Source organism: Myotis yumanensis, unplaced genomic scaffold, assembly GCF_028538775.1.
Source record: "Myotis yumanensis isolate MYYU_CA2020_CCGP unplaced genomic scaffold, mMyoYum1.0.hap1 SCAF_18, whole genome shotgun sequence".
Taxonomy (NCBI): Eukaryota; Metazoa; Chordata; class Mammalia; order Chiroptera; family Vespertilionidae; genus Myotis; species Myotis yumanensis.
This window is the reverse complement of record NW_027223769.1, coordinates 8,893,231-9,115,449: the sequence shown is the minus strand read 5'-3', so window position 1 is coordinate 9,115,449 and position 222,219 is coordinate 8,893,231. Positions and strand designations below refer to the sequence as shown.

The following is a 222,219-nucleotide window of genomic DNA, read 5'->3' as shown; positions in this document are numbered from 1 at the left end:
CTTACACCTTGTATCATTTGTAAACTCGGCATGTAATCAAAGCCTTCAGAAAAGTCATATGACCCTCCCAGATGAACTGACTTCAGCAGCTGGGTCCCCATCCACAACCTCGGGAGCCTGTGGGGTTCACTTTGCTTTTAGATTTTTAGGAGTTTCATTTTCCTCCAGAAAGAAATTTGAAAATTACAGAACTATGTAGCATAAAAAGAAATATCCTGGAATATCAGCTCTCAGAATAATTTTCGGTTAACTGGTTACTGAAAATCATTTTCTATTTTGAATTCTAAAAATCAGAAATTTGTGTTTCGAAATTATCTTCATTCTTTAAAACCTTGACCTGCCTTTTTAGACACAATTCTCACAGTTTCTATTTTGTATATGTTCTTTTGTTCTTCCTAAGTTGAATTACATGGCAATAAGTGCCAGTTTGATCTGTAGAAGTGTGTTTGTTTTGACAGCAATGGCTTTCATTTTTTCAACAACTTATTTTCTTCAGTAGTTTCTGTTAATTTTCAACCTCTTTTTATAGAATCAGTGGTTATCATTAAGGCAGGTCTGACTCTAAGGATCTTGCTCAATTAGACTTAGCAAATCCAAGCTGCCTCTACTTGCTTAGATTATGGAGACACATTAGGTCTGGCCTTGTATTTGTGGTTTTCCTATGTGAGTTGTCTTCTCAGTGGTGGAGCCGGGAGCAGGACTCCAGCCTGAAATACGCCTGACAACATCTTCCAGCCTCATTGGGAGCAGTCTGGCAACTGAAGTTTACCAAACAAGTCCATGGCCCCAAAGGTCAATCTACATTACTGAAGGCTTAAGGGAAATAATTATTCATTCTACCGTGAGGATTCAGTGTTTTAATAGTGTCTGACCCTTAATGAAATAACTGATTGAGCAAAGAACAGTGGATGCCAAAACCTTTAGTAAAAGAATCTGCTCAGTGCTCAAATGCTGTACAGATAACTTGCAAAAGGAAAACGATGTTGACAATGGACTGATGCCTGTCACTACCATAATCCAGTGGTCAAACCCGGCACCACAAATCGGACAACCCTGATACATACTTCCTAAAGAAAAACAATAGCACCTAGGCAAAAAAAGAAAAGCCTGAATCTAATCCAGTATCTAGACTTAATTTCCAGCTGACTGGAAATAGAAGGGTAGAGGAACCCATTAACATGAGCAAACAATCGGACAAGTACACAATGTGGGTCATACTGCAACTCAAGTGCAAAATAAATGGCTATAACAATTCTTGTGATAATTGGAAATTTTAAAATGAAATAGGTGATGGTAGAATTATTTTCTTAGGTATGATGATCTTGTGTATGACTGTCCTGATTTTTGAAATATTAGGGATGAAGCTCTGTAATACAACTTTTCCATGGCTAAGCAAAATATATAATACAGGGAGAAAAACAAAGCAAAATTAACATAGAATCTAGGTGGGACCTATATACGTTGTTCATTGTATTATCCAACTTTGAAAATTTTCATAAAAGTGGAGATTACATATAGTCTGTATTTTCCTTTAATGCCTGTGACTTTCATGTTTTGTATTGAGTATATTCTATGCTTGAAATCAAGAAGGCAATAAAGGTTATTAAAAATAAGTTGGCATGAGAAAGTGTTAGTGATTTCTGGGTCCAACATTGGTAAAGTTAGCATTATTCATCTTTGTTGCTAGGCTATGACTTAGAATTCTCTTTCATTTGAGCCTTCAGAGAACTAGGAAAAGCCAAGTTGTTCCTAGTAAATTAATTAGAAGCTGTCAGAAGCATTTGGTTCATAATAACTGTTCCTGTTCCTGAAAATTGTCCATTGGTGGCACACATACCTGAAGTGTACTTGTCCTGTTGAACATGAGCAAATTTAAGCCTCTACTAGCCTTTTTTAATATACAGAAAATGGAAGCTATTTAGGTAAAAAAAAAAAAAAAGAAAAATATTGGGAGGTGTTTCTAGTTATTGTAACTTTTAGAGGCAGCAAAGGCCTCCCATTTCTTCGCATCTTAAAATGGTGTTTCTGGGGTCTGGAATCTCCATTTTACCCTTTTCCAGGAGGATATATTTAGAGAAGTATTTTTATAAACACTTTCATACCGGAAATACATTATTTGCATTCTGCACATAGAAGAAAATCCCACATCTAATTTAAAATCTAGCCCTAACCGGTCTGGCTCAGTGGATAGAGTATCGATTGGCCTGCGGACTCAAGGGTCCCAGGTTTGATTCTGGACAAGGGCATGTACCTTGGTTGCGGACACATACCCATTAGGGAGTGTGCAGGAGGCAGCTGATCAATGTTTCTCTCTCATCGATGTTTCTAACTCTATCCCTCTCCCTTCCTCTGTAAAAAATCAATAAAATATATTTTTAAAAAAATAATAAAATCTAGCCAAAAATTTGAGAAAATTTTGAACTGCTCTCACTAACTCAACTGAGTTGAACTATAGGACTATGATTCTGCTTCAATTTACTGATTTGAGAGAGACAGGGGAAGAGAGAGAAACCTATTTGTTGTTCCACTTATTTGATACATTAATTGGTTGATTCTTCTATGTTTCCTGACTGGGGATCAAACCCACAACCTTAATGTGGGATGACGCTCTAACTAACTGAACTACCCAGCCATGGCTTTGGTTGTATTTTGAAGACCATTATCTCCTGGTAAAATAATATTTTTGGAAGTTTTGCTGTCTGACTCAGCAGCTTTAAAATCTTTAAATCTTGCAACAATTAATGACTTTATTAATTGGGAAAGGGGTTATGAGCAAAAAAATGTACTAGAATGTACAATGCACCAAGAGAGCCCTCAGGTTTTTACTTAAATCTTCAATTTATTTGGTTTTCAGAAGGAAAATCAAATCTTAAATATTAAAAAATATAGGCATTGTACAAACACTGTCTCACTCATTCTATAAATATGTATTGCATCCCTACTCTGCACTATGCTGCACTTCTTGGAAAACCTTGCCAACCCTGCCAGCCTAGTAGGAAATTTTAAAAATATACATATATTTTTAGCCCAGCCAGCGAGGTTCAGTGGTTGAGCGTTGACCTATGAACCAGGAGGTCACGGTTTGATTCCCAGCCAGGGCACATGCTGGGGTTGGGTGCTCAATCCCCAATGTGGGGCATGCAGGAGGCAGCCGATCAATGATTCTCTCTTATCATTGATGTTTCTATCTCTCCCTTTCCCTTCCTCTCTGAAATCAATAAAAATATATATTGGGGATCCCACATTGGGGATTGAGCACCCAACCCCAGCATGTGCCCTGGCCAGGAATCCAACTGTGACCTCCTGGTTCATAGGTCAACACTCAACCACTGCTAGCAGGGCAGAAATGTTTGAAAGCTGTAGGACACTATAACGGCTGGTGTGCAAAAGAAACTCAACTTCTCATGCCAGCAATAGGTGGTGGAATGGGGACCTGGGGTTCCACATCCTCTAAGTTGCCAAGTTTCCCAGTTGATCCTCGCAGCAGCTTCCAGCATTACTAAAACTCATGAACACCAACCTCAAGCTCAAAAATGTACCTAAGCTGTCCCAATCCTCTCCATGATGCTGCAGATTGGCTGGGGTCTTTGCTTTATACAAAGTTTGTGCAGAATTCCTATTCCTGAGTGTAGGGTAAGCTCTCAGGACAAGAAAATGAGGGTTCTTCCAAGATGGCCCTTGCAGGCTCTCCCCAGGGTAGCTCAATTGTTAGAGCATCATCCCTACACCAAGGTTGTGGGTTTGATACCCTGTCAGGGTATATACAGGAAGCAACCAATAATGCATGGATGAGTCAATGTTTCCCTTCCTAAAATAAAAATTTTTTAAGGCTACTTGCTTCCTGGTGAAGGAAGAAAGCTGTAATTGTCAGATCTTCATCCTGATTCGTAGATTGGGAAACCAGCCCATCAATGGCTTCAGCTATCAATGCATTGAAACTTCTATGTCCCCAGAGGGGCCTAAGGTGATACCAGGGCCAGGGGAAGTTGGCCTCAATCTGGTTGAAAGAGCTCCAAAGAGGCCCAGTGGACGGCCTCCCAGTGGATCAGGCAGGAAATGTATCTTGGGTCTGGGGCTGTGGGTGTATGGGATCACGGCCCTTAGGAGTTGAGCCAGAAGAGGTGCTTTATATGTATTTTAAAATATATTTTTATTGATTTCAGAGAGGAAGGGAGAGGGAGATAGATAGAAACATCAATGATGAGAGAGAATCATTGATTGGCTGCCTCCTGCATGCCCCCTACTAGGGATTGAGCCCGCAACCCCAGTATGTGCCCTGACCGGGAATCGAAACAGTGACCTCCTGGTTCATAGGTCGATGCTCAACCACTGAGCCTTACCAGCCGGGCCAAAGTGTGCTCTAGGTAGAAGATTACTGCTGCTCTCCCAGGAAAAATTGCAATGGTGCAGACTGCTGCCAGCTTAGGGGAGAGAAAGGAGCGTGGGTCCCAACGCTTCCTCTATTGTAAACTCCACTTGGATCCACTGGGATCCACACTTCTCTAGTTAACCCAAGTTATCCAGCCACATTTGACATCTGAGTGTATCCCAAGACTGTAGGAAAATCCCTGAATTGTGTCCATAATTGGGGTCCAGATAATACACACACTACAGACAGATAAGGGGGTCTGATGGAAGTTAGATTACAAGGAGAGATTAAAACCTCTAAAAAATCATCATTAGTGTGGACAGTCTGGATAGGATAAGCCTTTGGAGCCTTAGAAGGAAAAGATGGTGGGTTCAGGACTTGGTGTGAGACTGTACTGAGCATGTTCTGTGCCAGCCTCTGAGTGTGTCCATCTCTAGTGGTCGGCAAACCGCGGCTCGAAAGCCACATGCGGCTCTTTGGCCCCTTGAGTGTGGCTCTTCCACAAAATACCACGTGTGGGCATGCACGTACAGTGCGATCGAAACTTTGTGGTCCATGCGCAGAAGTAGGTATTTTGTGGAAGAGCCGGTATTTTGTAAATGGTAGCATGTGGCTTGCGAGCCGCAGTTTGCCGAGCCGCGGCTTGCCGACCACTGGCAAAGGAAGGTTTTGGTGAATTTGAGAGGATGACAGATCTAGAGGCCCAGCAATTCCGTTGTGAACCTTTCTCCAACGGTGGGACCCAGGCAGTGGTAGTTGGAGCCAGCTCATACTAGTTTTTCCAAGCTGATTATACTAATTTCTTCCCAACTCTGTTCAGTGATACCATATTGGCAGTTTGAAATTGACCATGGAGGTATTGGCAAATGCTATAAATCAGGGCTCCTGATTTGTACAAACCTTTCCCAGAGCACTGGTTGTTAAATCCAGCACACCCCTGGACCCAGGAGGAAAAAGGCCAGAGAGAGGTGAGCACAGAGAACCCCTGTATCAGTGGAGAACAGGGAAGGCATCAGTGCAGGCTGGGCAGAGTCCTTGGATGGTGCTTCAAGCCCTGTGAATCAGCCCCTGATCTTTCCTTCTTCCCTAATTGTTCTTCTCAGACAGAAAGAGCTAACAAATTGAGATCAAATACTCAGCATTTTGTAGTGAGGCTACAAAAGAAGGTGGGGTCTGGGACACATTCGGGTAATGTATATATGAGACCACACAATTTTGAATGGTACTCTGTATTATTTAGCATGACAATGGTATGACTTCCCACACTCTGAAATATTTTTAATATATTTATAAACACTTGCTTAATGTACTTCCCACTTCATGGAAGTATGTACTTTGTTTTAATGTTGAACAATGAACATTTTATTTATTTATTTAAACTTTTTTAAAAAATTGATTTGAGAGAGGAAGGGAGAAAGAGAGAGAGAGAGAGTGAGAGAGAAAGACACACTGATGTGAGAGAGATACATCAATCGGTTCCTTTCCGTACGAGCCCCGACCGGGGATTGAACCTGCAACCAACTGAGCCACCCAGCCAGGGCCATTTTATTTATTTAAATGAGTTCTGGACAATTTTGTATAATTTACTCTTTACCAGTTTCTGTCATGCTTCTAACAACATTAAGATCACCCGTGTAGCCCTGATCGGTTTGGCTCAGTGGATAGAGCGTCGGCCTTCGGACTGAAGGGTCCCAGGTTCGATTCCGGTCAAGGGCATGTACCTTGGTTGCGGGCACATCCCCAGTAAAGGGTGTGCAGGAGGCAGCTGATCGATGTTTCTCTCATCAATGTTTCTAACTCTCTATCCCTCTCCCTTCCTCTCTGTAAAAAATCAATAAAATATGTTTAAAAAAAAAAAAAAAAAAAAAAAAAAAGATCACCCGTGTAAATGGTAGCCAGTGCGCATACTTGAACATTTTCTATGTACACACTGTGTCCAAGTCAGTATTACTGCTATTCTAGTGATGGACACAGTTTTGGCCAACATGGGGTAGTACTCTATTCAGATTTCCTCAAATCCAGGTAGCTGTTATGAGGATGACCAGGTTTGCTTTGCCTTGTCTGATCATCTTCAGAGTCTGCTTGTACCCAGTAGTACTCACTTCCACTTTTCATAACCAGTTGGAGCCTAGAATTGATTGACTCCCATGTCTTTGTTGTCTTCTCTGTGGCCACCATTTTCCCGTTTTAGGTGCTGGATGGCCCCCAAACAAGAACAGCTAACAAGATGGCCAGAGTGAGAAAGCAAACTATTTTGGGTTGTTTCTGTTTCTGATTGTGGGTGTTTGTTTTAATTTATTACTATTAGAATGAGTAATGCATTTAAGCTGACCCTGAACTCCAAGATATTGTTTAAATCTTGGAAGCTTTCAGTGGGGCACGTGGAGATGGAAGTTATTTAAGAACTACCTTTGAGGGCAGAGAGCTCCCTCTGAGCTCCTTTTCAGAAGGCTGGAGACCCCAGTACTGTATTGATTACATAAACAATGTGATAAACACTTTTGGCTTGCATTGTTATCTGCATTTTGCATTACTTCCGTAGCATAGATTCTTGGAGCACTACTGCTTGTAAGAGTTTTCATTTGTGAGGATGTTAATACCAGCAAATTGCTCTTCCTGACAGGATATACCAACTTATCTCCTACCAGGAAAGTATAGGCAAGTTTCACCACAGTCTTGCCAAAATTTCATTTTTAAATGGGAGACAATGTGAAATGTGATAGCTCATTGTTGATTTAATTTGTCTTTCCCTTCTCAGATAATTTTTCATTAGGTAGCTTCTCTGGATAATAGCTCCCCAAACGCTTGTCCCCACCTGTGCCTGCCCCCTTCACTCTGAGCTTAGGGGGTGGGTGTTGTGTGTTGGAATTCTGCAAGCTCTGAGAGGTGCTGGGTCAGACACTGCTCAACTGCCAGCCAAGGAGAATGGGCACAGCGGGTTCCTTGGCAATGTTGAGGCCCCACATCCTGGTCAGTCAGTACCAGGACAATTCTTGGTCCAATCTCCCTGCGACACTGGGTGCCTTGATGGAATTCTCGGGGGTGAGGGGCTGGAAAAGAGACCTCATCCACTCAAGGTTGTTTTCCTGGATCCATCAGCTCCTGATAGATAATGGCTTGCTTTTCTCCGTGAGCTGTTTGAATGTATGACAAGGGCTTTGTAATCTGTTTGGGGGGGACAAAGCCCTGGTCACCTCTGTTCCATCCCTCATGTGGCCCCCAAGGCCCCACCTCATCTCAGGACCTGTAGCAGTGCAAGTGTTTTCAGGAGCATCCCCTTGGTGCCTCACCCAAGATCCTGAGGGCAGGTGCTGGAAAAACTGGGAGTCCTCACATCTCTTGGTGACTGCATGTGGTGGTCACAGCCGACGGTCATCAGTCCACTGGCTCGGCCTGAGGTCTGCTTCAGCCTGGCGTGGCCTTGGGGGCTTGAGCACAAGGGCCAGGCGCACGGACCAGTCCCCAACCAACCCTGGCTCCCAACATTAGGCGCTTTCCCCCCCTGGCAGGTGGGGGCTCCTCAAACCAATGAGCAACCACGTGTCCCAGGGACAGGCAGGGGGGTCGTAGGGTCAGGCGAGGTCCTGGTGGCGCACGTGCACCAGGCGCACAGTGTTTGGATCCTGGATCGGGCGCAGAGCTTCAGCCGAAGGCCAAGAGCCTGAAAGTGGCATCGCTGGGAAGTCAGATGGGGGAGAACGTGGGAAACGTTCGCCAGCTGCTCCTATTTCTCCTGCCGGACTGCGGGAGCCGCCGCCAGCTCAGCCCGCAGGGACCCACAGGCTCGACCGTCTGGGCGCACGACGGAGGCCGCAGCTCGCCGCCGGACCACCTCGGGGCCCGCTCAGCTCGAGGACGCCCGGCGCGGCGTCCGGCCCGGCCTGCGCGCCCCTCTGCTCCCGGCGCCGCCGCCGCCGCCACTCCCCCACATTCCAGAGGCCGCAGCGCCGTCTCCTTCCTCGCATTCCTGCCCCCACAAAGGAGTCCCTCCGCCCCCGCGCGGCCGCGGGAGGAGGGGGCGCGGCCCGGCGCCACGGAGCGCACATTCCTCCGCCTCGCGCGCCACTGAGCGGAGCGCAGCTGACCCGGGCCGCGCGTGGCTGGCGGAGCGACCCGGCCCCGCGCCTGCCCCGCCCCGCCCCGCGCCCAGGGGTCCCGGGGCGGGCTCCGGGTACGGGCGGACGATGCGGCGGCGCGGCCGGAGCGGCGGCGGGAAGCCGAGGCGGAGGTGACGCGCGAGGGCCGGCGGGCCGGGCCATGCAGCGCTCCCGGGCGGCCGCGGACGAGGCGGCGCTGCTCCTGGCCGGGCTGGCCCTGCGGGAGCTGCAGCCGGGCGGCGACTCTCCGGGTCGGGGTCGGCGGGGGCCGCGGCCCGGGCCCGGAGACGAGGCGGCGCTGGCGCTGGGCCGCCGAGGGAAGGGCGGCGCCGGCGTCCCCGAGGCCGGGACGGACGGACTGAGCCGTGGGGAACGCGGCCCGCGGCGCGCGGCGGCCCCCGAGCTGAGCGCGCAGCCTGCGGGCAGCCCGCGGGTCAGCCTGGCGGGCTCCGACGGCGGCGGCGGCGGGAGCGCCCGTTCCAGCGGCATCAGCCTGGGCTACGACCAGCGCCACGGCAGTCCGCGCTCCGGCCGCTCGGACCCGCGCCCGGGCCCCGGGCCGCCGTCGGTGGGCAGCGCCCGCTCCAGTGTTTCCAGTCTCGGCTCCCGCGGCTCTGCTGGGGCTTATGCCGACTGGCTCCTGCCCGGCGCCGGTCCCGCGCCAACTCGCTCCCCCGAGCCTGTCGGGCCGGCCCCCTTCCCTCTGCCTTCGCTCCCGCTGCCCCCGGGCCGAGAGGGCGGCCCGAGCGCGGCGGAGCGGCGGCTGGAGGCGTTGACCCGAGAGCTGGAGCGGGCGCTGGAAGCGCGCACGGCGCGGGACTACTTCGGTGAGCGGGTCGGGATGGCCTCGGGGTGGCGGCTGGGCCGGCCTCGGGGTGGCCGGGGCTGGGCCCGCGTGGGAAGAGGGAGCACCCGGGGTGCGAGTGTGAACCGCCGCCCTCGCCTCTTGGTCTCCCACCTGGAGAAGGGCTTCTGGGAAAGTGAATTGAAGCCTTTATCCTAACGGAGAAAAAGTGATGTTAACAGACAGCACGAGCCATTGCCGGAGAAATTCTTCTGCACCCTTGGAACTTGCCTCTGTTCATCCTGCTCGATGCTTTGTGACGCTAAGTAGTGTAGGGACCCGCCCTCCCGGCACTCCTCCTCGCCCCCAGCGGTGTAGGTTGTGGACTATAGCGGGGTGCTGGCGGGGTCCAAGTATCACCGGTCCCGCCTGACCTGAGGCTCCGATGATGGTCGCTGTTGGAGGTAGAGTGTGGGAGGGAGGGAGAGTCCACCTTGAGGAAGACGGGACCAAGCCAGTCAGACTAGGCTGTCCTCTCTCTGGGCTGTGCTTTGTACATGGGATGTTTCCAAAGAGAATCCTTCTTGACAGCTTTTGCAAAGCTCACCGGTGTCTGACAGCCTTTCCCAGTCTAACCCAGGCCCTCACAGATGCCGGTTAGTTCTTTGGACGGTGCTTAGGACTCGTAGGCTTGAGGTTCCGAGTAGAGGCCCGGGAGAGGGCTTCCTTCCCTCCCTCACTGATAAGCAGGAAAGCCGAGGCCCCCAGCTCTAGGGGTTGCTGGCTGCTGGTTATCCTGCCAGGGACGGAGGCTTGTCCTGGGGTGTCATGCATTCATTCTAGCTAGCAGCTCAGGACGCCCTGAACTGGATCTTGAGGGAGGAGGAAGCTCTATGTGATAGGTCAAATGGGGGCATTCAGGCAGAGGGAAGAATGTGGGCAAGAGGAGGCAAGGCCAGTAAGGATGTGGATTGTTCCACTACACTCCCCAGGGTTGCAGCCCAGGAGGGAGGGGTCAGGTGATCAAGGGAGTGTGTGGCCTGCCTTTGGGAGGGGAAATGTGGAAGGGTTTCAGGCTCATCTGGGAACAATAGGTGAGAATTTCTGGTGTGGCTGCTGTGGCCTGGCCTGGCATCAGGGAGATGAGGTAGGAAGCTGTTGCCTCTCCTGCCTGGCAGGTGCCAGGAGCAAAAGCAGGGCTGTCTTCTAAAGAGAAAGACTTTCCATTGCTTTGTTGCAAAAGGCTCTTCATTTTCCTGTCCCTGCCCATTGCAGAAACTAGCAGGGTGTGTTCTGTGGGCCTCCGCAGCTACTCACGAGTCCTTGTGTGAAGCTGAGGTGGCTAGACCCAGGCAGGTAATGTGAGATGTGAAGGGGCCCAAGGCACAAGACCATAGGGGGTATTGGGTCATCCTTTCTTAAGGGAGCTGCCACTCAGTCCTGGCCCATTGAAGCCACGTGGAAGGGGAAGGTGAGTGATGATAGATCTTTGTGGGTTTTATTTTTCAAGAGAAGCCAGTTTAGGTTGGACCATCGTCCTGTGCACTAAAAGGTTTTGCGTTCAATTCCTGGTCAGGGCACAAACCTAGGTTTTGGGTTGATCCCCAGTCGTGTCATATTCAGGAGGCAACTGATCAATGTTTCTCTCTCACATTGATGTTTCTCTCTCTTGCTCCCTTCCTCTCTCTCTAAAATATCAATTAAAAACATTCTCTGGCCCTAACCGGTTTGGCTCAGTGGATAGAGCATCGGCCTGCGGACTGAAGGGTCACAGGTTCGATTCCGGCCAAGGGCACGTACCTTGGTTGCGGGCACATCTCCAGTAGGGGGTGTGCAGGAGGCAGCTGATCGATGTTTCTCTCTCATCGATGTTTCTAACTCTCTATCCCTCTCCTTTCCTCTCTGTAAAAAAAATCAATAAAATATATTTAAAAACAAAAACAAACCAAAAAAACATTCTCTGTTGAGGATGAAAAAAAAGGGCAACTATTTGTTTGAACTGCTGAAATTTATCTGCTAATATTTGACATTTTAGAACTATAAAAGTGGCAATTTTATGTTATTCAACCTGAATAATACAAAGTTTTTATACAAGGAAGTCTGCAGGGAGCCCAAGCTCAAGTGATGTCTGATAAACCTCATCCTCAGGGTGTGTTTCCCCCTCGCTGTGCCATTCCTTCCTCTCCTTGGCCTTGGCACCAGCTGACCTCCTGATCCCTCTGCCTTTCATTGATGTCTTTGGAACTTTCCCATCTCTCAACAAGTTCCATTGCCATTAGCCAGTCAACAGCCTCAGGCTTCTGGAGCCTCTCTCTTTTTTTAAAAAAAATATGTTTTTATTGATTTTTAGAGAGAGAGGAAGGGAGAGGGATAGAAACATCAATGAGAGATAAACATCAACATCGATCAGCTGCTTCCTGCACGCCCCCCACAACCCAGGCATGTGCTCTGACCAGAATCGAACTGTTGACCTTTTGGTTCCTGGGTCGAGGCTCAACCACTGAACCACAGAGGCCGGACCTTCCGGAACCTCTTTAAGTTAGATGACCTCTCTGCCTTCTCCTCAGCCACCCACTCCTAGAGCACACCCTGTTTTTGCCGCCCTCTGCAGTCTTCAGTTCTGACTGTGGCCTGCATCTCACTGGGAACTTTGACCCCTCTAATCGCTGTCTGCCCTGCTGCATTGCCAGGGGACAGAGTGATGGTCCGGTCTTTGCGCCATCCATCTCCCTAAGCCTTGGTCAGTCCCCTCTTTTATTCCCTCAGAAACCTTCCTCTCTCCTCCAGCCCTGCCTTTTCTACTTTGCTGAGGAAATGGAGGTCAGCAGCTTGCTTCCCCAATGCTTCCTGTTCCTTTCCCCACAGGCTCTCGAGTACACATCCAGATCTGAGGACAGGGTCCTTTCATCTCCAACTCCACCTTCAGCTCTCCTTTGTCCACTTGCCCTTTTCTTTTGGCTGTAAATACGGACAAGGATTTTTCACTAAAAACAAAAACCCCAAAGCTGCATGGCCATAAAGTCCGGCTGGCCCTTTCGTCTTCTCATCTGAGTGTCTGGTTGGCATTGTCTTTGCTTGTCTGCCTCTGCTATCCCCTCACTGGGCTGACCCAGCTGACTCCCTAGCTCCAGTGGGTGTTTGCCAGGCCTTGTTGGTCTGGACCTCACTGCTGCACCCACAGGTGGAGTTGACTCCCCTTGACATGTTCTGCTCCTTGAATTTCTGAGGTACCTCATGCTTTGGTTCTCCTCCTTTAGACTATTTTTATTAAAGTGACGCAGGCACATATTTAAGAAAACATCAAACAGAACCCAAAACCTACTGATGCGAGGTCATAGCACATCCTCTGTCCTGTGTCCACAGGCAGCTGACTTCTATTTCTTCACATAGTCCAGTAACTTAGAGGAGTGACAAGGTCGGACTTTCAAAGTACTTGGACAAGAGTGAAGGTGTGAGAGTGGATCATTTTCATTTTAGAAAGAAAGTCTGGCTGCAATTTTGGGGATGTGTTTTGGAGGCCAGGCTGGGACACCATGAGGAGGCTGAAATAACCATCGGGATGAGAATTGATGATGGTGAATCAGGCTAGTGGGAGTGAGGGTAGGGAATGAAGTCAAGATTAGAGAACAGGGGAGCCCAAATTCAGAGTTGGAGGTGAGAGAGAGGGGCATTCCTGGGTGCTCCCTAAAACCTGGCTACCCCAAAGTGCCATTTCCTGAGCAGGAACCCAGAGGCAGAAGCAGTTTTATTATTATTACTTTTTTAATCCTTAACCGAGGATATTTTTTTCATTGATTTCTAGAGAGAATGGAAGAGAGGGAGGAAGGCGTGTGAGGGAGAGTGAAACATTGAAGTGAGAGAGACACATAGATTGGTTGTTTCCCACATGTGCCCCTAATGGGGCTGGGGAACCTGCAGCTGACGTATGCGCCCTTGATTAGAATCGAACCCGTGACCCTTTGGTCCACAGGCCAATGCTCTATACACTGAGCCAAACCGGCCAGGGCAAGGGCAGTTTTGTGGGGACCCTGGACCTTTGCTCTGGACCTGGAGTGGTGTGGGGCCATCTGGGAGGTGGAGCAGTGACTGAGGAGAGAGCTCCTGGCTGGCGCAGAGCCCTTTGCAGGAGGCGTGGAGAGGGGCTGGGACTGCCCAGAGAGACCTGCAGATATGGTGTGCTTGGCTTCTGCATTTTCAAAACATTTAAGTTAATAATTAATTTCAGTAAGGAAAGATTTTACATACAAACCTATATATCTGACTTTTCTTGAAAAATTAGAATCTTTAGCAATGCAGGGCCTGCATTCCCACCCAGTAACTATTAGCAGATCCAAGGCATGGCTGCGACTTCTGGCGGCCGTGGCTCTTTTCTCCGTTCACCAGCCTCCACCAGCCACCTTTACATTCCTGATTGGGTTTGAGAGAGCAGTCATGGGTGACCCAAGACAGAACAGGAAGGGAGAGGAACCAGAAAGCCAGGTGCAGGTCATGTCCTGGAAACCAATGGGGAGAGGTCCCCTAGTATTATCTGAACAGGAAGTTATGGATTTGCACAGTTAGGAGATGACTGAGTGTGGACTAAGCTTGCTTGCTTTCTTGACTGAGGGGAGGGGGAAATGGGATGGCTGATGGGGAGGAGGGGGTTTTTAAGATGGAAGAGGCTTGACTATGGGTAAATGTTAAAGAGAGAGGTCTGGTAGAGAGCAGGAGGGAAAGGGTGAGGGCAGCATGTCTTAGAGCAGCCAGAAGACTTCGGGTCCAGAGGGCAGAGCCTGTCTTCAGGCCCTTTGGGACACCCTGGGTAACTCTGAGAAGGGGACTTCTTTTTTTTTAATATGTCTTTATTGATTTCAGAGAGGAAGGGAGAGGGAAAGAGAGATAGAAACATCAATAATGAGAGTGAATCATCTATCGGCTGCCTCCTGCACACCCTCTACTGGGGATCGAGCCCACAACCCAGGCACGTGCCCTTGACCGGAATCGAACCCGGAACCCTTTAGTCCGAAGGCTGATGCTCTATCCACTGAGCCAAACCGGCTAGGGCAGTGGTCGGCAAATTGCGGCTCGCGAGCCACACGCGGCTCTTAGGCCCCTTGAGTGTGGCTCTTCCACAAAATACCGACTTCTGCGCATGGGCCACGAAGTTTCAATCACACTGTACGTGCGTGCCTGCACGTGGTATTTTGTGGAAGAGCCACACTCAAGGGGCCAAAGAGCCGCATGTGGCTTGCAAGCCGCAGTTTGCCGACCACTGAGCTAGGGCAGAAGGGGACTTCTGCTGTGTGGGCTGGCCACACATGGTCTGAGTCTCCAGGAGGGCCAGTCGGGGAGTCCCAGGGGCTAGTGCCAGGCTTTGCCCTGGCATTGCTGGTTACCCTTCCCTTTACCACCCGTCTCCTGATGCTGGATATCCTGCCCTGTGTTGCCAGGGGTGGTCTCTGATTCCACCCGGTAGTCCCAGATGCCTGCTCAGGTATCACCTTAGCACCAGAGCCTTTATTTTATTTTATTTTATTTTATTTTAATCCTCACCTGAGGATACCCGAGGATATTTTTTCCATTGCTTTTTAGAGAGAGTGGACAGGAAGGAGGAAACAAAGAGAAACATCAATGTGAGAGAGACACATTGATTGGTTGCCTCCTGTACACTCTCCAAGCGGGGCAGGGATCAAACCTGCAACCCAGGTATGTGCCCTTTACCGGGAATCGAATCTGTGACCCTTCGGTCTAAGGGCTGACAATCTAACCACTGAGCAAACTGACCAGGGCATCAGAGCCTTTTCTGACTGCCCTACTTAAAAATCACACACTCAGACATATTTTTAATCAGTATTTTTTTTTCCACAGCACTTGCTGCTTCCTCCTAAGATACTATTTATGTGTTGTCTGTCTTCCTCCACTGGAATACAGGCTCCTTGAGGGTGGGGACTTGATTAGTGAATTGCAGAATCTCTGGCACCTCAGTGTGCAGGGCATGTGGCAGGCATTGCTGTTGATGTGCTGACGGAAGAAGAGAATGAATGAACTTTATGGTACCGATGAGGACAGTGTGGCTGGGGAGGGTCAGCGACTCTGCCCTGGTTGTGCCGTGTGGTCTTCATTCTTTTTGGTTCATAGACTGAAGAAAGGATTTTCCCCACGTCCAAGGGCAGCTCATGGGGGAAGGGGTTCAGAATGACCTTGTAGGTATGCAGAGGTCATGATGATTTTGATGGCGAGGATGGCTCTGTGCCAGGTGCTCTGCTAAACAATAACAGCAACAAACCCTAAGCAGTGGGACCCTAACTGCCCCATGTGAGCCATTAGTAACTGTGTGACGGAGGTCTAGAGAAGTTCACTTGCCCAAGATCAGGCGGGTGGGCAGCACTAGGACTGGGAATTGGATGCATGTTTATCTAACACCATGGTCGTGGTGCTAACCACTGATCTTTTCTGCCTCTCCTCCCGTAGGCATTTGCATCAAATGTGGGCTTGGTATCTACGGCGCAAGACAAGCATGCCAGGCAATGGGGAGCCTGTATCACACCGATTGCTTCGTCTGTGACTCCTGTGGTAGGTAACCTCTTTCTGGCCCTTCTTGCACCATGGACTGCTTTGCACCTAAGTCCCAGGCAGATGGACCACCAGCTCTGACCCAGGCTGAAGTGTGGAGGAGGCTGAGTTATGGCCCCTTTCTCTCTGGGCCTGGCCTGCTTGAGAGGCTTAAGCCCTGGGAAGATCTGCTGGCCCCCTGGAGAGAGGTGTGGGGCCAGAGAGGAGCCATTTGCTAGCCACAGGGAAAGGCTGCCCCTCTGGCCCTGGGCGTTGGAGCCTTCATCCTCTGCAGGGTACTGAGGTCTCCTGGCTGCCTGGACACCGTGCCTTCTGCCATTATATAGTGCTAATATTTCTTTTCCATGCAATTGCTTTTTTATCTGAATTTTGCTCACAGTATAAACTATAAATGTAATTTAATCTAGAGAAAGTTATGAAAAGAGAAAAGTAACTATAACCCAACCAGCATAATAAATCTGCACTCTTGATATTCTACAGTTCTTTTAAGCTTTGCCCAGAAGCAGACATCTTTCATTTATTTACACGAAACATTTTAATATTTTATTAAAGTATAATATAGGCACAGTGTTACGTCAAATCATTCTGAGAAGCTGTTTTTACCATAGCAGACAAACACTTACCTTTCCATTATTGTAGGAGTTCTTTTCTTTTTTTTTAAATATATTTTATTTATTTTTTACAGAGAGGAAGGGAGAGGGTTAGAGAGTTAGAAACATCGATCAGCTGCCTCCTGCACACTCCCTACTGGGGATGTGCCCGCAACCAAGGCACATGCCCTTGACCGGAATCGAACCTGGGACCCTTGAGTCCACAGGCTGACGCTCTATCCACTGAGCCAAACCGGTTAGGGCTGTAGGAGTTCTTTAAATGTCCTGGATAAAAGATCTTTGTTGGATATATGTGTTATAAATTCTTTCCCTAACCTATTCTTGCTTCATTACTTTCTAAATGAAGTCTTCTGATGAAAAGAAATTCTTAATAAAATCCAATATTCTTTGTTTATAGTTACTGCTTTTAATGCCTGCCCTGAGAAATCTTTGTAGTCTCATGTTTTAGACATCTGTTTTTATTTTGTGAGCATATTAAACATACCTATTCTGTATTCTGCATCTAATAGTCCCAGTATCTGATGTCTTTTGAAGTCCTATTTCTACTGTTTACTGTTTCTCCTCACTCTCGGTCATGAGACCTTGTTTTCTCATGTGTTTTATAATTTTTGATTGTGGAATATGCCTGTGGGAATTCGTTGAGGTCTGTGTTGAAGTTGCATTTCCCTAGGGAATGTCTGAAACCTTTCTATTAAGGAAAAATTTTAAACTTAGATGGGGGGAAATGTATTTTATTCTTTTGTGAGTATTCTTACATACTCATGGGCTTTTATTCATGCAATGTATGGCAATACAGACATTTTTAAAAAAGATTAAAAAAATATTTTTATTGATTTCAAGGAGGAAAAGAGAATGAGAGAGAGATAGAAACATCAGTGATGAGAGAGACTCACTGACCGGCTGCCTCCTGCATGACCCCTACTAGGGGGCCAAGCCCAAAACCAGGGCATGTGCCCTTACGGGGAATTGAACCATGACTGCCTGGTTCGTAGGTGGATGCTCAACCACTGAGCCATGCCAACCGGGCTTAAAAAAGATTTTAAAATTGATTTTTAGAGAGAGAGGAAGGGAGAGGGAGAGGGAAACATCTATGTCAGAGGGAAGCATCGATTAGCTGCCTTCTGCAACCCCCTACTGAGGATCGAGCCCAAAACCCAGACATGTGTCCTGACCAGAAATTGAACTGGTAACCTTTCAATGCACAGATGATGCCCAACCAACTGAGCCACACTGGCCAGGGCCAGTCATTATTCTTTTTGATGCACAAATTGTCTCAAACTTGGCCAGACTAAGTCCTTTCCAGTTGGCCCCTGTGCCCTTTGACATATCCCCATCATTCTTTGAGCACTTCTACTCAAGCACAGATGTTCTAGGTTTATCTTTGTTTTTATTTTTATTTATTTATTTATTTATTTATTTATTTTTCTATCATCAGCATTTTATTATAGTTTTTACATATCATATCAGTCTATCTCTCTAGCCATCCATTAATCTATTTATAATTTTTAGAAGTTACATTTGTTTCCCTCTTTCTGCCTGTTTATTCTTTTTTTTTAATTTTTTTATTAGTTAAGGTATTACAAATGTGTCCTCATCCCCCTTATCTTTGTTTTTAATTGAGTACAATTTACATACAGTACAGCAACAGATCTTAAGTATACAGTAAAAAAGATTTTAAAAAAATTGATTTTAGAGAGAGGGGGTTGGGCAGGCTCAGCTGTTTGGGTGTTGTCCCATGCACCAAGCAGTTACTGGTTTGATACCCTGGTTGTGGGCTCGATACCCAGTAGCAGGTATGCAGGAGGCAGCTGATCGATGTTTCTCTCTCCCTCTCTCTTCCTCTCTCTCTAAATCAATAAAAACATCTTTTTTAAATAAAAGGAAACATCAGTGTGAGAGAGACATCGATCGGCTAGCTCCTGCACGTGCCCAGACCAGGGACTGAACCTGCCATCCCTTGGTGTGAGGGCCGGTGCTTCAGCGCTGTAGTGAAAGGATTGTGGATAAGTGTGTGTATTTATGTAACTCACACCCCTAACAAAGATATGGAACATTTTAACACCCTAGAAACTTATATCCTGTACTTTTGTAGTTTCACCGTATGCTTTCCCATCATATCCACCTAACCAGTGTTCTGATTTCAACCACCATAGATCAGTTTCATCTGTCCTAGGACTTCATATAAATGCAGTCATGTAGTATGTACTGTTTTGTGGTTGATTTTTTTGTAATCGTGTCTTTTGTTGTTGTTGTCGTCCATGTTACATGGACTAAAGGAGTTGTAACTCACTCCTTTTTATTGCTGAGTAGGAGTCTATTGTATGAATATACCACAATTTGTTTATCCATTTAAGTGTGGGTAGATACTAGATTGTGCTGTGAACATTCTTGTACAGGTCATTTGTGGACAAATGTTTTCATTTCTCTTGGGTAAATTCCAAGAACTGGAATTTCTGGGTCATAGGCTAAGTGTATGTTTAACTTCATAAGAAACTGCCAAACTGTTTTCTAAAGGGCTTGCACCATTTTATACTCCTACTAGAAATATAAGAGAGTTGGGTTGTTCTACATATTTGACAACAATTGGTATTTTAGTCTTTTAAATGTAAGCCATTCTTTTAAAAAAAATTTTTTTTATTGATTTCTGAGAGGGAGAGAGAGATAGAAACATCAATGATGAGAGAGATGCGGTCGCGGGAGGGAGGCGGCAGGATGCACGCGGGCTGGCGCGGCCTCTGCCACGCGGCAACCCCCTCCCCCCCCCATGCGGAAGGCGAGGAGGCGGGCGCTTTGTGCAGGGTCGCCCCTGCGTGTGCTGCCCCCCTGGACGAGCACCCAGAAGAGCGAGGAAGAGTGGATCCAACCACCTTCCCCGTAGCGGCCCCTCCTATAATGCTTTCCCCTTTCCAGGTTTGGGGCTCCACGCGGAGTCACCCCTGGGAGTCGGGAGCGGAGATCGGTCTTCGGGGAGTCAGTGCATGACGTCACCTTTCCAGAGGGGTGTCTTAGGGGGGGTCGGGGATCAAGGAGACGGCCGAAGGGAGAACCCGAAAAGCAGGGGGAACGGCCGGGGTCGGTGGGGTACGTGGGGTTTTTGTAAATTTACGTCTGCGATGCATCATTCTTGCAGTGGGGGGCCGGCGCCAGGAGAGGTCCTTTGAAAGGACATGGGGGGGGGGGCTCTATTAAAGGTTTTTTTTTTCAGGAAAAAAAAAAATGATGAGAAAGAATCATTGATTGGCTGCCTCCTGCACGCCCCCTACTGGGGATCAAGCCCACAACCCGGGCATATGCCCTGACCGGAAATTGAACCATGACCTCCTGGTTCATAGGTCGATGCTCAACCAGTGAACCACACTGGTGGGCTAATTTAAGCCAGTCTAATAGGTGTGGAGAGGTATCTCATTGTGGTTTTTAATTTGCATTTCACAGAGGACTAATGAGGTTGAGTATCTTTTTGTCTGCTGCTTGACCATTTATATCAGCGGTTCTCAACCTGTGAGTCACGACCCCTTTGGCGGTCGAACGACCCTTTCACAGGGGTCGCCTAAGACCATCCTGCATATCAGATATTTACATTACGATTCATAACAGTAGCAACATTACAGTTATGAAGTAGCAACGAAAATAATTTTATGGTTGGGGGTCACAACATGAGGAACTGTTTTTAAAGGGCCAGAAGGTTGAGAACCACTGATTTATATCATCTTTGGTGAAGTCTGTTCAAGTCTTTTGTTCCATTTTTAAATTTGGAGTTATTTGTCTTTATTATTTAGTTGTAGGAAAAAAATATGTATCTTATGAGTACAAGTTCTTTTCACATGTATGTTTTGTGAATATTTTTTCCTAGTATGATTTTTAAAAATATTTTTAATGATATATTTTTTGATAAATTTCACATTTTGATGAAATCCAATGCGTCATTTTTTGTTTTGTTTTATAGTTACTATTTTTTGTGACCTGTTTTTTTGTCTTTCTTTGAGTCATAAAGATAGTCTCCAGTGTTCTCTTCTGGAAGCTTTAGATTTCCCATTTCTATGTTTAGATTGATAACTCACTTCATACTAATTTTGTGTATGTTGTGAAGTATGAAATTGAATGTTGTTCTTTCCCCACATGGATATTCAGTTGTTGCAGTACTATGTGCTGAAAATACTTTGTTTTCCCACTTGTGTGTTTGTTGAAATATTTCTGGGTCTATTTTTGGACTTTGTTCTGTTCCACCGATTTTTTTGTCTCTTCATCCCAATGTTATTACACTGTCTTTGATTACTGTAAGTCTTAAAATAGGAAGTAGTATAAGTCTTCCCGCTGTCAGTCTTTTTTTCAAGATTATTTTGGCTATTCGATGTTCTTTATATTTTTATATAAATTTCAAAATTGGCAGGTCATTTTCCACACACACACAAAAATGAGTGCTGGCATTTTGTTTGGGCAAAATTGAGAAACAAAAGGCGCATATCCATTTTCAGTTAAATGATTTCAAATCCTAAGTTGCATAATAATTTATTTTTCTATATTTTATCAAACTAGTGTTTATATTTTTATTGTTATTTTTTAAAATATATTTTATTGATTTTTTACAGAGAGGAAGGGAGAGGGATAGAGAGTTAGAAACATCGATGAGAAACATCGATCAGGTGCCTCCTGCACGCCCCCTACTGGGGATGTGCCCGCAACCAAGGTACATGCCCTTGACCAGAATCGAACCCGGGACCCTTCAGTCCACAGGCCGACGCTTTATCTACCGACCCAAACTGGTTAGGGCTAGTGTTTATTTTTTGTATAAATGCTAAGCTTTTGTTTCTTGAGGTTTTGTCTTAATATGTATTTTACTGGTTTTAAATAACTTTTAGCTATTCTTGAAAGAAAAGCATTTGAATGTATAGATCAATTTGGGGAGAGCTGATATCAACATTTGAAGCCATGAAGATGGTTGTCAGGGGCTGTGCAGAGTCTGAGTGAGATTTTTTCCTACTTGCAAGCTGACCAGTCAGCCTGCCACCGGTTCACGGATGCTGACTGAAGACATGAGCTGCCTGGGCAGACTCTCAGCACCGCAAGCTGCACGCACGTCACCAACATTCACATCATGTTTGCCCTCCTGAGTCCCACAGGGGTCACATGGAGTGGCCTTGATGGATGCTGTGGGCCTGAGTCAGGTCCGAGGAACCCTGAGCTTAGGGAACCCCAGTATTTTACAATGGGCTGCCAGCAAAGCTATCTGCCCCTTGTCCTGGAGGAAGGCATCTTTATTACTCTGGACAGCGAACAGACCTGCCCTCTGCTTCAGAGGAAGATGCTACCTCTGTCTTCTAAACAGCTTGCTCCACAGATGTCCTTGGAAAGATAATCCCTGCCCTGGCTGGTGTCGCTAAGTGGTTAGAGCGGTGGCCCTCACACCGAAGGGTCTCGGGTTCCATTCCCGGTGAAGGCCACGTACCTGGGTTGCAGGTTCGATCCCCAGCCTTGGTTGGGGTATGTTCAGGAGGCAACCAATTGATGTGTCTGCCTGCCTCCCTCCCTCCCTCTATTCTTCCCTTCCACACTCTGTTTATTTATTTTTTATTTATTTTATTTTTATTTTTATTTTTTCCACACTCTGTTTATTATACTGGGGTTGTTTGCTGTGTATATTTTTGTGTCATTAAAAAATTTTTTAGCCCTAGACGGTTTGGCTCAGTGGCTAGAGCGTCGGCCTGCGGACTGAAGGGTCCGGGTTTGATTTCAGTCAAGGGCATGTACCTTGGTTACGGGCACATCCCCAGTAGGGGGTGTGCTGGAGGCAGCTGATTGATGATTCTCTCTCATCGATGTTTCTAATTCTCTATCCCTATAAAAATCAATAAAATATATTAAAATTTTTTTAAAAAAATTGATTTCAGAGAGGAAGGGAGAGAGAGAAACATCAATAATGAGAAAAAATCATTGATTGGCTGCCTCCTGCACACCCCCTACTGGGGATCGAGCCTGCAACCAGGCATGTGCCCTTGACTGGGAATTGAACCAGGGACCTTTCAGTCCGCAGGCCTACACTCTATTCACTGAGCCAAACCAGTTAGGGCCCTTCCATGCTCTCTGAAAATCAATGGGAAAAATATCCTCAGGTGAGGATTAAGAGAAAACAAAAAAGAAGGAAAAGGTAATCCAGAATGAAATCTGAAGCTCTGTTCGTAAGATGTGCAGAAATGAGAGCGACCCAGTGGAGCGCCGCCTTCCAGCAGTGGCATACCTCTCTGTTTATGTAGGTCTTTTACAGTTTCTCTCAGCAAAGTTTAGTTTTTCAGAGTAAGGTCAGACATGTCTTTCATTAAATTTATCCTTTAGTATTTATGGATTTTTTTGGTTACTGTTATAAGTGTAATTTTAAAAATTATGTTCATTTCCAATCATTTGTTGCTAGAATATAAAAATATATTTGGTTTTCACATGCTGACCACCTATCCTACAACCTTGATCAACTCACATATTAGTTCTAGGGAGATTTTTTTTTTTGTAAATTCCTTATGAATTTCTCCATAACATAATATCATCTGTGTTTAAAAATAGCCTTACTTTTTCTTCCCAATTTTTAAGTTTATTTACATGTCTTACTGCACCGCGGAGGGCTAGTGCGTTTACTGTATCACCTCATGTCTGCTGTCGGCTGTGCGCTTTCACGGTGCCGTCCTGGTGCCGGAGGAGCCCTCTTGTCCCCAGTTAGGCCTGGGCTGTCTCCCGTCTCATGGGGGTGCCTCTCATAGCTGCTGGGGCTCTTGACAAGGACGCCTCTTTCATATTAGGCTATTTCACCTGGTGAGAATTGTACTTGTGATGTTCATGAAATAAGGAAAGTCATTCTGAAAAGTGTTCTCAGTTTAACTGAAATGAATGTGATTTAAAAAAAATTAGAACATCAGTTTACATTTGAAACAAGTTCTTCCACTATTTACTTTGACAACCTCTTACAATAGTTGTGTTAACATGTTCTATTTAATTAAAAAATATTAATTAGCCAGGACCGGTTTGGCTCAGTGGATAGAGCGTCGGCCTGCGGATTGAAAGGTCCCGGGTTCGATTCCGGTCAAGGGCATGTACCTGGGTTGCGGGCACATCCCCCGTGGGAGATGTGCAGGAGGCAGCTGGTAGATGTTTCTCTCCCATCGATGTTTCTATCTATCTCTCTCCCTTCCTCTCTGTAAAAAATCAATAAAATATATTTAAAAAAAATATATTAATTAGCTTTTCGGTCAGAACTGCCATCTCCCAATAATTCACTAAAATGACTAACACAAAGGAAAGAGGAGAGGCACCCGCTATAGGTTCTCTAGGCCTTTTAGGAAACTTGGAGTTGTTCCTTTGACCACCTACATGTGCACCTACAAGAAGGTGATATTGTGGACATCAAGGGAATGGGCCCTGTTCAAAAAGGAATGCCCACGAATGTTACCATAGCAAAACTGGAAGAGTCTACAGTGTCACCCAGCATGCGGTGGGCATTTTTGCGAACAAACAAGTTAAAGGCAAAATTCTTGCCAAGAGAATGTTCGTATTGAGCATATTAAGCTCTCCAAGATCCGTGATAGCTTCCTGAAACGTGTGAGGGAAAGTGATCAGAAAAAGAAGGAAGCCAGAGAGAAAGGTACCTGGTTCACCTGAAGCGCCAGCCTGCTCCACCCAGAGCACAGTGAGAACCAATGGAAAGTAGCTGAGCTGCTGGAACCCTTCCCTATGAATTCATGGCATGATGAGTACATATAAAAAAAGACCTGTGTACTGATAAAAAGGTTTCTCCTAATTGAGTAGAAGTGTGGTGTCCCTTCCCTCCCCAACAAACTAAAACTTTGTGTCCTAAAAAATATTAATTACTATATGAAAAGATGCTCAACGGCACTAATCATCAGGGAAATGCCAGTTGAAACCACAGTGAGCTATCACCTGTCAGAAAGGCTGTCATCAATAAATCAACAAACAACAAGTGTTGGAGACGATGTGGAGAAAGGGGAACCCTTGTGCACTGTTGGGATTCTAAATTGGTGCAGCCACTGTGGGGAAAACAGTAAAACATGAAAACAACCATATGACCTAGCAATTCCACTTGTGGTTCTTTATCCAAAGAAATTCAAAAACAGGAATTCAGAAAGATAAATGCTTCCCTGTGTTTATTACATTATTTACAGCCAAAATACGGAAGCAGCCAAAGTGCCCATCAATAAACAAGTGGATAAAAAAGCTGTGGTGCATATAATATATAATGAAATATTACTTAACCATAGAAAGAATGAAGTCTTACCATTTGCAACAACATGGGTGGATCTAAAGCAGTAATTCCCAAAGTGGGCGCTGCCGCCCCTTGGTGGGCACTGCAGCGATCCAGGAGGGCGGTGATGGCCACAGGTGCATTTGTTTTAACTTTTTTTGTATTACCTTTCTATTCTGAGTTCAATAAATAGTTTCATAATTTCAAACTTCAATGTTTCTAATTTACACCTTCCTTTACTATATTTTACAAAAAAAGGTAGAAACATTAATACATATATCTTTCTGTTTAATTGCTATTAAAATTTAAAAAAAAAATAATTTCCAGGGGGCACTGAGTAATATTTTTTCTGGAAAGGGGGCGGTAGGCCAAGTAAGTTTGGGAACCACTGATCTAGAGGGTATTATGCTAAGTGAAATCAATTTGACAGAGAAAGACAAATATCGTATGATTTCACTTGTATGTGGAATATTACAGATAAATCAACAAACAAAACAAACAGTCCTAGACACAGAGAACAGACTGATGGTTGCCAGATGGAAGGGAGTTTGGGGGGCTGGGTGAAAGGTGAAAGAATTAAGTGATATTGGTGGTTATAAAATAATCACGAGGATGTAAAGCACGGCATAGGGAATATGGTCGGTGATACTGTAATAACTGTGTGGTGTCAGAGGGTATCAGACTTATTGGGGTGATCACTTTGTAAGTTATATAAATGTCTAATCACTGTGCTGAAGCTAATCACCTGAAGCTAATATAATGCATGCCAACTGTAATTGAAAAATAAACTTAAGCCAAAACCAGTTTGGCTCAGTGGATAGAGCGTCAGCCTGCGGACTGAAGGGTTCCAGGTTCGATTCCGGTCAGGGGCATATGTGCCTTGGTTGCGGGCATATCCCCAGTGGGAGATGTGCAGGAGGCAGCTGATCGGTGTTTCTCTCTCATCGATGTTTCTAACTCTCTATCTCTCTCCCTTTCTCTCTGTAAAAAATCAATAAATATATTTTTTAAAAAAGAAAAAAGAAAAATAAACTTAATTAGTATAATGATAAAAACATCACATTAAAGGGAAAACTTAAAATTTGTCCGTAATCCGCTTCTTGTCTATTGGAGGAGGGGCTGAGAAATGGCAGCAGGGACCCCATCCCTGGTTTCCAGCGGCCCAGGAACCCCTTTCTCCACCCTCATCCTTGCAGGGAGACGGCTTCGTGGGAAGGCGTTCTACAATGTGGGCGAGAAAGTGTACTGCCAGGAGGACTTCCTGGTGAGTCAAAGCTGTGCACTGGCTGGCCCCTGGGTGGAGCAGGGCAGGGACCCTCCTGATTCCCATGGGGACCTGAGGCCAGGAGGCAGGTGCTGGCTGGGCAGAGTGCCCCTTTGTCACGTGACCTCCTGGGTCCTTTGTCCCTTGATAGTACTCCGGGTTCCAGCAAACGGCTGACAAGTGTAGCGTGTGTGGACACCTCATCATGGAGATGGTGAGAGCCTCCCCCAGCCCCTGGAGCTCCTCTGTCTTGGGCAAACTTAGGACCCCGCCCTTTTCACCTGTTGCAGACCTGCCAGGGGCTCAGAGCCAGAGCCTATTCCGGGGGCTGTGCTGAGCCTTCCACCTGCACTGACCCTTCAGTGCCTCCCACCCCCAGATCCTCCAGGCCCTTGGGAAGTCCTATCACCCAGGCTGCTTCCGGTGCTCTGTGTGCAATGAGTGCCTGGACGGGGTGCCCTTCACTGTGGACGTGGAGAACAACATCTACTGTGTCAGGGACTATCATACGTGAGTAGCCGGCGTGTGGAGCAGGTGTGATTCCCATGTTTCTTCTGCCTTCCCTGGAAACATTTTCCTGGCCCGCCTGTCTGTGTTCTCCATTCTTTTTTGTTGTTTGTTTTGTTAATCGAGGATATTTTTCCGTTGATTTTTTTTTTTTAGAGAGAGTGGAAGGGACCGAGGGAGGGAGGGAGAGAGAGAGAGACATCGGTTGGTTACCTCGCGCACATGCCCCTACCAGGGCCGAGGATTGAGCCTGCAACCGAGATACCTGCCCTTGACTGGAATCAAGCCTGCGACCCTTCAGTTTGAGGGTTGATGCTCTAACCACTGAGCACTCGGCTAGGGCTTGTTCTTCCTTCATGACCTTTTCGCTTCCAGCCTCCCCTTGTGGTTGGGTCAGGGCACAGATCTCTGCCAGATTTCTTGATGGTTCAGCCACCAGCCATGTCTTTCCTCTCCCCACCTGTGCCTGCATGCTCCTCTTCTCCTAGTGCTAAGGACTCTCCTTACAGCCACACCTGGCTTCTATCTGTCTGTCCCCAGGCCAGGCCTCTTTTATATGAGATGGAGGTTGGGATCTCCACACATTCTTTTTCCTTCCTGTCGGGTACTCATGCGAGCAGCCAATCCATTCTCCTTGCTGTGACTCCAGGCTTAGCCCTCGGAGCTGTGGGCCTGTGTTGCTGCCATGCCTGGGGTTGGTACCTGGCATAGGTCCTGTTACTCAGCGTGGAGCCAGCTTTTTGCAGGCATCTCAGCTAGAGGGCAGCCCATACCTGGAAGTTAGGGGGCAGGGATCTTTCGGAAGCACGAGAGAGAGTGCTGAGTGGAACCTGAAGCCATCCTGGAAGAGGTGATGGAATGGAGGGGTATTGGGGAGTCAGATAAAAGGCCAGTGCCAAGAAGGCATGGCAGAAGCTGCTCCCACCCTATGTGTCCACATAAGGACCGGGGACTGACGCTTGGGCAAAGGTCATGGGGCTGCTGTGGGCAGGCCTGCCCTGTGCCCTTGGCCTGTGGTCACTCAGCGGGTCACTTCTGGTTTCCTTTATTTTCCAGGGCTTTTGCACCAAAATGTGCCTCCTGTGCTCGTCCTATTCTCCCTGCACAGGTAGGAACCACCCACCAGGAGATGATCAGGTGCCTGGCCCAGCAGGGGCAGGTCCCACCCGCGTCCTCCCCAGGTCTTGGGCCCCTGTGGGAGGGATGAGCAGATGCTCCTGCCCGTGCCCCTCAGGGCCGAGGGATGGGTATGTGCCCATTGTGCGGAGTGCATTGTCCCTGCGTGAGTTAGAGGGAAATGGTGGCCCCTGCTGCTTGGCCGTGTTCAGCTCCATTGCCCATCGATGAAGGAAAGACTGTCCCTTGGGTCTCTTACCTCTGCAGGTAGAGGTGGCGGGGGAGCAGATGAGATGAGACGGGGCAGCCTGTGCAGGAGATACCCTGGGGTAGTGCAGCTCTCCCAGGCATTGGGTCTTCCACACATGCTGGTTCTGTCCCAAGCTGGGGAAGCAGGACTGGCAGTGGTCTCCTGACTCCAAAGAACTGAAGAGAATATGTACCTGCACGTTCACACCCACGTGATGGCTCTCATGGATACGTGTGCATGCTTTTGGCACATGCACATCCATTCATGTGCACCTACTGATGCCCATTCTTACTGAGTCATTGTCACACAGGCACGAATGCACATCTACCATGACAAAGCACACGGTGTAGGCATGGGCCCCGTGCACAATTCACCTCAAACCCCAGCTTGCTTATTGTGTGTGAACCCCATTTCTTCCTCCAGGGTTGTGAGACAACTATCCGTGTGGTGTCCATGGATAGAGACTACCACGTGGAATGTTATCACTGTGAGGTGAGCCTGGCCCTCCCGGAAGGCTGGAGGCTGGGGCAGTTCCCCTTCACACAGGTTTCCTTCTCTCTAGGTGTTGTGCAAGCCCACCTCCTCTTTTATGTTTCTTACCCATTCTACCTGTCTTCCCACCCCACACCCCCACCCCCAGTGAGCCCTGTCCACAAGACATGTTCTCTCTCAGCCTGTTTCCTATTCAATCAAATATTTACTAACAATTTAAAGTGTGTAGGGTGTTGTGGATCACATAGAATATAGTTCCTACTCCCATGGGAGAGACAGGCATTCAGGCAGTATCTACAGGTCATCATTGTTAACAAGGGGAGTTTTTGTAGTGCGTAGGAGGTCTTGGAGGGAAAGATTTCTGGAGGGTTTGAAAGGTGAATAAGAGCCAAGGAGGCAGTGAGAAGGCATTTTCAGGCAGTCGAAGCAGAATGTGCTTAGGTGTGAAGATGGGTGTGTTGTTTGTGTCACTAGAGAAGTTGGCAGGAGCTGGGGACAAAAGGCCACGTGAGCTAAGAAGTGTGGACTTACCTGGGCAATGGAGAATGATCAAAAAGGGTGACAGCACATATGTAATAACTTAATCAATAAAATTTTTTTAAAAAGGTGACAGGATGGCTTTTGGGTTTTAGAAAGGGCACTCAGCACCATGCAGAGAATGAAGGGAGGAAGAGGGACAGGGGGCTGGGCTTCTCTGAAGAGGCTGGTGGAGTCAGGGGTGTGGTCCTGGGTTCAGGGAAGTAAATTGAGCTGAGTGATGGTTAGGCAGTAGAAAGGACTGGAATTGGTCAGTGATTGGATGTGGGAGTTTCGGGGTTGGGAGGTGTCCATTAGGACCCCAGGAAGGTGAGAGGGGGAGGGGATAAGATGCTCTTATTTTTGGCAGCTGGAGACACCTGGATAGAGATGTGCAGGCAGCAGGTAGATGTGCTGGAGTTCAAAGCCTCTGACTACAGGCACAGGAATCTGGGAGTCATGGCGTAGACAGCCCTTTCCTCTCTGGTGCTCTGCCCTGTGGTTACCAGACACCTCGGCTTCGGAGTCCTCAGCCAAGGGGACTAGAGGACTCTCTGGGCAGCCTGGAGAAGTAGTTCCCTTCTCTTGGAGATCACCGACCTGCCTTACCTGTGGCCTAGGGTCTGAGAATCCATTTTGCATGTATTTTGCCTGGCTTTTCATTATTAAAAGTAGGATGGGGAGTCCAGTCCTTGTCCCTATCATGGCCTGAAGCATCAGCCCCATCCTGGGCCTACAGATGGCTGCTGAAGCCAGGGGAGGAACCGAGGGCTCCAGGAAGGAGCGGGGCTCGTGAAGGGCCAAAGAGCAGCCATGTTTGGGAGATGCATGGAGGCAAAGCAGCTACATGGGGAGGCCAAGAGTGAGTGAATGAGGAGGTAGGAGAAAACCTGGAGGAGCAGTTGGGTTTCAGAGCCCCGGGAAGAGCCGGAGGGAGCGTGAGGGAGAAATCTTCAGTCATCAAAGGTCCATTTGGAACCAGGTTGTCCTGGTGGGGGCAAGTGGTCCAGTGGGAACAGGAATCCTGAGTGGGGAACAGGAAAGGAGGATCATGGTCAGAAGAGGGGCATGGATCCCCCTCTGCAGTCCTGGATATGGTGGTGTCCCTTGGGATCCCTAAGCACAATCCCTAGGGTGAGGAGCAAGCCAAGCTGTGGGTGGTCCACACTCAGATCCTCAGGATTGTGAGACCTGTAGATGGGAGCTAGGGTCTCTAGGCCCCCTTTCTCCTCCCCTTTCTGGTGTGTTAATCAGTAGCAGGACCCATCAGGGGGCTATGTCAGGACCGGTGGGGGGAGGGAGGACACTTGAAACATGCGTGGTTTGGAACGTGAGGCTCCATCGCAGTCCTCCAGCTCCATTACTTCTGTGGGGCAGGGCAGGTGTTGGTCTCAGGGCCTTTGGGTAACAAGTGTCAAATGTTCGAGGCAGGAGTTCAGCTCTGGATGCAGTGAGAGTGACCAAAGGCGCCTCCTTGAGGTAGGAGGCAAAAGGAAGGAAAAAGTCCACTTGGTCTTGCCCGGTGTCCCACTGTCTCTGACAGCCTCCATGGCTGCCCCTCACACTTCCTGCCATTTTTTTTACAGAGGTCACATACCAATCACATAACTTGTTAAACAAACAAAATTAGCACAGAGATAAAATGGTAAGATGAAGGACTTAAAGCCGAACTTGTTTACTTGATATCACCAGTTTTTCTCTTCCATTATCTCTTAAGGCCACTGGCCCAGGCATTTGATCACCAGTGGCCCCCCCCTCCCCCCCCCCCCCCCCGTGTTAGGATCCAGGAGACACTTCTCAGTTGTCACTGCCCTGACTTCTCAGCAGCTCTCTACATGCTGACTAGTCCCTTCTTGACTTGTCACAGTGGCCTTAGGACCATTCATTTTTGGTTTTCTTCCCTTTTGTTTTCCCCTCAAATCTCTTTTTCTTTTTATTTCTTTCTAAATTGATTTTAGAGAGCTCAGCTGGCATGGCTCAGTGATAGAGTGTCAACCTATGAACTAGGAGGTCACGGTTTCATTCGTGGTCAGGGTACATGCCCGGGTTGCAGGCTTGATCCTCAGTGTGGGCCATGCAGGAGGCAGCCGATCAGTGATTCTCTCTCATCATCGATGTTTCTGTCTCTCCCTCTCTTCCTCTCTGAAATCAATAAAAATATATTTTAAAAATAAAACAATAAATAGATTTTACAGAGAGAGGAAGGGAGAAAGAGAAACATCTGTGTGAGAGAGAAACATCAATCGGCTGCCTCCTGCATGCACCCCTGACTAGGGATTGAGCCTGTAACCTGGGCACGCACCCTGCCCGGAATTGAACTGGCGACCTTTCGGTGCCTGGGAGATGCTCAACCAACTGAGCCACACCGGCCAGGGCTCGCTCTTCTCTATATTGGAGCCTTCGTGGCTCAAGCCGTTTGCCCTCTTCTCTTTTCTAGTTTTCTGTGCTCCTGGGGAGATGTAATCTGTTTTGTGAAGATCAATCTCATTTTTATGCCCGAGCCCCCGTTTACTGTCCAGCCCTCTCTTGAGACTCCACTGTGTCCTCCTTCAAGAGGCTCCCAGTTCTGTGTGTCCCACACTGGGCTCCTGATCCCCCACCTTAAGAATAAAAGCCAGAGTCCGCTGGAAGTTTGACAGAGCCCTGCCAATCTGCCCCTCATCCCATTACCCTGAGGTGCCAGTATGGCCCCCCTGTCTACTCACCCTGGGGTGGGGCTGTGTTCTTCCCTAGGACTGCGGGCTTCAGCTGAGCGGGGAGGATGGACGCCGCTGCTACCCGCTGGAGGGCCACCTGCTGTGCCGCCGCTGCCACCTCAGGCGCCTCCGGCCTGGGCCACTGCCCTCACCTGCTGTGCATGTCACGGAGCTCTGAGCTGGAGCAGGAGCCCGACCCTGGGGCCGTGTGTGTGTGTGTGTGTGTGTGTGTGTGTGTGTGTGTGTGTGTGTATGAGGGCAGGTGGGATGGGTGACCCAGGTTGGGCGGAGCTCTGCGTCAGGGTGGCGCAGCCACCCCTCCTCCAACGCCCACCCTGCCAATTGCCACCAAGCTGCTGTCCGAGGGGCCGGCCCCACGGCGAAGCTACTTCTATTTATTCACCGTCTGTGCCTTCTCCAGCTGCTTCCCTCCTTCAGGCTCTGCCCACCTCCCCCCACCCCATTCCCACCCCACCCTATCAAGGAGGGGCAGGCTCCCAGACCGCCTGGATGGAGCCAATTTCCTGTTCAGAATGGGCCAGGGACCCCGTTGCAGAGCGCTGGGAGCAGGCGGTGTTTGGCCTAAGGGCGCACATATTTGTGTGTCTCATAAGCGGCTTGCCCACCAGTATGTGCCTTGTTTGGGTGGGGTCACAGGACGGTGTGGGGCCTGCAAAGGAGCCCTGCCTTTGGCCACTGTGGTCACTGGGATTTGGCCACTTGGATTCCAGTGGGTGTTTTCAGCCACAATCCCACCCGGGGCTCCCATCCCTAGCTCCTGGCTTGGGACTCTCCCCACCCCATCTTTTAGCTTCGGAAAGGAACCACGCGAATCCCAGCCCTGCCCGCGGGAGAGTGCCGCTGCAGGAAAGCACTGGATGGGGCTCCAGGACCAACGCATGTGATTTGACTTAAATTAAGTTTTTCCATTGAGAATGTTTTCATTTTCTTTAAAAGAATATAGTTTTCTTCTAAAACTTGGCCCACCGTTGTTATTTTTAGGAAAGTTACAAGAAGCAAATGTCCACTTGTATGTCATATTTTCAGGGTAAAAGCATTGTAGTTTAACTATTTTTGTATAAATGGCTCTAAAATCTCAATATATGTGTCTGCCTTTTAGACATTAGAATAGTTGGGGGGTGTGTCTGTCAATGTCTTAGGAGTGGTAACCCTAATGTGTTTTGAAGAAATGTAGATCACATTTTTTTCTTTGAAAGACAGGTCAGCATTGGGAAGCCGGGAAGCCCACTGATGGCTTGTGCTGGAGTTCCCTGTGGCTGGCCCCAGGGGCAGGTGCCCTCGTCATGATAAATCACAGTGCTTTTCACGGAAAATTTTTTTAAAAAATTTTTTTATTGCTTAAAGTATTACAAAGGGTATTACATATGTGTCCTTTTTTTCCCCCCACCCTTGACAATCCCCTGGCCTCCCCTACCCCCTTTTTCACGGAAAATTGTGACTTCAGTCCCTTTGTTCCTGTGGGAACCTGAACCTTCTCTTGGCTCCTGCACTTGCCCTCCCTTTCCTTCAGTGTTAGAGTGGGTCTCTGCTGGTAGGACCACTCATCTGGGGGAGCCAGGCAGCACGAACCGGAGGTTGTGGGAGTGTCCGTGGGGAGAATGGGAGGGGAAGTGGCAGCCAGGGGTGTCCCGCTGGGCTGAAGCCTGGGGCTGGGAGGCCCCCTGGTGGGCTGAGGAAGCAAGTACCCGAGGAGTTTGCTGAGGAAGGGAGTGTTTCAACGCAGAGGTGGTTCTGAGATGGGGAAAGTGTCTGGAGAAGGGGACTTCAACGGGATCAGGGTGGTTTCTTGAAGGAGGTGATCCCAACAGGGCAGGTGAGAGTAAATTCCAGGAACGGGAGCCCATTTCTGGCTTTCTCTTCTTTCTAAGCCGGGCTGCTTTGCTTTCTAGCCAATGATCGCAAAGCTTTCTTCTGATTGCCCTCTTGCTTCTGATGTCAAAGCTGCTTTGCCCTTGGTTTCTCCTTGTTGGTAACAGCCCTTCTCTTTTCTCTTCCTCTGTGTCTGCTGTGGAGGGGGCCTCGGATCGTCCAGTTCCACGCCTGCTCCGTGCGGGTTACCCTGCTTCCACACCCAGCTGGACTGGGTTCAAGTGCCATACTTTGCTAAAAGTCAGAGGCAAGGGAATGCATGGCCCTGGGGAGTGGGCACATCTCTGGCCACCTTTGCGCTGTCTGCACTCCAGGGCCTGAATTGCTCTGTCAGGACTGCTGACTGCCACTATCCCTCTGACCACAGAGCCTTTCACATGCAGTTCCCTCTGCCTAGTCCACTCCCCGCCCAATACTTTAATTCCTCGTCCAGTCCTTCCGACCCCAGTTACACAAATAAGCCAGACTCCCAGTTATTACACCAAACACCCAGAATTTTGGACTCCTGCTCTCCAAGCTCATTTTCCAAAAGTAGCATATTCTAGTCCATTTAAAAAAACTATATTTTTATTTCAGAGAGGATGGGAGAGGGACAGAGAGAAACATCAGTGATGAGAGCATTATCAATCGGTTGTCTCCTGTATTCCCCCTACTGGGGATTAAGCTTGCAACCTGGGATGTACCCTGATCAGGAATCAAACCATGACCTCCTGGTTCATAGGTTGATACTCAACCACTGAGCTACACTGGCTAAGCTCTTCTAGTCCATTTTCAGGAGTTGAGACTGAGGAAGCAGTGTGAGAATGAGACTCCAAGCCAGATTGCCCATGACCCTCCAACCCTGGTGCCAATGCACCTGCCCCTGGGATCTCTCCCCTGACGTCAGTACCTGGTGACACTTGTGCCTGCCTGTGATCACCGCTGTGCTTTCATGTATCAGAACGAAAGTTCTTTCTAGACCTCTATCTCCTCACAAGATGGTGTGCCCCCCAGGCCCGGGTCTGTCTGGGTCTCCACAGTGCCTGGTACATGGTTGGTACCATAGCCCAAGCAGACCCTGCTCTGGCTTTTAGGGTCCAGACTTAGGACACCCACCATTGGTCAGCAAGTCCAAGTGCAGCCTGAGTTGCCCAGTAAAGGAGCCAAGGGTGAGACATAAAAGCCCCAAAATCAGGGTTTACTTAAGTTCTACACACACTGCACCAAGTGTGCCCATGTGTGGCCCAGGCAGTACCCATACGGGTGTGCCTTTGTGCTAGGTCCTCAGTTCAGTATTCATGCATTGAGGCAAGACCTTTGAATGCTAGATCCAGTGTGTGTGTGTGTGTGTGTGTGTGTGTGTGTGTGTGTGTGTGACGTTGGGTTGGGATGGTGGGCTTTTGGAAGGTTCTGGTGGGTTTTAGGTCTGGGGTGCCCTCATGGTCCTAGGGCAGGAGGGGATGGTCAGTGCTTCCTGCCCCTCTTTGGTCAGGAGACACAGATGAGAGCTTGTTGATCTGCAGGTAAACTTGAGGGTCTTGCTTGGGAGGGAGCCAGAAGGGGCTGGGCAGTTGGGGCCGTGATTTATGGGACCTGGGAGGGGCCTGGCATGGGAATCCACAGCAGCAAAGATCTGGAGAGCAATGTGGGCCAAAGAATGACTCCATGTCAGTGGGCCAGTCCTGGTGGCGTCGGGATGAGCATGGTGATGTGTGTGGCTTTGCTCACCACCATCTCCTACCACCCCCCATCCCTGAGGTTGGTCTCCAGCTCTGCGCACTTCTGTTTAGCAGATGGTCCCTGAGAGGGGCGAGGGCTGCAGGATAGGAGTAGGCTCAGCCTGTGGGGGCCACCGGGAGGGCTGGGACCCAGCTTACGTCTGGGAGTGGGCGAAGGGCCCAAGTCACAGGTGGCTTCCCCCCCTGCAGCTCTGAAGGACCTGCATGGTGTGTGGGCATTGGGTCCGTGTGGGCCTTGAGTGTGTGGTGGGTGCCTGGCTGGGAGAGGGTGTGTGCTCTGGCGACTGGGTGACTGCTCAGAGCAGGCCTGGGTGAGGGGCTCAGAGATGGGAGGGGCCGTATGGCCTGGGGTGGAGGTGGGAAGGTCTTCCTGAGCCGTCCTGGGAGGAAGTGTGTGTGGCACTGTGTCCTGGGGTAGCAGGAGCAGTCGGGGCAGCAGGCACCCACCAGGTCCCTGGTTCCTGGAGACAGAGAGCCAGGATGTGTCTGTGATCTTGGAGAACCCAAGGGAAACACCCACAGCTGGAGCACAAGGTACCTTCTCCCCTCTGTCTTCCTTCTCTGTCCCTGAGGGCACTGTTGGGCTGTCCTTCCTAAGCCTGGGGTGTGTGTGGGGGGTCCAGGTGTATCCTTTTCTGTCCTATAAGGAGGGTTATCTGGGGAGCAGAGAGGGCCTGGGAGGCTCCCAAGGACACCAGGCCTCTGCGGGCCTCCTGGGCTGGGGACTATGGCTCTGAAACATCTGGGACTTTGTTTTTTTTTTTTTTTTTTTTTTTTTTTTTTTAATAATAATTTTTATTTCTTAAAGTATTACAAAGAGTGTTACATATGTCTCCTTTTTCCCCCCCATGACATTCCCTCGGCCCCTACCCCCCGCCCCCCCCGTCCCGTGTCTTGTGTCCATTGGTTAATCTTATATGCATGCATATAGGTCCTTCAGTTGGTCTCTTAATCCCCCCCCCAACCCTCCCCAGGCTCCCCATTGTAGTTTAACATTCTGTTCAATGTTGCTCTGCTTCTGTATCTACACCTGTTCATCAGTCCATACTGGTCCCCTTTATTTGTCCCAGCCTCACTGGAGCAGTCTCAACCTCACCAGGGCCGTCTGAGCCTCACCAGGGCCGTTTCAACCTCACCGGGGTCGTCCCTACCTCACGGGGGCCGTGAAACATCTGGGACTTTGGGCGGAAGTGCTCCCAGTCTGTGCCCAGCTGCGCCCCTGTCCTGTCTTCTTCTTCTTTTTATTTTTTTAAATATATTTTTATTGATTTCAGAAAGGGAGAGGGAGAGAGAGAGAAATATCAATGATGAGAGAGAATCACTGATAGGCTGCCTCCTGCACGCCCCCTTCTGGAGATTGAGCCTGCAACCTGGGCATGTGCCCCTGACCGGAATCGAACCTGGGAGCCTTCAGTCCGCAGGCCACGCTCTATCCACTGAGCCAAACCAGCTAGGGCCTGTCCTGTCTTCTCACACTGTCCTTATGTCCGCTGGGCAGATGCAGCTGCCCATGCCACACATACCTGATTTTCCTACTGATTATATGACTGATTATATGACTGTACAACCTCCACCTTATCTCCCTGAAGTTACCTGCCACACACCTGTTGTGGGCACCTGCTTGATACAGCAGGCTCATTCAGTCCTTTGTGACAGTGCCTGGGCATCAGTGCCCTGTCCACGGCCAGCCTTGTGGACACAGGGCGGGTTTGCGGTCAGGAGATGTGTGTCACCAGCTTGATGCTTGCTCACCTTCCTTCAGTCCCAAGTTGTTTGGGAGACTGCATCTGTTACCCGAGCTGCTGGTGCTAATGGATTCCCAGGCCTCTTCAGGCGGGCCCTGTGCCTGGCCTGTGCCCCGGGGTTGCCACATTCCTGAGCTGTGTCCTCCCTTCCTTGTCTGTGTCTCTCCCTTGAGACAGAATCTCTGCCTCTTTGTGTTAATATGTCGCTTTACATGTTTGTCATGTTTTCTTAACTATTTAGTAAACTCATAAAGGTGGGAGATTGACATTACTGGAGCCCTCTGCCACACAGGGAAGAAACAAAATTTGATCCAGCTAAACTAAAAATTTCTACTCTAAAACCTTTATGCATCTCTACAACATGTAAGTGGAGTTCAGACAATTATGAAATTAATGCACGAATGAATGCAGGTAGGCTAATGTGTTCTCATGTGACTGGTGTCTCCCCAGCTAGTGTAAAGGCCTCTGCTAGGTAACGATGCTTCTTAAAGCAGACGAGTGATTCATAATGAAAGGCAGGGGAGTACATAAAACAGTTTGATTAAAATACTCTTTCCATTGGTCTCGGGGAGGGAGAAACCCACTATAATGTGTGTCTTCTATTAGTGCTTAAGGACAGTAGTGCCTAAAAAGTGTGTCTCTTCAAATATTTGTTGCTCAATATTGTAAAGTCTGTCTTTAGCCTTAATTAAAAATGCATAAAATTGGGGTGGGACTGGATGGTCTCATTATTTGCATTGGTGAATGAGGCTTTCTGAGTAAATGTTGGTTTAATTAAAACAAACAAAAAAACCCCCCACTCAGTAGAAATGCAACCCAACATTTAAAATGGACTTTAAAATTGTCTACAAAGTGTTTTCTGGTACAAAGTGAATCGCAGCTTAAACCCCGCGCCCCCCCCCCCCCCCCCCCCCCAAAAGGCAGGCAGCAGGCCTAAGGAGAGGGAGACGTGTGCTGCGGGTCCAGGACATCGCAGGGATTCGGAGGGGGTGGATGTTCTTCCAGGGGCACACTGTGCCCTGACCCACTGCACTTGGAGCTTCTCTCTCCCAGCCCTGGGCCTGACACCTGCTCCTCTCCCCCCCACCCCCCCACTCCAGGGCTGTAATAAAGGGAACAGGGTGGAAGTCCAGGCCTTAGCCAGTGGAGCACCTGTGAATAGGTCCGTGAGGCAGTCAGGGGGGAACAGGCCGAAGGAGACTGTGCCGCCAAGGCCAGTAGAGCTTGCAAAACAACCACCAGCCACTGGAGTTGGAGAGTGCCTGGTGTGGATGGGGAGGAGGGAGCACTGAGGATTAGCTGGCTTTGGGCACCAGGAGCAGACCCTGACAGGTGGAAGGGCAGTTAGCTTACTGGGAGATGAAGGAGACACAGGTGGAGTTGTAAGGGCTTGAGACAGGAAGGAAAGGCAGGTAGCTGGTGCAGCTCGTGTTAGTTAAATGGTTACCAACGGGAGTCAGTGGACCTTCATCCTAAGGGAACTCGGAGAACCAGCTGAGCATGCTCCATGGGAGGGGCAAGGGAGCCCTGGTGTTTGTGCCTCACCTTCCCGGCAGCCCTCCTTTAAAAGCTGGCAGAGCACGAGTTGGAGAAGGCACTCTGGCCACCGCATTGAAAGAGTAAAACAGCGGTTCTCAACCTGTGGGTCCCGACCCCTTTGGGGGTCAAACGACCCTTTCACAGGGGAAGCCTAAATACATCCTGCATATCAGATATTTACATTACGATTCATAACAGTAGCAAAATTACAATTATGAAGTAGCAACGAAAATAATTTTATGGTTGGGGGTCACCACAACATGAGGAACTGTATTAAAGGGTCACGGCATTAGGAAGGTTGAGAACCACTGGCTAACTGAACATACTCTTCCTATGTGACCCAGCAATCCACACCTTGGGATTTACCCAAAGGAGTTGAAAACTTACGTCTACATAAAAGCCTGCTTGTGGATGTTTCCAGCTTTATTCATAATCGCCAAAACTTAGAAGCCAGAAAGATGCCCTTCCGCAGGTGCATGGGTAAACTGGCACACCCAGACAACGGAATACTATTCAGCACTAAATCAGGTAAGTGATCAAGCCTTGAGAAGACCTGGAGGAGCTTTAAATGCATGTCACGAATAGAAAGAAGCGAATCTAAAAAGACTCCATATCTGCCCTGACCAGGAGGCTTGTTGGAGCATTGTCTTGCACACCAAAAATGTTGGGGTTCGATCGAATTAGGGTGCATACAGGAGGCAGCTGATCGGTGTTTCTCTCTCTCTGAAATCAATAAACATATCCTCAGGGGAGGAATAAAATAGAGAGGCTCCATACCAACTATGTGATATTCTGGAAAAAGCAAAGCTAGGAGGCAGTGAAAGGACTGTGGTTAGCAAGGGCTAAGGGGTGGGAGGGCTGAATAGGCGGAGCACAGAGGACTTTGGGGCAGGGAAGCTACTCAGTAGGACTCTCTATTGGTGGATACAAGTCATTATGCATTTGTCCAAACCCACGATGTGCCACACCAAGCATGAGCCCTAATGTAAACTATGGGCTTGGGTGAGTGCTGTGTCAGTGTAGACGTACCAGCTGTGACAGATGCCCTCCTCTGGCCGGGGAAGTTGGTAACGGGGGAGGCTGTGCATGTGTGGGGGTAGCGGGTGTATGGAAAATTCCTGTGCCTTTCTCTAAATTCTGCTATGAATCTACAATTGCTCTTTAAAAAGTCTTTAAAGAGAAAGAAAAGAGCAATGATGTGGTCAGGCCAAGGATGGGAGTGGGCGGCAGGAAGGGAGCGATGAGAAATGAAGGTGGTTGAGCCACAGCCTCTGTCCTCCCAGTGATTTGGGAGCTTCCTGCTAGAAGCTTCCTGAGATTCTACAGCAAGCTTCCACCCGGTACAACTGATACCGCCACCACCCCCACGGCCCCCACCATAAGGTGTGCTGAGGACTAGTTGCCTCATGTGATATTTTAATCCATGTCATCTTCACAGTAAAGTCTTCAGGTAGATACTGTTATTTCCCCCATTTTATGGGCTGGGGGAAGGAGCCTATCTAGCAGTTTTCAGGTTTAGCAGTTTTAAGCAGACTGCCCATTGTTGCACAGCTAGTAAATAGTGGAATAGGCCAGTTTTTCCAGCTCAGCCTCCTGCAAGTGTCTTAACCATGATTCCTGCCAATACTGTTCTCTCTAAAAGGACCCAGGCACCTACCAGTAATTAACAAGTCTGATTTCCTCCAGATGAAAATATTTCTAAAAACAAACAGAAAAAGAAACTGAAGCTGTGATTTTTCAAAGCATATCGCCTGTTCTGAGGCCTGTCAGAACTGATGCAGGCAGTGTGTTCTCACTCAGCGTGGAGGGGATGGGCGTGCTACCCGGGATCTGCCACTCATGAGAGAGCAGAGAACGTGAAAGTGACGTGCTGCCTCTAGACAGCGTGTTCTCTGCACAAGATGGTCCCTGAGTTCACGTACCAGACTCCAAATTTGTTTCACTCATTATTTACAACATCACTAATCCAGCGGTACCAAAGGTGCCACTATGACCATTAGGCCCAAGTTCAATTTTAATCCTAAGAAAACATGTAAGATGTCTCTTCCTCCCTCCCTCCCACACCCTTCTCAGGGATGTGCAATGGTCTAAACTTTCACTTTTTGAAAGTGATGACATGTAACCCCGAGACAGCTCAAACAGAACTCAGGCCTGATGTTCTCTGCAAAACGCCTTATTTGGTGGTAATAGCACTAGTGTTGTATGCGTGGTGATCAAATGCTGTGTTTTCAGTTGTCCTTTTTATGGTCAGTTAAGACAATATTAGGATATAGATTTAACATCCAAGTATCCAATGTGACAGACTAAGTGTGCTCTCCACTCACGGGGAGAATGTCTTTCGGTGACAGTGGGTCCCCGGGTAAGTGTTACAGGCTTCTAAGTGGAAGTTGACTGTAAGGGCCGAAGAAGCACATTTTGGAAATGGTCTTGTAAACGGCAACGAAGGCATCTTTCTTTAGCAGCTCCCTTCCCAAACACGGCAGCATGCTTTACAAACTTATCAAAGTGATATACAGAGATCGTTCTGTTTTTTAAAAATATATTTTTATTGATTTCAGAGAGGAAGGGAGAGGGAGAGAGAGAAAGAAACATCAATGATGAGAGAATCATTGATTCACTGACTTCCACATGCGCCCTACTAGGGATTGAGCCTGAAACCTGGGCATGTGTCCTAACCTGAAATCAAACTGTGACCCTCTAGTTCATAGATTGATGCTCAACCACTGAGACACGCCAGGCAGCTGCTCTTCATTTTTTAGCATAGCCCATGGTCGGCAAACCGTGGCTTGTGAGCCACATGCGGCTCTTTGGCCACTTGAGTGTGGCTCTTCCACAAAATACCGACTTCTGGGCATGGGCCACGAAGTTTCAATTGCACTGTACGTGGGCGCCCACACGTGGTATATTGTGGAAGAGCGACACTCAAGGGGCCAAAGAGCCACATGTGGCTCACGAGCCGCGGTTTGCTGACCACGGGCCTAAAGTAATCAATGTTCAATATATTAGGCATTTCTGTGTAGATAATGATGTTTAAATGCCCCTAGACAGTGCATTCCTTTGTCCTATTGGTTTTACGTAGAGTCCAAAGTTCAGTTCCATGAAGTATTTACTCACCACCCTCCATATACATTCCTATGTTCAATCCACGGGGGCTCAGTATAGTAGGTAAGGGACTAATGTAGAAATGATTCAAATAAAAGGAAGATGCTGATAAATGCAACGATAGGTACATGGCTACAGTGCAGGGAGGCCCAGAGGACTCCAGAGACCCAGGGATCCACTCATCACTGATCTGGTGTCCACGGCTGTCTCATCAGTGTGGAGCTTGGTGAATATTCTAGGACATAAAGGACATAAATCCTCTTCCTGGTACAGCTATCCAATGCCATGGGGCCTGGGGGGCTCAGTGTGTCTTTATAAGTATTCCATTGTCTTCTAGGGAGCCACAGAGGTACCACAAAGAGGGCTATAGACACTGTATCTGTCTGTCTGTCATTTTTCTTTAATGCAGGTTTTATAAGACTTTCTCCCAACAAAATCGCAATCACAACACATATCCCTTTGCCGTACACTTAGCTAGAATATTGTGTTGAATTAACATATGATTACACCATATTTTTTGAAAGGAGTTTGGGCAATGATAAATGGCATTTTTTTTTTAGCACTCAGACAACCTGATTCTGTGCTCATCAAGTTGTGAGGGATTTGCTCTGAGGAATCAGTCTTTTGTAAGCAGGGAATCCTGGATACTGGCTGTGGGTACATCACCCTGGGTTCAGAGCCACTTCTACCAATTTTGTACCATGAGAGCTTGGGAAGCTTTCTTAATCCTACTAGCCTACTTAGTTTCCTCATCTGGAAAGGAATGATTTTAGATTACTTCCCTAATAGTCCTGCTGTGTTGAATGAGAGAACACTTGGAAAGTGATTAGCAGCCTCCCTGGCAGATGGTAAGCTCATAAAGTGTTGGCTAGTGCTCAGGCAGTTAATCTGTCTTCTTAACTGCAGTGATGGCTCTAACTTAAGTTTAAGTCACAGCATTCTCTGAGGATCCCATCTCCCAGGACGCTTTCCTCCACAATCCACGGTTCACGTTAGTAGCTCCTCTTTCTCCAGGCCCATCTTCCTTAATAGCCTGAGCTCTTCCCAGAAATTTCCCCAGGACCCTAATTTCTTTTCCATGGTTTTTACTTCGCCACACACTGTACTACCTGAAACTGTTCCTTCTACCACCTGAAACTGTTATTGGAGGCTGTGAAAAGGACTCCCATTAGGGGTAAAGTAGCGAACACTGTGTGTGTTCTCTTGTGCCTGGGGAATCCATGTCCTTGACTGTGAATTTCAGGTTACTGCCTGGGTACCCGGGGTGCTTTCTTCCTTCTCTCTGCTCTTCCCATTTTTCTACCTCTTTATCGTCCCCCTCTTTCCCGCTCTCAGACTCTAACTTAGGATCTGCCTCAACTTGTATTGTTTTTTTTCTAATACGTGGAAAACAATTCAGGATCATTTCTCAGAGTTAAGAAATTTGGTTGAATAATCACAAAGTCATAAAGCTAGATTATCACTTGACAGTGAGCAGGCTAGTTAAACTGACAGGACCACACACATCCTGAAGGTGAGAATTCATCTTTATTGTATTTCCTCAAGAGATGCATTGCCCTGTGCTCTTTAATGATCTAAATTAACACACACGCATGTCATCCAGGCAAGGTAAAAAATTACACCTGAATTCTCACAATTCACTAATAAAGACCAAAAAAAATAAAGAATATGGGAGAACTACCCACCTAGCTATAAGATAATTGATATTATATAAATATAATAGATTAAAATACAAAATCCTTGCTTGAAAATGTAGACAAAATTATATTGACATGTATACCAGCTATAATACTAATTAAAAACATTGTAGGAACAGGGTGTCTTCAAAACTACGACTATTGCATAGCTACCTCACTAAATATTAAATATGAGAATAAATATAATAACCCTATGGGCAACATTTTCTCTGCAAACTCACAAAATGCATGGCATGCATTCAGCTATCACAAACTTAGGGCTCTAATTTTATACTTTAAAGTATTTCCCTCCTGGTCTGAGACCCCAAACGCCACCTTCAGATGGCTCTGGAAGGCTACAACCAGGTGTAGAAAATGTGGGACCTCCAGCTTCTGCCTCGGGAGATTTGAATTAAACAATGTGGAATTTGGGATGGAGCCTTAGGAAGGGATGGAATCTGAAAAACCCTAGCTCCGTATTGTCCTCCTACAGACTCCTAGACGTGCTCCTGGGAACAGACAGACATAGCTTTGGAGCCTGCTGGAGGTCGTTCTGGGCTCCTCTGGATGATGTTTCCCTTCCTCCTGTCTGTCCTGAGCATCTGGATTGACTTCCTGCTGAAAACTGGAGTCTGCTCTGGGCTCAGCGATCTAGAGGTAAGAGGAAGAGACAGGATGTCACATTCCAAACAGGCAGCTCTCCACATGTAAAGATTATTAAAATCTCAGGCAATTCTAACAGAGTTTGGCTAAGCTGTAGGCCCCATTTTATCTCCAGTCCTCCCTTCTCAACCCCACTCCTGAACCACTGTTTCCAAGTGTGATGCTTGGACTTCAATGACCTTGAGTCCCAACATTCCTTAGTGTACCCAGTGACCTGTTTATAGCCAGGACTCTAGGTGACTGTCTGTTCGGGGGCAGCACACCTAGGGAGAGAGCTGCTCTAGCTCACTCACACCTTGGTCCTTTTGTGCTCCTTCACATCTAACTTCCAGCCACACTGCAAACATCACTGACATGTCCACATCACAGACCACGAGACCAGGCGCCCCATCCCTGCTCCTAACCCTGGATCCGGATGTTTAACTATCATACCGAGTCTGAACGAGGCTAGTGCTATGGTGTGAGTGTTTGTGTCCCCCAAATTCACTACCCCTGAGGTGATGGTATTAGGAGGTGGAGGCCTTTGGGAGGTGGTTAGGCCATTGGGTGGGGCCCTAAGAATGAGCTTATTGTCTGCCCTTAGAGAAGGCTCCAGAGATGCCTCGCTCCTTCCACTGTGTAAGGACATGGCGACATGTTGGCCGTCTGCAGCACAGAAGACGGTCTCACCAGAACCCCACCGTGCCAGCACTTGATCGCAGCCTTCCAGCCTCCAGAATGGTGAGAAGCAAATGTCTGTTGTTGATCAGCCACCCAGTCTGTGGTGTTTTGTTATAGCAGCCAGAACGGACTAAGTAGCGAGGTCACAAGATTTTAACCAAAACTCAGCCCTCTGCCACAATCTGTAACTCCCATGTGTCGATCAGGGCAAGCCATGTGGGACCAGTATTTCTCGACCTTCGCTCATTCTGACAAACTTCCTTGACCATAAACTTGAGGGGAGACGTGTAATGGTCCAAGGGGAGAGATTGTGAGCCAGGGGAAGTGAAGGACACAGGGTGATCTGGCCATGGGCCACTTGTTTGCATGTAAACGTGGATGAAGACAGAGCTAGTGGGGATTTATCTGTTTATCTTTGGATTTAGAGACTGTTCCATCTGATACCCTATTGTTAGACATTGACTTCAGTGCAGAACGTCCCTGTAGTTGGCATTCCTGAGGGAGAAAGGCCCAAGTGAATGAACAACAGGAAGTCACAATATATGGAAAAAATTGGAAACTTGCTCAGTTTTCAAGAAACTCAACATTTCAACAAATTGATTGCTTGGACCTAGTTGCTCTGTTTAAAATGATCCCACCAAATCTTGAGGTCTGGCCCCCACACATCCCACTGAGGTGCCTGTGTGTCAGCTTGTGGCTGGGAGCTGAGTCAGTGCCTGGCTGTGTGCCTGGCGGGTCCACGTCAGTGTGTGGAGAGGTGATGAGGAGGGGGACGATGAGCATGGGTCCAGCCATTGGATTCCTGGGATTTCTTAGAGACAACAATCCTTTCATCTGTACCTGTGAGGACTCCGACCGCCTTCCTTCAGCCCTACCTTAGGTGGTCTCGGAAAGGAGGGCGCGATCTCGCTTCCAGACCCAGAGCTCTGGATCAAAAGCCTGGATCTGGAAGGACAAACAGCCCCTGAGAAGATGATGACTCTCCAGGTGGACCCCATCCCGTCCCTGGTCCAGCCTTCAATTCTTAGTCATCCCCAAATCCCCAAACCAATCCCCCAAGGTCCCCTGTCTCTCCAATGTGGTCCCCTCCCCCTAATCCCACAGCCCACCTACCTCTTCGCATTCTTCCCGCGTGACCATCGCCCTCCAGCCCATGGAACGGAAGAACTGGAATCGCAGTTTGTGGAACAAGGGGCGCTGGGAGCAGTTGTTCTCCCCATAGAGGAAGGACAAGATGGCCTGTTTAGGGGCGTGGTAATTCTCTTCCATGTCCAGGGCCAGGTAGCTGAGGAAGGACATGAGGTTGCCAGTCAGGAGCAGGGAGGAAGCGCCTGCCTGTGCTCAGCTTCCCAGAAAGCACTCAGGCTGGATCCTCCTCACGCAGGACCTCGGGAGCCCCATCCAGTGTCTCTGGTGCCACCCAGGCATCAGGAAGCTGAGCGGGACCTGAAGGGCACCTCTCAGACCTTGATGATGAAGATAAAATTCAGCGGGGAAGCGGGGCCCCTTCCTTTCAACCTGTTGTGTGTGCACACACCTGTGTCCCTATAGTGTCAGTGCCCATACAGCTGCTGAGGGCAGGGACCACGCGGTCTATTTCGGTCTTCATTGCTTTCCTACCAAATGACTAACAGGCCCAGTAACTCAACAGCACTTATTAAAAAAAATATATACATTTTTATTGATTTTAGAGAGGAAGGAAGAGGGAGAGAGAGATAGAAACATCAATGATGAGAGAGAATCATTGATTGGCTGCCTCCTGCATGCCCCTCACAGGGGATCCAGCCTACAACCAGGCATATGCCATTGATCAGAATCAAACCTGGGACCCTTATGGTCTGCAGGCTCTCCATCCACTGAGCTAAACCAGCTAGGGCTCAACAGCACTTTAAATTCTCTTCCCATCCTCACATTCCCTGGCCATGAATGGGCTTTATAAGGTTGCACAGAATGAATGAATGAATGAATGCTTTTTCTCATAGTCAAGTGGAAAACTGATTAAATGTTCAATATAACTTGAACATTTGCAAAATAAAAAAACCCCTGTGGAGTGTTTTAAGAAGCCATTGATATTTTGACAAGAGCTGTCCTAACAGGTATCTAGTTGAATGGGATTGGGGAAGGAGAAAGGGGGAGAAGAGAAGTTATTGTAATCCAAGATATCACATTATAATACAGTTTGAATAACCAACCACTGGCATGTAGAAATTAGGGGGTCAGAGAAGTTATCTGAATATTTTTTGTTTGAATCAGTATAAGAATACACCTTTTTTTCAGATACATATGTGTAAATAATACCTAGACAGAAAGCAATAGTAAGAAAACAGGAAAAGGTGTTTAGAAGAGCAGTGAAACAAACAATGGGATATCAGGGTGGTATTGATGGAGACCCTGAGACAGCTGAATTCAAGCTGAAAACTTTGGCCTTGATTTAAAAGGAAATTAGCAAATGAAATTCTTGTGGTAGTTGGTGAAGTGTTTAAACCTGTGTTTTGGAAGGATATTCAGGAAGATTTGTAAAAAACACCCCTGGGTAGCATTTTACAATAGATCTGTGTTGTTTAATACTTTTTTTCTTAATTATCATCTGAGAATATTTTCATTGATTTTTAGAGAGAGGGGAAGGGAGGGAGGGACACAGAGAGAGAAAGAGAGAGAGAGAAACTCTGATCCACTGCCTCCTGCATGCACCCCAGTTGGGGCTGGGATTGAACCTGCAACCTGCATATGTGCCCTGACTGGAAATCGAACCCTCAACTTTTCGGTTTAGGGGACAACACTCCTACCAACTCAGTCGCACATCAGCCAGGGTTGTTTAATGAAGGCCTGCATTGAGGACTAAGTCCATTACATTTGGCATGGTTTGGGGGGGGGGGGGGGAGGGAGAGAGAAAGAGAGAGAGAGACAGAGAGTTAGAAATGGCTAGTCCCAAGCCTATTTGTTGGGGGTAAAGTGAAGTGGTATCAATTCTTTATGAGGCTTTTGTGTTTTCTTTTATTTTGTTCAATCTTTTAATTGACACTAGGGTTGTTGGCTTTTACAAAGAAGAGTATAAAAAACCCTATACTACAATTCTATCATTTTTATAACTAGACGGAACAGTACAAATAGGTTATAAAAATAGATGAAAGGGCCTTAGCTGGTTAACTCTGTGGTTAGAGCATCAGCTAAAGGGTCTCAGAGACCATTCTGGTCAAGGGCACCTACCTCGGTTGCAGGCTCAATTCCCTGCTCTGGTCGAGGCTCCTGTGAGAGGCAACCAATGGGTGTGTCTCTCTCACATTGATGTTTCTCTCTCTCTCTTTCTCCCCCTCCCTTCCATTCTCTCTAAAAAAATCAATGGAAAAAATATCCCTGGGTGGTAATTAACAAAAATTAAAAAAAAAATAGATGAAAGGTCAGAGATACAACTCGTCTCCCTCCTCCTCCCCAGGGTATGAATACTGACTGATGGGAATAAGCAAGATACTCACAGGGCCAGGAAGAAATGAATGCGTCGGTACTGCCAGGAGAAGAGACCCGCACGGCTGAAATAAGCTATCACCATGGACAGGAGATACTGATGGAAAGAGAACAAACATAAAAGGACTCCCGTTGTGAAAGAGGAGGAACAGTGGGATGAGTGACTGGCTGATGCTCCCAGTGGCAAGCGCTGAGGTTTCAGGGCCTGTGCTCAGGATAGCCAGCTCCAGGAGGGTCTTTGACAGGCTGGAGCAAAGGGGTGTCCCCAAAGGCAGAGAGAAGAGGGCACTTGATGTGGCCAAAACCACAGGGGCAAGATCCCAGAGGAGCCAGGGCTGAGGCAGGGCTGCCCGTCCACACTGCAGGAAACTCCTCGGTCCCCGAAGGGAAGGGGTGACAAGGCATCAGGCTGGAGAGAGAACTGTGGGCTCGGAAAGCTCTCCCCTGCCCCAGGATAGACGGCAGAGCAGGAGTACTTCTTACCTTGTCAGAGAGCCTCAGATTTGTGTCCCAGGCCAGGAATCTTTTAATGACAGGATCCTCTGTGAAAGAGGGCATATGTTAGCTTGAGGACAGCAACAGGGTTGCCATGGGAGCATTCCAGGGCCAAGTGCAGAACCATGGCCCTCCGGGGGAAGTTTCAGGATTGTGGCCAAGGCCGAGGCCAGTAGGAAGAGGGACAGAGGAGATAGTTCCTGGGATAAGGAAGCAGTGGTGACCCCTGAGCCTTATCCCCCAGTCTGGGGTGACTGAGTGACAGGTAGGGTGTCAGTCACCTATCTACAAGATTCAGAGCTGAAATAATCCGATGCCATGGCCATCGTGAGTGGACAGTCCCTTCAGGGTGGGAAGGTGGCCTTATTATGTGCCCTCTTACACAGGTGAAGGTGTTTAGAATCAGAAGGCCAGTCAGAGCTGAGAAGTCGCAGAGGGTGCAGTTGAAACTGAGCTGCCTGACCCCAAGTGCAGCCCCATTTGAAGTGTAGCCTAGTCCTCCATTATCTCTGAGTGCCCCCCCCACCCTCCGCCATGAGTGATTGACATGGAGCCCTCCTAGGAAAGGGAGCTCGCTAACTGGCAGGGAATTCTTTTCTATTGGGAAGGAGTACTTATTGGAAGGTCCTTTTTAAAGCGTAGGATTGGAGGGTGCTCTGCAGGGTCCCTTCCTACCGAGCAGCCTGGTGAAGGCCTGATGGTGCTCAGGTTGCACTGAAGACACCCGCTGCCTCTTGAGCTTCATCTTGAGCCCGCACAGGGTCTCCACGACCCAGAGGTCCTGAGCCCCAGGGGCAGGCTCCTCCTCTGTCCCCTCCTCTGTGGGCCACTCCCTCTTCCTTTTCGGGCGAGCAGATCGAGCAGATCGAGCAGATCGAGCAGATCGAGCAGATCGAGCAGATCGAGCAGATCGAGCAGATCGAGGCAGGGCGCTGCCCTCTGCGCAGGGGCCTGAGTAAAAAAACCAGCTACAACACACAGCATTTGCCTCTGGAATTCAGCTACTGGTCACAGAAAACAAACTGCATACCCAGTCCACCTCATGTACTCCCGGCCCCCAAAGCAAACCCCTCCATTGTCTCCAGTCTCATAGTCTACTGGCCGTCCCCCCAGCCATCTTTCCATCTCACTCCTTTGGTGATGCCCACCTGTCCCCCAGTCATCTTGCTGTTGTTCTCTGTCTTTGCCCTCAAAACCCTTCCTTGTTGGTGATAATTTCTCCCGTTGGAGGGAAAAGACAGGAACCCTCCACTATTACCTCCCTTCCCTTCTCTCATCCTTGGATCTCATCTCCTAGCCTCCTTCCCAGGCTTTCCTTTCGTGGGGATTTCCTTGTCCCCAGCTCCTGTGATCTCCTCCAATCCCTGGCTTTCTGAATCTCTCATTCACACACACTACTCAGGTCCCCCTTCCTCAATGGTAACCCTCTCAAATCCCTTCTGCCCCCAGTTTCCTCACCTGATGGTCCTGGCACGACTTCAACCACTCTCACCTCTCGGGGGCACCCTGAGCGGTTAGGTTGTGTTCTCTGGTTCTCACCCTGGAAACTTGGTTCACAACTGGCCATGATTTCTCCCAAATCTTCCCTTTCAGGACACCTACACTCCAGTCTTTTCAAATTCTTGGAGAAGATGCTGTTGCCCACCTCCGTTGCCAAGCACCACGGAATTTGGTCCTTCCAATCAGGAAGGTCGGAAGCCTCTGATGTCATTAGTCATTCCAACCTGGCAAGCAGCTTGAAGGATCCAAACCCATGAACTGCCATGTGTGCACTGCTCCTGGGAATCAGGGGTCAACCATACCTCCTGCCACTGACCCAACAGCCTCTGTCCAGCCTCCAACACTCTCCTCAAATGTCAGCATAATTCTCTTAAAAAAATCTTTATTGTTGAAAGTATTATATATGTCCCCCCTATCCCCCCATCGATTCCCTCCATCCCCGCCCCCACGCACCCCACCCCAGGCCTCACCACCCCACTGTCTATGTCCATCTGCAGCGGTTCTCAACCTGTGGGTCGCGACCATCGGAAAACACATATAGCATATCAGATATTTACATTAGGATTCATAACAGTAGCAAAATTACAGTTATGAAGTAGCAACGAAAATAATTTTATGGTTGGGGGTCACCACAACATGAGGAACTATATTAAAGGGTCACGGCATTAGGAAGGTTGAGAACCACTGAAGGTCTTTGGTTGATTACCTCCTCTCCACCCACCTTCCCCCACCTTCCCTCCAAGATTCCACACTCTGTTCCATGCTTCCTTGTCTCTGGATCCACTCTGTTCATCAGTTTATTTTGTTAATTAGATTCCACGTATCAGCATCACTCTTTACCCCTCTCCAGGAGATGCTGTGTTCTCTCCATTCTGAACTTGAAATAGGCTGGGCTCTCCTTTCCCACTCCTATTTCAGAGCTTGGTCTGATGAGAGAGGGAGCTCACAAGGACATTTAGGGGAAGCAGAAGTGCTCAGACCTTACAAGAATGAGATACGTGTGTAAACAAGATCCCAGCTACATTGACTCCTCGTATTAAATAGTTACTTAAAACACTCCATTTGCCAAAGCTCGATGGTTACAGACACAATGTTCAGGATTCTGTACTGGAGGACATACATCTTCCAGCCTCAGGCATCTTTTAGTCCAAGAGACTGTGAGAACCTAAAATCCTAGAAAACTACACATGTGCTCACACACTCAGGTGGTGTCTCCACTTTCAGGGAGTCTCTGGATTTCCCAAAGCCTGCCCCTCAATTCCAATGAAACTCTAGTCTACATGTTTCCAGCCTGTGTATCATCCTTGACCCAGGCACTTTACTACCTCTCAGCATCCTGTGGATGAAATGTGCCATGCACAGAGACTACGTGGAGAGATCTCCTCCCTCCTTCCCTCTCTCCCTTCCTTCCTTTTTGTGGTAAAATAACATGACACAATTTAACATTTTAACCACATTTAGAGTTGAATTCAGTGGCATTGAGCACATTCACATGGTTGTGCTACAATCACCATCATCCATCTCCACAACTTCTTCATCTTCCCAAACTGAGACTCTGCAGCCATTAAGTACTGACTCCCCCTGTCTCTCCCCAGTCCCTGGCAGCCACCATTCACCTTTCTCTCCTTATGAGGTTGACCAGTCTAGGCCCCTCATATAAGTGGGATCAGACAGTATTTGTCCATTATTTCTGGCTCATTCAGTCAGCATAATGTCCTCAGGGTTCATCCATGTTGTAGTATGTGTCAGGATTGCCTTCCTTTTTAAGGATGAATAATCCTAATATATAAAAACCCAGGGTCTGTAACGTCCAAAACGACCAAAAGCTTGACCGACTGGAAGTCAGTCCTGCAGTCAGTGCTGGGTCGCCGGTGCTGGTGACCCGGCACTGACTGTCGAGGGGGCTGCGGATCAGGCCCGGAGAGAGGCAGGGTCTGAGCCCTAACCTCCATGGCAGCTGTTCATCAGCCCTTGCCTCTCTCTTTCTCTCGGGGCCTGTCCAGCAGCTGTGCCTCTCTTTCTCTCAGGGCCTCCACGGGGGCTGCTCATCAGCCCCACCTTTCTGATCAGGCTCGGAGATAGGCTCGGAGACGCTGACTGGCATAGAAACCGACCAATCAGAACCAAATCTGTGTGAATTGTGAGGTGCCAATGGCTGCCTAGGAGGTGGAGCTTCTGATGCTGACTGGCATAGAAACCAACCAATCAGAACCTTATCTGGGTGAACTGTGAAGGCAGAACCTAAGGTGGGGGCTGAGGAGGGGTTTTAAGGGCAACAGCTGTTTGGTGTTAGAAAGCAGTTCAATTTTTTAATGACCGGTTTGGCAGTATAGTGCATATGGCTGGCTATCAGTCCAGATATAGGGATTATGTATTTTTGTCTGCCAAGAGCATCTCCTCCTGCTGAAAAAGGCTCCCCCCCCCCCCCACTTTAAGCAATCCTATCCAATATAATCTATCTATACTAATAAAAGGGTAATATGCTAATTAGACCGGGTCAACTGGCCATCTTCCGGACGTCTGACTTCCTTCCGGACAAAGCCATGGTGGTGGGGGCCGAGGCAGAGGCAGTTAGGGGCGATCAGGCCATCAGGGGGAGGGCAGTTGGGGGCGAGATCAGGCTGTCAGGGGAGGGCAGTTAGGGGTGATCAGGCAGGCAGGCAGAGGCAGTTACGGGCTATCAGACAGGCAGGTGAGTGGTTAGGAGCCAACAGTCCCAGATTGCGAGAGGGATATCCGACTGCCAGTTTAGGCCCGATCCCACAGGGGGTCCCGGATTAAAGAGGGTGCAGGCTGGGCTGAGGGACCATCCCCCCTTGCACACGAATTTCATGCAGTGGGCCACTAGAATTCATTATAAGGGTCGCATTTTGCTTATCCATCCATCTGCTGATGGATACGTGGCTTATTCCCACCTCTTGGCCCTGAGACTTGCTTTTGACCCTTTGAACTACCCACTTTTCATGGAGATATGAGTGCTTTCCTTTTTCCTTGGGATAAAGGCAATTAACTAACATGGATGGCTACCCAGACTACCAGGTGAATTTACAATGGACTGTGAAAGAATGTATAGCAAATGGTACTGCCTTTTACACGAGATGAGTAACCATGACCTTGAGAACACCTCTGTAATGATTGGACCTGCTGAGCTATTTGAAAAGATAAGGTTCGTTTGTTTTTGAAACCTCCTTGGTTTGCTTGCCATGAGCCTTACCATGGTTTAATGGTTATTCAACAATAAACACAACTGTTTTCTTTATTTCTACAGTTGTGGAGATGATTTTTCTGGGTTGGCAGGAGATTTTATTTTTAACCCCCCCCCCCCCCCCCCAGCTTTTAAGAAACAATTGGCCAAAAACACGGTTGTATTATTTCACTGCCAAGAAGTGTTAATCATAGTCCTTAAGATCCCATTTAATCATTCATATATATATATATATATATATATATATATATATATATATGTGTGTGTGTGTGTGTGTGTGTGTGTATAGATTTCATAGAGGAAGGGAGAGGGAGGGAGAGAGAAGCATCAATGATGAGAATCATTGATTGGCTGCCTCCTGCACGCCCCCTACTGGGGATCAAGCCCGAAACCGAGAATGTGCCCTTGAGGGACATCAAACCCGGTATCCCTCATTCCGCAGGCCCAGGCTCTCTCCACTGAGCCAAACCGGCTGGGCAAGATCCCGTTTTTTAAAAAAGTGACACTTTTACCCAATGTAAACAATGCTCCTTGAGAGGTGAGCTCTGCTTTTGTTTTTCGGTTGTATTTTCTGATGATTGCTTTTACAGTTTTTATGCATTAGTTGTGTAATGTAGAAGACTTTGTTTCTATGATCTTTTCTATCCTTGGAGAAGCCATATGGACATGGGTAATGCTATTTCATGACATGGCTGGGCATTTGCCGGTTCCTAGTGTTTCAGTGAAATGCCCAGTATTTCAGGTAAGTGGACATGATACGCCCCTCCCTTTCCTCGCCTGGCTGCGGTGTAACCTCGGTTCTAACAGGAAAAGTCCCAGAGCAAAGAAAGGACCAGGATTGCCCGTGGCAATCACACAGGCGACACCTTTCCTTGGTCCCTAAGAGCAGCGCCGGTGGGTGAGTGGGAAACCCGGGCGGGTCCAGGCGGCCAGTGCTCTGAGCTCAGCGCCTCCTCCCGGGCCGGCGGAGGAGAGACCGTGGGGAGGTCCCTAACTTGAGGGGTGGACCCCTGGCAGGGCCCCGCGTGGCCCTGCGCGTGTCATGTGGGCTCCTTGGCGCCCGCGCACTGCCGCTGCCGTTGCTGGCGCGAGAGGTGCGTGCCCAGGCCGGTGCTGCCCGCGGTGCCCGGGCTCCGGCGTCCGTTGGGCGAGGGTGCCGTGGTCGGGGGGGGGGGGGGGGGGCGGACGCGGGGCTGTGCAGGCGGCGTCGCGAGCGGGGACCCCCAGGGCCATCCCGGAGGGGCCGCGGGGATCTTCTCCTGAATGAGTTTGTCTCGCAGGCGCAGGGCCGGCTCCTTGGGGGGCGCAGCGGCGGGGCCTTGGGCAGCTCAGCGACTCCCGATGGGGTAGGTGGTGCGTGCGCGGCCTCGGCCAGTTCTGGACCTTCCCGCGGTGGGCAGGGCTGGGTGGGCTCCTCCCGGGCGGCGGCCGGGGGTGCTTGCGGGGAGCAGTGGGCCGCTTCCGGCAGGTCCGCAGGTGGGCGCCGAGGGCAGGGCGGGCTGCTCCGGAGTGGGTGCCCCGGGAGGGTGGCTTCTCGGTCTCCCGGGGGATGGCGAGGTGGCGGTGGCGCCCCAGCCGAGTCCCTTCCTCCCTGCGCACCCCAACTGCCCTTGCTCAGCCTCTCGCCCTCCCGGGGCTCCCGGTGTGACTCTCCGCGTCCCCCAGGCCTTGGATCTGTCCCAAGTGTGTGCCGGCCCTTGCAGCGGCCCTTGCAGCGCAGGGTCCATCCCCCAGGGCCATGCCCTGACGCCTGGGTGACGGGAAGGGAGGCCCGAGGGCGGTGGCTTGTCCTAGGTCTCTGGGCCTCTGGGCGGCGTTGCTAACAGGACTCCCAGGCCAAGGGTTCTGCCCATTGTATTACGTTTTCTTGATAAAAGATTAAGCTCAGTGGCAACCAAGTTTAAGTGAGATAATAAACTATGCTCTGATGCACATTTATCCCACTTTTGAGAGCTCATATTCTGGGTTCCTGTGGATTCTTTGTTTTTTGTCAATGGAAAGAGTGTAAACAATGTTTGTTTCTCCTTTTATTTAATGACTAGAGGCCCGGTGCATGAAATTAGTGCAACGGTGCAGTCCCTAGGCCTGGCGGGCGATTGAAGTGTGAGTGTCTGGCACGGAAGGGCAGGTCCCAGCTGACCTCTGGGCCCTGGGCAGCACCTGGGCCCCGGGCCCCCACGTGCCCTCCTCTTCCTCAGTCATGGTGCCCGAGTCCACACGCGGAGTTGTGGTGAACGTGGCTGGCCTCTGCGGGCCAGGGCGTAGTGTGAGCCTCTGGGCCGCCTAGCCGTGCCACACGGAAGCCGGTCAGGCAGCGCTCTTTCCTGGCCGGCCTCACAGACAGGCCCCTGCGGTCCTGGCCTACAGCCTAGCTCACCTGGAAGAGGCTGCGCCGTTGTGGGGCAGGCTCTTCGCGGGCACCTGGCACCTGAGTGTGGGGCTTTCCTGGCGCGCCAGCCCTGACGTCCCAGGGAAGGGTAGCAGGGGGAGTGAGAGTGAGCTCGGTGGACACCCCGCATTCTCACTGCACCTCCATCCAGTCACCCCCGCCCCCAGGTAGCCAGCGAGAGGTTGCAGCCCCCTGCCTGGGTGCCGCGGGAGGTTGGTCGCCACCACCCACCCCCAGTTCCCTGTCCCAGCCTGGGGCCTGGCGCTGATCGGGCGATCAGGGCCTGCCGGCCACTGGTCACCATCTGTGGGACGATTGATCTGGGCCGGGCCCCCTGCTTGGCTCCCTCAGCGGCTGGGAGCTGGGCGGCGGCCCCACCCCCTGCCACTGGTCGCCATCTGCGGGGTGATTGGTGGGATGGTCAGGCCCCACTTGGCACGGCTTGGCCTGGTGCTGCCTGCTTACCTGCTCCACCATCCCACGTGGTCCCGCTCTCGTGGGGGCCCACTGGGGCTGCCAGCACCTTCACTGCTGCCTGCTGCCAGCACTGTGTGGCCGATGCCCGCCATGTTTAGCGCCGCCCCCTGGTGGTCAGCGTACATCATAGCAGTCTAACTCTGGGTCGAACTGGTCAAGGGGACATTTTGCATATTAGGCTTTTATTACATAGGATGGACAACTATATGTAAAAGGAGTCCATGTTTATTCACCAGTGGAGTACCTGGTCTAATTGCCTCGCATCCTTTTGGAGTTAACAATGCTTAAGAGTTTGTTTCTCCTCGATCACCCTTTTAGGCCCTTCTGAGTGTTCACAGGGTGTCATTTTATTGAGTTTCTTTGGTGTTTCTTATGCAGCGGTTCTCGGGGTCGCCTAAGACCATCCTGCATATCAGATATTTACATTACGATTCATAACAGTAGCAACATTACAGTTATGAAGTAGCAACGAAAATAATTTTATGGTTGGGTCACAACATGAGGAACTGTATTTAAAGGGCCAGAAAGTGGAGAACCACTGTGCTAGAGGTTCCTGCCTCAGCAACTCAGGTTCCTCATGACTACAATTATTTGTTTCTTCTCCCTTAGGTCCACGCACTGTTAACAATCTCTACACTTTTCCTGGAGCAGCAGAAAACACATGAATCCCAGGTGAGTTTTCCCACTTCCTGATGCATTTTAGGAGGTTTATTTAATGACTAGAGGCCCGGTGCACAAAAATTTGTGCACTCGGGGGGGGGTGTGTCCCTCAGCCCAGCCTGTGCCCATTCGCAGTCCAGGACCCCTTGGGGGATGTCCACCTGTTGACTTAGGCCCACTCCCCGGGGGATCAGGCCTAAGCTTGCAGTCAGACTTCCTTCTGGCAGCCAGGGAGCTCTCGGGGGATGTCCGACTAAAGGCTTAGGTCCCCAAGGGATCAGTTCTAAACCATTAGTTGGACATTCTTAGTGCTGCCACGGAGGTGGGAGAGGCTCCTGCCACCACCTCTGGGCTGGCCAGCCATGAGCCAGCTTTTGGCTGAGTGGCACTCCCCATATGGAAGTGCACTGACCACTAGGGGGCAGCTCCTGCATTGAGCGTCTGCCCCCTGGTGGCCAGTGCACATCATAGCAACCGGCCATTCTGCCGTTCAGTCAATGTGCATATTAGCCTTTTATTATTATTATATAGGATGTCCCTATTTCCTCCCTTTTGCCCCCTCTACCCAGCTCTTGCTCCCCACTTCTCTCTGGCCATCACCATATTGTTGTCTGTGTCCAAGGGTTGTGCATATATTTTCTTTGGCTAATCCCTTCTTTAAATTCACTTCTTTAAATTTTTATTTTCAGATAAGTGCTTATAACTGCACTATTAAATATTTTCTGTTATATCATTTAGAATTAAGATATTTTTAAATTCAATGCTTGTAAATTTTAGCACAATTTAATAAATTATGCTAGAAGCAATTAGGAGATTTTTCATGTAATGCAGATACATTTTAATTAATATTTTATTAATTTTTAATTTTTTAATATTTTAATTTGAAATAATCTCATACATGTTAAAAAAAACCTATAAAATACTACAGCATATTATAAGTACCCTTTACCCATTTTTTTAGGTGTTAATAATTTAAACATAACCATTATACAACTAACAAAATTTGGAATACATTTTTCTTATAATCTCTTTAATGTTACTTAATCCATTTACTTTGTTTCTGTTAATCTTCACCCAAGGATATTTTTTCATTGAATTTTAGAGCTAGTGAAGGGAAAGGGAGAGACACATTGATTGGTTGCCTCCTGCACATGCTCTGATAGGGACTGGGGACCAAGCCAGCAACTGAGGTACATGCCCTTGACTGGAATCAAACCTGGGACCCTTCAGTCCACAGGCTAGTGCTCTATCCACTGAGCAAAACAGGCTGCAGCTTAATTCATTTACTTTTAATCTATATGTGTTTTTATATTTAAAGTGGGTTTTGAGAAACCAAGATGGCGGTATAGGTAAACACCAGAGATTGCTGCCTCGCACAACCACTTCAAAAATACAACTAAAAGATGGAATGGACATCATCCAGAACCACAGGAAGGCTGGCTGAGTGGAAATTCTACAACTAGAAGGAAAGAGAAAGGCATACCGAGACTCAGAGGAGGTGTGGTGCGGAAGTAAAATACAGAGGTACAGAGGCGCATGCAGAGAGGGTTGTCGGCTGAGGACACAGTTGTCTTTTTCAATCGGGAGGGAGTCTCAAGCTCTGAGCTCCAGTTCCGGGCGAGTATCTGGGGACCCAGACTCATACAGGAGAAACTGGACTGTCTGGCATCGGTTGGAACTCGGGGGCAGCATTCTCTCGGGGGTGCTTGCAGCGATTGCCGGGACACTGAGAAGCAGGGCCTCTGAGGGCAGGACTGAGAGCAGCCATAACTGCTCCCTCTGCCCTGTTGATCTCCTGGGACCCCACCCTGCCCAAGCCACGGAGGCTTTTGCATATGAAAGGCCTGGCCCTTTGCAATTTGATAATTACCTAACAAACTGCAGCTGGCCCAAGGCCCCAGGGCAACTTGCATTGTGGCACAGCTGGCTCCTGCTGGATAGCCTCAAGCAGAGGCTAGATTAGCACCTCCTTAGAGATCCAGGAGCCAGTGTGCCTGTTGATCAAAGTGGGACCATCCAGAGTGCAGCTCCTCGGATTCATAAAGGACACACTCAGGGGGCAGACTCAGTGAGCACCAAAGCCCCACTGAAGCAAGTCTTGCCCTGGAGGGGTGTCTCCAGCACAGAAGTTCTCCCACTGCAGACACAGCTGATTCTCACAGCCAATTGGCCTGGAGGTCAATCCCTCCCAGTGATACCTACAATAATCAAGGCTTAACTACAACAAGACTGTGCACAAAGCCCACAAGGGGGTGCACCAAGAGTGTCTACCTCAGGTAATTGGGGAGGCTGAGCCACTGGGCCCTATAGGACACCTAGCACAGAAAGCCACTCTATCGACACAGCGAAGCATAAAAAAATGCGGAGACAAAGAAACAGGACACAAATGGAGGAAAGCAAACTACAGGATATAGAGTTCAAAACCACACTTTTAAGGTTTTTCAAGAATTTTCTAGAAACCGCCGATAAACTTAATGAGACCCTCAAGAAATCTAATGAGACCCTCTAGTTGGTGATAAAGGACCAATTAGAAATTAAGCATACACTGACTGAAATAAAGAATTTTATACAGACTCCCAACAGCAGACTAGAATATTGCAAGAATCAAGTCAAAGATTTGAAATACAAAGAAGCAAAAAACACCCAACCAGAAAAGCAAAATGAAAAAAGAATCCAAAAATACGAAGATAGTGTAAGGAGCCTCTGGGACAGCTTCAAGCCTACCAACATCCGAATTATAAGGGTGCCAGAAGAAGAGAGAGAGCAAGATATTGAAAACCTATTTGAAGAAATAATGACAGAAAATTTCCCCTACCTGGTGAAAGAAATAGACTTACAAGTCCAGGAAGCGCAGAGAACCCCAAACAAAAGGAATCCAAAGAGGACCACACCAAGACACATCATCATTAAAATGCCAAGAGCAAAAGACAAAGAGAGAATCTTAAAAGCAGCAAGAGAAAGAGACTCAATTACCTTCAAGGGAGTACCCATATGACTGTCAGCTGATTTCTCAACAGAAACTTTGCAGGCCAGAAGGGAGTGGCAAGAAATATTCAAAGTGATGAATAGCAAGAACCTACAACCAAGATTAATTTACCCAGCAAAGCTATCATTCAGAATTGAAGGTCAGATAAAGAGCTTCACAGATAAGGAAAAGCTAAAGGAGTTCATCACCACCAAACCAGTATTATATGAAATGCTGAAAGGTATTCTTTAAGAAGAGGAAGAAGAAGAAAGAGGTAAAGATACAAACTATGAACAACAAATACACATCTATCAACAAATCTAAAAATCAAGTGAATAAATAATCTGATGATCAGAATAAACTGGTGATTATAATAGAATCAGCGGCATAGAAAGGGAGTGGACAGACTATTCTTGGGGGAAGAAAGAGGTGTGGGGGATGCAGGAAGAGACTGAACAAAAATCGTGCACCTATGGATGAGGACAGTGGGGAGGTGAGGGCAGAGGGTGGGGTGGGAAATGGGTGGAGGGGAGCTATGGGGGGAAAAAGAGGAACAACTGTAATAATCTGAACAATAAAGATTTAATTTTTAAAAAAGTGGGTTTTGTTTTTGATTCACACTCATAATCTGTCTTTTATTTTTTTTGACTTAAAAAAATATTTTTATTGATTTAAAAGAAAGGAGAGGGAGAGAAACATCAATAATGCGAGAGAATCACTGATGGCTGCCTCCTACACGCCCCCTACTGGGGATGGAGCCCACAACCTGGGCACATGCCCTGACCCGAATGGAACCCGGGACTTCAGTCCGCAGGCCGACGCTCTAACCACTGAGCGACCGGCCAGGGCACGTTTTTGTGACTTTTGCTGACTAGGCTGGTATGGTTTGGCTTGAAGGACTGAGGGTTCCAAGAGAAAGATCGGAGACTTGGTCTGCAAGGCTGCTTACATTTCAGGGGGTCGAGGGCTCATCTTCCCAGCGTCAGGGTGTTCGAACTTGGGAACCACTCGAGGGGCCATTAGAATCAAGCACGTCAGATATCGGGACCTTAACTTCCCCAACCTGAAAATGGGGCCGACCACTATTTCCAGGGGGGAGAGTCCAGGACTAGAACCCACGGCCCCTGCCGACATGAGAGCCACCACCTAGTTAGTGGGAAGTGGGAGGTGGCGCCGAGAGGAGCGAGAACAGGGCAGTTTGCAGGAAGTGCTTTAGGGTTGGGAGGGGAGAGAGGAGGCGGAGGCGGGAATGTGAAAGCCGAGCTCTCACTACGGAGTTTGTTCCGAAGCTCAGGGAAGGCGGGGCGAAACTGCGGTGAAGGGGTTAGTCAGTAGATGGGCGAGACGGGCTCCCTCCCCCTCGAAAAGAGAGGGCTGGGCTTGGGGGAAGGCTCTGAGGCGGCAGCGGAAGAACGGGGGGCGGGGAAAGCGGACGTGCTCTGGAAGGGGCGGGACCCGCACGCATGCGCGCGACAGCCCCTCCAGCTCCCCCATAATCTGTCTTTTAATTGGTGCATTTATGCCACTGACTTTGAGAGTGCTTACTGATAGAGTTACTGCCATATCTAGCGGCTTCTGGGGCTTCTGGTGCCTGCCAGTGGCCCAGGACCAATAAGGTCCCAGGCGGCAGACAGGCGGCTCCTGGGTCGCCCATGGGGGCCTGGATGGCAGCTCGCGTGGGCAGCTGGCACTGTCCCGCCCTGCCTGCAGTATGCAAATTAGCCGCCATCTTTGTTGGCGGTTAATTTGCATATCTCGCTGATTAGCCAATGGGAGGTGTAGCAAAGGTACGGTCAATTACCATGTTTGGCTATTATTAGATAGGACTAGAGGCCCGGTGCATGAAGTTCGTGCACCATGTGCGGTCCCTAGGCCTGGCCGGCGATCGAGGCGTGAGCGTCTGGCATGGAAGGGCAGGTCCCAGCTGACCTCTGGGCCATATTTTAAAATGGGAACGTAGAAGTAGATAAAAGACATTATGTAAAATGCAGCTATTAGAGTGTCAGATCAGCACCAAGAATCTTTGTATCAACTTTGAGCTGCAAATAGGACCAATGTCTTTGACAGTCATAGAATGAGGAAAATGCCTTTCATTACGTGATTTTATAGATTATAAGAAGAGAAACCATATTTGTTCCTGTGGGTTGTAAAGATTCCCTAGGACCTGGAAAGTTTTCTTTAATAAAGCTGACATAATATAGATAGCTCTGTAATAACAACCAGTAAATCATTGTAATCTATGGCTTAAACTCACTTTTGTAAGTAGTTCTCCTGCCCCGGGAAAACTTGGTGCTTATGATTTTTCTGGGCATCAGCATGTTGTGATGCAGGTAGATATGCTTCCATGTTTACCGTTTAATCCAGGGATAAAAGTATTCTCTAGTAAAGATGCCCTTGCTGCCCATTCCCACTTCATTTCTCAGTGTCTTGGCTTTGTCCTTACCATTTTCCTGCATCTGTGGGTAAAGATTAGCAGTGACCTAATTATAGTCAAATCCAGTGGACTTTTTCCAGTTCTTTTCATAAGGTGACCATTCATCTGCCTTTGACGTGAGTTTCTTCCAAACTGTTATTTTCTCCCTTTACCTGACTTTTAAAAAAGTTTACCTGCGAGAATTTCTGTGTGTATCCTTGATCGATAAAGAGTTTGTGAAAAAGTGGGTGGAGCCTACCCGATGTGCCCCAGCGGTTGAGTGTTGACCTCTAAACTAGGAGTTCAATGTTCAATTCCCAGTCAGGGCACATGCCCAGGTTGTGGGCTCAATCCCCCGTACAGGGTATGCAGGAGTCAGCCAATCAATGATATTCTCTCATCATTGATGTTTTCCCTTCCTCTCCCTTCCTCTTTGAAATCAATAAAAATATATTTAAAAAAAAAAGTGAGTGGAGATAACCCCAGTACCATTCTTTCTTATATAATACTAGAGGCCTGGTGCACAAAATTTGTGCATGGTGTGTATGTGTGTGTGTCCCATAGCCCAGCCTTCACCCTCTCCAATCTGGGACCCCTAGAGGGCAGTCGACACATCCCTCTCACAATCCAGGACTGCTGGCTCCCAACTGCTCACCTGCCTGCCAACCTGATCACCCCCTAACCCAGGGGTGGGCAAACTTTTTGACTCGAGGGCCACAATGGGTTCTTAAACTGGACCGGAGGGCTGGAACAAAAGCATGGATGGAGTGTTTGTGTGAACTAATATAAATTCAAAGTAAACATCGTTACATAAAAGGGTACGGTCTTTTTTTTTTTTAGTTTTATTCATTTCAAACGGGCCGGATCCGGCCTGCGGGCCATAGTTTGCCCACGGCTGCCCTAACCACTCGACTGCCAGCCTGATTGACGCCTAACTGCTTCCCTGCCAGCCCGATTGCCCTTAACTGTCCTCCCCTGCTGGCCTTATTGCCCTTAACTGTCCTCCCCTGCAGGCCTGGTCACCCCCAACTGCCCTCCCCTGCAGGCCATCTGTGGCGGCCATCTTGTGTGTTGGAGTGATGGTCAATTTGCATATTCCCTCTTTATTATATAGGATTGTTATATAGGATTCGATAATATTCAGTGTTCAAAGTTTCCCTTTTCTAAATGTTTGGTTTGTTCTTTTCAGTCAGGACACAAATAGCGTCCATATGTTTCAGGTAGGAGATTGGTGTTTTAAATCTATTAATAGTAACTCCCCTTTATGTCTCTTGTGTTATTTCTTTGCAATTTGTTTTTTGAAGAAATTGGGTTGTTTATCCTGTTTCTCACAGTATGGATTGTGGGGATTGCATTGCCATCTGTTTTAACTTTACTTTTTTTTTTTTTAATTCCTTGTAGGCCTTGTAAGATTGGTAGTTAGATTGGAAATTGACTCGGACCAGTTCAGAGTGTTTGGCAAGACTCTTGCCCATGACATGTGCCCTCTTTCTTCTGGAAGCCCGTTTTATCCTCCTGTCTTTGTCTTGTGAGATTAGCTTCTGTTGATTGATACCCGTTACCGTGACCAAATGATTCATTACAGGCTATAGAATGGTAAGGTGCTTCTCTACCCTTTCTCCTTCACTTATGAGCTGGACTACTTTTCTGAAGAAAAGCATCTCCTCTTTACTTGGTTCTGTGGTTCATACAAGAAGACAATTTCCAAAATATTGAACAGGATTTTACATTTGCTTCCTTTTGTTACTGTTATGAGCTGATGGATTTAAACGTTTAAGTACTTTGGTAGGTTGAAGTTGTTACTCCTTTTGATGTGTAAGTGGGCACATCTGTGAATTGCTTCTTCTGAGTCCCTTTGAGTCATTCCCTATGTTTTTGATAGCACTCTTTTTTAATCAGTATTTTATTTTGAAAAAACTTCCAATTTACAGAACAGTTACAAGCATTGTACATAGAACTCCCATATTCCTTTTGCCCAGACACTGTGTGGAGAAGACTCACCCCATGTCCTGAATTTGTGCATCTCCTGAGCTCCTCACTGCTTCAGCGTCCCCGTCTCCGCTGCCACAGGTCTGGCCTAAACTGTTCCTGCAGCCACACCTGTTTCCCTGCCCTGACCACCGGCCATGCCCAGTGTCGTATCATGAACACTTTGGCTGGTCCTTGTCCCTGGTTCCTTGGAGGAATGTCCTGGGTGGTCGGGGTGTGTGCGCACCACGCGGGGCCCCTTGGAGCACACATGGGCTTATGCGGAGGAGGAGCCTCAGGGTGTGGGCCCGTCAGGCCAGAAAGACCAGCCCTGGGAGTGCAGGTCAGGGATTAGAGCCCAGTCTCTGGGAGGAGAGGGCGCTGGGGACTGAGTTCAACCTCCTGGCCAGTGATTGATTGACTAGAAACGAGATGGTGCTACATACTGAAACCCCAAGAAAAACCAGGTCCCGGAAGCTCAGCTGAGCTTCTCTGATGGGTGAGGCACATCTGTGCGCTGTGAGGGAGGCCACAGGCTGAGGACACGGAAGCTTGGAGTGCGGGACCGTCCCAGCATTCTCTGACCATCCCCTCTCCCAGGAAGCTTTCCTCCACAATCCACTGTTCACGGCAGTAGTTCCTCCTCCTCCAGGCCCATCTCCCTTAACAGCCTGAACTCGTCCCAGAAATTTCCCCAGTACCCTCATTTCTTTCCCATGGTTCCTGCTTCACCACAGGCTCTAGGTGTTCCTTCTACCAGCTAAAACTGTTATTGGAGGTTGTGAAAAGGACTCCCATGAGGGGTAAAAGAGTGAACACTGTGTGTTCTCTTGTGCCCAGGGGTCCCCTTGTCACAGCCCATTTCCAGGAAAGCTTGTCTAGTGGAGTCACCTGTCCTTGACTTTGAATTTCAGGTTATTGCCTGGGTACCCGGGGTGCTTTCTTCCTTCTCTCTGCTCTTCACCATTCTTCTACCTCAATATCGGCCCCTTCTTCCCCCTCTCAGACTCTAACTTAGGATCTGCCTCAACTTCTATTGTTTTTTTCTAATACGTGGAAAACAATTTGGGATTATTTCTCAGAGTTAAGAAATTTGGTTGAATAACCACAGCCCCATTTAGCTACATTATCATTTGATAGTGAATAGGCTAATTAAACTGACATGACCAGACACGTCGCAAAAGTGAGAATTCATCTGTATTATATTTTCTCCAGAGATGCATTGCCTTGTGCTCTTTAATGATCTAAATTAACATACAAACATGCCATCCAGGCAAGGCAATAAATTACACCCAAATTCTCACAATTCAATAATAAAGTCTAAAAAATAAAAATTTATAAGAATATGGGGGCCCTAACTGGTTTGGCTCAGTGGATAGAGCTTCGGCCTATGGACTGAAGGGCCCCAGGTTCGATTCCAGTCAAGGGCATGTACCTTGATTGCGGGCACATCCCCAGTAGGGGGTGTGCAGGAGGCAGCTGATCGATGTTTCTCTCTCATCGATGTTTCTAACTCTCTATCCTACTCCCTTCCTCTCTGTAAAAAAATCAATAAAATATATTTAAAAAAATAATCACATACCATTGAGGCACATCTTGGGGTGACTTGTTCTGAACTCCCACAAAAGCAAGATGCTGAATGTGACTACAGTTATGTAAAAGCGTAAGAGGACACACACACACACACACACACACACACAAAGAATATGGGGGAACTACCACCTACCTATAAGATAATTGATATTATATAAATATAATAGATAAAACCAGAGAAACCTCTCTTGAAAAATGGAAACAAAATTATACAGTATTTGCATATGTATGCCAGCTATAATACTCATCAGAAAGCTTTTTAAAACTACTGACTATTCAAATCTCCCTAACATAAATATATAAATATTAAATATGAGAATAAATATAATAATCCTATGGGCAACATTTTCTAAACAAACCATAGAATGCATGGCATACATTCAGCTATCACAAACTTAGGGCTCTAATTTTATACTTTAAAGTATTTCCCTCCTGGTCTGAGACCCCAAACGCCACCTTCAGATGGCTCTGGAAGGCTACAACCAGGTGTAGAAAATGTGGGACCTCCAGCTTCTGCCTCGGGAGATTTGAATTAAACAATGTGGAATTTGGGATGGAGCCTTAGGAAGGGATGGAATCTGAAAAACCCTAGCTCCGTATTGTCCTCCTACAGACTCCTAGACGTGCTCCTGGGAACAGACAGACATAGCTTTGGAGCCTGCTGGAGGTCGTTCTGGGCTCCTCTGGATGATGTTTCCCTTCCTCCTGTCTGTCCTGAGCATCTGGATTGACTTCCTGCTGAAAACTGGAGTCTGCTCTGGGCTCAGCGATCTAGAGGTAAGAGGAAGAGACAGGATGTCACATTCCAAACAGGCAGCTCTCCACATGTAAAGATTATTAAAATCTCAGGCAATTCTAACAGAGTTTGGCTAAGCTGTAGGCCCCATTTTATCTCCAGTCCTCCCTTCTCAACCCCACTCCTGAACCACTGTTTCCAAGTGTGATGCTTGGACTTCAATGACCTTGAGTCCCAACATTCCTTAGTGTACCCAGTGACCTGTTTATAGCCAGGACTCTAGGTGACTGTCTGTTCGGGGGCAGCACACCTAGGGAGAGAGCTGCTCTAGCTCACTCACACCTTGGTCCTTTTGTGCTCCTTCACATCTAACTTCCAGCCACACTGCAAACATCACTGACATGTCCACATCACAGACCACGAGACCAGGCGCCCCATCCCTGCTCCTAACCCTGGATCCGGATGTTTAACTATCATACCGAGTCTGAACGAGGCTAGTGCTATGGTGTGAGTGTTTGTGTCCCCCAAATTCACTACCCCTGAGGTGATGGTATTAGGAGGTGGAGGCCTTTGGGAGGTGGTTAGGCCATTGGGTGGGGCCCTAAGAATGAGCTTATTGTCTGCCCTTAGAGAAGGCTCCAGAGATGCCTCGCTCCTTCCACTGTGTAAGGACATGGCGACATGTTGGCCGTCTGCAGCACAGAAGACGGTCTCACCAGAACCCCACCGTGCCAGCACTTGATCGCAGCCTTCCAGCCTCCAGAATGGTGAGAAGCAAATGTCTGTTGTTGATCAGCCGCCCAGTCTGTGGTGTTTTGTTATAGCAGCCAGAACGGACTAAGTAGCGAGGTCACAAGATTTTAACCAAAACTCAGTCCTCTGCCACAATCTGTAACTCCCATGTGTCGATCAGGGCAAGCCATGCGGGACCAGTATTTCTCGACCTTCGCTCATTCTGACAAACTTCCTTGACCATAAACTTGAGGGGAGACGTGTAATGGTCCAAGGGGAGAGATTGTGAGCCAGGGGAAGTGAAGGACACAGGGTGATCTGGCCATGGGCCACTTGTTTGCATGTAAACGTGGATGAAGACAGAGCTAGTGGGGATTTATCTGTTTATCTTTGGATTTAGAGACTGTTCCATCTGATACCCTATTGTTAGACATTGACTTCAGTGCAGAACGTCCCTGTAGTTGGCATTCCTGAGGGAGAAAGGCCCAAGTGAATGAACAACAGGAAGTCACAATATATGGAAAAAATTGGAAACTTGCTCAGTTTTCAAGAAACTCAACATTTCAACAAATTGATTGCTTGGACCTAGTTGCTCTGTTTAAAATGATCCCACCAAATCTTGAGGTCTGGCCCCCACACATCCCACTGAGGTGCCTGTGTGTCAGCTTGTGGCTGGGAGCTGAGTCAGTGCCTGGCTGTGTGCCTGGCGGGTCCACGTCAGTGTGTGGAGAGGTGATGAGGAGGGGGACGATGAGCATGGGTCCAGCCATTGGATTCCTGGGATTTCTTAGAGACAACAATCCTTTCATCTGTACCTGTGAGGACTCCGACCGCCTTCCTTCAGCCCTACCTTAGGTGGTCTCGGAAAGGAGGGCGCGATCTCGCTTCCAGACCCAGAGCTCTGGATCAAAAGCCTGGATCTGGAAGGACAAACAGCCCCTGAGAAGATGATGACTCTCCAGGTGGACCCCATCCCGTCCCTGGTCCAGCCTTCAATTCTTAGTCATCCCCAAATCCCCAAACCAATCCCCCAAGGTCCCCTGTCTCTCCAATGTGGTCCCCTCCCCCTAATCCCACAGCCCACCTACCTCTTCGCATTCTTCCCGCGTGACCATCGCCCTCCAGCCCATGGAACGGAAGAACTGGAATCGCAGTTTGTGGAACAAGGGGCGTTGGGAGCAGTTGTTCTCCCCATAGAGGAAGGACAAGATGGCCTGTTTAGGGGCGTGGTAATTCTCTGCCATGTCCAGGGCCAGGTAGCTGAGGAAGGACATGAGGTTGCCAGTCAGGAGCAGGGAGGAAGCGCCTGCCTGTGCTCAGCTTCCCAGAAAGCACTCAGGCTGGATCCTCCTCACGCAGGACCTCGGGAGCCCCATCCAGTGTCTCTGGTGCCACCCAGGCATCAGGAAGCTGAGCGGGACCTGAAGGGCACCTCTCAGACCTTGATGATGAAGATAAAATTCAGCGGGGAAGCGGGGCCCCTTCCTTTCAACCTGTTGTGTGTGCACACACCTGTGTCCCTATAGTGTCAGTGCCCATACAGCTGCTGAGGGCAGGGACCACGCGGTCTATTTCGGTCTTCATTGCTTTCCTACCAAATGACTAACAGGCCCAGTAACTCAACAGCACTTTTTAAATTCTCTTCCCATTCTCACATTCCCTGGCCATGAGGTGGGCTTTATAAGGTTGCATAGAATGAATAAATGAATGGTTTTTCTCACAGTCAAGTGGAAAACTGATTACCTTAAAGACTCAATATAACTTCAACATTTAGAAAAATAAAAAAAATTGTGTGGAATGTTTTAAGAAACCATTGATATATTGACAAGAGCTGTCCTCAACAGGTGTCTTGTCTAATGAATTGAGGGAAGGAAAAAGGGGATAGAAGAGAAATAATTATAATCCAAAATGTCACGTTTTAATGGAATTTTAATTAAAGTGATACTGGCATGTAGAAATTGGGGGGTTAGAGATGATATGTGAAGATTTTGATGTTTGAATCAATTTTAAGAGTATGTCTTTTTAAAAGATGCATAGATGTTAAGAACACGTAGACAGAAAACATAACATAAAAACACATGGAAGGTGTTTGGAAGAGCAGTGAAACAAAGAATGGAATATCAGGGTGGTAAGCAAGTTTGATGGAGATCAAAAAGAGCTGAATTCAAGCTGAGAATCCAGGCCTTGAATTAGAAGGTAATTAGCAAGTGAAATTGTTGGGGAGGGTGGTGAAGTGGTTAGACCTGTGTTTTGGAAGGATATTCAGGAGACTTGTGAGAAACATACCTGGGGAGCATTTTACAATAGATCTGTTTTAGCTAGCTAGCTAGCAATTTATTGTTAATTCTCATCTGAGGAAATTTTTTTCCATTGATTTTTAGGGAAAATTAAAGGAGGGAGGAGAGAGAGGGAGAGAGAGAGAGAGAGAGAGAGAGAGAGACCCAGAGAGACCCATGTGAGAGACACATTGATTGGACGATTGGATGCCTCCTTTACTTGCCGTGACCAGGGCCAGGGAATCAAAACCGGGACCCTTCAGTGTAGGGGAGAACACCCGTAACACCTGAGCCACACCAGCTGGAGTTGAGGAGGAAGACCATAACAGTTGGTATTGTAATTGGTGTAAGAGAGAAGAGAACGAAGGAGAGGGAAAGAAAGAGAAAGAGGGAATTAATAATGGCTAGTCCTAAGCCTATTTACTTGGGAGCAAAGTGATGTCACTTCTTTACGACCCTTTTGTGTTTTCTTTGGCTTTGTTCAGTCTTTTAACTGACCATAGGGTTGTTGCCTTTAACAACAAACAGCATTAAAAAACACTATACTCTAATCCTATCAATTCATACTCAAAGGAAACTATAAATAGGTTAAAAAAATAAGTGAAAGGTCAGAGACCCACTCCTCGCCCTCCATCTCCCAAGATAAGAATATTTACTGATGAGAATAAGCAAAATACTCACAGGGCTGGTACTGCCAGGAGAAGAGGCCCGCGCACGCGGCTGAAATAAGCTATCACCATGGTCAGGAGATACTGATGGAAAGAGAACAAACATAAAAGATCCCAGAGGAGCCAGGGCTGAGGCAGGGCTGCCCGTCCACACTGCAGGAAACCCCCGGTCCTCGAAGGGAAGGGGTGACAAGGCATCAGGCTGGAGAGAGAACTGTGGGCTCGGAAAGCTCTCCCCTGCCCCAGGATAGACGGCAGAGCAGGAATACTACTTACCTTGTCAGAGAGCCTCAGATTTATGTCCCAGGCCAGGAATCTTTTAATGACAGGATCCTCTGTGAAAGAGGGCATATGTTAGCTTGAGGACAGCAACAGGGTTGCCATGGGAGCATTCCAGGGCCAAGTGCAGAACCATGGCCCTCCGGGGGAAGTTTCAGGATTGTGGCCAAGGCCGAGGCCAGTAGGAAGAGGGACAGAGGAAATAGTTCCTGGGACAAGGAAGCAGCGGTGACCCCTGAACCTTACCCCCCCCCCCCAGTCTGGGGTGACTGAGCGACAGGTAGGGTGTCAGTCACCTATCTACAAGATTCAGAGCTTAAATAATCTGTCAACATGCATGAATGTACCCCTGCCGACACATGGCCATTGTCAGTGGACAGTCCCTTCAGGGTGGGAAGGTGGCCTTATTATGTGCCCTCTTACACAGATGAAGGTGTTTAGAATCAGAAGGCCAGTCAGAGCTGAGAAGTCGCAGAGGGTGCAGTTGAAACCAAGCTGCCTGACCCCAAGTGCAGCCCCATTTGAAGCCTAGTCTTCCATTATCTCTGAGTGCCCCCGATGAGTGATTGACATGGAGCCCTCCTAGGAGAGGGAGCTCGCTAACTGGCAGAGGCTACTGGTCACAGAAAACAAACTGCATACCCAGTCCACCTCATGTACTCCCCACCCCCAAAGCAAACCCCTCCATTGTCTCCAGTCTCATAGTCTACTGGCCGTCCCCCAGCCATCTTTCCATCTCACTCCTTTGGTGATGCCCACCTGTCCCCCAGTCATCTTGCTGTTGTTCTCTGTCTTTGCCCTCAAAACCCTTCCTTGTTGGTGATAATTTCTCCCGTTGGAGGGAAAAGAGAGGAACCTTCCACTGTTTCCTCCCTTCCCTTCTCTCATCCTTGGATCTCATCTCCTAGCCTCCTTCCCAGGCTTTCCTTTCGTGGGGATTTCCTTGTCCCCAGCTCCTGTGATCTCCTCCAATCCCTGGCTTTCTGAATCTCTCTTTCACACACACTACTCAGGTCCCCCTTCCTCAATGGTAACCCTCTCAAATCCCTTCTGCCCCCAGTTTCCTCACCTGATGGTCCTGGCACGACTTCAACCACTCTCACCTCTCGGGGCACCCTGAGCAGTTAGGTTGTGGTCTCTATTCTCACGCTGGAAACTTGGTTCACAACTGGCCATGATTTCTCCCAAATCTTTCCTTTCAGGACACCTAGACTCTGATCTGTTCAAATTCTCGGAGAAGATGTTGTCGCCAACCTCCGTTGCCAAGCACCACGGAATTTGGTCCTTCCAATCAGGAAGGTCAGAAGCCTCTGATGTCATTAGTCATTCCAACCTGGCAAGCAGCTTGAAGGATCCAAACCCATGAACTGCCATGTGTGCACTGCTCCTGGGAATCAGGGGTCAACCATACCTCCTGCCACTGACCCAACAGCCTCTGTCCAGCCTCCAACACTCTCCTCTATGGCAGCGTCACTCTTTACCCCTCCCCAGGAGATGCTGTGTTCTCTGCATTCTGAACTTGAAATAGGCTGGACTCTCCCCGTTCCCATTCCTATTTCAGAACTTAGTCTGATGAGAGAGGGAGGTCACAAGGGGAAGCAGAAATGCTCAGACCTTACAAGAATGAGATATGTGTGTAAAAAAAGATCCCATGTACAATGAATTGTCGAATGATAAAGTTACTTTAAAACACTCCATTTGTCAAAGCCGGATGATTATAGACACAATGTTCAGAATTCTGTTCGGGGGACACATCTAGCCTCAGGCATGTTTTAGTCTAAGAGACTCTGAGTAACTAAAATCCTAGGAAACTGTACATATGCTCACGCACTCAGATATGTCTACAATTTCAGGGAGTCCATGGATCACCCAAGTCTGCCCCTCACTTCCAATTAAACTCTAGCCTACATATCAAAAATTTCACTCTTAAAAAAAATTTACTCGACCCAGAAATTTCACTACCACTCCAGTATCCTATGAATAAATATCCCATACACAAAAAGACTACATGGAAAGATCTCTAATTCATGACAGAACATGAGGTTCTCTGTGAAGGTGGGGAGTACAGGAGCAGAAAGGAGACTAACCACTCGGTGTCCTGCAGGACCAGGGATGATTTCTCTGAAGGGCCTGCCTACCTCATGTGTCTGCTATTCACCTGGGCACTGGATCTCCCCCCCCCCCCATCCCATCCTCCCTCCCTCGCTCCCTCCCCCCTCCTTTCCTTCCTCCCTCCCGCTCTTCCTTCCCTTTTTATTGTGGTAAAATAACATCAAATTTACCATTTTAACTATATTAAGGTTAAATTAAGGGGCATTGAGCACATATTGGAAGGTTGTGCATATCACTCAGTGTTTTTTGTAGCATTTTTCAAATCTCTGTATTTGAAAGCCCCAAGTATAGTTTTCAAGAGAGACATACTCAGGAAATATTATATTTTCTCTGTTTTTATTTTCTTCTTCCTCTATCCTCTCTGTCTTCATAATTAGAAGCAGCATCAGCATCATAGCTAACGCTTACTGAACATTTGCCATGTCCCAGGCACTGACCTATTTCTTAAATGGATCATCCTACTTAATACTGACAATAACCCTAGGAGGTGAGCACAGTTGTGATTCTCACTTTTTTTTTTTAAAGTAAGGGTTTTTAAAAAATAAAATATACTTTTATTTCAGAGAGGAAGGGAGAAGGCGAGAGAGAGAAAAACATCAATGATAAGAGAATCATTGATTGGCTGTCCCCTGCACACCCCGCTACTGGGGATCAAGCCCGCAACCTGGGCATGTGCCCTTGACCGGAATCAAACCTGGGACCCTTCAGTCCGCAGGCCTATGCTCTATCCACTGAGCCCGAACAGCTAGGGCTCTCACTTTTTCCAGATGAAGACATTGAAGCCCGGAGGGATTAATTAATTTACCCAAAAAGCTATTTAGAATTTGGCAGAAGTGGGGTTCTAGCCCAGGAAGTCTGCCACCAGAGTCCTCACTTAACCACTAAATTTCACACCTTTTATGACTGTTCAAACATAGTAATTCCACTCAGAGAACAATAGATAAACTTGGAGATAAAAAACTAGTCAGGCCCTAGCTGGTTTGGCTCAGTGGATAGAGCATCAGCCTGTGGATTGAAGGGTCCTGGGTTCAATTCCAGTCAAGGGCACATGCCAGGGTTGTGGACTCAATCCCAGGCAGGGGGCATGCAGGAGGCAGCCAGTCAATGATTCTCTCTCATCATTGATGTTTCTCTCTCTCCCTCTCCTTTTCTCTCTGAAATCAATAAAAATATATTTTAAAAAAGACTAGTCAGTAATTTCCAATTTCTTTCAGTATCTTAAAAAACACTGCGTTAATAAAACTAGAGTGTGATCAAAGAAAAGTCTGATACATGTTTTTGTTGTTGTTGTTGTTACACTATTCAGTTGCTTACACATAATTCATTTATAAACTGATAGTAATGAAAGTTGGTCTTGAAATATTGTTTGTACCCTGGGTGGGTGTCTTGGTTGGAGTGTTGTGCTATACATCAAAAGGTTGTGGGTTCAATTCCCTAGTAGGGCAAATATCTAGGTTGTGAGTTATAGGAGGCAACTGATCAATGTTTCTCTCATTGATGTTCCTCTCTTCCCCTTCTTCTCCCTCTAAAAAATCAATAAAACATGTCCTCAGGTGAGGATTATTTTAAAAAAGGAAATACTACATGTAGCTCAAATTAGGAGCTTGGCATTAAATCTCTTTTTGGACCACAAATAATTTAGCCAAATTAGAGTCTAGAGTAATTTATCATAAGGTGGGCTTTTAACCCTATTATCTAGATCAGTGGTTCTCAACCTTCCTAATGCTGCGACCCTTTAATACAGTTCCTCATGTTGTGGTGACCCACAACCATAAAATTATTTTCGTTGCTACTTCATAACTGTAATTTTGCTACTGTTAGGAATTGTAATGTAAATATCTGATATGCAGGATGGTCTTAGACGACCCCTGTGAAAGGGTCGTTCGACCCCCAAAGGGGTCATGACCCACAGGTTGAAAACCACTGATCTAGATGTACTCAGCAGTTTGCTATGAAAACTCATAAGCTTGTGGAAGCAGCTCTTGTTAAGCTATGCTACCAGGGAAAACATATGAATTTAGTTTTCCCCTCAACATTATTATTTTTAAAAAAATATACTTTATTGATTTTTTACAGAGAGGAAGGGAGAAGGATAGAGAGAAACATCAATCAGCTGCCTCCTGCAATCCCCTATTGGGGATGTGCCCGCAACCAAGGTACATCCCCCTGACTGGAATTGAACCTGAGACCCTTCAGTCCGCAGGCCAATGCTCTATCTACTGAGCCAAACCGGTTAGGGCCCCCTCAACATTATTCCACCATACAATAAAGGGAAAATACATGGAAAACTCTTGCTTAGTATCAATTCATTTATACTCATTTATTTTCATCAGTGACTTCTCAGAGGAAGTTGGTTCAGTTCATTTTTTCATGTTTAGTCTCTGATGTAGTGTGGGACTGTATGTCTCCACAATTTACAGAGACATTTTTCAAATAGAAAAAAAATTGTTTTGTACTTTTTTGAAAAAATAAAAAGATGGTGTCTACTGAATATGACTTTCTAACGGAGTGTAGATTTTTCATTTCCAACATGTGTCTCTATCTCCTGATATTAGGATAGCCCACTACCAGATTTCTAGCTGTCCAATTGGGCAATTTATTGGCTCCTAAATAGGAATGGTGAAATCGCTGCATTATAATGACATGCTGTTACAAGCAATGAGCATCTATTTCCTAAGCAGATGTTTTCTGAGGATCTGCCCAGTTCACACAAATGAATTTGCACTTTTAGTGGATATGGTTGGTGCCATTATAATGAAAAGATACCCAGTTCTTTGGTTGACATTAACTATTGCACATTCATCTATTTATATTGTAGTAAGATAAAGTTGGCTTGTCCAAATCTTGCTTTCCATTTCAGTTGGGCTAGGTCTCTTTTAAAATATATTTTTATTGATTTCAGAGAGGAAGGGAGAGGGAGAGAGAGATAGAAGCATCAATGATGTGAGAGAATCATTGATCAGCTGCCTTCTGCACCCGCCAGGGATTGAGCCCACAACCTGGGCATGTGCCCTTGACCAGAATCGAACTGGGGACCCTTGAGTCCCCAGGCTGATGCTCTATCCAATGAGCCAAACTGGCTAGAGCTAAAACTCTATGATTCTTTCATGTCAATACGTACGTAGTTCAGTGGGTTTCTCAGCGAACTTGAGACAAAATGGTGGCAGTTCACTCCCAACAGATCTTCCTTGTAGTGAAGAGATTCCTAGGTGATCTCCCAAACATAAATCAGAATTCTTAACTTGAGATCCATGGAACAGAGACCAAGGGATGGACTTGAGGCCCATCAACCTTCAAATGTTTGCAAAATGCTGTATGTGTAGACATTTTTTTCACAAATATCATCACATTAACAAAAGGGCTTAAGATCTAGAAAGGTTAAGAACAAATACATTTAGTTAATTCTTCTAAATAATGGGATCTGACAGTGATACATGATTTGGGGCCTACTTACCACATATTAGCTTACTTGGTCATGTCATTCAACTACTGCACACCTCATGATATAACAGAAAACGAATAGTATTTACTTAAAGCCCAAAGGGAAATGGATCCTGTGCTGATTAATGTTTATTCTGGAATTTGGGAGTCTCAGATGAGAAACCCAGTCATGTTAAGTTTGGTTATTTTCCTCATTTGCAGCCAGTATTCAATTACTTAAATTCAACATGTGGGAGAACCAAGATGGCGGCGTAGGGAGTGGACCTGTGTGTGCTGCTCTCTCACAGCATCATTGAAACTATCAACTATGAAGTAAACAACCGCCACTCAGAACCATGGGGAAGTTGGCCCAGTGGGAGATCTACAACTGGAGGAAAAGAAAGAAGCGCAGTGAGACTGAGTGGGAACTACGGAGGCACCAAAACCAGAGGTACGCAGTCACACGCCACTCGGGCTGCAAATGGATTCTCGCTTTTTTACGAACCCTCGAATCCTCTGGGCTTGCTCGGGGCGGGTCTCTGAGGCCCCAGATCCCACAGGGAGAGGCGGCCATGGCCTTGCAGTGGTCGGAGAGCGAGGGAAGCTCTGACACGCGGCTGCTCGCCGGCACTGAGGGACAAGAAGTCCTGGTGTCCCGGGGAGGCGAGGGGCGCGGAGACGCCGCCGCCATCGCTATTTCCTCCACGCTGGCAACTCCCTGTGACCCCGCCCTACCCTCAGGGCTGTGCCAGAGGCACAAGAGGGAATGACTGTGCTTTTACAAACTCTCAAATCCACTGAGCTGGTTCGGGCGGGTCTCTGAGGCCCCAGGCCCCAAGGCGAGAGACGGCGCGGCCTTCCAGCGGTCAGAAAGCGAGGGAGGCTCTGGCGCTCGGCTGCTCGCCGGCACTGGGGGACACAAAGTCCTGGAGTCCTGGATAGGCAAGGGGCCGCTGAGTCTCCGCCCCTGCGACTCCCTGTAACCCCGCCCTACGCAATTTACATTCCCATCTGGGCTGTGCCAGACTCACAAGTAGAAACGCCCTTGCTTCTGCAAACCTTCAAATCCACTGAGCTGGTTCAGGCGGGATCATGAGGCACCAGACCCTACGGGGAGAGGCAGCACGGCCTTGCAACCATCAGAAAGCGAGGGAGACTCTGTTGCACAGCTGCTCGCCGGCACTGGGGGACACAAAGCCCTGGCAGAGATTCAAGGGGCCGCGGAGACTCAGCCAGTGCTATTTGCTCCGCCATGGCGACTCCCTGAGTCTCAGCCCTAATCAATTTACATCCCCATCCAAGCTGAGCCAGGTGCACAAAAAGACCCACCTGCGCTTTTGCAGCCTATCCCAACAAATTGCAGACTTCAACTGCTCGCAGCCATGGGAGACACACTCAAGAAGCAGACCCAGGAGAACCAGGATGGCGGCATAAGGAAGAGACCTGTGCGTGCTACCTCACACAACAACATCGAAACTACCAAATATCAGACAAACACCTATCATACAGAACCATGGGAAAGTTGGCCCAGTGGAAGCCCTACAACTGGAAGGAGAGAAAGAACATTGAGACTGAGTAGGATGTGACACCAAGTACAGAGCCCAACCCAACAAACTGCAGATTTCAACTCCTCGCATAGAAAGAAGCGCATTGAGACTGAGTAGGATGTGCAGAGGCACCAAGTACAGAGCCCATCCCAGCAGGCTGCAGATTTCAGCTCCTTGCATCTGGGAGGGACGCAATCGGGGGGCAGAGTCGGGTCCGCGGCCGGCCAGGGCTGGGCCTGACTCGGCCGGCACTGTGGAACTGCTGTACCAGCAAGCGCACAAACATGCCCACTGGTCCCAGTCTCTTGTGGGGCGCTGGGGGACAGCAGACAGGCAGTCTGTGCACTTGGTGGAGGGCAGGAGTGCTGGATGTTCAACCACCAGGAACGCCTGGAGATTTTGTCTGGTGGGGAGCCGCCGGCAGGGGACAGAGGGCCAAACTTCCTGTTTCCCCGGTAAGGCTGGGATGGCCCCAGTGAGGTCGGGATGGCCCCGGTGAGGTTGCAACGGTCCCGGTGTGGTAGGGGCGACCCCGGTCAGGTCGAAACGGCCCCCGTGAGGTAGGGATGACCCCGGTGAGATTGAAACGGCCCTGGTGAGGTTGAAACGGCCCCCGTGAGGTAGGGACGACCCTGGTCAGGTCGAAACGGCCCCGGTGTGGTAGGGACAACCCCAGTCAGGTTGAAACGGCCCCCGTGAGGTAGGGACGACCCTGGTCAGGTCGAAACGGCCCCCGTGAGGTAGGGACGACCCCGGTGAGGTTGAAACGGCCCCCGTGAGGTAGGGACGACCCTGGTCAGGTCGAAACGGCCCCGGTGTGGTAGGGACAACCCCAGTCAGGTTCAATCAGCCCCGGTGTGGTAGGGACAACCCCGGTGAGGTTGAAACGGCCCCCGTGAGGTAGGGACGACCCTGGTCAGGTCGAAACGGCCCCGGTGTGGTAGGGACAACCCCGGTGAGGTTGAAACGGCCCCCGTGAGGTAGGGACGACCCCGGTGAGGTTGAAACGGCCCCCGTGAGGTAGGGACGACCCTGGTCAGGTCGAAACGGCCCCGGTGTGGTAGGGACGACCCGGTGAGGTTGAAATGGCCCCCGTGAGGTAGGGACGACCCCGGTGAGGTTGAAACGGCCCCCGTGAGGTAGGGACGACCCTGGTCAGGTCGAAACGGCCCCGGTGTGGTAGGGACAACCCCAGTCAGGTTGAAACAGCCCTGGTGTGGTAGGGACAACCCCGGTGAGGTTGAAACGGCCCCCGTGAGGTAGGGACGACCCCGGTGAGGTTGAAACGGCCCCCGTGAGGTAGGGACAACCCTGGTCAGGTCGAAACGGCCCCGGTGTGGTAGGGACAACCCCGGTGAGGTTGAAACAGCCCCCGTGAGGCAGGGACGACCCCGGTGAGGTTGAAACGGCCCCCGTGAGGTAGGGACGACCCGGGTCAGGTCGAAACGGCCCCGGTGTGGTAGGGACAACCCCAGTCAGGTTCAATCAGCCCCGGTGTGGTAGGGACAACCCCGGTGAGGTTGAAACGGCCCCCGTGAGGTAGGGACGACCCCGGTGAGGTTGAAACGGCCCCCGTGAGGTAGGGACGACCCCGGTGAGGTTGAAACGGCCCCTGTGTGGTAGGGACGACCCTGGTCAGGTCGAAACAGCCCCGGTGTGGTAGGGACAACCCCGGTCAGGTTGATACGGCCCCCGTGAGGTAGGGACGACCCTGGTCAGGTCGAAATGGCCCTGGTGTGGTAGGGACAACCCCGGTGAGGTTGAAACAGCCCCCGTGAGGTAGGGACGACCCCGGTCAGGTCGAAACAGCCCCGGTGTGGTAGGGACAACCCCGGTGAGGTTGAAACGGCCCCCGTGAGGTAGGGACGACCCCGGTGAGGTTGAAACGGCCCCCGTGAGGTAGGGACGACCCCGGTGAGGTTGAAACGGCCCCCGTGAGGTAGGGACGACCCTGGTCAGGTCGAAACGGCCCCGGTGTGGTAGGGACAACCCCGGTGAGGTTGAAACGGCCCCCGTGAGGTAGGGACGACCCTGGTCAGGTCGAAACGGCCCCGGTGTGGTAGGGACAACCCCAGTCAGGTTCAATCAGCCCCGGTGTGGTAGGGACAACCCCGGTGAGGTTGAAACGGCCCCCGTGAGGTAGGGACGACCCTGGTCAGGTCGAAACGGCCCCGGTGTGGTAGGGACAACCCCGGTGAGGTTGAAACGGCCCCCGTGAGGTAGGGACGACCCCGGTGAGGTTGAAACGGCCCCCGTGAGGTAGGGACGACCCTGGTCAGGTCGAAACGGCCCCGGTGTGGTAGGGACGACCCGGTGAGGTTGAAATGGCCCCCGTGAGGTAGGGACGACCCCGGTGAGGTTGAAACGGCCCCCGTGAGGTAGGGACGACCCTGGTCAGGTCGAAACGGCCCCGGTGTGGTAGGGACAACCCCAGTCAGGTTGAAACAGCCCTGGTGTGGTAGGGACAACCCCGGTGAGGTTGAAACGGCCCCCGTGAGGTAGGGACGACCCCGGTGAGGTTGAAACGGCCCCCGTGAGGTAGGGACAACCCTGGTCAGGTCGAAACGGCCCCGGTGTGGTAGGGACAACCCCGGTGAGGTTGAAACAGCCCCCGTGAGGCAGGGACGACCCCGGTGAGGTTGAAACGGCCCCCGTGAGGTAGGGACGACCCGGGTCAGGTCGAAACGGCCCCGGTGTGGTAGGGACAACCCCAGTCAGGTTCAATCAGCCCCGGTGTGGTAGGGACAACCCCGGTGAGGTTGAAACGGCCCCCGTGAGGTAGGGACGACCCCGGTGAGGTTGAAACGGCCCCCGTGAGGTAGGGACGACCCCGGTGAGGTTGAAACGGCCCCTGTGTGGTAGGGACGACCCTGGTCAGGTCGAAACAGCCCCGGTGTGGTAGGGACAACCCCGGTCAGGTTGATACGGCCCCCGTGAGGTAGGGACGACCCTGGTCAGGTCGAAATGGCCCTGGTGTGGTAGGGACAACCCCGGTGAGGTTGAAACAGCCCCCGTGAGGTAGGGACGACCCCAGTCAGGTCGAAACAGCCCCGGTGTGGTAGGGACAACCCCGGTGAGGTTGAAACGGCCCCCGTGAGGTAGGGACGACCCCGGTGAGGTTGAAATGGCCCCCGTGAGGTAGGGACGGCCCCGGTGAGGTTGAAACGGCCCTGGTGAGGCTCAGACGGCCCTGGTGAGGTTGAGACTACTCCAGTGAGGTTGGGACAAATAAAGGGGACCAGTATGGACTGATGAACAGGGGTAGATACAGAAGCAGAGCAACATTGAACAGAATGTTAAACTACAGTGGGAAGCCTGGGGAGGGTTGGGGGGGGGGATTAAGAGACCAACTGAAGGACTTATATGCATGCATATAAGATTAACCAATGGACACAAGACACGGGGCGGGGGGGGGGGGGGCGGGGGGTAGGGACCAGGGGAATGTCAAGGGGGGGAAAAAAGGAGACATATGTAATACTCTTTTTTTTTTTTTTTTTTTAATTAAATCTTTATTGTTCAGATTAAAAAAAAAAAAAAAAAAAAAAAATTCAACATGTGGATTTTCAGGTATCTCATTGTCTTTTTCCTTCTTCTGACTTCATTTGGTATATTTTCTACCACTAAACAAGGGAGGAAATGGAATAGGAGGTCCTGAAACTCAAAAGCAGCATAAAGTCACATGTTTGTGATGCTTATTGAGCAAAGGTTAAGATCAGTGTTTAAATTTTTTATGTCTTAGGAGTTCTTGATGCTCAAAAACTAGGTTATTTGGTGTCCTTTTGTATGAAACAGCAAGTATCCAATTATGCTCGACTTCAGAGGTTCTCAGACTCATCCTCCACCCTACAGAGACTTAAAAAGATGGCCACCAACACCCAAGAGTTATACACAGGTTTATTCCTGAGTCTTGTGGCAACCCATCTCACAAAATACTTTGAGCCTGCTTCCAGTTAACCTGGCTGCTGAATTATGAATGATTGTCCTCACTGTGGGTCCATCTAACCTCCTGGCTTGATGTTCCTCAAGAGACCTCTTGCTTTTATAGATTCAAATGCTTTGGGGAAAAACCCTGACTAATCAACTCTATCTCCAGGACCTTGTAGCTTGGTGCAATCTCTCAGGAACCTCTCTTGCCCCCTGAATTCCTATCAAGTCAGCAACTACTATAATCAGCCCTTGATCACAGACATTAAGTCATGATGAGCAGTCAGGGCTGAGAACAGTAGGGCTACTGCTATAGATTATTGAACCAACAATACTTGACTCTTTAGTCAAGGGTGTTGACACATGGCAACAAGAGGAGCTACCATAAAATTCTGAGGTCAGTAATCAAGGGCAGTGAAAAAATTAACTGGAAGAAACTGAATAAGAACTTGAAAATACCAGGGTAATCTCTTCAACTAACCCATACACAACATATAAAATGATTCTAAGTATTTTTTTACCCAAAATCTTTTATTTTTTATTTATTTTTATTTTTAATTAAATCTTTATTGTTCAGATTACATTTGTTCCTCTTCCCCCCCCCCATAACTCCCCTCCTTCCAGTTCCCGCCCCACCCTCCGCCCTCACTCCCCACCCACTGTCCTCATCCATAGGTGCACGATTTTTGTCCAGTCTCTTCCCGCATCTCCCATTCCCCTTTCCCCCCCAAGAATAGTCTGTCCATTCCCTTTCTATGTCCCTGATTCATTATAATCACCAGTTCATTCTGTACATCAGATTATTTATTCACTTGATTTTTAGATTCACTTGTTGATAGATGCATGTTTGTTGTTCACAATTTGTATCTTTACCTTTTTCTTCTTCCTCTTCTTAAAGGATACCTTTCAGCATTTCGTATAATACTGGTTTAGTGGTGATGAACTCCTTTAGCTTTTCCTTATCTGTGAAGCTCTTTATCTGACCTTCAATTCTGAATGATAGCTTTGCTGGATAAAGTACTCTTGGTTGTAGGTTCTTGGTATTCATCACTTTGAATATTTCTTGCCATTCCCTTCTGGCCTGCAAAGTTTCTGTTGAGAAATCAGCTGACAGTCGTATGGGTATTCCCTTGTAGGTAATTGAGTCTCTTTCCCTTGCTGCTTTTAAGATTCTCTCTTTGTCTTTTGCTCTTGGCATTTTAATGATGATGTGTCTTGGTGTGGTCCTCTTTGGATTCCTTTTGTTTGGGGTTCTCTGCGCTTCTTGACCTGTAAGTCCATTTCTTTCACCAGGTGGGGGAAGTTTTCTGCCATTATTTCTTCAAATAGGTTTTCAATATCTTGCTGCCTCTCATCTTCTGGCACTCCTATTATTCTGATATTAGTCTGCTTGAAGCTGTCCCAGAGGCTCCTTACACTATCTTCACACTTTCGGATTCTTTTTTCATTTTGCTTTTCCAGTTGGGTGTTTTTTGCTTTCAAATCTTTGGTTTGATTCTTGTGCTCCTCTGGTCTGCTATTAGGTATAATATTCTTTATTTCAGTCCGTGTATGCTTAATTTCTAATTTCTTTATCGTAGCATCGAGGGTCTCATTAGTTTTCGTGAGGCTCTGCTCAAGTTTATTGCAAGCCCTCAAAAGCAATTTTTAGCTCCATATCCTCCATTTCTGTCATGTTTTTTTGTCTCCGCATCTTTTATGCTTTCTTGGTGCACCCCCTTGTGGTCTTTGTGCACAGTCTTGTTCTAGTTAAGCCTTAATTGTTGTAGTTAATACTAGAGGGATTTGACCACCAGGCCGGCTGGCTGTGAGAATCAGCTGTGGGAAAACTTCAGTCCTCTGGGGAGGTGCTAATCTAGCCTTTGCCTGAGGCGATCTGGCAAATGGCTCTGCGCAGGGCTTGGGCGGGGCAGGCTCAACAGGGCAGGTGGAGGGAGCAGCTATGGCTGCTCTCAGTCCGTCCCCAGGGGCTCCGCCTCTCTGTCCCAGCAACCGCTGCAAACCTCGGAGGGACCGTAGCCAGACAGTCCTGCTTCTCCCGTTTGAGTCTGGGTCCCTAGAGACTCGCCTGGATCTGTAGCCCAGAGTCTGAGACTCCCTCCTGATTGAAAACGACAACCGCGCCCTCAGCCACCAGCCCGCTTTGCGCTCGCACCACCGTACCTTTAAATTTTCCACACTGCGCCTCTTCTGAGCCTCGTAATGCTGTTGTTTTTCCTTCTAGTTGAAGAGTCTCTCCTCAGCCAGCCTTCCTGTGGTTCTGGTTGATGTCCGTTCCGTCTTTTAGTTGTATTTTTGAAGTGGTTGTTTGCGGCGGCAGTCTCCGGTGTTTACCTATGCCGCCATCTTCGATTCCCCAAAATCTTTTAATAGTTCTTGAACTGTTGACCCTATAGAGGTATAGATTGGGATGGGGGAGGGAACAGTTCTAAAAGTTTGTCATCCACATTCATGCCAACCCTCAGTGTCTTAGGCTCTGTTCCCCAAAGCAGATACTCATAGAAACAAAATAGAAGGGTGGTTAGTAGTTGGGGAAATGGGGAGATATTGATCAAAGGTACAAACTTTTATTCTAAGATGAACAAAATTGGGCATCTCTTGTGCAGCACGATGACTATAGTTAACAAATACTATATTGACACTTGAAGGTTGCTCAGAGTGTAGAACCTAAGTGTTCTCACCACACATAAAAAAAGGTAACTATGAGGTCCTAGATGTAGTATTTAACCTGACTTTGGCAATCATTTCACAATTATATTAAACTAGGGGACCAATGCACAAATTTGTGCACCTTGAGAGTAACTGTGGGCTGAGAGGCTGTGGTGGGCACAGGGGTGGGTCTTGGCCCATCTTCCACGCTCCCGCCCGGCCCCTCCTGCTGCGGCCCCTGGTGGTCTGTCTGCCAGCAGCCCTGCTCCTGCTGCTGCAGCCTCTCGCACCCACTGATGGTGCGGAGCGATTGGGGTTGGCGCCAGTAGCGGGTGTGAGCGGGGCAGGTGCTGTCAGTGGGTGTAAGTGGTGGCTGCTGCCCCAATTGCCCCTCAGGAGCAGGGGGAGGTGGAGAAGCCCTCAGGGGTGATCAGGGCCGACAGCTGCCACTTACACCCACTGATGGTGCCAAGCAATCGGGACTGGAGCCGAGTGATCAGGACTGGCCCTGGGCGCTGGCAGCGGGTGTGAGCGGTGGCTCTGGTGCAGGCAGCGAGTGTAAGTGCTGGGTGGGACCGCAGCATATGGGAGTAACGAATTTTTAGTAACCACCAGAGGCTCACCCTGATGACAGCAACTGGTGCCCCACCTTGGTCTGGCGCCCCTGCTCACCTGCTCCACCATCCCACCGTGGCCAACACCTGCCATGTTCCGTGCTCTGCCACCTGCTGCCAACGCCCGCCATGTTCCATGCATGCTCCCTGGTGGTCAGCACATGTCATAGCGACCAGTTGTTTGGTCATTCCACTGTTCGGTCTATTTGCATATTAGCCTTTTATTATATAGGATAATTATATTGTATGTCTTAAAGATATATATTTTAATTTGTCAATTATACCTCGACGAAACTGGGGGAAAAATGGGGGGGAAGGTGCATTAGGATAGAGGATTTATGAATAGTGGATATAGCTTTAAAATTGAGTATACTGAGGAGAAGTGAAGGGCAACCGTTATCAAATGTTCAGGCAACATTCCTATCTCCCTCCTTGGCTGCCTGAAAAGTGTACTTGAAGTGGCCAAGGAGCAAACTTCCACGTGACTCCCAACAATCACAGCTGACTCTCTGCTTTCATCTTTCTCATCTGTGCACGTCACCTTTGCGTTTCCTCACTTTGAAACAAACTCCATTGAGAGCCGTGTGCAATTTTAGAGATGGTAATACATCCGTTTGGATGCCTGGGATGGACTCATCCCTGTTTGTTTGTTTTTCCCCTCCAATGTGCTGTTCCATGGCAGAAACACAGCCGGCCCTGGAGTTCAGCTGCACAAATATTTCCAGCTTTAGAAAAAGGCACAGATTGCACTGAAGTGTTTGCTTTGCTGTTTGTTGACCAGTTCCTCCCACTGACCTTGGGTAGATAAACCACCCGCAGCTCAGCTACCCTGTCCCTGACAGAGATGTGGTCCATGGTGCTGGGATAGCATCATAGAGACTTAGGGGTAAAAGATTTAAGTTGACCTTGATTTTGAATATTTCCTTGAATGACAACTATTTGTTTTCTGAAAATGAACATCCATTCACCTTTGCTTATTGGACCTTCTTCATCTCAGAATTCTGGAAGAGGCATGACATTATCTTTCCAAGTTACTGATTTTTACAGCACCCAAGACTCAAACTGCAAAATTTATTTGGGATGGCTGAGCAGCTCAGACTGAAAAATGTTTTTTATTGCCAGCATATAGACAGAATGTGAATTTTTCATCATTTTTTAAAATGAAAATTTAGAGAACAACTCAAATGCTCCTTCAGTCAGTTTAAGTCTTTAGGTGTGGTATATAATAAAAAGAAGAGAAAATAACAACACTGGGAATTCATATTATCAGATCATCATGGGCTTGGATCCTGATTCTACTACATGCATCTCTCCCTCAGTTTTCCCACATGAACAATGGTGGATGTAATGTATGGTTTATAGAGTCACCATGTGGAATAGGGGACACCATATACATGACATAGCTGACCCAGGATATGGCTCATGGTAGACACTTAATATTTGTTGGATTCTCCCTGCTCTTACCCTCCAGGGTACATAGCAAATGCTAAAACTATATAATGAAACACAATTCCCTGGATTAGGTATCCAATAAAGGAATAAAGACTATGAATTGATAACCCATTAGTGCAGTTTAGGGTTAAACATGTGTATCTAAATTGTAACATATATTAGGAAATTTAGAAAAAATAATCTAAAGTTATCAAAGAATGTGCACCGGCTCCTCAAGTTTGTTTTTCCCACCTTCCCTAACTCCATATTTCCATTTCAGGTGTAAGCAGAGTTACTCATGGTCACTTAATTAGAAGACATCCACTGTTGGTGCTCTCACCTTATCCATCTTTCATTATCCAGAGGCTTAAAGGAAAACCATCAACATAAAACTCCAAGCGTCAATAAGGTTCCCAACACTTTATCACAGAAGAGTGTGAACTTGCTTTTCATTTTTCTGGGGAGCCTCTAGCTTCACTCCCAGCCACCACTCCCATGCATTCTTCTCCCTATTAGGACCACAGTATGACAAACCTTGGTGGGAAGACAGGTTGTAAAACCTGAGAGGAAGGGGGGCCATGTACAGAAGAGAGAAATGATTAGATAATTAAATTGATTGGTAACCCTTAAGACCAAAGTAACTGTAAATTTGTGTATTTTCTGGCCTTTCTGCTCATTTGATGAGTAAATCCTACAGCTGTCCAAATCTAGTCCTTGGCTTATGTTAGCTATGGAGAGTAGCATAGCTGGTTCAAGCTGTGCATAGAGAAACAGATGCATGAGGCCAAAATCTGGCAAAATGCCAGAGGAGTGTTTGGGCAGTATACCAAAATATAGTTCAGGGGCCTGCACGGATATGGGACCAGATAGCTGGAGACTGCAACCAGAAATGCCCAAATATGAATGCTATTCCATGAGTGAGAGTCAAAGTAAAAAAGACTTCATAAAAATACAATTTAGGGACTGAGTGTGAGAGTGTGAGAGTCTGATTTGGAACTTTCCTCATAGCCTAGTGATTTCTAAAGGTGCTTTTGTTGGAGAAAGTCTCGGGTAAGTTTAAAGGCATGACCTTGCCAGTATGACGTGGATGTGCTATACTGTATCAGATAGAAGTGGGGATGTGTGCAGGAAGTACCAATCTCTTATTTACAAGCTCTGAGATGCCAATAAGACAACTGTCTCTGTCTTCTGAAGCTGTGCATGCATTTCTATTTTGACCACCCTTTCTACCGGTTGGTGGAAACTTAAGCTAAGTCCATTCATTGCCTCCGTAATCCCCTAGGTTGTTGTCTGATTTCTATTAAGCTTACATACTGCCATGGCACGTGACTGGTGGGAGGCACTCTGGCACCCACTGAGATGTTAGTATACCCATCTGGACTTTGGTCTTCTCCTTCCGAGCTGAAGAGTGATTCAAGTCTTTCAGGTCTCTCTTCACTGTTCAGTCCCTTCTTAAAGCATGTGGGGATCATTCTTTTGCTCCCTTGCTGAACTGGGCTTTGAAATGCAGCTCAGAGAGATGAGATGCCATTGTCCCCTTTACCATGTCTGTTGTATTTCTCTTTCTTTTGACCCAGAGAATTTTTATCTGGACAATAGGTGGAAATACCCTGGATCATAATCCATTCTCCCCTATCATTTGATGCCCAGTTGTATACTCAGATGTCTTTTTTGTTTTTAATCCTCTCCTGAGGATATTTTCCCAGTGAGACACACATACACTGGTTGCCTCCTGCACGGGAATTGAACCTGCAACCCTTTGGTCTGAGGACCAATACTCTAACCACCAATCAACACCGGCCAGAGGTACTCTCAGATTTCTTTTAAATTTAAAGTTTCAAATATAAAGACTTGTGCTCTTACTACAACAACAAAAACTTGTATGTTTAAAACTTTAAATTTGTTTATTTTTTATCTCTCTCTGCTTTATAGCAACAATATCCCATTCCTGAGGCAAATGATGGGAGGTGGGGTAATGAGTAGAAAGAAATGTAGGGGAAGATCTCCTTTAAATCCTGCCCAAACTTCCAGCCTGCTGGGTTGGAACCTTGATTGAAAAATGATGCTTTGTTTTGAGGAGAGGAGTCCCAAGCACTCTCAGGCTGGGAGAGCTGAAGAGTTTGCATATTTGTCCTGGATTCACGTGGAATGGTGATGAGTGAAATATAGCTGTGTTTCTCCAGTAGGGAAATTTTATTTTATTATTTAATTATTTTATTTTATTTTTTATTTTATTATTTTATTATCTTTTTATAGATATTTTATTGATTTTTTACAGAGAGGGAGAGGGATAGAGAGTTAGAAACATCGATGAGAGAGAAACATCGATCAACTGCCTCCTGCACACCCCCTACTGGGGATGTGCCCACAACCAAGGTACATGCCCTTGACTGGAATTGAATCTGGGACCCTTCAGTCCGCAGGCCGACGCTCTATCCACTGAGCCAAACCGGTCAGGGCTATTTTATTTAATTAATTTAATTAATTAATTAATTATATTATTTTATTTTCTTTTATTTTGGAGCACTTGTTAATCTGTTGTGATTTATAAGCTATACAGCTGTAGATCCTCCTCCCCAGATTTCAACCCCATGACATATTTTATTACAGGTCTCATGTTGGTGTCCTAAAATAATGAAAAATATCACACAGTACAGCTAAGAACAAAATGTATCAACCTAGAGTCTGTAATTACATATTCTCTAATTACAGTATTTCCTTCAAAGCAACACACAGAATGAAAAAGTGTTTGAAATCAGCAAGACTGAGGCTCTCTAAAACACACATTTTATTTTATTTTTTATTTTTATTTTTTAATTAAATCTTTATTGTTCAGATTACATTTGTTCCTCTTTCCCCCCTCCCCCCCATAACTCCCCTCCTCCCAGTTCCCGCCCCACCCTCTGCCCTCACTCCTCACCCACTGTCCTCATCCATAGGTGCACGATTTTTGTCCAGTCTCTTCCCGCATCTCCCATTCCCCTTTCCCCCCCAAGAATAGTCAGTCCATTCCCTTTCTATGTCCCTGATTCATTATAATCACCAGTTCATTCTGTACATCAGATTATTTATTCACTTGATTTTTAGATTCACTTGTTGATAGATGCATGTTTGTTGTTCACAATTTGTATCTTTACCTTTTTCTTCTTCCTCTTCTTAAAGGATACCTTTCAGCATTTCGTATAATACTGGTTTAGTGGTGATGAACTCCTTTAGCTTTTCCTTATCTGTGAAGCTCTTTATCTGACCTTCAATTCTGAATGATAGCTTTGCTGGATAAAGTACTCTTGGTTGTAGGTTCTTGGTATTCATCACTTTGAATATTTCTTGCCATTCCCTTCTGGCCTGCAAAGTTTCTGTTGAGAAATCAGCTGACAGTCGTATGGGTATTCCCTTGTAGGTAATTGAGTCTCTTTCTCTTGCTGCTTTTAAGATTCTCTCTTTGTCTTTTGCTCTTGGCATTTTAATGATGATGTGTCTTGGTGTGGTCCTCTTTGGATTCCTTTTGTTTGGGGTTCTCTGCGCTTCTTGACCTGTAAGTCCATTTCTTTCACCAGGTGGGGGAAGTTTTCTGCCATTATTTCTTCAAATAGGTTTTCAATATCTTGCTGTCTCTCATCTTCTGGCACCCCAATAATTCTGATATTAGTGCGCTTGAAGCTGTCCCAGAGGCTCCTTACACTATCTTCGTATTTTCGGATTCTTTTCTCATTTTGCTTTTCCAGTTGGGTGTTTTTTGCTTCTTCGAATTTCAAATCTTTGGCTTGATTCTTGCGCTCCTCTGGTCTGCTATTGGGTATAATATTCTTTATTTCAGTCTGTGTATGCTTAATTTCTAGTTTCTTTATTGTAGCATCGAGGGTCTCATTAGTTTTTGTGAGGCTTTCCACAAGTTTATTGCAAGCCCTCAAAATTGCGTTTTTTAGCTCCATATCCTCCATTTCTGTCATGTTTTTTTGTCTCCGCATTTTTTATGCTTTCTTGGTGCACCCCCTTGTGGTCTTTGTGCGCAGTCTTGTTCTAGTTAAGCCTTGATTTTTTTAGTTAATACTGAGGGATTTGACCACCAGGCTGACTGGCTGTGAGAATCAGCTGTGTGGAAAACTTCTGTCCTCTGGGGAGGTGCTAATCTAGCCTTTGCCTGAGGCGAATCGGCAAATGGCTCTGCACAGGGCTTGGGCGGGGCGGGATCAACAGGGCGGGTGGAGGGAGCAGTTATGGCTGCTCTCAGTCCCTTCCCAGAGGCTCTGCTTCTCAGAACCCCGGCAGCCGCTGCAAACCTCGGAGAGAAAGCTGCCTTCAGATTCCAACTGATGCCGGACAATCCCGCTTCTCCCGTCTGAGTCTGAGTCCCTAGAGACTCGCCTGGATCTGGAGCCCAGAGTCTGAGACTCCCTCCCAACTGAAAACGACAACAGTGCCCTCAGCCACCAGCCCGCTTTGCGCGCGCACCTCCGCACCTTTGTATTTTCCACACTGCGCCTCCTCTGAGCCTCGGTTTGCTGTTCTCTTTCCTTCTAGTTGAAGAGTCTCTCCTCAGCCAGTTTTCCTGTGGTTCTGGGTGATGTCTGTTCCGTCTTTTAGTTGTATTTTTGAAGTGGTTGTTTGCGGCAGCAGTCTCCGGTGTTTACCTATGCCGCCATCTTGGTTCTCCTAAAACACACATTTTAAACATGACAGTTCATGTGCAAGAATCATTTTTTAGTTGGTTTCGCTTCACATTAATACCTTTATTAATTTATTTTTTTGAAGATCCAAAGTTTAAATTACTGACCGAATGAAAATTTCTGGCCCACCTGCTAAGAGCTGCTATGACCGGCTCATCGTCACCCTTCTGCTTTAACAGAGGATTTATAAAACAGAAAATTCACCTACAAACAGAGCAAAGAAAATGTGGATGGGAAATCATAGCAGAAAGTTAACTGCACAAGGTTCAAATGTTGGCTCACGGCTGGAATCACGATCTCCCACATGGGCGTCCGTCTAGCGGGCAGTAGTCCGGGGCCCTTTTCGTCAACATTTACACACTACAGTCTGTGGTAACTTAATTTCCAAGTGATTAAAATGCTGGGTTTTCTTACACTGCACTTCTTTTCAACCTCTTAATTAATGGAAAAGATGAAAATGTAAAAATAGTTATTTACAAGCTTGACCATACCAGAAACTTTGCCAAGAAAGAGGGAAAACCTTCAGGACAAAAACTGATCGCAGCATGCCATATTATTGGTGTGCAAAGGGAGTCAGGCAAAAAGCAAAAGCAAAAACCAGTTTAAAAGTCTAAGTCCTTCCCAAGTCTGCATTTACGATCAAAAACTCTCCTGGGAAGAAGACCACAGAACTCTGGGCAAGCGAGGGCTGCTCTGGAGTGGTTCACCGCAGCCAGAGGAGGGCCCAATGTCGGTTTCCATCTAAGAAACCAGTTAGGCGTCAACCCCGCCCTCAGCACCTCCTGGTGAACCCGCAGGGACTCAGAACATTTCATGATTTGCCGATGGCAAGTTCTAGTTAAATCGCATTTTCCTAACATCATCCTTGAAGTTTTAGTTCTCGGCATGTTTGGTAAAACGGTGTAAAGTGGTGCTTTTCCCAAAGACAAAAGAAGAAAAAAGGGAGAAAAACGAAGATGCAGGCCGTTTAAACAGCCCTGGGCAGTCCTGCTGAAGACAAGGCCCTGCCATCACCGGTCCATCACGCTGAGGGTCGTCTCGGGGTGAGGTCTCCGTCGGGGGCGTCTGTGGCAGCGGGCTGGCCTCCTCTTCCTCCCCTCCACGGGCTCTGCGTCTAGCTCTTTTTTACTTCAACTGCTATGTTCTCAATTGCACCTGTATCCTGATCCTCAACCTGGATGAGAGCTGGCTGGGCCTGTTCGGGCTGCCGGGGGTGGGGTGGGGTGGGGTGGGGGGCAAGTCCTCTCAGCTTCTTGGCAGGTGGTGAGGCTGGGGTCAGAGGTTCAGGCTCAATTCCCACGGCAGACCCCTCTTCATCCTCGGTGTCATCCAGGTCTGGCTCAGCATTGTCGCTGTCGGAGGGTCTTTGTCTCGCCTCCATTTTCCCCTTCTACACCATCTGGACCAGCACAATTATCAGCATGTCTTGCCAGGGTATTCCGCCGTGTGGATGTTTTCCCACACTTAGAACAGACAGAGGCCGCAGGGACAAAGTTGGGGTCGTGAGAGCGTTTGAAGTGCATGTCGAGGAGTTGTTTCTGGCGGAAGGTCTTGTCGCAGTGGCTGCAGGCGGAAGGCTTCTCCCCGTGCGGGTGCGCTTGTGCATGATCATGTGCCTCTCCTGTCTGCAGACGGAATCACACGGAAAGCGCTTCTCATTCTTGTGTGACTGTGACGCTGAGTGAGGGCAGAGCGCTCGTGAAACACAGCCTCGCAGTATGGGCATTCCTTGCCTTGCTCAGTGTGGGAACGCTGCTTTCGCAAGTGGACACCCAATCACCTCCTCTGCTCTGGCATTGTCACAGGGGAACGGTGAGATGTGGCCACATTTTCTGTGTGCTTCTGTAAAGTGTGCATTTTCATGGTACCACTTTGGGTAAATCGCGCATGACAAATACAACACTCATAAGGTTTTCCCCTTCAGTGGGTTCTCATGTGCCTTTTCAACTCCAGCGGGGAAGTTTTAGATCCACAGAGACAAAGGCTTGCATTATGACATAGGAAAGCACAACTGAGGAGCACAGCGTATAGGTAGGTAATAAGGTGAAATTTGCCAGCTGTGATATACTCTACTATATCCCAGCAAAGACTGATGAGATGTGGACTTAGCAAACATCTTGAGGGTGAAATCCAAGGCAACTAGAGGTAGGAGAAAAATTAGTTGTCTTAAAAAAAAATTTTCAGCTGATATATCATTTTTAAAAAATGATTTTTGTTGATTTCAGAGAGGAAGGGAGAGGGAGAGAGAGAAACATCATTGATAAGAAAGGATCATTGATCAGCTGCCTCCTGCACACCTCCCCACCCGGGATCGAGCCCACAACTCAGGCATGTGACCTTGACCAGAATCAAACCTGGGATCCTTCAGTCCCCAGGCCAGCGCTCCATCCACCGAGCCAAACCAGCCAGGGCAGAAGTAGCTGTCTTTGAGAGAGCAAGACCAATAAAGTTTTTAGTCCAAATGATAAGTAACATCTAGTTTCAAGTATATTCTTTTGGATTTGAGAACATGTTTTTAAACAGAAAACTTAAATTGCCTTTATTGACAACAGACATTGCTAGATTTATCCACACAACCAATGTTCCAAATGCCATGTAAAAGGGAAAGAATTAGCCAGATTGTTAAGTAACCTGTTATTATAACTGCTTTTATTTGTTTAATCTTTTTGAAATAATGGCCTCATATTTTTGCCCCAAAGAGAAAGAACAATTGACATTTTTTAGTTGTTTTGCAGGGCAAAGAAAATAGGGTGTTTGTTGGTTGAGGTTGCAAGATCATTCTCTTTAGCAGTTTGGGCAGCAGATCAGCAGGGAGAGGTCTGGTAGCTGGAAGGGCAGCGTGAGAAAAGTGGAGGATTTTCAGGTCAAGGGTAGGGGCCAAGGGCCCAGTTGGAGTGAATGAGTGGGAGTTAACACTTAAATATAAGGAAGGTGGGGGAGGGAGGTAAGAGATCAACCGAGGACTTGTATGCATGCATATAAGCATAAACAATGGACACAAGAGAGTGGGGGTGGGGTGGGGTGAGGGCATGTGCCGGGGGGTAAGGTCGGCCAGGGGAAGGTCAATGGGAGAAAAAAAAAAGGAGACATATGTAGTGCTATCTGTAATACTTTAAACAATAAAATAAAATTTTAAAAAATAAATATAAGGAAAAAACAGGAGAGCAAAACCATCTGGGTAAAAATGACATCACATCTTGATTTTGGTGCGAAGGATCCCTGGAAGATGGACCCATTGACCTCTTATCTTGGAGACCCCTCCTGTGGGTATAAGGATAACCCTCAAGTTAAAGGCTTTATGTTTTGTTAGAAGAGAGGATATTCTTTGTTTCTTGTAAAGGGTGAAAGTGTTAGAGGATAGGAGAGGGGCTCATCTTCCATCGGTTGCTCATTGGAATGGGGTTCTTGGAGTACTGCTAGAATAAGCATTTCCAGAGGCCCCCAAGGGAGGATGAAGTGGTAGAAAGGTTTATTTCCATGGAATTACACCCCTGGCTTTCAAGAGTTCCATTTCCCTTAGTCCAGCCATAGAAAGAGTGTAGCTGGGGCTTCAGTCGAGCCCCAGAGAGTATCCAGAGTCTCCTTTCCATGTTGGAGCCAGGTCCAGCCCAGCATCAGGCTAGCTTAGCTTGTGTTTCTCCTCTGCAGTCCATTAGTTCATTGCGTGTGGAGATCGGCATGACTGTGGGCCACACAGGCGAACATACGAGAACCAAGAGCCAAGAGCCACGCGAGCAACAAGAGAGCCCAGAGAGAACTTCTTTGTTTAGGGAATTCTGCATTCCCAAACCTTCACTTCCTTGCAGTGACCACATCCATTCTGGCCAATGCTCTCTGTCCCCAGATGTGATGGACAGAACCTTCCCTAGTCACCCCAACTTCCCTTTGTGGAATCCCTGGAGTGTGAAGGTGCAGCTTGTTGGTGAAGCTGCCCAAATGACATGCCTACAATGTCCACCCTTCCCCCTTTTCCTCCTTTTCTATTATTAATAACTAGCTAATTACAATGGTATCAAAAGGAATAATTAATCTCAAGATTTTACCCCTCCAAAGCCATAATGAAGTATTTTGTGTGTGGAGGAAAACTGTCAAAGAGTAAATATATGCAACTTGGTCTACAGCAATGATTCTTGGGGAATTTAATAAACTCTATTTAGGTTCTTCCAAACTTAACACATGTATTCAGCTTTACCTTGGGTCATTTTATACATACATACATACATACATACATACATATCTATCTATCTAATCCTCACCCTAATTATTGCATACATACTTAACGAGAAGAAGGGAGAAACATCAATGTGAGAGAAACATCGATCGGTTATCTTCCATATGTGCCTGGATCGGGGACTGAGCCTGCCCAGGTATGTGCCCTGACTGGGAATAGAACCAGCAACCTTTTGGTGCACAGGATGACACTCAACCAATTGAGCCATTCTGGTTGGACTATCTTGGGTCATTTTAAAATTGTGTTCTTTTTCTCTTAAAATGACCTAAGAGAATTGCTTATTATTCAGGATCAACCTGTTAACTGGAGACAGCATATTCCCTAATTACAGTATCTATTTTTTTTAAAATATATTTTATTGATTTTTTACAGAGAGGAAAGGAGAGAGATAGAGAGTCAGAAATATCGATGAGAGAGAAACATCGATCAGCTGCCTCCTGCACATCTCCCACTGGGGATGTGTCCGCAACCAAGTTACATGCCCTTGACCGGAATCGAACCCGGGACCTTTCAGTCTGCAGGCCGACGCTCTATCCACTGAGCCAAACCGGTTTTGGCTACAGTATCTATTTTTTGTGTGTGTGTTAATCCTTACCTGAGGATATATTTGCATTGATTTTTAGAGAGAGTGAGAAGGAGGGAGAGAGAGAAACATTCATGTGAGAGAGACACATCAATTTGTTGCCTCCCGCACTCACCCTGACCAGGTTGGGGATTGAACCTGCAATCCTTCAGTGCATGGGCTGATGCTCTAACCACTGAGATCAGGCCAGGGTTACAGTATTTCTTGAATGCACATCTCACTGACCTCTAGGCAAGAGGCAAATTGGGAGGAAAGGGAAGAATGTAGTAAAAAGTTCCAGAGTTTTACTCTGGTCTTCAGCTGACTAACTTACTGACTTTGGACAATCCTGGGACCTTTTTGCATATGTTTCCTCATTTTGCAAAATAAAGTGAGATGGGGTAGCTCCATAAACCCCTTCTTTCTCTCTGCCCTTCTGGTTTGTTAGGACTGCTGAATTATTGTCTACACGAAATGATTTACTTTCTTCTTCTTTGAAGTAATGGAGCTCATTTTGTATAATTTCCATCTCCCTGTATTTCTGTTAAGCAAAATCTAACAGCCTTTGATATCTCTTTGTCTACTTTCTAGGGAATTTCAGATATAATCTCATTTGGTTATGTGGAGACCTAGCAAAACATTGTCACTGAACGCCTTATGCTTTCCCACAATGCTATCAGAGCTGAATTCTTACAGCAGATGCACAAAAGATAACGCAAGAGGGATTGAGAAGAACGGGAGTAAGAACCTGTGGACACAAACTGGAAGGGCAGTAAATAGGAGCATGAGAAAAGCCACCACAAAGAAAGTTCTTTCTCCAGCCTTGAGGTTATGAAAATGTTGATTTCATTTGTAAGATGATGTTGGGAAGGTGACAGGGGAAAGGCTTCTAGTACTCGGTGAGCCCCGACCGAGGGCCAGGCACTGCCATCTGTCCCCGTTTTGGCTGTGCCATCGACTTTGTAGATGAGAATATTGAGGCGCAGGACTCACCCACGAAGTGAGTGGCATAACTGAGGTTTTAAGCCAGAAATCTAAGCCAGAGGGTAAATAAAAATTAAATAATCACAGATAAGGCTTCAGCTACCCTCTGATCTGTCCCCTCTCCTATTCTTAGATGTCAACAGCATTACCATTTCACTATGCGATGTACTTTAGACATCTTCCCATGTTCATAGGTGTGCAAATACATCGTTCATTTTAATTCTGTATCAGTTTCATGGTATGGGTCTACCATAAGTCACTTCATTTAACCTTTTCCTTATTGTTTTCACTACTAAAAATGATCCTAGGGTGAGCATTCTTTACCTGTTCCCATGTGCACATGTAAAAGAGTTTTTCTAGGTAGATTTGAAAAAGTAACATACATGTATGTTGTGTACATACATGTATATGCATACGATATGACATCCGTGTATGTATATACATATATGTGTTTTTAAGATCCTGCCAAATTCCCCTTACAAAGGGATTGTACCAAATCACCTGTCCCTCTGTGTTGTATGAAAGTACCTGTTTCCTCATGCTATCACCAACACTTGGTATTATCGCACTTTAAACATTTGCCAAGCTATTATTACATAATTTTTTTCAAATGCATTTCTCTGATCATGAGTGAGTTTAGCACCTCTTGAATTATTTTCCTCTAGAAAGGAGAGCAACTGAGGCCTGTTCTGTGCTGCGCAGGAAGCCAGTGAGTTTCTTTGTGAAGAGGGTGCTGCGGAGTCATTGGACTTGGAGGTCCAGGGCAGGCGGCTGGCGGGAGTGGTAAGATCACACTCTCATTAGGAATTCGCCTGGGGGCCACAAAGGAGGCTGAGCAGGTCTTTTTATTTTTTAAAAAACAGATTTTATTGATTTTTTACAGAGAGGAAGGGAGAGGGACAGAGAGTTAGAAACATCGATGAGAGAGAAAGATCGATCAGCTGCCTCCTGCTCACCCCCCACTGGGGATGTGCCTGCAACCAAGGTACATGCCCCTGACCGGAATCGAACCTGGGACCCTTGAGTCTGCAGGCTGACGCTCTATCCACTGAGCCAAACCAGTCAGGGCTGAGCAGGTCCTTTAAGCATGTAAGTGATGGCACTCAAATCTAACAGAATATTAACCCTGAAATCAGGTCTGAATTTCTAGGCATAGTATCTATCTTTGGATTTGGTTTAATGTTTTTACCCTTGATTTATGTGTGTGCCTTCCTTAGCATCCCATATCTCAAGCAGCATGTATTAATTGTATTTGAATGTATTAAACTTTCTTAAATGTATTAAGCGGTTCTCAACCTGTGGGTCGCGACCATTGGAAAACACATACAGCATACCAGATATTTACATTACGATTCATAACAGTAGCAAAATTACAGTTATGAGGTAGCAACAAAAATAATTTATGGTTGAGGGGTCACCACAACATGAGGAACTGTATTAAAGGGTCGCGGCATTAGGAAGGTTGAGAACCACTGTAAGTGATGGAATTTAGCAAATATGTTAGGGTTACCATCTTTGTTGCTAAGAGGGAATGTGGAAATCTGACAAATATTATAGCTTTAATTTTCAAGACCCATTTTCGAAGCAGTTTCACTAACAAGTGTCCCGATTTACCATGCCATTAACAGAAATAAGTCTTTCTGGACAGCAGTAAAGAAGCGGATTAGCACAATTTACAGCTTTCTCAAGATACAGATAGGGAACCTACTTATACTCTATGTATACTATAATAGTTTGATACCTTTTTCAAAATAGCAAAGAAACATTCCTGTGATAGAGTAATACATAGACTTGCTTTTAAGACACCTCAGCTCATTTTCCATCCGTTCATCTATTGAAGACAGCATCCCCCAAGGATGAAGCCCCAGGTCTCAGCACGGTCTCCTGTTTGCCAACAGTGATTAGGAATTACTTAGTTGCTGACATCATCATTGTTTGAAAGAGGAAACCTTTCCCATTTCAAGCTGAGGACATGGTGCTTAGATTTTCTCATTTAAATAAAACGTTGTCCAGGGACAACCCTTTGAATGTGTACCCTAGCCACACACACTGTTCAACAAAAGAGCAACCGCAATAAGCAGAGATATCGAGGGCTTAGGACACAGCTATTAGGATAAACCTGTTCTTTTTCTTTGCCAAAGTCAGGGAGGAAACAAATGTCTGCCAAACAGAAGGAGTAATGAGAGGTCCTGTCAGTAAGGAAGACAGTCTGCTTTGGGGAAACATTGGAAACTTTCTTCTAGTCCATGGAAACTCTATGTTCTCTATAATCCTTGTATTCAGAGGATCTCAATGTGATTGGGGGCCCATTACAAAGTTCCACTGTGCCTGGTAAGAGAGATGCCCACTGTGACAAGGGTGCCTTTCTATGGCGGTGTAAATTGCATGGCCATCCAGGCTGTGGCATTAGCCTATGAATGAGAGTAAGGAGGAACAGCTACAGAGATAGGTGGAAATCCAGGTGAGGTTGTGGGAGACAAGGGGGAGGACTTCAATAAGAAGAGAGGAGACAAGTAGACCAGAGGTTGAAAAGAGGACTGAAAGTTCTTCATTGATCTAGTGAGAACAAAGGGAGCTGTTGGTAGAGTGATAGTAGCAAAAGCCATTTGGGAGGAGAGGAAATGGTGGCAGAAGTTAGAGACATTTTAGAAAATATTTTTTATTGATTTCAGAGAGGAAGGGAGAGGGAGAGAGAGAAACATCAATGATGAGCGAGAGTCATTGATGGGCGTCCTCCTGCATGCCCCACATTGGGAATTGAGCCCACAACCTGAGTATGTGCCCTGGCTTGGAATTGAACCGTGAACTTCTGGTTCATAGGTTGATACTCAACCATTGAGCCAGGCCAGCAGGCTTTATTATTCTTAATGTAGTAGATTACGTTGATTGATTTTGTATGTTAAACCAACCTTGCATTCCCAGGATAAACAGCATCTTGTCATAATGTATCACCCTTTTTATGTGTTGATGGGTTTGATTTACTAATATTTTGTTAAGAATTTTTGTGAATATGTTTATGAAGAGTATTGGTCTATAGTTTTCTTGTAATAATGTTGTCTAGATTTATTATGAGGATGATACTAGCTTCAAGAGATCATTTGGGAAATTTCTTTGTTCTCCATTTTCTTAAAGCATTAATATAAGGTTGCTATTATTTCTTTTTTGGGTGTTTGATATAATTCACCAGTAAAGCTCTATAAGGCTGGAGCTTTCTATATGTGAAGTTTTAACTAGAAGTTTAATTTTCTTAACAGATATAGGACTATTCAGATATTCTCTTTTGCCTTGAGTCAGTTTTTTAATTTGCATCTTTAAGCAAGTTGTCCATTTCATCTAAGCCATCAAATGTATTGGCATTTGTTTATAGCATCTAGTTATTATTTTTATTGTAGAATAATAAAGACATCATTTCTTTTATTTCTGATTGGCAATTGGTGTCTCATTTTTTTTCTTTTCTTTTTTTTAAATGAAGTTGGGAGCTTGTCTCAGTTCTGATGCCTCTGTACTAGCATCCAGAATTTCCTTTCATCTCTCTATCTTTTCCTGACTCCCTGGTCTCAATCAAATTCAGCAGTGTATACTTGTGTCTGAAATCCCCCATTGATTCCCATGTTCTGGAGTTGGGGTACACCACAAAAGCACCTTGTCAGGGCAGTTTGAGAATTTAGCAGTGCAAGGTCCCTAGAGAAATAAATGGCAAGAGAGTGCCACCCTACTCCACTGGGGTTCCCTGCTGTCTGTGAAGGATGGATGATACTTCTGAAGAGTCACCTGGTGTATCCCACTCCTTCCTCATGCTGCCTTCGCTGAGCCTCTTTCACTAGCCTGCCTTTCCTTCCTGATCAGGCAGATGGATACAGGTTACTATGTTAATCTGGGTTTCGACCAGAGGACACCCAGACAGAAGGACTTGGGGGCAGGCAGTTTATCTGGGAAGTGATCTCAGGGTGCTCAAGAGGAAGTGAAATAGGAAAGTGAGAAAAGGCCATGGGGGTGGGCAACTGGGGCTCAAGCTCACTAGGCACCTTCTCAGAGACACTGTGGAGATCACCTCGGAGCTGACCCAGCAGAAGTCAGGGAGGCTGGGGTAATGTTAGAGGGTCGCCCTGTGACAGTAACTCCCCCGCACTTCAGAGTGAGCTCAACAACATTCAACAAGCTCCCAGGGACTGGAGAAAGCCACCAAGCAGTAAAGAGAAATGCACTTGTTTGAGGAGGCAGATGTCTGCCATACAGGATTGTCTACCACAGCTTCAGGTGAAGTCAGGTGGAGCTGGGCCTAGGAGGAGATGGGCAGGACTTCTATGATCTCAGAGGCAAATTCATGTTAGAATCAGAGATAAAAATCCACAGTTTTTGACATTTACCTTTTAAGCATCTAAGGTTTGGATGCCAGACAGTAAAAGGGTTGGAAGGGCATCTGATGCTAATCTCTCCCTCACCCCCACCTCCAGATTAGATAGAGATTCTACAGGTTGGAGGAAGGCAGCGGGAGGGAAGGGAGCACATGGGCAATATTGAGATGTCTCTGTACACAGCATTCCCTAGGGCAGTGGTCGGCAAACTCATTAGTTAACAGAGCCAAATATCCACAGTACAACGATTGAAATTTCTTTTGAGAGCCAAATTTTTTAAACTTAAACTATATAGGTAGGTACATTGTTATTAACTTAATTAGGGTACTCCTAAGGCTTAGGAAGAGCCACACTCAAGGGGCCAAAGAGCCGTATGTGGCTCACGAGCTGCAGTTTGCCGACCACGGGCCTAGGGAGTTCTGTGGGAGTTAAGTAACGGCCAAGTGTCCCAGTGAGGATAAACTGCCCATCACTCATCGCCTCCTCCTCTTTGGACGGGTCCCCATGACACCCATATACTCTCCACAGGCAAGGGGGAGTCTTTATCTAAGACATTGTAAGACCCACCCAACTCATGTGGGTGCCGCTCTTTTAGAAGGCCTGGAACTTTTAAATCTGTAGAATGGGAGAGTGGTGGGATACGTTTCCCGGGTCACATGGGAGGGTGATGAGAAGGGTCTCTGCCCCATAACCGGCACATGCCCCCCATCTCCTCAGCTCTCAGAGGCAGTTATCCCTTTCTGAGGAAGTGCCCCCCACCTGACCCCGAGCGGTGGGCACCGACCAAGAGCCAGGTCTTACTCCTGCAGCCCTCAGAGCACAAGGAGGGAAACGGCTGCTCTGGATCACCTCTGGGGGCCTCTTCTGAGCCTTTCCACCATGAGGCTCTTAGCGACTCCTCCTGGGAGAGCCCTGTGGTGTAAGCTCTCAGTCGGATGGAGCAATAAGAGAGGTGGTGCAGGTCAGGCCAAAACGACAGGGTGGCATGGGCCTGAGAGGCCTCGGGTCATGGTCATGGAGCAGAGCCACAGGAGGCGTCTGAAGCTCCAGGACCCTGGACCCCACTCTAAGCATTAGACCCAACCTGTAGGGTATTGACTTGGAGGCAGCAGAATCTGCAATTGGGGGGCTGGCATGAGGGTAAACTGAGGCACAAGAAGTGACCAGGTTCAGCACTGGTACCTTGACCCTTTGTTCTTTCTGTCCTCACAGGGGCCCCTTCTCACCCACTGATGAGGCCCTGGAGAGGGGAGGTACAATATTCCCATTTTATAGGTTGGAACCAGAGGCCCCGTGAGGGACTGCGATATGTGGACAGCCACGAGGTGAGCTCACCGAGCCTGTCTCCCCCGCAGAGGACGGGCAGGAGTGGGTGCAGCACATTCTGCTGCCCAGGAGCTCTGTGGTCTTTGGCAGACACGTTATATCTCTGAGTCTCAGCTTCCTCCCTTGTACGACTATGATGATTACTCCCATCTCTGAAGGCTGCTGGGAGGCTAAAATCTGGTAGATAGTGCATGACAGATAGTGGATCCTGGTCCACAGACTCGAGAAGCTGTGCTAGTCAACACCCCCCTTCCCCCTTACATTGAATTCAGTGGAGGAACGACATCTGACAGCACTCAAATCCAGCTGCAGTTGTGTCACACGAGTGGTCCCCACTGAGCTGCCCCCTCCCCAAAGCCCAGTCTCCAAGGAGCAAGCACTCTCGCTTGAATTGCAAAGCTTTTATTGCTGGAATCCTTTAGTCAGACACGTGGACATGGCGGTTGCAGAGACTCCTTAATGATCAGGCAAGCAGCTTCCTTGGGGCTCCTGGCAAGGGTGGCTCCATTAACATAAAGGACTTGAGTATATTTTATTCTGCAAAGAGAAAGACAGGAAACCTGGTGACCTCAGGGGTAGAAGACACCAAGCTGCAGGGGACACGCCCTGGGCCCTCTGAGGAGGGCCTGCAGGCCTGTTTGAAGGGTGACCCCTGGATCTGAGCAGGTGAAAGTGGGTTCCTCCCTATCTCCTGCCCCACAAGAGAATCCCAGCATGTGCCTAGAAGCTTCCGCCGATGGAACAGAGAGAGGAGGAAGGGTCACCGTGGTGAGATGGAGGGCAGTCTTGGGTGGAGCAGGAAGAGGCTGCTGAGGAGGACCTGGTGGGTCCAAGTGCACCTGGGAGTCTCCAGGAATGAGGAGCCCAGTCTACTTTGTCCTCCTGTCCTGTGGACACTTGCAGCCAAAGTCGTGGCGTTTCCATTATCACTTGGGGCAACCTGAAGTTGGGAGGTTGGAAGGGGGCTTTTGGAAGGTGCCTCCTCTCCTGGCATTTGAGGTACAGAATGGGCCTCTGGGATCCAGAGAACAAGGCAAATGAGGGTTTTAGTGGGAATGGGGTCGGGGACTTGAGAAGTTAAGGTAAAGGACTCAATGCTAATGGTTTGAAGATCCAGGCTGGTGAGCTGGAGAGGCTGAGTCAGGGCCTGACACTGAGGCCAGGTGGTGTCACACAGTCGGGAGGGCCTAGAGGGTGTTAGGCTGTGGCCCGGCAGATGCGAGCGGTCAGGGCCAGCCCAAGAGCTCAAGGGCTAGACTGAGCCTTCCCAGCTGGCCCTTACCCACACCTTTGGTGCCCGCCCATCCTCTCCGCCTCCTCATTCAGGGAGCTCTTTTCCTCCTTGTTTCTCAGGGAAGGGCTATATGGAGAGGAGAGATCTGAGCAGACCCCAGACAGGCCTCAGACACACACACACACACACACACACACACACACACACACACACACACAGCCAGACCCACCAGCACGGTGACAGCATGCTCCTTATCCTCTTCTGTCAATTTCTGATCAATGCAGTCCTTCAGTTTCCTGGCATTGGCCAATATTAAAGAGTTGTTTTGGTATTTTTCCACTTGTGCAACATATTCTTCTGGGGTTCCCGTCAGGAATATGGTAACATCTTTTTTCACGGCTGGGCAAATGTCACAATCTGAAACATAAAGCAATGAAAGACACTCATGAAAACACACTCTTCCCTTACCCCCCGACATGCTTAGGACTGCCCGGGAGGCCTTAAAACCCCGGAGAGTCCATGTCCCCAGGAACACACTTCCGCTGGAGATCAGGAGGGAGGCAGCCCAGAGCAGCGCGAGGGCACCGGCCCCCATCATGGTGCAGTTGGCTGGTGCTCCCTACCTACCCTGGAGCCCTTTTATACTTGCTGTTGGCCCCACAAAGGGGGGCGGGGACGGAAGGGGCCTGTATCTGATGCCTCCTTTTCCAGGAGGTTCTGCCAACACCATTCCCAGGCCATAGCTTGGAATTCCCTGGGGCTGTGGAGGTGGGAAGTGTATACTTTGAAGAAATCCTAAGTCACCGAGTCAACAAAGGGCACTGGCTCAGCCTCCCTTCCCCCCCTCCAGGGCTGTCTGAGGTCAGCTGACACTAAAAACTTAAGAACTGAAATTTCCTAGGTTGACTAGGAAAAGGGGCAAAAACTTCCCCAAATCAGGCCTCCTGAGGGATGCCCAGTGTCAGGCTGTCACAACTGCCTGTGTCCTTGACGGCAGTCTGGTCCCCCCTAAGGATTTCTCAGGAAGCTCAGTGCTTAGCTGGCTTCACAGCTAGTACCGGCCAAGAGAAGGCCAGAGCACAGGCCCCCGGTCAGGCTCTCTGGTGACTGCTGCCTCCCCTGCTCTCGTCACAATGTCCTTGACATGCTCAGTGGCCCCCCTTGGGCCAGTCCCCTGAATCTGTTTCTGAGCCTTGAATCCTCCCCTACATGCTGTCCCAGAAGTCCTAGTTGTCTGTAGACCAAGTCTGCCACCTGCTTACTTTGATAGCACCTCAATCTGACAGAAATTTCATCCCCCCCGCCAAGCTGCCTCTTTTGAGTTTCTCTGTATTGCTCACATATTATTTCTCTAGTATAGAGCTACAACCCAAGGAAAAGCCATGCCCGCTGTGGCCCACAACCCCTGTGCGATTTGTACACTTGCCCCCTCCTCCCTGCCCTGCTGCCTCTCTAAACATATCTCTGTGCTTCTCTCCTCCCTCACTGCCCCCATCCTGCTTCTGGGCCTTATCAAGTGTCCTGCAGAGGCCCTTTGCAGGGGCCGCCCTCGCTGCCTGCAAAGCTCTTTCTCCAAGTGCAGCACGATTCATGGCCCAATTCCTCAGGTCGCTGCAACTGTCACCGTATCAGAGAGACTCCCCCACACTCTTGGCCCCTTCTATAAAAGGGGACCCTCTACCATAGCACTCTGTTCTCTCCGACTTATCTTCCTCCACAGCACTTCTTGTCATTGTGGCTTGTCCTCCACTCCCTCTTAGATGTCTGATGAGCACCAAGAATGTGAGGGCCTTGCTGTGCGTGCTGCCACATCTGTAAGACTGGGACCTGGGCTGACACACAGTAGGTGCTTCACCAATGTTTATTAGATGAATGGAAGGAATAGCTCATGTCTCTGGAGTCTATATAAGTAGGAACACTTCACTTATATTTGCTATATATGTGCTTATGAACATTGCCTGGGATTAATTAAATAAGATAAAGGTTTGAAATGTTTTGATAAGTCAGAATTAAGGAGCTTTTTGCTGGAATAAGGTTTGCTGAAGCCCAGAGTTGAAGACAGGACATGTTTTCTGACCCCAGTCAGAACCCTATGCCAAACAGGATTCATATCCGGTAACTGCTCTTGGCAAAGAGGTACCAAGTACTGAGCTCCAGCTGTGGATTGGCCCCCACAGAACCTTTCCTTGCCATGGCTACTGAGGCCAAGGGCCTGTCCCTCTGAAGATCACCCCATGAGGGCTCAGGTCACTGATGTCCCTCGGAGGCTCCTGGGCACCTGTTAGCTGAGAAAGTAAACACTACTTGCCCTCGGCTGCACAGGTGGCTCTTTCTCTACCCAGAGCAGTTTCCGTGTGGTGGGACACCTGGGCGAGAACCACATGTCCGGTCCTGCACGGGGAGTTCCTGCAGTCCTCCCCCCAGCTCTGCGAGCTGATGGCGCCCAGCCCCAGGGTGGGTGCCACAAGGCCCTCTGAGACACCTCCAGATGGTGGGGACACTTGTTTCCTTGTCATGGCCTTGGCTGTCGTGAGGCACACTGGCCAGGTAGTGTGGAGTGGCTCCAGAGCTGAGTTTGTCTGCTGCTCTCCTCACAATTTAGACCGGGGTTTGGACTTTGGGTTCTTGGGAAGACAGCACAGAGGTGACGGGCCGTTCTTGTCACATCGCATCCGGGCATCTGTAGTATCAATGTCTTATCACTGGTTATTTTAGCTTTGGTCACTTGATAATGTCATTTTTGCCAGGTTTCTGCACTGTTTTCCCCTTTCCCTACTCTTTTCTATGGAAATGAGTCACTCAGTCTGGCCCCTCTTAAGGGGGTGAGGGTGGTAGGCGCCACCTCCTGGGCCTGGGTCTGTGGATTGCTTGGAGTCTTCTGTAAGGAGCATTTCTCTTCTCCCCCATTGTTTTATTTATTCAATCCTTTACATCAGGGTGGACTCACATCTATTACTTTATACTTGGGACTATAATTTAATACTGTTATTTTTTGTTCAAATTGTTCCAGATTTGGCCATTGGGAGCTTTCTCAGGTTTCTTCCTGCTGAGTTTTCATGAACTGTCTCAACTTGTTAATGCCAACAAACGATTTTCCTAGAGTAGAAGGTTCAGTTTAACCTTGAGAGTTTGAGCAGATTGCGTGCCACCTCTGGTTGACTGGCACTCTAGTCTGTAGAAGTCTAGCCCACAGTGGCCTGTAGGGCTGTGGACACCTCTGTCTCCGTCTGACAGAGACAAACCGCACAGCCCACACTTGCTCACTCATGTTTCTGGACGTGCTGTGCAGTCAGCCCCTCTTAGGGCAGGTTTACTGCTGGAGGAAGAGACAGCGAGGCGAAGCAACAAGGCTGGGGCCACTGGGAGTCAAGGAGGTGCCAAGGAATCTGCCCCCTTAAGGGTGAGAAGGAAACTGGTGGTGGGATCTAAAAATGGAGCATCACCAGCCCTGAGAAAACCTACGTGGCCACAAGTCCTGCAACTTCCCTGATAGTGAGTGACTCAGAGCCCAAGGACGGTGGCCACCCCTTCTTGGGGCCCCATCCAGCGACTGCAGCAGCTACATGTTCAAGGGGCTCCAGTCAGGCCCAGCTCCCCATACTCTCCTCAAGAAATTAAACCTGCCCGTCCGTTTTCCGGGTGATTCCTTGTTTAGCTATAGTGGCATAGACCCGCCTTGACCCCTCCTGTGATTTCTGTCTCTACATTTTGGGAGAGTATTGCATTTGGAGCCAGGATAGTGTGGGGGAAGGATGACCAGGAGATGTGACAGTTGGTGCTGGACAACAGAGCAGTTGGCTCAGAGTGAAGTAATTTAGAAATGTCAGCTCCGGTTGGTTTTTGGCAAAGGTAAAACCACATCTTCTCCAGATTTGCTCTGTTTGCTTCCCACATTTAACACCCCGATGGCTGAGGGGCCACGTGTGCCAGCTCCCTGCCCACAGGCTGTTGGAGCTCCTGGGATGTGGGATGGGCTCAAGGAACTTGTTTATAAAGTAGCAGAAACCCTGCCCTGGGCAGAGCATTCCAGCAGCTGACATGATGAAGGGGACACTGCTTGTGCTGGCCTTGCTGGTGACCAGAGAGCTGGGCATCCAGATGGGTAAGAATAGGAAGGAGGGAAGAAATGGCCTTCTTGACCTTTGCCCTAGTCTGTCTCACTCCCTCCCCCCATGGTGATCTCTGGGCAGCTTCTAGCAAGAAATTTAGGGGTCAGCTGGGAGATCACTGCCCAGGAGTCCTGCAGAAAGCCCCCGAGGTTTTCAGTCTTTCAATGGAGGGAGAGGTTCGAAGATGGAGGGTCATCAGTTATGCACACATAGGGGGAGTTGGTTGGGGTAGCGGTGCTTATTTGAAGGGCTGGGATGCCTGGGGCCATGGTCAGGGGCAGAGGGGCTCTAGTCCTAGCCCCTCTCACTGCTCTCTTCAGCCGGGAGTGCCTCTTAGAGCATGTTTGCTCTGCCTGGGGTGTAAGCGGTCCTGGGAAAGGGCAGGTGTCTGTGGAAGGTGAGTCAGGACACACTGGCTATGTGATTACTTCCAAGTGGTGGGGAAACAGGAACCTCTTACCCTGGTGATTCCTTTGATGGGGTGTTTTTGTCTCTTGTCTTCAGCGGAATCTTGCCCTATTTTTTATGGAGTCTTTGGTACGTTGGCTATTGGAAGCAAATCACTGTTGGACGCCAGCCTCGATCTGGTCCACGCTACCCAACCAGAAAAAGTAGCCTTAGAAAAAATCCAGGAATGCTACAATGAGGCGGGAATCGAATCCAAGATCTTGGATCTGATCGTCATGGTAATTTACTTTCCTCCCCCTAACCCTCGCTCTGGAGACATACATGCAGCATATTGCAAAATGCCACATACAAATAGACCATGACATCATGGGGTACATGACTGATAAGAGCTATAGTTAAGCTCATAAATCTTAGCTCCACTCTACAGCATGTATAACATACAACCACATGCTACATGCACGTCCAACCTGTCCTTCTATCATGCATGTCCCTATTGTGCCGATTAGCTCACACACTGGGAAATAGGGGACTAATGCCAGTGTAACATAGAAAGTGTGTTGGCTCATGTGATTTTTCCCCAGATTAGGGGAGCTAACATCGCAGGAGTAGAATTTTAACCTTTGGCAGGAGAGACTTCAGCTCCTGCACAAGTAGGAGTCCTGCTGCTCTATTTTAGAAATATTAAAAATGAGCACTGCCCCGGCCAGTGTTGCTCAGTGGTTAGAGTGTCAGCCTATGCATGGAGAGTTGTGGCTCCAATTCCCAGCCAACAGCACGTACCTGGGTTACAGGTTTAATCCCCGGCCTCAGTCAGGGGCATGTGGGAGGCAATCAATCTCGATGTGACATATCAATGCCTCTCTCTCTCTCTCTCTCTCTCTCTCGTCCCCTCCCCCCCCCCCCCACTTGCCATTTTCCATTCTCTCTAAAAATCAATGGAAAAAATATCCTTGGGTGAGGATTAACAAAAGAAAAAAAAACAAAAAATGAGCACCACTTTTAGACTCTTCCCAGAAGGGACTCGCTGGTTTTGCAAGGCTTCTGGCTTTCGGTCTGTTTCACTTCTTCTTGTGCCCACCTTGATGGCTCTTCTTCCGGCTCCGAGCCCCACTTCCACCTGCATTGTCGCAGTGTCCACAAGCCAGAATTTCCATTATGTCGTGTTAGTGCCCGAGGCCCCTGCAGCACCTTCTACTTGTAGCTGCTCACAGATATATCTCCTGATGAACTGTCTTTGTTATTGCTCTTTTTACAGTTACGTAGATTTTGAACAGTCTCTCTCACTCTATTTCCCCCAAAGTGCTAACTCTGCAAAATGAGGTTTTTCAAGAACTTCTTGCATTAATGTAGGCACACAGGGCACATGAGCTTGTTTACAACACATGCATAAACATTCATCCGATGCACCTAACAGAGTCTTAGGTACAGGAGAGACCCCAGAATACCCGTGCATGGGCAATTAGGAGCCATCCTCATCCTGGCCTGACTGATCACAGCCCCTCTTGCCTGCGGTTCTTGCTGGAGATGGAGCTGAATCACCGAGGATGAGGAGTGGGGTGACCTGGGGAGATAGGATAGCCCTGCCAGGGCCTCAAGTCCTCTTCTCGTTATCTCCCTCTCTTTAGGGCACTATCACCACCAGCAAGGAATGCATCCACTACACAGTGGACAAGATAAAGAAGGATGTCACTGAACTTCTAAACTGAACTGTTGCTCTGAGCTCCGTCTTCCTGCCATTCGCACCTGAAGCTGGAATCCAGACACCTGTCCCCACGCTGTCTTCATCAGGCTGACTCTATTAAAGTAACTGCAGCTCAGATCTGTGTGCTGCGTCTGCGCTGTGCGGGGAGTACGTGAGGCCTGGCAGGGGATGCTGGGAGGTGGTGAGGCGTGACGTATGGTGAAAGCATGCAGACTGGAGTCAGGCAGAACCAGGATGAGCTTAGACCCTGTCGCTGACAAGCTCTAGGACCTTGGACAAGTTGTTTTGTCTTTCTCAGGCTATTCCCTCATCCATAAATGGGCATTGTGTATGAGGATGAAGTTAAATAACAAATGTAATCCCAGACTTGACTAGCCTGGAAGGACAAAAATGTTGTCAACAGCTACAGACGCATCTCTCTGACTCTGGCTTTTATTCAAACACTCATTTCACTCTTCCCCATGACAGAGCTTGAATGGAGATTTCTCTCAGTGCTTATCAAATAGGTTTGAGGTAGAGGCGATGCAGGTAAACTGAAACTGTTGACCCTATCCTCCTCCAATCATCTTTTCTCATTTCTGTGCTCCACCTGAGTAATGGAATCTTTCACCTGGAGCTTTGGAGAAGGCATTTTGTGCGGGTGGATCACTGTCAAATTGAAGTTTCTGTGAGAATGAAGACTAGAATCTTCTATTCCATTGTCTTGCTGATGTCGCATGTACGTCTTAGTCTTTTTAAAAAAATATTTTTATTGATTTCAGAGGGAGAGAAATATCAATAATGAGAATCATTGATCAGCTGCCTCCTGCACACCCGCTACTGGGGATTGAGCCTGCAACCCAAGCATATGCCCTTGACCAGAATTGAACCTGAGACCCTTCATTCCAGAGGCTGACATTCTAACCACTGAGCCAAACCAACTAGGGCTGTCTAGCTTAGTCTTTTTATGTCCTAAGTTAAATGGAAGAAAATGATTCATTCTATGTGTTCCTCCTGGCATCCAAATGATGCAGATTCCCTGAAAGGCATCATTTGTAGATGAAAACAAGAAGATCAAAGAAATAACCTAATTGCTTAAATGGACAAAAATGGTATCACCTGATCTAATTTGGGAATTCAGGCTTGATTGTCTCTGGTATCTGTGCTGTTTAATCACAAAGCTTCAAAAATTGTTCCTAAAGGTCCTGAATCCAGGCATGACGGTGGTAACAATACCAATAATAAGTAGCCACATCAGCAGGGATCACAACTGTCAACTTACACCTACTCAGGGAGAAACAGGTTCTGTTCTCATTTATGTCATACATGAAGCCATTTGTTGGGTCCAAGCCCCTCTGCTAGGGATGGGACCTCCTTGGAAGCTGGGAACTGGGAGATGAGAGCAGCCACAGGTAGATGGGACATGCTTTATTGCAAAGCAGCCAGCCACCCGCTGTTCAGGAGCACATTTTATACTAATTCAGACAAAAGAGGTTTCTTGCTAAAATAGTGACATCAGTGTCACATGATACATAGGTACACTGCACAGTGCATACAGTAAAACGGCTGTCATTGCCTTTGCACGTATGGCAAATAGGCCTTTAACATCCGGCGTACTCTGGGTAGGGTCCTCACACCATTTACTCTCATAACAGCCCTGTGAAGTAAGCACTAAATTACCCATTTTACCAATGTGGAAACTAAAGTAGAGGCAGATTTCGTAACTTGCACAGGGCAATACAGCTCCCAGCCTACAGGGTTGGGATTCACACTGAGTTATGGCTCCAGAGCTGTACACTAAGCAGAAAGTACCTCAAAGCCCTGTCAGAAGCCAGCGGCCTTGGAGAAAACAGGCTGTGGAGGTGCAAGATGAATGAGAGGATTTAAAAAAGGGAACAGGAGAGCAAGGGAAAGGTTTTTTAAAAAAAATTTTGTTTTTGTGTTTTTTTATTGTTTTCAGAGAGGAAGGGAGAGGGAGAATTAGAAACATTAGTGATGAGAATCAATGATCAGCTGCCTCCAGCACACCCCCTCCTGGGGACTGAGCCTGCACCCTAGCCGTGTGCCCTGACCAGGAATCAAACTGTGACCTGGTTCACTGAGCCACACCAGCCAGGCAGGAAAGGCGTTGTTTTTTTCATGGAGTAAAAGATACTGTTCCTTACAGTGAGAGCCCCATTATGCTGGATAGAGACGAGCACTAAGTGAAAGCCAGTCTACACTTACTGGCTCATCTCACGTGAATCTGTTGGTGTGTTGTGTGGTAGGACTTGAGAATAAAAGCTTTCCTACACCTGATGCTCTCCAGTGAATCTTCATGTGTTGACTGAAATTATAGTAGTAGCAAGTCTTTCCCATAGACTTTGCATTTAAAGGGTTTTTATCCAGTGTGAGTCATATAAATACAAGATGAGTTTGGTTGAAGGCCTTTCAACATTTATTGCATTCATGGGGCTTCCCTCCAATGTGAACTTTCATGTGTTGACGCAAATTATACTGGGAGCAAAAGGTTTTCCCACATTCTTTGCACTTAAAAGGTTTCTCGCCAGTATGGATCCAACTATGCTGGACAAAACCAGAGTGGAAGGAGAAAGATTTTCCACATTTAGTGCACTCATAGGGCTTCTCTCCTGTGTGAATCCGCTGGTGCTCTGTGAGGTGTGACTTGCGACGAAAAGCTTTCCCACAGTCACTGCACTCATAGGGCTTCACTCCCGTGTGAATCTGCATATGTTGACCCAAATTAAACTTGTAGCAAAATGCTTTCCCACAGTCTTTGCATACAAAGGGTTTTTCTCCAGTGTGAGTTTTCTGATGCTTAATTAAATTAGACTGATGCATGGCCTTTCCACATTTATTGCACTCATAGGGCTTCTCCTCAGTGTGATTCTTCATGTGTTGCCTGAGAGCAGAACTGTTGCGAAAGGTTTTCCCACACTCTTTGCACTCAAAAGGCCGTTCTCCAGTGTGAATCTGTTGGTGCTGCATGAGGTCTGATGTACAGCTGAAGGTTTTCCTACACTGTGTGCACTCATAGGGCTTTGCTTTCGGATGAACATAGTCATGTGCAAGATCCCAATTCTTGGTGTTCCTGCATTCATTATATTCATAATGGTTCTTCCCAGTTTGATTCCTGGGGTCTTTTAGTCTGTGTGTATCACTGTTACGGAGAACACCTACTAGAGAGACTCGCTCCTGTAAAACCCTTGAGCGTAGACTATTATCTGACCCCAAATCATTGCATTTAGGGTTCATCTCCTTGTGGGGGTCTGTCACTGGCCTTAAGACTTCCTGCATTTCCGACAGCCCTTCCTGAGTTTTGGTTTTTCCAGCCCTGGAGTCCCTTGAAGCTCCCGGCCTCATCCATCCCCGAAGTGAGGATCCCTCAGACAGGAGCAGCTGAGAAGTGGTAGTCTCTGATTTTTCTCTGGCTCCTGAAAAGAAATAACAACACAAGAATGACTTAGTAGTGATGCCAACATAAAGAAACAAAATTACTACTTTTATTAGAGAGAAAATGATGAAAACAATGTCTCTGTGCCTGTTATGCTTTCACATCTTTGAACCCCAGGTTTACAATTTGTTCTTTTCTGTTGCTTGAGCTCTTGACATTTAAAAAAGGGAAACTCAAGAGGGGGTGCTTGGGCACAGAAGAGAGGATCTGGTGGGAGAACCCTCCTTACATTCCAGAGTCAAGGAGAGTGGACAGTATGAGGATGACATCACATACAGTAGGTTGGCTCTGAGAGAGCGTCTCATCGTGGTGCTAGGACAGCACAAGCAGAGGCACCAATTCCCTTCCAGATGGGAGAGGGAAAGAGATCACTAGGGGTTTCCCAGGAGGTGTGCCAGCTGTTTCCTAATAGAGAGGCAGAAACCACCGGACAGAGGAAGTGGAAGGAGTGCTGTGAAGGAGACAGAATGTACAAAGTCCGTTCTGAGTGAGACATGGATGGCTAGGGAAGCTCAGCACACGAGAGGCTGTTGGTGGTATGGAGCTAGAGACAGACAGAGGCAGGGGGCAGGCAGATGCCCAGGACTCTGACTTGGGTGCCAGTGAGCACAGTCACTGCTATCCCCTGACAAGGTTTACAAGGCAGAAGTGAGCACAATCTGAGGGGGCAGGTGGAGTCAGCTGTGCCAGAGAAACAGGCAAGTTAAAAGACACAAAACAGCTAGAAGAGGTCAATGGGGGAGAATGGGGGACATACGTAATACTTTCAAAAATAAAGATAAAAAAAAGACATAATCTGGATAGTGAACATTTTAAACACTTAATTAGAGGCATTATGAGAATGGAAATGTTAACAATATAAGTGTTCATTCTTCCTCAATGAATCTATTAATTCAATAAACCCTAGATAAATTCACAACAGCGTTTTTCAGAGAACTCAAGAAGATAATTCCAGATCTTATGTGGAAGAGAAAAGGGACACAATTATAGGGCCAGATGATTTACTGCTAAATTCTACAAAACATTTAAGGAAGAAATAATAACAAATATCTAATACCAATTCTATATAAGCTCTTCCAGAAAACAAGAGGTTGAAATACTCCCCATCTCATTTTATGAGGTCATCATTACCTTAATACTAAAACCAAAACCAGATATTATTAAAACTATAAACTAACATCTCTCAAGATCATAGACACAAAAATATAGAATGATATATTAACAAACTGAATCCCAAATGTAAAAAAGAATGGAAAGTCCATGCAGGAATAAAAGGCTGGTTCACCATTTAAAAATAAATCCTTGTAACTGACCCTATTAAAAGACTTAGGGCCCTGGCTGGTGTGGGTCAGTTGGTTTAAGCATCCAGACGAACACCAGAAGGTAGCTGTTTTGATTCCTGGTCAGGGTACAAACTCGGGTTGGGGAGTTTGATCCTGGGTTGGGAGTGTGTGGGAGGCAACTGATAGATGTTTCTCCTTCTCTTTTTCACTTCCTCTCTCTCCCCTTTCTCTGAAAAACAAACAAAAAACTCTGGGTTCTGGATTCTTTAAAAAAAAAAAAAAAAGACTAAGGAAAACTATATCACATCAGCAGACAGAAAAATCAGTAAGTAAAACTCAACATCCATTCATGATTTTAAGAAAGACTAAGTATAAATGTAATCATATGTGCAGAATTTATATGCTGAAAACCACAAAATGTTGGTGAAAAAAATCAGAGTATCCCATATAATAAAGAGGTAATATGCAGATTGACCCTCATGCCATCACAAAATGGCGATGTGCACAGTGGAGGCGGGGCAGCAGGGGCGGGGTCAGCGGCTGCTCCATGCAGCTTCTGCCGGGGTCCCTGCGGCCCTGTGGGGATGCGGGGGTCCTGGTGGCCGCTTTGTGCAGCTTCTGCCAGGGTTTCCACAGCCCAGCATGTGTGCCACGGGGGCTGGGCCTGGCAGCTGCTGTGCGCGGCCCAGAGGCGGGGCATTGGGGCGGCACTCCAGGACTTGGGGCCGTCCCGTGGTGCGCCGGCCACGTGGGGCAGGACTCCAGGACTCAGAGCAGTTCCATGGCGCGGGGAGTGGGGGTGGAGTGATCCCGGGTCTCAAGCGATTTCGCACGACAGGTCATTAGTATCTAAATAAATGGAAAGATACTCTATGGTCATGGGTTGGAGTATGCAGTACATGCTCAGTTGTTGAGTGTCGGACCTATGAACCAGGAAGTCATAGTTTGATTCCTGATCAGGGCACATGCCCGGGTGGTGGGCTCAATCCCCAGGAGGGAGCGTAAAGGAGGTGGCCAATCAATGATTCTCTCTCATTATTGATGTTTCTTTATCTTTCTACTTCTCCCTTCTTCTCTGAAATCAATAAAAAAATATATATTTTAGAATCTTACTGGGATTACAGAACAATGAAAAAAAAATATTTTTAAAAAGATATCAACTCTCCCTAATTCTTTAGATTAAACACAATCCCAATAAATATTCCATCAAGTTCCTTTTGAAGATATATAAAATGTATGTAAAAGGCAAAGGCTATCGCATTGACAAAATAATTCAGAAAAAGAACAAAGTCAGAGAACACACCTTACCCAATTTAAAACCAACTATGAAGTTATAGTAATCAAAACTGTGGTGTTGGCAAAAGTAAACACACACATAGATCAGTGAAACAGAACAAAGAGCCTAGAAATACTACCCTCAAACATAGTAAACTCCTCTTTGAAAGATGCATAGTCAATTCAATAGGGAGATAGTCTTTTCAACAAATGGCTCTGGATGTTCACACGGGGTAAGAAATATACCTTGACACACACCTCACATCTTATAGAAAAAATAACACAAAATGGATCATAGACTTAAATATAAAAACATAAAATTTTTAAAGAAACACTAAGGAGAAAATCTGTGAGACCAGTGTTTGGCAATGAATATTTTGATATGAAAAGAAAAGCACAATTGTTGAAAGGAAAAATTCAGATTTAGTAGTAAATTGAGCTTTACCAAAATTAAAAACGTTTGCTCTATTGTTAAAAGAATGAAAATACATCCCTGGCTAATTTGGCTCAGTGGATAGTGCGTCAGCCTGTGGACTGAAGGGTCCCAGGTTTGATTCTGGTCAAGGGCATATGCCCAGGTTGCAGGCTCCATCCCCAGTAGGGGGTGGGCAGGAGGTAGCCGATTGAAGATTCTCTCCCATCATGGATGTTTCTATCTCTCTCCCCCTCTCCCATCCTCTCTGAAATCAATAAAAAATATATTTAAAAAAAAATAAATGAATGAAAATACAAGTCACAGATTGAAATAAAATATTTGCAAATTACAATAAAGGACTCATATCTAGAATAGAGAATACTTAGAGCTCAAATATAAGAAAATAATAACAACAACAAAATGAGCAGAAGATCTGAACAGATAATTCACAAAAGAAAATATACAAAAATTCACAAAAGAAAATATATGGATAAAAAGCGAGCATATGTCATTGTCAATCACTTGTCATTAGAGAAAAAAATTAGAAAATGAGTTACTTCTACATACGTTAGAAATGGCTAACATTAAAAAAAACACACACAAAAACCAAAAACCCTGGCAATACCAAATGCTGGTAAAGATATGGAATGAGGAATTCTCACTCATTACTGGTGGAAATGCCAAATGCTATAGCCATTTTGGAAGGCAATTTGTCAAGTTCCTAAAAAGTTCAAGCAATCTAATTCCTAGATGAACTGAAACCTTATGTTTACACAAAAACTTGTATGTGAATTATTACAGCAGACAGGACTGTGAATGGATAAACAAACTGGTACATACCCATATAGTATCACAGTATATGGAAACTATTTGGAAACAAAAAAGAATGAACTGTGGATTCACTCAATGATGTGGATGAATATTAAATACATTTTGCAAGCCCCCACCGTCTGTGTCTGTGTCTGTGTCCATTGGGTGGGAATGGCTGGCGGGGGGGGGGGGGGGGGTCAATTGGGGAAAAGGGAGACATATGTAAAACTTTAGACAATAATAAAAAATAAATAAATAAAAAATCCCCCGCCCCCAAATAAATAAATAAATGCATTTTGCAAGTGAAAAAGCCAGATTCAAAAGTGTTACAGATTCCATTCACATAACATTTGGAAAGAGGAAAACTATGGAGACAACACAGATTATATGCCAGTGAATGGGGAAGGGGAGAGTGGTTGACTATATAGGAGATGCCAAGGGTCATTTGTATATAACGAAACTATATTGTATTTTACTGGGCTGGACAGTACATGCCTCTATGCATTTTTCAAAACCCAAAGAACTGTACATCACAGTGAGTGAATATTAATGTGTTCAAATGAACAACAACAACAACAACACCCTGGGATGTCCGGGGATTCCAGAATGGAATGCAGACTGTGACAAATGAACTTTAGTGAATTATAAAGGTATGTATGGCCTCACCTCAGTGAAGGAGGTGGGGGAAAACAAGCTGACCTAAGTACTTTTGGAAAATGGTGTTTTGACAGTACACTGTAAGGCTAAAGACAAAAATAACTACAGTTGACCCTTGAACATGGGGATGGGGAGGTTTAGGGGTACCCACCACCCACACAGTGGAAAATGCACATATAAATGAAATCATCTCTGCAAACGTGAATTCCCAATCACGGATTCAAAATATGTATGTAAATATTATACTCTAGTTGGTAATCTGTTTCTCAGGGAGACTACTTCACATGTATAATGGAATTGAAAAAATAAGTTAATAAATGGTAGATAATGGAAGCCAGGTTTTCATGGTCACAGAAAGAAGTTGCAAATAAGCAAAGAAGGAAGGCTAGAATGAATCATGTCAACAGAGTGTGTTCAACTATATGCAACCACAAGAATGAATCTCACAGACATACTAGAATATATAGTCGGGTTCCATTTCCAATAATTCTAGAGCAGTCACGATGAACCTATGGTGACAATCTAGATAAGGTGACCTTTCCAGGACGGAGCAGCAGAGCCTCCTGACTGGCTGGAAGCACTGTGCGTGTCTGTCCTGGGTGGGGGCTGTTCGGGCTCGTATCTATGTAAAAATCCACCAGTGAGCTCTAAGATATGTGCGTATTGCTGGATGCAGGTAAAAAACTAGAAGAAATAAGAGGAGTGGGGCTAAGGAAGTCAAGTGTAGGCAACTTTTCCAAGAATAAGACAACTCCTCCAAGAGTTTGGTTGTACAAATGTATTAGTCAACATTTAGAAACTGCCATGGAGCCAGGACCGTTTTGTGTGTTTTATTTTCCCCAAGCAAGCACCCTGAGCATGGGTTTTTGTTTTGTTATGTTGAATAGAGGTAGATAAAAATAGAAAAGAGCCTGGCCAGTGTGGCTCAATGGTTGAGCATCAACCTATGAATCAGGAGGTCAGGGTTCGATTCCTGGTCTGGGCACATGCCTGGGTTGCAGGCACGATCCCCAGTGTAGAGCATGAAGGAGGCAGCTGATCAATGATTCTCTCTCATTGATGTTTCTCTCTCTCCCTCCCACTTCCTCACTGAAAAAAAAAAAGAAAAAAGAAAGAAACAGAAAATAAGTGAAGAAGTAAGGTCCCAGGGAAGGCAGGAGATGTGAGTTAGTCTCTGGCATAGGAAGTGGGCACGGCACAGGGCAAGATCTCTTCCATAGAGAATGGGAGCTACAGGTATGAGACAGACAGATGGATCTGTCAGTGGAGGAGCAAGAGCAGGACATGAGGTGGGTTGTACGCTGAGACATCAGTGACTCAGGGAGTGGTCAGTTTGGATCAATGGTTGAGTGGGTGGGAGAGCTGGTATAGGAGACAGCTGATCAGAAACAAAGAGCAGGTGTGGGCCGACCAGTTAGCAGTGTGCCGGCATCACACTAGCAGTAGGTGATGAGGGCTTAGACTAGGACAGGGGTGGGCAAACTTTTTGACTCGAGGGCCACAGTGGGTTCTTAAGCTGGACCGGAGGCCGGAACAAAAGCATGGATGGAGTGTTTGTGTGAACTAATAGAAATTCAAAGTAAACATCATTACATAAAAGGGTGCGGTCTTTTTTTTTTTTTAGTTTTATTCATTTCAAATGGCCAGATCCGGCCCATGGGCCATAGTTTGCCCACGGCTGGACTAGGATGTTAGTGGTGGAGCTCATGGAGGTAGTGGGTTCACTTGATGTGAAAAACAAAATAAGCAAGATGAGGATGGCTGGATGCTGGGCTGGACGGAGGCAGAGTGCTATGGGTTCGGCCAAGGTTGTTTTCCCCCTTCTCGACTGTCCGAGTGACGGGGCCCTCCAGTGCAAGTAGAGGATGGAGGAGTGGGCAAGATCGTGATTTCCTTCTAGGCATGAAGAATCTGATGGAACATGTGGAATATAACTGAAAAATGAGTGTTTGGAAGGGACTCAGCTGGGCTGAGGAGGCTGGTGAGAGACACTCACTGGCAGGCTGAGCAGGAGAGGGGCGAGACCATGGCTCTGCAGTGGTGCCAATCAACACACTCGATGACTGCAACTGCCTTCAGCAGCCGAGATGTAGGGCAGACAGATTCAAATGTCACCTTGAGGTTTTACAGTAAAAGAGGGGCAGGAAGCCAATGGAGCCAGGGATGGCTTCTGCCTGACAAACAGGAGGATGGGAGAATGGATGCGAAGGTGGGAACAGATTAAGGCAGGTATAGTAAGGTGGGCTCTTTTTCTTCTGAGTCCAGAATGACATGTGAGATGTTACGCTTTGTGATTGATATCATCACACAAAAGATCCTAACAGCTGACTTCTTTTGAGCTCCTAACTACAGCTTAGGCATGGCGCTAAGCATTTTCATGCATTCACGATTATACCTTCAAACAGCCCAATGAGTTTGAAATTATTTCTACTTTTTTCAAGAGTAGGCAGAGTAAACCAAACCCATGTGCCTTCTCCTGGGGCACACAGCTGAATCCTACCCCCCTGCTACATCCCGAGGGAGGGCCAACCGCTGAGTCCTCAAACAGAACGGGAGGTGAAGTGATGCGTGTGTGCAGCTGGACTCTATCTTCCTCTCGTGTGCCCTTTGCAGCAGAATGATGCCAGGGTAACCATGAAGCCACATATGGATGACAAAGGGCACATGGTCTCTGAACCACTGTGTGAATGAACTCCCAGGCTGACCCACATGGACCCTGTTATGACTGAGAAAAGTATTTTTCATGTGTTGAGCCATTGACATTTTGGAGGTTATCCGTTATGCAGTGAGCATTAACTGAGCCTAACGTAGCTAAACGAGGCCAAGCAGTTGGAGCCAGAGCCTCACTCTGACCTGACAGAAGAGGTTCTTCATCTGGCGGCAGTAAAGAATGTGTTGAGGAGGGAGGACAGGACACCAAGACACCCAGGCACCCAAGGAGGCCGCAACAAGGAGCTTCCCACGGAGCTCCAGAGGCAACAGTTAGGCCGCCACAACACCCACTGCCTACATCTCGGCCACCCACCTGCACAGGCACTTGGGGAGAGGCCTCTCTTCACAATCCATAGCTCCTGCCTGTGCTCCGATAGGTGGACAAGCTCTGATTTGGGGACTGGGTATCCTGTTTGTGGAGAAAGAAGTAAGATACACATATTTTAGCAAAGACAAAAAGAAATGCCTCAGTGCTGTCTGGGACTCCACGACAGAGAAGACCTTGGAGTGAGGCTGCTCTTGTCCAAGTTGATCTGCAACCGGGAACCAACGCCAAGAACACCGTCATTGGGTCCTAAACACCGAATAAGGTGGTGCTGGCTGTCTATGCCGATCCGTCTCCCTTGACCTCCATCCTAGAGAATCCCCAAAATTGTTCCGATGTAGTCACAGGACCCACGTGCACCAGTGCTCAAAGAACAGCATGACCACTGCTACTGACTGCTTTTCTTTACACTGGCCCACTTTAATTGTATCTTAATACCTGCCTTTAAAAAGGGAATCCCGTGTCAATTTGAGAAATTGAAAAACTAGTTTCATTCACCACAAATGGAAAGTTACTATAAGAAAATCAAAATAGTGCTATTTAAAAAAATATTTTATTGATTTAAGAGAGGAAGGGTGAGGGAGAGATAGAAACATCAATGATGAGAGAGAATCGTTGATTGGCTGCCTCCTGCACACCCCCTACTGGCGATGGCATGTGCCCTTGACCAGAACCGAACCTGGGACCCTTCAGTCTACAGGCCAACACTCTATCCACTGAGCCAAACCGGTTAGGGCCAAAATAGCACTATTAAGTCTCAGTGAACTCACACTGCTTGCTCAGGGCTGTGAGTCTGAGGCTGTCTCCTCTGTTGAAGAGGGAAATTACCAATAGTCAAGGGGCATTTAGAAAGATTCAGCTCAGCCCTGGCCAGGTAGCTCAGGTGGTTAGAGCATTGTCCCCCTACTCCAAGGTTGTGGGTTCGCTCCCTGGTCAGGGCACATACAAGAATCAACCAATGAATGAAACTGATGTCTCTCTCTCTCTCTCTCTGTTCCCCTCTCTCTAAAATAGAAAACAAACAAAAAAAGACTCAGCAAAAAATACTTTCTCCCTTAACCAGGGGTGGGGAACATCTGGCCCATATCCGGCCCGCAAAATCATTTGGTCTGGCCCTTCTAAGGCATTAGGGGTGAGTTAGTTAAATGTTTGACCAAATATAGCAGGCTAGTTAAAAATATATATATATTTTTTATTGTTTAAAGTATTATATATGTCTCCTTTTTCTCCCATCAACTCCTCCCTGGCCACTCTCACCCCCTAGAGTAGACTAATTTTTAAGTTGATAATTGTGTATGGCTCTTGAATGATGTTATAAATATCATAAAAATGGCCCCTGGCAAAAAAAAGGTTCCCCACCCTGCCCTAAAACCATCAGCAAGCAGGAAAGAAAAAAAAGGGAATGGCTTTCTCCAATTGCTCATCAATGCCATCTGTTGTGTTTGTACCCCCTAAAATTATCTCCCATGCCAAGAGAGGATCATGGCCCAGACTTCAGGACACAAGGGATAAACAGGTAGGCATCAGGGGTCAAAGAAGCCTTTTAAGCATTTTTTTAAAAATTCTCACCCGAGGATATTTTTCTTTTGATTTTTTGAGAGATTGGAAGGGAGGGAGGAAGTGGGGAGAGAGAGAAAGACATCGATGTGAGAGTGACACATGGATTGGTTGTCTCCCGAACATGCCCTGACGTAGGCCAGGGATTGAGCCTGCAACCGAGGTACGTGCCCTTGACCGGAAATCGAACCCAAGACCCTTCAGTCTGAGGGCTGATGCTCTAACTACTGAGCAACTGGTCAAGGCCAAAGAAGCCTTTAAAATGAATTGTTGTTTAGAACAATAACCAGTAGGACTCACACCTCCGGGTGTGCTGTCTGGTTCACTCATTTCTGAACAACATCCTATTACTCATGGGTCCTGCTGACTGGGCTGTGAACCAATCAAGCTTGGCTACTCAGCTTCCACCTCATGGGAACCTGGAGAAGGGACAGTCTAAGCCAGCCTGTGCTGAAGTCCAGGTTGAGAGGTAAAGGAAGTGTGGGCTCGGGACATCTGTGCAGAGACAGCCCAGTGGAAAGGAAGAGAGAGAACGAAAAAAAAGTATATACAGAGAGAAGCAGAGACAAGGAATTGGGGGCTTCTTAGAGCAAGGACAGGAGTGGCTATTTCTAGCTACCAACTCCCCGTGGCAGAAGAAGCCAATCTGCTGAGACCCACAAACAGACGTGAGGAACAGAAGTCTCCGGGGCAAGGCCTAATCAGATTCCTTCCACTTTCTGGCTTTAACTCTCATGATGCTGGACTGCACATCTTGCCCTTGGATGTTAAAGAAACCCATGTTTCCTCCTACAAATCCTTCTCCTTTGGTGTCTGAACCGTTCGGAAGAGAACTACATTTCTTGCCCAAAATTTCCTGTAGAAGATACAGGGAGACAGACAGGAGAACATGAAACCAACACACACTGGGGCTGCGGGCGGGAGAGAGGGAGTCTTGTGGAAATCTGAACACAAGGTGGGATGAAGGAGGCTGTAGGTCCCCACAGAAAGGAGCAGTGAGGCCTTACCCAGAGCGACCAGGAGCCTACAGATTTCCAGCATCACTTCCCTGTATAGGGTCCTCTGGGCAAGGTCCAGCTGCTCCCACTCGTCCTGGGTAAAGGTCACTGCCACATCCTTGAAGGTAACTGATGTCTGAAAAGTCAAACAGAGGTAGCTTCGTTGGCCCAGGGCCAGTCAGATAAGATTAGAGCCTCATGCCCAGTCGTTTGTAAAGGACCATAGAGCCCTGAGTGGTATGTGAGCACATGAGCCCCTTCCCAAGCTCCAGCTCCCCCTCCACCCTGTGGGAATATAATGAAGGCCATCTGTAAGTGTACCGTGGGACCCTGGAAGCCTGGCAGCTCCTCGGTCACGGAATGGCCAAAAAGAACCTGTGCCGGATGTGAGCCTGGATTGTAAACAGCTGGTGTTTTAATCACACAGCTTGCACACGAGCCCGTCCACCCTGCATGCACAATTTGTGATTCTATTTTCTGACTCTAGGTAACCCTGTACTACCAAAGCCTGTGTGTGTGGCGGAGACTTCACCGACAGGCCACCCCCGATATGCACTAAGTCCTCATAAATTCATGTCTTTCACAGCCAGTCCCCTGAGTAATTTCCTTGAAATTGGCAAGCAGGACTCACACCTCAGCTCTTTGCATAACAAGCCCCAAGGCCAGTATCATCGAGCACTTCCTAGGAACCTCACTCTGTCCCAGGTCCCAAGGACTCAGACACTGCTGTGGACCAAATGTGACTGTGTTAGAGACGCTGGAACCATTCACCAAAGACACAAGACAGTGGCAAGGCCAAATGGCCCGAGAGGCATAGACGGCAAGCACTTTGAGAATGAAGAGGAACAGGGAGGACATGACAATGATCAAAGCACCAATCATGACAAAAGCAGCAGCAGTTGAGCCTCGCTGGTCCTTACCACATACCTGCGCCATGGTGGGGCTTCACATGCCATATTTTAGCAATTACACGTTCCCGCCCTGGAGCTAGATTCTGATTTTGAAGATAGTCTACTGGAAATGATTCTTGCCTGATCTGCCATCTGGGGGAAGTTAACTTATTTTCCTGAGCCTCAATTTCTGCATCAACACAGTAACAGTTCCCACCTCACTAGGTGGTTGTGAGAATTAAAGAAAAAATGTTCACGAGGCAAAGTGCAGTGCCTAGCACATGTGAGCGCTCTATGTGTTTTTCCTACTTTCATTACTCCACCCACAGCTATGATGCAAACACCATCATCATCTCCACAGCAGTCAATGAGGCTCAGGCAGCTCTAGCAAGTCACCTGGAGTCACATGTCCTAGGAACACAGAGAATTTGAACATCTGTAAAACACACACAACCTCACCCTCCTGAGGCACATCTCAGAGACATTCCCTGCCCTGTACATACACTTCCATCTGGCGGGAAGGTCCGCCATGCCCCCTTGTTCCCAAGTCCACACACCAAAGGGACACTTCCTGCCTTGCAAAGTTTTCATTAGTTGTAATCTCTAGGCCCCCAGTGCAGTGTGGGTGGAAAGGTGATTAAGAATGCACTTTCCGAAAATAAATAAATAAATAAAGTTTAAGAAAAAAAGAATGCACGTTCCACCCTGGCTGGCTTGGCTTGTATACTGAAGGGTCCTAGGTTCCATTCTGGTCAGGGGCACATGCCTGGGTCCCCAGTGTGGGGCGTGCAGGAGGCGGCCGATCAGTGATTCTCTCTCATCATTGATTCTATCTCTCTCTTCCTTTCCCTTCCTCTATGAAATGAATAAAAAAATTTTTTTTTTTTTAAAAAGGAGAATGCACATTCCGGTGGTCAGTGTACGGTGTGTTGACTTTTGGCTATTTAGCTATGTGACCTTTGGCAGGTCTGAAGTTCCTCTCCTATAAAGCAGGGATGATAAACGAACCTAACTCTGAGGTAGGGTACGCCACTTCAGCACAGATCAAGTGCTAAATGAAGGCCAGCTGTTTCGCTTGTTTTAGTTATTTTTTCGCTTTGCTCCCAGATTACTCTGGGGTGAAAAATCAACTAAACCCCATCTCTGCTTCTGTAACTGCACCAGATTCTGTGCACAAAGATTTCAGAAGATGGGCAAGTGGGAATGGGGATATTTTATCTAGAACTAGCAGAAAAGCCAGGGGAAGACCCATCTAGGAGGTGACACTGGACAGAGCTGGGAAGGAAGTAGAGAGGCAGCCCTGCAGCGATCTGGAGGCAGTTTTCCAGGCTGAGGAAACTGCATGGGCAAAAGCCTGGAAATGGGAAAGAGCTTGGAATGTTCAAGACCGCTTAGCTGGAGAGCAATGAGCAAGGAGGAAGGGAAGGAGAGAACTGAAGGGGAAGGGACAGCGGTGGATGTAGTAGGGCCTTGCAGGCTAGTCGAGGCGTCCAGAGGAGTCACTCACTCATTAACCACTTATGGAGCACTGATTACAGGCCCTGTACTGTTCCAGGTCTGAGGAGAAGGAATGCAAAATACTATTTCGAATGGCCCTAAGGATTCTACAAACAAAACAGGATGAGGGTAACAAATTGAGATGACTTAAATGGGGTCAATGGGGAAGGCCTCTCCAAGGAGGGGACATTGGAGGGAGCATGAAATGAAGTAAGAAAGGGAATCATGTGGAGGACAAATAAATACGACAAGTCTTGACAGTAATAAGGTTATGACAAAAGTAAAGATGGTGCCATGCCAGAGAGCAATACAGGACCTGTTGTGTGTTTACATCTAAAGACACAGCCCTGGTACACCATCATTACTGATGTTTATATAAGAAACATCCAAACCTGTAGAGAATTTTTTGTAAGAATTTATTTGAGCCAAAACTGATGACAATTGCTGGAAAGCAAGATCTCAAATGTTCTCTGGATGCGGATTTTATACATTTGGAATTAAGGAGGGAGCTTATATTCCTTCTAATTGGTGTTTTGGGTTTTTTAGGATATATTCCCAGAAGTGGGATGGCTGGGTCAAACGGAAGTTCTATTTTTAATTTTTTGAGGAAACTCCATACTGTTTTTCATAGTGGCTGCACCAGTCTGCATTCTCACCAGCAGTGAACTAGTGTTCCCTTTTTTCCATATCCTCGCCAGCATTTGTTGTCTGTTGATTTTTTGATGATAGTCATTCTAACATGTGTGAGGTGATATCTCATTGTGGTTTTAATTTGCATTTCTCTGATGATTAGTGACTCTGAGCATTTTTTCATATGTCTCTTGGCTACCGGTATGTCCCCTTTGGAGAAATACCCAAAAAAACCAATCAGAAAGAATGTATGCACCCCTATGTTCATAACAGTGTTATTTACAGTAGCTAAGATTTGGAAACAGCCCAAGTGCCCATCAGTAGATGAGTGGATAAAAAAAGCTGTGGCACATTTACACTATAGAATACTATTCAGGTATAAAAAAAGGGATCTCTTACCCTTTGGGACAGCATGGATAGAACTGGAAAATATTATGTTAATTAAAATAAGCCAATCTGAGAAAGACAAATATTACATGACCTCACTTATTTGTGGAATCTAATGAACAGAATGAATCGACAACAAAGTAAGACCCAAAGCATGGAGGCATGGAACAAACTGACATACCTCCCTGTGGGGTTATGGAGATGAGAAGAGATAAACCAAAGAACTTATATGCTTACTAGAGGCCCGGTGCATGGATTCATGCACTGGTGAGGTCCCTCGGTGTGGCCTGCGGGGATCTGGCCGAAACTGGCAGTCCAATGCCACCTGCCGCTCCTGCCTGCTGCTCCCGCTCATCCCAATCCTGCTGCAGTCAGTCCCCATTGGGAAAGGCTCACACCGCCACAGCAGCGCTCACCAGCCGTGAGCCCTGTGTCTGGCACCCATTGGTCAGCTGAGCAGCACTTCTGCTGTGGGAGCACACTGACCACCAGGGGGCAGCTACTGGTCAGTATGGGTCATAGCAACCAGTTGACTGGTCTTTAGGTTGTTCAGTTGTTTGGTCACTTAGGCTTTTTTTTTTCCTTAGTCCTAGTTTATTTATTTATTTATTTTTTAATTAAATCTTTATTGTTCTGATTACATTTGTTCCTCTTTTTTACCCATAACTCCCCTTCTCCCAGTTCCCGCCCCACCCTCCGCCGTCACTCCCCACCCACTGTCCTCATCCATAGGTGCACGATTTTTGTCCATTCTCTTCCCGCATCTCCCATTCCCCTCCCCTCCCCCCCCAAGAATAGTCAGTCCATTCCCCTTCTATGTCCCTGATTCATTGTAATCACCAGTTCATTCTGTACATCAGATTATTTATTCACTTGATTCTTAGATTCACTTGTTGATAGATGCATGTTTGTTGTTCACAATTTGTATCTTTACCTTTTTCTTCTTCCTCTTCTTAAAGGAAACCTTTCAGCATTTCGTATAATACTGGTTTAGTGGTGATGAAGTCCTTTAGCTTTTCCTTATCTGTGAAGCTCTTTATCTGACCTTCAATTCTGAATGATAGCTTTGCTGGATAAAGTAATCTTGGTTGTAGGTTCTTGGTATTCAGTACTTTGAATATTTCTTGCCATTCCCTTCTGGCCTGCAAAGTTTCTGTTGAGAAATCAGCTGACCGTCGTATGGGTATTCCCTTGTAGGTAATTGAGTCTCTTTCTCTTGCTGCTTTTAAGATTCTCTCTTTGTCTTTTGCTCTTGGCATTTTAATGATGATGTGTCTTGGTGTGGTCCTCTTTGGATTCCTTTTGTTTGGGGTTCTCTTCGCTTCTTGGACCTGTAAGTCCATTTCTTTCACCAGGTGGGGGAAGTTTTCTGCCATTATTTCTTCAAATAGGTTTTCTTTTTTTTTTTTTTTTTTTTAAATATATTTTATTGATTTTTTACAGAGAGGAAGGGAGAGAGAGATAGAGAGTTAGAAACATCGATGAGAGAGAAACATCGACCAGCTGCCTCCTGCACATCTCCTACTGGGGATGTGCCCGCAACCCAGGTACATGCCCTTGACCGGAATCGAACTTGGGACCTTTCAGTCCTCAGGCCGACGCTCTATACACTGAGCCAAACCGGTTTCGGCTCAAATAGGTTTTCAATATCTTGCTGTCTCTCATCTTCTGGAACCCCTATTATTCTGATATTAGTGCGCTTGAAGCTGTCCCAGAGGCTCCTTACACTATCTTCACACTTTCGGATTCTTTTTTCATTTTGCTTTTCCAGTTGGGTGTTTTTTGTCGAATCTTTGGTTTGATTCTTGTGCTCCTCTGGTCTGCTATTTGGTATAATATTCTTTATTTCAGTCCGTGTATGCTTACTTTCTAATTTCTTTATCGTAGCATCGAGGGTCTCATTAGTTTTCGTGAGGCTCTGCTCAAGTTTATAGCAAGCCCTCAAAATTGCGATTCTTAGCTCCATATCCTCCATTTCTGTCATGTCTTTTTGTCTCCGCATCTTTTATGCTTTCTTGGTGCACCCCCTTGTGGTCTTTGTGCGCAGTCTTGTTCTAGCCAAGCCTTAATTGTTGTAGTTAACACTAGAGGGATTTGACCACCAGGCCGACTGGCTGTAGGAATCAGCTGTGTGGAAAACATCTGTCTTCTGGGGAGGCGCTAATCCAGCCTTTGCCTGAGGCGATCGGCAAATGGCTGTGCGCAAGGTTTGGGCGGGGCGGGCTCAACAGGGCGGGCGGAGGGAGCAGTTATGGCCGCTCTCAGTCCCGTTCCCAAAGGCTCTGCTTCTCAGAACCCCGGCAGCCGCTGCAAACCTCGGAGAGAAAGCTGCCCTCAGGTTCCAACTGATGCCGGATAATCCCGCTTCTCCCGTTTGAGTCTGGGTCCCTAGAGACTCGCCCGGATCTGGAGCCCAGAGTCTGAGACTCACTCCCGACCGAAAACGACAACCGCGCCCTCAGCCACCAGCCCACTTTCGCGCGCACCTCGGTACCTTTGTATTTTCCACACTGCGCCTCCTCTGAGCCTCGGTTTGCTGTTCTCTTTCCTTCTAGTTGTAGAGTCTCTCTTCAGCCAGCCTTCCTGTGGTTCTGGGTGATGTCCGTTCCGTCTTTTAGTTGTATTTTTGAAACGGTTGTTTGCGGCAGCAGTCTCCGGTGTTTACCTACGCCGCCATCTTGGTCTCCTTCCCACTTAGGCTTTTATATATATAGATAGGCATAGCCCATAGACACAGCAATAGAGTAGTGAAGCCATGAGGAGGGTGAGTAGGGGCTGGGAGAATGGGAGTAAAGGGAGAGAAAAGGGGAAATATCTATAATACTATCAACAATAAAAAGTATATATATATATATATTTAAATATATTTTTATTGATTTCAGCGAGGAAGGGAGAGGGAGAGATAGAAACATCAATGATGAGAGAAAATCATTGATCGGCTGCCTTCTGCACGCCCCCTATTGGGGATCAAGCCCACAACCCTGGGCGTGTGCTCTTGACCAGAATCGAACCTGGGACCCTTCAATCCACAGGCTGACACTCTATCCACTGAGCCAAACTGGCTAAGGCTAAAATTCAATGGAAAAATATCCTTGGGTGAAGATTAACAAAAACAAAGTAAATGGATTAAGTAACATTAATGAGATTATAAAAAAAATATATTCCAAATTTTGTTAGTTGTATAATGGTTATGTTTAAATTATTAACACCGAAGAAATTGGGTGAAGGGTACATATAATATGCTGTAGTATTTTATAGTTTTTTTTTAACATGTATGAGATTATTTCAAATTAAAATATTAAACAATTAAAAATTAATAAAATATTAATTGAAATGTATCTGCATTATATGAAAAATCTCATTGCTTCTAGAATAATTTATTAAATTGTGCTAAAATTTACAAGGGTTCAACTAAAAAATATCTTAATTCTAAATGACATAATAGCCAAACCGGTTTGGCTCAGTGGATAGAGCATCGGCCTGCAGACTGAAGGGTCCCAGGTGTGATTCCGGTCAAGGGCATGTACCTTGGTTGCAGGCACATCCCCAGTAGGAGGTGTGCAGGAGGCAGCTGGTCAATGTTTCTCTCTCATCGATGTTTCTAACTATCCCTCTCTCTCCCTCTCTGTAAAAAATCAATAAAATATATTTAAAAAAAATAAATGACATAATAGAAAATATATAATAGTGCAGTTATAAGCACTTATCTGAAAATAAAAATTTAAAGAAGTGAATTTAAAGAAGGGATTAGCCAAAGAAAATATATACACAACCCATGGACACAGACAACAGTATGGTGATGGCCAGAGAGAAGTGGGGGGGCAGGCAAGAGCTGAGTAGAGGGGGCAAAAGGGGGAAAATAGGGACATCCTATATAATAATAATAATAATAACAGGCTAATATGCACATTGACTGAACGGCAGAATTACTGGTTGCTATGATGCGCACTGGCCACCAGGGGGCAGATGCTCAATGCTCCATATAGGGAGCGCCACTCAGCCAGAAGCTGGCTTGTGGCTGGCCAGCGCAGTGGTGGTGGCAGGAGCCTCTCCCACCTCTGTGGCAGCACTAAAAATGTCCAACTAATGGTTTAGAGCTGATCCCTTGGGGGCCTAAGCCTTTAGTCGGACATCCCCCGAGGGTTCCCTGGCTGCCAGAAGGATGTCTTGACTACAAGCTTAGGCCTAATCCCCTGGAGAGTGGGCCTAAGTTGACAGGTGGAGATTCTCCAAGGGGTCCTGGACTGTGAATGGGCACAGGCCAGGCTGAGGGACCCCGAGTGCACAAATTTTTGTGCACCGGGCCTCTAGTCCTATATAATAAAAGGGTAATATGCAAATTGACCCTAACAGCAGAACGACTGGGAATGACTGGTCACTATGACACACACTGACCACCAGGGGGCAGATGCTCAATACAAGAGATGCCCCTGGTGGTCAGTGTGCTCCCACAGGGGGAGCTCTGCTCAGCCACAAGCCAGGCTGCCGGCTGCCAGTACAGCAGTGGTGGTGGGAGCCTCTCCCGTCTCCTCAGCAGTGCTAAGGATGTCAGACTGCAGCTTAGACCTGCTACCTGCTGGCAAGTGGACATCCCCCGAGGGCTCCCGGGCTGCCAGAGAGATGTCTGACTACCAGCTTAGGCCCAATACCCGGGGGAGTGGGCCTAAGCCAGCAGGTGGACATCCCCTGAGGGGTCCCAGACTGTGAGGGGGCACAGGTTGGGTTGAGGGACCCCACAGAGTGCACAAATTTTTGTGCACCGGGCCTCTAGTTATCTTAGTTTAAAAAAAAAGGAGTTTAAAGATTAACTGAAGGTGGGAGAAAGCAAGATACAGGATCGTTAAGAAGATTAACTATCCCTTGAGGGTGGTTATCCCTCTAAGACTGGGGTCCTCAAACTACGGCCCTTGGGCCACATGCAAATACAAATATTGTATTTGTTCCCATTTTGTTTTTTTACTTCAAAATAAGATATGTGCAGTGTGCATAGGAATTTGTTCATAGTTTTTTTTTAAACTATAGTCCGGCCCTCCAACGGTCTGAGGGACAGTGAACTGGCCCCCTGTTTAAAAAGTTTGAGGACCCCTGCTCTAAGAGGTCTGGAAAAGAGAATTGAACAATGGACCAGGCTTATTTAAGGCAAAGATAAACCTTTTTACTAAGGAAAGTATATGCCTGGGGTATGACTACCTAATTAGGAATTTATGATCAGATCACCCCGTGAGGTCACTTTTAGTTAGATATATTACAATGCCTCTTTTTCATCCACACTGAATATGTAATGGATTTGCTTTTCAAATGTGAATGTCTTAAAAGGTAAACTGATTCACTACTGTGAATCAGGCAAGTCAACTGCACTGACAAGATGGCAATTGCAAAAGGTGAGTTTGGGGGCTTCCCTAGCTCTCAGCCTGATCTATGATCTTCCTTGCACTAGCAGAGGAGCAGCAGTGCCAAACGCGTTTTCTCCACCCACCTTTCCCTCCAGGCTACCCACCTCCTACTCCACTCATCAGTTATGTGTAAGGCCAGAGCCCAGGAAGGCCCAAGGGCCAGATTCTTCTTGAGAGCAGGCCCTAAGATTAACACGGTCCGGGATGCACCCCTCAGGCAAATGGGTACAGAATGATGCTCCCTGGGCAGTGCTGGGAGACAGACACAGATAACAGAGGTGCACTTTCCAGTTCCCGAAACCAAGAGTGAACAACTGTAAACATTCCGGTTTTATAGCTGAGATAAGATAGGCCAAGGATAAGGAGTGGCTCAGGCAGGTCACACCCTGGAATGGGTGCCACCCAGAATCCACACTTGGGTCTCTGCATTCAGCAGCCTACGTTCCACCCAGCGGGAAGGCCCACGTGAGTCGCGCCTACCGTGGAGATTCTGAGAAGCTACACTTCTTCCCTCCACGTGGCAAACCGGTGATTGCCAGAAATGAGAATCTCTCCATGCAAACCCCATCCTGGAGTCCACACCATGGGCTGTGAGTGACCCCATGCCGGGATAGCCAGACCCAACGGCAGCGAGGGGAAGGCGAGGACTCCCGCATTTAATACACGTCAGGGCGCCAACAATGAAGGAGTGGGCAGGGGTCCGGGCCACCCTGCACTTACCTGCGCCAGGTCCATGAGAACTAGCACCGACAAGGAAGTCTGTGCGGAGCACAGCCAAGAGAGGCGACGGCAGAGATGGTCCCCTGGGCTCGCGAAGCCTCCTCCAGGTCCTGCTAGCGCCGGAGTGGCTGTCCTCTCCTTTCGGTGCTTCTCTGCAAGGTACCGAAGAGCCTGGAGAGCCAGAGTGCACGTACCCCTAGGCTGGAAGAACCAACTCGCCGGTGCCGCCGGAAGTCCCACCCAACAATACCGCAGCCCCTTTCAAGGTCCCGAATACCCTGTAGTCGGATCCTCACCGCGCCCAGACTTCTGGGTAATGTAGTTTCTCTCTTGCTCGGAGCCTGGCCCGGGGAGCCCTTCCCAATCTCCTGAACCACCACCTGATTGGGTGGGGCGCTGGGAAAAGGTGGCTTGTAGGAAGGGGATGAGGCTTGCATCTTCTTATAGGGGAAGCACCCAGATTTATCTGCCACCCATCACAGAAGACACATGACTTCATATGCCACTGTGGGAAGGAAGAAACTTGCCCCTATCCTCAAGTTTTTTTTTTCTTTCCTGATCTAATAATCAAATCTATAAAAGATAGATTAACAAGAGAAAATAACCAAATTTAATACATACATACTGTGAACAAAAAATGGTGTATGTAGTAAATCTGATGTCCCAATTATGCCCCAATTAATTAATTATCTGCCTAGATTTAGTGGGACATATGCAGGTGACCAGGGGTCAGCAATAGCGGCCTATCCCCTGGTACTTCAATGTCTAGACAGTTGAGTCGAACCGGAACACATGAACACACAAGACAGAATTAGTATGCAATCACACAAGGTTTACTTACCTATTCCTAGTGGGTCCTAGGCTCCGGCAAAGGCCACCCAGCCAAGCACACCGAAAGACAGACAACGAAGACGGAGACAGACAGGCGGCCACAGTTGGTTCAGGATCGCACAGCAGAGCAGTCAGTCAGAGGCTCCTCTCCCGGATCGAGGTGGAGTCCTCCTCTTATCAGGCAGGAAGTTCCGGTGCTCATATAGCTGGCAGTAAACAACTTGTGTCTTATCAGTGTGGGCCAGACGGTGTACCTTATGCTAGGCGCAGGGCCTTTACACTTTAAGGGCTTGGGGCGTTTACATCAAGATAGTGGGGCGTTCACCATGTTTATAACATGTTCGAAGTTACAGAGTGTGGACGAAAGGAGCCACATGCTAACCTGACAAGCTCAGGGGAGGCCTGCGTGGCAGCCTAGCAAACTCAGAGACCTAAAATAACCACAAAAGATGGTCTGAAAATTAAATATTTAACTACAAACAGGTTATAGTGGGTAGTCATGTCCTAAGCCGATATCTTCACTGACAAGGTCAACCTTTACTCTAACTGAGCCTATCTGTCTTTTTGCATCTATGATAACATATCCTTGAAATGTCTGGGTAACTTGTGACTTCCCTTTTTATGGAGCCCCTGGGGCACAACCAAATGTGCTGGGCCCCAGGACAGATATTACAGATTCCTTCATCATCATGTTAATTGTTCCTGCACCCACCTAAGTATGTGTCCATCATTTTACTTTTTATCCAATCTCAGGGGTTTCCTGGCTTTGCTTTATCCCTCCTCCTTAATCTATCACCAATGAATTTCATGAAACCCACCTATGTTCCTCCTTTGAAATGTATAAATACAAATGTAACCCCACCATTCTCCGGAGCATTATCTCAATTCGTTGAGGTTCTGCTTCCCGGCATATGTCGACAGTTTGGCTCAAATAAACTCACAAAAATTCTTTACAGGTTTCAATGTTTTTTTTTACGTTAACAAGCAAACATTTCACACAATAATCATTTCACCCATTAGAGGGGTTTCCTTATGACCATAACATTATAACATTTGATAAGCTCAGTGACTACAGTAACCTCAAAGGGTGATCTAATCATAAATTCCTAACGGGGCAGGTCATAGTGGGTAGTCACACCCCAGGCCTATAACTTCCTTAGGTTTGTCTTTGCCTTAAGCAAGCCTGTCCATTTGAAACGCCAGAGTAATTCTCTTTTCCAGTCCTCTTGAAGGGGTAACTACCCTCAACCTCCTGAGAAGTTTCACATTTCAGAAATTGAGTTGATAGATTGTCCCATTGAGAGGCGCCAATATAATCAGGTCAGAGAGGTCAAGGAACAAACGGCATCAAAGCGTTACCAGAGTGTTACATTTAACAAGCACCAGAGCAATCAGGAAGGTTAGGAGGGGGAGATGGAACAATCAACTTTTATGGGACACAGCTGCAGCCAGGGAGGTTACGGAGATGGCTGCAGCCCGGGAGTAAACTGAAAAGCAAGCAACCTGATAAGAAAGTGGACAGGCATTAATTCACAACGGCGCCAAGATTCCCAGAAGAGTGACCCCTTTGCTTCCCCCGTTTGCTCCCCCCGTTAGCTAGAAAAAGTATATAACCTATGCCTGAACCCTTAGTCGGGGCTCACGGCCGCTGCTCTGCCGCGTTCAGAGTGAGTTGTTGTGGGCCCCAACATGTTGGAAGCTAAATAAACCCCTTGCGTTTGCATAGAAAGCGTCTCTTGGTTCTTTGTGACAGCGGCTTGCACCCCGGACTTTACACCATATGACATTAAATTAGTCTCAGTCTTGAGTATAATCAGTTCAGTTAAACAGTCATGTCTCATTTCAGGAGGCAGACATATAGGTGGGCTCCCAAAGCTAGGCCAATGGTGCAAGCAATCACGTATTTAATAATAGGTAGCTCTATGGCAGCGGTTCTCAACCTGTGGGTCACGATCCCTTTGGCGGTCGAACAACCCTTTCACAGGGGTCACCTAAGACCATCCTGCATATCAGATATTTACATTACGATTCATAACATTAGCAACATTATAGTTATGAAGTAGCAACGAAAATAATTATATGGTTGGGTCACAACATGAGAAACTCTATTTATTTATTTATTTTTTTAAAAAAATATATTTTATTGATTTTTTACAGAGAGGAAGGGAGAGAGATAGAGAGTTAGAAACATCAATGAGAGAGAAACATCGATCAGCTGCCTCCTGCACATCCCCCACTGGGGATGTGCCCGAAACCCAGGTACATGCCCTTGACTGGAATCGAACCTGGGACCCTTCAGTCCGCAGGCCGACGCTCTATCCACTGAGCCAAACCTGTTTCGGCGAGGAACTGTATTTAAAGGGCCAGAAGGTTGAGAACCACTGCTCTATGGAAACAAAAGAAAAACAATGGTTAATGACTAAAGCAGACACTCATCCCAGTTTCTAAGTTCTGAAGGCAGGAAGTTAAGATTTCTACATGTCTGTCTCAAAGCATCTTCAGATGGCGTGAAGGCAGGTAGTGACAGTCTGATAGATTCTCCGGTTCTGTAGTTGGAATGTTTCTGGCATTTTTCTGCAACAGGCATGAAAATTGTCTATATGTTGGTGGCAAAATGGCACCAGGTGTTAGACTGGTGGAGTCAGACTGGACCTCAGTTTAGCAACCTCAATACTTGAATTCTGGCTAAGAAAAAATTCAGAACCAACTCACACTATAAGAGAAAGTTTATTTAGAAAGTTACAACTTCAAAGAAAATCTCAGAAACAATAATAGAGAACTTTTGTTGGCACAGAGGACAATATTGTGTGGGAAAAATGGATTTTGACAATTCTGAGTAGAAAAACGAGTTGCAGGAGTTAGATTCTGAATGTGAAAATGTTTTAAGAATGCTTTAACTGAAGTATGGTAGCAATCATCTCAGGTAGAAACTATAGTTTAACTTTAACCCTGCTGTTTGGTCCCTGTACTTATTTGCTTTGTTTAACAATAGGAAAGTTATTTTGATTTTCTGAACTATATAAATCATCCCATTCGATTAAATACCCTATTGATTGTAATGTGAAATCCCATTTGTAGTGGTCATACTGGTCTTAGAAAGCACATTTTCCTTTACCTGGGAAGGACAGCACAGTTATCCCAAGGTCAGAGGGCTCCAGTTAACGTGTCCCTGTTGACTCAGTGTTCCGGAGACCCAAAACTGTAATTTAGATAACATGCTTAAGTCTGGCCAGGTTCCTCATTCCAGACCTGAGGGCTCTAGATAATATGTTTCTGTCCATTCAGTGATCCGGGGACCCAAAACTGTAATTTAGATAACATGCTGCTTCTGCTTCTGTAAACTGCTTTTTTGCAAAGCAGGTTCCTCATTCCAAACCTTGAGATGTAATCAATACCTTTGTGATCTTTGCCTATATAAGTCTGGTTTTGCCACCATCTTATCACTATGAGATTTGGGGAATGGCCCCTCATAGTCCAGGATTGCAATAAATGTGACTCTTTAATTTGACTTCTTGAGGCATCCTTCTGTGATTCGTGGGGTACATTACAACATAACCAATTGACTTTGCTTGTTTTCCTTTTCAGAAGAGTGAAATGTGGTTTTAAAAGATTTTCTTTTGAAGTAAAATAGTTCTTTCAGTTGGTTAAAAATAAAAATTTTAAGTTATAAAAATACACAAAAAAAGTCACAGAGGTAGAAGAAGTGAGCCCTAGAAGAAATGGGCTCAAAAAACAAAGTATAGAGGCAAAAGAAGGGCCCTTAAAGCTTAGGAGAGAGAATTAAGGAAGACACGCCTGGGGCAAGGGTGTGGGGAAAAGCATGATTGGTCTGGGAGAAGACAGCGCCACACCTCATCCTCCACCCTGAGGCTTTTATCTGGAGGCCTCAGGGGAGAATCTCAATAGAATATTCACTAGCTTTACAGGTGTGTCTCCTTGAGGTCAGTCTCCATTGATTGCTTGGCACCATGCAGCTGGTCCTTCTGTCAGCCCTGGCATCACTCCATCTGGTTTCACTGCTTTTTTTTAAAAGGGGGGGAAAAAGAATCAGCAATATTTCAAACAAAAAGTCATAAAATTATAATCATCCCCACAGTTCATTCAGTCGCATATAATTCAAATTTCTGCTTGCATCCAGTTTTTCCATTAGTTTTCTCACCTTTGTCTGATAACAGAGTGATGGGGACAATGATAATTCCAACAGGTTATAAAACAATACTTACCTATTTAACTAAAGTAACAATAAAACATTGTTCAACATTGAAGGGGATTGTGAGCCCAGGTGCTCCAAGCTTACTACGCCCTGCACAAACCAAGCAGTAGGAGCAACCCCACTGCCCAGGGAGGAAAATGTTAAGAGGGACATCTCTTCACAGTTGTAATTATTTTCCTTGTTTACTACTTCATTTGTAATCTGCTAGCATCTGCAAATAAGCAATGGCAAACATATTAGTGGGGAAACTAAACAGTTTTACACAAAAAAAGACTTCAAAGATGAATACAGAAGGTTACATAATTGTTAGCAAAACTGAGTTCTTACTGTTGAAAACATTCAACTTAAAAAAAATTTTTTTTTATTGATTTTACTAGTAGAGAGGAAGGGAGATGGAGAGAGAGATAGAAACATCAATGATGAGAGAGAATAATCGATCGGCTGCCTCCTGCACGCCCCCTACTGGGGATCAAGCCCACAACCCAGGCATGTGCCCTGACCAGGAATCGAACTGTGACCTCCTGGTTCATAGGTCAACGCTCAACCACTAATCTAGATGGCTGGGCCAGCTTTCTTAAGTATTCAAGGACTTGATTAAGACACCACCACCATCACCATCACCTCAACAACAAAACACCTAGAAAGTAAGGATAAATGCAGAATCTTTGCTTTCTAGGCAGAAAACATTTTTACAATATCTTATCAGTAACAGACTATTAGTCCAAGAAAACTTTGTCCTTTTAACAGATAAAAGAATATTGTTTTAGTACACTATTGATATTAAAACTTAATTTAAAAAACGTATAAATTCATGCAATCTTATACAATTTGATCAAACATAAATTTTCCTTTCTCAATTCCTTTTACATAAACTTTCTACAATATTCTGTGGTCTTCTGAGTTTGTCTCTTGCCCTCTTGCCATTCATAATCAGAACAAAATTATTTCATTTCACATCTGCATATCTCATAACTTTATAAAAAGCCAAAACAGCCCTGGCTGGCTTGGCTCAGTGGATAGAGCGTCAGCCTGCGGATTGAAGGGTCCCAGGTTTGATTTCGGCCAAGGGCACATGCCTGGGTTGCGGGCTTGATCCCCAGTGGGGGGCATGCAGGAGGCAGCCAATCAATGATTCTCTTTCATCATTGATGTTTCTATCTCTCTCTTCTTCTCCCTTCCTCTCTGAAATCAATAAAGAAATATATTTTAAAAAAGGGGGGGCCACATGCTAACTCTGGGGAGGCCTGTGTAGAGGCCTGGCCTGGCCTTGCAAACTTAGACACCTAAAGTGACCACCCAGGATGTTCTGAAATTAAAAAACAAAACTTAAAAAAAGCCAAAACATATCTTACTTCTCTTGTATACAGTTGTTTTTCCTATTAATTTTTGTTGCTTTAATTATATATAATAGAATTCTTAACCTTTTAAAACCTTAATTTCTAGTCAAAATTAAGAAGCAATTGTGCACTGTTACACTATTATTTTTAGATTTATAAATTTATGAACATAATTTATAATTTCTAGAAATATGTATTTAGTCAAACCATAAATTTTTCTATAATATTATGTATTCCTTTATGACTTGTATGTAATTTTTATTTTTCATTTTTAAAACAATGTATTGGGGTAACATTGGTTACTGACATTATATAAATTTCTGGTGTACAACTTTGTAAACTCTGTATACTCTTATTACATGCTCACACTTAAAGCCTAGGCTCCTTCCATCACGTGTAATTGGCCCCCTTTTCCCTCCGTGGCCTTCCCCAACTCTGGTAACGACCTTTGGTAACTACCATTCTATTGCTTGTGTCTAGGAGGTTTTTGTTTGTTAGTTTGTTTGTTTTTATTTGTTGCTTTCTGTTTTATATCCCATATATTGCTGGGGTCCAACCTCAGCAGGTCCAGGGGTCCCCAAAGGTGTGGACGGAGTCGGCGAAGAAGGAATGACATGAAGGTAGTGTTCAGTTCATCAGCAGAGTTGGGTTCTCTAGCCAGGATCTCCAGCCAAGTTCTGTAGCCATGTTCTCTTGCTAGGTTCTCCAGCCAGGATTTCCAAATTCTCCAGCCAGGTTCGGTCGCCAAGTTCTTTTGCCATGTTCTGTCTAGGTTCTTCAGCAAAGTTCTGTAGCCAGGTTCTGTCCAGGATCTTTTGCCATGTTCTCTCGCTAGGTTCTGTCTCTAGGTTCTGTCTCTAGGTTGTTCAGCCAGGTTCTGTCACCAGGTTCTATCCAGGTTCTTTTGCCATGTTCTGTCTAGGTTCTCCAGTGAAGTTCTGTAGCCAGGTTCTGTCCAGGATCTTTTGCCATGTTCTCTCCCTAGGCTCTCTCTCTAGGTTCTGTATCCAGGTTCTGTCCCTAGGTTCTGTCTAGGATCTCCAGCCAAGTCCTGTCTCTAGGTTCTCTCTCTAGGTTCTCTGTCTAGGTTCTGAGTCTAGGTTCTCCAGCCAAGTCCTGTCTCTAGGTTCTGTCCTCTGCTGTCTTGTTACATCTGTATTTATATCAGTTGATTTTAATCCTGTCAATTTCTATTCCAAAGGTTAGGGTGTTTCTTATCTCCATTCCAGGGAGTAAAGATTATGTAGCTTAAGCATGATTGTTCTTAGTTAAAGTGATTGACTACCCGCCTGGCACTTAGTTAAGGGGTTTTATCCCCTCCCTAACTTCAGGGAAAAATCCCTATCTGGGGAAACAACCTTTCTCGGAGAGGTGACCTTGGTTAAAACACACAGCGCCAAGAAGGTGAGCAAACATATTAAGAACAGTATGCCATATATGCCAGGTCCCTTGAAACAGCAAGGATGGACCGGCTCCCAGCAATATATGAGTGAAACCACATGGTTTTTTATTTTTATCATCTGATTTAATTTGCTTAGCATAATACTCTCAAGATCCATCCATTGTGTTGCAAATGGCAGTATATTATCCTTTCTTATTGCTTAGTATTCTATTGCAATATGTACCACAACTTCGTTATCCAAGCATCCATTAAAGGACATGTAGGTTGTTTTCATGTCTTGGCTATTGTGAATAATGAACATAGGAGTGCATAGATCTTTATGAATCAATGTTTGCAAAAATTTCAGTAGATATCCAGAAGAGGGATTGCTAGATCAAATAGGAGTTTGTGTTTTAACCCTCAAGAAACATGATATTAACCAATGAGAGCAAAGTGAGCAGTTCTGATTTGGACAAGACCCCCAAAAAGCATCATGACAGGTAGTGGTTTCTATCATGATATGAGACAGGGTGGCGTTCTAGACCAAATTAGTGTAGTGACAACGGAAATGTTAAAAAAAAACATACAAACTTCACAAATTATTCAGAGGAGTAGCATTAAAATTTCTACATCACAGCAAATTCATACTCATTCCAAACAAAGAGGGTTTTACAATTATTCACTCAGTATCAATTTGATGAATGATAGGCACACATATATAAAACTGTGTAGTCATAATTTCAGTGATGTGTTTTGGAGACCCATTTTGTTATTACATATGGAGCAATAATAAATCATTCCCAGTTCTATTTTTTTTTCCTGCAAAATAGCAAGGGTTGGGTTTTCTAGCCCTCAGATTTCTTCCCACTCCTTTCATTCACTTTAACATGCATGTGACTTTGACATGCAGTTCTTGCTTTTCACACACAATAATTCACATCTTCACCAATAAGGGATACTGTAAGGCATGGCAAGCTGTAGGTGAGAAAACTGAAAGAGAAGGAGGTGAATAATGAGACTGAAGAATTAGACTAAAAAATATTCACGAGAATCAGAGAAACCCATCACAGGAAATATAACAATATTGCACCTGCTGTAGACCTGTATGTTTCCACTTTTTGAAATCTGTACTATTGAAATCACCTTACCCTTTAAGGCTGTCTTCCTTTCTCCCAAAGAGAGAAATATTTTTAGGAACACAGGTGTCATCTACAGAGAAAAAATTAGTTTTCATTAATCACACCAGGACGTTTCTCTCTCTCTCTCTCTCTCTCTCTCTCTCTCTCTCTCTCTCTCTCTCTCTCTCTCTCCCCCTCTCTCTTTCAGACTTATAAAGTACTTCAATACAAAGAGACCTTGTTCCTTTTCTCAATAAGTTTTAATCAAGTGCTTGCCAACAGATGATGAACAAATGCAAAATAATGAGTATTGGGCAAGTAATTAAAATAGAGTGGGGCTAGATGCACCTTTAGAGAGAGTGATAAGAAAAGACCTATTTTAGAAGGTGACAGTAGAGCAAAGACCTAGATAACAAGAAAGAACAACAGTGAGGTCATGAAGATGAACCTCCAGGCAAAAGGCTTGCTTAAGGGCTTAAAGGTGGTACAAGTTTGGCTTATGAGAGGTAGAGAAGGCGGGCCATTGAATTAACGTGAGAGCAAGAATGGAAGGAGGCAGAGACAAGTCAGGTAGGCCTGTGTAAGCCAACATAAAAAGTTTGGATTACATTCTTTGAGAAATCAGTAGACATGAAAGACATTATGAAATGAAGTTTAAAAATCATCTAATTTCTGTATAGAGTGTGGAGTGTATGGATGTAAGAGTGAAAGCATGGAGATCAGCTAAGCAGCAATTGCATTTTTCCCCCCGTTTTTTTCCCTTCCCTCCCTCCCCCTTTCTTTCTCTGAACATGTCCTCAAGTGATGATTAAAGAAAAAAGAAAAAGAAAATGATATCAGCTCCTAACCTGAAGAATTGTTTTTTAATTAAATCTTTATTGTTCAGATTATTACAGTTGTTCCTCTTTTTTCCCCCCAGAGCTCCCCTCCACCCGGTTCCCACCCCACCTTCGGCCCTTACCCCCCTCCCCCCCACTGTCCTCATCCATAGGTGTACAATTTTTGTCCAGTCTCTTCCCGCACCCCCCACACCCCTTTCCCCCCCAAGAATAGTTAGTCCACTCCCTTTCTATGCCCCTGATTCTATTATATTCACCAGTTTATTCTGTTTATCAGATTATTTATTCACTTGATTTTTAGATTCACTTGTTGATAGATGTGTATTTGTTGTTCATAATTTGTATCTTTACCTTTTTCTTCTTCTTCCTCTTCTTAAAGGATACCTTTCAGCATTTCATATAATACTGGTTTGGTGGTGACGAACTCCTTTAGCTTATCTGTGAAGCTCTTTATCTGGCCTTTACTTCTGAATGATAGCTTTGCTGGATAAAGTAGTCTTGGTTGTAGGTTCTTGGTATTCATCACTTTGAATATTTCTTGCCACTCCCTTCTAGCCTGCAAAGTTTCTGTTGAGAAATCAGCTGACAGTCGTATGGGTACTCCCTTGTAGGTAACTGATTTTCTTTCTCTTGCTGCTTTTAGGATTCTCTCTTTGTCTTTTGTTCTTGGCATTTTAATTATGATTTGCCTTGGTGTGGTCCTCGTTGGATTCCTTTTGTTTGGGGTTCTCTGCGCTTCCTGGACTTGGAAGTCTATTTCTTTCATCAGGTAGGGGAAGTTTTCTGTCATTATTTCTTCAAATAGGTTTTCAATATCTTGCTCTCTCTCTTCTTCTGGCACCCCTATAATTTGGATGTTGGTATGCTTGAAGCTGTCCCAGAGGCTCCTTACACTATCTTCGTATTTTTGGATTCTTTTTTCATTTTGCTTTTCTGGTTGGGTGTTTTTTGCTTCTTCGCATTTCAAATCTTTGACTTGATTCTTGCGATCCTCTTGTCTGCTGTTGGGAGTCTGTATAATATTCTTTATTTCAGTCAGTGTATGCTTAATTTCTAGTTGGTTCTTTATCACAACATCGAGGGCTTCACTAGATTTCTTGAAGATCTCACTACATTTATCGGCGGTCTCACCAGTCTTCTTGAAAATCTCACTACATTTATCGGCGGTCTCACCAGTCTTTTCGAGGGCCTTATTAAATTTATTGGCGGCTTCTAGACAGTTCTTTAAAGACCTTATGAGTGTGGTTTTGAACTCTATATCCAGTAGTTTCCTTTCCTCCATTTCTTTCATTTGTGACCTGTTTCTTTGTCTCTGTATTTTGGCTGCTTCCCTGTGTTGATAGAGTGGCTTTCTGTGCTAGGTGTCCTGTAGGGCCCAGTGGCTCAGCCTTTCCAATTACCTGAGGTGGACACTCTTGGTGCACCCCTGTGTGGGCTTTGTGCACAGTCTTGTTGTAGTTAAGCCTTGATTGTTGTTGGTATCACTGGGAGGAATTGACCTCCAGGCCAATTGGCTGTGAGAATCAGCTGTGTCTGCAGTGGGGGAACTTCTGTGCTGGAGACAACCCTCTGGGGCTAGACTTGCTTCAATGGGGCTTTGGTGCTCACTGAGTCTGCCCCCTGAGTGTGTCTTTTATGGTTCCACGGAGCTGAAAACTTGATGGTCCCACTCTGACCTCTGGGCTTCCTGGCTCCTGGATCTCTAGGGAGGTGCTAATCTAGCCTTTGCCTGCGGCTATCCTGCAAAAGTCTCCCTGCAGGGCTTGGGCGGGGCGGGTCCCACGGGATCAACAGGGCGGGGCTAGCAATTATGGCTGATCTCAGTCTTGCCCTCAGAGGCTCTGCTTCTCAGTGTCCCGGTAATCGCTGCAAGCCCCTCGGAGAGAAAGCTGCCCTAGGGTTCTGACCGATGCCAGACAGTCCTGCTTCTCCCGTATGAGTCTGGGTCCCTAGAGACTCGCCTTGAACTGGAGCTCAGAGCCTGAGACTCCCTCCCGATTGAAAAGGACAACCACGCCCTCAGCCGCCAGCCCGCTCCGCATGTACTCCTCACCTTAGTATTTTACTTCTGTACTGCGCCTCCTCTGAGTCTCGGTATACTTTTCTCTTTCCTTCTAGTTGTACAATTTCCACTCAGCCAGCCTTCCTGTGGTTCTGGATGATGTCCCTTCCGTCTTTTAGTTGTATTTTTGAAGTGGTTGTGCGAGGCAGCAATCTCCAGTGTTTACCTATGCCGCCATCTTGGTTTCTCTTGTTTTTGTTTTTGTTTTTTTTAAGAACAATTCTAGTTCTATTTAAATGCAAAAAAATATTTTATTGATTTTTTACAGAGAGGAAGGGAGAGGGATAGAGAGTTAGAAACATCGATGAGAGAGATACATCGATCAGCTGCCTCCTGCACACTCCCCACTGGGGTTGTGCCTGCAACCAAGGTACATGCCCTTGCCTGGAATCAAACCTGGGACCCTTCAGTCTGCAGGCTGATGCTCTATCCACTGATCAAAACCGGTTAGGGCCTGAAGAATTTCTTTTTTTTTTATTAAATTTTTATTGTTCAGATTACATTTGTTCCTCTCCCCCCGCCCCCATAACTCCCCTCCTTCCAGTTCCCGCCCCACCCTCCGCCCTCACTTCCCACCCACTGTCCTCATCCATAGGTGCACGATTTTTGTCCAGTCTCTTCCCGAATCTCCCATTCCCCTTTTCCCCCCAAGAATAGTCAGTCCATTCCCTTTCTATGTCCCTGATTCATTATAATCACCAGTTCATTCTGTACATCAGATTATTTATTCACTTGATTCTTAGATTCACTTGTTGATAGATGCATGTTTGTTGTTCACAATTTGTATCTTTACCTTTTTCTTCTTCCTCTTCTTAAAGGATACCTTTCAGCATTTCGTATAATACTGGTTTGGTGGTGATGAACTCCTTTAGCTTTTCCTTATCTGTGAAGCTCTTTATCTCACCTTCAATTCTGAATGATAGCTTTGCTGGATAAAGTACTCTTGGTTGTAGGTTCTTGGTATTCAGCACTTTGAATATTTCTTGCCATTCCCTTCTGGCCTGCAAAGTTTCTGTTGAGAAATCAGCTGACAGTCGTATGGGTATTCCCTTGTAGGTAATTGAGTCTCTTTCTCTTGCTGCTTTTAAGATTCTCTCTTTGTCTTTTGCTCTTGGCATTTTAATGATGATGTGTCTTGGTGTGGTCCTCTTTGGATTCCTTTTGTTTGGGGTTCTCTTCGCTTCTTGGACCTGTAAGTCCATTTCTTTCACCAGGTGGGGGAAGTTTTCTGCCATTATTTCTTGAAATAGGTTTTTAATATCTTGCTGTCTCTCATCTTCTGGCACCCCAATTATTCTGAAATTAGTCCGCTTGAAACTGTCCCAGAGGCTCCTTACACTATCTTCACACTTTCGGATTCTTTTTTCATTTTGCTTTTCCAGTTGGGTGTTTTTTGTCAAATCTTTGGTTTGATTCTTGTGCTCCTCTGGACTGCTATTGGGTATAATATTCTTTATTTCAGTCCGTGTATGCTTACTTTCTAATTTCTTTATCGTAGCATCGAGGGTCTCATTAGTTTTCGTGAGGCTCTGCTCAAGTTTATAGCAAGCCCTCAAAATTGCGATTTTTAGCTCCATATCCTCCATTTCTGTCATGTTTTTTTGTCTCCGCATCTTTTATGCTTTCTTGGTGCACCCCCTTGTGGTCTTTGTGCGCAGTCTTGTTCTAGCCAAGCCTTAATTGTTGTAGTTAACACTAGAGGGATTTGACCACCAGGCCGACTGGCTGTAGGAATCAGCTGTGTGGAAAACTTCAGTCCTCTGGGGAGGCGCTAGTCCAGCCTTTGCCTGAGGCGATCGGCAAATGGCTCTGCGCAGGGCTTGGGCGGGGCGGGCTCAACAGGGCGGGGGGAGGGAGCAGCTATGGCTGCTCTCAGTCCGTCTCCAGGGGCTCTGCCTCTCTGTCCCCGCAACCGCTGCAAACCTCGGAGAGACCGTAGCCAGACAGTCCCGCTTCTCCCATTTGAGTCTGGGTCCCTAGAGACTCGCCCGGATCTGTAGCCCAGAGTCTGAGACTCACTCCTGATTGAAAACGACAACCGCGCCCTCAGCCACCAGCCCGCTTTGCGTGCGCACCGCCGCACCACCGTACCTTTAAATTTTCCACACTGCGCCTCTGAGCCTCGTAATGCTGTTGTTTTTCCTTCTAGTTGAAGAGTCTCTCCTCAGCCAGCCTTCCTGTGGTTCTGGTTGATGTCCGTTCCATCTTTTAGTTGTATTTTTGAAGTGGTTGTTCGAGGCAGCAAACTCCGGTGTTTACCTATGCCGCCATCTTGGTTTCTCCTGAAGAATTTCTTTAGTGAAAGCATCATTAAGACTTTTTCTCATTCAGTTACTTTCCAGGTAAGCAAAATGTGAGAAGTTCTTTCCCATGAAACCAGGAAAACAGAGTTGTGCTCTCCTCTGCCCCATGGCCCTCTTTTTTTTTTTTTTTTTTTAAATTCTTCATTGTTTAAAGTATTACTTATAGTATTACATATGTCTCCTTTTTTCCCCATTGGCCCCCCAACCCCCAGCACATGCCCTCACCCCCCTAGTGTCTGTATCCATTGGTTAAGTTTATATGAAGCATACAAATCCTTTGGTTGATGTCTTACCCCCAACTCCCACCCTCCCCTGCCTTCCCTCTGAAGATTGATGGACTGTTAGATGCTTCTATGTCTCTGGATTTTTTTGTTTATCAGTTTTATGTTATTCATTATGTTCCACAAATGAGTGAGATCATGTGATATTTTTCTTTCTCCGACTAGCTTATTTAACTTAGCATAATGCTCTCCCAGTCCATCCATGCTGTGGTAAATGGTAGGAGTTCTTTCCTTTTTACAGCAGCATAGTATTCCATTGTGTAGATGTACCACAGCTTTTTAATCCACTCATCTTCTGATGGGCACTTAGGTTGATTCCAAATCTTGGCTATTGTAAATTGTGCTGCTATGAACATATGGGTGCATGTGTCCTTTATGATGGGTGTTTCTGATTTCTTGGGACATATTCCTAGAAGTGGGATTATTGGGTCAAATGGGAGTTCCATTTTTAATCTCTGGGACACAGTGAAAGTAGTCCTGAGAGGGAAGATCATAGCATTTCAGGCCTACCTCAAAAAACATGAAAAACTGATAATAAACTATCTAAGTCTACAACTTAAAGAATTAGAAAGAGAGCAACAAGAAAAGCCCAGAATGAGCAGAAGGAAGGAAATAATAAAGATTAGAGCTGAAATAAATGACATAGAGACCAAAAAAAAAAAATACAAAAAATCAATGAGACCAAGAGCTGATTCTTTGAAAGGATAAACAAGATTGATGAAACTCTAGCCAGGCTCACGAAGATCAAAGAGAGAGGACCCAAATAAACAAAATCAGAAATGAAAGAGGCGAAATAACAACAGACTCCACAGAAATACAAAGAATTATAAAAAACCTAGAGGCCCAGTGCACAAAAGTTTGTGCACTTGGGGGGATCCCTCAGCCTGGCCTGTGCCCTCTTACAGTCTGGGACCCCTCAGGGGATGTCCACCTGCTGGCTTAGGCCCACTCCCTGGGGGATTGGGCCTAAGCTGGCAGTCAGACATCCCTCTGGCAGCCCGGGAGCCCTCGGGGGATGTCCACTTGCCAGTGGGGAGCAGGTCTAAGCTGCAGTTGGACATCCTTAGCGCTGCTGAGGAGGCAGGAGAGGTTCCCACCACCACCACTGTGCTGGCAGCTGTCAGCCTGGCTTGTGGCTGAGCAGAGCTCCCCCTGTGGAAGTGCACTGACCACCAGGGGCATCTCTTGCATTGAGCCTCTGCCCCCTGGTGGTCAGTGTGTGTCATAGTGACCAGTCATTCCCAGTCTTTCTGCTGTTAGGGTCAATCTGCATATTACCCTTGTATTATATAGGATAGAAGCCTGGTGCACGGGTGGGGGCCAGCTGTTTTGCCCTGAAGGGTGTCCCGGATCAGGGTGGGGGTCCCGCTGGGGTGCCTGGCCAGCCTGGGTGAGGAGCTGATGCTGTTTGCAGGCTGGTCACACCCCCTTCAGAGTAGGGGTCCCCACTGGGGTGCCTGGCCAGTCTGGGTGAGGGGCTGAGGGCCGTTTTCAGGCTGGCCATGCCCGCGGTCTGGAAGCAGGTATCTGGGATTTATCTATCTTCTATAATTGAAACTTTGTAGCCTTGAGCGGAGCCCAGGGCCAGCCAGGGCAGGTGGGAAGCTTGGCTTCCTCCATTGCCGGGGATGCAAGGATGGTACAATATCCACAAATCAATAAACATAATATATCACATAAACAAACTGAGAGACAAAAATCACATAATCATATCAATTGATGCAGAAAAAAGCATTTGACAAAATCCAACAGCCTTTCTTGATAAAAACTCTCAGCAAAGTGGGAATAGAGGGATCATATCTCAACATAATAAAAGTCTTATATGACAAACCTACAGCCAACATCATACTCATGGGTAAAAACTAGAATAATTTCCCCTAAAAACAGGAACAAGACAGGGATGCTCACCCTCACCACTCCTGTTTGACAGAGTACTGGAAGTGCTAGCCATAGCCATTAGACAAGAAGAAGAAATAAAAGTCATCCAAATTGGAAAAGAAGAAATAAAACTATCACTATTCGCAGGTGACATGATATTGTACATTGAAAACCCCAAAGACTCCATAAAAAAACTACTAGATTTAATAAATGAATTTGGCAATGTAGCAGGATACAAAATTAACACCCGAAATCTACGGCTTTTTTATACACCAATAATGAACTCACAGAAACAGAAACAACAAAAACACTCCCATTTACCATTGCACCAAAGAAATTAAGATACCTAGGAATAAACTTAACTAAGGAGGTAAAAGATTGTACTTGGAAAACTACAGGACATTGAAAAAAGAGATAGAGGAAGACATAAACAAATGGAAGAATACTGGTATACGTGTTCATGGATTGGTAGAATCAACATAATTAAAATGTGCATACTATCCAAAGCAACCTACAGATTTAATGCAATCCCCATTTAAATACCAACAGCATATTTCATAGTCCTAGAACAAACTCTCCAAAAATTCATATGAAACAAACAAACAAAAAAGATCACGAATAGCTGCAGCAATCTTGAGAAAGAAGAACAAAGTTGGAGGGATCACAATACCAGATATAAAGCTATATTAAGGTACAAAGCCACTGTTCTCAAAACTGCCTGGTACTGGCACAAGAACCAATGGAAGAGAACAGAGACTCCAGAAATCGACCCAAGCCATTATGCTCAATCAATATTTGACAAAGGAGGCAAGAGCATACAATGGCGTCAAGACAGTTTCTTCAATAAATGGTGTTGGGAAAATTGGACAGATACATGCAAAAAAATGAAACCAGACCACCAACTTACACCATACACAAAAATAAACTCAAAATCCTAGAAAACTCCACAGGCAGCAAAATATCAGACATATGTCGTAGTAATATCTTTACCGATAGAGCTCCGAGGGCAATGGAAACTGTGGAGAAAATAAACAAATGGGACATCAAAATAAAAAGCTTCTGCATAGCAAAAGAAACCATCAACAAAACAACAAGAAAGCCCACTGCATGAGAGAATATATTTGCCAAAATGTATAGGGAACTCATACATCTCAACAAAAGGAAAATAAACAATCCAATAAAAAAATGCGCAAAGGACTTAGACACTTTTTGAAAGTGGACATACAGAAGGCCATGAGACATATGAAAACATGCTCAAAGTCACTAATCATCCCAGAGAGGCAAATCAAAACAACAATGAGGTACCATCTCACACCTGTCAGAATGGCTATCATCAACAAATTGACAAAGGACAAGTGCTGGTGAGGATGCGGAGAAAAAGGAACACTCGTGCACTGCTGGTGGGAATGCAGACTGGTGCAGCCACTGTGGAGAACAGTATGGAGTTTCCTCCGCAATTGCAGTTTTTAATGTGAGAACTGAATATGAATAAATGAAGCCTGATGGCCAATTACTTTGAGGCAGAATGAAAACAATACTGTCTGTTACTGTGTACATGTGGGGAGGGTGAAGACAAGAGTGAAATAAAGGGAAATGTCTGGATGGTCAGCTTTATCGAATAGGGGGATGGTGATTCCATTTACTAATTGGTGGGGGCTTGAAAGAGGATGGGAATAAGGAGACCACACCTGTGTGGGTCTGGTGAAACTTGTGCAGTTTGACAATGAACAACCATGTGAGCTGGGAGGTAAAGAGGTAGACATGTGGACTGAATTCCACGGAGAGGCAAGGCTGGGCTATAGATAAAGACTTGAGTCATATTTAAAAATGATTCCTAAACACATGAAAATGCAAAAGTGAAAACATGTAGAAAATGTGAAAAATGGAGGCCAAGTATCAAGTCCTGGGTCCCTTTAACATTTAGAGCTCAAGCCCTAGCTGGTTTGGCTCAGTGGATAGAGCTTTGCCCTGCAGACTGAAGGGTCCCCCGTTTGATTCGGGTCAGGGGCATGTACTTTGGTTGCAGGCTTGACCTGTCCCAGTTGGATCTGTGAGGGAGGCAACCAATCGATGTGTTTCTTTCACATCGAGGTTTCTGTCTGCCTCTTTCCCTACATTTCACCTCTCTCTCTAAAAAAAAAAAAGAAAAGAAATCAATGGAAAAATATCCCCAGGTGAGGATTAACCCCCCCCCCCCCAAAAAGGATTAAAAAGCACACCCATTTTAATTTTTTTATTTAATAGTTTTATTGATTTCTGAGAGGAAGAGAGAGGGAGAGAGAGCTAGAAACATCAACGACGAGAGAATCATTGATCGGCTGCTTCCGGCACACCCCCACTGGGGATTGAGCCCACAACCGGGCATGTGCCCTGACTAGGGATCTAACAAGGGACCCCTCAGTCCACAGGCCGACGCTCTATCCACTGAGCCAGACCTGCTAGGGCAGCACAACCATTTAGAGCTCAAAAAAGATGAACAAGAAAAGGAAACCGAGAAGCAGCAGCCGTGAAGATGAAATTTGAGAAAAATGTAGTATCATTGAACCATGAGAAGAGACTGATGAAAAATGGTCAGTTACAGCAAATGCTAAGAGGTCAAGAAAAGAAACGTGTCTCTCATATTTCGTAATGAGATGACACTGACCTAGAGAAAAGCAGCCCAGGAAAGTCATAGGAATGTTTCCCTATTTAAATTATAGAAAATTAACTTAGAAAAAGATTCCAAGAAGTTTTTCTACTGAGAATAGACGTGGAGCATTTGCTGGAGGGAGTTTTGGGAGAAGAGAGGGTTTTAAGAAGTGAACTACTCCCGACGCCTAAGCGCGTCTGAAAGGTCAGGTCGGAAGGCGGCCGGCAGAACCCACGTGCGAACGACCACGTTCGCCCGCACACTTTTCCGGGACTCACACGCGATGGCGCTTACAACGCAGCGGGGAGCAGGCAGCGAGTCCACCAGAGGCTCCCGTCGCCCCTCCTCACTCTGCGTGCGTGTCCCGCCGCCCCACGCGTCCAGGCCGAGTTCTCGCGGGGCGCGGAGACGGCGCGCGGCCGCGGAGACTGCTGGGAAATGTGGTTTTGCTGGAGGCGACCGGGCGCAGCACCGGTAACTAGTGTGTGCGGCGCGGAGAAGTCTGAGGAATTGCGCCTTGCTGGGGGCTCCGCTCGTGGTCCACCCCGCGCTAGTGTCGGGCCAGGCGGAATTCTCCGACCTGGACGCTGGGAGGACGCGGCGGTGCAGTTCCCGTGAGGGCGGCGACCATTGTCCGCGCACAGCGACCCGGCGCGTCCGGTGCGCGGATTTGGGCAAGCGTGGGCCCCAGGGGGGCTGGCGCGGGCCTCCGGCTAACGGCCCCGGCCCCGGGCGCTGGCACGGCCCGAGCCCTTGCTGCTCCCAGCGTCTCCCCGCGGTGTGAGCCCACGAGGGCCTTAGCTCTCTGGGCCTCTGGGCCTTGCTGTGTGGAAGGGGTGCCAGGCGGCGCCCACCTCGTAGAGCTCGTGAAAAGAAAATGGGCTAGCGAGTGCACGGAGTACCGACGGAAGAAAACGCCGTCTGCACTTGTTTCCGTGTCATCCAGTAGCTGACGCTTTCCGGTTGTGTAACCTTGAACAGTTGTTTCAATATCGCCCTTTCAATTGTCAAGTCGTTTAAAAAAAGAAATCTGGAATAATGTGAATGCCCATCATGCAGAGTGGTGACGATTAAATCAGCTCATATTTAACATGCTTACTACTGTTGTTTTATGAGTTTCTCTCTTAGGTAATATAAAAGTTGATTTACTTGCAGGTGGAACCTAGTAAATGGTTTAGTTGCGTCGTGCCAAGGAATACTCTGTTAGTTCAAATAAGGTCGGAGCCCTAGAAAATGATTCCCCTTGTGTTTCTCCACGCAGGTGTGTCACAGAGCTGCAAGATAGTCCCGATTTTTCATGACTGCTTTTTCCTGTCCTTAATTTGCCATCTCAGGACAGTGCCCTCCAATTATACAAGAGCCTGGAAAGACAACTGTGTTGACTACTGGAAATTGCAAAGTCATGTTCCAGGTAAGTCCTCAGATCTTCCCGTAGCACCTTTTAATCAGGACTCTTAAGTGTTTGCTTTCCTTCTCCTATCAGTTCCCTCCTAACAAAGTCCATTTAGGGACTGGATCTGTGATTCCTTTCACTGTAGCAAAGGATGGAGCCTGAAGAACTCCAAAGTATTATCTTCTTTAAGTTTCTCTTTTCTACCAGTTGTCTGCTAGAAGCCTCTGTAGAGTCTTGAGCAAACATTTGTTGTTGTTGTTGTTGTTAATCCTTACCTGTGAATATTTTCCCATTGATTTTTAGAGAGAGTGGAAGGAAGGGGGAGAAACACAGATAGAGAAACAGCGATGTGATTGGTTGCTTCCCACAGGTGCCCCAACCAGGGCTGGGGATGGAGCCTGCAGCTGAGGTACATGCCCTTGACTGGAATCAAACCTGGGATCCTTCAGTCCTCCGGCCAACGCTCTATCCACTGATCCAAACTGGCTAGGGCTAAACTTTTAAAAATTACAATTCAAAATTCAAATTTGGAAATTTAGGCTATTTGCTTTATGGTTGTTAAAGCTGTATCATGTGGTCTCAATTAATGGTATATAAGTCCTTTCAGTTATTTAAGTCAAGAGATGTTTGGAGTCATCTTGATTCCCCCCTTTCTCTTATAACTCACATTCAGGCACTTCAGTTAGTTCTAAAATATATACGTACAGGATATATACAGAATCTGACCATTAGTTACCCCATCATTGCCACCTCCACTGCCACCGTGGTCCAAGCCAACCTTGATTATTGCAGTAGCTTCCTAGCAGGATTCCCTGCTTCTGACCTTGACTCTCCTTAATACAGCTGTCACAATGATCCTCTTATTATATAAAACTAGAGGCCTGTTGCATGAAGAGATTCGTGCAATAGGCCTTCCCTTCCCTTGGCTGCTGGCACCAGTTTGCCTCTGGCACCCGGGACCCAGGCCTTCGCTCTGGCCGGGCTCCGGCCGGGCTCCGGCCGGAGCCATCAGGCTTCGCTGCTCCGGCCCCTTGAATGTGGCTCTTCCACAAAATACCACGTGCGGGTGCCCACGTACAGTGCGATTGAAACTTCGTGGCCCATGCGCAGAAGTCCGTATTTTGTGGAAGAGCCACACTCAAGGGGCCAAGGAGCCGCATGTGGCTTGCGAGCCGCAGTTTCCCGACCATTGTAACTAGTACATGCAAAATATCCTAATAAATTAATAGAATATATACACTGAGTGGCCAGATTATTATGACCACCTGACGTTTGTAGGCAAATTAGCTATAATTTCGCGCTGAAGTTGCTAGAGGGGCCAGACCATTATAATTAGGGAAGCAGGTTGTTTACCACAACAGTAGAAGTGACTTTTTTCTGAAGATATGGGTAAACAACCCGATTTAACAGCCTTTGAACATGGGATATATAAATACACACTGAGTGGCTAGGACTCACACTCGATGTGACCACCCCATCAGTACTTCATTGGGCCACCTTTTGCCTTCAATACTGCGGTGATTCTTCTTGGCATTGACTCCACGAGATGTTGAAAGGTGATGCGAGGAATCTGACACCATGCCTGATGAATAGCACTGTCCAGTTCTGTGAGATTTGATGGTTGTGGAACCAGCTGCCTGATGGCTCTTTTAACTTCGTCCCACAAATGCTCAATTGGATTGAGATCTGGTGATTGTGGGGGCCACCTAAGCAAGGTAAAGTCTCCCTCATGTTCTTGAAACCACTCCTGCACAATACGAGCACCGTGGCATGGCCCATCGTCTTGTTGGAAGAAGCCATCTCCATCAGGATACGCCATCAACATGATAGGATGAACTTGATCAGCAGCGATACTTAGGTATGTTGTGCTATTTAGACGTTGTTCCACCTCTTCCTTTTCTTAGAATATTTCCTTGAGAAAAACCTGTCGTTGTAAATGCTTTCCTTGTCTCCTTGAGATGCTTATAAATCTTTTTCAAAGCTTAATACCCTCTGCCAATATTTCAAGGAAGTAAAGTCTTTCTTAGGGCTTTGGACCCATCTCTTTGAAATACAAACATGAAGGAAGATGCACCCTTAACTCTCTGTCTGTGGGAGTTTAGCCTAGGCTTCTGGTTTCAAGTTCTGTCTGCTTGTCATAAAGATAAAGAAGTTTTATTTTTCTTTGGAGTAAAGGCAATTAACGCAGATGGTTATATCAGTTACCAGGTGAACGTAGGATGAACTATGTGTAGCAAATGGAGGACAAGTTATTTATTTTGAAAGCATGTATATATTGGTTGTATCTACCTGGCTTTTTAAAAGGGTCAGATTTCTTTCTGTCCTTAAAGTCTCATTAGTGATGTCCTATGAAGTGCATTACAGTCTGGTTTAATGCTTATTCAATAATAAACCTATCTCTTTCTTTTCTACATTGTAGAGAAGATTTTCTGCTTGATAGTTCCTCTTGTTTGTAGATAATGGTTTTTAATTATTTCCCCAACATCTGACAAAGGTAAATTCCCATTTTGAAACCAAAGACCAGTGTCACTAGTGAACATACTAGTACAGTGGTCGGCAAACTGTGGCTCGTGAGCCACATGTGGATCTTTGGCACCTTGAGTGTGATGGAAATACTCATGCATGTGGGGTGCATGCTTTCATGCTGTTTCCGCCAAATTCTCACTCTGCCATCTGCATGATGCAACTGTAAACATGATTTATCGGACCACATGACTTTTTTCCAATGCTCGACTGTCCAACAATCTGCTTCCCTATTTATAATGGTCTGGCCCCTCTAGCAACTTCAGTGCGAAATTATAGCTAATTTGCCTACAAACATTAGGTGGTCATAATAATCTGGCCACTCAGTGTATATTTACTTCTTATTTATTTTGATTTTTAGATTCAGTTGTTGATAGATTTATTGCCATTTTATTGTTCATATTTTTTATTTTTTTCTTCCTTTTCTTAAAGAATACCCTTCAACATTCCATGTAATACTGGTTTGGTGGTGATGAACTCCTTTAGCATTTTCTTGTCTGGGAAGCTCTTTATCTGACCTTCAATTCTAAATGATAGCTTTGCTGGGTAGAGTAATCTTGGTTGTAGGTTCTTGCTACTCATCACTTTGTATATTTCTTGCCACTCTCTTCTGGCCTGCATAGTTTCTGTTGAGGAATCAGCTGACAGTCGTATGGGCTCGCCCTGGTAGGTAACTAACAGCTTTTCTCTTGCTGCTTTTAACCCTTGGCATTTTAATTATGATGTGTCTCGGTGTGGGCCTCTTTGGGTTTCTCTTGTTTGGGACTCTGCGCTTCCTAGACTTGTAAGTCTATTTCTTTCACCAGGTAGGGGAAGTTTTCTGTCATTATTTCTTTAAATATGTTCTCAATATCTTGCTCTCTTCTCCTTCTGGCAACCTCATAACATGAATGTTGGTACCCTTGAAGTTGTCTGAGAGGCTCCTTATACTATCTTCATATTTTTGGAATCTTTTTGCTCTTCTGATTTGGTGTTTTTTGCTTCCTCATATTTAAAATCATTTATTTGATTATCGGAATCCTTTACTATTGAATCCCTGTAAATTATTCTTTATTTCATGTAGTGTATGCTTAATTTCTGACTGGTCCTTTTCCATGTCTTTGGCATTCTCACCAGATCCTTAAAAGTCTCACTAAGTCCCTTGAAGATCTCATGAAAATCCTTGAGTAACCTTATAACCATGGTTTTGAACTCTGCTTTCTGGTATTTATTTCATTTGTGACGTGTTTCTTTATCTCAATAATTTGGCTGCTTCCCTATGTTTGTTTCTATGTATTAGGTAGAACTGTAATGTTTCCTGGAGTTGGTAGAGTGGCCTTGTGTAGTAGGTGTCCCATAGAGCCCGTGGCTCAGCCTCTCCAGTCTCCTGAGCTGGGCACTCTAGATGCACCCTTTTGTGGGCTGTGTGCACAGTTTTGTTGTAGTTGAGACTTGATTGCTGTTGGTGTCACTGGGAGGAAGTCACCTTCAGACCAATTGGCTATGAGTACCAGCTGTGACTATAGTGGGAGACCTGCTGTGCAGGAAATACCCCTGTGGAGCAGGACTTGCTTCAGTAGGGTGGTGGTGCTCACTGAGTCTGCCCCTTCAGTGTGTTGCTTGTTGAGGTGTAGAGTTGTAATCTGGTATGGTCTGAAGCTGTCCACCAGGTGCACAGGTTCTTGGGTCTCCAGGGAGATACAAAGTCAGCCACTGTCTTGTGGCCATCCGGCAGGAGCTACGGAAAGATCTGCAGATTTCTCCTATTTGTATCAGGTTTAGAAGTGCCCAGGCGAGGCCCAGCTGTGAAGCAAGGCAGGCTGGTGCTGGGTCTTGGACCTTTTATGGATAGGTTTGGGGCACGCTGACACCAGCTGCAGCTTGTTTAAGAGATTTTAGCAAAGTGTGAAGCCTGAGCCAGGACAGGCCATTCTTATGGAAAAACTGCTGCTAACAGCTTGGGTGGGGCTGCAAATTGGATGGGGCAGGCTCTCAGGGAATCACTAGGGCAGGGCAAACAGTGTGCTCCAGGTTGATGGGGACTCAGATATGGTTTCCAGTCAGCCCTGGGACAGGGGAGGTCTTGGCATAGGAACAATGACCTCTGCAAGCACCTCTGACTGATAGAAAGCCGCTCCCGAGTTCCTGCCCCAATGCCAGACAATTCAGTTCCTCCCCATATGTGTCTGGGTTCCCTAATGTCTCCTGGCGCTGGAGCTCAGAGGAAACAAGTCCGAGTAAGTTCATGCCTGCTCCTTTGAGAGGGACACCTAGGTCTTGGGCAGCCTTCATATCTCTCAGCCCCAATGCCCACTGGTTTTTACAGCCCAAAGTTACAGGGACTTCTTTTTCCAGCTCTGGGGCCCTGGGTGGGTGGTCTGGTGTGGGGCTGGGACCTCTTGCTCCTCATAGCAGCCTCTGCAGGGACAATCTCCTTCTGGGTTAAAAAAAATGGCCCCCCTGGGTGCCTGACCAGCCCAGTCTGAGCCTCTGCCCCTCCTACCAGTTTCAACGTGCTTTCTTATTTACTTCTTTAGTTGTAGGACTTCCATTCAGCCAGCTTACAAAATTAGTTGTAATTTTGATGTGGTTGTGGGAGGCAGCGAGTACTGGTGTTTACTTATGCTACCATCTTGGTTCTCAGTAATAGAATATTGAATCAACCACTTATGGAGTGAAAAATTTACCATGGCCAAACAATGTCTATTTTACCAATGAAAGATATTAATAATGCCATTTTAAATACATACATTTTTGCATATGTTATAATTTGACTAACCAGTAAGCATAATAAACATTTAAACTTTTTCTAATGTTTTGATATTTTAATACCACCATGAATGATCACTGTTTCTGAGAAGAAATCTACTTCCTTATAATATTTTCCGTGAAATGTTATTCTTTACCCTTACTTTAAGGTTCTATTCAAGGACTACCTATGGCATGAAACCATCCTTCAGTCTTGTTGTACAAGGAATCTTAAATTATTTTAATTACAGATTGATTATCAATACAAGGTTTAAGTATACCATAAGTGTTTTTTGTTTGTTTATAAATTAGTTATGTATATGTCTACTCTTAACATTTTTATTTACCTAGTATGTAAGTTATAAAAAACACAACTTGAGCCCAACCAGCATGGCTCAGTGGTTGAAGGGTCAACCTATAAACCAGGAGGTCACAGTTTGATTCCCAGTTAGGGCACAGGCTCAGTCCCTAGTAGGGGCATGCAAGAGGCAACCCATGAATAATTATCTGTTATCATTGATGTTTCTATCTCTTTCTCCCTATCTCTTCTCTCTGAAATCAATAAAAGTATATTTTTTAAAAAAAGACAACAAAAACAGTTTGAGTATGTGCTGTTAAATGTTGAATGCTGATTTTTTTTGAATGCTGATTTAAAAAAAAAATTATAACTCTATTCCCTTTGAAAAAATTAACTCTCCTGAAGCAAAGTTCTTAATTTGTCTCACCCTTACTGTACAACAATGCCAAGAATGTAATTACCCAATTATTAGTTTACTTATATCAGATTTCTAATTACTGTCACAATTGCTGCATCTTGTCCCCTTTTATAACCAGGGTAACTTTACCCTTTGTCCAGTGACAAGAAGAGGTCTGGGTTATAATTGAGCCTAAATGTGTTTGCTATTTCAGGTAACATTTAGTGATGTGGCCATAGACTTCTCTCATGAAGAGTGGGGATGGCTAGATTCTGTTCAGAGGGATTTATACAAGGATGTGATGGTCCAGAATTATGAGAACCTGGTCTCTCTAGGTAAGCATATTATAATTTGCTTACTTCCACCTCCACATCAACAGGGGAGATTTTTTTTTTTTTTTTTTTTTTTTTTTTTTTTGCCACTCTGAATTGATGGAAATCTTCCTGAGTAAATGGCTGAATTTTTCTTTTATGTTCCCAAGGAAAGTGAAGCTCTGTTATATCCTGCCTGAAGCTTATCTTCCCTTTCAGGGAACGTTCTTTAAACCGTCCTTTGGTCCCTTTTGTGATGATGGCATCTCCCCATGAGGTCCACAGCTTAAACAAATTCTATATTTTTCCTGTAAGCAGGTCTTTCGATACCTAAGCCATATGTGATCACTTTATTGGAGGATGGGAAAGAACCTTGGATGGTGGAGAAAAAACTGAGAAAAGGTATGTTTCCAGGTAAATCATGGTGAATCAGGCAAAAGAGGTCTTTGTTAAAGATGCTTGTAGAAAGTGGGCAGGGGGCGGGGGGGCAGGCATTTTAGGAAATCTTAGGGAGACTGTCTTCAGAGATTCCCAAATATAACAAAATTGAGGGATCCTTAAGCTTAGATTTCAGAATAACCATTTCTCCATCCAAAATCATCTTTCTGTATTATTCATATCATCTAATCAAAAGTGGAGGTTTTTTCCTGACCATCATGGCTCAGTGTTTGAGCGTCAATCTATGAACCAGGAGGTCACAGTTCGATTCCCGGGTTGTGGGCTCGATCCCCGGTGTGGGGTGTGCAAGAGGCGGCTGATCAATGATTCTCTCTCATCATGGATGTTTCTATCTCTCCCTCTCCCTCTGAAATCAATAAAAATATATTAAAATAATAATAAATTAAATAAATAAAAATTTTAAAGTGGAGGCAAATTATTCTTTTTAAATCCACTTAAGGGAAAATAAACTGATGGTTTTAGGTTAAGAAAAGCTGTCAGTTGGATAGAAAATCACTTTTCCGCTAAGGCTGAACTTCAGAGATCAAATATGAACATAAATAAGTGTTAGAGGAAATAAAGAACGTATAAGAAAGTTTCTAAGAACAATATTTTCTAATGTCCAAGAAAATTGTGATTTTACATAGATACTACATAAACTCACAAAAGCCTAAATTTTTGTGAGCTGTAAAGTATATTTAGATTATTTTGTTGTCATTGTAACTGTTTAATGCAACACTATAAATTCTGCATTTTAAGCATACTAATCTGACAGCAAATTGAGATTGATTAAAGGTTCTAGAACCAAGGCTCTGAGATTGAATGTGTTCTTTCACATAAATATAGGCACAAAATATTGGCTTGGATTCCAGAATGCCTTCTGCACATTCTGCTTGACAGTTTCATTTTTTCCAAGATATTGATTGCCCTTAATTAACCCCTGTCCCTTATTGTACTCTGTTCCTGCCTCTGTGAGCTGTCTGTGTTTTCTGTGCTCTGTTTTAACTTTTTTCAGAAATCATTGAATGTATAAGAGTTGTCAGAGTTATGTGTTTTCAAGCTGGCGAGTGGGTGGGACTTTATTTTTTATCCAATTCTATTTCTATCATAGAAATTTCTTTCCAAGAAGTACGTAAAAAGAAGTGCTTTGCTTTCTTGATATATTGCAGATTGGAAATTAAGATGGGAAAACAAAGAATTATCAGCGAAGGAGGATATTTATGAAGATGACTCACCCCAAACGGTAATAATAGAAAAAATGATAAAGTTGTGAATTTTCAAATTTTAACAAGGACTGGGAATATATAGAGAAGTTGGAGGGAAAGCATGTAAGTTAGGTAGAACATTTTAGACCAGTGACATTCACCTTTAGAGAAAATCCCAATGGGGAATGTGTTTATAAATACAATACATTTAGAAGCATTTTCTATTTAAATTTAAAGTCTATTCTTTCTGAACTACAGAGAATTTCTGCTGAAGGGAAATCACATAAACATGATATATTTAAGAAGATCTTACCGAAAAAGTCATTTATAAAAAATGAGAATATCAATGGTGGAAAGATACTTTTGAATTCTAATGGAAGTGTGGCAGCCTTCAGCCAGAGCAAATCTCGTACCCTTCACCAGACTTATAATAGAGAGAAAATCTATACATGCAGTGAATGTGGGAAAGCCTTTGGCAAACAATCAATTCTTAATCGCCACTGGAGAATTCATACAGGAGAGAAACCTTATGAATGTCGTGAATGTGGGAAGACTTTTAGCCATGGCTCATCCCTTACTCGCCATCAGATAAGCCATAGTGGTGAGAAACCTTACAAATGTATTGACTGTGGAAAGGCCTTTAGCCATGTCTCATCACTTACTAATCATCAAAGCACTCACACTGGAGAGAAACCATATGAATGTATAAACTGTGGAAAGTCTTTTAGTCGTGTTTCACATCTCATTGAGCATCTGAGAATTCATACTCAAGAAAAACTCTATGAGTGTCAAATATGTGAGAAGGCCTTCATTCATAGGTCATCTCTCATTCACCATCAGAAAATTCATACTGGAGAGAAACCTTATGAATGTAGTGAATGTAGAAAAGCCTTTTGCTGTAGCTCACACCTTACTCGACATCAAAGAATTCACACTATAGAGAAACAATTTGAATGCAACAAATGTCTGAAAGTCTTTAGTAGCCTCTCATTTCTTATTCAGCATAAGAGTATTCATACTGAAGAAAAACCCTTTGAATGTCAGAAATGCAGGAAATCCTTCAACCAGCCTGAATCACTGAATATGCATTTGAGAAATCACATTAGATTGAAACCTTATGAATGCAATATATGTGGGAAAGCCTTCAGTCATAGGTCATCCCTGCTTCAACATCACAGAATTCATACTGGAGAGAAACCCTATGAATGTATAAAATGTGGGAAGACCTTCAGTTGTAGTTCAAATCTTACTGTACATCAGAGAATTCATACTGGAGAAAAGCCATATAAATGTAATGAATGTGGGAAAGCTTTTTGCAAAGGCTCAAATCTTACTGCCCATCAGAGGATACATAATGGAGAGAAACTCAGTAGTGCCCTAAGTGTGGAAAAACCTTTAGGCTATCTGAATCACTATACGTGTGAAAAATCATATATGAGAGAAACTGTATGAATGCAGTGTTTTTCATAATATATTTCAGCCATTGATCCTCCCTGATTGAGCAACAGAAAATCTATATTGGAGAAAAGTCTTAAGAGAATAATAACTATAGGAAGGTCTTTAGCAATGGTACAAGATATATTGTCCAGAGTTCACGCTGAAGAGAGACATATGAAGGCAATAAATGTGAGAATGCCTTTAGCCAGTATTAATCTTTTAATAAGTAAACCCACACTGTATTTACTGTTCTATATATGTAATAACAAATATGGGGAAGACTTGGCAATATGAATCTCTTATGAAATATGTACAAACATGTACAAGAGAGACAAAATATGAATATAAATTTGTGGAAAGTCCTTTAGTTAAAGTGCATCTCTCATGCTACATCAAAGAACTCACACTGCAGACAAAGCTTATGTAAGAAATGTAGCAAAGTGTTCACTAGGAGCTCTTATTTTCTTAGACATGGAATGTTTGGAACAACCTGTGTACTAATGCTAGAACAACCTGAAGGATGTAGGAATTATGTGTAAATCTTTGCAATGATGCCATTTGTAAACAGTTTTACAGGAGAGCAAACAAGCATATTATAAATAAATATGCATTTCTTATAGCAGTAGCTTGCAATTTTACTTAAGTTCTACATAGAAATTATCTTTGGTTAATGGGCATGGGAAGATATTTAGTTAGTGGATTGAGTAAATGTTATAAAGATGAAAATTAAATTTGCAAAAGAAGTAAAAAGTGGTGTGAATGAAATTCTTAGTCTCTAATAAAACCAGTTGTATATATTAAACTCACAGTGACACTGATATGTCTTGTAAAACTTTCTACTACTTTCCTCTTGATGAATTAAGATCAGACTGACAACACCCTTTAGTGGGAGACTAGCAAACCTAAAGAAAAACTGGCCCAGCCAGTGTTGCTCAGTGAGTGTCAACCTGTGAGCCAGGAGGTCATGGTTCGATTCCCAGTCAGGGCATATGCCTGGATTGCAGGCTCAATCCCCAATAGGGGGCATGCAGGAGGCAGCTGACCAATGATTCTCTCTCATCATTGATGTTTCTATCTCTTCCTCTCCCTTTCTGAAATCAATAAAATATATATGTTAAAAAAGAAAAACTGCCTAATCTCTGCTAAGAATTTCATTTTTGGTAAGGACATTTCATAGTCCTTTTCCACTGGATTAATTCACACATTTAAATTTTTAACAAGTACTTGTGAGAACATAATCAAGAAACAGCATACTATGAGGGATCAGAGCATGCTTTTAAAAATTCATATTTTTATTAATTTCAGAGAGAGGAAGGGAGAGGGAGAGATAGAAACATCAATAATGAGAGAGAATCATTGATCTGCTACCTCCTGCAAGGCCCCTAATGGGGATTGAGCCCACAACCCAGGCATGTGCCCTGACCGGGAATTGAACCATGACTTCCTGGTTCATGGGTCGATGCTCAATCACTGAGCCACACTGGCCGGGCTGGATATGCTTTTTAATTAGAATCCTAAAGGATGAGGACTAAGTATGAAACTGCAAGCACACACAGTCTGGGGGTCATTGTAGGCAAAGCAGACCAGCAAGTTCTGTTGTATTTGCTGCAGGTAGACACCTGTGATCCAGTGTCTAGTTTCAGATTTTATGGTTTTGGGGTATTGCTGTTGGCACCATCACTAGTAATAGCAGCAGTCATTTATCCCTCCCTGAATCATAGTTTTAGAGGTTTATCTTGAAATTAATAGTCCAGGGCTGTCTCCATTACTTCTCCAGCCTACCTGCCAATTTTGAAAGCATTAATTTTCTGTAATATATGTCTTGAAATGGGAGTTTTTGTTTCCTACAATGAACCTTGATAATTACGGTTTATAAGGAGCATGGCTTCAACTATCCTGTCTAATAAAGAGGGAATATGCTAATTGACCCTCACACCATCACAGAAGATGGCGCCCACAGCCAATGAGGAGGGGATATGCTAATTGACTGCCCTGCCCTCAAAGATGGTGGTGCCCACAGCCAATAAGGAGGGAATATGCTCATTGACTGCCACGCCCTCAAAGATGGTGGCGCCCACAGCCAATAAGGAGGGAATATGCTAATTGACTGCCATGCCCTCAAAGATGTTTGCGCCCACAGCCACAAGATGACTAGCAGGGGAGGGTAGTTGTGGGCGACTGGGCCTGCAGGGGAGGGCAGTTGGGGGGGACCGGGCCGGCAGGGGAGCAGTAGGTGTCAATCAGGCTGGCAGGGGAGTGGTTAGGGGTGATCAGGCTGGCAGGCAGAAGTGGTTAGGGGAAATCAGGCAGGCAGGCAGGTGAGAGGTTGGGAGCCAGCAGTCCCAGATTGTGAGAGGGATGTCCGACTCCCAGGGATTGGGCCTAAACTGGCTGTCGGACATCCCCCAAGGGGTCCTAGATTGGAGAGGGTGTAGGCTGGGCTGAGGGACACCCATCCTCCAGTGCACGAATTTTGTGTACCGGGCCTCTAGTCTTATATAAGAATTATATAAGAGATGGAATAGTCTTACTTATCCCCATAAGTAAGTTTCCTGTCTCCCATGGTTTCCTATCTTGTGACTGGAAAGGTAACATAGATCAATGGTTAGGATTGTGTGGACACTGTTGGAACTAAAGGGCAGTTTATGTAGTTATATTTCAGATTATGTTCTCTATGGCATCTGATAATTGTAATACATTATTTTAAACCAGAATGGTATATCCTGATATAATAATTCTGATGTGGAGTGTGTGATAGGGTTTCAGACTTTAGATAAAATACTACTCTAGTACATGTGCTACTTTAACTGAAAACCAAGGCACATTCCTTAGCAATTCTCAATAGAGGGGTTTGGAATGAGATGGAGAATTTTTAATCTTAAGCAGAGACTTATATTTCCTTTGATTTTTAGTCATGAGATTTTGAAATTCTAGGGAATGTTGAAGGATCTTTGAGGGATAATGAAGGAAGCATGGCATGGTATCAAAGATAAAGAAATGTTGTAATTATGGGTAGATTAGCCACTACATAATATATAGTTGTGGGATAATGCCAGTAACTTTCTGTTTCTCCTATTCTCTATCTCTGCTCTCTAAAGCACTGGTACTGCACAAATGAAGTAGTCCTTTTAATTCCCTAGGTTTATTTGCCTTCACTACACATAATTTTATGTCATTTTGTTATTTTATGAGAGAATTCATCCAGATACCCATACATTGTCATTTCAAAAGATGCATACAACAGACTGGTGTATTTCAGAAGGAAATGGGGTGGGAAGAGATTAACCAATGAAGTTATATGCATAGATGCATAGCCCAAGGACAGACAATAATGCAGGTAAAGCCTGGGGAGGAGCCAGAAGCTGGGAGCAGCGTAGAGGGGGTTATAGGGGGAAAAGGGGGACATCTATAATACTTTCAACAATAAAGATTAAGAAATAAAATACATAAGCATACACATGGTAATGATCTACAATTTTTGATTTAAAATGCTTTTACAGTGATACTGAACTAGGAGAAGAAAGCCAGAGTTTTAAATAAAAATAGAGAAGGTTTTTAGAAAACAATGAGTACATTAACTTGTTATGGTAAAAGATAAAGCTGAGATCATAACGATGTTATGGTCACTGATACAGAATCATGCTCAGTTATGTCTGTTAGCCATTTCTTGAGCATCAACTATGGGGCAGATAAATAAGGCACACTCCATACCCTTCAAGAGCTCAAAAGTGTGTGTACATATACATGTCTATGTGTGTGTGGAGAACATAGGCTCTGGAGCCGTGTTATCTGGGTGTATTTCCAAGTTGCATGTATAATGGCTTTGTATGATGTTGGACATATTACTTCACTGCACCATGCCTCAGTTTCCCATCTGTAAAATGGTGATAACAACTATTTCACAGGATTATTATGAAGATTAAATGAGTTAGTTGGTGTAAAATGCTTATAATGCCTGGCTTCTTAAAAGCATTCAATGAGTATTAACTATTTTCATCATTATCATCTTCACGTGGCTGCTGCTTCATTCTGGCCTGAAATGTCACATCTAGTGGGTCCTCCTAATCATCTATCACTTTTATCTACTTATTTGTTTCACTTTTTGTGGGGTTCTTTCAAGACAATTTCATTTCCTTCCAATAAATTCTCCTTGGTCTTCGAGCCATTTTGAGGAGAATATACTTATTACTCAAAATGCTCTGAGGAGACAAAGTACCAGATAGGAGAAAGTGAGACAAGAACACAGCAGGGCTACAGGAAGGGAGGGTGCCCTTCAGAGCTGTTTGAGAGAAAGGACAGAATGAAGGAAGCTTCAGGTCCCCATATAGAGAAGAGGAGAGGCTTTATCCTATGAGATGAGAAGCCTGAAGGACTTCAGGATCACTTCTCAGTATAGGGTCCAATGGGTAAGTACAGCTGCCCTCTTTGTTCCTGAATAGAGGTTATGTGCATGTCATTGAAGGTCACTGATGCCTGGAAAGTTAGTATAGCTTCATTAGCTATGGGCTACTCAGATGTGATTATAGTATATTGTGCAGTCATTGGTAAAGATCATAAAAGAACCAAGGCACATATCATTGAGCATTTCATGGGAGACACTCTGTGCTGGGCACTAAGGGGGAGTCAGATGCTACCTTTCAACAGGATGTAATGTGTTAGAGAAAACACCATCTATAAAGAAGCCATTGATGAAAGATATGACAAGGCTGTGTGTCTTGGGAGGCACAAAAAGTAAGAGAGTAAGTGGATGCTGCACAAGCTGGGCCCCCCAGCAGAGAGCACCAGAACTGAGAAGGGTACCCACATAACATCTGTCTGTGAAAAGCAGCAGGGTTGCTGTCTGCCAGGAAAAGACAGCTGGAAATTCAGGCACTGTCTTAAAGGGCCAATGCACAAAATTCCCTGTGGAGCCACTCACCTTGTGCTCCAGCAGAGGGAGGGCAAAGTGGACTGGGACTGTGTGAAGGGACTCGGGGGTTAGAGCTCAGAAGGCTGATGGTGTGGAGTATCTGAGGCCCATTAGCAGACTGAGAATAACAGCCTCCAGGCAGAAGCAATTGTCCCACCTTGTTTTAAAAACTGTCTCCATACTTGTGGATAATTCAAGACAGAATCCTATCAGTCTGGAGACAGAGGTGGTCTCTGGAGGCTTTGCCTGATCTAATTAGCCAGAAACAGCATTTGACACTAAAGATTGAGAGGCGTAGCAGTTCTACCTAATACATAATCAGAAACCCAAACAGGCAGCCAAAATGAGGAAATACAAAGCCCCCAAATGAAAGAACGAGAATTCCCCAAAGGAAGAGATAAATGAAGATAAGAAATTTATCTGATATAGTGTTCAGAATAATAATGGTAAAGATGCTCAACAGCATGAGAAAAGATATAGTACCTATGAAAACAGAAATAAAGAATGAGATAGCACAAATAAAGAACATATTGAAAGGAATATACAGCAGATTAGGGGAAGCTGAGGATCGAGTCAGTGAATTAGAAGACAAGGTTGGAAAAATTAATCAGAAAACCAAAAGGAAAAACAATGGAAAAAATAGGACGGTTTAAGGAAACTGTGAGACAATGTGAAACAACAATATTAAAATAGCAGGTGTGCCAGAAGAGGGAGAAAGGGAGAGGGAATGTGTTTGAAGAAATAATGGCAGAAAATTTCCCTAACCAGGTAAAGGAAAAAATCACACAAGTTCATGAGGCACAGAGAGTCCCAAGCAAAAAGATCCCAAACAGGCTGATGCCCAGACACATCATCATTAAAATGCCAAAAATTAGAGACAAAGAATCTTAAAGGCAGCAAGAGAAAAGCAAATTGTTACCTACAAAAGAGCTTCCATAAAGCTGACACCTGATTTCTCATAAAAAACTACACAGCAAAAGAAACCATCAATAACATGAAAAGAGAGCCCACTGTATGAGAGAACATATTTGGCAATGATACATCTGATAAAGGGTTAATATCCAAAATATAAGGGGAGGGTTGGGGGAGGTATAAGAGACCAACTGAAGGACTTGTCTGCATGCATATAAGCATAACCAATGGACAGAAGACATTGGCAGGTGGAGGGGGAGTGAGGGCATGTGCCAGGGGGTAGGGGAGGCTGGGAGGAGGTAAATGGGGAAAAAAAAAGGAGACATATGTACTACTATTTGTAATACTTTAGACAATAAAAAAAAAAGTGCAAATATATTCTCAAAAAAACACAAACACAACAAAACAAATAAAATATAAAAGGAACTCCTACAACTTAACAAAAAGAAGACAACCCAATTTAAAAATGGGCAAAGGAGTTAAATAGACACTTCTCCAAAGAGGACATACAGATGGCCAAGAGACATATGAAAAAATGCTCAAATTCACTAATCATCCAAGAGATGCAAATCAAAATGAAATGAGGTACCATCTCACACCTGTCAGAATGGCTACCATCAACAAATCAACAAACAATAAGTGCTGGTGAGGATGTGGAGAAAAGGGAACCCAAGTACATTGTTGGCGGGAATGCAGACTGGTGCAACCATTAAGGAAAACAGTATGGAGTTTCCTCAAAAAATTAAATATGGATCTGCCATTTGACCCAGTGATCCCACTTGTAGGAATATATCCTAAGAAACCCGAAACACCAATCAGAAAGAATGTATGCACTCCTATGTTTATAGCAGCACAACCTACAATAGCTAAGATCTGGAAACAGCCCAAGTGATGAGTGGATAAAAAAGCTTGGAAAATTTATACCATGGAATACTTTGCAGCAGTAAAAAGGAAGAATCTCTTACCCTTTGAGACAGCGTGGAGAGACCTGGAGAGTATCATGCTAGGTGAAATAAGTCAGAGAAAGACCAGTATCACATGATCATACTCATATGTGGAATCTAAGTAACACAATAAACTGATGAACAGAGTGGGTCCAGAGACATGGAAGCATGGAACAGAGTGCAGAATATTGGCAGGAAGGCGGGGAGGGTGGGTAGATGGGAGGTAATCAAAGACCTTGAATGCATATATGCATAACCCATGGACACAGACAATAGGGTACTAAAGGCCTAGGGTGGGGAAGGGGGAAAGGAGATGGGGGTGGGCTGGAGGGGGTTAGTGGGGGGGGGGAGGGGACATATGTAATACTTTAAACAATAATTTTAAAAAAAGAAGTGTCAGGAAATGATGGGAGCATAGCCAGTAAAGATGTGACTACAATGTTGGCTTTGAAGATGGAGGAGGAGGCCATGAATCAAGGAATGCAGGCAGCCTTTAGAAGTTTCAAAGGCAAGGAAACATTCTGCCCTAGAGCTTCCAGAAGGAACCAGCCCTGCTGACATCTTGATTTTAGCCCTGTAGCTTGGACTTCTGACCTTCAGAACTATAACATAATAAATTTGTATTGTTTTAAACCAAAAAAACAAGCAAGCCCCCCCCCCCCCCCAAAAAAAAACACACCAAAACAAAACAAAAACAAAAAAACCCATTCAAGTACGTGGAGGCTAAATAGCATCTATAATAATAAAAGCATAATATGCTAATTAGACTGGATGTCTCTCTGGACAAAGCCAGGGGTGTGAGGGAAGCCTGGATCCCAGGTGCCTACTGGTGGCCGGAGGGAAGCCCGGGTCTCGGGTACCAGACGGAAGCCGGTGGTGGCAACTAGGGGAAGGAAAGCCTATTCTTGCATGAATTTTGTGCACCAGGCCTATAGTGTTGTTATAAAATGAATGGGTTATCAGTGAGATCAGGGAAGAAATTAAAAACTTCCTGAAAACAAATGAAAATGAACACACAACAACCCAAAGTCTTATGAATATAGCAAAAGCAATTCTGAGAGGGACGTTTATAGCACTACAGGCCTACCTCAAGAAACAAGAAAAATAAATAATAAGCTATTTAACCTACTACTTAAAGAATTGGAAAGAAAACAACAAGAGAAGCCCAGAGTAAGCAGAAGTAAGGAAATAATAAAGATTAGAGCAGAAATAAATGACATAGAGACTAAAAAACAATGCAAAAGATAAATGAAACCAAGAGCTGATTCTTTGAAAAATAAACAAGATTGATTACCCTTTAGGCAGACTCATCAAGAAACAAAGAGGGAGGACCCAAATAAATAAAATCAGAAAGGAAAGCAGTGAGGTAACAATGGACACCATAGAAATACAGAGGATTGTAAGAAAATAATATGAACAACTATATGCTAACAAGCTGGACAATGTTGAGATGTCAAATTTCCAAATGTAGGTCATCACAAGAGACAATAAAGAAACAATTTAGCCCTAACCAGTATGGCTCCGTGGATAGAGCATCGGTCTGCGGACTGAAAGGTCCCAGGTTTGATTCCGGTCAAGAGCATGTACCTTGGTTGCGGGCACATCCCCAGTAGGAGGTGTGCAAGAGGCAGCTGATCAGTGTTTCTCTCTCATTGATGTTTCTAACTCTCTATCCCTCTCCCTTCCTCTCTGTAAAAAATCAATAAAATATATTTTTAAAAAAGAAAAGAAACAACCTAGGACAAATTCCTAGAAAAATACCATCTTCTAAAACTGAATGAGGAAGATTCAGGAAACCTGAGCAGGCCAATAACTGAAGAGATGGAAGCAATAATAAAAAATCCCCAGCAAACAAAAAGCCCTTGTCTGGATGGCCTCTGAGTGGAGTTTTACCAAACTTTTAAAGAACAACTAACACCTATTCTCCTCAAACTATTCCAAAAAAAATCCAAGAGGAAAGAACACTTCCAAACCCTTTGTATGAGGCCAGCATTATCCTAATTCCAAATCCAGGTAAAGACAATGCAAAGAAAGAGAACTACTGGCCAATATCCCTGATGATCACAGATGCTAAAATCCTCCATAAAATACTGGATCCAGCAATACATTAAAAAGATTATACACCGCTCTGACCGGTTTGGCTCAGTGGATAGAGCATCGGCCTGCAGACTGAAAGGTCCCAGGTTTGATTCTGGCCAAGGGCATGTACCTTGGTTGCGGGCACATCCCCAGTAGGAGGTGTGCAAGAGGCAGCTGATCGATGTTTCTCTCTCATCGATGTTTCTAACTTTCTGTCCCTTTCTCTTCCTCTCTGTGAAAAATCAATTAAAAAAATATATTTTTAAAAAAAGATCATACACCATGAACAAGTGGGATTTATTCCAGGGATGCAAGGCTGGTACAATATTCACACACAAAACAAAGCCCCCACCCTCACCTCCCTGAACCAAGGAGTGTCAGGAAATGATGGGAGCATTTCACATGATACATAAACCAACTGAGAGTAAAAAATCACATGATCATATCAATAGATGCAGAAAAAGCATTTGACAAAATCCAACCCCCATTTTTAATAAAAATTCTCAGCAAAGTGGGAACAGAGAGATCATATCTCAACATAATAAAGGCCTTATATGACAAATGTACAGCCAATATCATACTCAATGGGCAAAAACTAAAAGCATTTTCCCTAAGAACAGGAACAAGACAGGGATGTCTGCTTTCACCACTCTTTTCAACATAACACTAGAAGTGCTACTAAAGTAAACAGACAATAAATAAAAGGCATCCAAATTGAAAAAGAAGAAATAAAACTCTCATTATCTGCACATGACATAGTATTGTATATAGTAAACCTTAAAGACTCCACATACCAAAAAAAAACCCTACTGGATTTAATAAATGCATTTGGCAATGTAGTAGGATACAAAATTAACACCCAGTAATTTATGGCATTTTTATATACCAAAAATGAACTATCAGAAAGAAAAACTAAACAAACAATCCTATTTACCATTGCAACAATAAAAAAAAATTAAGATACTTTGTAATAAACTTAACCAAGGAGGTAAAAGACCTGTATTCAGAAAACTATAGGACATTGGAAACAGAAATAAAGGAATCTACACTAATAAAGACAAACATGCAAATCGACCATACCTTTGCTACGCCTTAAGCCATGCCCACCATCCAATCAGAGCGACTATATGCAAATTAACTCAACCAAGAAGGCGGCCGGTAGCCATGGAGCTGGAGCAAGCAGGAGGCTTGGTTGCCCCAGTGATGGAGGAAGCTTCCGCCTGCTGAGGCAGCTCTGAGCTCCACTCAAAGCAGCAAAGTTTCAATTATAGAAGGTAAATAAACCCCAGATACCTGCTTTCAGCCAGCTGTGGCCATGGAGTTGGAGCGAACAGGAGGCTTGGTTGCTCCAGTGATGGAGGAAGCCAAGCTTCCCGCCTGTTGCGGCTGGCTCTGAGCTCCACTGAAGGCAACAAAGTTTCAATTATAGAAGGTAAATAAATCCCAGAATAAAAAAAAAGAAAAAAAGCAGAGGCTGGGAGCTTCTGTCGCCGGGGGGCTTGGCCAGCCTGAAAACAGCCCTCAGCCCCTCACCCAGACTGGCCAGGCACCCCAGTGGGGACCCCCCAACCTAAAGGGGGTGTGGCCAGCCTGAAAACAGCCATCAGCCCCTCACCCAGGCTGGCCAAACCTCCATGGGGTGAGGGTCCCCACTGGGGTGGGGCTTGACCAGCCTGCAAACAGCCATCAGCCTCTCACCCAGGCTGGCCAGGCACCCCAGCGGGACCCCCACCCTGATCCAGGACACCCTTCAGGGCAAACCAGCCAGCCCCCACCGTGCACCAGGCCTCTATCCTATATAATAAAAGGGTAATATGCAAACTGACCCTAACAGCAGAAAGACTGGGAATGACTGGTCACTATGACACACACTGACCACCAGGGGGCAGATGCTCAATGCAGGAGCTGCCCCCTGGTGGTCAGGGTGCTCCCACAGGGGGAGCTCTGCTCAGCCACAAGCCAGGCTGACAGCTGCCAGTACAGCAGTGGTGGTGGTAGCCTCTCCCGCCTCCTCAGCAGCACTAAGGATGTCCGACTGCAGCTTAGGCCTGCTCCCCGCTGGCAAGTGGACATCCCTCGAGGGCTCCCGGGCTGCCAGAGGGATGTCTGACTGGCAGGTTAAGCCCGATCCCCCGGGGAGTAGGCCTAAGCCAGCAGGTGGTCAACCCCGGAGGGGTCCCAGACTGTGAGAGGGCACAGGCCAGGCTGAGGACCCCCTCCCTCGAGTGCACAAATTTTTGTGCACCGGGCCTCTAGTATATAAATAAGTAGAAGAATATCCCGTGTTTATGGATTGGTAGAATTAACATAATTTAAATGTCCATACTACCCAAAGCATTCTACAGATTCGATGCAATCCCTATGAAAGTACCAACAGCATATTTCACAGACCTATAATAAATACTCCAAAAATTTATATGAAACCAAAAAAGACCCCAAATAGCCACAGCAATCTGGAGAAAGAACAACAAAGTTGGAGGAATCACAATACCAGATATCAAGTTATACTACAAGGCCACTGTATATAGCCTGCCATATAAATAAGACATCATTTTACTCTCAACTATTTCAAAAATAAGAACAATGAAACCATAAAATTGAACATGTAAGTTTATTGTTCAAAAAGAGAATTGCAGGCATTTTACTGATATTGCCAACATAAATTTTAATTTTTGCTCTCCTGGGGCATCTGGTATTTCTTTGGTAGATCAGTTGTAATTAGGATGATTTTCATATAATCAAGGTGTCTGAGGAGTTGATCTTGAAAGGGAGGTGGCAGATGTATCTGCTATCATTGTCATTGGGAAGTTTGGGTTGCCTACTGGTTGCAGGGTAGAAGGAAGACCATCAATGACTGGTGAATAAGAATATCTATTTGGAAAAGTAGAAGGCTGGACCATCCTTTCAAAATAACTTCTCTGTAAGGGAGAAATAATGTGGTTCTGAGAAGCGGAAGTTGTGGTTGTAATGAAATTCACCATGCGGGTATTTGCTTGAGTGTAGCTGCTATGTGAATGCACAGGAAAGGTAGTCAACTGATTTGAAATAGCATATTGATCCATTACAATTTGTTCTGATGGTCTAACTAAAGTGGATGATGGAGGAGAAAAATTACTTCTCCTTTGAGCAGTTGTCTTAGCAATTATCTGGCTGGTAGCAGGATTTCTTATTAGAGGCATATTTAAATTTGTGGAGTGTGGAAATACACTTTCTTCACTTGATTCAGCAACAAAACCAGAATTATGGTTATCCACATGACTATCTGCTCCAAAATGCTTCTTATTGAAATCTTGAAATAATGAAGATGCTGGAGAAGCATTTTTAATCCCAACTCTTCTTTTCATTCTTACTAGGAGTTGGGGACAGCCTCGTTTAAAATTGGGATTATGAAAAAACTGTAGCTAAAACCAAACGAGAAAGTTATTTAGTGACATTTTAAACCAAGATACAAGAATGTTACAAACTTATTCAATAAAATATGATTTCAGTTTTATCACACAAAGTTAATGTCATCAAGTAATACATGTACGCTGTTAATATATTTGAAAGTTTACTTATTAGCAAGGACATTTAATTGTGATTTTCAAGCAAAAATGTGCTGTATATTTACAGTACCTGTGAATACCATTTCAAGTGGTTTCAGGTCCTTTATTTAAATAGACCTCATTGATAAGGTTCAAAGTTACTAGCAAAATTTCTTATAATCCTGAATGTTTATGCCCAAGTTGTCCTAAATTTAGAAAAATAATTTTACAAATCTGGTTTTAGCTTATATATATGAACATATTGATGCACAAAAGAAAAAATATATATACATACATATATATATATATATATATATATATATATATTCCCTCTATAAGTTGTAACTGAAAATTTCTGAATACCTTGCTCAAAACAGAGACTTCTTTTTCTTCTGCCAGAAAGTCAGCTAGAGAAGCAGATCTTTGAAAATTCTGTCGCATTTTACTAAATCCATAAAGGTTAAGCTGTCGAACTAAACTTTTCATACTCTCAGTTTCGAATATTCTGAAAGGAGCCTTTCTTTCCAAAACTTCTTTCTTAAAGAGGTCTTCATTAATCACTATAGAAGTTCCATTCTCATCCCACCAAATAGACTTAAATTGATCGCTTTCAACTATCTTCCACAGTTTTCTGGGAAAGGTCATAGAAAGGAAATCATTATCTTCATCTGGTTCGGAGGCACAAAATGTGTAACGTGGTCTTTTTATCAAGGTTTCTTCACACAAAGCCTGAAAGGCATATTCCTCGATCATAGACCTCAATTCCGAGTCCCCAGGGTAAGTGTGATCACACAATGCAGACCTAATGGAGGTTTCTGAATCATTTGATCCATCGTTAGGAGAAACAATTTGAATTTCTGAGGAAACATGGGCCATCTCAAATAAACTTTTCTTCAGCGGCCTTCCACATCTGCATAATTTTGAACACTGCAACTTCAAAGGTTCTCTTTGCAGGCTTACACAGATAAACTGCTCACACTGTCACAATGGTCCTCAACCTGTGTAGCTGTGACATCACAAAATGACTGGTCTCCTAGCAATTAAATGTGACCTTCAGCCAGTGTTTCCTTTTTGCTCTATAAATTTTATTCAGCTAAAATAAAATATAGGCCAGTTTTTTAAAAAATAAAAATATATTTTTATTGATTTCATAGAGGAAGGGAGAGGGAAAGAGAGATAGAAACATCAATGATGAGAGAGAATCATTGAAAAGCTACCTCCTGCATGCCCCACACTGGGGATCGAGCCTGCAACCTGGGCATGTGCCCTGACCAGGAATCGAACTGTGACCTCTTGGTTCATAGGTCAATGCTCAACCACTGAGCCACGCCAGCTGGGCTGAAGAGTATTTTATTTTATTTTATTTTATTTTATTTTATTTTATTTTATTTTATTATTATTATTTTTTAACAGTTTTCTTAAATGTTTATTTTAACAAGGACCTGGCCTGGCTAAAGACAAGCACCCTCTCCCTCCAAACCTGACACAACCACATCTTGCCCACTATGTGACACACATCCTTAGTAGTCCTTAGTAGATGAGAAAAAAAAAATGTTTACCATAATGATCTTGCGGTCTGTGGCAGGTCTAATTTTAACAGCATTTTCTAAAGAAAATAGAAAAATGCTCTATTCCATTTTCTCCCTTGGCCTCTTTTAGCATATTCTTCCCCACTTAATATTTCCCTTCCTTTGCATTCTCCCTCCTGCGTGTTATGCAAACGAGCTGCTGAGCTGGAGAAAAGAAGCAGCATTTGTCTTCCTGCCACCCTCCCTGAAGGGTGGCTGGAAACCTGACCACAGTCATTGATCACTCCTCCAACAGTGCACGGATGGGCCAGCGAAAGCACCCTCTTGCAGAGAGACTCGGGGGTTCAAGAAGACACAGAAGCAATCTCAAACTGCCCACCACATCCCACCCTCTTCCTCAGGACTGTGTGTCCCGTCTAAGCCTGTCCTAAGGACACCTTGTCTCAAAACATTCCCAAGACCACGTCACACTCATTTAGATCTGTCCCCACCCCCACTGTGTGATTCATGCTCCCAGGATAAAGGCTGGGCTGGCACTGCCACCCTTCTCCAGGCAGCTCAGCCTCAGTGCTTGGCTTTTGGTCACCCAGCTAGTAAGTGGCAGAGCTGCAACTAAAACCAGGTTTTATGACTCATAAGTCAGTACCACTGGGTGCCTCGGATGCACATTACAGCTTGAAAAGCCTTCACCAAGTTGCTCATGAAAGCTCTCTCCTTGTTGTCCCTTGCTGGAGTCCAATCCCAGCGGGACCAGGGGTCCCCAAAGGTGTGGATGGAGTCGGCGAAGAAGGAATGACACGAAGACAGCTGAAGAGTATTTTAAAAGGAGAGATAAAAGAGAGAGAGAATAGAAAGGAAACAGAAATGTGTTTAGGGCTTCTTTTTAATTCCCTGACATTATTATATCCAGTGATGTCAATGGAGTATTAAAGTCCCCTACTATGATTGTACTGCTGTCGATCTCTCCCTTGATATCCTCCAGCAGTATTTTTATGCATTTGGGTGCTCCTGTATTGGTGCATATATTTTTACCAAGGTTATATCCTCTTGTTGTATCGATCCCTTTAGTATTATGAAGTAGCTTTCCTTATCTCTTGTTATGGCCTTCACTTTGAGGTCTATTTTGTCAGATTTAAGTATTGCTACCTGTGAAGGATTAAAGAAGACAGACAAGAGAATACAGTTGGGACCAGTTGGGACACTGTTTTTGGATGGAGAGACAGTGCCACAGCCTGCAAGCTGAGTCTTTATTTTATAGTCAGATCCCATGAGGCAAAGCAAGGGTGTGGTCAAGATGTTTACATGTTCTCATGAGTTTTGAATCTACTTAATTACATGCACCTGAGAACTCTATCAAGCTTTGTTTTGGCAGCACTTGCTGCACCTCCAACAGCCTACATCACTCAGCCACCTTTTGTACATAAGGTCAAACTTACAACCATAGCCTTTGGCTATAATTGTGCTGGGAGGGCTTTGCCCTCCAAGCTGGGACCTGCACATGGCTTTGCCACGAGAAGACTGTGCCCTCTCATAGTCCGAGGCTTGAACCTGTCCAAACGCTGTAGCTGCTCTGCACATCTCCCCCATCCCCCCTTTTTAAAAAAATATATTTTATTGATTTTTTACAGAGAGGAAGGGAGAGAGATAGAGAGTTAGAAACATTGATGAGAGAGAAACATCGATCAGCTGCCTCCTGCACACCCCCTACTGGGGATGTGCCCACAACCAAGGTACATGCCCTTGACCGGAATTGAACCTGGGACCCTTCAGTCCGAAGACTGATGCTCTATCCACCGAGCCAAACCGGCTAGGGCTGTTTTTAATCATTTCTATTTATATTATTCATCACAACCACTTGGACTTATAAGGATTATTCCAAAATTAGGAATTGTCCAAAACTTTAAGCTACTCAGATAACCATAAAAGTAAAAACTTGCTCTTGTTTACTTGGCATCAAAAGCTCTAGGGAAATTACGCAGCATAACCAAAACATCAAGAACAAAACTCTGGTTATTAACAAAACAACAACAAAACAATGTCAATACAACACAGCAACAAGAGAGCAACCAAACCACAGATATGTTATAGTTTCTTTTGCTGCTGGTGTATATCTACTCAGAGTCATCGGATTTGGCTGTGCAAGACTACAAAAAACTGGCAGCTCACCAATGCTAGCATAGCCAGAAACATGGCTGAAAGAGTAGCTTCCACTCCTTGCTTTTCTACCATCTGCTGGGCCTCAGTCGTCAACTTCTTTAGCTGATTCCATGTTGGCACCTCAGCCCCTTGTGTAGCCTTTGTTATCTTTTTCCACATCGCTGTCATCAGGGCAACCCTGTCCTTTGAACAGAAGGACAAGGAGCTTCTCTGGGTAAAGATACAAACATAACCTCTGCCCCACATCATTACTGGCTCTGGTCTAAACCATTGTCCAAAAAAATATTTCTTTTAGGGAGAAAGTAGATCTGTGTGTCACCTCAGGGCCCTTGAGATGTCACAAAGCTATCTCTCAGTTAAATTCTTGAAATATTACATTTGGAAAAGTTGTCAAATATACCCAATTTAAAGTTTTTTCCTTCCCCTCCTGCTTTGCCTCAGGTGGGGAAGATAATGTTTTGTTAATTATAGGCAGGCTTGGCTGGCCTTTGTTTAAACTTCCCTGGGTTGCAACCTTTATAACTTTTACACTTGAACTGAGCCTGCAAAGCCCCATAAGGTCCAGTGCTCATAAGCATATAACTTATTAAAAATTTAATTTCCTCCTTGTTTTTGTTCCTGTACTATCTTCTACTTCTAGTTTTCTACTTAATCTATATCTTATTTTCTACTTAATCTGTATATCTTACTCCAAAATTTTATCCTATGACTTCTAAATTAACAATTGCCCATCTTGAGCTAATAATGTCATTAAGAGTAATTCGGCTTCAAATGACGCAGTCTTTCCTGTGCCATGTATTTGAAGGCCTCTCTTAAATCACCTTCAATTTTCTCTTTTAAATATGGCATTTAATATATAGTTTAACTATCTCTAACTTTCTTTAAATGACAATTATGTTCTACTTATGTCACCTACCGTTTCTTTGTTATAAAGGTTAAAATTTTAATGTTAAGCAATATCTCAGCTAGTACCTTTGATATTTACATTTCAGTCCTTTTGACTTCCATTTTTAGCTTTACAGTCCTCAGCAAAATGCCCTGGCTTAGCTTTAAGCATCCTGCTGACCAGGACTTCAATTTTTTGCTTTATAGTCCTTAGCAAAACTTAAGAAATTTAAGAATTTGACTATGCTTCTTTGAGTATTGTTTTAGAGATCCCTTTCCTGAGATCCTGAATTTCCCATGTTTTACACCCAGCTGCTTCCAAACCTCACTCCCTACCTTACTTTCGCTTTCTGCATGTGCTTCACTGGAGCGTCCTTTCACCTTACAATTATAATTCCCCTGTACTTAGGCTCCACGTTGGGTGCCATATGAACTGCGTCCAGCACAGCCAAGGGAGAAATTGAGCAGGGGTGGTGAAGGATTAAAGACAGACAAGAGAATACAGTTAGGGCAGGTAGGACACTGTTCTTGGATGGAGAGACAGTGCCACAGCCTGCAAGCTGAGTCTTTATTTTATAGTCAGATCCCATGAGGCAAAGCAAGGGCGTGGTCAAGATGTTTACATGTTCTTATGAGTTTTGAATCTACTTAATTACAATGCACCTGAGAACTCTATCAAGCTTTGTTTTGGCAGCACTTGCTGCACGTCCAACAGCCTACATCACTCAGCCACCTGGGATCACAGGTTCGGACCATAAGGTAAACTTACAACCATAGCCTTTGGCTAAAATTATGCTGGGAGGACTTTGCCCTCCAAGCTGGGACCTGCACATGGCTTTGCCACGAGAAGACCATGCCCTCTTATTAGTCCGATTCTTGAACCTATCCAATTGCTGTAGCCACTCTCCACAGCTACCCCAGGTTTGTTTGTTTGTTTGTTTGTTTTTTCATTTCCATTTGCCTGAAAAAGTTTTTTCCATCCCTTCACTTTCAGTCTGTGTGAGTTCTTTGTTCTGAGGTGGGTCTCTTGTAGACAGTATATATATGGGTTATGTTTTTTTTTCTTTTTTTGGGGGGGGGCTCCCTCCTCCATTTATTCTGTACCAACATCAGATGAAACGATTCTCATAAATAAGGGGGTGAGCCCCTCCTCGCGACCGCGGTCCATGGCCAGGAGCAGAGCAGGGGCCTGGGTGGGGCTGGTGAGGGGCCAGGCGGGGACTGGGCCAGTGAGCACCAGAGGAGGAGCAGGAGGCCGCTGTTGGGCGGGCTGGGCCAGGAGGCCGGGGGGTGAGGAGCTGCCCCGGATCCTCTCCATGTAGCTTCGGAGCTCCTCGGGGTCCCTCAGCCCCATGTCCTCACACACCCAGCGGATGTCCTCCTCACCCGCCACCAGGATGGACTGCATGGCACGGGCTGCCACGGGCTCCTCGGGCAGCTGGGCTGGGGGCGCTGGCGTGAACGTCATGAACTCTACACGCTTCCAGCGCCTCCCAGCTTCTTTCTGTGCCAGGGTGCTGGGGGTTCCGGGGGTGCACGCGGTAGGTGCGGGGGCCAGGGTCAGGGTCTCCCCGCCCCCGCTCTCTCAGGGGCAGCCCCTCTCCCCCTTGATGGGGCCAGGGGGCTGCCGGTCTAGCTGGCGGCCCAGGTCCTCCTGGTCGGTGCCCAGCCACACCCAGTTGTGGAGCTGCGGGGAGGCGGGGTCCGGGGCGCTGTCAGGGGGCTCCTTGCGCTGGTAGCGCAGCACAAACACCACCCCATTGACCAGGAAGATGAGGATGGCCAGGCAGAAGATGCCCAGCAGGGCGTACATGCCCAGCTCCAGGTTGGTGACCCGCTGAGGGGCGGGACCATCTCCTCCTCTTCCCCCTCCTCCTCCCTCGCTTCTGCCTCCTCCTCCTCCTCCTGCCCGGCCTCTTCTGTCCGCTCAAACTTGCCCCTCACACGCCCGCTGCCCCCCACACCCGGCAGGACTAGACAGCAGGGCAGGGGCCAGGGTGGGAGCCGGAGGCAGCACGAGCCAGGTGGTGCCCGAGGCCAGGGGCACGCGGTGGCGGCCCCGGTGGCAGGGTTCTGGCGGGTGCAGAGACACGTGCAGAGGCAGCGCCTCGGTGCCCGCCCCGCTCACCACCCCCCCCCCCCCCCAGCCGGGCACCCCACCCCTCGGCTGGCAGGATGGCGCTGGGCTCCTCAGCTGAGACAGAGAGTCCCAGGTCCTGGTGGTGGTAGAGCTCGGCGGGGGCCAGGGTGTGGTCGGAGAAGGACAGCCACAGGGACAGGGCCACCTCCGTAGCCCCCTGACCCCCAGCTGTCACCTGCTTTGGGGCGGGAAGGGCTGACTGCGCCCAGCACGTGGCTGTGACCTCCCGGGGGTGGGCGGCGCCCCGGCTCAGGGCCAGTGATAGGCCCATGACCGGCTGCACCCGCAGCTCCAGCACCGAGACCTTGTCATCTGTCACGGCCAGCACCTGCTCCCCCAGGATGGAGTCAGACAGTGGGGACCGCACCTCGATGGAGGTGACCCCGCGCTCCAGACCCACCAGCACCCGGCCGCCCTCCAGCGACGCCACGCGGGGGTCCTGCACGCGGGCGTGCGGTGCCACGAGGTGGGACACGTCCAGCAGCCAGTCGGGGCTGAGCAGGTGGGTGAGGCAGCGGCGGTCCAGCGGGTGGGCCCCAAAGGGGACCAGGAAGCGCCCGCCCGCGCCCGCTGGTACTTCAGGCGGCAGCCCCGGGCCGCCGCTCGGCCTCTTCCCCGGCCGCTGCCTCGGCCTCCGGCACCCCCTCCGCCGGGCTGGGCACCCTCCAGCCGCGGACCTGCTCCAGGGTGGTGTCCGTCAGCTGGATGCGCAGGGGCAGCAGCGGGGCCCACACGGTCAGCCGCAGGGAGACCCGCAGCCGGCGCCACCAGAAGTCCACCCGCACCCCTCGAGCGCCCCGGCTCTCCTTGCCCGTCACAAACACGGCACAGGCCTCAGACACCTGCAGGACCTGGGCATTGGCAGACTCACAGCCAATGTGCTCTGTCACCTCCACCGGAGCCCTCCGCTGTCCACGGTGACAAGGCGCAGGGACCCGCCACGGCACTCTGGTCCTATTAAAATACCAATGGCATATTTCACAGAACTTACAACAAATATTCCAAAAATTTATATGGAGCCAAAAAAGACCCTGAATAGTCTCAGTAATCTTGAGAATGAAAAACAAAGTTGGAGATATCTCAATAGCTGATACCAAACTATACTACAAGGTCATTGTAACCAAAACAGCTTGGTACTGGCAGAAGAACAGGCATATAGATCAGTGGAACAAAACAGAGCACCCAGAAATCAACCCATGTCTCTATGGTCAATTAATATTTGACAAAGGAGGCAAGAGCATACAATGGAGTAAAGACAGTCTCTTCAATAAATGGTGCTGGGAAAATTGGGCAGGTACATGCAAAAAATGAAACTAGATCATCAACTTACACCATACACAAGAATAAATTCAAAATGGATAAGAGGCTTAAGTGTAAGTTGCAAAACCATAAATATCCCAGAAGAAAGCATAGGCAGTAAAATCTCAGGCATCTCTTGTAGCAATATTTTTGCCAATATATCTCCTAGGGCAAGGGAAACAAAGCAAAACATAAAAAAAAATGGAACTACATCAAAATAAAAAGCTACTGCACAGCAAAGGAAATCATCAATGGAACACACTGTATGGGAGAACATATTTGCCAATGATACATGATGAGGGGTTAATTTCCAAAATATATAAAGAACGTATACAACTCAACACCAAGAAAACAAACAATCCTATTAAAAAACGGGCAAAGGACCTGAATAGACACTTCTCCAAAGTGGACATACAGATAGCCAATAGACATATGAAAAAATGCTCACTGTCACTAATCGTGAGAGAGATGAAAATTAAAACCACAATGAGATATCACCTCACACCTGCCAGAATGACTACAAATCAACAAATGGGAGTAAATCAACAAACAACAAGTGCTGGAGAGGACATGGAGAAAGTGGAAGCCTCATGCACTGTTGGTGGGAATGCAGACTGGTGCAGCCACTGTGGAAAACGGTATGGAGTTTCCTCAAAAAAAACCCCAAAAACTAAAAATGGAACTGACCCAGTAATCCCACTTCTGGGAATATATCCTAATAATCCCAAAACACCAATCAGAAAGAATGTACCTACCCCTATGTTCATAGCTGTGTTATTTACAACTAGAGGCCCGGTGCACAAAAATTTGTGCACTCGGCGGGGGGGGGGGGGGGGGGGGGCGTCACTCAGCCTGGCCTGTGCCCTCTCACAGTCTGGGACCCCTTGAGGGATGTCCACCTACTGGCTTAGGCTCGCTCCCCGGGGGATTGGGCTTAACCTGGCAGTCAGACATCCCTCTGGCAGCCCGGGAGCCCTCGAGGGATGTCCACTTGCCAGCGGGGAGCAGGCCTAAGCTGCAGTTGGACATCCTTAGCGCTGCTGAGGCGGAAGAGCCTCCCACTACCACCACTGTGCTGGCAGCCATCAGCCTGGCTTGTGGCTGAGCATAGCTCCCCCTGTGGGAGCACACTGACCACAGGGAACAGCTCCTGCATTGAGCATCTGCCCCCTGGTGGTCAGTGTGTGTCATAGTGACCAGTCATTCCCAGAGGTTCTGCTGTTAGGGTCAGTTTGCATATTACCCTTTTATTATATAGGATAGAGGCCTGGTGCACGGTGGGGGCTGGCTGGTTTGCCCTGAAGGGTGTCCTGGATCAGGGTGGGGGTCCCACTGGGGTGCCTGGCCAGCCTGGGTGAGAGGCTGATGGCTGTTTGCAGGCTGTCCACAGCCCCTTCAGGGTGGGGGTCTCTACTGGGGTGCCTGGCCAGCCTGGGTGAGGGGCTGATGGCTGTTTGCAGGCTGGCCACAGCCCCTTCAGGGTGGGGGTCCCTACTGGGGTGCCTGGCCAGCCTGGGTGAGGGGCTGATGGCTATTTTCAGGCTGGCCATGCCCACGGGCTAGAAGCAGGTATCTGGGATTTATTTATCTTCTATAATTGAAACTTTGTAGCCTTGGTCCAGCTAGAAGCTTCCTGGCAACCCAGCACTTCCTTGAGTGGAGGCCATGGCTGGAAGCAGGTATCTGGGGTTTATTTATCTTCTATAATTGAAACTTTGTAGCCTTGAGCGGAGCTCAAGGCTGGCCAGGGCAGGCAGGAAGCTTGGCTTCCTCCATCGCCAGGGGCAACCCAAGCCTCCTCTTCGCTCCAGCTCCATGGCCGCCACCATCCTTGTGATGGAGTGAGGGTTAATTTGCATATTACTCTTTTATTATGTAGGATAGCCAAGATCTGGAAACAGTCAAGTGCCCATCAGTAGATGAGTGGATAAAAAAACTGGTACATTTACACAATGGAATACTATGTAGATGTAAAAAAGAAGGCATTCTTACCTTTTGTAACAGCATGAATGGACCTGGAGATTATGATGCTAAGTGAAATAAGCCAGACAGAGAAAGATAAATGCCATATGATCTCACTTATATGTGGAATCTAATAAACAAAACAAACCGATGAACAAAATAGAACCAGAGGCATGGATACATGGAACAGACTGACAGATCTCAGAGGGAAGGGAAATGGCGGACTGGATGAAAGAAAGTAAAGAGATCAGCCAAAGAACATAAATGTACACCCATGAACACAGATGATAGTGAGGTGGTGGCCAGAGGGAAAGGCAGTGGGCAGGGGATGGTTGGAGGTGGGCTAAGGTTGGGGAGAAATGGGTATATTTGTAATAGTGTCAATAATAAAAATAAAGTAAAAAAGCCCAAAATGTCTATTGCGCAATATTGTTCATTGTTTTTCATGGATCAGGGAAGTCTTTTATTACAGCTGGTTAGTCAGATTGAGATCAAGGCTTTACAATGGCTCGTTTAGCAACTGAGGTCCTTCACCTTCCCGCTTTTTCTCTAGAGTCTGCCTACTGAGGGAGCAAGAGCAGGGTCTTGAATAGCCACAGGACAGGCTAGGCAGAGGTGGGTAAATACAATGAGGGTCAGAACATACTGCATGGTGACAGGGACAAGTTCAGAGGCGTGGAGGGACGAGAAGGAGGTAAGTGGGAGTGTCTTTCAGGTTGGAGTGAATGAGGGAGTAACAGTTGGAAGGATGGTCTTTGAGAGATTGGCCTCAGAGAAGGTAGACTCAGATTTGTGAATAAACTGATTAAGATTGGACCAAAAAGGCCAGTTTTGACTTTACACTAGGAGGGATAAGCAGACCGTTGTTTAGAGATAATTTTGGATCATTAAAATTCCTTCCTAATTATTTTTCCCATTGAAATTTAGAAGTCTCTTTTCAAGTACCAAAAAGTTAATTTTCTAAAAATTTTCATGGCACTTGAAAATTAAGGTGGTTGGGCCTGATAGGCTTTTGTTTGTAGTATGGGGTAAGAAATAGTACCTCTTTAGATACTTTTAAAATTTCTTTAGTTACATGTCTCTTTAGGTTTCTCTCTCTTTGTCAGCCTATTTTTATAACGTGTAAGTGCCCTGACTAATATTTAAGCTATCTGTGTTTTTAATGTATTAGTGTAATTTTGTACATTTTGTAATTTTGTACATTTTCTAATAATCATTTTGTACATGTTCTAATGCGATGTCAGAAGAGGGAGTGCAGTGAGAGTTAATATCTATGTCTCTGGAATCAGGCACAGATTTCACTCCTGGCTCAGCTGCTTACTAACTCACCTTGGCCAAATGCCTCATCCGCAAATGCTTCCAAACAGCCTGCTGTGAACTTTAATGAGAAAATGTGTCTAGAGATGTAGTGCACAGCACAGGGGATGCAGTCAATAATAGTGTAATAACTTTGCACAGTGACAGATGGCTACTAGATTTAGTGGGGTGATCACATCAGAAGGTATATATATAATTGTTAAATCGCTATGTTACACACCTGAAACAAATATAATATTGTATGCCTACCATACTTTAATAAAAATGTTTAAATTAAAGTTAGACTAATAAAATAATTACATGGAAAAGCAAAAACAAAAGAGAAAATGTATCTAAAGCAATTGAGTTACTAAGTTGTCTGTTTTATGCTAGTAGTTTTTCTGATGTTTCTTTAAAAATATAGATTTCCCTTTTATACAAGTTCTCAACTATAACGCTTCAAATGATAGTGACATCAGTTCTGGCTCCACACACATAACAATTACTCTAGATCTGGTCCCAGATTATACACCAGCATGACACGGCTTCTCATTGTTTTCTCCAAAAGCTCAACCAAGGGCCCCCATGCTTACCAGGGCCATTCTTCTGGGTTTCAGCCTCTGGGAATTAAGTGGAGTCACCAACTATTCACCAAAATTTCATATCTTCCTCTTTCCATATAATGAAACTATCACACTCAAATATTCCTATGTCATCTAGCTCTGTTATATATATATAGAGGCCCGGTGCATGAAATTCATGCACGGAGGGGGGGGTTACCCTTAGCCCACCCAGCATCCTCTCCAATCCGGGACCCCTCAGGGGATGTCCAGCAGTCAGACATTCCTCTCACAATCCAAGACCGCTGGCTCCTAACTGCTCACCTGCCTGCCTGCCTGATTGCCCCAACTGGCCCCCCTGCCAGCCTGATCACCCCTAACCACCTCTGCCTGCTGACATGATCGCCCCTAACTGCACCCCCTGCCAGCCTGGTTGCCCCCAACTGCCCCCCCCTGCCAACCTGGTCACCCCCAACTGTCCCCCTTTGCCATCCTGGTCACCCCTAACTGCACCCCTGCCAGTTTGGTTGCCCCCAACTGCCCCCCCCTGCCAGCCTAGTCGCCCCTCACTGCCCCCCTCTGCTGGCCTGGTCACCCCTCACTGCCCCGCTCTGCTGGCCTGGTCACCCCTCACTGACCCCCTGCCGGCCTGGTCGCCCCACTCAGCCTGTTCGGTCGTCTGTTCTGTTGTTTTGGATGTGATGGCCTCTGGTTCTTTATATATACAGTATCGATAACTAGAGGCCCGGTGCATGAATTCATTCATGTACAGGTGGGGGTCCCTCAGGGTGGCCTGCAGGGATCGGGCCCCAACTCACGCCCCCAGGCTTGCATCCCCAGCTCGCGCCCCCAGGCTCGCAGCCCTGCAGCCCCACCTGACACCCTGCTATGCCCTGGCACCGCCCCCTCACCTGCTCCACCATCCTGCCTGCCGGGCGATCAATCAGGGCCAGGCCCCCCGCCGCTGCTGCTAGTCGCCATCTGTGGGGCGATCGGTGGGGCGATTGGGCCCCCCCTCACACCTGCCTTGGCCTGCCGCCTGCTCACCTGCTCCCCTATCCCACCACGGTCCCGCTCTTATCAGGGCCCATCTGGGCCGGCAGCGCCTCCATTGCTGCCCGCTGCCAGCACCATGTCACTGATGCCCACCATGTTTTGTGCCACCCCCTGGTGGTCAGCACATGTCATAGTGAGCGGTTGAACTCCAGTCGAACTCCTGGTCGAACAATTTGCATATTAGGATTTTATTATATAGGATTCTTGCATTTTTAAATCTCTGAGCTGCTTTTTCTTTAACATAGGAGACCATGCAAAGTTGGGGGTTCAATTTTTAAAAATATATATATTTTATTGATTTTTTTACAGAGAGGAAGGGAGAAGGATAGAGTTAGAAACATCGATGAGAGAGAAACATTGATCAGCTGCCTCCTGCACACCCCTTACTGGGGATGTGCCCGCAACCAAGGTACTTGCCCTTGACCGGAATTGAATCTGGGACCCTTCAGTCCGCAGGCCAACGCTCTATCGACTGAGCCAAACCAGTTAGGGCGGGGAGTTCAATTTTTATTGTAACTCAGCTAGTTACAGGATTAGGCTTTGGGTTTAATCTTCAGAAATCTCAACCTGACGGCTAAAGGAGATAAAAGATTTTTTTTTAATTTTAGGACAGCCGTAGAAGCTTTCTATCCCTGACCTTGACCTTGAGCTGAGAATTTAATGCCCAGAACTCATTTTCTTTTTGCACTTAGAAGCAACAAACCAAGTGCATTATATTCTTTTTAAAATTTTCAATAAAATGTTCTATGGCAGCAACTACTTGGTCACCCCAGAACCTTACCTCATAGTCACTTCATTACAGGTATCAACAGTCCCAGCTGTCACCTTGGAATGCCAGAGGCACTCACCCAGCCCACATTACTTGTTGCAGCCCACAGGCATTTTCCCCACCAGGGCCAGTGCTGTGGCTGGACTGGCCCTTGTCGTTCTTATTGTGATTGCAGGATGCACTTTGGCAAAAACAATCAGGGAACTTTGAAAAGCAAGATTTATTACTCTCAGGTCCTGGAGAGTACATGGCATGCTCAAGGGCTACACAGTGAGGTTGAAGTGTGGGGGATGGGGGAGAGCAGACCTGAGCTCTGACTTTATTGGGATCTGAGCATGGGTGTCTGAGGCTTCATGAGGTCACTCATTATTGGCCAATTTGAAGCACAAGAGTGGGAATTAGGGCACAGGAAACTGGAGGCCAGGTCACTGAAGTGGTCTGTTATCTAAGTCACCCAGGGTTTTCTGAAAGGGGAACTTCATGGGCGTGGAAGCCTTGTTTCTTATCTGGTTGTTTTGCTAGTAACTGTCATACGGCTGGCAGTATGTCTATTTGAGATGGATGTCTTTTGAAATGGGTGCCTTGGCAATTAGCACTTAATTATCAGGCATTTACACTACCGCAGGCAATAATTTTAATCACTGTTTTGCCACTGCATGCCACAGACAACCAATGCCTGCTTTACCATTGAAGACAAGGTCATCAATGAGGTTCATCTATTGGATTAGAGAATCAATTCCAGATTCCCATCCTTGAGGTTCTGTTCCCTTGGAGCCACTCATAGTTTTGATAACCATTGATCAGTCAGGATTCAGCCAGGGAAGTAGGACCTCAATAAGTATTCTGGGATAGGGATTGGTTATAAGAATTCAACCTCATACAACTGTGGGATGAGCTGAGAAAGGAAGGCCTAGAAGGAGAGCTGGAGTCCCATAGGTGTCACCAACTTGTCAACCCAAGAAGCCATGAACTTCTGCTGCCGATCTGGGGCTGCAGAGTGGGAGCTGGTGAAGTCCACAGAGGAGACTGTTACCTTTGCGGGTTCACAGTCAGAAACCTGGAGGTGGGCCTGGGCTAGTCAGTCAGCAGGGCCAGAGTCGAGGAGAGCAGGACAAAGGGTGGAGTTGAGCAGGGCAAGCTGAACCCCCTGGCTCCTCTGCATCTGTCACTGGTCTGACCACGATGATTTTTAGAGAGTGATGGCTGCCGCTTCACTTCCAGCACCCAAGTCTCACGCAAAGTGCTTTCCTGGCCAACTCTGACCCAAAATCATATAGGAAAAAAGCTTCTGAGGAAGATAGTTCTAGTCTAACCAAGATGACACATACTCATGTAGTGAGTTTAAATATGGAGATATTTAAATACATAAAATTGGAAGTGAATTAGAAGAATTATGAGAGGAAGTACAGTGGGGCCTTGACTTACGAGTGTCCTGACTAACGAGTTTTTCGAGATACGAGCCGTCTCTTGGCCGATATTTTGCTTTGAGTTGCAAGCTAAAATTCGGGTTACGAGCCAGCTTCAGATACCCCACCGCTAGCTGGCGCAGCGAATGTCACAGTGAACGCCACAACATCAGCCCAGCATCACGTGTCTCACTCGTTCACTGTTGATTTGACATACGAGTAATTTGAGTTACGAGCTCCATCACAGAACGAATTAAACTCGTAAGTCAAGGCCCCACTGTATTAGAATCTTGACACCTGTACTTGCTCAATTTCTCACAAAGTATTTGAATGGATGTTGTGGTACTTAATTTTCACTCCTTATGAATTATGATCATTTGATTATTGAAGAAACTGAATGATAGGTTAGGAGAGATGCCTGATGCCTCTTAGTTATTAAAGCAGAATTGGCACAAGGTCTAGCTTACCTATTTCCAAATGCTGTGCTCTGTGGGAAGAGCTCAGGAGATCTAGCTCAGTGCTGCGGCCGAAGCAACCCTGTGAGCACACTCCAGCGAACAGACTTCCTTGGCACACCAGGAAGTGGCAACGCTCGCCTGACAAATCTCCAGGAGCCACCTACTCTTAGCCCCGACCCTCACGCCCATTGGATAACATAGCAAGCGTGTCCCTATTGCATTGGCTGCTTACCCCTTTATATACGGCTGTACTTCCTCAATAAACTTAGATCTGTGTCTCTGAACCTGGTCTCCGGAGTCGTGCATGCAGGACGCCCAAGCGCGTTGGACTCCATCGTCCTCACCCCCGAGGGACCCCTGTTTCAGTGCTCAGACACAGTGATATATAATTTTCAGCCTCACTTCCTATACAGGACCACGTCCTTGTTCTCCCTTTTACAATCTCATCACTTCTTCCCTCTCATTTTATAGATGTTTTGATGTTTCCTCTCTCTGTACTTATTTTCTTCATTTACTCTTCCACAAAATGTCTACTAACTTTTGAGTCCTCTTTTCACACACCTTGCTGATTTCCTGATATTGTTCCCAAACTTTCTCTCTACTACAGAACCTCTTTTATGGAAACATGCAAATTTTGTTACAAAGAAGTCTGAAGATTTGGGTTCTCATTCTGGATTCACCTTTCATTTGGGCCATTAGCTCTCTCACTACACTTTAGGCTCCTCATGTTTTAGATGAGAATAGTGGCTATAACCAGGGTCATTGGGAGCATACATTAGAATGTTATATGTGAGAACACTTCATAAACTCTTAAGCACTAGAGAAATGCCCCCGATTGTTAGCAATGCCTATGTGATTCTCAAATTTAAAAACTGGTCTGAAGGATAGACCAAATAAAAAATATTGTCTGCATTTATTCTCATGTAACCAACCCAGAGCGGACCCAGAGGAGGTTGTGTCCACTGAAGACGCATACACTGACAACGGGCTGGGAAGAGAACACGAGGGAACAACTCCTCCAGCTGCCCTGGCTTGGGTCCCCTGTATGGAATGGAAGTGTGGGATATCCAGACCTGGGTCCAACCCTGGGGTAAACAGACTACCAGATTGAGTTTAGGACAAATTTTGATCCAGCATGTACTGGAAAACACTTAAGAATAAAGGCTTTGAGTCTCATAGGTCTGCTTCAAATCCTCATAAAAACTGTGACATTGGCCAGGTCACTGAGTTTCCCAGGGCTTCAGATTCCTAAAGTATAAAATAGGAGTGGCAGGAGGGCAAAAGATAATTTACAGTGTTTGTGGAAATATTAAACATAGAAGGCTTACTCATGATAGGTGCTCAGTGCTATCTGTGATAATAAATATTTCATTGTATTAGATCACTCAGTACAAGGAATGTATCTTATTCATTGATGTAACTCCAGATCTTGGTTCAATGCCAAGATACAATATGGCCGCAACAAAATTTTCTGAGTGAATAAATGAATAGATGACCCAGTAAATGAAGAAGTCATAAAGCTAAATGTGATAGTGAGGGAAGCCAAAAGCTAGAATGTAATCTGGCACGGGGTCTGCAGTTGGTGAGGATGTGGTATCCTAGCTTCTCTGAACCACAAGTTGTGTGGAAAACAGTGTATGGCCCTGGCCAGATTGGCTCAGTGGTTAGTGTCAACCCATGGACCGAAGGGTCTCAGGTTCCATCCCCGGTCAAGGGCATGTACCTTGGTTGTAGGTTCAATCCCCCACCCCTGGTTGGGGCACAACCAATCGATGTGTTTGTAACACAATGATGTTTCTCTCTCTCCCCCCTTCTCCCCCATCCCTTCCATATTCTCTAAAAATCAATGGAAAAAGTATTCTCACTCTTTGGGTGAGGATTAAGAAACAAAAAAGAAAAAGAGAAGAAAACAGTGTGTGTCTAGACTCCTCCCTTTGCCACCTCTTCCAGCTCCCAGACCTGTTATTCTAGGAGATTGCTTCTCAGTGCTCCATATCCTCTCCTCAGAGGCCTGGTTCAGGCCACACCCTTTATGTCCTGATACCTGGACAAAATTCCAATTGGCACAGTTCTGTGGCACCTTCTCTAGGAAGCAACCTGACCCTCCTCCACTCTAGGTGATACGTTTGGCTCTGACCCCTGTGCAGCAGGTATCAGTGTATGTGGGGATACTCTGTGGCTGGGAGTTACGTGCAGTGGCCCATCTCATTGTCCTCACCCAAGGAGCACCTCACTCACACCTCATCCCTCCCTCCTTCTCTGTTCCAAACCCTGCAGGTTCTACCTCATCCACCATCTGTGGTGGTCTGGGCCACCTTCATCTCCTGCCAGAATTTTGTGGAGGCTTCCCCCAATTCTTCCGGGAAGCCTCCACACCTACCAGCTGATACCCTCCTGGCTTCCTCTTCCTTCATTATATAGTCTGCAACTGTTCACTTCCTGTGGGAGGTTAACTCATCCCTGCCCCACATTGAGCTCTATCAGGGCAAGAAACTGGGGTGTCTCACTCGCCCTTGCATCCTAACATTGAAGCAGCAAACGGTGGGTGATTGATGCATAGTTACTGAGAGCAGGCATGAATAAAATGCATATCAGGAAGATGGACAGAGGCACGCATGAGTGGGTGGAATGACCAGAAGAGTGATGGGTGGGGTGGAATGAGAGCTGGAAAGGATGGAATGAAGCTCGCACATTTGTACTGCGAGAAGGGGCTTTGACAGACACATTCAAGAGGGAGTTGCTGCCAGTGGGTACAGGGACAATTCTTTCAATCCCTGCCTCCACGGCGAGGAAGTCTCTCTCTCATACCTTCTGAAACTCCCATAACCATAGGATCCTCAATGGGCCGACGCAGGACCCAATGCCATCCTTCTCTGCCTCAATGGCACCAACCATTGCTGGGCAGCTACTGAGTCCTGCTCCAATGGGGGAAGGCAGTGGGCATTGGAAGGGGATGTGCCAGAAATCCCCTTCCAAGACCATTAGTCCCAGTGAGCAAGAGATGCAGGGAAGCCAACCAGGAGGCAGATGGATTCTGGATTCTGAGGACCGCACTGAAGATGGAGATTTGGGAGTCACTGGTCTCCGTGGAATAATTAAAACTAGGGGAATGAGAGTGAGGAACAGAGAGGATGGATAGAGAGAGGAGCAGGAGGGGCCAGACTAAGCTCTAAGAAATAAAACTATTTCAATATGGGGTACATTTTGTGCTTTAGAAAATCAGAATCTAGATTCATATTTGCTTATATATGCGTAGAGAATCCAAATGCTACAGATTAGTGCTCCCCCCGCCCCCGACAGTGAGCGGTTGGTAAACATTTGCCAGCGCACTATTGTGCTTAACCTAATTCACTTAACTAGTCCCCTATTAGTGAACATTTGAATTGTTTCCAATATTTTTGTACCACAAAGCAGGGGCAGGGGGCGGGGGGAGGCTGAAGTGAATAACTTATTAACTTGCCATACCTCATGCTTGTGAATATGTCTGTAAGAAATTGTCTAGCACCATAATTCCTGGTTAAAAGCTAGGGCACTGATAATTTTAACAAATATTTCGAAATACTTTCCTAGAGGCGAGGCCCACTCATGTTCCCTCCAGCAGCAGATGCTGCCTGTTGATCCTCATCATCCCCAGCACAACGCCAGCAAACTCCTTTCTGTCACAGCCAATCTGACACATGAAGAATTGTACTTCTTTATAGTTTAAATTTGCATTTCTCTTCAGATGAATGAAATTGAGTGGATTTTCTTATAAGACACCTTAAATTTTCATTTTCTATGAACTATAACTTCATATTCTTTGCCCATTTTTTAACTGAATTGCTGTTTTTCATAATGATTTTTAGGAGCTTTTTATATATGTGGAAAATTAACTCTGTTATATTACTAGCAATTATTATTATTTTTTTTAGAAATAGACTCTCTTGATTCTAACAGTTTTTAAAAAAATATTTTTTATTGATTTCAGAGAGGAAGGGTGAGGGAGAGAGAGAAAGAAACATCAATAATGAGAATCATTGATGGGCTGCCTCCTGCACGCCCCCTACTGGGGATTGAGCTCACAACCTGGGCATGTGCCCTTGACTAGAATCAAACCTGGAGCCCTTCAGTCCACAGGCCAATGCTCTAGCCACTGAGCCAAACTGGCTAGGGCACAATTATTTTTATTAGTATGTCATTTGTTTTATTTTTTATGGCATTATTTAATAAGAATGTTTTTTATATTCATGGCATCATACATAGAAAGGTCACCCCAAAGCTGAGCTTAATTTTTAAAAATACTGTTCCAGCCCAGCAGGTTTGGCTCAGTGGATAGGGTCCTGGGTTCAATTCTGGTCAAGGGCACATACCTCAGTTGCAGGCTCGATCCCTGGCCCTAGTCGGGGCCCATGTGGGAGGTAGCCAATCGAGACAGAGAAACATCAATGTGTCTCTCTCACATCGATATTTCTCTCTATCTCTCCCCCTCCCTCCCTTCCACTTTCTTTAAAAATCAAAGAAAAAATATCCTCTGGTGAGGATTAACACACACAAAAAGAGATTATTTTTAAAAATACTCTTCCATATTTACTTAGGGTATTTTATGGGTTTTGTGCATTATGGTTACATGTTTGCACCATTTGGAATGGATCCTGATTTGAGGTTTTGGCTCTGTGGGGAAAGTGAAAATTTCCTCCTCTATTACTTTAGTTCTTCTGTCCTCAACAGGAGACAGATTGACAAGAGAAAATAAAATTTAATTTCCTGTGCACAGGAGCTCCACATACATGAGAAAGTCAGAGACCCCACATACATGACAGGTTCAAAGACAGAAAGGGAAAACAGGGTATAAATGACATTCTGAGTTAGGGATGAGGTAAGGCCCCTGGGGCTCCAGAGGGGAAGAAGGTCTCAGCAGGACGATAGGAAGAGCAGAGGGTCAGTAATTAGGTTTGTCCTGCCCTCTAGGTGGGTCATAAAAAGTTATTTCTGGTAATAATTCTTTTTATTGGCAAGGTCCTTGATTAAATTCTTTTGGATAGTTGAGAGGACAGGAGGCAGAAGTTTCTCTTGAGCCTGCAGGCTCTTGGTTGTCTTTAGCTCAAAATAATCCATATACCACAGCCACACATCTTGGGGCAACTCTTTCTGAAGCCCTGCAGCTCTATATGCCTTATCCTCCTGTGTAACACAGTGTCTGACACTCAATCACTATTTGTTAAACGGATGGAAAAAATTAGCACACATGCCTGCTAACACATGCCTCTGAAACCATTATTTCCTACTAGAGTCCTGGTGCATGAATTCATGCACGGGGGGTGGGGGGGGGGGGGTTCCAAGGCATGGCCTGCAGGATTGGGCTGAAACTGGCTCTCCGACACCCCCCGAGGGGTCTCGGATTGTGAGAGGGCACACAGGCCAGGCCGAGGGACCCCACTGGGGCACGATCTGGGCTGGGGAGGGATGCAGGAGGTTGGCCAGCTGGGGAGGGACCACAGGAGGGCTCCAGGGTGTGTCCGGCCCATCTCACTCAGTCCTGATCGGCAGAACCCCAGCAGCAAGCTAACTTACCGGTTGGAGCATCTGCCCCCTGGTGGTCAGTGCACGTCATAGCGAGCGGTTGAGTGGCTTTAGCATATCATTAGCATATTATGCTTTGATTGGTTGAATGGCTGACCAGTCGACCAGGCACTTAGCATATTAGGCTTTTATTATATAGGATTGCCCGTGTGAGCGACCTCCATGTGGAATGCCTCCCATTTTCCTTATTTCTTCCAGGAGAGCTTAGAGCATTTCCCACAGAGCAATGTTCACTGACTTCTCCGAGGATGGGGGAACTACCAGCAGCTCTCTTCAGGGGAGGGCCTTTGGCAGGGACCACCATGGCTCTGATTGCATCTGTCTGAAATACTGGTCTCTGTGTGGTGGTTACCTAACTCGTCTTGCTGAATGCTTTTCATGAGGTGGGGTGGTAACTTGGTGGCAACTACTGTATGCCTAGCTCCAGAGTAGAGAAAACATGTCTTCTACATCTGGCACTGAAAACCATTGCAGAGGTTAACACAAAAGTCCTGGAAAAATACTCTTTCCTTGAGTATTTGAGAAGCAAACAAACCAGGTCTGTTTTTCTTGGTGTGCAGTGCTTGGTTCTGGTTTACAGAATGTAAATTAAAAATGTAACGTGTGAAGACAAAAGTAAAGTTTGTGGGGTAAACAGGTGATGTTGTCATGAGTGTGTAGATGTGGGAGCAGAGAGGGGAGAAGGGAGACAAGTGCCCAGGTGGCCCCAGCGTTCACTAGCCTGCTTTTAAATGTTCTGTTTCCAACAAAACTCAGCCCAGAAATCCACTCCTGCTCCTCTTGCCCTCTGGCCTACTCCAGTCAAGAATTCCTCCATCACTTGTACTAGGCAAGGCTTCTCGATTCCGACACGGAGAGGCATAAACAGCTTCTGACCCAGAGTCCAGAACTGCCACAGAAAGAGAGGCCGGAGCTCAAATGAGAGACAGTTCATGACTTGGAGGAAATGGTTTTTCCTGGCACAGGAAAAGCCAGTACATCCTGAGGAAGCCACTTGTGCAGAGCCAGAGCCCTGCCTGGCCCAGAGGGCGCGTCCATGAATTGACGGCATTTGAGGCTGGAGTGTGAGCCTGAGGCTTCCCTGATCAGACAGAATCTGACACAGGCTCCAGGGGAGGAGGGTTGCGAGGGAATGCATGGAGTCAAGTATTCAAGGTCAGCTCAGCAAACAGTAGACGCCGAGGAAAGGAGCCCGCAGGCCACTGTGGCGCTGAAATGCTTCCTTCATTTAGATACTGGCTGGCACACTTGGGTGGGAACCCTGCTGCGTTGGGGGAGTGTGGGCACATGTTTAACCTGAGTGTGACTGGGGATTTTGATAAAGAAATGACATGTGAGAGAAAAAAAATATTTTAGAATATAATAGAAGTAATCCTGTTATTTGCAGATTTTTAATATTTTCTACAACTTTTGTGATATTATACTGTTAGTACAGTTTTGGTAATATTATATTTAAAATCTTTTTTCTTGAAATACTAATGTTTATTGCATGTAAATGGCTAATTATTTTATGTCTACAGTCTGTTAATAGATTTATTTTGTGTATTGTAAAATAATAAGAGAAAAGAAAAAAACTTATAAAAAATTAAATAAATAAAAAGTATTTAGTACCTCCCAGTTTTGTGGGTCAGCGTCCGGCCCAGGTGCTAGCCAGGGCTGATGTCCCCTCTCGTGGCTCAACTGGGAAGGAGCTGCTTCCAAGGTCATTCTGTTTCTCACAGGCCGGGCTCTGAGGGCCTCCGCTCTTCCCTGGTGGTTGGCCAGAGGCGCTCTCAGTCCTCTTGTCCGACATGGCAGCTGTGTCATCATATGTGCAAGCCAAGAAGACAATTAAGAAAGTCTGCCAGCAGGGAGAAGCAGGAGCTTTGTAACTTAATCATGGGTGTGACATGCCATCCCCTTTGCCATATTCTATTGGTTAGAAGCAAGTCAGGAAACCAGAGCCACACTGAAGGGAAGGAAACTATACAAGGGCGCCAATTACAGGAGGTGAGGGTCATTGGAGGCCTGCTTAGAAGCCTGCCTCCCGTAGGTACGGAAGTACCTGGAGAAAAATACCCCAAACTGCACTTCCCTCTGGTCTACACTGTTGTTGAGAACTACTTAAGGAGACAACCTTTTATTTTATTTTTTTAAATATATTTTATTGATTTTTTACAGAGAGGAAGGGAGAGAGATAGATAGAGAGTTAGAAACATCGATGAGAGAGAAACATCGATCAGCTGCCTCCTGCACATCTCCCACTGGGGATGTGCCCGCATCCCAGGTACATGCCCTTGACCGGAATCGACCCTGGGACCCTTCAGTCCGCAGGCAGACGCTCTATCCACTGAGCCAAACCGGTTTCGGCTAGGAGACAACCTTTTAAATGAATTTAATGGCAAAGAAGAAAAGTTGGAAAAATGCCAGTCCTTGTAAAACTTCTTAGGGCTAATTTCCTAATAGTTTATAAGCATTGGACTTCATCTCTAAGGAGACTGGCTTTTAAAAATAGTTGTTAATGAAAAATAGGCCACTCACCTGTAATTAATCAAAACCGGAGTTTCCTCACCCCACTCCCGCCCCAGCTCAGCAAGTGTAGTGCATTGTCTCTGGGAGAGGCTGAGAGGGTTGCAGTTGCCTATTACCACATAACAAACCATCCCAAGGTTTACCCGTTTAAAAACATGTATTTTGCTCACAAATGTGCAGTTTGTGCATGTCTGCTCCACTCAGCATCAGCTCGGGTGGCTTGAAGACATGGAGCTGGACTCTTCGGAAGACTCTCTCGCGCACATGTCTATAACTGATGCTGGATCGCACCTGGAGTCGTGGCCAGGACACCCACAGGTGGCCCTTTTATGTGGTTGCTTGGACTTTCTCACAGCATGGTGACTGGGTTCCAAGGGGAGCATACTGAGAGAGAAAGACAAGCAGAGTGTATCACCATTTAGGATTTAACCTCAAAAGTCACCTAGCATTGTCCTCATCATAGTCTTAGGTCAGCTCGATTCAAGAGGAAATATAGATCCCCTATCTTGACGGAGGAGTCTCAAGGTCTCGGGTAAGAAGGGCACGTGGGATGGAATTTATCTTTGGAAAACACAATCTGCCACAGAGAGCAAACTAGCCCCCTGCCATCCTGAACTTCCATGAGTGTCACTGATAACAGACACCACAGGCGTGTGCAGTCGTGAAGAGGCAGCAGGTATAATCTTGGTCCATGGAAGTACCATCCTTTCTGCCTCTCTCCCACTGGGGCAGGACTAGAGAATAGATATGGCCCAGGGTCCCTGGACAAGATTGTGGGCTTGGGATTCTCATTTGTCCTGTTATTGTAAAGCCTATAAAACACCCTGTGTTCCTTTTCTATTGCTGCAAAACAACTTAGCATCTTAAACAATGCCCATTTATACTTCACAGTGTTATAGGTCAGAGGTTCGAGCAGGTTTGGCTGGATTTGCTCAGGTTACTGCAAGGCTGAAATGAAGATGCTGGTAGCTGGGCCCTGGAGAAAAACGTGTAAATGTCCAGAAATGATATAGAGGAAGCTTCTAACATCAGTTCTCTGCTGAGTGCTGCTAGGGAGGTTTTGGCCACCAGAGGGTGCAAGAACCACAATCCCTGTCCCGTGGGAGACTTGCCTGAGTTCCAGCTCCTTTCAACACAACCATTTACCTCCCTGTCATTCACTTTTCCACATCTGTACCCACCAAATCAAATGCAGGTGGGCATTGTGAAAATGAAATAATGCCAGCAGCAGCAGCATGGCCTGATACTTGCTAGAAAAGCAGAATCTCAGGCCCTAAACCCAGACCTGCTGAATAAAAATCTGCACCTGGTGTCCTAGCTGGTTTGGCCCAGTGGATAGAGCCTGCAGACTGAAAGGTCCCAGGTTCAATTCCGGTCAAGGGCATATGCCTGGGTTGTGGGCTCGAAATTAATCTATAATAATAAAAGCATAATATGCAAATTGACCAAACCACCGAACAGCAGAACAACCATCTGGACCACCTTCCGGATGACCACGCTATGACACACATACACTGGCACCAGGACAGCCAAGGCAGGTGCAGTGTGATTGGTTGGGGCCTGGCCATCGCCCCATTATTGCCCTGAAGAGGGAGGCCCAGGTCGCCAGCCGGAGGGGCAATCGATCAATTGGGGGGGCTCCATGATTGCCCCAAAGAGGGAGGTCCAGGCCACTGACTGGCGGGCTGCGGTGGGTGGGCAGGGCCTACCTCTTTGGGGCGATCGATCACTGGGCTCCTGGACTGTGAGAGGGCGCAGGCTGGGCTGAGGAACGCCCGCCCCCCCCCCCCCCCCCCCCGCCCTGCAGTGCACAAATTTCATGCACTGGGACTCTAGTAAAAAAAAAAAATGTTTTTAAAAAATCTGCACTTTGTGAAGACCCCAGGCAGTTCACATGAGCACTCCAGCTCAGTGGTTCCAGCCTTGGCTGCTTTTTAGAATCGCCCCAGGAACTTAAAAAATTCCTGATGTAAGGGCATCCCCCTCCCCAGTTTGATTTTAACAATCTTGGGGTCTAGATTATTAAAAATTCCCCTGAGGATTCTAATGTTCAGCCAAGGTTGAGAATCACTGTAAGTCCAGCTCATTCCACACTGTAGAACTTGGTGTGCGGATGGAACTGGGCTGTGTAGTGCCACACCACTTCCTCAGACAGAAATTGTAGCTCTCCCCGCGGGTGCTCAGTGATGGTGCTCCCTGGTCGGTGGTGGGGCCTCCTGGTCTCCACCTCAGGCTGCTGCAGAGCAGGAGATGTGTTGGCTCTCCTCTGTGGAGTGTTTTCTCAATGATGCTCCCTCCAGAACTGCTACTTGACCTGGGCAGACCCCACCTGATGTTGGACCCGATGGGCTGAACTTCAAGAAAGAAGACACCTGGAGGATAGAGGAGTGCAGCAATGTCAGGAGGGACTTTAAAAAGTAGTTATCCTTTCCCATTTATATAAAGCTTTGTAATTTCCAATGCACTTTCATGTGCATTATTTCATTTTTACAATACCCACCTGCATTAGCTTAGATTGGTACAGATGTGAAAAGTGAGTGACAGAGAGGTAAATGGATGTGTTGAAATTTGCAGGGTGAGTCAAGCAGAATTGGAACAAGAAATCACTTTCCTAACTTTCCTGAGTTTCTCAGCATGATGTCCAGGATGTGGCAGTATCCCACTCCTGGCCGCTCTCTCCTCACTGCATGCCAGGCTTCCTGGGGATTTTTGTCTTTGTTCTTCCTTCTCCGTTCTCCTCCCCACGTGGAGGGTTTGTTTTGTCATTCTGGAATTCTCCATTAATCTCCTCCCAAATGCCCACTGACATCATTTCTCATTTTAACGATAGGAATAATCACTTGATGTGGAGTAAATTCTTAATATGTGCTAGCAATAACGATAGTATTTCTTGAATGCAAGGGACTGGTTTCCTGTTGTATCGCTAGCACTTTAACAAAATATTTGTGGAATGAGTGAACTACAAATAAAATGAAGGGATTTGCAAAATTAAACTGAGAGGGAGGAAGCAGACACAGAAGAGGAACCAGCCAGGAGTCTGCAGGTGATGTGGTGGGCACAGTTCTAACCTCTGATCCGATGTGGCCACGAGGACAGGGTTGGTTTTATCTTCTCAAATAATGGCCAGTTCTCCTGCATGCCATTCCCTTTTTCTGCTCCTCTCTGTGGTGCAGAAAACAGAAGCTACAGTCTGAATGTATTTCCTGCTCAAATGAAATGCTATATTGTTCTTTAGAGAATTCCCTGAACATCTCCAGATATTGACTCTTTCAATCAGGGCCTTCCTGCTTCCCCTTCTTCTGTCAAGTGCCCTTACTCCTCTGGGCCCACAAACCCTTCTCCTTCTTGGGTTCCTAAACAACTCTCCTCCCCAGACATCAGGATGGAGGAAGGGTGTGAAATGATGTGCTCTGGCTTCCCCTCGAGTTTCTGCCCATGAGGAGGAGGCCCCACCCTCCCATGGCTTGCCTCCCACTGTCTCCCACGTTCTTCCTTGAGACCTGGCCCTTCAAAGGCCTGCAGTGCCTGTCCAGGGTGGGGCTGTGGCCAAGGCTCCTGCTCAGCCCATTCTGCCCCTGGCACCACGAATCAGTGTCTGACATCCAGGGTGCTCTTGGCCTGTACTTAGGGCCTTGAGGGGCAGGTGATGGCGAGTGAAGAGGCCACCCCCGGTGACATGGAGACTGACGATAGGCAGGCTGAGGAGGAGCAATGGTAACCCCGGTGTAAAAGAAAGAAAACGTTGTTTCTTCATTCTCAGATCACAAGGGGAGAAACTTACACCAGTACGTGGGTAAAAAGAAAGAGCATTATGACTGGACCAGTTGAGGCCAATTTGGGGTTGGGTCCCAGGAAAATGAAGAGGCCCTGAGAGCCCAAATCTTTCCCTTTGTGTTGCCTTCAGGGTATTTAAAAATCTCCTGTTTCTGTAAGGCCCAGGCCCCTCCCTCAGCTTGGCTTGGATCAGATCCAAGCGAGGTAGCAGACCTTAAGAATTTTTACCCCCAAAGCTGTGTGCCACAAGGGAACTTCTAGGGATATAAACACATCTATATTTGCCCAAATTAATGGAAGTGTACACTCAAAACAAGTACATTTTATTGTGTGTAAATTACACCCCCAACAAATTGATTTTTTAAAAAGTGTATCAGAAGATTGGCAAGAATACCTATCAATAACTATCAAAGCTGGGTGATGGAAGTATCACAGTTCATTATGTTTTTCTCTCTACTTCTGGGAATGTTTGAAAATGTTCATAATAAAATGTAGAAAAAATGTTCTCTGTGCTAAATTTAGGAAGCAAAGTCACATTTGAATTCCTCCATTTCACAAGCAATTTTTTGAGCATCAACTGTGTGCCAAACATCGTGCTAGGCACTGGGAACCCGATGACCCAGTCATGCCCTGCCCCTGCCTTGTGGTGTGCAGAGTCTAGTGGAAGAGATGGACATTCAAATAATCACTCAGGTGAATGATAACTTTCATAATCAATATGAAGCAGCAGGATGTCAGGAGAGATTATAGAACAGCGGTTCTCAACCTGTGTGTCGCGACCCCTTTGGGGGTCAAACGACCCTTTCACAGGGGTCGCCATTGGAAAACACATATATAATTACATATTGTCTTTGTGCTTAATCACTATGCTTTAATTATGTTCAATTTGTAACAATGAAATTGGGGGTCACCACAATATGAGGAACTGTATTAAAGGGTCGTGGCATTAGGAAGGTTGAGAACCACTGTCCTAGAAGGACCCATCTTACTCAAGGCAATTAGAAAGGCCATCTGGAGGAGGCAATAGTTACACTAGATGCTGAAGGAGAACATGAGAGTGAGGGAAAAAGTGCCACAGGAGCATATTAATTCAGCAAACTTTCATGCTGTGCGACTAATACCTAGTACTTTCCCTTGGGGAACTCTCCTTCCATCAGGAAGTTCCAAATGTTGATGAATACCCTGTTCAGGGTGATAACTGCTCTGACAAAAACATTCATTTCTTTTGGGACCAAGGTGAGAAAGGTTTCTTGGAGAGGATTAATTACTGCTGAAGTATTATAGTGAGTGTTGCCTGTAAACTGAGTGTGAAAGCGAAGTGGGTGTTCACCAGGTAGGCCAAAGGGTATGCAGGAATCAGAATGCTCCAGCCAGTCAAAAACCGAGTGAACATTGTGTCCAGAGATGATCCAGAAAGAAGAGGTGAGCCTGAAACTGGACTTTGAAAAATGGGCATGTTAATACAAGAGAAAGAGGAGGAGACCAAGATGGCGGCGTAGGTAAACACCGGAGACCGCTGCTGCAAACAACCATTTCAAAAATACAACTAAAAGACGGAACGGACATCACCCAGAACCACAGGAAGGCTGGCTGAAGAGAGACTCTACAACTAGAAGGAAAGAGAACAGCAAACCGAGGCTCAGAGGAGGCGCAGTGTGGAAAATACAAAGGTACCGAGGTGCGCGCGAAAGTGGGCTGGTGGCTGAGGGCGCGGTTGTCGTTTTCGGTCGGGAGTGAGTCTCAGACTCTGGGCTCCAGATCCGGGCGAGTCTCTAGGGACCCAGACTCAAACGGGAGAAGCGGGATTATCCGGCATCAGTTGGAACCTGAGGGCAGCTTTCTCTCCGAGGTTTGCAGCGGCTGCCGGGGTTCTGAGAAGCAGAGCCTTTGGGAACGGGACTGAGAGCGGCCATAACTGCTCCCTCCGCCCGCCCTGTTGAGCCCGCCCCGCCCAAACCTTGCGCACAGCCATTTGCCGATCGCCTCAGGCAAAGGCTGGATTAGCGCCTCCCCAGAAGGCAGACGTTTTCCATACAGCTGATTCCTACAGCCAGTCGGCCTGGTGGTCAAATCCCTCTAGTGTTAACTACAACAATTAAGGCTTGGCTAGAACAAGACTGCGCACAAAGACCACAAGGGGGTGCACCAAGAAAGCATAAAAGATGCGGAGACAAAAAAACATGACAGAAATGGAGGATATGGAGCTAAGAATCGCAATTTTGAGGGCTTGCTATAAACTTGTGCAGAGCCTCACGAAAACTAATGAGACCCTCGATGCTACGATAAAGAAATTAGAAAGTAAGCATACACGGACTGAAATAAAGAATATTATACCAAATAGCAGACCAGAGGAGCACAAGAATCAAACCAAAGATTCGACAAAAAACACCCAACTGGAAAAGCAAAATGAAAAAAGAATCCGAAAGTGTGAAGATAGTGTAAGGAGCCTCTGGGACAGCTTCAAGCGCACTAATATCAGAATAATAGGGGTGCCAGAAGATGAGAGGCAGCAAGATATTGAAAACCTATTTGAAGAAATAATGGCAGAAAACTTCCCCCACCTGGTGAAAGAAATGGACTTACAGGTCCAAGAAGCGAAGAGAACCCCAAACAAAAGGAATCCAAAGAGGACCACACCAAGACACATCATAATTAAAATGCCAAGAGCAAAAGACAAAGAGAGAATCTTAAAAGCAGCAAGAGAAAGGGACTCAATTACCTACAAGGGAATACCCATACGACTGTCAGCTGATTTCTCAACAGACACTTTGCAGGCCAGAAGGGAATGGCAAGAAATATTCAAAGTGATGAATACCAAGAACCTACAACCAAGATTACTTTATCCAGCAAAGCTATCATTCAGAATTGAAGGTCAGATAAAGAGCTTCACAGATAAGGAAAAGCTAAAGGACTTCATCACCACTAAACCAGTATTATACGAAATGCTGAAAGGTTTCCTTTAAGAAGAGGAAGAAGAAAAAGGTAAAGATACAAATTGTGAACAACAAACATGCATCTATCAACAAGTGAATCTAAGAATCAAGTGAATAAATAATCTGATGTACAGAATGAACTGGTGATTACAATGAATCAGGGACATAGAAGGGGAATGGACTGACTATTCTTGGGGGGGGGGAATGGGAGATGCGGGAAGAGAATGGACAAAAATCGTACACCTATGGATGAGGACAGTGGGTGGGGAGTGACGGCGGAGGGTGGGGCGGGAACTGGGAGAAGGGGAGTTATGGGAAAAAAAGAGGAACAAATGTAATCAGAACAATAAAGATTTACTTTAAAAAAAAAAATACAAGAGAAAGAATTCTCCTGGCAGCCTGATAGATGTGTTTGCAGGGAGAATTTCTCGGGGTACATGTGGGAGACAGTGTGACTTGAGTGGAGGGTAACACTCTGAGGAGCAGTGGGAGATGTGGTCTGGTATTTAAGTTAGATGGGGTTGGCATGGGGGCCTTGAATGCCGAGCTGAGGAGGTTTGAGGTGTCAACTGATGGTCATTGGTGTCAATTCAGGGTGAACAGGAGTCCCCAATTTGGGGTGTGGTATAGGGGGAGACTTTATTTAGTGCAGATAGCTCAATCATGATGAGCTCAGTTATGATATAGCATGGCTATGGAGGCAACAATGGGCACAAGGCAGTTCATGGCCTGCGGGAAGGGGTGAATGGAATCAATAGTGATAGAAAAGAAAGGCAAAACTGGTATCCATCATGAACTGAAAGAACATAGTTCTAATGTCCTCAAAATAAGTTTTTGAAAAATTAAGTGCTATATTTTCATATAGCACTCTCAAACTTTAGATACATATATATAGTTGTATTAAAAGACATATAGTTAACATTTACATATCATGTAATGCTAAAAAGATATAAGTAAACAGCCATTCCCTGCTCTCCAGCCACTTCTCATAAGCAATCACTTTCATCTTTTAGCTCTTCTGACGTTGCTCTATGTTGCTGTATAATATGCATATCCTAATATATTTTCTGCATTTCAATATTATTGAAGAATGATTCATATATAATAAAATGCACCCCTTTTTTGTTACTAGAGTTTTAAAATACATTAATTCCACTCATGTTTATTAAGTATCTACAATGCCATAACGGCATTACAAGTAAGTTTTTGAAACATTAGCTTAGCACTTTTACTCAGGCATATTGATAATAGAAAAAGTAAAACAATTAATTATAATGTCCCATTAAGTCATCCTATATAATAGGAGAAACCAAGATGGCGGCATAGGTAAACACCGGAGATTGCTGCCTCGCACAACCACTTCAAAAATACAACTAAAAGACGGAAGGGACATCATCTAGAACCACAGGAAGGCTGGCTGAGTGGAATTTCTACAACTAGAAGGAAAGAGAAAAGCATACTGAGACTCAGAGGAGGTGCGGTGCTGAAGTAAATACAAAGGTGCAGAGGTGCATGTGGAGAGAGCTGGAGGCTGAGGACACGATTGTCTTCTTCAATCAGGAGGGAGTCTCAGGCTCTAAGCTCCAGTTCCAGGCGAGTCTTTGAGGACCCAGACTCACACGGGAGAAATGGGACTGTCTGGCATCGGTCGGAACTCGAGGGCAGCTTTCTCTTGGAGGCACTCTCGGCGATTACCAGAACCTCTGAAGGCAGGACTGAGAGCAGCCATACTGCTCCCTCAGCCCACCCTGTTGATCCCCTGGGACCCCGCCCCGCCCAAGCCATGCACAGAGGCTTTTGCAGATGAAAGGCCCGGCCTTTTGTAATCTGAAAATAACTTAACAAACTGCAGCTGCCCCAAGGCCCCAGGGCAACTTGCATTGCTCTACAGCTGGCTTCTGCTGGGTAGCCTTAGGCAAAGGCTAGATTAGCACCTCCTTAGATCCAAGAGCCAGTGTACCCAGTGGTCAGAGTGGGACCATCCAATTACAACTACTCAGATCTATAAGGGACACACTCAGGGGGAAGACTCAGTGAGCACCATAGCCTCACTGAAGCAAGTCTTGCCCCATAAGGGTGTCTTCAGCACAGAAGTTCTCCCACCGCAGACACAGCTGATTCTCACAGCCAATTGGTCTGGAGGTCAAATCCTCCCAGCTTTACATACAACAATCAAGGCTTAACTACAACAAGACTGTGCACAAAGCCCACAAGGGGGTGCACCAAGGGTGTCTACCTCAGGTAATTGGGACACTTAGCACAGAAAGCCACTCTATCGACACAGCGAAGCACAAAAGTTCCGAGACAAAGAAACAGGACACAAATGACAGAAATGGAGGAAAGCAAACTGCTGGATATAGAGTTCAAAACCACACTTTTAAGGTCTCTCAAGAACTGTCTAGAAGCTGCCAATAACTTTAGTAAGGCCCTCGAAAAGACTGGTGAGACCGCCGATAAATGTAGTGAGATCCTCAAGAAATCTAATGAGACCCTCGATGTTATGATAAAGGACCAACTAGAAATTAAGCATACACTGACTGAAATAAAGAATATTATACAGACTCTCAACAGCAGACAAGAGGATCGCAAGAATCAAGTCAAAGATTTGAAATACGAAGAAGCAAGAAACACCCAACCAGAAAAACAAAATGAAAAAAGAATCCAAAAATACGAAGATAGTGTAAGGATCCTCTGGGACAGCTTCAAGCATACCAACATCTGAATTATAGGGGTACCAGAAGAAGAGAGAGGGCAAGATATTGAAAATCTATTTGAAGAAATAATGACAGAAAACTTCCCCTACCTGGTGAAAGAAATAGACTTCCAAGTCCAGGAAGTGCAGAGAACCCCAAACAAAAGGAATCCAAAGAGGACCACACCAAGACACATCATCATTAAAATGCCAAGAGCAAAAGACAAAGAGAGAACCTTAAAAGCAGCAAGAGAAAGACAGTCAATTACCTACAAGGGAGTACCCATACGACTGTCAGCTGATTTCTCAACAGAAACTTTGCAGGCTAGAAGGGAGTGGCAAGAAATATTCAAAGTGATGAATACCAAGAACCTACAACCAAGATTACTTTATCCAGCAAAGCTATCATTCAGAATCGAAGGTGAGATAAAGAGCTTCACAGATAAGGAAAAGCTAAAGGGGTTCATCACCACTAAACCAGTATTATATGAAATGCTGAAAGGTATCCTTTAAGAAGAGGAAGAAGAAGAAAAAGGTAAAGATACAAATTATGAACAACAAATACACATCTATCAACAAGTGAATATAAAAATCAAGTGAATAAATAATCTGATGAACAGAATAAACTGGTGATTATAATAGAATCAGGGGCATAGAAAGGGAGTGGACTGACTATTCTTGGGGGGAAAGGGGTATGGGGGATGCAGGAAGAGACTGGACAAAAATCGTGCACCTATGGATGAGGACAATGGGGAGGGGTGAGGGCGGAGGGTGGGAGGGGAACCGGGTGGAGGGGTGCTATGGGGGGAAAAAAGAGGAACAACTGTAATAATCTGAACAATAAAGATTTAACTAAAAATAAATAAATAAATAAAAATAGTTTAATTGTAACTTTGATGTGGTTGTGGGAGGCAGCACATACAGGTGTTTACCTATTCTGCCATCTTGGTTCTCCTCTCTCTTTCTGTCTTTCTAATTTGGATACATACTTCATTAAATAGCACTTAATGCTATCATTTTCCTTCAAAATGTTGTATGTGGCATTTTAATTATTTTAGTTCCAGATATTATCTAGTTGCTATTATGATATCTTTTTGGACTCATGAGTTATTTAGAAATTGGAGGTCCAATGCATGAAATTCATGCACGGGGGTGGGGGGTCCCTCAGCCTGGCCTGCACCCTCTCCAATCTGGGACTCCTTGGGGGATGTCCAACTGCCTCTCACTATCCAGGACCACTGGCTTCTAACCACTAGCCTGCCTGCCTGCCTAATTGCCCCTAACCACCTCTGCCTTCCTGCCTGATCGCCCCTACCTGCTCCCCTGCTGGCCTCATTGCCCCTAACTGCCTCTGCCTTGCCCCGCACCTGGGACCCAGAATTCCCTCCTCTGGCCAGTTGCCAGGACCCGGACTGCCCTCCCTCTGGCCAGCCACAGGCACCCAGGACCTGGGCTGGCTTCGCCCGGGCTGGCCGCAGCCACAGGGGACTGTGGGTGGGTGGCTTCACCGGTGCCACAGCCACAGGTGCCTGGGATTGCGGGGTGGGCGGCTTGTCCCTCTCCCAGGCCACAGGTGCAGGTGCAGCCTTTGGTGCCCAGGACCACAGGGAGGGTGGCTTGTCCTGAGAAGGCTAACCCCTATTTTGTAAAACTACTGTTTGGAATTCTCTGCTATTTTTTAGATGGCCTCTTATTCTAAAAAAATAACTTTGCTTTCTAGCCTGCTTTAGCCTGCTTGAATAATGAGGAAGATAAACTTAGCTGTCTGACCTTGTAGGCCAGAGACTAGATATGCCCATACTCTCAATGCCATGCCAGATGTATTTTTTAATTGGATAGAACTGTGTAATTTCCAAGGCCACCAGCAAGATAACCACTAAGCACACGTAGGGCTGGATCTTTAATAAAAAGGGAAGTTCTGCTTGTAGCTCTGCTTAGAATTTGAATTCATTTTCTCTAAGCCCACCGCGGTGAATAAAATGTGACTCCAAACTCTCCGGACATTGCTTGACTTATTCTGGTTCTCTGTAACAGTGCCTCTCCTGGGCCACAGGTGCAGCCGCTGGAGCCTGGGACCAAGGGAGGTGGCGGGTGGGCGGCTTGTCCCTCCTCTAGGTTGCAGGCACGGCTGCTGGCAGCCGGGACCATGGGGACCATGGGGCGTGCGGATTGTCCCGCTCCCGGGCCGCAGGCACAGACGCAGCTGCTGGCACCCAGGACTACAGGGCGGGTGGCTTGTCCCTCTCTCAGACTGCAGCCTGGCTGGTCCCCATTCCTCTCTCGTGACCTCATTTGTGCCTGGCTGGTCCCCATTCCTCTCTCCCCAGTTTTAGTGTCTGAGTCTTTCCGTTGTGAGGGCGTGATGACCATTTGCATATTAGCTCTTTATTATATAGGATGTGTTTCTTAATTTTCAAATATAGCATGTCCTCAAAAAATGTATGCACACTTTAACAGCTGATAGCTCAATTTTGAAAATGAAATGTATTTTAATAAACACTGCCTTTATAATTATTCAAAGTGTGTGCATATTTTTGGACATCGTATATATGAATTTTTTTCTAGTAATATTTTTGTTATTGATTTCTGATTTAATTTTATTGTGGTCAGAGATTGCATTTGTTTACCATTAAAAACTTTAACATTGTATTGACACTATCTTTATGTCCTAGACTGTGATGAAATTTTGTAAATATTTTATGTGTGCTTAAAATAATGTATATTCTTTCCTTATTGGGTACAATTTATTCATCAGTGCATCCAAGCTTAGAACTGTTGTATTTTCCTAGTGAACTGAACTTTTATCTTGTTAAGTTATGGCTGTTTTTACCTCTAAAAATGTTTTTGTCCAATATTATTATAGCTACACTACTTTTCTCTGGTTAGTATTTTCCTGTTAAATCTTTTTTCACAACTTTATTTTCAACCTTTCTTTATCCCTACATGTCAGTTTGTCCGGTAATAGCATGTAGCTAGATATTTTCTGCATCTACTTTGGCTGCTTGTCTTTTAACTAGAGCTATTAGTCTTTTTACTTGTATTATAATTATGGATCTGCTTCTTATATTTCAGCCACAATATTTTGTGCACTTTCTCTTTGTCCCACTTTTTCATGCTTTTTTATCTGTTGCTCCTTATTTTGGATTGAGAGTTTTCCTTTTTCATTTTTAGATGTTATACATTCTTTCTATTTTAGATGCATGTGTAATGTATTGAAGTTTCTTATCAGTATCTTTATTCTCCTTGAACAACACAAGGACTTTAGAACACCAGTTCCAGTCATCCATCCTGACTTTTAGGCCACTATTATTGTCGATATAAGAAACATCCAAACCTGTAGATAATTTTTATGAGTTTATTTGAGCCAAACTGATGACAATTGCCAGGAAGAAAAATCTCCACAAATTGAGAAAATACTCTGCAGATGGCAATTTTGCAACTTCTTTTATACACTAGAATAAAAGGAGAAGATGTAAGGGGGGTTACATGAAATCCATTGGTGGTAGATTAGGGAAGTGGGAAAAAGTAAAGTGGGAACTCTCAGACTGGATGAAGAGTAAAATGGAGAGACGCATGCTTCTTTTACATTGGTGGGTACCAGATAGTTACTAATTAATGATTACAACACAGAGATGTCATGCAGGGAACGAGATAATGAAGAAGAACAGAGGTTGTGCCCTGAGTGGTCTGGAAAAGAAGATTGCTCTGACATTTCAAAGCTTTGTTATCTTTGATGCAAACAAACAAACAAAAACAACGACAACAAAAAACAATGGACAGCTCACTTAGGTAAAGAGTCACCTTTGTCAAGGAAGCTGCAGGCCTAAGACATGACTACCTGCCATGACCCACTATTAGGAATTTGTATGTTCAGACCATCCCATATGGTTATTTTCAGTTCCTGAGTTTGTAAGGCCCGCCATGCAGGTCTTCCCTGAGCTTGTCAGGTTTAGTTTGTAGCTCCTATCTCACCTACATTATCATGTATTTTAGTTCTAGACTGTTTTTTTCAACCTGAAAAACAAAAATGTGTTGTTTTATTCTTTCACTGTCCATTTAGTTCCGCCCACACATTCATCACTTCTTTGTTCATTATTCCACCTTACAGCTTATATTTTCTCTGAGATATTGCTCCTTTCTGCAAAGCTAAATTCTTTTCCTTTTTTTTTTTTAATCCTCACCTGAGGACATACTTTTATTTATTTGAGAAAGACATGGGAGAGTGAAACATCAATTGTGTTGCCTCCCACACCCACCTGGACCAGGGATAATGCACCCCAATCTGGATCAAACCCGCAACCTGGGTGTCTGTTCCTGAGGGGCCTGTGTCCTCTCCTGTGTGGCCAGTTCCCCTACTCCTTCCCTTTCTTTTCTCAGGTTTTCAGGGCAAGGCTAGTTGTTTCCTATAAAATTAGCCATACTTAAAATTTTTAAGATATTTAAAAATAAAAGTAAAAAATATGTACCAATACATACAACAGAAAAATTTTTAGCCAGACCAAACCCATCCTGTTTGGAGGAGTGTCCTTCTCACAGGCCTCACTGTGGAGCCAAATGAAACCTTTCCAGTTCCTCCCTTCTTTGGTCTCTTTGCAAGCAAGCATATATCACATTCTCATTTTAAGAATTTGCTTACTAATAATAAGAGAACCAATATGGTGGCATAGATAAATCCCTATACTCACTGCCTCCCACAACTACATCAAAATTACAACTAAAATACAGAACAACCATCATCCAGAACCACCTGAAAGCTGGATGAATGGAAGTCCTATAACTAGAAAAGTAAAGAAGAAAGCACATTGAGACTAGTAGGAAGGGCAGAGGTGCAGAACGAACTGGTCTGACACCCATGTATGCTGTGTTTTTTTTAATTTTTTTTATTTTTTATTTATTTATTTGTTTTTTAAATTTTTTTTATTTTAATAATTTTTATTTCTTAAAGTATTACAAAGAGTATTACATATGTCTCCTTTTTTCCCCCCCTTGACATTCCCCCGGCCCCTACCCCCCCACCCCCCCTCCCCGTGTCTTGTGTCCATTGGTTAATCTTATATGCATGCATATAAGTCCTTCAGTTGGTCTCTTAATCCCCCCCCCCCCCCAACCCTCCTCAGGCTTCCCACTGTAGTTTAACATTCTGTTCAATGTTGCTCTGCTTCTGTATCTACCCCTGTTCATCAGTCCATACTGGTCCCCTTTATTTGTCCCAACCTCACTGGAGTAGTCTCAACCTCACCAGGGCCGTCTGAGCCTCACCAGGGCCGTTTCAACCTCACCGGGGCCGTCCCTACCTCACGGGGGCCGTTTCAACCTCACTGGGGTCGTCCCTACCTCACGGGGGCCGTTTCAACCTCACCGGGGTCGTCCCTACCACACCAGGGCCGTTTCAACCTGACCGGGGTCGTCCCTACCTCACGGGGGCCGTTTCAACCTCACCGGGGTCGTCCCTACCTCACGGGGGCCGTTTCAACCTCACCGGGGTCGTCCCTACCTCACGGGGGTCGTTTCAACCTCACCGGGGTTGTCCCTACCACACCGGGGCTGTTTCAACCTCACCGGGGTTGTCCCTACCACACCGGGGCCGTTTCGACCTGACTGGGGTCGTCCCTACCTCACGGGGGCTGTTTCAACCTCACCGGGGTTGTCCCTACCACACCGGGGCCGTTTCGACCTGACCGGGGTCGTCCCTACCACACCGGGACCGTTTCAACCTCACCGGGGCCATCCCGACCTCACCGGGGCCATCCCAGCCTTACCGGGGAAACAGGAAGTTTGGCCCTCTGTCCCCTGCCGGCGGCTCCCCACTAGACAAAATCTCCAGGCGTTCCTGGTGGTTGAACATCCAGCACTCCTGCCCTCCACCAAGTGCACAGACTGCCTGTCTGCTGTCCCCCAGCGCCCCACAAGAGACTGGGACCAGTGGGCATGTTTGTGCGCTTGCTGGTACAGCAGTTCCACAGTGCCGGCCGAGTCAGGCCCAGCCCTGGCCGGCCCCGGACCCGACTCTGCCCCCCGATTGCGTCCCTCCCAGATGCAAGGAGCTGAAATCTGCAGCCTGCTGGGATGGGCTCTGTACTTGGTGCCTCTGCACATCCTACTCAGTCTCAATGCGCTTCTTTCTATGCGAGGAGTTGAAATCTGCAGTTTGTTGGGTTGGGCTCTGTACTTGGTGTCACATCCTACTCAGTCTCAATGTTCTTTCTCTCCTTCCAGTTGTAGAGCTTCCACTGGGCCAACTTTCCCATGGTTCTGTATGATAGGTGTTTGTCTGATATTTGGTAGTTTCCATGTTGTTGTGTGAGGTAGCACGCACAGGTCTCTTCCTTATGCTGCCATCCTGGTTCTCCTGGGTCTGCTTCTTGAGTGTGTCTCTCATGGCTGCGAGCAGTTGAAGTCTGCAATTTGTTGGGATAGGCTGCAAAAGCGCAGGTGGGTCTTTTTGTGCACCTGGCACAGCTTGGATGGGGATGTAAATTGATTAGGGCTGAGACTCAGGGAGTCGCCATGGCGGAGCAAATAGCCCTGGCTGAGTCTCCGCGGCCCCTTGACTCTCTGCCAGGGCTTTGTGTCCCCCAGTGCCGGCGAGCAGCTGTGCAACAGAGTCTCCCTCGCTTTCTGATGGCTGCAAGGCCGTGCTGCCTCTCCCCGTAGGGTCTGGTGCCTCATGATCCCGCCTGAACCAGCTCAGTGGATTTGAAAGTTTGCAGAAGCAAAGGCGTTTCTATTTGTGAGTCTGGCACAGCCCAGATGGGAATGTAAATTGCGTAGGGCGGGGTCACAGGGAGTCGCCGGGGCGGAGACTCAGCGGCCCCTTGCCTATCCAGGACTCCAGGACTTTGCGTCCCCCAGTGCCGGCGAGCAGCCGAGCGCCAGAGCCTCCCTCGCTTTCTGACCGCTGGAAGGCCGTGCCGTCTCTCGCCTTGGGGCCTGGGGCCTCAGAGACCTGCCCGAACCAGCTCAGTGGATTTGAGAGTTTGTAAAAGCACAGTCATTCCCTCTTGTGCCTCTGGCACAGCCCTGAGGGTAGGGCTGGGTCACAGGGAGTCGCCAGCATGGAGGAAATAGCGATGGCGGCCGTCTCCGCGCCCCTCGCCTCCCCGGGACACCAGGACTTCTTGTCCCTCGGTGCCGGCGAGCAGCTGCATGTCAGAGCTTCCCTCGCTCTCCGACCACTGCAAGGCCGTGGCCGCCTCTCCCTGTGGGATCTGGGGCCTCAGAGACCCGCCCCGAGCAAGCCCAGAGGATTCGAGGGTTCGTAAAAAACCGAGAATCCATTTGCAGCCTGCGTGGCGTGTGACTGCATACCTCTGGTTTTGGTGCCTCCGTAGCTCCCACTCAGTCTCACTGCGCTTCTTTCTTTTCCTCCAGTTGTAGATCTCCCACTGGGCCAACTTCCCCATGGTTCTGAGTGGCCTGTGTTTTTTTTTTTAATCTGGAGGGATATCTTGGCTGTGGAGGCCACCCGTGAGGAGCAAGGGGTCCCAGTCCCACACCAGACCCCTAGTCTAGGGTTTCAGAGCTGGGAAGAGAAGTCCTCACAACTACAGGCCATAAAAACCAGTGAGGATTGTGACTGAGAGACACGGAGGCTGCTGGAAATGCAGGCATTCCTCTTATAGGGCCCATACACAAACTTACATGGACCTGCTTCTTCTAAGCTCCAGTTCTGGGGGGACCCAGACACATATGGGGAGGAACTGGATTGTCTGGCATTGGGGCAGGAACTCAGGGCAGCTTTCTTCCAGACAGAAGTGCTCATAAGGGTCATTGTCCCTGTGCTGGGACCTCCCTTGTTATAGGGTTGACTGGCAGCCATATATGAGTCTCCATAAGCCTGGAACACACTATTTGCTCCACCCAGGGGATTTCCTGAGACCCTGCCCCATCAAATTTGCAGCCCCACCCAAGTTGTTTGCAGCAACTTTTCCTATTCTGTTCTGTTCTGGCTCAGGCTTCAGACTTTGCTAAAATCTCTCAAACAAGATGCAGCTGGTGTTAGCATGCCCCAAACCTATCAATAAAAGGTCCCAATCCCAGCAATAGCACTAGTCTGCCTTGCTTCACAGCTATGCCTCACGTACTGCACAGAAGCTCTCCCACTGTAGTCGCAGCTGGTCCTCACAGCCAATGGGCTTGGAGGGCAACTCCTCCCAGAGACATCAAGGGCAATCAAGGCTCAACTACAAGAATGTGCTCACAGCCCACACCGGGGCACACCTAGAGTTCCCACCTCAGGTGACTGGGGAGGCTAGGCCACTGGGCCCTACTGGACACCTACTATACAATGCCACTCTACCAATTCCAGGAGACATGGCCGCTCTACCTAATTCAGAGAAACAAACACAGGGGAGAAGCCAAAATGCAGAGACAAAGAAACATGTCACAAATGAAAGAAATGGAAGCAAGAAAACTACAGGATACATTGAGTTCAAAACCATGGTTATAAGGTTGCTCAAGGATCTCCATGAGACTTTGAAGGATCTTAGTGAGAATGTCAAAGACATGAAAAAGGACCAGTCAGAAATTAAGTATACACTAACTGAAATAAAGAACATTTTACAGGGATTCAACATTAGAGTAGAGGATTCTGAGAATCAAATCAACAATTTGGAATATGAGGAAGAAGAGCAAAAAGAAAAAAAGAATCTAAAAATAATAAGATAGTGTAAGGAGCCTCTGGGACAACTTCAAGTATAGCAACATTCGCATTATGAGGGTGCCAGAGGGGAAGAGAGAGAGAGAGAGAGTAAGATATTGAAAACCTATTTGAAGAAATAATGACAGAAAACTTCCCCTACCTGGTGAAAGAAATAGACTTACAAGTCCAGGAAGCACAGAGAGTCCCAAACAAGAGGAACCCAAAGAGGCCCACACCAAGATACATCATAATTAAAATACCAAGGACTAAAGACAAAGATAAAATCTTAAAAGCAGCAAGAGAAAAGCAGTTAGTTACCTATAGGGAGTATCCATACGACTGTCAGCTGATTTCTCAACAGAAACTTTGTATGAAGTGGCAAAAAATTCAAAGCGATGAATAGTAAGGATCTACAACTAAGATTACCCAGCAAAGCTCTCATTTAGAATTGCAGATCAGATAAAGAACTTCACAAACAAGAAAAAGGTAAAGGAGCTCATCACCACCAAACCACTTGATATGTTGAAGGGTTTTTGAAGAAGACGAAAACGAAGACGAAGACGAAGACGAAGACGAAGAAGAAGAAGAAGAAGAAGAAGAAGAAGAAGAAGAAAATGGCAAAGGGATAAAAAATATGAATAAAATGGAAATTAATACATATCTATCAACAATTGAATATAAAAATCAAAATAAACAAACAAGAAATCTAATGAACAAAATAAACTGGTGAATAAAATGGAATCAGAGGCATGGAAGTGTGGAACGGACTGACAATCTCAGAAGGAAGGGGGGTCGGGGGGCAGGAAGAGATTAACCAAAGATCTTACCTATGGACATAGACAGTAGGGTGGTGAAGGCCTGGGGTGGGGTGGGAACTGGGTGGAGGGGGACAATGGTGGGATAAAGGGGAACACCTGTAATACTCTCAATAATAAAGATTAAAAAAAAAAAAAGAATTTGCTTAGTAAGTGGTGTGTAAAAACACCCAGAGCTAAACAAAACCAACATGGGGACATGACAAGCATTCCAGAATTTTTATGTTTGCCCTAGCTCTATTTTCCAAGCATCTAATTTCCAGCATCTTGAACAGCATGGTTGTTGAAATCATGATACATGGATACCTATTTAAACACTCTTCCCTCAGCTCCTAGAACATGTAATAGCTAAAACAGTAATTGGGCACTCACCGTGTGCCCCAGCCCAGCCTAAGCATTTTACTTCTATTATTGTATCTTATTAGAGTCTCGAAAACCCTTGAGGTGGGTGATAACATTTTCCACACTTCAAAGACGAGGGCTGTGACTGGGTCCATCTGTCCATGGCTCACTTCCCATTTTCTAGAAGAGCAGCCTACAAGGTGTGTCCGTGGGAGGGGAGACAACCTAGAAGACCATTGCAGTGTCTCAAAAGGCTCTCCACCATCACTGCTGAAATGAAGCCTCTAATATCTTCCTTGAGGAGTTCTCAGTCTGGGCAGAATACTGGATGAAAGTTCTCATTATAAATGCTCCAAAACAGTAATTTTCTACAGAAAATATTGTATTTGTTCCTGACACATCCTTGCAAGAAAAAAAATGTGGCTCTTTAAGTTTTGAGAAGTAGAACAGGCCATCCTTTCTTAGACTGTCTCTGCCCTTCCTTGCAGTGTTTAGGGTCAGAATCCTATATAATAAAGAGCTAATATGCAAATGGTTGTCATGCCCTCATGCCATCATTCTATAAAGGCTCAGACACTCAACACTGGGGAGAGAGGAATGGGACCAGCCAGGCACAAATGAGCTCGCGAGAGAGGAATGGGGACCAGCCAGGCTGCGGCCCGGGAGAGGGACAAGCTGCACACCCCGTGGTCCCGGGTGCCAGCAGCTGTGGCTGCACTTGGCCTGCAGCCTGGGAGAGGGACAAGCCACCCACCCTGCCCTGGTCTTGGGTGCCTGCAGCTGCAGCCTGGGTGAAGCCACCTGCCCACGGTCCCCTGAGGCTGCGGCCGGGTCCCGGGTGCCTGTGACTGGCTGGAAGAGGGAATCCTGGGTCCTGGGTGCGGGGCAAGGCAGAGCTGGTTAGGGGTGATCAAGCCAGTAGGGGAGCAGTTAGGGGCGATCAGGCAGGCAGTCAGAGGTGGTTAGGGTGATCAGGCAGGCAGGCAGGCAGGCAGGCAGGCGAGCGGTTAGGAATCAGCGGTCCCAGATTGTGAGAGGCAGTCAGACATCCCCCATGGGGTCCCAGATTGGAGAGGGTGCAGGCTGGGCTGAGGGACCCCCACTCCCCCCCCCCCACCGCCCCACCCCCATGCACAAATTTTGTGCACTGGGCCTCTAGTAAAATATATAAAATGAGAAGGCAAAACAGAAAACTAGGTGCTGGGAGAAAAGTTTGGGAGAAGGAAGAAAACCTTGGAAGGCCTAGTCTTTAACCCTCTGGTTGACACAATGCAAACATATCCATCTTCATCCCTCCTGCCCTTGTCAAGGTGCTGAGTCCTTGGGAACTCAAGGCACATGAAGAGTCCTCCCCAGATAGCCCAAGTTTTAAGGACAGAAAATGGTCTTGGACAGGGTGTCTGCTCTGAGAGCAGCAGCACCAACACTTGGATCCAAGATGCTGGAGAGACAAAGCAGAAGTTCATGAGAAACAGAGGCCCCAGTAGTACTGTCTGGGAGGTCAAGGCAGAAGGTGGCTGGGAGGAAACAGCCAGTTAGTACCTGAAAAGGCGTCAGTTATGTAGAAAGGAATCCGAGTCTAGCCCAGAGGAAGGACTCTCAGATTGGGCAAACAAGGAACTGAAGGGGAGGACTTCAGAACATTTGGGACTTTCCAAAGTGGAGAGTGTGGGAGGGGATTTGTTAAAATCAGACACACTTGAGTAAGAAACCTTACATATATAGAGTGTGGGTGATATTTGGTAAGAAGTCAACTTACCAAACCCACGTGGATACAGAGAAAAAAACCCAGAAGTCACAGTTCAATGGAAACAGATAGATACAGTCAGGAAACCATGAACATTCAAGGAAGAACTAAAACATATCCTCCTCAGACTATTCCAAAAAATTCAAGAGGAAGGAATACTTCCCAGCTCATTCTATGAAGCCAGCATCACCCTAATACCAAAACCAGATAGAGACAACATAATGAAAGAGAATTATAGGCCAATATCACTCATGAACATAGATGCCAAAATACTCAACAAAATTCTAGCAAATCGGATCCAGCAATACATCAGAAAGATCATACACCATGACCAAGTAGGATTTATCCCAGGGGTGCAAGGATGGTAATATATCTGCAAATCAATAAACGTGATACATCACATAAACAAATTGAGAGATAAAAACCACATAGTCATATCAATTGATGCAGAAAAAGCTTTCGACAAAATTCAACACCCTTTCTTGATAAAAACTCTCAGCAAGGTAGGAATAGAAGGATCATACCTCAACATAATAAAAGCCATATATGACAAACCCACAGCCAACATCATAATCAATGGGCAATAACTAAAACCATTTCCACTGAGAACAGGAACAAGACAGGGATGCCCCCTCTCACCACTCCTGTTCAACATAGTACCGGAAGTATTAGCCATTGTGATCAGACAAGATGAAGAAATAAAAGGCATCCAAATTGGAAAAGAAGAGGTAAAACTGTCCTTATTTGCAGATGACATGATACTGTACATAGAAAACCCTAAAGACTCCATCAAAAAATTATTAGACTTAATAAATGAATTTGGCAATGTAGCAGGATACAAAATTGATGCCAAGAAATCTAAGGCATTTCTTTACACCAATAGTGAACTTACAGAAAGGGAGACTAAAAAAGCAATCCCATTTACCATCGCACCAAAAAAATTAAGGTACCTAGGCATAAACTTAACTAAGGAGGTAAAAGACTTATATGCGAAAAACTACAGGGCACTGAAAAAAGAGATTGAGGAAGACATAAACAGATGGAAGAACATACCGTGTTCATGGATTGGTAGAATCAACATCATCAAAATGTCCATACTACCCAAAGCAATCTATAGATTCAATGCAATCCCCATTAAATTACCAATGGCATATTTCACAGATCTAGAACGAACGTTCCAAAAATTCATCTGGAATAAAAAAAGACCTCGAATAGCTGCAGCAATCCTGAGAAAGAAGAACAAAGTAGGTGGGATCTCAATACCAGATATCAAACTGTATTACAAAGCCACTGTTCTTAAAACAGCTTGGTACTGGCACAAGAACAGACATATAGATCAATGGAATAGAATAGAGAACCCAGAAATTGACCCAAAGCACTATGCCCAATTAATATTCGACAAAGGAGGCAAGAGCATACAATGGAGTCAAGACACTCTCTTCAATAAATGGTGTTGGGAAAATTGGACAGATATATGCAAAAAGATGAAACTAGACCACCAACTCACACCATACACAAAAATAAACTCAAAATGGATAAAAGACTTAAACGTAAGATGGGAAACCATAAAAATACTAGAGGAATCCACAGGCAGCGAAATCGCAAACATATGCCAAAGGAATTTCTTCTCTGATAATGCTCCTAGGGCAATGAAAACTAAAGAGAAAATAAACAAATGGGACTACATCAAAATAAAAAGCTTTTGCACAGCAAAGGAAACCATCAACAAAACAACAAGAAGACCCACTGCATGGGAGAACATATTTGCCAATGATATCACCGATAAGGGTTTAATCTCCAACATTTACAGGGAACTCATGAAACTTAACAATAGGAAGATAAACAATCCAATAAAAAAATGGGCAACGGACCTAGATAGACACTTTTCGAAAGAGGACATACAGAAGGCCGAAAGACATGAAAACATGCTCAAAGTCACTAATTATACGAGAGATGCAAATCAAAACGACAATGCGATATCATCTCACACCTGTCAGAATGGCTATCATCAACAAATCAACAAACAACAAGTGTTGGAGAGGATGTGGAGAAAAAGGAACCCTTCTGCACTGCTGGTGGGAATGCAGACTAGTGCAGCCACTATGGAAAACAGTATGGAGGTGCCTCAAAAAACTAAAAATGGAACTCCCATTTGACCCAGTGATCCCACTTCTAGGAATATATCCCAAGAAGCCAGAAACACCAATCAGAAAGGATATATGCACCCCTATGTTCATAGCAGCACAATTCACCATAGCTAAGATCTGGAAACAGCCTAAGTGCCCATCAGTAGATGAATGGATTAGAAAACTTTGGTACATCTACACGATGGAATACTATGCTGCTGTTAAAAAGAAGGAACTCTTACCATTTGCAACAGCATGGATGGAACTGGAGAGCATTATGCTAAGTGAAACAAGCCAGTCAATGAAGGAAAAATACCACATGATCTCACTCTTTCATGGATAATTAAGACCATTACAAACTTTTGAACAATAATAGATACAGAGGCAGAGCTGCCTCAAACTGATTGTCGGACTGCAGTGGGAAGACCAGGGAGGGTTGGGGGACTGGAGGGAGGGGAGTAAGAGATCAACCAAAGGACTTGTATGCATCCATATAACCATAACTAATGGACATAAGACACTGGGGGGTAAGGGAGGGCAGGGGCTTGTTAAGGGGGGGCGGGGAAAGGACACTTATGTAATACCCTTTGTAATACTTTTAGCGAAAAAAAAAATTAAAAAAAAATAGATACAGAGGCAGAGCTGCCTCGAACAGACTGTCGAACTACAGCGGGAAGGCTGGGGAGGGTTGGGGGGCGGGGGGGGGGGTGGTGGTAAGAGATCAACTGAAGGACTTGTATGCATGCATATAAGCATAGCCAATGGACATAAGACACTGGGGGGTAGGGAAGGCCGGGGGATTGTCAAGGGCGGGAAAAAAGAAAAAAAGGAGACATATGTAATACTCTTTGTAATACTTTAAGCAATAAAAAAAAAAGAGAGAAAAAATAAAAGGTAATTGTTAAATGAAAAAAATAAATAAAAAATAAATTAAAGAAAGAAGTAAAAAATAAAAAAAAATTAAAAAAAAGAAGGAACTCTTGCCTTTTGCAACAGCTTGGATGGGACTGGAGAGCATTATGCTAAGTGAAA

The 222,219-nt window shown here is 46.1% G+C and overlaps 7 protein-coding genes and 3 pseudogenes across 15 annotated transcripts; 3 read left to right on the top strand and 7 right to left on the bottom strand.

Moving 5' to 3' along the window:
- Positions 1 to 8,617: 8,617 nt before the first annotated feature.
- On the top strand, positions 8,618 to 71,969 carry WTIP (WT1 interacting protein). 5 transcript variants are annotated; one of them, XR_011468851.1, is made up of 15 exons: positions 8,618 to 9,293; positions 15,701 to 15,802; positions 25,849 to 25,916; positions 26,068 to 26,130; positions 26,296 to 26,426; positions 27,480 to 27,531; positions 28,213 to 28,281; positions 38,730 to 38,913; positions 43,657 to 43,820; positions 44,410 to 44,546; positions 50,037 to 50,298; positions 56,624 to 56,686; positions 66,227 to 66,390; positions 66,980 to 67,116; positions 71,507 to 71,969. XR_011468851.1 is itself a non-coding variant. In XM_070397865.1 (8 exons), exons 1-8 carry the CDS (start codon positions 8,627 to 8,629, stop codon positions 31,669 to 31,671), a joined length of 1,293 nt encoding a protein of 430 aa, XP_070253966.1. In that variant the 5' UTR covers positions 8,618 to 8,626; the 3' UTR covers positions 31,672 to 33,388. The 5 variants fall into 5 exon arrangements, 2 of the variants coding, with proteins under 2 accessions (XP_070253966.1, XP_070253967.1); XR_011468850.1 differs by having other exon boundaries at positions 47,920 to 50,298; XR_011468852.1 differs by lacking the exons at positions 66,227 to 66,390; positions 66,980 to 67,116; positions 71,507 to 71,969 and adding an exon at positions 57,993 to 58,439 and having other exon boundaries at positions 47,920 to 50,298.
- On the bottom strand, positions 45,363 to 50,010 carry LOC138996724 (speedy protein E4-like). The gene is made up of 6 exons (XM_070397867.1): positions 49,902 to 50,010; positions 49,119 to 49,394; positions 48,432 to 48,490; positions 47,960 to 48,045; positions 45,600 to 45,771; positions 45,363 to 45,431 (listed from the first exon to the last, which is right to left on the bottom strand). The coding sequence occupies exons 1-6, from the start codon at positions 50,008 to 50,010 to the stop codon at positions 45,363 to 45,365; spliced, it is 771 nt and encodes a 256-aa protein (XP_070253968.1).
- On the bottom strand, positions 67,933 to 71,480 carry LOC138997331 (speedy protein E4A-like; annotated as a pseudogene).
- Positions 71,970 to 91,678: 19,709 nt separating the features above from the next.
- On the bottom strand, positions 91,679 to 96,985 carry LOC138997330 (transcriptional repressor CTCF pseudogene; annotated as a pseudogene).
- A 5,527-nt stretch (positions 96,986 to 102,512) lies between these two features.
- Positions 102,513 to 103,988, bottom strand: LOC138996875 (major allergen I polypeptide chain 1-like). Its single transcript, XM_070398107.1, has 3 exons — positions 103,898 to 103,988; positions 103,590 to 103,777; positions 102,513 to 102,663 (listed from the first exon to the last, which is right to left on the bottom strand). Exons 1-3 carry the CDS (start codon positions 103,956 to 103,958, stop codon positions 102,634 to 102,636), a joined length of 279 nt encoding a protein of 92 aa, XP_070254208.1. The 5' UTR covers positions 103,959 to 103,988; the 3' UTR covers positions 102,513 to 102,633.
- A 3,367-nt stretch (positions 103,989 to 107,355) lies between these two features.
- LOC138996883 (major allergen I polypeptide chain 2-like) lies at positions 107,356 to 109,694 on the top strand. Its single transcript, XM_070398120.1, has 3 exons — positions 107,356 to 107,462; positions 107,974 to 108,155; positions 109,503 to 109,694. The coding sequence occupies exons 1-3, from the start codon at positions 107,399 to 107,401 to the stop codon at positions 109,581 to 109,583; spliced, it is 327 nt and encodes a 108-aa protein (XP_070254221.1). The 5' UTR covers positions 107,356 to 107,398; the 3' UTR covers positions 109,584 to 109,694.
- Positions 109,695 to 110,003: 309 nt separating this feature from the next.
- Positions 110,004 to 133,552, bottom strand: ZNF599 (zinc finger protein 599). Its single transcript, XM_070398125.1, has 5 exons — positions 133,403 to 133,552; positions 132,562 to 132,732; positions 123,054 to 123,180; positions 120,478 to 120,573; positions 110,004 to 112,992 (listed from the first exon to the last, which is right to left on the bottom strand). Exons 2-5 carry the CDS (start codon positions 132,574 to 132,576, stop codon positions 111,989 to 111,991), a joined length of 1,242 nt encoding a protein of 413 aa, XP_070254226.1. The 5' UTR covers positions 132,577 to 132,732; positions 133,403 to 133,552; the 3' UTR covers positions 110,004 to 111,988.
- An 18,326-nt stretch (positions 133,553 to 151,878) lies between these two features.
- On the top strand, positions 151,879 to 163,017 carry LOC138996981 (zinc finger protein 181-like). 5 transcript variants are annotated; one of them, XM_070398314.1, is made up of 6 exons: positions 151,879 to 152,093; positions 152,695 to 152,844; positions 158,986 to 159,106; positions 159,398 to 159,484; positions 160,690 to 160,763; positions 160,984 to 163,017. In XM_070398314.1, exons 2-6 carry the CDS (start codon positions 152,836 to 152,838, stop codon positions 162,175 to 162,177), a joined length of 1,485 nt encoding a protein of 494 aa, XP_070254415.1. In that variant the 5' UTR covers positions 151,879 to 152,093; positions 152,695 to 152,835; the 3' UTR covers positions 162,178 to 163,017. The 5 variants fall into 5 exon arrangements, with proteins under 5 accessions (XP_070254415.1, XP_070254413.1, XP_070254416.1 ...); XM_070398312.1 differs by having other exon boundaries at positions 151,879 to 152,561; XM_070398315.1 differs by lacking the exons at positions 151,879 to 152,093; positions 152,695 to 152,844 and adding an exon at positions 153,949 to 154,684.
- A 10,727-nt stretch (positions 163,018 to 173,744) lies between these two features.
- Positions 173,745 to 175,406, bottom strand: LOC138997329 (heat shock transcription factor, Y-linked-like). The gene is made up of 2 exons (XM_070398920.1): positions 174,894 to 175,406; positions 173,745 to 174,407 (listed from the first exon to the last, which is right to left on the bottom strand). Exons 1-2 carry the CDS (start codon positions 175,404 to 175,406, stop codon positions 173,745 to 173,747), a joined length of 1,176 nt encoding a protein of 391 aa, XP_070255021.1.
- Positions 175,407 to 180,194: 4,788 nt separating this feature from the next.
- Positions 180,195 to 183,569, bottom strand: LOC138997328 (transmembrane protein 132A pseudogene; annotated as a pseudogene).
- Positions 183,570 to 222,219: the final 38,650 nt, after the last annotated feature.

Excerpts from the sequence above, each read along its gene's own strand:
- ZNF599 (XM_070398125.1), bottom strand. Across the intron at positions 120,574-123,053 it reads TAGGCTCCTGGTCGCTCTGG|GATACCCAGTCCCCAAATCA; the intron begins GTAAGGCCTCAC and ends CTCCACAAACAG. Across the intron at positions 112,993-120,477 it reads CTCCCCAAGTGCCTGTGCAG|GAGCCAGAGAAAAATCAGAG; the intron begins GTGGGTGGCCGA and ends ATTTCTTTTCAG.
- LOC138996883 (XM_070398120.1), top strand. The coding sequence starts at position 107,399 with ATGATGAAGGGGACACTGCTTGTGCTGGCCTTGCTGGTGACCAGAGAG. Across the intron at positions 107,463-107,973 it reads AGAGCTGGGCATCCAGATGG|CGGAATCTTGCCCTATTTTT; the intron begins GTAAGAATAGGA and ends TCTTGTCTTCAG. Across the intron at positions 108,156-109,502 it reads TCTTGGATCTGATCGTCATG|GGCACTATCACCACCAGCAA; the intron begins GTAATTTACTTT and ends CCCTCTCTTTAG.
- LOC138997329 (XM_070398920.1), bottom strand. The coding sequence starts at position 175,406 with ATGGCCCATGTTTCCTCAGAAATTCAAATTGTTTCTCCTAACGATGGA. Across the intron at positions 174,408-174,893 it reads AAGTCTCTGTTTTGAGCAAG|CTACAGTTTTTTCATAATCC; the intron begins GTATTCAGAAAT and ends GTTTGGTTTTAG.
- LOC138996981 (XM_070398310.1), top strand. The coding sequence starts at position 158,968 with ATGTGTTTGCTATTTCAGGTAACATTTAGTGATGTGGCCATAGACTTC. Across the intron at positions 159,107-159,397 it reads TGAGAACCTGGTCTCTCTAG|CAGGTCTTTCGATACCTAAG; the intron begins GTAAGCATATTA and ends TTTTCCTGTAAG. Across the intron at positions 159,485-160,689 it reads GGAGAAAAAACTGAGAAAAG|ATTGGAAATTAAGATGGGAA; the intron begins GTATGTTTCCAG and ends GATATATTGCAG.
- LOC138996875 (XM_070398107.1), bottom strand. The coding sequence starts at position 103,958 with ATGATGGGGGCCGGTGCCCTCGCGCTGCTCTGGGCTGCCTCCCTCCTG. Across the intron at positions 103,778-103,897 it reads CCTCCTGATCTCCAGCGGAA|ATTGTGACATTTGCCCAGCC; the intron begins GTGTGTTCCTGG and ends TTTATGTTTCAG. Across the intron at positions 102,664-103,589 it reads AGCATGCTGTCACCGTGCTG|AATAAAATATACTCAAGTCC; the intron begins GTGGGTCTGGCT and ends TTCTCTTTGCAG.
- LOC138996724 (XM_070397867.1), bottom strand. The coding sequence starts at position 50,010 with ATGGCCAGTTGTGAACCAAGTTTCCAGGGTGAGAACCAGAGAACACAA. Across the intron at positions 45,772-47,959 it reads ATTCATTTCTTCCTGGCCCT|CTACCTGGCCCTGGACATGG; the intron begins GTGAGTATCTTG and ends GTCCTTCCTCAG. Across the intron at positions 45,432-45,599 it reads CGCGGGAAGAATGCGAAGAG|ATCCAGGCTTTTGATCCAGA; the intron begins GTAGGTGGGCTG and ends TTGTCCTTCCAG.
- WTIP (XM_070397865.1), top strand. The coding sequence starts at position 8,627 with ATGCAGCGCTCCCGGGCGGCCGCGGACGAGGCGGCGCTGCTCCTGGCC. Across the intron at positions 9,294-15,700 it reads CACGGCGCGGGACTACTTCG|GCATTTGCATCAAATGTGGG; the intron begins GTGAGCGGGTCG and ends CTCCTCCCGTAG. Across the intron at positions 27,532-28,212 it reads GTCCTATTCTCCCTGCACAG|GGTTGTGAGACAACTATCCG; the intron begins GTAGGAACCACC and ends TTCTTCCTCCAG.